The sequence below is a fragment of the Pieris napi genome, chromosome 20, assembly GCF_905475465.1.
Source record: "Pieris napi chromosome 20, ilPieNapi1.2, whole genome shotgun sequence".
In the NCBI taxonomy this organism is placed as follows: Eukaryota; Metazoa; Arthropoda; class Insecta; order Lepidoptera; family Pieridae; genus Pieris; species Pieris napi.
Window position 1 is genome coordinate 8,544,375 of NC_062253.1, and position 243,883 is coordinate 8,788,257.

Below are 243,883 nucleotides of genomic sequence, written 5' to 3' on the forward strand. Positions count from 1 at the left end.
ACATGTTTATAAAGCCAAAAAGCAGTGGCAGATGAATGCTGCTAAAATAAGCAGCAATATTTACTATGAGTAATATCCTAAACTTACGCCTTAATAGTAAAATAAGAGTAGAGACTCTTGGGCCCTGGGGTTCAAGTCCACTGGCGCTTATTAAAGATTTAAGTTGGCGCCTAGTAGATAGTACCGGTGACCCCAGAGCTGGTACTGTCCTGGCACAACGAATAAGTATCGCAATACAGCGAGGAAATGCTGCCACAGGGACAAAACTTTTTAAATGTGTTTTAATTTTTTTTTATAATATAATATTATATTATATTATATTATATTATATTATATTATATTATATTATATTATATTATATTATATTATATTATATTATATTATATTATATTATATTATATTATATTATATTATATTATATTATATTATATTATATTATATTATATTATATTATATTATATTATATTATATTATATTATATTATATTATATTATATTATATTATCAACAAGCACGCGTCAGCAAACAAGTCAATTTCTCCCAAATCACGCGCTTGTTTGAGGAAGCGATGATTGTTTGAGTATTGTTATAAGATCTTGTTTACAGCATCCGAGTTCTATGCGCACCGTTCCCACAGAGCGTGCGATAAACTTTAACAAAATAAATATCCATTCGGGTAGGTATAAACATTCCTGTTCATGTAGCGTTCGCAGAATAGATTAACCGAAAACCAGTCACACAAAAAACTTTTTAAATAGTACAAAAATTATATGTACAGATGAAAATATTTTACGAAAATCTAAGAAAAGTTTCCTTATTAATGAATTGGTTGCAGTTAAATGTAATTCTACAAAATCAAATATGAATATTTCAGAAATTATACTAAATTATAAATGGAAAATAATAAAACTGTTCTACGATATTTTGCGCTATATTAATCCAGTAAAATTAACGATTTGTTGTTGTTGTTGATATGTATATGATAAAAGTACAGATTCATCACAATATTATATTTAAATATTTTGAAAATTCCGACATTTTAAGTACCTTAATTTTTAATCAACGATAGCAATTGTTTTCCGAAGCAACGAATTCCATTTGAATATTCCGCTTAAATATTTTTATCTAAAGGGAAAACAATATGTCTGGAACAAACAAGTAATGAAAATATAATGAGTCCAGGAAATAGATAGTATAATCCTGAAGGTTATTAAAATCTGTGGCTAATCTGACATTGAACCATGTCCGTTTTCAGTTATCTGCTTGATAAAATGGTCAGAAAAAAGTAATTAGTAATATAATGTGTATTACATTGATAATTATGTTTGTAGAAATAGTGGCCATAACAATTTTAAAAGTATGTGAAAAAAATTATGTACATTTAATTGTTTCTTTTTAATTTTTTACCTTTTGAATGAATATGTTAGAGAAAAATAGCTGTATATGGACACACATATTTCTGCGTCTTGTTCCTTACTTTTATTAGCCATTTGAAACAAAGCACATACCCTGCAATACTTGAATTTTTTTAGTTGTTCTTTCAAAATGAAAAATAGCTACATTATATATTTTAATAAATATAAAGTGCTGACAAAATAAAACTATCGCTCACAGACTACATTTCCCAAATTTCCCTTCTTTTGCAATCTGTACCTACTTAAAATATGATTATTATAGTTAGTACTAAAACTAGGCGTCATCAATATAATCCGTAAAACACGTAAAACATATGTGTCTGCGCATTTATAATATAATTATTATAAGTAATTCTTTTTCGAAATTTTACTTTTGTTATTAATGTAATTGTATGTAATTTAATAGTTTCATATTCTTATACGAAAGTCAGTGACATCTAGCATCTCAGTCAATATAAACGAAACGCCGAGGTTGAAAAATATAACACCAAGTCGCCAAATCATAAAATGACTGCTTCTCGACTGATTTGAGAGCGACCGCCGATGCGAAAACTGCTGTGTGAGTTCGAAAAGTGAGTTACAGAATCGCAAGGCTGTGATCAAACGGAAGAAAGGATTGTGTCGCGTATTTGTGATTAGAGATACTCTTGACCGATCACAAAAGAAATGCTTCGTCGTTACATTTATCGTATACATTCTCATTTCTCATGATGATAATACCGGGAATTACTAGATGCAAACTTGTTCTAGGTTTTGTCTTCCCCACCAAAAAATACAGCCAAGATACGTACTGACCCTTCAGTTACTCAAAGTAAACTAATAGTTGATGATTTAAATATAAACTCCAAATTATTAGAGTGCTTTTCAGCAATCGTGGTCTGCAAGGGACTCACATTTCAAGCTGACAGATCTGATGTTTTTTTTTTTTTAATGGCTCTAGCACGATTTGTGCATTAGCCAGCGTCAAGTACATATAAGATTTTTTTATAATTCGTGCTTGTCTTTAGAAATTCGACCGTGTCCTCCATGTACGGTTTAAGCACTCGCCTGGTACCGCACAACCCTTCCAAAGGCCGAGAACGAATTCAAATTAAATTAAAACTTGCCCTCGAACCGGGAATCGAACTCGGTACCCCTCACCTAGCTGCCACTTAATAAGACCGCTAGGCTATGAGGCCCCTTTAGAGTACTTTTCAGCAATCTTGGTCTGCGAGGAACTGACATTTCAAGCTGACAGATCTGATGTTATGATTAACTTTTTTAAATGGAATATTAACGCCATCTGTTAATGGAAAGTTGGCATTTGCAATTGTGATGTTTTTTTTTTAAATTGTGTCCCCGTGTTTGACAATATATCTATAAGACTCTTTATTTTTAATCTACATTGCACGGTGCGGTCATTGATATCAACAATTGATTAATACTTATCAGCAATGAACGTACAACTTTCACAACACGTTATCTTATCGCCACCGTAGTAAATATCGTAGTAAGGTGCTAAAAATACACCGTGTAATTGTCTTGATTACCCGTTTCTATTGAAAACCTTTATGGCTTACAGTCATACTCCAAGAAAATGAAGATTAAATTAGCGTAGCGTATCATGGCTCCAAGATCATTTGTGATTTGTACCCCGACTTCAAAGACTAAGAGAGAGAATAAGACCCAAAGTTGAAGTGTGTCAGACAGAAGGTCGATTTTGAAGAAATGTTTAATCTTCATTTGTTTTATTATTTCATATGCTTCCTTAATTCAGTTGTCAGAGAGAAACCGCTGGCGCGACGGTTTGGTGAACCGATGACTTCGTCCCGACCCTTACTTGGAAATGTACTTGATTACGGACTTGGAAAAAAGATGGTCAAAGAGTACTGCAAATATCGCGACGTCTATGAGTCTATAAGATAACTATATATAAAAAGGTTATGTTGATTTGTGTACGCTTCAAAAACTCAAAAAGTTCTAAACCAATCGAGCTAAAATTTCAGCATGATGTAAAATCCGCATCAAGGATTATTTATATATCTACAGATAAAAACAATCTAATATATTATTTTTTTACAAGTATTACAAAATTAATATTTCTCATTTCTCAACCATTCAATCACAATGTGTCACAGCAAAACGTGACGGGGCTAGTAGTTTGTAATAAAGAACATTTTTCAAAATAGCTTACAACGAAAAAGTCTTTTTAAAACAATTTAGAACTCAAGTCTTTGTCACGCGTGTACAATTTCATTTAGAATCTTTATAGCGTAAAGTTGTGACCTCACTCGGCCTTCGGAACTCGAAACTTGTCATTTCTTTCCTAGTATGCTGTCACCCATCCTGTCCTATATTGGCTCGCTTCAAAGTGCGATAAATAAATGTTTTAGTTCGGGAAACGTTTCTTATATTAAATTGCGTGTACATTGTACAAAACGCAATAAGTATAATATTAAGTATATTACTGTGTTTTGATACCACAGCAAATTGGGTTCAACAGATTTATTAACGAAACGGAAAATGTTTTTCGATCGTAAAGATATTATTTTAACCCAAAATTTACAACTAATATCTGAACTTAACACATACAGAACGATTTTAGCTTTATAAATATTTTGGACATAAATAGATTATTACATTAGTTGCGTTATTGAAGTGAAACTTCTTTATCGGGGTTGGAAAAAAATTTAGTGTAACATTTTATCGTTACGCGTCACATTTTTCCGTTACGCGCCATCTTTTGAAGTGAAACTTCTTTATCGGCGTTAAAAAAAAATTACACACATTTGTCACATTTTTCGGTTACGCGCCAACTTTCTCGGTTGATCCGAAGAGATTCAAAGCCATTAGTAACAAAAATATATCATAACGATAACAATGATAGTAATACTAATAATTCTATTACAATTAATGAAATTCTGTAATAATCTTAGTACTACATAGTAGTACAGTAATAAGTTAAAATGAAATAATCGTATTTGTATTCATGTCTATGATAATAAAAGCCTTTTGTTAAACTTTATCTAATTTAACCTTATTTAACCAATTTCTGTATAGTTGCATATAGTAGATCATTTTTCGAAAAATAAGGTCATAAAGAAGTTTCACTTCTTACGTGTGTACACCTAGTACACGCACACATTTTTTCTTCTGAAGGTCGTATTGGTGTTGCATAGCTTCCTCCATTCCTCCCTATCTTCGGCAAGCCTTCACGACCATGCAATGCCTGTAACCTGTAGCCTGAACCAACCAGGTCCAGCGAATAGGTGATTTTCCTTGGGGTCTCGTGCTTTCCATACCATAATCTTCTTCAAGTTATCGGAACTTCTGCGTCCTATATATCTAATGAAGTTCAGGATCCTTCTGTAATATAATTAATTGAGCTTTTATTTAATACTTGGAAAATGAGAGCGAATAGAGTGTGTGAGAGAGAGGGCCTCCGAGAGCGAGACAGCTATCTAAAGTTAAAATTGAAAATTATATTTTATTATGAAGGCGGGAATTGTACATTTTACACTATAGAAAGACGATCAACTTGCTTATCAGGTATAACATTCATATGTTTACATTTATAAATAGAGTACACTACTCTGGGTAACGTAATTGTTACGCAAATGCCTGGTGGAAGGTAAGATACAGGCAAACGCGAAAACGATAACTAAACAATCCTATCAAGCTTTCTTATTAATTTTAATATTGAAAAATAATTTTAATATTTACATAAATATAATAACAGCTTCAATAGCATTTAATCAAGTTATTAAAAAAACAGGACTATTTTTTTAATAATCAAGGTTGGCATGTGTGTGAATTTATCGCTTAATAATTACTATGTAGGTACAATTACTTATTGCAACATTCTTTGAACTTGAATTTCATTAAGGTACAACCACATTGTGCCTTATTTTAACCGATTTTCAAAAGAACATTTTCATACATGTAAGCAGACCACCAAATTTTTATTCATTTGCCAATGGGGCGTGGGACAAACATATTTCTAAGTATTTTTTATTAGTTTTCTTTGTAGGTGCACACTACCAAAGAGATATGGAAAGAAGCATACTGAGACTAAGAAAAATGGACAAGCAAAGCAACACAGACATAAGAGCTAGAACGGGTGTGACAGACATTCTAACTAAGATAGACCAAATGAAATGGAGATGGACGGGTCATATGCTACGGAACCCCCATGACAAAATGGAGAAAACTATTGAGGGAATGGTACCCTGACGGGTAGCAAAAAAGAGGCCGACAACGCAAACGATGGGAGGACGAACTCAAATTAACAGCTGGCTAACTCGAGAAGAGTCGTAAAGGATAGAGAACAGTAGAAACGGTTAGAGGAGGCCTTATCCAAGAGGCGCACCGAACTTCGAGATATACTGAAGTGAAAATATAATAAAGATCACATACAGAGCACAGAGTTTCGGAATATGATTATTATATAAATTTATACTCGTAATTTTATGACCACTATGTGGCTACCCATTACCCAACCAGCTACCCACTAAAGTATTTCCCAACTAATTCGATTGAGGGCCCTTCAAGAAAAGAGCGTGCCAATGCCAATTGCGAGCCTTCAGGCAATGTGAGAGTGTGTGAGTCCATGGGCTGTATCAGCAAACATCAGCAGAGCCTCCTTCTCCTTTGACCCCTATTATATAAAACAAAATGACAATATTATAGACACAGTACACACATAAAAGATACTCATCACGTGTGATCACATCTTTATAGATTTTTCACGAAACCAGTTCTCGGCGCTCATTTCCTTGAATAGAAACTTTATTTACATAGATATATTATGTACTATGTTATTAGACGTAATAAACCTTCCATTAGGAGTTCAAACGTGAATAACATTACTGCGCAAGAATATCATTTTGCGACCTTTACTTACTTGTTTTTAACGAACAAATTTATTTTAAAGAGCTTTACAATTTTAATGTCTAATGTGTAATGTCTCCTAATTTCTCAGTCTGTGGACCGAACTTCATTTGGGAGTTTTTGTTATTAGATACATAGATATTATCGTGTGTTGTGGTTGTTGTGTTTCTCCGAGGGAGTCGGTATGGAATAGGTTTAAGGAATTAAATATTATGACACTATCTGGTCAATATATTCTTGAAGTCTTGTTGTATGTCCAAAAAAATATAAACGATTTTAAAACAAATGGTGACTTTCACCAGTATAATACGCGAAATAGAACTAATTTGAGTGTACGACCAACCAGGCTCCAAAAGATAAACATATGGAAATTGTATTCGTTTTTACAACAAACTCCCAAGCGAAATTAGAGAATTATCACTAAATAAATTCAAAGCCCTCGTTAAACGAAAATTAATCAACAAAGCTTTTTATAAATTTGAGGACTACTTAAATGATCCTAATCCTTGGGATTGAATTGCTCCAGTTCAAACAATTTGTATGACAATACTTGGCGATTAAAAAGAGTGGCGAGTTTCTTGCCAGTTCTTCTTACCCGCTCTACGCCCTTGACTTGCGAACTGGTAGTAAATGTAAATTTACGATTAATTTAACTTGACGATTCAAAAGTGTACTTGGTTACCCACTTGAATAAAGATATTTTGAGTTTGAGTTTGAGTTTATTCTTAACCAAAATCGATATTCTAGTATTATATTCAATGATAGTATTATTGTGTAGAGAATAATACGCTGATTAAGTAGACAAAGTCCTTTGGATGGTTACAAAAGTTTTTTGTAGAAAGGAAAAAAATCAAGTTCTCATATTGGTTTTTATTGAAACTAAGTTATTATTCTCTAAAAAGGTACATAGTATAAAAATCTAAAAATGAATTTTATGAGTGCAAAATCATATAAATTATACAGCAAAGCCGTCACGTTGCTGGAAATTTTATCAAAACGTGAACTTGGAATGCGTAATTTTGTCATCATTGAAGAAATATTGTTTATATCATCATAAATCATATTATTATGCCCGCAATAGAAAATTCTAAGGTCATAAAACCAGTTGCAGAAGAATATGAGTAAAAAATTAAATTGGTAGCCAAATAAGCTTCGTCATAGTCATCTGTAATTTAGTTTTTATTAATATTTAGTTTGTGGCTCGTAGTCCAAACTTAATATCGAAAAATTGTATTTATATTTTATTTTTAATATCATCTCGAGTATAATTCCAGTGAATCTCTCGTCTAAAGTATCTGCTACTATTTAGTCAGCATTCTATATATATACTAGTGGACCCGACAGACGTTGTCCTGCATGATATTTCAAGCGATTAGTAAAGCAAAGTATGAAAGTACCGACTGCAGCGCCATCTGGCGGGCTGATTTGTGAATCTAAACCATTCCCAGATACCCTTGAACACACACAAAAAATTTCATCAAAATCGGTCCAGTCGTTTGAGAGAAGTTCAGTGATATACACACTCACAGAAGAATTATATATATAAAGATTATTTCTTTGGTTCTGTAGTAATGGACACTGGTAAATCTTTTAATAATAATGTATTAGAAGTAGTCTAGTAGTACTCTCTATGTCTAGGTCCTTGTGTAACCAAGGCGTCAATTTTTTTACATCAGGAAATATTCCATCCACTCAATAATGCATTGTCATTTTACCATTTTACGAAGGTCGTTTAGAATTTCAAATTTTGCGCAAGTAAGTCGTTTTTTTGATTTGAAAAATTTTCACTTTTATTTAAATACACGCGGTCACCATACATAGGTAAATTTTATTCACATAATATTTAAAAATATTAAATAATTTTTTTTACGTTTTTTTAAAAGATATTGCGGATTTCTTGTGGGCCGCGATTACTTGTTAGAAAATTAAAATAAACATGTTTTTGCAGATACGGTGACATCTCACCGATAGGCCAAACATGTCGGAAACCAACCCTTGTGGATTTCTCAGCAATTTCTTTCATCATCGAACGTCAAGGCAGAATACAAAATACCACCCGTATCACCTCGACGTCCGTCGTCCCACAACTGACCGTTACTTAAGGCAATTTCTGCCGCGCACCAACACTATGTGGAACCAGCTGCCCATCACACAACATCAGGAAAGCCTACTGCCCGTTTGCCTCCTGTTACATAAAAAAAACTGCGTGCGTACAAAGTACACATGTCTTGTCAAGTGAAACTTCTTTGGCAAACTTATTTTTAAGTCTTGTTCATATTTATACAAATCTAAAACTTTAGATTTCCGGGACTTAGAGGGAGAGAAAAAGGAAGATATGTTAGGAATATAATTCGCCCTTCTCACTCCCTCTCAATCGGTCTCAATCACTCTCTCCCTTTTCTTCGACAAAAACGCTGCACATCTTCGTGACGTATCCGTAAAAATTTTACCCTCATGCGCCTCAAGAAGTTTCTCTTCAAAAAGCGACCCCTCACACCCTTTGGAAGACGCTTCGCGCTGAAACAATTTTATGCGTAGATTATCCTTTGTTTAACATGTAATGTTTATGTATTGGAGTTTTATTGCCTATTTATATTTTAGGGCTGTTGATATTTACCGATTGCGCAACACCCAAATCTCAAACGATAGCTCAAAGGGTTATCAATGTAACGCAATGGCATTGAAGGTTGTGACATAGTTTTCTTCGATTATCTCTAAAGTGCTTTATGGGCGAGCCACTGTAAATCAATTTCTACAAAACCATATCTTACATTTATAAATATTACATTCGATTGTGCCTAAAACACATGGTTCGGTCTGCAGACAGTTTTTTATGTTAAAAACATATAATATGATGTCATTAAACATTACTGACTAGACTATTGACTTGGGATTAAGAATAAGACACATGTCAAGTGTTTTAAACGTTATCATTGAAAATTATGCTTTTTGACTTCGTCTACAGAGTACCAGAATGTCCAATCACCATAGTTTTACCGATCATTTTAATAAGTGTATGAACAGTTTTCTGTGCCTTTTAATGCTGTTTCACTGGCCAGCAGTCACGTCCTCTTTTTTTTTTTTAATAGAACGGGGGGCAAACGGGCAGGAGGCTCACCTGATGTTAAGTGATACCGCCGCCCATGGACACTCTCAATGCCAGAGGGCTCGCGAGTGCGTTGCCGGCCTTTTAAGAAATGGTACGCTCTTTTCTTGAAGGACCCTAAGTCGAATTGGTTCGGAAATACTTACTATGGTTCCACATAGTGGTGGTGCGCGGCAAAAACTGCCTTGAAAAACGCTCAGTTGTGGAACGGCGGACGTCGAGGCGATACGAGTGGAATTTCGTATTCTGTCTCGACGTCCGATGATGAAATTCAGCTGCAGGCCTCTAACGCTCTTGTCAAAACTATTTCTCTCCTAAGTTCATCTTCGTTATGTCAACCATAAAAGCACAATATAAAGAGTATAAGTATATGGATATAGATACCTTTTTATCCTTATTAAGACGCGAAGGCTTTTAGCAAAAATAACTAAACACAGCCAATTTTATAAAATAAATCACTGGCGCTATAACCTTTTTAGGTCTGGGCCTCAGATTTCTGCATCTGTTTCATGATCATTTTTAAATCTAATAGGCAAGTGGCTGATTAGCTTCCTGTGCCTGACATACACCTTCGACGTTTTTGATCTAAGGCAATCGGTTTCGTTCGAGAGAATGTTAAATGTGCCAAAGACAGAAAGTCTATTGGTGCATAGCCGGTGATCGAACCTACGACCGCAGTGATGAGAATCGCACGCTGAAGCCTCTAAGGCAACAGCTCAATGCAGCGAATTTTATACTCAATGTTAATTATAATACTAATCATCGTACGTATTTATTTCATTACTAGCTGGCCTGGCGAACATCGTACCGCCTAACATTCGATTCTTTATTTTTTTTTAATACTTATTCTGCTATTCGGGACACCGGTCTAGCTAGTAAGATAAAAAAATAAAGTTGATAATACAACAAATACATTATGTCAAAAAATAAAAATTTACCTTCCCGGAACCCCTCCACTAACACTTGAACTTTATGATATGGTATTAAAGTTCAAATTGCCTTTAAATATTATTACGAATATTTTGTATGGGAATATAGAAAAGTGTTGTTTTTAGACATTTTCACTCAATTTTTTTTAATTTTTCTCTCCGTAAGAACCATCCTCGTACTTCAAGGAATATTATAAAAAAAGAATCAGACAAATCGGTCAAGCCGTTTTCATGTTATGTCGTGACAACGGAAAACGGGTTTCATTTTTATAAATATAGATATAAGGAGTGTTGGTAAAAATTAATTCATACATAGTAACAAAAATAACCTCTTTATTCTGGGTTCCAAAGCTGCCGCAAGATATCTGAAGCTAATAAGCTACCTAGTAAGGATTTCGATATTTCATGCATGCGATTTAAAGCGTAATGTATCAGTCAAAAACAGTGAAACGGTTTGTAAATAGTTTAATTTGGGTAACCTACATTAGAAAGAGTTAATAATGATAAGCTAAGGTTATCAATATTATGTATATCGTAATGAACACAATTTTGTTGCTCGTGAGTATAGATTAGACTGGCATTCAAAATTCTTATTCATTTTTTGTATTATAAGCGTCTCACTCTTGCTTTGACAATTGCTTATTGTTTTAATAGGGTTACATGGAAGAGGTCGCTTATAAAGTTGTAATATTTGATGTTTCCTTTTTTATATATATTTATAACTGTCAATAAATAATGTTTTATTCATAGTATTATTACCAATGTAACATTTGTAACAAGTCTGTGTCGAGTTAAAGATATACCTCTCGATTTGTTCTTTCACAAGCAAGTCCTACAAGTGTTTTATTCGGGATTAGAACAGACGACCACGGATAACCATCAACTATGCTTAAAAAGCGCATAGGTGCCAAAGAGATTTTTCTTATTTCATACCATTAAGTTAATAAGTTGAGTGGCGGAAAGTTTCTTGCCAGTTCTTCTTGCCCGCTCTACGCCCTTGACTTGCGAACTGGTAGTAAATGTAAATTTACAATTAATTTAACTTCTTTTCCGACGTTCAGAAGTGTACTTGTTTACCTATATGAATACAGTTACCATTAATAATTAATTTTTTTGTTATACCTATATTTTTGCATTCATTTGTGCCTATTGATAAACTACTTGTCAAGTAAAACTTTGACGTTATTATTTGAAATCGTGTTTCTAAATGGGCATGATGTCATGACACAAGTCATCGACATACTTATACCTACTCGAAAGTTTCGATGGCAAGCAAACCCAGGTACTCCAGGTCTTATGTCAAGTCGTACCTAAATCCTAAAACCATATATTACTGTGGCAGCCATGTATGATGTATCTAATGGTCACGTGCTCTTGTGACATGATACCCAATACATTTGCCCGATGTATAGCATTACGTAACTTGACGCCAACTTTCAATGTCGACCGCATGTATTTCATGATCCATCCTTATTGATAATAATAACACAGGAAGAAACTTTATTTAGCTGATCTGCCTACGGCTTTTTCTTACACGGGAAAATGTATTTGTTACCAACACGAGGTTATAATAACTGTGTGTGTCCTACGTCCAAATATTTATTTATTTACACTTTGATACCTTACACAAAAACATATATATAAAAAAATTAAAAAAGCAGGTTACATAAGTTATAAGGCAACGGGTGGCCTTATCGCTAACAAGCAATTTCTTGCAGGTAACCCTAATATGAAACAATTAAAAAGAAACACCTATAGAAGGTAGAGTATAAGAAGTGCATAAATAATTAACAAAAAACACAAAATAACATGTAACTATAACTAAAATATAATTAAGAAAAGATAAAAATATGTATAAACAAAAATTTGTTCTTTTTCATATAAAATATGGTAAAAAAAACTACCTAATAGATTTTTGCTGTTTTTTTACAGAATGTACGGAGCGATCCCAATATTACGTTTTCGTAATTCAGAGAACTACATCGAAAGTGTATAGTAAAACAACGAGATTGTTGACTTGTTATTAGAAATTACAGAGTACCAGACTACCAGCGCAAACCGCGTTTTGTTATGGCCGCCAAACTTAGGCTTAAATGACGTTTATAAGTGTATGATTCCATATGGATAAATAAATATTAACTTTAGACTGTCACTTACCACTACTGTACGGCTTGGAGTGACTTAAATGATAATAGTTTTGTTTTTTTAAAAATAAAAACTAAATCAGTGGCGCTACAAACTTTTTGAAGTTATACTTCTTTAGGCGCGTTATGAAAAATTAATGAGAGTGAAATTTTACGATGCGCGCGCACCGTGACACAAAATTAACAGAATGAAGTTGCCCACGGAAGATGCTATGGCATTGGACATAATTTAAAAACATTTGAATAATAATAGAATTTATGTTACACTTAATGTAAGAGAATAATAATAAATATTTATTTATTTAATTTTTCAAATGTAAACTGAACTTTATTCACTATAATGACTCTTTTTCCAGTCATTGATTATTTAATTGTAATTAATTATTTGCATGCAACCAAAAACTATTTTTAATAATGCCAAAGAAGTAACTTCTTACGCGCGTACATAATTACACGCACCCTTTTTTTAGGACATCCTGTGTCAGCCTCAGAAAGACCTACTTGTCTATTAAGAAAATAATGATCCCGAAACAGATAAAGAAATTTGAAGCCAAGGGAGAGGTTGCTTCTGGTTTATTTTATGCCCTCAAGAACTATTAAACCATTGGTCCTTATCGCTCTCGTATCACATAAAAGGGACAAAACAATCTAACTAAATAAGTCGATTAAATAAAAATCCATTTAAAAGCTTATGCAGTTCAAGATGATTTCCTTGTATGGAAATTGTATTCGTTTTTACAACAAACTCCCAAGCAAAATTAAAGAATTCACTAAATAAATTCAAAGCCCTCGTTAAACGAAAATTAATTAATAAAGCTTTTTATAAATTTGAGGAATACTTAAATGATCCTAATCCTTGGGATTGATTTGCCAGTTCAATCAATTTGTATGACAATACTTGGCGATTAAAAAGAGTGGCGGAAAGTTTCTTGCCAGTTCTTCTTACCCGCTCTACGCCCATGACTTGCGAACTGGTAATAAATGTAAATTTACAAATAATTGAACTTCTTTCTGACAATTCATAAGTGTAATTGTTTACCAACATGACTAAAGATATTTTGAGTTTAAATTTGAAAGAACAGATATAGATATGAACACATACAAACATACATTCATAAATTATCATATATTATCACGCGTTTCTCCCGAAGGGGTAGGTAAAATCCACGGATCTCCACTTGCTTCCTGAAATACCTCTCACGCTCCATTCACTTTCATCACGTCGCTTATGGAAACTTGAACAGAATGTTACAAATTCTATAAATGGATGTTTTAGTCTTCAAGCTAATTTAATTTACTTGAACAACTTTACTTACTTATTGAAAAAACTGTGTACTCGTTCAAAGTTTAATATGTATATATTATGACAAATCGTTCGTGGAAAAAATTCTTGCATTAAAATCAAAGCAGCAAAACGTCTAATTAAAAATTACACGGTGGGTGTGTCCATAATATTGACTTTGATCTTTACTTTATATATTATATGATGTCAGTTGTGAATCACCAATACGAAGTAGAGACTACACTAGAAGAATAGACTTATCCGAATTATAAACCATGTTTTTACTGAATTTAGAATGCCGACTGCGAGGCACTGTTTTTTTTTTTCTTTTTTCGCCCATGGCGCAGGCTATAGTCTTTCGAGTTTCGACCATACCGCCTAGTCTTTCGTACTATTTTCCTTCAATTATATATTAAGTTCATTTATGTCTGTGTGACACTGTATTTCCTTTCTATGTCCGCCATCGATATGGTCACCAAAGACAAATAACCTATAAAAACTCTTAAATAAGACTTAGTTGTGGACTTTTACACCACCTTTATACTAGAAATTCACTAGACATATTTTATATATTAACTATGCAAATAAGGAAAAACATATATTTAGCCAACAACACATATTGTCAAGTCATTGAAATTCCGGTGTACATATAATATAAATAAGATATTTGTTTATATTATATTAACTTAAATTATTGAATAATTAATAATAATATCGAATGATTAACGCTAGCCTTGTCGTTGGTGATACCTAATGCTATTACAGCTTCCGCAAATCTACATATTTTATATTTGTAAAAATGATAATTAAAATTCTCATTATAAAAATAAAAAGCAGCTCAAATGTATCAAATGTTACTTATGTATTTTTCAGACCCTTGCATTCTTATGTCAAACGTCAAATGTCAAGCGCTGACAATCGACAATCTTGGCGGGAAATTTTAATTCGAATCACATGTGTCTGTGGAAGTTCTATATTTGAATGTTTGTTTGTAAATTTACGGAAGATTAGTATAAGCCATTTACTAAGAACTTTATCAGCACGTCATTAAGGAATTATGAAGATGAAGTTTTCTTATTCTAAAACTGTACTACATGTTTGTGTAACTGATGTTGAATTTAAATTTAAATTTTACACGAGTTAGGAGAAAGTCGTACAAGATTTCTATTCGAAAATTTCAGCTCACTACAACAGTGTCGATATCGACAGGTAAATTTAGTACCTACTGTAGGTACAAAAACGTATGTATAATGTATATCCCAGAGGTTCATTTCCCGACGAAACCATTTGTGTTGGAGGCGCACAAACGCCACGGTATAAAAAGAAAATAATTTACTAAACACGTGAAAATATGTACTTATTGACGCTTTTTTAGTAAATTCATTTATTATCGTTATTAATCTTGCATTGTTTTATATTGAAATTTTCGCTTAGCTTAATAAGCTTTAAACTATTTAGTGAAAGCTTTGGTCCCAAAATTTTCAAATTCCAAAGAAGTTTTCAACAGTTTTTAACCTTTTAAACTGAAACAATGTCCAATTAAAAGCCATTCATGTTATGTACTTTGATACTGTACTTCTGATAAATTTAACATTATAATAATTATGATTCAGCTATGATATCACAGCTCTCATCCGTTCTCATTTTTTGATAACATTTAGATTAACAATACTCGTTGTATTTAATCGGATAACTGTTCAATTTAGATTTTAAACTTAAATAAAAAAGACAGAATTTGATAGAAAAGTTATATGTAAAGTAAAACTAATTAATTCAGTTTCAATGTGGCATATAGTACGGGAGGCGCGGGAGTGGCTGGAGCAACCTTGGCTGGCGTGAATCACAGCGAAAGTAGGAGAAATGCCTCGCCCCGCGCCACTCACTTTTACTTTCCAGCGTGTCGTAACGACAGCGCCGAACGCCACTCGTCCGGCGCACGCGGCCCGCAGCGCCGTCGCGCCAATTCTCGCGACACCCTTGTGAACTGTGCCCGGATTACAGTGTGTGATACCCTGGATTGAGTGGAAGTAACCGGGACAAGTATTGTGCAAGTGCCGAGCTGAAGTGCAACCTGGAGGTGACACAAAGTCGGATCTGTGCCGGCGACCTCCCGTCCCACATCGTCTCTCGGTAAGGCTTACTTTAGTGAAAGGAGTGCTGTGAGAAATAAAGAAATTAAATATCCAAGGACAATACAACTTTCAAGTGATTTCGCGCGCGGCCGACAATAAAAACTTCGTAACTCGCTGCGCAACCTCACGGTCTCACTTTCGACGTCTACGCGCCGAGCCTTGTTCTACGATCACTTTCCATTCTTGCAAAATCGCCTAGCATGTCGGATTTTCGTTCAAATTTATGATTGCCGTTCACAATGATACCTACTCTATACTACCCTCATTTGTGGCATTGAAAATTTGTTTCTTAAACGTTTTCTAGCCTTTCCACGTCCATAAAAGCTATAACACGTTTCAAACCTCATCTGTAGAACTGAAAGGTACGCGTACCAAGGCCAATTGGATAACGAATTTTCGCTTAATATTAATAAATAGCAACCACGGGCAATCGTGACGGATTCAGTGGATGCGGATACAATTCGATTATTGCAAAATACTTTCACGCCACTGCGTAATCGATATTCGATCGTATTCGATCAATAGCAATCGATACTATCGTAAATTCGATTAATGCCTCATCGCTGAGTAAAATAGCACAGCCTTCTGCTATTTCAACAATATTTATGATCGAATATTTAGTTTTAACGTAATAAAACCAAATTGCGCAACGTACATAACTTTCCTTTTCAAATATCGTCAGTGGGCGTGTCGGTAATGTTAAGATTAGATTTATGATAAAGATTTTTAACTGCTAGTGACAAAAGTACAATGTACAGTACTAGTAAACTTTCACTTGGAGAAATGTTGACGCGAAAGTTTCAACGTTCGAACTACTTTGGATGACTTCATCCTTTACAATAGGTAAACGAAATTACAATACGTTTATATTGGGAAATGTTAATACCATTGATAATAATATAAAAACGTTTAGAATTTCTGCTATTTTACTCATACGAACTGATAATACTCTATATACATATTAGAGTTCTTTTTTTGATTCTATTATAAAAATAACTAAAATTTGCGTTAATTCAATAAAATTTCCATCTGCTATGTCAATCAATTATGTATAGGTGCTTACGTTATAAACAATATTAGTACAGCAATATTTATCATGTTATTAGCGACCTTTTCTATTCCCAAACAATGGCCTATTCAATGTTTTACAGATCCTAAACATCGTTCACAGCAAAATGTCGACAATTCAATTTGAATTTACTATAGGAGTTCGTCGTTTTTTATTCCTTTAGTCTCTTTAGTCTAGTTTTATTTCATAGCATTTTTAGTCTAACATTTGTGACTATGAATATTGGAGTTAATTTTATTTAATGTTCGTAATTACTCAGCGTCTTCTTAGTGGTGACTTTTGTTTGAATTTATTAGTTCTGAGTTCCATTATGTGAAATCTAAAATCAGACTATATTGTTGAATTAAAGAACGAAAACAGTATATTGTGTGTCTGTTCTAAATCAGCAAGTTACACAAATAGATTATTGACGGCTCATTGGTCTAGTGGTTAGTACCGATGACTGCGAATCCATAGGTCCCAGATTCGATCCCCGGCTGAGACAAGACATCGATGTGATGAGCATTTGGTGTTGTGCTTAGGTCTTGGGTGTTTAAATATGTTTTATATGTCTATCTATCTATAATATGTATGTATATCCGTTGCCTAGTACCAATAACACAAGCTTCACCAGCTTAGCATGGGACTAGGTCAATTGGTGTGAATTGTCCAATAAAAAAAAAGTAAAATTACTTTTATGTTAGCAACTCGCGCTTGGTTTTAATATATGAACTAATTACGAGTCGTTGTTTTGGTCTATGAATAATGCCCATGGAATGACACAATCGGTATTTCAGATATACAGTCGTGAAGGGGGGTGATGTTTTCCCTGTAATCAGTACAATTTGCCTTAGTAAACAAATTGTTAGAGTTGATTCGAATTTCAATATACCGGAACATTAGTTTTTGTCTATGCGGGCGAAACGTGAACCGAATACATTAATAAATCAGCATAATTTTTACAAGTACATACTCTTTGTATTTGCGAATGTTCAAGGACGAAATTATCCAGTAGGTCATGCATTCTATATGGAAAAGAAAATCATTATGTAAATTTTTTATACAATAACAATAACTGATGATGATTTTTTTTCTGCTTTACCAAATATTTCTGGTAACTTTATTGTATGCTTATTTTGTCTTGTATATATTTTAATTGTATTTTTTTTTGTAACACTTATGTTTACTTAATTTGTCATACATTTAAGATGGAACATTTTGTAAAATATGCCGTAGATTTACTATGTTTGATGTGGTAAACTTTGATCAATAACTAAATAACTTGAGTAATTAATTTTTAAAGTTAGAAGTCATATAAACTATCGCGACATATTTATTTTAGTATTTGAAATAAAATGTCAGTCTTTGTGGAATATAAATTTAAAGTACCGTGTATTAAACGAATGTTTTGTTATAAAACTGTTAACAAAAACAAAAAATCGCTGTAATTGTTGAGCCTTCAATGTTACCTATCCTTATTATAACCATTATTATTTGTAATAAATAATTAATATAAACAGTGTAGTTGAACATAAATAGTTTTTTTAAATAGGATATTCTAATAGACGAGCATCCGCGTCAAATTAAAGTAATAAAAACAAGAGCGATTCAAACCTGGCCTCTCACTATTACAAAATTCAATACGAAATATATAGTTGTAAATGAAGAGGCAATTAAGACGATTCTCACACTACGTACCTACTTTATGTAATTTCTCGGTGATATTTTCCGAATTATCCAATCTCCGCTTTAAACAATGTGAACCAAAAACGAAAGCAAATCTAAGAACCGGTTGAAGGCGTCAAAATTATTTTAAATATTTTGACATGAGTTAAGAAATCACGTTTAGCCGTGACTCTAGGAGTCATGGCTTTTTTCGATAGCTCATTAAATCATAAAGCAATAAACAAATATACTTATTGTTAACAGTTTCACAATACTGATATATTATAAGGAAGCGACGAAAATGGAGTTAAAAATTTAACACGCGTTTTATCAATTTAATTAGCCTTTGTAGTCTGAAAGTGTTATCAGAAATTGGGCAATGATGTTAACTAGAGAAAGGATGTAAATACAACCTCGTGACCTATTTTACATAATTATCTGTAGCGTCGTTTACATCTTGTGCAATATTCTGACTTCCCACGCGGGGTACGTGTTTAGTTGCTAATATCACTATCAAAACTGGTTGCATCATCACCATTGATTGGCACTCTTTGTTCTAAACTTTGCTGTTAAATTAATATTACAATCTGTTACACTCGTTAACTCTCTAATACATCTGCAAATTGCGTTTGTAAACCTCGTTCGGTGGCCTATTTCAATTCTGTTGTCCGATTCAGGGCCAACATTGCTAGCGTTTAACAAAATATTGCTAACAACTGTCATTTCATTACTTTTGACTTTGACCTGGATCTCCTAATAAAGCTTCTTTAGTGAAGAGCTAACCGGTCATATACTGTTCCTACGTTTAATATGAATAACATAACAATTTTCCTATATTAAGGAAATGGAAATAAATTACAAAAGCGATTTAGTAATGTGTCAATCAATAGAAGCTAGGATTAATCGATTGCGATGTTGCGTAGGATGGAACTAGTACACGCTACTTGCGATGAGCATCTCGATTTATTATTCAATGTGAGACTCGATATGCAGTGTGAAAATAAAGTGCAGCATAGAATCATCGTTTAATCTGTTGGTACCGTCAGCCGCAAGTAGGTAACCGCGGCGTAGGCGACTGGTATACATTGCAACGTGTCGATTCAAATCCAAGGTCTTTCCTAGTGGAAGAGAACGGAGTTTCCTGCGGCCGTCTATCTCTCCGCACACCAACACTTACACGTGAACGCACACGCGCCCACGTGTGTGTATTCTTTGTGTTTCTTTCCTATCTATCATTTAGAACCCATCTTCTTTTTATGCCGTCCGTTCGCGTTTGAAGTTGGAACCTCTGAGCGTTTCGTTATATAGGCGACGGACGATGCGCGCGCGCCGCAGTTACTGTGTCACTGGAGCCCGCGCGAGAGGTGGCCTGCAAGGACTGTATCGCGCCGCCAGCCTTTTTTTCTGTGCGTGCGATGTTTTCACTTTCGTCATTTTGACCGGGCCAGTTTGATTTGACGCCGCTCGCGCACGGACGTGCCTGGGGCCGGACATTGTGATAATCCTGTGATCGGTGGTGCTGCGGATTGTTGTTGTTTTATATTTACACTTTTATGATTTATTTTGTGAAAGAATGGCTGTGATGCAGTGTTAATATGTTTGACAGTAATTTCCTTTTGAGTTTCTACAATGAGATTGCGAATAGAAGTGCATTACAATTGGCAAGGTGAGGCATTTGATTGTTTACCTTTAAGTTTAGCTAAGTTTTATGAGTAGGTACCTACTTTAGATGAGTATGCAGTGGTGTCGTGCGGTGTGGTTGACACAACCTTGTGTCTAATGAACGCACTAGTCGTAGCTTCATCCGCCTCTTGCCTTCGCCTGTGCCTCGCTCGGAGAGGTTAATAGGTTCACATTAGATGGTGGTTTGCGAAATCAACTGAACACCGAGCCGAGGCATGAAATGCGCCCGCGCTGTTTTCGCGCGCACTCGAAGTAAGCGTAATTTAAACTTAGAATATGTTTAGACATTTATCATTTAGATACTTTTTTAATGAATAAATTCACATTTAAGATTAAAAATAAACATTTAACTATTGAATAAACATTTAAATGCTTTCGAAATGGGAGCTAATAGTTTGATCGGTTCTCGTTTGATACCGATTTCTTTCACCGTTCAATATTATAAAACCAGTTATATTAAGTAATGTGAGCGATTGGAATTAATTGACGATACAAATATTCGTTACAGTGGTAAAATTTCACTTACATTTGTATTGCGAAACAGTAAAAGTTAATTTAAAAATGCGTTATTTCATTATCTAACACGAATTAATTACATTAAAACCTTGCGTAAGATATTTTTTATCCAAAATTTTTATTTTCATATTAAATTACATTGTTACTTCCTTATTTTATTAGTATAATTTATATTAACAAAACCAGTTATTACCTTGTGTTATACTATTTAATTAAGCCGAAGATTTAACTACTTTTTTAATAATGTATAAGAAGGAAGATAAAACATTTTCCTAGATAGGAATCTATCAATTTTCTAATTAGAATTTGGTAATCTAAAAGCCTTTACTTGCGCTTCTATGAAATAATTCTGCGCCTGCGCACCACATAAATATTTTCCTTAATATACTTTGTAAACACGTTACAGATATAGGTTAAATTTAACCAAGTACTAGATTAACTGATCCACACATGCCTAAGTTATACTAAAATACCTGCTTGATTTCAGTACGCTATGCGTAAATTAACTTTTAATGTGTTACTCTGAGTACGGCTGTATAGTTAATTATTTATTTATCTCTATCACACCGGCTACTCACCTTGAAGAGTAATCTTTTCGATAGCTATAACATCAATTTCGTAATCATTACAACCTCTACTGATATTAGATTTAACTGTTACACGGATTTTTGTAGCAATTTATTTATTGATGAACTATTAAAAGTTATAAAATGTTTTATATTTCTTATAAATAAATACTGATTAATTAAATTGTTATTACGCTATCATTTTTAAATTTGTTAAGTGACATTTCATTAGATAAAAATTTAACTGAAAATATTATTATATTACTTATTATTAGCTGAAAATGATGACTGTCAAGTAATTATAGAAAATCTGAATATAACTCCTAAAACTTCAATATAATATACCTACAAAAATTGATCACAGTTATTTGAAGTAATTTTTGTATTTTTAATTTTGTCTTTTCATTTATATCTGTTTTTTTATATTTATTTTAATAAATGTCTTTTTATTCTTAAAATATTTTCTTAAATATACAGTATTTACAATTTCCTTAACCTATAAAACTAATTAAAAATTAATAAAAAGAAAATTATAACAAATTTAATAAGTTTTGTTTTTAATTTTTAAAGTTTAATTTAAACATTAATTTAATTAGGTATTACTTTATATACAGTTGCTACTGTCGCGACATAAATACCTAATTAATAATGCAAATTCTAATTAGAAATGGGACGAAAATAACTTATAAGAATAACAACAACACGAAAATTTTTTTATAATTTAAAATTAATTTCGGTAGTTTAAATTATTTTATTAAATTACGCTAAGAAATTGTCTCATTACATCAAACCGTGAAAATTGTAGCAAACAAAAATGGACAGAAGTTAAAACTAGAATTAGGTTCTAATAGATATATCTTCGTACAATATATTAATATATCCTAGTCATCATCATAATCCAAATCTTGTTAACGTTATAGAAATTCCGCACCTTAAAAGCTTACTAAAAGTTAATATTGTCGCTTTGAAGTAGTTTTTTTAAATTTAAAACCACTTATCAATATTTCCCTAAAACATAACCTATTTTCCCATAATTATCACAACACGTGTAGTCCACTTATTTCTATTCAAACTAATTAGGAGACTGTTTACTTAAAACTAATCTATTTGTGAACATTACAACCGCAAGTGTTTCCTTTAATTACTCAATCACTCAATTTATACGTAATTTTCCTGGAAACATTAAAAAACAACTCATTTGTGCTATTATAACTCTCTAATATATAGAAGAACTATTCTGGAATTCCTTAGTTCCCTTGAACAGCTTGCCGTGCGTTCCAGTACGATTGTTTCGTCAGTCTATATGGCAAATATTCACGAGATTAGATAGATTACCCACAGTGCCGAATCCACAAATTTTCAAGGTATAGGCTGTAAAATTTTTGGTATAGGTTGTTTTTTTTCCTTGCCTCTATAATTGTCATATCCTAGATTATTTTCAGAATTCAACAATTCCGTTGAAATGGCACTTAAAATAATTTTTGGGTTTAAGTTTTGAGCACAAAATTCTACACAAACCATTCGGTTCGCAGCCTCACACCAGTAGCATTGATAGGGGGAAGAGTGAAATACACTTTCTGGAATTTCGCTCTTTTCACTCATTCAAAGTGTGAGCTGAGGGCGCAGATGTCAATTACTGGTTGTGGGTGGGGTTGGGCAAAATTTGTAGCAGACTTCTATCTGTAAAAAATCAGAAAAGCGTCATGCAGAAATCTTTTTAATTTCTATGAGCTAGCAAAAATATCGGTTCCCAAATTTGCAGCCCTTGACTCCAGTCTTCTCAGCCTGTAAATTCGCCACTGATTATCTATGAGAGACATAGAAAGTTTCTGATATTCTACGTTCCTTTATCATTTTATTCCAATAAGAATCCTTAATTAGCTAAGAAAAATTATAACCTAAAAGGGTAAGAAAATTTTTATTTCTATCTTAGACGTTATTAGCTTATATTATATTTAGTTATCTTTAACTTAAATTATTTTCTAAAGGCAGTACATGCGCAACGAATTATATTCTCAAATTATTTACTAAATAGCCGAACACTCAACGACTACTCAATGTAAGTAGGTTTACAGCTCAACACAAACATTTCTGAAATCTTAGCGAGTGATTGCGACATCTCTATTCATAAAGGCTTGTCTCCATTGGTACTTGCAAAAGATTTTACTATACCTAAAGATCGCTTAAGAATAACAAAAGGGTAAAAACTTGAAAGGGGTTTCTGGATAATTCCTTTCTTACATTTTTGTATTTATAATTCTCTAAATAAATCGATATATTGCTTTTGGATGCAAAAACCCGTGTATCAAAAATACTGAAAAGAACTGACGAAGATATATTAAAAAATATCTTTGTGTATTTATTTTTATTAATGCAAACTGTAGCTTGCAGATACATAGATAGCTTGCTTTGTATACGATCGACCTTATATTTCAAATATTCTTTATATATTATATAGATAAAATGCCTGTACATAGTACGACACTCGCCTAGGACTTTGCACGTATAAAAACTTAATTACATAACGCACTTTTTAAATAAATTAAGTATCCGTTAATTAATTTATTCCTTTAATTAAAAGTTGTATTACTGTGTTGATATCGGTTCCTATTTTCCGGTAGTTGTACTGTTAATTGATAACCACATCTAATTTATATTCACAGTTTTTTAATGTATTTTAAATAAGAGTAGTTTGTTATCGTTTTAATTGCTAATTTACTGACTATAATATACTAGGTACCTACATAATATAATACTTGCAACCCTAAATATTCTGAATCTACGCCAATCTGTACCATATATAAATTTTTATAGTATACCAGCAGACCGGCCAAGCGATGCTGTGGCTAAGGTTTTTGTTATATTACATAGTAGCAAACTATTCAAAGGAAACGGCAGGAGAACACCAGTCATGGGGACCACCATGCTGTTTTAGTGGCTATGCAATTAAATTGTAGCTTATGTGAAACGTTGGTACTTTCAACACAGCGCCATCTGTTAGAATTGTGACTATCAAATAATAAACAAATATTTTGCAAGAAAATAATATTGCGGGTATAAATTGAGATGTAAGCTATCCTATCTTTTAAGTTAGATCAAACTACACACGGTGTGCAAATTTGATTGATATCGGTTCGGTAATTTAGGAGTCCATAGCGGACAAACAACGTGACACGTAATTTATATATATTAAGATTATAAAATTCAATAATATCAGTTTGAAAATGCATGCAATACTTTGAAATCAATATAATTCACGATAGTTAGCACTTAGCATTAATTAAACATCTTAACTACATGCTTAATTTGACCTTAAGTTTAACCACAAATAAATTAATGAATTTCTTCATTTGACATTGAGCTAAAAGAGTTATCAAATTGTATATCCGTCAATAGGATTGTGAAACTTTATATCTTTTGTTTCAATGCTCCACGGGTCAAACATGAGTTTCGTTCATACTTCAGTATTTTGAAATTTGCTTAAATTGGGATTCAGTAAACTAATATAACTTCAACCTTTTTTGTATTACATTATTGGATATTTTTTTTTTTTAAATTCGTGATATTTTGACACGGAAGCCATTTTGTGTACTTCGTAATTTTGATTGACTTTGTATTTGGATGTGTATAATTAAAAGTACATATTAAATGTCTCAAACAAAACATTAATTTATTTACTTGTCTCGTTTATTATTACTTTAATACTTAATCATTTTTTAACGAGTTGTCTATGACGGCCATCTATTAACATACATAACGCATTATAGCTCATACATTATACTATGATTTATCATGTAATATACATATATCTGAGCGACTGCTGTTTATATTAGCCGGTATTTAGTCGGTAAAACAAAACAGAAGCGATTTTAAGGCTTTATGACACCGCTCTAATTTAGTCGGCAAAAATAATTTCACCTTTTATGGCCCCGGAACCCTTTGATAATGATCTTACCCAGAAACAACATCTAATATTTTCAGTCGACAATGACCGCTCATCGGCGGAACTCAAAGAGTTGTTACGCCCAATAAAATTTAATACCGCTGTCAAAATTACTCCCGAGTTCCAGCCCTTTCTTGTTCCTGACGGCACAAATTGCTGAAGGACGCCCGAACTGGGTCACTTCGGAAATAGTTTATTGTTATCGGCTAGTATGCGCGTACGCACAACGCAACACGCACACAACGACACTTCCCAAACACACACGACAGTTCCCGATTCAATTAGGGCTCGCACATCCTCTATTCACACCGGTTCACCTTCACGTCTCAATGGTACCTGCGGTATTTACCTAATGTCTTCCGCTTTCGGATCCCTGATTAACTTTCCTAAGGCCGACGGGTCAATAAAATTCAAAAGGCGTCAGATTTATGATCAAAATACCATGTTAAACACTATTTTCTAAAGGTCGAGAATTTGACTATTAATTAAATTAGTATGTTACCCTTGTATCAATGCATATATTAATATTGATTATAAGCTTTCCTGTCAAATACGAATGTAGTTCGTCTGAATTAAAAATTTGAAAATATTGTGTCTACGTCACACGTATTAAAAATACGACCTTACGTTGTCAATACGGTATGTTATGGTGTTGAGAATTCTTTAGTGACACGTTTTATGATTGTTTACCCAATAAACATATACGAATAGATGCTTAACTAATAAAGCGTTACTACGACAACCTCGAAAGCCTTGACCACGTCGATAAATTAATTATCGCCCAACGTTGTGAAGCAGCGCGTTTAGACCACCGATTGTTAAGTTTTATAGTCATTTCGATTGTTCGCAACTGTTAAACTTAAGGATTCAAGGTTCCTAAACAATAACCCGCACATGCGTAGCGTTGCACAAGTGTAGGTAACACATAGAGCATTAATTTGGTCTAGTACATTCACAGGCTGAGCTGCGTTCACATCCGGAGTAGGGCGACAGTGCGTGTGTGCTACACACACTAGCGCGTTCGATTCGTGAACGCACACATAGCCCTTGTACTAAAATAATGACGAACCGCGAACGAACGCACATTTCTAATTACTAAGCGAATTATATATACGCCTGGTAATTAATTAAGTCTGAAAGTTTGCTTAGAATTATGTTCAACGATGGTAAGTCAATTTTGTCGTCAGTATTGTTTATGTGCAGCAATTACTGTAAGTGGCTTTTTTGTAATACTATGTAATGCATATAACGTTATTAAACATGTTTGAACGTTATTTTTAACTTTAAATATAATTTTCTTCGACAATCTAAACGGGTTTTTGTAGGTGAGTCACTGAATTTTAAAAGAAATGATTCAACATTGAGCGAGTGATTGTTATCGTATGTATTTTGTGTAGCAGTGTTGGCCTAGAGGTGTGCGGCTCTCATCCGTGGTCGTAGGTTCGATCCTCGGATGTGCACCAAGGGACTTTCTTTCTAAGTGCATATAACATTCGCTCGAACGGTGAAGAAAAACATCGTGAGGAAACCGGCTTGCCTTAGACGCAACCAGCGTGTATCAGGTGAGGCTGATCATCTACTTGCCTATAATTACGAAACAGAAATCTGAGGCCCAGACCTAAAAAGGGTTGTAGCGTCACTGATTTATTTATATTTTTTATGTATGTTATTTACGCTTTTATCTATCTATTTTTAGATTATACGCATCTCAATGAAAACGAGCTGGAGAAAACGGTGTTTACAAAACGTATATTACGAAACTGATTTTCTATATTTTAATATCGTGAGAAAGGAAACAAATATTATCATATAGCAATACAACATACCAGTATGCAGTTATTCATTAATTATAAGTAATACGCGTATGATTGCGATAATACTCCAAGTATTTAATATTTAAAAAAGTAATGTTTAGAATAATTTAAATTCATGTTTCATAATGAATGGACATATGTGGCAAATATCTCGAACCAGTTAATATGGCTTTATTCACACAGTACTTTAATTAAATATCTATTCTTGGTTATTAAGGGAATGTGACGCCTATAAGAAATTAAATTTCTGTGTGATACTGGCCGTTTCTGGCCACTGGAAGTATGTCTTGAGCGACACCGGAAGGCCCACAGATACTTGTCGGTATGGGAAGTTATACAACATACCCCTTCACGACTAGGAACCCATAACCGGCTTGTATATATCAAGTGTGAGAATTAAACCATATATTTACCTTCTGTGAAAGAAAATTATTGTTAATTAAGGAAATGAGGATAATATTTTTTTTACAATTTCTTAAATCGTAATAAAAATATCGCATAGGGAAGGCCACATAACATGTTTATTGTATGACATTTAAATTTCACTGCAACTTTACATAGTTAAAAAAAACTTTATTTTAAGTAATTTAAACATATAGCGGAACTATTTACGATTAAACCTGTATGTGTGTGTCTTGTGTAGTGTGCAGTTTGTTAGACGCCCAATTGGTAGTGTGTTAAGTGCTTGCTTAATTCATCCAGTCTAGCTCCTTCCAGAAGCTCAGATGCTTCCTGGGCACTTTTTAGGCTTTACGGAGCGACCTCACTGCTCCGAGCATTAAACCTTTTCCCAATCCCTTTCATAAAACCGTCCCAGGTTCCAAATCTTTACTCTTAGAATATAAGCCTATACATTTTCTTCTTTAATTTACTCCTGTTTACCCACTCATGCGCAGTCACTGTTAATTTTTTTGCAAAAAGCGTCTGATATTTTGCTCCCTCTTCATATCTTAGATATACACCATGTACTTACAAAACAGCTTCACGCTTTATATTAAAAAATTAAAAAATGCTGAATTTAATACTATATTTAAAAAGTTACGGAAGCAAAGAACTTACTAAACGCTTATCATTAACACCCGCACACTTTTGATTTGAATATTTGACTTCGCTGATAAGACGAATTGGGACAGAGATTGTACTGTGACTTACAACCCAACGATTCACTTAATCTGGGGAAGAATTTAAATATTAAATTATCCAATAATTTCATTGTAAATTCATGTGCGATGTACAGTTAATAATATGTCGCTATTGCCTACAGAAATAAAATAAAGATAGCCTATATTCGAGTAGTATAATAAGGATTGCAGTTTATGTTATTATTTTATTTAATATTAGTAAACGGCCACCGAAGGAGTGAAAGCCTTCTCCAAATTCTTCCATTTGACTCTAATCTTCGCTACTATTTTACAATCTTTCCTTTAGCTTTTATTTCCTCTTCTCAATACAGCCTATACTACATAAACCTTTCATAAAGCTGGTTCTACCATATTTTTTAATATAACCATAAACATATATACGCCCATTTCTATTTTAAGGTAATAATAAAAAAAAATTTAAAAAATTTTCTTTGTATTATATTAAAATGCTGTCAAAGTCAATAAATGTAAATTTAGAGTTAATTTAACATTTTTTCTATTGACGTTCGTGTACTTGTTTACCTTTATGAATAAAGTTATTTTGAGTTTGAATAAAGTCCATTTCAACTTGAATATAACGAGAAAATAGTTCGAAGGACGTGTGTTACATTATATATTCTCAGCCAACATTATTTTCTCGAGAAAAACTATAGTGGAAAATTGCGTTGTTTGTAAGATTTCTCAAAAGTCACGTACTAAGAGTTAAATTGCCTTTTCAGTTACTCGGACGCCTCGTATCTATCTGGGTTAAAGTTTACGGACGAAACATTTCATACATGTACAGTTACGCCGAAAAATGTATATTCAACATACTCTTGTTAACTCTTGTCTGAAAACTATATTAAATAAGCTGACAACAGTCATACAACAGAACAAATTATGTAGTCCTTTTTCGTACTGGTACATGCGCAAACCATTAGACATTAAACATATATAGATAGATAGATAGATAGATTTCAGTATTTTGCTTGTAACAATTATGTCAAAGATAAGAATATGAAAATAATGCAAGTACAATTGGCACTCCATGTGGAAGCAAAATTACCTAGTACAAAGTGTAGCATCATTGCTAAGTTTGTGTATACATACAAGTAATGTTACATACATACATTATTGGCACTAATAAGATATAGGCATGCGACATTCCTATGTTAGAAATGCTAAGAAATAACTTGGTAGTAACATATTATTAAAAACCTTTCATAGCTCTCGTCAATGTCATAATACAAGCTAAAACAATGACAAATACCTGATTACATATATTTTTTGTTCATTCATCTCAAATATATTGTCTTTACTAAGTCTAGAAGTCTTAAAAACTAAGTATCACCAAGCAATTTTATTGTTTGTTTCGTAGACTAGATTCTAGACTAAACAGTACGCAAATCTAACAATAAAAATGTCTTCCAAAACTGACGTAATCTTTCGTAAAAGCAAGGAAATCAAAACCGAGTAGCTACAAGTTACGTGTACATTACGTAAAACCTTTCGTATACTTTCTCTGGCAGCAAAATTTAGCGTGAACGATTACGCAAGCCGAAATGGCAGCCGACGAAATTTCATCATTTCGACAGCGAGAAGTCGACGTATAAGGAGAGCGGAGATGTGAAATTCGAAGATGACTGCACGATTCCTGAATAGGTTGCGTGTTGAAACTATATTCGTGTACACTCCACTTTCATACTGCTACTTAAACCATAATCTTAAACTTCCACATTTCTTTCATCATTCCCTTTCATTGTTGCCGCTGTGAAATCTCGCTGTGGAATCGAATGGACAATCTCATCAATTTAATTTGTGAACATGAACACCCCGAAAAAGCAAACAAACTAGCTATTATTATTAGCTAGTTAGCTATTAGGTCACAATTCCAAGTATTCATTCACTGTAGAATAGTTTACGATTTAATAGCGAAAGTTGTGTTTTACGACGCAATAAGCCATTGTGTTCTGCGTAGTTCAATATTATTCATTTTCGGCTCTTTTGACATACAATATGTTTTGACCCCTCTTATTATCTTTTGTTAAACATAAAAGAATTGAATATTAATTTAATTTTGCTATGTTTATATACCTCTATCTTATGTCATTTAATCAACAGGTTATAAAGCTACATCTAATGTACATAATTTTTACCTAACGCCTAGCACTACATAAAGTAACTTTCTAAAACCAGGCGGAGTGACCTTGAAATAAAGCGTTCTTACAAAACCGCGGAGCCGACTTGCGGACCCTACCGCCCCCTCCAATGCAACAAACAGATCTACGCGCACTCTCGCGCAGGCACGCAAGTGTGTGTCACACACCAGCCACATTCAACACGTGTAACGTGGATGTGTGCAACCCGTTCAACATAAACTGAGTAGAAAGGAGTAGTGAAAAATCTAGTCCAGTCTCTGGCTTCCAGCAATTTGCCTCATTTGTCAAACGTGGAGCGTACTCGTACCTATTTCTTTGCCCATAATAAACACTTAAAATTAGCACGTCGGGTAATAATATCTTCTTGGAATGCAGGATCGTCATCATGAATCATTTTAAGTGTCAGCCACAGTCGAACGTAGGTAATCAAGTCGATATTGTGGTCACAATAATGCGCATTGAATTCAAGTAAAAGAATATTTGAACACGCCTTGACAACGCACACGCTAACAAAACACACCTTAATAAATCTAGCAGTTTTGAAATCTTCCAAATATGTGAAATCCTTGAACATGCTATGTGGGTCATGATCAGGTTCCAATATGTCTCGGACTCGGTTATTAGCATTAAGTACTGCGCTCGCGTCGATATATTGCGCAATATTGTTGACTTTCATCTCGAAGGTCAAGTGCCATCCTATTTCAAAATGGACCTTGGTCGTGTCTAGTTCACCTCGCCTCGTTAGTGAAGAATAGTCGGTATGCGAGAGATGCTGCTAATGGATTCATATATCTATATTTATGTATGAATTTTCTAACGCTCGGTCCTCGGCGTTTCGATTGATCGGTAAATATAGATAAGTGGGTATACCAAGTGGTTCAAGGTATCCACCGGTTTCAAGGTCAACTGAATTCGCACCGTGAGAACTGCCGCATATGACTTAATCCATCATAATTTGCCGTAATAACATAAGATATATTCAAATGACTCGACAATCAAATCCGACCTTTTCTAAGCCACGCTCCTTATAAATAGTCATCTAACTGCCGCAGTGATCGCGAAATGTCGAACACGAACTCGATTTTGTTTCTAAACGAATGTTGCAAAATATAGAAATATGCTTAGGGCATTAAGCTGATGCCTATCAAGTAACCTTAGACTTAAAGCGGAGGATGTAACTGTTATTTATGTACTTGCTATAAAGTTTACGCTAATAAATGTAAAAGTATGGGGAATCGACAGCCATAATGTTTGTTGTCAGTGAGTGTATCTGGCACGTAGATCAATCGTCAATCAAACGCAAGGTAAGAGTGGAGGAATCTATTTTAGCATCGACGAAGGTAAGACTCATTCGCGCTTTCGGCCCAAGACACACAAGGGTATGCCATTTATAAATAATTTCATTTGTGAGTTGCCAACACAGTTAGGACATGGCCTCGATGTCTCGGTAAATGGAAGTTTTCACATTCACAAAATTTTTGACAATGCAAATAATTTGCGGCGTGTTCGCAGCAATGTACAACAGCTGTGCAAAGTGTATAAGAACACTTTTATGTTGTACAATTAGCGACACGCCCTTGCAATTCAATCTAATACAATGATGTACAAATCTCTACCGGTTATATGTTACCCTGTTTTGAAGTATTATTACTTCAGACCTCTTAATTATAACATTTATTGAGCTTAAAAATATAATTGGTAACTCACAATAAACAATATTAAAACAAGTAGTTATCTCGATTACGGTTCTTATTTTACTCGTTTCCTTGTTATCGTACGTAATTAAGAAATTATTTGATAACCTCTTACATAGCGTAAAAATGCCGCCTACACAATGATCTGTTTAGAACCGCTTTTAGAATTTAGCTTCTAAACAGTGATGCGCCGACGCTAAATTAGCAGTAGCTGTTATGAATGAACATTTGTTGTGAAGATTACATAATGGTTGTATGTGGTACGATTCAGCATTCGATGCTGGATTGCTGGCACTAAACATTTCGTTCGAAGGCCACAGCTACAAAGCGTGTGCCGTGTGCGTTCGCAAACCACGCGTTGCGATTTCCTGTTTGACAACTATCGACCTGTATCTACTTACATCACTATCGTTTTCTGTCATAGCGTTAGACGCTTGAAAGGGGTCTGGTTGCTATGTACCGTGTTCATCATTACCGGAATCACTTCAGACGGTCTCACGCCTCGCAACTCTTCCTTATTGAATAATTATTTTGTATTTTGGCGAGAACAAGCCTTATATATCACGTTGCAAGCGAACGAATGTTATAAATGAACAATTCAATTTATCCAATCATTTCAATCTTATAAATGGAGCATGAAATGTCATCGGGCCATGGGATTTTGTGCGAGTGACGCCATACGGATGGCTTGTCAGAATCTAGTTTGCAATCAAAACCCATCGGAGCATACTGAGATTTAACCTGGATTCTAGACAATATAATTGTTCTCTGCATTCCTTACGTTCAGATTTATTACTGCGCAGGCGATCGCTTTGTGCACCACCACTCAACAAATACGATTCGACGGAAAGGCGATATCTTGATAGACATTTAATATTGTGGCAAATATGATATAAACTTTTTATAATAGATTCATCTTATAATCCTAATATTCATTCATGAATTCAAATGCAATCTCGATAATATTTGGCTACATTAATATTTATTATATACTTTATTTTAATGGTGTTTTATGTATAAAATCGTTCAAGCGTGAAAGGATACCTATATTGACGTAAGTAATTTGTCTTACGCGCGTTGGCTAATTTTATATGAAGACAAATGACAAATCATTGGTAGGTCATTTATAATTGTGTCTTGGGCAACTGGCTTTCGTCTTCGATTACGCTGACATTGCTATCAGATGTCGTGTTACTTGTAAGAAGCGTAATGCAATTGACCTCGTATCATTCGTGTTCTAGGTCTAACCTAATCGTGTGAAGTGGTTCGGTGTTTTGTTTATAAGTTAATACGCGAGAAGGTCTTGAGATGTTATGACAGCAATTACACAAATTATCGTACTTAAGTATTAACGCCACCGCGGCAAAAATTCTGGTAACGATTTTGAAATCCGTCGCCCGAATTTGATTATACTGATTATATAGGTGTCTTTGGGGACCTTGATTGGAACACCTTCAAGTGATTTTAATAAAATATTAATATACTAACTTAACCTAACCAAACAATAAATAATAATAATTTTTGCCGCGGTAGCGTACGTATTAGTACCAAAATTATATTTCTATTACAATAGTTTTATCGGCAAAGACAAAAATTAATAAAGCGACTTTTGACTTATTGTAATGAAATAATTTCGACCTACTTTTAAACTGTCAAAAGGTTCTTCCGCAATTTGACCCTTTGTTTAAATTTTATTGAGCTCATTAAAACTCCTTTTCAAGCTAAGCAATTATAGGTATTATTTCCTTTGAAATACAATTCAAAATGGTCAGTTATTAGTCATTAATTTTAGCCGATTATAACAATAGATCTTTTGTTCACAATTTTGGGTTCGAAAAACGTTTGTTTGCGCTACTGCTTGATGTTTTATTTACTCAAGGAAATAAACAAAAGCAATTGACGTTTATGCAAATTTAAAAATTATCTGACCGTCGCTCAGATGTGTGACATGATTTTGCATGTATTTATGTAGGATACAGTATACAGTATACATTAAGGAAAAAATTTGTAATCTTCAATATTTCATCTGTCATTAATGTCACATTGACAGTTTATGTCGATGTGACAATAAATTTAAGTACACATTGACATTGAGTCTTAGTGTTTTATATATGTTAACGTAAAATTGTAAACACCGTTAGATTGTAATCTATCTCGCGAGATTATAAACTGTCGAAAGATTGTGAACCTCAGCTTACTGCTTACAATTTAACATATTATTATTTGGTAGATTGTACTACACTAACTTAGTTATCATTCAAACTTCTTTGGTCAATTACAGATTAATTTTATTTTCCAACAATTTCATATAACTACCGAATATATATAATATTATATATAATACGTTAAATTGTAAGCAGTTCGTTGAGGTTCACAATCTTTCGACAGTTTATAATCTCGCGAGATAGATTACAATCTAACGGTGTTTACAATTTTACGGTGACATATATAAATGGTTATAATGTCGTATCAGTTTCCAATAATAATGTAACGTTTAGCAATAAAAGGAAAGTTCTTTTTCCCAATGCAACGCTTGACTAACTCGACACTAGCGAATTTCATAATTTGCAATCGAACCGGAGTTTCGCAAACAACGTTCAACCGTTTATCCTTAGTTATTGTTTCCTTTGATTAGCAATTATTAATTTCTTTCATCTAGAATACTACTTCCTAGTTATGTAATTGAGTTGTTTTTAATAAAACTCTTCAGTTGACGGTTTTCCGGGTCTAATCCTAAAAATCTTTTTTTGTAAATTAACTTCACAGGACAGGACAGTAACTTCATGCCTTAAGGCCGATTTACATTATCATTAGTGTTTAGGAGAGTGCTTTAGGATAGTACTTTAGTTGAAACATGTACACGCTACTTGCTTTAGTAAACGCTACGCTAAAGAACTTGCCTTTTAAGTTGTACTAAAGCACTCTCCTAAGCACGCACTAAGATAATGTAAATCGGCCTTTATAAAGAGTAACTCAGTATTAAGTAGTAAAAATTTATATTGTTAGCATAATTAAGTAAATAATGATTAAGCTAAATAATATTGACCAATTTGAACAGTTTGGAAGGTAAAACGATTTTCTTTCTTTAACCGTATTTTAATAATAACCATGGGAATCGGATCTTAAAAAGTTCTTTTTCTTGAAGATCTTCTTTAACTAAATACTTAAGGGCCTCATAGCCTAGCGGTCTTATTAAGTGGCAGCTAGGTGAGGGGTACCGGGTTCCATTCCCGGTTCGAGGGCAAGTTTTAATTTAATTTAAAAAAATTGTTTGGGAGGGTTGTGCGGTACCGGGCGAGTGCCTAAACCGTACATGGAGGACATGGTCGAATTTCTAAGGCAAAAAGCAAGAATTATAAAAATCTTATACTTGACGCTGGCTAATGCACAAACCGTGCCAGAGCCATAAAAAAAACTATATACTTAACATCTATAAATAAATAATAACTCAATTATTGTAAAAATTTAAGAATTAAAATCTATATTTAATAACAATTTAAAGGCATGTACTTCCCTGAATTAATATAGGTTAAAGTGAGTCAAATGATATTAGCTTTCAATCACGTAGTAAATTAACATTTAAACAATTGATTTACAAAACATTCTTGTGCCTATGAGTTTCGTGCCAAATAAATATAGACTGCAAACAAATGCACCATTTACCCACGGATTATTTATAGCCAATTAAAAAAGTCCCTAATACTAACTAAATTATATTTTTACTAGATTCGTAAAAAAGTAATCGTGTTATTTTAGTCAAGTAACAAAACCTATTTCATATACCTATGTGTAAAAGTCGTACAAAAATCCGTGTAGTTTTACGCGCGAACCCAATAACCTATCTCAATCCATAATTCACCATCTGAGTATCTTAATAATAATATAAAAATAGTAATCTTAATACATACAAATGTTGTAACAAGGGTGCTAATAACCAATCGACGGATTGTAATAGCCGTCTGTCGATATAAGCTATCCATGGGAGGTCGTATCAGTGTCTGTGGATAGACCTTTGTATGAAAATGACAGTTGACGAAAGCTCGATTTCAACAGTTAATTATTTTAACAGATTTTAACTTACACCAGTTTTTTTAAATAATTAAAAAACTGTTTGTTATGTTTTATACATACACATGTATATTTTAATGTCATCTGTACGGTTTTATTTAGTTTATTTGGTTTACATTGATTATCAAATATAAGTGTAAACTCGGTAAAATGGAACGACAAAGAGCATTTTATCTGTCGCCAAAAATGGATTGTCTTTGTAGGGTTTGGTTATTGGGATGCAGATAGGAGATCGATCGACTGACACGGTCTGATGAGATGGGATTGTGGATTGATTATTGGGTTCGGGCGTTAGACGATATCGCGTTCATACAGGCAACGCAGCCGTTCATTTTATGAAAGGATTTCAGAAATTTGTCCATTTTGTAAAATTAACGAGTAATTTGAATGTCATTTACCGTATGTATTAAACAAAAATAATATATTTTACATTATCTATGATTACTGACTAATGTCTAAACCGTTACTATTTTACCGTTATTATTTTGTGGATTAGTGGTTTTACCGCTTATTACTAATATTACATTTAACATTACATTAAAAAAATGTCAATGTTTCCTCGTTTTCGGGTTTCTACAAATACCCAATATGCGGAGCTCAATACATTAGTTAAAAAACTGCGTTTAAAACTTCGGACTTCAATGTTTATAATTAATAATTAATCGGCGCCACTTTCCATCCTGTTACATTACCAATAATGGAACAATAATCTCAAACATGACCATTCTAGGCCAATGTTTAATTATTATATAACTAGTGTGCTAGCCTTGAGTCACACTTGATTCTTTACGATTGAGATATTTTTATTACTGTTTACATGCGTTAGGTACAATTCTTCCTGTTTATTGTTATGGTTATGGCGTATTTGAATGCTTGTAATGCATTTTTTTCGTTTCATAAAAAATCTAATTTATCCGTAATCACCTGTGTCGTGTTTCTTTGAAAATAAACTGTAAAGATTCTTTTATTTTTCATTAATATATTGTTGTATTTATTTTACCTCTATTTATTGTTTAAGTTGGGTTATAGTCTTAAGTATATAATTAATTACACGCCAATAAAAACAAGAGAAAACATAAACAGAACACGATATTTTTTTGTTACTTTTGCCATTTAAATCGGTCAACAAATTTTAAATGACAAATTTGAGTTTCTTGAATTAATACCATTTTAAATAATACATTAAGAGAAAGCTTGTAGCTACTATTTTAATGTATAAGTAACTCAGTATAATTCTCTCATTCGGAAGGCCCAATTGCCTTTTTCCTTCCGACAAAATCAACAAGTGGGCAAGGTAAAAGTGATTGTATTTGACGTGTTTCCGGAAATATGTTTACTCAACTGATAAGTGGTGAAAGTATATTACAATTGTAGCGAAGGTCAATTACGCGAGAAAAAACTCTACTATGTAACTTGTCAAGCGCCATCTGTTTGATATAATGATAAATGCAGTGAAGAGAAAAGTTGAGTAGGTAGAGTGTTAGCTTAGTTTTGCTATTACACGATAGATGGCGTGTTTATACGAATATGAATCTTAAGATGTTTTACTGTATTATTTACATTTTGGTATATGTACTGTATATTAGACTTAACAATATGGTGTCAACTCGTTGTCATAAACTGTACGTATCAAAGTCATGTCGGTTTCGTTTGGTTTCACACGGACAATGGCAGGCGAGTCTTCTCAGGCAACTTGACACGCATGGCTGGAAAACACCTAGAAAGATCCGACTTTTTGCATGACTTTTGAAATACATAATCTTTCAAATTAGATTTTCAGATCATAATAAGAATAAGTGTACCGCGTGTATAACTAAAACGCCATCTATATCGGAATATTAAAATCGGGGTATTAAAATTTTTTCAACTGCAGATCATGCGGTACTGAGTTTAAAGCGAGGTATTTTTTAATATGTAAAAAATTAAATGCTATTTCGATGTACGTAGGAGACTAAGCTCCTTCAAGAAAAGTGCGTACCTATTCATTAAAGTCGTCAATGCACTTGCTGCTTCTGGAAGTGAGTGTCCATGGATGAAAAATTTTGTATTCCTATTTAATCTCGATTTTCGGGTGAATATTGGACATCAGTTCCTTTAGAGTACGAGTTCTATGGAGTAAACTAGAGTGATCACAGATAAATAGGTACTTATATTTGCATAGTTGATCTCTATAGGCCTGGAGAACTTTATTTCATAGTTCAAAATTTGCTTTATAAAATAAACTAGTGACCTTACATGAACATTTAGATTAGGCCCTAATCGGCCCACATTCGTTTATCAAGGAGACTGGCATCACGATCCACCGCAGGCTTACATTGTAACTATTTTTATGATAACTATAAAGTCATTATACAAATAACACGTTCGCATGTTTTATGAACTTGCGTATCCCTCTAAAGGTCAGGTTACTTTATGGTTTACGTTGTATTCGACATTATTATTCGAATTATTAGAGAGAATTAATGGTTGGGAATGTCAAACAAAATAATAAACAACGCGTTTCGAATCATCGTGAATTGTCAAACGAAGAGTATCGCGTGAGCGTGGACTCGAAGTGTAGACTAATCACCAACGCACCAACCGTGTTTTGTTTTACTTTATATAACTCCACAGACTGTAAAAGTCAATGAGAGAAGACTGAAGATTTCAGTTCGATGGTTCTACTATATTGAAAAGATGACTTAACCGTACATTATCAAAAGGATAAAAAAAAACAAGTCGCCTTGTCAACTGTCATTACGCCATCCGAAAAAAAAATGTCAATGACAACATTTCCGCAATCAAGAAAATGCCGTCTTTGTTGGAGGCATTTTTATTCATTTGCATACTCGTAATAAGAATTAATTATCTATGCTAATTACTTTTTTATTTACATACTCAATTGATGTTAAGTAACTAATCGAGTAATTACCACATTCATGAAAGAAATACGCGTCAAATATTGGTCGACGGACTCGCCCTTCTTTTAAAGTTAATTGCTTTTTTAATTAATTTATTCCGGAACAAAAAGTAATTTTAATTAGGTAATGTTTAATTTAAAACTGCCTTCTGTGTTTTAAATAGCTTGATTACATACTTTACTTAAAATTCTCAATGAAACAGACGCCGAAATTTTCTGTCTGTTCAGTGAAGGGGCATAAAAAAAAAAGCCAATATAACTTTTGGAATGTTTATCACATAATTACACAATTACAACTGTGTAGTATGTTTAATAACATGAATTAAATTAATAAACGAATTTTATTATAATCGATGCCTATGTTCTTGTAATAAGCACTGTTTGTTACAAAATCGTGACAATTGTGCGATTAGAATCGTACAACGTGTGAGGGAACAAAGCTTTTAACCATGAACAATCATTTATAAAACGTATGGATTTGTAGAGAAAATTTATTGTTTTAAAAACTAAAAAGTTTGTTCTATATGTTACTAGCAGACCCGACATTGTCCTGCATGATATTTCAAGCGATTAGGATATTAAACAAAGTATGAAAGTACCGAGCAGCGCCATTTACTGGGCGGATTTGTGAATCTAAAATCTAAACCATCCAGGGCTCCAGCCAAAAGCATACAAAAAATCATTCAAATACAGAGGAGTTCAGTGACATACACACGTACAGTAGAATTATATATATATGTAAGCTATCCTATCTTTTAAGTTAGATCAAACTGCACACGGTGTGCATATTAAATTGAAATCTGTTAAGTAGTTTAGGAGGCCATAGCGGACAAACAACGTAATTTATATAATATATTAAGATATCTCTTTTATGCTTCAAGCCTTTAAAAAGTTTCTTGTCAACTGTGGAGGGTAAGATCAGAGTCGTAATTAAACCATAAGTACAACTTCTATATACAGTCAATGCTTTTGACACAAATGATTCATGACCCCCGAGTGTCAAACAATCGGGGGTCATGAATCTGGAGTCACGCGCAAAGTTTGCTAAGTTTTCAAATATTACTTTTAGATCACCCTAAATGCTTTCTTGTTTCTAAGTAAATGTAGAATCGTCAGCATACATAATACGTAATGTATTTTGAGATATCAACGCAATTGCTCAATAAAAAGGTCATAAACTGTATGTGACTTTAAAACTGAACAATGCTTCTGAATCTCATCACTTTAATCTAGCGTTTCTACGGTAACTCTAATAGCCGTTCCAATACAGGCCAAGGTTGCTTGGCTTTCCACTACTAGAACATTAAAATTCATCTCACCTATTAACCTTTCATCGAATTGTGAAATGTATTGATAGCCATTAGAATAAAAATATTTGCTCTTGAAATAAGCATAGGAAAAAATACCCAAATACTCGTAACACCTAAGAAAATATTTGCATTGAAGAATAAAAAGATGGAAGTTCTGATAGATATCGCAAAATAGCGCTAAAAAAAAAAAAACCTTTAGCATAGAATTATCATATTTTAAGTATCTCTATTAACCGCATATAAAAGACCTTGCAATTGCATGTATTTCTATAAATACATAGTTAATTTTTTACATTAGTGTTAGTCTAGAGGCTTCAGCATGCGATTCTCATCCCTAAGGTCGTAGGTTCGCTCCGGCGGTGCACCAATGGCCTTCTTACTGTGCGCATTTAACATTCGCTCAGACGATGAAGGAAAACATCGTGAGGAAACCGACATGTCTTAGACCCAAAAAGTCGAGGGCGTGTGTGAAAAATGATCATGAAACAGCGCCACTGATTTATTTTATTTAACATAACTAATTTTAGTCTACATACATAATTAAATGAATTTATAAATAAATACGCGACTTAAAAATGAGTCAACCTATTTCAGTTGCCATTTTGCCGCTAGCGATGATATTGACGTTTCGTTTCAGTTCACTTGTTACAACCTTGTCTTGCTTTAAATCGGTTTTCAGTCTGACATAGATCGAGCCTAATGAACCGCAAACGTAATAGCTATTTCAGCGTGATTTCACTTATCGCATAACAATGAATGCTCACGAAACTGTAATTTTGCTGATTCCAATTAAATCTGAGAGGAACAGGCACGCCAAACTTATAAAGTGAAACTAACGTTTTATCTACGTACAATATATTAGGCAAAACAATGGCAGTATCATAGGTAAAATCTCTTTGTTAAAATGCGAATCACACATAAAATAGCCTTCATAAGCGATTTTTAGATAAGCCTACTTAAAGTACTTAATATGTACTGCACTACTTTTTAAATAGAATGGGATACGTCATGAAAGAGATTTGTATTGTATTCTTTCAAATCTATTATGTAAAGGTTTTTACCTCAATATATATTTATTTTCTCACAAAAACTTAAACTTAGGACATAAGGAAGTGACAGTTATATTATACTTCTGTTTATGAAAAAAGCAAGTGTGTGAGACTGATGCCTGCTAAAGGTAGTAGTACCTGTGTTACAGGTCATCAGGCCTCCACCACTTCGGATCGACAGAAGATACAATACAATACAATACATTACATTACAATACATTACATTACATTACAATACATTACATTACATTACAATACATTACATTACAATACATTACATTACAATATATAGAGGAAACCACATAGGGTATGTGTGTAGGTGTAAATTATGTGTATGTGTGTGGGTGTGAATCTGTGTATGTTTTATATTTTATATTTATGTACCATACTTGGGTGATTTCAATTTGGGGTTTCGTAAAGTTTACTACAAATTTATGTTACTTAATATATTCCTATTCCTTATCAAAGTCTATCTCTATTTCAGTGCTGGAATGATGGGCGAGGGCCTGCTGACTCTGACGTACGGCAAGCACCACGCCTGCATCCTAAACGAGGTGGGGGCGGCGTGGAGAGGCGCCAGGTACTCAGACCTGGTGCTGGTTTGCGACGACGCTGTGCCATTGGCTGCCCACCGCATCGTCATGGCAGCTGCTAGCCCACTAATCAGGTAATTGGGGAAATATTACATCTCTACAGGCACATATTTAAAAGTAAATTGAACCGTCCACGAAATAGTGCCATGAAGCATAAGAATCTTGAATTGGAAATGAATTATTTGATTAAGAAATATAACTCAATTGGACTTAACCCTTTTGATGAAATATGTAAACGTAATGGAGTAAGACTTAAATATGACTATATCACAAAAAAGACACCTTTATTATAGTCCGAATACTATATCAACAATAATATAAATAATTTGTATCCTGTGTTTTTCAGAAAAATCTTGGATGATACGCCATCTGTTGAAAACCCAGTTACCATCCACATGTCTGGTATAAACAGCACGCTGATGAGACATCTTCTTGTTTTCCTATACAGCGGTCAAGCATACATTGAGGTGAGTATTTTGAGTAAAAATCATTTGCTATGTATAGTAAAAAGCTAATAACAAAAAACACATGGCATAATGGACAGTATCTAATATATTGTGTCTTATTTCCAGTCTGGAGAAATCGATGATATGCAAGAATTATTTGAGCTCCTAGAAATTAAATCAGATGTCTGGAAATCTACAAAAGAACGACAACAAGCAGAAGAACGGAACAGATCATGTGATAGATTAAAAGCTAAAAGGACCGATATCAACAGCAACGAAAGTAGTAAGCATGATGCGCCTTCAGGATCTTCACATTCAGAGAGTGAGAGAGTTACACCGGGTGCAGGTTACAGCAGAGATAAGGACAGAGGTGAAGAATCATTAAGTATAAAAAAAGAAAATATGTCTACGAGCAGTAATGATGAAAGGGATGAAGATGATGCAGATGGAGATGGAAAGGAGTGTGGTCGGCTGTCATCACGCCGACGGAGTTCATCTAATCCCGTCAATTTATCCGTTGCAAGAAACTCTGAAAACGCCGGCAGTGAACACGATGAGCAAGACTTGGATGTTGAAACAGTTGCGGCTAAGGTAAGTTTTTCAAACATAAAATTTTTAATAACTACCAGCCAGACAATAAGATTTATTGTATAGATTAACTTATAAAGAAGAACTTATAAATAATTTATCAAGTTCGATTTAGTAGCTAAAACAGGTAAATTGTACTTTTCAGAATATCGAGCGCAGACGATCTACAACCTCAAGTCAAGAAGATCCGCCACCTGAACCAACATATCGAAGACAACTACTAAGCGACAGATTAGGGAGAGGCAGTGAACGAACAAAAAGAAAATCTCATTATTTAGAGCCACCAGAAATGGATTTACGTACCGTGAAATTGGAAGATTACGCCCACCTTAAGCCTCCCGATCAAGATATAATGTCACTTGTCCAGACATCTCCAGAAAATTACGTTGTTACACCACATCGAAAACGTCGACCCGGTTTCCATAACTCACCATCACAGAACCCCCCATTTGTTTCCTTCCCGCCAAGTTATTTGGAAGAAATGGCACATTTACGGTATGCACAAGGACCCGTAGCTGCTGGAGTAGCGAGGCTTGGAGCTTTACACCCTTTGAGTGCGTCAGCACCTCCGTACCTTCCAGAAAGAAGCATTACACCGCCTGCTGCAGCTCATGATGATGCGCTCAGTAAATACCGACCACCAAGCGCCGGATCTTGGGGACCTTGGCTTTGCCAGCCCCAGATGGGCGGAGATGATACACCGACAACAGAACATGAACAGGGCTCAAGTAAACAGGCTCCCGTCAGAGAATATAGATGTGAATATTGCGGCAAGCAGTTTGGCATGTCATGGAATCTCAAAACACATCTCAGAGTACACACTGGAGAAAAACCATTTGCATGCCGGCTCTGCGTCGCCATGTTTAAGCAGAAGGCTCATCTCTTAAAACATCTTTGCTCGGTTCATCGAAACGTGATATCATCCAGCGAAAATGACGGGAGAACCAATACGCCAGGAAGATTTAACTGCTGTTTCTGTCAATTATCTTTCGAGGCCTTACCTGAACTAATTCGACATCTTTCCGGACCGCACAATAGCCTTCTACTAAGCAAAAATCTACATGAATGACGCCCGTCATCATGACGCGGCAACACGCGTTTTGTTGGACTTTGAAACTCCTCTCGCGCTGAGAGATAAATTGTGATATGTGTTTAAAAAGGTATATAATAAGTGTTAGTACATAAGGTATGAAATCGCAGAGCGATACTCATAGTTAAACATTCACAGATTGAGGTCATAGCGAATGTGTCGTTACTGACTAATATTTTAGGTTCATGTTTGCCGAATGGGTCCAAAATGTTATAATTTGTTTAAAAATTATAATTCGGGACCAATACCTTCCGAGATAGTATTTATTTGAAAATTGTATTTCATTAGCGTAAATATGATGTAAAGCCACCGACACATAATTCCTTAAGAATAGAAAATAGATGAAAACGTAGGAGAAAAGTTGCGATAACCTCGGGCCGTCACACAAACTACCTCTTAATATAAATTATCATTTTGTGAAACGAGTGACGTATTTTCTTTGCTACCCTTGTTATATACAAAGTATGGAACCAGTTGTGTTTACATTGTCAAAAGTTACCTTAAAGAAAACACATACTATGCATCCATAGCATATATTTGATTGAATTCTTCATACTATGTTCCAATTACATCTGAAATGTATTTCGCAGCTTTTCAAACAATACTTAAAATCTCAATATTAGTTTTATCATATATGTGAAATAAAATTGTGTTCGTATGTTTAAATTAAACTCAGCATTAGTGCCGGTTATGCAGTGTGGATGAGCACCAAAGATTTGTAAAGCATGGACGTTGTTTTGGTGTACAATTTAAGAGAAATTATAGGGACCTGAATTGAAATGCCTAATTTTAAAGTATGTAGGTACCAATTTAATAATCTCATGACTAAGCACTATTCTCTTGTTTCTATAACTTCTATAATTCCACTACGCTGTATTAAAATTTATCCTTCTATTTTTGATAAATTTATTCTAGTATTAAACGTTAGTTGTTAAGCTTATTCTAAATCTTTCGAAGCTTTTAAGTATTCTTTTACTATGGCCAGTTATTTTTAAATGGTATCATGTAGTTACTCAGTTTATATTAATTACATTATTTCGGAATGGTGTGTTTCTCTTGTCTGGCAAACGACAATGCAATGTTCAATATTCTAATACTCAGAAGTCGATTAAACATTTTGTCCATTCCCAAGGAGTTGTGCAATTCAAAAATCGAACCTTATTTTAGAGACATAAAGTTACCAACACGTTCAAAGTGTAGAATAATGACAAATTGTCGAATCGCTTTAATTTTGTCTTAATGTTACCTATCGTTATATACCTGACTTTGTTTTTTCGTGTTTTACGTCGATATTGACGTTTATTTTTAATTGGGAACAACTTAATCATTGTGATTGAGGTTTTGTTAGATTAACATGTATGTGATAATCTGTTAGTGTAAGAAAGAGAACGCAGTCTTCCATCGCGTTTTCCAAATTTGAATTACGTAATTGTAAATATAGTTAGTGTTAAGAATTTACATGACAAATGTCGTCCGTTATCGCTGCCGCAAATACGTAACCTGAACAAACATGATATTACATGCTTAGCACAATAAGTGATATAATGGCGAGGAGCCAAGTTTGCCTAAAAACAATGCAATCTATTAGTATTTCATTTTTATACGAAATAGCATTACAGTGTAATCGCTAGAAATTCCTTTTTCAAAAATCGATACTAAATGTTTTTGTATCAAGACAATTACTATAAATTAACAAATTAGTACAGGACGCCAACTAATGTAAATATAATGTTTAGTTTTAAGTTTTATGAAAAAAGAAGCTTAACTTAATACTTGTTGAACATGAATATTTTTCTGTTAATTGTAAATTAAAACGTATGTAATAAGTTTCACATAGTGTACAATTTTTTGTAGATATTATTTAGTACATTAACATTCTGTAAAAATGTGTTCTTACCGTAGTAAATTAAATAACGAGAATATTTTAGTTACACAGCTAGTGTTTTTCATTTCCATTTTTTTAAATGCCATCAATTATTTGAAAATAAACCAAAAACCTTAGCCTATATGTTATTCGTTTTGGAATCGTTTGCTTTTATAATAGGCAAGTAGATGATCAGCCTTCTGTGCCCGACACACGTCGTCGACTTTTTAGGTCTAAGGGCCGATTTACATTATCTTAGTGTATAGGAGAGTATTTTAGTACAAGTTGAAAGGCAAGTTCTTTAGTGCTTTAGTGCGTTGCGAGTGAACGTTTACATTTCTTCCAGTAGAGTATCATTACAGCGCCACAATGAACGCGCAACGACGTCGGCAAATACTCTCTATTCTACGCAAAATACTAACTGTAGTTATGTAACAAATAGAAGACGAGATTTTATTCGAAATAAATAAACTAAATATAAATAATAAATAAAATAGCTTATTTTAAGGCAGTGTATGCCGCGAACAACATATTCAGACACAAATTTGATAGTTGTATCTTCCGAGCCATCTTTAAAAATCAAAAAACACGCACGCGTTTCACGGCACTTGTGCACTATCCTAAAGCTTTTACTAAATTACGTGTTTACACACAACGAGGGAAGATCTCGGGGGTTGCGCGGGCGCGGGAGGGGTATCACTTGAAACAAAAAAAAAAAGGAATCCATTTTGATTCAACTTGAAAGTCAAGTAGAACGGTACTAAAGCAAGTAGCGTTTACATGTTTCAACTAAAGTACTATCCTAAAGCACTCTGCTAAACACTAAGATAATGTAAATCGGCCCTAAGACCACCGCTTTCCTCTCGATGTTTTCCACTACAGTACGAGCGACAGAAAATGCTCACCACCATCAAAGACCATTGGTGCATCGACGGTGTTCACACCTACGATCTCTGTGATGAGAATCCCTTCCTCATGCCACGGTGACGTCCATCACTGCTGAAATTTGAAAAGTAACAACATTATTTACCACTAGATGGCATTATTTACAAATTTGCAATATTTTTAAAAGGATTTAAATTGGATACCGGCAGCCATCTAAAAAACCTAATGATAACAAAATCGGGATTCGGGTAGGGATAACCCTACATCTAAAATCTGTGACGCGCTAATTATTTCAGTAATAATTAGTTTTTACCATCAATACATAAATAAAAATATTTGAATTACACACAGGCGTATCTATGACACAGCCACACCATATTTAATTAATTTTTGTTTCGTATAATATTGCCTGATACGTTTTGGTGTCTGTGCCATTGATAATATTTTCAATGCAATTTAAGTGCTTAGTGAGCACAGACCTGGAACAAATATTGTTTTGCCAGGTTCTGATCTTGTCACAGTCCATGTTTGGAGACAATGGCTACCACCTTCCACTAAGACTAAATGGTTTTATTTGTTAAAAAATGTTGCTAATGTTGTTTTATAATTAACAAAAAAATTAAAAAAATAAAACTACGTATTAAAAATATTTTTTAAGTTTGGGATCTCGCCACAAGATGGCGCTGATTTCCACAAATTTACTTCATATCGGAAACACGTTCCTAGAGGTATATAGTATGCTTGTATATTATTACAATACAATAAAATATCTATAGAGAAAAGATTATTTTTCTTTAAAACATAAATAATGCCAATGTGTTTATTTTATGCTTTACTTTTATTTTATTTACTGTATAGAGATGTATAGGACGACAAAGGAAAAGATGGACAGATGACATTGTAGAACTAGCGGGGGAAAACTGGATGAATGTTGCGCAAAACAAAGAAAAATGGAAAAATATGGAGGAGGCTTTTACCCTAAAAGGGGCCATACAAAAACTAAATATAAAAAATTTAATCTAACTTAAATTTTGTTAAAACTTACTAACTTAACTAATACTAATATAATATTAAGGAATATAAACTAACAATTGTTGTATGTATGGATTAAATAAAGCTTTAATAATAATATTAGAGATGTATATGTTTAGTTTCCTTAATAAATAAATATTATATAACATATTTACTTTCTTTCGATTAAATATATTTTGTAGTTACATATAATAGGTAATGAGTACATAGATTTATTCGCATGTCTTTGCACATATGCCATTATATCATAACCAAATTAATTTCATAACGTGATGTTAAACTTGTTTTTTAAACTATGTAATCGTGCATTTTCCAGAGGTTTGCATTTGCTTAAACACCTATTATCTAAAATATTTCTAAATCTAATCAAACATATATTTTTATTTATTATTGTGTTGGTTTTAATTATACCATAGGACAATAGATTTGGTGAGTATTAATTTATTTTTACTTACACGTATTTTTATTCTATTTAGGTCTCCAAAAACCTCAGGTCAAATTCTGTTTATGAAAGTTGGCGTTTTTATTTCCCTCATTTCATTTCGTAATAAATAATCATACCAAATATATCTATGTGTATTAGTCCTCTGCTATATATATAAATGAAAAATGGTTTGCCTGGTGCAAATTTCCTTAAAATGGCGTATTTAATAAAAGTCTTTATGAAGGAATCGATGTAGCACTAGTTTTTTTAAACTAAGATAAAACCGTAGTAATTAGCAATCAGTGGCGTAACAATAGGGTGGCAGGGCTGTCAAAATGCCACGGGCCCCCAACCCAAGAGATATTATGTTCTATTCTATGGATGAATGTGAAGTCTCCAATACGCAATGGTCTAGTGTGGAGACTACAAACCATTCCATCTCGCCTAAGAGAGGATGCCTATGGCCATTAGGGACATATACAAAAAATCTCAAAGTTTGTTAAAATTAAACTGAGTACAACACGACGATTTTTACTGATAGGGCTCCATTAAAAGAATTGGCCACGGGCCGCACATGGTATAGTTACGCCACTGCTAGCAATAGTATGGAACTTTTTCCAACCTATAAAAACAACACCTTGGTATAAACCAAGGTGTAAAATAATTTAAGACAATTTTAGGTTAGTCGCAGAAGCTTTAATAAAACATAAACTCTTTGGAAAAAGGAGAGAAAAGTTTTTATAAGGAAATTTGTTCACTTTAATCTGGCCAGCCAGTTTGGGACTGTGACTGACTATTACAACAATCAACAACAAAAATAACTTAATAGACAATAACGTGCTATTCAATGGCTAACGGTAGAAAAACATAAAGTTTTTCTGGGAATTTCTTGACAGTCTACACAGCCATAGGGCTGTTTCGTTACGAGAGGAAATCCTATCTGTGCCCCACGATTTCATCTCCTTTACTAATAAATGTTTCTTTTTTTTACTTTTGTTACAATATATATTGATCTTGACCCAACTCTGCATACGGTGTCCTGGTTCCTGTCTACCATATGCCTACAGCGAATTATATCTTATTTCGGCCATACAATGCGCATAGGCGATGAGAACTTGGAGAAACTGATCGTGGTTGGTAACACAGAAGGCAAAAGATCACGTGGCCGTTCACCAACCAGATGGACCGATCATGTGAAAGACTCATCGTCCACAAAACTGTACACTGTCATAAGAGAGGCGCTGGACAGAAACCGGTGGAAACAGATAGTCCACTCCAGACTTCCTTGCTGATCATGACGCTTAGATATGAGCTGCGGATTAAAGAGAAAGACAATATCTTTATATATAATTCTACTGTACGTGTGTATGTCACTGAAGTCCTCTTAAACGGCTGGACCGATTTTAATGATTTTTTTTTGTATGCGTTTGAGTGGCGCCCTGGATGTTTTAGATTCACCAATCAGCCCAGCAGATGGTTCTGCAGTCGGTACTTTCATACCTTGTTTAATATCCTAATCGCATGAAATATCATGCAGGACAACGTCTGTCGGGTCCGCTAGTATATATATATACAATAAATATAGGATAAAACTTAAAATATCCTCAAAATAATAGTGAAGTTAAAATATTCTATTCCGCGAATCGAAGGTAAATATTTCCACTCATTACCGAGAAAGATTTTAAAGTGGCTTCACAATAATGTTAGCGAATAGTTAAGACCATAATTAAATACTCGTTTTAACAAAACAAATAGCAAGAACTAGTTATTCGTACTTAGTCCAGTCGAGTTTAAAAATAGAAAACTAAAAAAGATCGCAAACCGGTAAGGTTGCAGATGGTATGACTAGCAACTGCTAGTGTGTGGGAATACATCAATTTCATTTTTTATTTTATCTTTGGCTATTTCTTCAATATTACTATATACTTCACAGACGAGATGAGTTCCAAATTCAAAAATCTTCGAATTCTGTTTAAATTCCTTAACTGATTTTACTCCTGCGATAAGAAGGGCGGAGCTAGAGTTCGCATCAAAAGTCAAAGTTACTAGAACTCTTCAATTCGTAACGGAGAGTTGTTTTTACGATTTTCGATTCGATTTTTGGGTCTAAGGTTTCATTATGCCTATACGGCAAGGAGCCTTTATAATTGCGCTCATAGAAACAAAAGTTCATTGGTTCAATCTGGAGATGAACTTCGGGGTTGGGCAAAACTTGATTTTTTATACGTTGAGAAATAAAATTATATGAAAAAACAGTAGCGCTACCAGATTTCTGAATCTGATTCATGATCATTTCAATCTAATAGGCAAGTAGGTGATCAGCCTGGCAGACGCCTTCGACTTTTTGGATTTAAGACATGTCGGTTTCCTCGGAGCTTACAATATTGTTAGGTCTTTTGTATTACATCCTTACCCCTAGAACACAATGAACACTCACACTCACTGAGTGTTCATTGTGATCCAGTGAGATGAGTTCTAGCGCTCAAACATGCCTTGGTTCGAAATGGAGCTAAATTACTAATCTAAATCATTGTTGTATCGATTTATTTACGATTTGATTTTGTTATAAAGTTCTATATATTGTTATAAACTTTTTGATCCAAATCCAATAAAGAACCCTTTTATCGTTTTCATTTGTTTTTATTGTTTTACTCTCGGCTTTCATTGATTGGCGCTTCGTGATATTCTCTTCTGGAAATTAATGCAATAAATGCAGATGCATAATGCGTGCCGAACTTTAAAAAAAAATGTGATATCAAACGGCACTATATATATATTTTTGTAGTCTTGTTACTTCGTTTATATTTCTGCTCTCTGTTTGATTAGGTATTTTTTAACACATATGATAAGAGAGATTAGTGGTTCACTGGGAATCGAACCCAAGACATTAAATGTGAGGTTTTCATAGTTTATTCAACTTAAGCAGCTTAGATATTAAATTGATCATAAAAGGGTGCATTGACAAACGACGTTCCAGGCGTACAAAAACTAGTTGTTACTTTGGATGAAAAAGAACAAAGTAAACCTATTAACACATACTGCATAGACATTACCTAACAAGGCTTGTTGCGAAAACCATTACAGGGAGAACACAGCTTGCCAGTGTTGCCTTTTAAAATTGTATATTCTCCCAATCATTTAACATTTTTTATTGGATATACCATAAGATGAGCAGATAAATGGAGAAAAATTGTAACACTATGGCAACCAAGAGGCCATAAAAGAAACAGAGGTAGGCAATTTAAAAGGTGGGCCGATGAAATCATGGAAATGTCTGGAAAGACCTGGACGAGATTGGCATACAACAAGGAATAATGGAGGACACTGGACAATGGGGGAGGTCTTTGCCCGTAGGCACACAGTTATCGTAGATTAAGAAAAACAATAGTTATAATGTATATATTTTGTATTTCTGATATAAGGCTATAAATAAATAAATAAAAAACATTGTTATTGCATTGGTATTGTATTATATTATAAAAAATAAAAATAAAAAATCAGTGGCGCTACAACCTCTTTAGCTCTTGGCCTCAGATTTCTGAATCTGTTTCATGATCATTTTCAAATCTAATATGCAAGTAGGTGATCAGCCTCCAGTGCCTGACACACGCCGTCGACTTTCTAATGGTTTCCTCACGATATTTTCCTTTACCGATCGAGCAAATGTTAAATGCGCACATAGAAAGAAAGTCCATTGGTGAACAGCCCGGGATCGAACCTACGACCTCAAGTATGAGAGTCGCACGCTGAAGCCACTAGGCCAACATTGCTCTATGTTATAAAAGTTGCATAAAAAATAAAAATATAAAACAAAAATTGTGATGAAAGAAAATGCAATCAACGCCGATAAAAATGATTTTTGATGATTACAAACAACCACAGAGACCAAACTTTTTAAATTTGTGTTAATTTTATATTTATAAATTTTTACTTAATATCACTATGTTGGTTAAGAATATTGCAAATACTGTATATTTGTGTGTTGTAAATAAATATTTTAAAATAAACCTGTAGTTAATTCCCTAGTCGCAATCGCATAGCGGTGCGGCAAAATTTTGCAACACAGGCAACACTATGAATACCATAAGGTCCCTATGGATGTACCGGTTTAACATCCAGCGTTTAAATAGGCTCTATCTGGACTCTGGACATCATTCCCGACGCAACCTCTTCACCATGTGGCAACTATCGGTTCTCCTGCTTGTGGCTACGGCATCCGCCCAAATACCATCGCTAGGATGGTGCCCGGATTATCAGGTGAGAATTTCTTATTATTATTATTAATCAAAGTCGTTTTAATGTGTTGAATGGTATAAATTTCATGTTTATTCGTTCTAAATTTAATGTCGTTTTAATCATAAATAAAAATATATATATCAACTCATACGTTATAATTTATCTTAAATAAAATAGAAAATAGCAAAAGGGTTAGTCGACATCACAGAAGACCGAAGAGCTGGCAGCTACCTCAGACAAAGATTTAGTTATTCAAAGCGCTGCCAGTATCTTCGGAACCTTGCCTAAAGGGATTCCTTTTAATAATATATTTTAGTTATTGTATTATATTTTTCAACGGTTATTAAGTACGTATTACTTTTATATTCTCTAATTTGTTGTATATTTATTTATTTATTTTTATTTGTCGCGATTTACCAAGGAGATTAGAAATTATTTTAATAAAAATCTATTTTAGATCTTTGAGATCAAAAGCACTATTATAAACGTTTCGCACAATTTATACATGTAATTAAGTCGAAAGTACAATGCCGTAATAAAAAATACGTAATTGAAAACCCTTTTTTTAAATGTATGAACACGAAATCGTATAGGGAGATAAAACACAGTCTAGAAATTATTTTCTATTACGTATTTTTTATTACGGCATTGTGCTTTCGACTTAATTATATGTATAAAGTGTGCAAAACGTTTATAATAGTGCTTTTGATCTCAAAGATCTAAAATAGATTTTTATATGACCTGAGCTGATGTCAAGTTACGAGGCCAGTGACACTATAATATGCGCAATTCAATTCGAGTTTAACGCTGGTTAAAATAATGTTCCAATTTTAAAACGCGCATAGTTTTATTATTGAACTTTAAGAACTTAAAATTTACGTAAAAGTAAAAATATTTTTTAACAAATATGTTCGAACAGAATACGATTGAACTTTTTAGTTGAGTTCTATAAACAGTTTATACTTGGAAAGGGTTACCTGATGGCTTAAGCAAGAATGATTAAATACATGTTACAAGAATTGCTTTATTGTGTTTGATGACCATAATATATTCATAGCCGATGGCAAACTTCAACATCAACCGATTCCTGGGCAACTGGTTTGAAGAGGAGCGCTACTTCACGGTGTCGGAGCTGGGCACACGTTGTGTCAACACCAAGTACGAGTCAACACCAGAGGGAAGGATCATCGTCTCCAACGAAATCACTAACTCGCTGTATGTATTTTTAACTAATTTGTAGGCAAATCAGAAGTTTTACTTGTATTTTACAAAAAATGCGTTTATAAGAATCGTTGAAGTCACCTCTCGAGGATATAAACTAGTCGACGTTCTACTTAATATTATTAAATGGACGATAATATTAAGTAGAATTTTATTAGCATACGTGAGAAGAAACAGAAAAATAAAATTTTCCTATAGCTAAAAGCTTTTCTTTGTGAAAAGCACTGTAAAGGTATCTGTTAACAGTTGAATGGACTTTATTGAATTTTATACTATTTGGTTTAGAGAGCTATTGTTCCTACAAAAAACTAATTTCATATAGGAAAACTGAATTTTGTATCAAACTGTGTGCAGTCGTTAAATAGTAATTTATTTAATTAATGTGGGATCATTATATTAACGAAGTTAGAAACAATAGCTAGTCAAATTATAAATATATAGGGGAAGGTCGGGACCCTTCGTACGGTTTTCACATTTTATTTTTTTACTTTTTTCTTTTTCCATGAATCAATCATCTGCAAGCTTAAATTTATAGTCTAACTATCTGAGATTCATATAAGAAAATGACAATTGATTTCATCTGATGGTTCAACCATAATTATGATTTAAAATAAATCTGGAAAACGTACGAATCTGCCCCATCAACGGGGCACCTTCGTACAGTTTCGGGGGTACCTTCGTACGCTGTGGGGTAGTTGTGCCGCAGCCGTACGTGCGATTAAAACGACACATATAAATGCGGATTAGCACTTCTTATTTTCGGGTGTGGCAGTATAAATTCGTGGTTTTCCTGGACGTCGTCGTCATTTTGTTTGTTTTATTACTTCTTACAACATGCGGATAGGGTCGAAACGCTTCTGGTGTCAAAACTGACTTTGAAGGAACTACTATTTGATGGATTGGTAAATTATTCAAAGCATCTGGTTCACAGGCATCAAAATCAACCTTAATAAAGATAATAAAAATAGGTATTAATATATAATATTTACATCGACGATAGCAATGATAGCAACACAGGACAAATTTAATGCAAATATTAGCAATTAGCACACTAACACAATCTTCCCTACCTACCAGAGGGTTTAGTCAAGATGCCTTATTATTATTTGTATGTAGCAAGTCGAAAACTTAATTTGTATGAAAATGACAGTTCGTGTCGACAAAAATATATTTTCATACAAATTTAGTTGTACAATTCGTTCAAATGTGCCCCATCTAGTGCTGTCCGAAAGTACCCCACTAACTGAATTACAACAAAATATAACTTATTTTAATATTAATAGGAAAACGTCATAAATTAAGTATTGGAGACGTATCTTAAGTATATTTCGCTACTTACTGATAGAATACTCTACACGAAAACTTATTTTATCTACGGTAACAAGAGACAAAAACATTGATCAAAAAATTACTTACCGAGCGCGAAAACACGTCCATGCCTGTAACTTCACTCTCATCGGTGCGAATTTCTCGAAACTTCGTTGATGTATAGTTCGTACCTAGACTCATGCACACATTACAAAAACAAGACTGTACTTTGTTTCGTTCAAGTTTTATTTTGACTGTATGAATGTGCCCCGCGTACGAAGGGTAACGATCTTCCCCTATATTTTAATGTATTCAAATAATAATCAAGTAAAATTTACTTACTTTATCAAAATAAAACTTATATAAAAATAATTAGTACGAGTATACATGGTCAAGGGTCGAGAAATATTTGCACTACTTAAAAACCATTTGGAATGTTTGAGCTATCTAAGACTACAATTTTTACTTATAATATTAAAACTGGCATACAATAATAACATAGAATATCTACGACCACCAGTAACTTTTCGAGCGACTTGATTGGCGTTGCGTAGAGATGTGGGGTCTCTTTGCATCTTCTACCGTATTTAATATGGAGAGTGTTCAGAGGAGTTGTTCGGACTAATACCTGCAGCTGAGTTACCAAGTTTAAAATACCATCCGTATCACCTCGTTGTTCCACAACTGAGCAGACAGTTTTTGCCGCGCACCACTATGTGGAACGAGCACTATGAGCTGCCTAATAAAGTATATCCGAACCTATTCGACTTAGGGTCCTTCAAGAAAAGAGCGTAAGATTATTAAAAGACCGGCAACGCACTTGCGAGCCTTCTGGCATTGTGAGTGTCCATGGGTATCACTTAACATCAGGTGAACCTCCTGTCCGTTTGCGTTTACACAAAAAAAAATACTAAAATAAATTTTAAGTTTGGTGAAATGTTCACATATATTTTTGCAGGACGGGAATGAAGCGGGTTCTTGAAGGAACTCTCCAGATGATTGGACGTGAAGGCGAAGGTCGTATGGTGATCAAGTATGCCTCTCTTCCTGTGCCATATGACAACGAATTCGTCATCCTGGACACAGATTATGACAACTACGCTGTCATGTGGGCATGCAGTGGTGTCGGACCTGTGCATATACGTAAGAAATTCTATTAAAAATTCTTAAAAATTTTGATAATTATCTATAGATGTTGCTATACATAGTTACTTAAGAGAAGTGTTTGTTGTTCGTCTATCCACAAAAAATCATCTAAGTACATTTGATATGCATACAGATAGGACATATTTACATATTTCAATACTTATATTAAGATGACGAAAAAAAATTGATTAAGTATGTTATCTATTCACATTAAGTAAATGTTTTCTTTAACTGTATTAAAAACAATCAGTAGCGCTACAGCCTCTTTTGGTCTGGGCCTCAGATTTCTGAATCTGTTTCATGATCATTTTTAAATCTAATAGACGAGTAGGTGATCAGCCTCCAGTGCCTGACACACGCCGTCGACTTTTTGGGTCTAGGAGATGTCGGTTTCCGCACGATGCTTTCGTTCACCTTTCGAGCTAATGTTTAACTTTTTACGAGCATATTGAAAGAAAGTTGGTGCACCGCCGGGGATCGAACCTACGACCTCAGGGATGAGAGTCGCACGCTGAAGCCACTAGGCCAACACTGCTTAAACTGTATTAAAAAAAATATTTTATTTTACCATCTTTCACAGAAAACGCATGGATTTTAACCCGTGAACGTCTTCCAACTCCACTCTTAATGCAAAGTGCGTACGGAGTCCTCGACAGGTTCAAGATCTCCAGAACTTTCTTCGTGAAGACCAACCAAGCTGACTGCAACATCCTACCCCAACCTGCAGCCGAGCCATTGGATTTGAAGAATGACGTCATCATCGATGCCAAGAACGCGGTTCCTGAGTTAAAAGTCGAGGCGGTAATACATTTTATTTCACATTAATTTCTCAATTAATTGATTTGTTTTACGTGTTTGAATAGTAATTTTTTTCAATACATGAAGATTATCGGTATATCTAATACTTAGTAAACACAATTAGTAATTGTTGGCAACCGATTTTAAAATTAAGTTTGTGTACTGTGACATTTTTAAAGTTTGCTCATATGAAAACACAAAATTGGGTGGTAAAAGGACGTAATTAATTCAGTAATTTATTGATATCCGTGCGTCGAGGGTAATAAAAAAGTATTTACACGGCGTTTGTGTTTCCATATTAATAAGATTTATTAATTTAAAACCTAATTTTAATTTAGTATTGGATAATCAAAAACATTCCGATTTTGTAATCAAATAAGGCTATTAATCTGTAAACCTAAATTAAATAGTTATTTAATTTATCAGGTGGGTTCAGAAAAGATTTTGGTACGATCAGCCATCCCGGAGGTGATGGAGCCTGCGAAACCCATGAATATGCCTGAGGCGGAAAAGAAAGACGAGAAAATAGAAAAGCCTATGGAAATTAAAGAGGAGATGATCAAGAAGGAGGATATGTTGAAGAAAGATGACATGATGAAGGAAGAAATCATGATAAAAGAGGAGATGAAAAAGGAGGAGATGAAAAAGGAGGAGATGAAAAAGGAGGATATGAAAAAGGAGGATATGAAAAAGGAGGAGATGATGAAAGAAGAGATGAAAAAAAAGGAAGAAATCAAGAAGGAAGTAATGGAAAAGAAAGAAAAAGCAAAAAGGCCTAGTTAAATTAATAACGTGTGGAGAGGCTTATAAATACATGGGCTATTGAACCAAATAAGTCGTTTGACTAGTATAATGATACTCTCAAGTTCTACAGTAAATAAAAGATTTCGTAAATAAATATCGTTTCATTCAACTCTATATACACTTATACATACACAAGGTCTGCTTAGCTCATTAGACCATTAATTTAATAAACTTTGTCATAATATTTATACAACCAGCCGACACTGAGAAACTGGTTCATAGAACGTCAAGCTATTCGTATATCAGAGCCCATACTCTGTAACTTTCAATAGAATTAATTATGTAACTTTCTCCGACAGTGTCTTAATAACCCCAAGGTTATCATCAGATCTATGGATATTGAAAGAAGTTCATTGAACTTGAATACAAAAACGTCGGGTTTGGTATCGCTGTCGCTATTTGAAGTTACAAAGTAAGGGCGCAATTAGTTTTATTTAACGCTTCTTGCGTAAACCAAAGACAATGTATATTGTAATCTCTGTGCAAGAGATATAAAATATAATTATTTAATTGGAATGATTTTAATTATATTAGATCTTTAAAAATTGTGTTTCTTAAGGAAAAAAGAAGGAGTTTCTTCCTTTTCACAATATGGTTGTTACGATTAAATATCTATTGGTTTATTCATTGACGAGATAATAAGTTCAAAGATTGGAATAAAAAAAAACGTTTTGTTAAACTGGAGTCATGTTCAAGGGTTGTTGTAGATATTGGTGCAGAAAAACATTTTCAAATTCTGGCCATTCATTACAATGAAAAGATAAAGCAAAAATCATAAGAAAAAAGATAGTTCTATAATACATATTTTGAATAAAAGTTGGCAAAAGGAACGGGTCTGGTTGTATTGGTCGGGCTGATACTGAGCGCCCACTCCCGGCCGCTATCCCACTACTGCCCGATACGGGGACTTTTGGCTGCTGGGTTTCCCCCCTGGCCCGGTTCGCCCCTCATTAGTTAACCTGCACCCCCCAGACTCCTCCGGGGGGTCCATATTAATACCAGGCTTAGTGTGGACGTCCAGTCAACATGGGCCACTCAGCACCAGGAGTCCCGACCTCAAACCATCCTCCATACCAGACCTCCGAGTAGCCGGATTACAGGAGACGCCACGCTCCCAGTCGAAGAACACTGCGAAAATAATGAACATATTATTTGATTTGAATGTAGGTTCAAGTCCTGGCACAAAATGTTGAATTACTTATTTAAGATATTTTTATGTTTTTTTTCGTCACTTGCATAATTTTATGTTTTTTTTCTTAACTTGCATAATTTTGTATTGAAATTAATACATTTTATAATTGTCATATAATATATACACTATAAATATTGACTATTATGTATAGCGCCATCTGTCTCATAATATACTGAACAGTGCAACTGACAGAGTTTCCCCTTTGTACTTTTTCACGTTAAAAGACGAAACTCTGCGATAGCAACGACACGATAAAAACATTGATCTAATTCTTATTTATTCTTTAGAATATTTAACAAAATAAAAAAAACCTAAATTTATAAAGCTTATTACAATCCAGAGGAGTGATAATGATGATTATCATCGGAGCACGGCTGAAAATTATTATCACGAAAATATTATAAAAATTACGAAATATAATCACAAAATTCCAATTCTCGGAAATTTATGCAGATTGTGTTCATGGAATGAAAAAAATGCCCTAGAATATTATATATTAAGAAAACGAAAATATCTTGATGTTTTAAATACATTCGGTCGCCGTATTTCTAAACTTATCGTTCATAGATGGCGCTGTAGTAAAACGCTGGTAATCTTTTACTTTCAACAGTGATATTGTAGCGATTTCAACAGTTCTTCTTCAGATATCGCAAACAATAACAAAACTATAACAATAAAATTGGTAACAAAACCAGTACTGGCGTTTTTTCTTCTAATTCATTGAGAAAAAAAAAACTTAACGAAGAGGTTAAAAGCATTTGGTTTAGTTTACTTTGTAAACAACTCTGTATGTTCTATATGTTCTACGAAAAGTGGCACTCCTAAACATAACATATGAATCATAAAACATATAGAGATAAAAAATGTATGTAAACAAACTTGGTGTATAAAATATTATGCAATGTTTCCTCCATCGCAGTCTGTGGTTGACCATTTAAAAGGACACATCAGAGTTGTTTTTTGAGAAATTCTACTGCAAGGTAAGCTAGCTTTGAATAGATACTAATTAAACTACATTTTACTTCAAATAGATCTTTACTTATCATGTTATACAAAGAGTAAATATTGAAAAGTAACTAATAAAATAAGTAAAATATAGGTAAGTAGTAATTAATGTAAATTTTGTAGAAAATATCGAATATTCAGTGATATCTTTAAATTTGACAATTTGTTAATTTAAGATCGAGAATTTACTTCTAATGGCTTAATTGCATTCCGCTTGTTTTTTTTATAATTATATCTATTAGACGATATGTTTATCGGAACGGACGCAAAATAGTATAAAATTAATATTGGTAATTTCTAATTCGATACCATTAAACTTGTTTTATCACGGTTTCAGAATATTATTTGAAATAAATTTTTTTCAAAAGAATTATAAAATTATTATTGCACGGTCTGTTCGCAAGGTATGACATTTAATTTTGAGTAATTTTGGCATATTATTTGATAATGTAGAACTCTAATGAAGAATTTTTGAAATCGGTTTAGTATTTTTTAAGTTTATTACTATATGTCCGTACATACAAAAATAACAATCTTTCCTCTTTATAATATTATTATATTATATTTATTAAAGGATTCATCATATATAATACATTTTCTGCAGTATTACTATCCATTCTGAAATATATGACAATTACATACAATTTACAAAAATTATAAAAATAGAGGAAAAAATTTAACTACATAAGAGTGTTTGCTCAGTAATTAACTATTTAAACATTCTACATCACGTAATTCGGATTAGGTACCCAATAGGTGTTTAGTATCACTTATTTAAAATTGATCAGCCCATTACCGAATAAATAAAAGTCTAAATAAGTATCTTTAATTCTGTTTTCAAGCAAGAATTCTAATGAGAGGCGCCTATACTTCTAGATTAGATTTTATAGAAAAAATTTGGATGATTCTGTTGATACTGTTCCGTAGAATACATAACCACTTTTGTAGTAGCGTATATAACATATTTCCATTCAAATTTATGATGTTAGTACAAAAAACATTAAAAAATAATGTGCATTATAATGCACATTATTTTATTAGTGTATACACTAAATTAATAATTCGATAAAAAACTAATCAAATTCATTTAATTGAGCAATTTTGCTTTGTAATAAGCGATCTTTTTAATATAAACACTGAGGCCTTGTACCACATTCATACGTTTTAACAAAGTAACGTTTTATTTAAATATCTATTAAAATAAAATTAATATATAACAATTGTATGTAATTGAATCTTGATAGGCTAACACTAATGAACCGATTTAAAAAACTTTTTACCAATATGAAGTTACACCATTAAGTAATGGCTTGTGGCTTAAGCGTGTGACCCTCAACCCGTGGGTCGTGTATTTGAATCACGGTTGTGAACCAATAGATTTTTCTTTCATCGTGAGAAAACCGGTATGTCACACCGGTCACACATAAAAATCAATGACATGTGTCAGACATAAAAACCTGATCACCTACTTATATATAATATAAAAGTGATCGTAGAAACGGATGTTATTATTACCAGCGAGTAACATTAGCTATATCATAGTATGACTGCGAAACCGCAGGGCAGCTTGACTCCCGTGCAACTCCTGTATTTCAAGTAGGCACGTATCGAATTTGATATACCTGTGTTGTACGTATTGCTAAGCCTCTGAATCTCTGACTCTGAATATTACACCTACGAAATGTCATACAGAAGGCTGATTACAAGTATATGACTTGTCTAAATCAATGAAATAGATGTTTCCCATGTTAAACTTTATGGATCTAAAATGGTTTTTTTTTTCATGTGATTTAAACGATATATTACATAGTTATAGTTTATTTGTGGTTTAGTTTATTGATAACCGAGACTATATATCACCGGCGTAAGATATTTAGTATTAACAAATAATTAAAGGAACATAATTGTTATGCGTAACATAATAGGTATTTAATCGGTTATAACCACAAAAAACAAAATTGCTAAACTTAAAATTTACTTTCAATACAATTCTTTTATTCAAAAAAACGTCGAATCGATGGCCTCCTCTTTAAGTGTTTTTTAAGTCAGTTAAAAAGGATGAAAGCCACCCACGTAATTTGCAAATAGTTCACTTATGATATACGTATACCTATATATTCGGAATATACTTACTGACACTTACCAACTGCAACGGGTAGACCTTCCTATTACCAGTTTGTCGACTGGACTATCCGGAACACCCCTATCAATATGGCCAAAGTAACTAAGCGCCCATTTGTAAATGTTGGTTGAGTATGGATTTGTTAGTTCTTTTTGGAGTATTCGCAACATTCTCCTCCAACACCACTTCTCGAATGCCTCTATCGTGTTTTGTTTCACTGCACAAGTCGACCAGGAATCTGTACAAAAATATGGAAAAATACCAAATACTAAATTTCTGACGAGCCTGCTCTTATGTTTAATATATTCTGGTCAGTTCGTTCATCGCTTCTACTTAAGAAGAGTCACGGCCATCACCTTGTCTATTGTTATACAGTGACCGCAGTCCGCAGACAAGGTAATATGTAGCTGGTATTAGTTCTAGGATAATGTATGAGAAATATAAAATTATCTTATAGTTAAAATGTCAAAGTAAAACTCACTATTATTCTCAATAATGTATGATTTAATATGTGCGTGACTCAACTCTAAGGTCGCCTTCAGATCCCAGCTACAATGGATATTTCTATGAGCGATGATTTCGACTTCCGCAGGAAGGTTAACTTTAATTAACCTTCGACTTGTTATAAAAGGCTAACTACTTTTCTATAAAAGACAAAAGAGAATAAAGGAATCTTTTTTTCTGCGGTATTTGAAATGAGCTCATTGGCTTTTAGCGAATCTGTTCTGTGGTGCTGTCATGTGAAGTGACTTCCCATTCGAAGCATCTACTCATCTTCTGCCTAGAGCTACTGCCGGTCTTCTAGCTCTAGAATATGGTGACGTTGTAATCGGGCGAGCTATTTCTAAAGGATTCTAGCCAGTGGCGTAACTATACCAACTGGGGCCCGTGGCAATTTTTTTTGATGGGGCCCTATCAGTAAAAATGGTCACGTTGTACTCAGTTTGATTTTAATAAACTTCGAGATTTTCAGCGTACTCAATTACGTTGTATATGTCCCACTAATGGCCATAGGCCTCCTCTCTTAGGCGAGAGGGAATGGTCTGTAGTCCCCACGCTAGCCCAATGCGTTGGAGACTTCACATTCGTCCATAGAACATAATATCTCTTGGGCAGGGGCCCGTGGCATTTTTTATCTAGACACTAAGTGTTTCACGTGGAAGGCTTATGTATGAAATTATTAATCTCTAGTTGTATTACGTAGTATAATTATAAACAAACTCTTAGTTAAATGATTTGCGTGTGTCAAAATCCAAAACCTTTTTTGACATAAGGAATCATATAAATTCTTAGCGTTAAGTCTTAGCATTTTTTAAAACTACGATTTCCTGTTTTCATATAATCGCTTTGGCAATATCTCAATAAATATATTCTCATATCGTTAACGTAGCTATACGTGTTTTCAGTTTTTCATTCGCAAAAAACTAATTAATAATGATTAATTATTATTATCTAAAAACACGTTGTTAATAACAAACTATAGAAACTACTATGTGACTAAAAAACATATTAAACATTTAAATTAAAAATTGGTCGCAATGTAGAAGTGAGCAACACAATATTGATACTATCCTATTTCAAAGTAAAAATTAGTCATTCTATATCGTTCAAGTCTAGCATAACAAAACACTCGAAATTGTTATCACTAAGCCAAATAACAAATTGTTATCGTAGTACAATTTTTTGATGTAATGACATCATCTAAAATGTAGCTGTGATGTGTGAAGGCCATATCATTGTTCGGTTGGGGAATTTACTACTTGTAATTCGCTTAAATCGTCGAATTAATCTTCCACGTAATGTGAACACATTATTTATTTTAAAAGCCATTAAAGGTTTTGCTTTTGCCGAGGCAACTTAAAGTTCGGACGTCGGAGTATACAAAATCACCGATGACGTCCGTCGTTCCATAACTGAGCGTTTCTTAAGGCAGTTTTGCACACCAACAATATGTGGAACCAGCTGCCCACTAAAGTGTTTACGAACCAATTCGATTTAGGGTTCTTCAAGAAAAGAACGTACCAATTCTTAAGGGCCGGCAACGCACTTGCAAGCCTTCTGGAAATGTGAATGTCCAATAAAAATTAAACGCTGGAAGATTTGAGTATTTTTTTTTAAATTTATTCGTTGAACTTTGAGGAAGGTTTTTAAGGAGCGAAAAATATAAAAACAGAACCGAAAATGTTAACGGTCTCTATAGCACATATGAAATATTGTGCACATATGAAGCACAGCATAATATTTCATATGTTGGTATGTAGCTACTACAAGGTAGGCTTCGTTTCGCCCTAATAAGTAAAAAAAACATATTAGAGCGAATCGAATTTAACTATATGTAAAGATTTAGATTTAACTGAATAGGGCGGCGTCAAAATATTATAAAACAAAAGTTCCATTGCATAGTCTATTTTCATTTACACTACCAATTAATGTCTTATTCAAAACCATTTTATAATTAATGTTTTGTCACGTTTGTTTTACTTGACTGGCACGAGATTGATAGGGACAAAACATTCAATAGCTTTTTGAAGTATACTGTGCTTATATATACACTCGACTGCATAACTTATAATGTTACCAAGTATATTTAAATATACTTGGTAACATTTTACGCAAAATCAATACCAAGATTTTGATTACTCGTTGCCTATTAAAGTATATCACTTTAATATTATGGAAAAATAGTTTTCTTATATTGTTTTATAATATTATTAATAAATTCAGTTATTCTTTTGTTGCAGATGTCGGTGATGAAGTCCATAGTTGTATTTTTAGTGTCAATGATAGTGGTACAAACGAGTGCCCAGGTGATGTTCCCAGGGGGATGTCCCAAAATCGAAGCTCTTACTAACTTTGAGCCAGCACGGGTAAGCATTTAGTTCTGTAGTTCTGGGATATGGACACGCTTATCGACCAATCAATGCGGTAGATAAATTCGCAAGACAACTTAATTATAACGGGAGCTGATACTAAACAAAAAAAAATGTTTAATTGTTATCTATTGTATAACACCGCAAACGCACGCAAAATAGATCAATACAATTGATTCTTTGTCCTAAGTCTGACTTCCTTAGGGAGCGTTCAAGTATTACGTAACGCAATTTTTGGAGATTATTGCCCCCCCCCCCCCCCCCCCATTAACTCGCCGTACCAAACCCGCTGTACCCAAGTCTATTAAAACGTTTCGTGACCACCTAGTGACTCTTCAGTTATTATTATGTGGTGTAAGTCGAAAATAATATTAACAATAACGCGTAATTCAATCCCCGCCCCGCATCGTAACGTTTTACAAAAGGAAAAAAATTCGTTACGTAATACTTGAACGCTTCCTTACGTAAAAAACGTAATGGATTTTGATGGAGTCAGCTCCCTATTAGCTTTCAGTATTTATCCAACCTTATCAACTTCATGGATTTATAGCGAGTTCTCAAAATACAATTTTTCTATAACATATAGTCATATTTCATCAATTTAAATGATTTTACGTAGTTCACATAGTATGTGCCCCTATTTCACTTTGCCTATTGCTGATAGAGCAGAAATGTTTGTTTTTTTTTATTATTAATTACTTAAGATGTCATGTGGAACATGGTGTAATGGTTGCAGCTCCTTACAAAGATTGTGTAAAACAAAAAACTTGGCGATTAAAAAGAGTGGCGGAGAGTTTATTGCCAGTTCTTCTCGTCCGTTCTACGGCCTTTATTTGAGAACTGGCAGTAATTGTAAAATTAGAAGCATTTAGCATTTAATATGTATTTCTTTATTGATGTTCATAAATGCACATTGTGTTACCTAAAGGAAAATTATTTTGAATTTTGAGTTATAAACAATTTCAGTATCTGGGAACATGGTACGAAGCTGAAAAATACTTCGCGATATTCGAGCTGGGAGGCAAATGTATCTCGGCCAAGTATACTGATAATGGGAACGGGGTTATCGGCGTCCACAATCAACAAGTTAACTCCAAGTGAGTATTTTTTACTAAATTCTACCGGATATAATAAACGTCGAATTCTTAGCTCAGAAATTCACTGTAGTCACTTTTAACCTAATATTCATTGGCAAGACCAGATACGTTGGTGTATTTATAATGTTTTGCACAAAGCTATTTCGTACTTAATGATACATTTGAGATACAGCAAAATCCTAGCCAGACTCCAAATGATGACCCGCCGATGTGCGAATTAGCACCGTCTAATGATCAAACCCAGATTCTTAGTCGAGACTTATCGATAAGCGTAAGTCCTGTATGTGAAAGACGTATTTTGACCCTGATGAGCTCCTTTAGTTGTGGATCTTGCGTCTTAGCTCTGAACATCGCCGTAGGCCATAGACACATTTACTCTCTACTCTATTGATTTCCACTCGTAGATGTTATAGAATAGAGTGCGTTTGTCTACAAACCATGTTGCCCGGACAGATTACATAGAATTTGGATATCGTGGCCAAAGTAGATAAACTATCAATTTATATACCTACTATTCAAGATGGTAAGGTAGTAAAAACTTTATGGTGAGCACATATCTCGAAATAGCTTTTTCATTATATAATCGTTTTAGTAACAAAAAATGTGTAAAGGAAAAAATTATCACGTCATCCGAATTACGAGATTAATATAGCGTAACACGTATCTGCAAATCGGAGGCATGTTTGAGGTGAAATATATTATAAATATCCGAAGGTCCTTCACAAACATGAATATTAGCAAACATAACCTATATTTTAATAATTATAATAATAAATAATGGCGCTACAATCCTGCTGTTTCTTGATATGTTTTCTATTATTTTGTATTATTTTAGATTAAGGTTGGTGATTCTATATTTTTTTAATAAGATTTGGTTATGCACTTCTTACACTTTACCCATCTATTCATGTTTCTTTTTTAGTTTTTCCTTACTAGGGTTATCTGGAAGATATCGCTTGTTAGCGATAAGGCCGCCCATTGCATCCCTTATAATTTTTATGTTGTTGCTTTTCTATAAATGTAACGAAGTGTAAATAAATAAATGAATAATAATTATAGGTAACGAAACAGTCAAAATATTTTCTTTCAAGACAGAGATTTCATTTGCATGGTTAGGTTTTAATTTACAATTTTGGTACGATTTTTCCAATTGCCATTATCATTCACCTTCCTTGTTAGTTTTTGATGTTGAGCTTGTTTGGACCCACGAGAAATTAATTGTCTGAAAGCTTTTTAAAACTTTTCAGAGGTACCAAGTCCGGAATAGTTGGTGAGGCGAAGCTCACAGGACCAGCGAACATCGCAAAGCTTAGTGTGCGCTTCCCGTCTCTTCCTGTCGACATCCCGGCGCCATATTGGGTCATAGACACAGATTATGACAACTTCGCTTTAGTATGGAGTTGCACAGACCTTGGTATCATGCATTCAGGTAAATTGAAATCAGGCTTTTAATTTAATTAAAGTAAATTTATTGTTTTTGCCGCGCACTGTGTGGAACCAGCTACCCACTGAAGTATTTCCAAACCAATTCGACTTAGGATCCTTCAAGAAAAGTGCATACCAATTCTTACAAGGGCGGCAACGCACTCGCAAGGCCTCTGGCATTGAGAGTGTCCATGGAAGGCAGTATCACTTAACATGAGGTGGGCTTCCTGCCCCTTGGCCCCTCTGTTCTACAAAAAAGTTTTTGTATTGTAAAATTGCGCTTGCGTTACAAGTAATTCCCAATTCATATGTAATTTCTTTTAAAATGATAATAATTATACTTATTATTATTTATTATTTTTATCTTTGTCTCATTTATTTATTTGTATATGACACGGAAACTAAACATTTAACAAGTATTATACAAGTAATTACTTGTGATGTGAATAAAATTAATTCAATACCTAAAGGTTTTATACGAAGAAAAACTACGTAACAATGTTACCCTATAAAAAATAAATAAATCAATGGTGCTACAACGGTTTTTAGGTCTGGGCCTCAGATGTCTGTATCTGTTTCATGATCATTTTTTAATCTAATAGACAAGTAGGTGATTAGGCAGCCTTCTGTTCCTGACGAACGCCGTCGACTTTTTGGGTTGGACCCCAGCAAGCCGGTTTCCGCACGATGTTCACCGATCGAGCGAATGTTAAATGCGCAGAAAGAAAGTCCATTGGAGCACAGCCGGGGATCGAACCTACGACCTCAGGGATGAGAGTCGCACTGAAGCCACTTGGCCAGCACTGCTCTAATATTAACCTAATACTGACTTTAAATTAACTATTTTCAGAAACCTCCTGGATCCTGACGAGGGAAAGAAATCCACCACAAAGTGTTTTAGACACGGTATACGCTGCCATCGAAAAGAATAAGATTGATAAGACCCACTATATAAAGACCGATCAAAGCAACTGTCCCACGGACGCCTAAATATTTAATTTTATAAGACTGTATGTACATTAAAACATCACCTAATAAAAGTAAAAGTAATGTTTTAAATTTTCTAACCCCTGAGTATATCTATAATTAGCGTAGAACAATTTATATGAAACAGTTATATGGGAATTAGGTTTCTCATTGTATAAATGAAAAATATAAGTTAACGTTAAACGTTAAAGATTTCCTACAAAATTTTAAATTTTCTAAAATAAGAATAGTATTAATAATTGTGAAGTAGTTGTATGATAGCATATTATACATATATATATATATATATATATATATATATATATATAGTATCGTACTCGTAAAAATATAAAACCATATTTAAGACTGTAGAAACTACTCTTCAGGAAAATTAATAGCATATTAATTATGCTTGATTGTATTTGCCGATATTACAACTAAAAGGTTATTGCAAGACAAATTATACAAATTGTTTTAATAAAAGCAACGATAACATACTTATTTATTAGTTCTTATTTGTAAAGAGACTATACAAACAACCATTAGGTGCTTTTCTAGACTCAAAATTTGACATTGTAACGCTACTTGCCGACAGATGGCGCTTATCACAATGTTGTAGTCACGTATAAAAATGTATATTACGAACTTTTATACGACCAAAAATTTAGTTTTGTGATGAGTCCGAAACACCTAAAATCGATCTTTATGTGGGAGTACTATCGTCCGAGTGCCAACTTTTCCTTTTCTCACGGGTTGCCTCGTCGTAAGTGGGTGGTGGTGGGATGCTCTTAGTTTTACACTTCGCCGGTACGAGTTTGTCTTCATCAGCCTCCTCTGGTATGGAGTCTCTTCGACGGCTGTCAAACTCAACCAGTGCTGGCTGCGATATGTTTATGCGCTGTGTTAGTTTTGGAGCACTGTTTGCTAACTGCAAAAAAAATTGTGCAAAACGGTACAATTATAAGTTAAAATTTTGGTGTATATTAAACTAAGATCGGAAATAACTTAAAATCAGGTCAGCGTTATTTCTTCATCTTACAATCAAGTGTTCAATTGCGCATATGCGAAAGATAATAGAACACACAAGCGCAGGGATACTATTTGCGACTTCTTGATACAAATATCCCCTAGGGATTTGTGGGTGATATCGAGGGCATTGTGAGGAAGTTGCATGGATGTGTAATTTTCACACATTTTTTTCTTATTTTTTACACTTTTCAGAATTGTTTGATTCTCCTCGTTTTTTGTGTGATGTTCGAGAGCATAATAATAATAAAATAACATTTATATTTACAGTTGATACTTCAAGTTACCCTTATGTCAAAAAATTACACTTATTTATTAAATGAGTTATTAAAAAGTCCCGGACAATATTATCAATTGCAAGAAACAACGACTATAATTATATTATATATACATGTATTAAATAGATTAATAATTTTACACTGGCGCGCCTTTATGACGCAAATAAATCTAATGCAAAGGCATTAGATTTCTTTGCGTTTCATAGTAATATGAGTTTATATAAGCATTTATTACATTAAAGGTTTATAAGTAGAATGTGTCTGAACATAATTCTTCTTTCATATTTTCTTGAAATAGGCATATATATTAATTTTAAATAATTATTATACCGACGCAAAAAGATCAAATTGACATATTTTTAACATAAAATTGATAACACATAATCACAGCTATAAACCGGTAAGTATAAGATAAAGTGTGCAAATGAAAATATTACAAAAATCACAGCGAAACCTCGACTGTTTTATTTATACACGGATTTGAGATATTTTTACTTCAGCTACTGTTTATGACAATTAGATTGAACGAGATACTGTACTTTCTGTGGCGAAATGTTTGACGGGATTTTAAATTCTGTTTTAATAATGAAAATAAATTTTAAATCAAAAAGAAGTGTGGCGTTTTTTAAAGCAACTGCACACCACCACTTTGTGGAACCAGCTGCCCACCGATGTAGTTCGGAAAAAGTACGAAATAAGGGCGTTCCAATTTTTAAAAGGCCGACAATGCACTTGCGAGCCCTCTGGCAATGTGAGTGTCTATGATCACTTAAGATTAGGAAGCCTTCTGCCCGGTTATATGAAAGAAATTATCAAAACCAAGAAATATTTAACCAGATTCATATTTTTGTCACAGTTTCGATTCTCGGCGAAACAATAATTGTCATAGCTAACAAAAACGTTTATAGGTTTGAAATACTTACTTTTTAAATTTGTATAATACAAAAACATCATATATATTTTATATGTTGTTACACATTTTTATGATGTTTTGCTATTTTAAAGGAGTACCGAGAGTTTTTTACGCCGGCTTTTTCTCTCGGCCTACACCCTCTGTCTTCTTTGCCGATGGATGATGTCTACCGATTCAAATTTAATCACGTGGAATAAGTGATACCTGTATCATATTTCATAATAAACATTTTTTTTAATGCTAAACTTATATTTTAGCATTAAAAATTCTTCGTTATTTCGACACTTAGTTACCAACGGATCCTGATTTGTAAGACATGTTACACGCAAAAGTCCAGAAAGTTTAGAAAAACTTATCGTGACTGGCAGACCTAGAGGCTGATCAACTAAAGACCTTCCAGGTCTTATCACCCAGGTGCAGAGGCTTGCCGAAGACAAGGAAGAGTAAAGGAATTCAGAACTGAAGAGCGCGACTGAAGAGCAACAGGACTCACTCATTAGTAATCAAAATATGGAAGTCTGAGTGAGGTTATCCTATTTACGTTAACCGTACATGAAATCCATCTGTTCAACACCCCATTTATCTTACCTTATAAGGATGAGCTGTAGTCCTATTAGACAGAACCGGGTTCGATATGTGCCCCTTAGCCTGTTGATGAGATACCTCAAGGGCTGAACGTAGAAGGTCAACCTTGGCAGCAGAGCTTTGGGATTTTGGAGATATTTCGATGTTGCTGCACCGCCGCTGGCTGTTACTCCCGCTTCTGCTGCGACATAGTTCGTTGATGTCGCCTTGGGATAGCTGGAATTGGGTTTTGCTTAAATCATTTTAACTTCTATGAAAAAATATATATCATATCGCAAAGCAGGCAAAATAATAAACGGCTCAAATGTAAGTGTCTTTACAGAGTAGAGACTCTTGGGCCGTGGGGTTCAAGTGCATAGTCGCTAAACAAAGATTTAAGTTGGCACCTGGTAGATAGTACCGATGACCCCAGAGCTGGTGCTTTCCTCGTTCAACGAATAAGTATCGCAATACAGAGTAATGCTGCTAGCATTAAAGGTACACTGCCAAAGGGACTGATCTTTTTAAATTTGTGTTAATTTTCTATTTATCAATTTGTAATTATTACTATGTAGGTTAAGAATATTGTAAATAGGTTTGTTTAAGAAAAAAATATCCATAATTCGTGTTTTTAAATAAATAAATTAATAAGATCTAATCTAATCTAAAAAGAGCCTAAAATCGTCCAACCTAATGATTGTAAACCTTTCATACAGATACGCAATAAAATCACATACATTCACATCTTAGCGATGTAAGAGTTTTATGTATAGACCTAGGAAACTATGGTGTAGGTAGATAAGTTTACTTACCCTGGCCCTAGATCCTCGGGATAATGAATGCAAAGAACCCAGAGGATTATATCTAGTAATCATATGCAGCCGCTCCAAAGATACCATCGTCTCAGCATCCTTTCTAAGAGGTTCACCATTTAGCTTATCGCCTTCACCACTTTCTGGATATTTAAATTAGATATTAGGAAAGTAATAATTTAACGTTTGTTAAAGATTTTAGTATTAAAAAAATATCTATGAGAATATAGCCATGTATAGACAATCGCACTTGCATCGGGCGCGCTTTTTGATTTTATTATTGACCTTCTATCAAAGCGCTCATAACACATATAGTATGTTTGCAAATACTTTTCTTCTAACGTACAACATTCATGAACTACTTCGGATGTAGCTACAGCTATGTTTTAGCAATTGACAAAGCAATGCGATTGGAATCTAGCAAGCTGTAAAGACACTTAAATTCATGTTATTAAAGTTAATCAATATATCTTACCTGTATCCGGCTCCGATATCTCTGGCATCGCTTTCATATTGATATTTCTTAACCAGAAATAATGTAAGAGACCGTAAAGCACTCCGCCCAAGAAAGCTATCAAACCCATGTATCTGAAGGCTTCTCTGGTGCCCAGTGATGCAATTAACAAACCTCCGCCAAAACTTCCACTTCCACGGCCTTAAAATATTAATAGTCTTAATAGCCAACATATTAATAAAGCCCATTTTAATTATTAGAACACTAACATGAAATAAAACATAAATATCAGCCTTGTCTTCAGTCTTTGATGACCAATGACATACATAGTTAGCTGATTCATATGATTTAATAATAAGACTATTATTACTGTTATTATTATTCCTAGTTCTTAGTCACGTGATTGCACCAATGTATTATTTTGTTTCCTAAATTATTACTAGCTCATACGGAATATAAACATCATGGGGCAAGCTATACATCTCACGTTGTGTCAGGCACAAATAACTTACCCAAGGAACTGATGGATTCATCCAATTAAAAAAAAAAACATGGTAAATGTCAACCAGAATGCATAGAAGTTACTCTTGTAAGTAAACTTTATGTAACAGACGTAAAAATATATGTCTAGAACTTCATTGAGTTATCTGGCGTGGATTACAAATACCTACCAAGACTGAAATGAGCCATTCCCAATACGCCAATAAGAGTCGCGAGAAGACTCTTCGGCGCCAACATAGCGCAGTAGGTAGCTGCAGCAACCCACATTAAATGTACCGATAGTGACTCCATGGCCTCAAATGGAAAACACCACCATGAGTCCCTGCAATACATATAATAGGTAGATAATAAAAGCGGAACCCGCTTATACTTGACAAAAAAAAATTCGTTTCGTTTCTCATTTATGCCTTATCAAATTTTTCGTTTCATACCTAACTCATAGTGGTCTACTTGTAATTTGTATGGCTATTTTTAATACGACACTCGACACGCGTCAAGTTGGTAATGGTAGGGAAGAGTGATGGCAGAAGTCGGGGTCGATCGCCTACGTGTTGGTCTGCCCAGGTAAAGACAATTATGCGTCTCAACATCCCTAAAGCACTGAGACAAGCTGAGTGGTGTAGCGGCAGCAAGTCGATGTATCGGTTAGGGCTTTTCAAGACAAGCACGACCTTCAGTAATGAAGTTTGGGAAGAAGAAGACAAGACTGAGAAATTGTTCGACTTATATATTGTGCTTTGTCAACAGAAATAAGCCAAAATCTTTTTTAATTCTCAACTTTCTTTCTTTCAAAGTTCATACTTGACTTTATGGGATTTATTAAAGTTGTTTATCTCGTATACTTTTGTATTAAAATTAATCTTGTCACTTACTTATATTATATAGGATTTGCAACGAAGACTAACGATTACTCTCGTTAAACGTAAATTAATCAATAAAGGTTTTTATAAATTTGAACATTATTTAAATGATAGGATCATTTAAATATCCTTGGTAATCCTTGGTATTGATTTGTTCCAGTTCAAACAATTTGTATGACACAATACTTAGCGATTTAAAAGAGTGGCGGAGAGTTTCTTGTTAGTTCTTCTTGCCCGCTTTAAGCCCTTGTCTGGAACTGGTAGTAAATGTAAATTTAGAATCAATTCAACATCTTTTTTGCTGACGTTCATAAGTGTTCTTGGTTAGTTATATGAATAAAGTTATGGTGTGCTTGATTTAGTAAAATCCATGTTAATAAGTGTCTCTCACGACCTTACTAAAATGGAGTTTTAGACATCCCTAACGTTTAAAATATACTTCAGACATTAAATAGATATGAAATCGTCCTTTTGCATTAAAATACCATTTGTCGAGGTAAAGCATTTATGACAGTCAAGTTTATGATCACAATGTCCACAAATGCGTAGGTTACAGTTATCATGTAATTCCAACCATTTTGTATTAAATATAACCTTGGGTTAACCTACACAAATCATATTTAATTTACTTAAATTGAAAACTTCGATTTGTTATTTGTAAGTCCCGCATAAACGTGGTTTACACTATTTTTAATTTCACTATTTTTCTGAAATTTTGCTGGTAGTGGCTGCATGTTGTTGGGACGGCGGACGACATTTTTTAAATCTAAACATTTAATTTGAATTTTTAACGGAATATAAATAATATGCTTATATTTAATGCTTTTAAAATCTTGTCAAATAGCCCATTAAAGCAATACAATATTATTGGTACGAATTTTTTAACGTTGTGTAGAGGTCGAAGACTTTTCAAATAACTATGGGCCTAGCGGTCTTATTAGGTGTCCGTTAGGTGAGGGGTATCGGGTTCGATTCCCAGTCGGCGAGCAAGTTTCGTTCTCTGCCTTTGATAGGGTTGTACGCTACCGGGCGAGTGCTTAAACCGTACATGGCGGGATTAACTGTCAAATTTCTAAAGCAAAGACAGAGACTGTGGCAATTAGGCAATTCATCCTCTTAAATAAATAGGCAATGCTTAGCGATAAGTAGGTTGATATATACGGCCCTTATAATAAAGTCAGCTGCATCTTCCATTGTCTCTATCGTGACCATCAGTCAACATTGATTTAATTGGTTAAACATCTCTTATCAGTTAAGAGACTATTGTTTTGTCATTAACTTGTAGGATCCTCAACTAATGTAAATATCCCTAAAGTGTACACTTAATGTAACTACCTTTGTTGGATTACGTGGAATTTTGTCAAAATACATTGAGGCTTATTCCTCAGGACTGTCTTGCGATTCTGTAACTCGCTCGATAAGGAGGGAGCTTGTAGTTTATTGTTTATCAGAATGCCAAATCATAAAATGACTGCTTCACGACTGATTTGAGCGCGACCGCCTGCGAAAACCGCTGTGTGAGTTCGAAAAGTGAGGTACAGAATCGCAAGGCTGTTCCGTAAAATAAAATAGGTATATTTTAAAATAGGCAATCCTTTTAATATTTGTAGCGCTAAAGTCTTACATTTACTAAAAGTTCCATCGTATTAAATTCTGCCGGCATAATCACAAATGGAACAAATGCTTCAGTATGTCGACACTGAATCTGTGGGTTTATTTCACTTAAACTAAGCGCTAAGTGATTTCCGTATGTTGAAAACGTATTGGATTTACGGACAAAAATTATGTCTGTCAGATACCATATGTAGACCAGTGCAGATAGCCTTCAAAATAAATAAAAAGTGAAAAAAATTACAGTAGGATGAAACCCATTAGAAAGGCAGGGGAATATGATCAAAATGAAAGGAAAAATAAATTACGGTCGATCTGAGGTCGGGAAGGGGTAGGGGGGGGAGTTTTAAGGGTAAAAAACGGTTTATCTCGATTTCCGGCAAAACTACAAGTCCTATCGAAGAAAGTTAAATCGCAAAGTTGGAGGTAATAAAAAGATCTAAAACTTTTGTATTCACACATTTTTCACATAAGCTCAAAATTTATGTGAAAAATTCAAAAAACCAAGTTTTTGGTTTTTTATTTTTATCTTTAACAAAAATATTTTTTTTTTAACGAAATTTGGTGAAAACTTACCTTTCTATGTCCCAAATACACTGTAATTTATTTGATGAAAAATATTTATTTGTTCGCCTTATTTTGAATTAATATCGAAAAAACACCCTAATTTTCAATCGAAAATTCTGACGTCAAAATTTCAGCTTTTTTCAAAGGGTTGGTGTGCTTTCAGTTCGTTGAAATCTCTATTTTCGTATGGTAAAAAAATATATATATATTACCATAGTAAATCTTCTCAGAAAACGCAAAAAATCGTATGCAGTAACGCCCAGACCTGTCATCCCCTTCCTTACTTCTCTATGAAATACGAAAATTTTAGCCCATCTAAAGGCTAAACTTTTTTTTTTAGGTCACTCAGGTATATATAAGTTATCTTAAAATAGTAATAAATAGGCATCTGATTATAATTTAAAGAAGATTCATAGAGAAGTAGGGAAGGGTATCACGGGTCTGGGCGTTACTGCATACGATGTTTTGCATTTTCTGAGAAGATTTTCTATGGTAATATATATATATTTTTTTACCATAGGAAAGTAGAGATTTCAACGAACTGAAAGCACACCAACTTATTGAAAAAAGCTGAAATTTTGACGTCAGAATTTTCGATTGAAAATTAGGGTGTTTTTTCGATATTAATTCAAAATAAGGTGAAAAAATAAATATTTTTAATCAAATAAATTACAGTATATTTGGGACATAATAAGGTAAGTTTTCACCAAATTTCGTTTAAAAAAATAAATTTTTGTAAAAGATAAAAATAAAAAACCAAAAACTTGGTTTTTTGAATTTTTCACACCAATTTTGAGGTTATGTGAAAAATGTGTAAATACAAAAGTTTTAGATCTTTTTATTACCTACAACTTTGCCATTTAACTTTCTTCGATAGGACTTTTAGTTTTGCCGGAAATCGAGGTAAACCGTTTTTTACCCTTAAAACTCCCCCCCTTCCCCTTCCCGACCTCAGATCGACCGTAATTTATTTTTCCTTTCATTTTGATCATATTACCCTGCTTTTCTAATGGGTTTCATCCTACTGTAATTTTTTTTGGTTTCAAAAATTATCGGCACTGGTCTAATGGGCCTTAGAAGGGAGATGTAATATATAGCGCAATAATCTAAAAGCAAGATTTTTTTTATTCGCCTAATAGTAGGGATTATATTTATATTAATATTTTTTCTCATCTTCAACCCTTACGTACGCCCACCCCCATCAAACAATTAATCAGATTAACATACATTATTAAAATGCGTAGAACATGGATGCTATCAATATCTGACGCGCTCGTTTTTTGACCATTCAACAGTCGTCAATAATCATTCCCACCCACCAACGTAAAGGTAACATTATTCAATTTTTTTTTCATTTTATTATCTAAGCTTCGTAACTCAATAGATCTATATGTCACTCGAGTAAATCCCCATTTAGAATCGTGAGCTCCCCTACTATAATAATATATATTCGTTACATATATAAGTTCGATGGATGTGTAGATAATTTAAAAATGTTAACTTACTCAATGAATGAATAGCCCACGAGTCTAGCAGCATGAGAAAAGAACGCGACCACGATGACGTTGACATGGCCGATTCGGGATGTTATTGCGTCTGCGCCGTACAGGAACGGGATACTACTTAAAGTGCCCACAGTCACAGTTATTCCTGGATTAAGGAGGATTAAATCTAATTAGTTAATACACATAAGTGTCCTTGTGAAACAACCGGAACTTGTCTTCTAAATCCACTAATGATTCAGTAAAGTACTGTATTCCTCAACTAGCAGAACGAAGCGGTGTCATATGCGTTATTTCGGTCGTAGCGATTTGAATCCGGCGGAGTAAATATTAGGACAGCCTTGCGATTCTGTAACTCACTTTTCGGCGGTCGCTCTGAAATAAGTCGTGAAGCAGTCATTTTATGATTTGGCATTCTAATAGACAATAAACTACAAGCTCTCACCTTTTCAGAATGCCAAATCATAAAATGACTGCTTCACGACTTATTTCAGAGCGACCGCCGATGCGAAAACCGCTGTGTGAGTTCGAAAAGTGAGTTACAGAATCGCAGGGCTGTGCCTTGATAAATGGATTCACAAATAATATTTTTTCAAACTAAATCTTCAGCTTTATAATATTAAGAAAGATTTAAGACATGTACCAATATTGCCAAAAGACACGAGAGTGATAAAGACAACATTTAAGTGTTATTTGAGGGTTATAGTACGTTTTTGAATAAAGGTTTTGTTGGTTTGACAGGTAGGTTACGACGAATTAAATTAATTTTACATTGACGGATTTGAATCGCGTTTCAATTTAACAAAACTCAAACATTTAAATAAATATTATTGGGGTTTGGACACATTAAATTTAGGAACAATACAAAAGCTATTTCTATTATTCTACATTCTAGTTTTACTAAAGTAGATTAAAAGTCAACTCACCTAAGAGAAAATTCGGTGCACCCAACTCCTTCAGATATAAAAATAAATACGACTCGATAAATCCCCAGAAATTTCCCAACGCAAATAAGAAGAATATGAATATTATAATATGCGGCATTTTGATGATATTAATTAAATCGTGCAACAAATTATCTGCTGGCAATTTAGCTCCTAACGGCATTACAGCGACTGTAATAGCTGATATTAAAAGTAACACGTCATATGTATAAAATGCAGCAGAATAATCCGTATACCCTGAAACAATATAAATAATATATAGATAAAACAATAAAATATAGATAATTGCAGATAGCGCTATAACGCTAGATTTCTTGAAGACTCTGTGATCTTGTTACAATGTATATGACGCAGCCAACTAGCTTAATTAGCTGTTCAATTAACAGCCTAGTCTTTTAACTAAACAGCACCGTTCAACTAGCGGCTTGGATGATAATCAGCCATTTGATTAAACAGCTAGGCATATTATTTGAATCGATGACGTTACATTACTTGGCTATCCTGTTCATTTCAATTTAGTTCCATTTGAAGCCACCTACTCCAAACTGTCAATAAAACTTCGGCAAACTACAAATTTAATGATACAATTTCCAAAGTTTAATGAAAACTAGTATGGAAGAGTGAGTAAAAGAGAGTAAAAGAAAAAGAACACTAATAAGTTACATTTCAAATATAATATATAAAGAATTTCATTTTCAGCTTTTTTATTTCGTAGCACGTAGCAACGATAAAAAAGATTTCCCAAATCTTAAAGAAATGTTCCGGTCGTATGTTTGTAGCGTTCACCAAGATTTATTATTTCATATTAGTTGTGTTTGATTTAGTTTTAATAATCAGCTTCATACATACCAACTTGTTTACTCCTCATATCTATTAACATGCCAGTAATCGGTGAGAATATCGCCATTCCGATACTAGAGAACAGTCTCTCTCTACCAAAATCTCCTCCATACTTTTGAATCATTGTCAACGCTATAGGATCCATGATTGTCACGCCAGCTGATAACATGATGGTGCCCATAAATCGTAAGAAGAAATAGATATAAAAAGTCTTATCGTCGCTTTCCTTATAGTCCGGTGGGCAAACATCCGGGCCACCTTTTCTGTAAATTAGTTTATCGATCAATAATGTTTTATCGGTCAATAATGTATATGAGTATCAACAAATATGTTTACGATTGTCATGTATGTCTACTGTATTAACTAATCGTAATTTTATAATTTATTTCGTACTAGCTGGCCTGGCGAACATCGTACCGCCTAACAGTCGATTCTTTATTTTTTTTAAATACTTATTTTGCTATTCGGGACATCGGTCTAGCTAGTAGGATAAAAAAAAGAAAGTTGATAATACAACAAATACATTATGTCAAAAAATAAAAATTTACCTTCCCGGAACCCCTCCACTAACACTTGAACTTTATGATATAGTATTAAAGTTCAAATTGACTTTTAAGTATTATTACGAATATTCTGTATGGGAATATAGAAAAGTGTTGTTTTTAGACTTTTTCACTCAATTTTTTAAATTTTTCTCTCCGTAAGAACCATCCTCGTACTTCAAAGAATGTTATAAAAAAAGAATTGGCCAAATCGGTCAAGCCGTTTTCATGTTATGTCGTGACAACGGAAAACGGGTTTCATTTTTATATATATAGATTAATAATGTCACTAACGACACTTAATTTAGCTATATTTAGCTATATAAAGACTACAAATTTAAGCTCCAGCTTCTTTCAAACCTATAAATGTTTTAAGTTCGTCGTCTATACAGTTGACCTAATCGAAGTGCACTACGCAAGAAAAATAATCTTAATTAAGGTGATGAGAGCATGACGTCATGGTTATACGTTATTTTCTTATTCTTTCAGCTAGAAAAAGATCTTGGCGATTTAAAAGAGTGACGGAGAGTTTCTTGTCAACTCTCTCTCTTCTACGCCCTTGTACGAGCTAAGGCTGCATTATGCTCATTTAGGTTTTCTTAGTTTTATTTGCGCAGTGAATTCCTAAATTGTCGGAGTTTAAACCCAAGATTTAGTTAGGTACCGACACTGTCTTAAGCATAGCAGTTTCATTACATAGCATTATAAATATTTTATATCCGTTGTTAACGCCCGTGATAATAAATGGAGTATGAATGGTACATTATTCATTCACCCTAACACAGGAACCGTAAAGATTTGATTAGAGAACTGGCAGTAAGTGTAAATTTAGAAGCATTACATCCATTGATGTTCATAAGTATATTGATATAAATAAATTATATTTTGATTTTATTTTATTTTATTTACCTAAAATCACATTTTTGCACCATACAGTCCGCAGATAGGGTTGCAAGGCGTAGTTGAGATAACTTAGTCATGTTATGTAACATAACGAGACCTCCACATCTCAAATCTTCTTTATCGAGAGCAGTGATATTTACACCTTGGGCTAGTAGGAGTTTCTCACCAAATCGTGATCTAAAGTCCGTTACAGTGTCATTGTCATCCTAAAATTTGATAATGTCAATTGCAAGTTTATTAGTAACAATTCAAGATTCAGTTGTAAAAGTATGGCCGCCAAAACTTTTGAAAATTTGGGAAGAAAATAAAGGCTGAAAGATCCGGATGACCTATTCGTATGTATGTAATTTTCAAATTAAATACTAGATACTAGATAGAATAGTATTCAAATCTTGTATTTAAACGATAATTCATTATATAAACGAATTTCTTTTTCAGGATTATTATTCTTACCCTTTCCATTTCTATACCAAGTTGTTCTTTTGGCTCGCCCAAGTCATCGTGTACTTCAATTAAAAAGAAGGCTGCGTCATTATAATCTTCTTCTTCGTAGGTCCCATTGACAAAGCTAAAAATTATCATTATTTAGTTTATAAAAGAAAAATAATCGTTTATGACACTTGACACTTCCAACACAATTTCACCGTCTCGAATAGTTTGAACAGGATCAAATACAGTTTATATATTTATGTTAATTATATTGATGGAACCCTCTATGTCAGCCTTAGTCTTTCTTTAACTCTTATGTCCCCTACAAATTGCCCCCCACCCCGCCATGTACCATACATAATTCTTAATATCTATAAATTGAATTTCTTGGGCGTGGGCGTTGGGAATTACTGCTCTATGTAGTTATTACTATAACGTATGTAGTGCGTTTTAAATTTTTTAAACCTTTTTATTAAACCAGTCAAATCGTAGTAATGGACAGTGAACTCACAAGAAATACAAAAAAGTATTATTCATATCAGAAAAGCTTCGTAAGAAAAACAATATATAACGACAAATGCAACTTAAGCAATTATGAGATGGTATTTCAATTTAATATCGGAATTTATAAAACAAAATTATTTTTATATTGGCTTTTGTCTTTACATATATAGAAATAGAACCTTCTTACCTGCTGTTGGATAAATTGGGTGGATAAATCTTTTGTACAATGTGGACATCGATGTCATCCTTATCATCTGTCGGGTCACTTGTGGGGCTGGTCTCCGTCGGTCTGAATAACATGCAGTGGTCCACACAACGGTCGAGAACAAAATCTACCTGTTCGTCCTCATCAGGGCATTCTCTGCTTGGACACGGGCTCCACCATATCTAGGAGCATCGGTTTTAATTACATATTTTATAAAGTTGAAAGACGAAACTAACCAAATTGATTGCCGAAGAGAATATATTCTATTGTGTAAATAGTTCATTTACTATGAAATTATCTTGAGTAAAGAGTTGCAGCTCCTTACAAACGTTGTGTAAAACAAAAAACTTGGCGAATAAAAAGAGTGGCGAAGGTTTATTGCCAGTTCTTCTCTTCCGTTCTAGCCCTTGATTTGAGAACTGGCAGTTAATGTAAAATTAGAAGAATTTAATGTATATTTCTTTTTTGACGTTCAAAAGTGTACATTGTGTTACCTACCTGAATAAATTATTTTTGACTTTTGAGTAAATGTACTCAGTTCTTAGGAACTACATTGCAATCGCGTAAAATATGCCCGATTAATAGATAATTCTATTTCTATATTAAAATGATACAACAAATATTGCACACAATACGACATTATTACAAATATAGCACTGAATACATTCTTTCATCAAATACTAAAATAAGTTAATGCGATAATTCTGAACAAAGCATCGGCTTTTCACGTAACATTACAATGCACTTGAGATGGAATGCATATCAATGTCATGTTTAAGAACATTATCATACGATGTGCATCTATATATTTAGCTCTATTCTCTTAACGATTCAGAAAGGCCCTCCGACACTAGTTAATTCTAGTGGCCGGATGAAGTCGATTTGCTCAAATTCTTAGTGGACAGGAGCTTGTAACTGTAACAACTGAGGAACAATCTTTTTGATAGAAGTAAAATACCTCGACGCTCTCCTTTATCGGATGTCTCATAACGTATGCGGATGGCATAACTCCTGGCGTTTCCTGATGCGGTATCAGGAGTAGGGAATGATGAAACGCTGCGTTTAATATCAAAGCCGTTATCACAACGGGTTTGTACTCGCCGAAACGATCCACCAGGAATCCTAAAATAAACACAATTAACGTAATATGAACAATTAGCAAAAATTATCATCCCAAATCTCACTTACCAGTTATCGGAGGACTTAAAAACGTTGTAAACGGTAAAGCTAAATATACAAAAGATATCTCTGGCACCGTTAAACCTATACTTTGCATGTGTATCGTTAGATATGGAAGAAGAGATGCGGTGGCGCCATACATCACAAAGAGAGTCACTTTTAACATAATAAGGTTCGGGTTTATCCGTAGCGATATAATGAACCTCCGGAAACAACCGGGAGGGTCCTCCTCATCATCCATGTCCATGTCGTCTTCACTGTACTTTTTTGGTATATCGTCACACGATTTGGCCATATTGAAAACTATTCACATTTTCATAAGTGTGTATACGCGAGCTATATCTTATCGACTGGCGCATGGATTGTCGGTGAGGTTGTCGGTGATGTGACGATTATTTACTTAAGGATTGGAGTCTGGCAGCAAGGAGCCAAGTGTATACCGCGGTCCCGACTGCGCGCGACCCGAGCGGACGGAGCAAGACGCCAATTTACAAATAATAGCAAATTACCTTCGTTAAAGAAGTGTCACGGCGATTGGTGGGGATGCTGGCTAAATCGACTCGTGATTTAAAGACCTTGAGGATAATCGTCGAGTTCAGGGCGCTTCTGGATAGATAGCTTAGTTCCCGACTGACTTACGCAGCGAATAGCAAACTGCAAATCGTAAGTAAGTAATTTTATTTATTTCGTAATGATTGTGATGTTAATATTTTCTAAGCTAATCGAAAGAAGCATACGGAAAAATATTGCAAGGAAAAGTTTCAGCTAACGTAAACATTTCCTTACAATAATTAACGATAACAGTGTACACACACGATTACTAAGTAATAAATAAACGAAAATATAGTTCTTAAGTTATATTGTAGTTCTCCGTTTTATTTAATGCCAATTAGGTATATTTCATATATTAAGTATAAAGTTGATTTTGATTCTACCTGTACTGTTATTTCCCATGTACAAATTAGAAAGTTTTCATGAAAATCATAATTTTTGCCAGTAATGGTTTAAATTAGCTTAATTTTATTTATGACAGTTTTCGATAAGAAATATAAATACGATATCATAACACCTACGGCTATACGGCCAACTACATTGTACAAAGATGAAAGTTTTACAAAATCCAAATGTAAATAATTATTTACCGTATAAAAATCCTTATAATATGATATCTTATATTAGGTAAATAAAAGATACAATTTAATGTTGAATTATCAAATTTATTTTCAATGTATCTTTGAAATGCTAGAATATTATTTCTAGCAGTTACAATCGTTTAAACAAATATTATTAGCCCAACTTAATGTTATTTGCACAGACCTTTAATGGTTATTAATTGAATTATTGGTATCAGCACAATCATTGGCTTAATATAATTTCGCTATTGGCCGCTATGAGGCGCATCTTATTCTATATCTGAAATAATTGTTCAGGGAAAACACAAAAGTTGTGATTATTTTTGAAGGTATTATTTGTTTGAAACAATTAAAAATATATTAACACAAATGAGAACTACGACAAAAGTAAATTATTTATAATAATCTAATAACAATTTATTTAAGAATTGGTTTGAAAAAGCGCCACCTAGAGATCGAGTTAAGTTAAATAATGTGTTTTCTGCTACTGACATCTTATGGAAAATTATAAAACGTTATGAAACGAACAAATCAAATTAAATTTACTACTTTTTCCAAAGTTTATGTATATTAAATGTAAACAACAACACGTAAAAAAAAATTTTGCTGGTAGGGTATTTGATGAAATTAGGTAATTTTAATATACAGCTACAACGTAAATTAAAATGCACATGACATACATAATATACGTGATCCATCATTGAAATTGTAACTTATTTATTTTTAAATTACAATACGTAAATAATAAAATATACTTATGGAATGAAAAGAAATATCATATAGAAAAATTAAAATAATAGCTTATCGCGTGCTGCCATCTACGTACCATAGAGAATACTGCACCCAGTAGGTCTTGGGTTTTGATATGAGTTATCTGTAGTTTACTGTCAATTGTCAACCATAATGCATTGCGCATAAATGGCCGCCATGTTGCTGCCGTCTGAAAGATGTTCACATCTGTGTGTGTTTACTAATGAATTTTAAGAACTTTAATAGTTAAATTACCGTGTTCGTGAAATTGTGAGTGTACAATGGTTTTATATTACATATGTTATTGTGTTTAAAAGTCTATCAAATGTCTCTGAGACCAACAAACAGTGAAATTTTCTTTAGGTAGTCATTCAAGTCGGACGGCATAATGGCTGACAATCTGATTCAAAAGTCACATAAAACTAGTGAAAAAAACAAGTATAACAACGTTGTTCATCGCACTACAAGTGAATCTCTTCGACTGAACGAGTCAGAGAAGGGAGTGACTCATCCAACAAGTCTTCAATCCGCTCATAACCCAAGGAAAATATCTTCCTTTCAGATCACCAGTGTGACTGTGGGCTCTCGGGTGAGCACTGATGCTGGAGAAGACTCTGCCGACGATCTAGACGAATCTCACACCGATGACATTTCAAGGGTGACCGACATAGAGAATGAAACACCGAGTTACTCGGAGGACACCTTTTCTAAAGACGATGTATTTTACAACGCATCGAGTGCATCGCTAGGTTGTGCGCCCGTGATTCCAACGAGTTCACAATACGGTCTCGCGATAGTGGGCCAGGACCCTAACACCGCCCAGACTGGAGGAGTAGTGCCAAATAGTAATAACACGGAAGTTAATGACATGCATGTCAGTGTAACTAACGCCGGAACCGGCAGCATTATCAACCTTATAGGTAATGCTGCAAAACCCCAAGAAGGTATGAAAGAGATACAGGAACATGTTAGAAATGAAAGATTCAAAGTCGTAAAAATAGAAAGTACGGAACCGTTTCGCCGTGGCCGGTGGATGTGTATGGATTACCTAGATCATACAACAACTCAACAAAATACTCCAATCACATTAAATAACAATATTGATATATCTGAAACTGCAAATTTGCAAGCTCCAGATAGTGGTGTTGTGATAAATGATAGTCAACATGATGATATGTGTAATGACTTATCTTGTAAAGGGCCTAAAGATCAAGTAAGTGTACCAGTGCAGCAAATAGATCATAGTGTTCAGAAACAGTTTCCTATGGCTTCCCCCGGTCAATCATTGACTCAGCCAATAAATATAGTTCAACAACAAATGCCAGTGAATCAATCAGTGTCTGTGCAATCACCGCCTATGGAGATGCCACAACAGATGACTAATCAGAATATTCAAACTAATCAGCAAGTGGCACAACAGCATCCCCAGAGTATGACTCATATCACCATGCAGAATACTGCGCAGGGCCATCCTCAGCCAACACAACAACAACAAGTCCAGCAAATTCCTCAGAGCTTCCCCCAGCACCAACTTCAGCAAGTTATTGCTCAATCTCAAAATATGGCTTTGCAACAAATTCCTATGCACCAACAGATGCCACAACAAATGCAACAAATTCCTAATCAACAAATGCAGCAAATCAGTCAACACATCCCACAAGCTCAGATTTCTAACATGCAACTTCAACAGCAAATACCACAGATGCAAGGCATTCCTAATCAAGGCCAAATGCCCCAAGTTACTGCACAACAGCAGCAAATGCAACAAATTCAAATGCAGCCTATGCAGGGGCAACCTAACCCACAAATGCACCAAATGCAACAAGCTCAGATATCTAATATGGGTCAGACCCACCATATGCAAGGACAACAGCCTATGGGACCTCAACAAGCTCAGTTGCAGCATTTGTCCAATCAAGCCCAAATTCAAGCTTTACAGAATCAACAAATACCAAACCATATTCAGCAAATGCAAATTCCAGCACAGCTTGCTGCACCTAACCAACAGATTTCTCAAATGCAACAACAAATGCATCAAATATCATCACAGCCACAGCAATCGGTTGTCACCGGAATGCACCCGCAAATGCAACAACAAGGAATGGCAGTGCCACAACCACAATACAATCAAGTAAATCAACAGCCAAATGCTCAGTCTATGATGAGTGCCAATATGCCATCATCACAACAAACTATGGTACAACAACAACATACCGTACCACAATATCACACTCAACAATCACAAATGAGTCAACAAGGGCAAACATTGCCACAAGAGGTGCTGAATAACATTGTTACATCACAGCAAGGTGCCACTTTACCGTCTAATCTCCAACCAATGGTCACCCAACCACAAGGATCTACACTACCTGCGAATCTCCAAAGCTTAGCTAGTCAGCAGCAAGCTCCAGTTCACACTATGGCCCAACAACAAAATGTGCCTCAAGGAAATATTCAAATGATGACTGGAGCCCCACAGAATATACAAATGACTCTAGAAAATCAACCTAACATGCAGATGCCTGCTTCAGATCCAATATTTATGCAACAAGGTGTCGCTCAACAATTGCCCTCCCATATGACCCAACCACAAAATATAATGCAACAGCAAGTGCCAGGGCAGCAAATGGGAGGAGTACAATATGTTCCTAACCAGCCAGTGCCTCAAGTAACTATGGGTCACCAAAACATTCCAATGTCTATGCAGCAGAGCATGCCAGTTGGAATGGGTGGACCAGTCCACTCAAATGTTGGGCAGGCGCAGACTAACATGGGGCTTACATATGGGGGTGTTGTGCCTGTGATGTCTCAGAGCAGTGTCGCGCCGGTCGAGACAGTGTCAGGAACTAATTCACCAGTTGTGTCAATGCCCGCGAGTTCTACAGCATATGTAGCTAGTGCTGCCCAACCGGGGCTTGATAGTCAGGGTTTTGGTAGCCCTGTGAGTGTAGTGTCGCATGCCGTAAGTGGTGCAGTGATGAGCAATGTGAATGTGTGTGAAAGTGGTGCTCCGGATGTTACTTCGGATGGTATGCAGGCAGCTGATGCAGGCGATGGTAAAGAGGATGTCCACACTGCTCCTGCTCCTGAAGATGAAAGGTAAGATTACTTAAGCTATATCATAAAAAAATATTCTATTAATTTTAGTAACAACACTTGTTGGCATCAATTTTACCTTTCCCTTATCCTATATTAAAAATATTTTCTATGCAACAATGTCTATTTTATGTTCTTTTAAACATCTAAAATTATTTAATAATGTAAAGCAATTAACTATAACTTGGTAGAGAGCAGTATGCTTACATATTACATTACTTTTCAATATCAAAAGTTAAAAAGGTTCAAGACACACCTCCATAAATCTTAATATTATAAATCCTCTTTTACGCTGATTTAAGTGATGTATTACAGACTTTTACTGCATTTAAGATCCTTACATTCAAAACTTATGGTAAACAATTTTATATTTAATTGTATAAATTATGTCTGTTATCAATGTAAGTTATATAATTGGTAGATATGAAAATAATTGGATATTGATTAAGAAAAGAATGTCTCTACTAGTATGTATGTTATAATACTGATCCTATATGATAAATATTCATTTTTTTAATATATGTATGTATTTAGCATTAGTTAAGGTATTTTTAAAAAGATAAAAATACCTAAACTAATGCTATATACTAGGTTTACTAAAAATATAGGGTTCACACTGCAAATTCTCACCTGAAGAGAAGTTTTAAATTAATTTTGTATCATTTAACTCTCCTTTCTTTGGGTTGCCTGGAAGAGAGTTTTTAACAGTAGCTGCTCCTTTTGTACTATCATTTTTTCGGTGCTACTTTATTTATCATATATTTAGTCTATGCAGTAATAAAATCAAAATAAATAATTTAAGATATATAGGTCTTGTAAGACAGCCCCAGCATTGGCCAATCCAAAGTAGGCTTTTCCTGATCACCTAGAAATCAAACTCATGACCCCTTGGCTAAGAGTATTGAATAGACGAATTGGGATAAAATCATTTAGGAAACGGTAATTTCAATCATTTAGATATCGCAACAGCTAGTCTCTAGGCAACAAACCTATTTGCGAAAATAACTCAACCGTAGACAATAGTGGTTGTTTTCTTTGCATTCGAATCTGGCTCATGCTGGCGAACGAAATCCGACAGCCCTTTGATGCTGTTTATTTGCGCCTCGTCCTGCAACATAAATAGGTGGTTGACACGCACACTGCACAGTGCATGGTGCTTGGCGGTATGCGAGTGACTCACGCGCAACGCGTCCAATGCGAACAGACTAAAAAGATTCCATTTACTTTTTCGTCTACTAATGGCCGATTTACACGTATTAAGTTGACTAAAAATTTACTAAATATTAACTTAATTTTAAGTAACTTAACCCGTGTAAACAGTGAATATAGTAAGAAGTTGCAAGTTAAAATTTAGTTGCAACTAAACAAGGTAGAATAGAATTTTGTCTATTTTTCGGTTAAGTTGGTGGGCGTGGCTAATCACTTGACACGTTTGGACAGGCAAAATTTAGTTAAATTTAAGTGAAAAGCATAAGCTGGCGGAGTCATTGCAAAGCTATGCTTTTGCTTTCGGCGCTGGAAGCTCAAAAACATATCCAAAACTATTTGTCCGATATGCGTATACAACAATTAATGAACAGTAGTAGAACCCCTTCCCCAATGAATAATAGTAGCCGTTTTACTCCTTCGCCTTCTTCAAATACGTATTACGTTGAGTCCCCAGAACCTTCAGAATCATGTATTGGAGCATACAATACAGTAAATCCCCAATCAGGAAGAGAAAATCCTATAATATTTTGTTCTGTGGTCGTCCATCTTGAGCGAATAAATGAGTTTAACTAATTATTTAGTATTTTTACGTGTAAACGGTTACTTAAAATTAAGTCACTTGAAATTTAGTTAAAATTTAGTTAAGACTTGGCAACTTAATACGTGTAAATCAGCCTTAAGTACATGTCGGCTTTAATTAGTTGGACTGGCCCTTTAGTGAAATGCCATGTCTGGTTTAGATAACACGCTACGACGGGATAGAGCGACGATAAATCTACTACATACCTATCGTTTATGATGTGAAAAGTAATAGGAAAAAATCTAAAAAACGTGTGGGTGATCTGGGTACTGACACTGGCAAATATCGTTTTTGCACGTACACGTTTAGGCAAGGTATAAGGACGAACAGATGTTCTGTGAAAACGTTTATGCGTACTTAGAAGAGTAATGATCGCATAAACCATTCATTTCAAAGCACCATTATTGTAAGGGCGTGGGCTACTGCTTCATTAATAGCTTTTCTAAACTCGTACGCATCCTCGTGCTTACTCATCGGTTGTGTGAAACCTGGCCGTTTTAATATTCACGACACGCAGTCATTATATGAAAGAATCGAAAGAGGCGCCTGTGCAGCGTCACGGCGCGTCGTTGGTAATCGAGTCGAGATCGGAAGGCCGCGAAATATGAGACAGCCCCATTCGCTGTCGATCGAAACATTAGGATTACCAGTGGCTCTATCTGTATTTTCATTCATTTCATGGCCCTGTTTTTTAATTGACTCTATGTCACCGAAATCAAGACATCACAATGGGTCTCTATTTCTACTCCTGTATACCATATAAAATATGGGTAAATAATATGCCGTTAATATCTACCAGGCGAACTTGTTTTACAAAAGAACACAGCCTATAATTCCTTTAATTTCTATATTTACGAAGTGCAAAATTGTTCTACTTAGAATTTAGTTTATTACTTTACTACAGAATTGTATGTGATTATTATGCGGCACGCAAACTCCTCCGACGCGAATTCTTTATGTGAATCTCCGCTGTTATTTTAGTATTAATCTGATTTATAACTTGTACATAATCTTGTAATATTCTGGTTTATTGGCTTTACAATTGAGTCTCTGTAAAACAGATTCAAGTTAATCTCTAGGTTCGAGAATAACTTTGTGATTGGAGTGTGTGACACACACGTGACATCAAGACACAAATTGCTTCAAATATTGTCATATATCTGTATGCATAAATATGCAGTTTAATCTGGTTAAAACTGTTAATGGACCTATGTAATTTTTTTCTCTATAACATATTTTTCTTTAGCTCTATGAACCAGTGGAACCGTTCCGTTGTATGAATAAAAAAAAAGAAATGTACGAAGTGGAATTTCACACTTACAATTCCTAGAGTTTTTTTATAGCCTATTGTAATCGAACTTTAAAGACGTACATTCGCAGAATCGTTACTTGTTTATAAATTACGTTTTATGGAAATATTCGGTATATCTTATTGACACCATTATGGTGTTTATTTCGATATAGGGTGCGATATTTTGTTTCGCTGATTTAAATAGTCAAGTACGCATGTAGTACATGAGTCTAATAAATAACGTGCACGATTTCATTAGTGTAGACTTAGTCATCTCTATATGCCATTCACTACTGGTTCTGCCCCATTATAGCTTGTCAATTTAGTGAAAATGTCTGAAAAACGTACGGAGAGAATCGGTTGTTTAGCGTTTTTCACGCGAACTAAATTTTTCAACTGTTTTCACTACATTTCAGTATGTTTATATGGAATAACTCACGTGATTCTTTTTTGTGTTTACTGTAACAACAATGTATCATATTAAATAGTTTTTAATATTAGTAAAATTAAAAAAAAACGGTAATTTGGTTCTATATAATATCTGAAAACCTACTGGTATTTTTTATTATTTTTATATTCAATATTTAGTCGATTATCACACTCTACGACTGAATTACTGCTTACTCAGGTTAATATACAATGACCAGTTTCATATTCGGGTTATCTTAAATCTATTTAAAGATTTATCTTATGACAATAAGGGCGCTAACGTAATTTATACTATATTAGTATAGTGATGCAAAGTTTGTTGTTAAACAAACTACTAACGATACGTGACGGCGCGGTGCCTAAGCAAGGACGACAGGCGAAATAGTTAGTTGCTCGATAACTCATGTTTTATTGATTTTGTCCGACTCTTTTATAATGAGACAAGATCAGAGAGTTTTGTAATGAATAACTGTTTTAATTTTGTTTTACATTCTCTTATAATCCAGTGTCGCTACTGGTTCTGGGTCTCAGATGGCTATGATTTTTGGGTTTTAGACATGTTTACGACCTTCAGTAGTGAAAACTACGAAGAAGATAATTATAAGATTCCTTTTTACCAACTGTATGACAAGGTATCCTCTTTGTATTAGCCGCACAAATAGATTTTTTTGAAAGTATTTACGCAAACGTCAGGCGTTTAATACGTAGTCAAACTCGTAGAACCACTGAAACCACGATATCAATCGTATAAATAGTTTTATTTTAACTGTATATTTAGATTTCTAGACATTAAAGAACAAGACAGTACCTCAATCCATTGTTCGGATCCGATAACGACCACGTCCTGACTTTTAATACAAACGATAAACTTGAGCTGTCAGTCATACTCATGCGTACAATTTATGAATTACAACCTAAATTACGACGCAATAGATAATCGTGCCCATTCTGCGTTGGTAAAATATTGATTCAGATAATCTTCGAATTTATTGGATTTCATTATTTTCAATAGCTTCTGTAATGGATTTGCTAATCGCTATATTTATCGAACGAATAGGATATTTTTTATTCTATCATTTAATTTCGTTGTTTAGACTGTGTCCTAACTCAGACATGGAGCTAAGTCTCGTTTCTGAATGTCATTAGATCCAAATTACTACCTGCTTATACACATTTTGTAAATTAAAGTTTTAAACATAATACATTTGACTCTAGTGACGATAGTAATTGCTATCAAAAATGCATTAGGAAAATAATCATCATCAAATAGTTCTACGTGAATGAATGTGACATAAATATATAAAAGAGCGGTAATTAAGTGCAAAACTTAAGAGCGATTCGAATCGTCAACGACCAGGCACTTTCCGTGCGGCTTGATCCCTTGGCGTTGCGTAGAGATGCGGGGTCTCTATGCATCTTCTACCGCATTTACCATGGAGAGTGTTCAATGAAGTTGTTCGGACTAATACGTGCAGCTGAGTTTCATTATCGGTATTAAGGCAGAATACAATACCAATACTAAGACAAAATACCATCCGTATCACCTCGTCGTTCCACAACTGAGCAGACAGTTTTTGCCGCGCACTACTATGTGGAATCGGCTGCCCATTGAAGTATTTACGAAACAATTCGACTTAAGGACCCTAAGTCAAGAAAAGAGCATACCAAGTCTTAAAAGGCCGGCAATGCACTTGCGAGCCTTCTGGAAATGTGAGTGTATGTGGGCGGCGGTATCACTTAACATTAGGTGAGCCTCCTGCCCGTGTACCTCCTATTACATTAAAAATATATAAACAGAACGCAGTTGTTATTTTATAAAAAGTAAGGATTTACCATAACTGCCTATTAGGTTCATTACGTTTAAAGAATACTAGTGAGACTGGTATTTAAATGCTAATTAGATAAAACGGTTATCGTATCCTAGACATTACTTATTCAAGAACAGTTTCGTGCAAATAATTATCTAGTTTAAACATCGATGAGCTGAAGGATCTCTCGCATTCCAAGAATGATGATCCACGTTACTAATTACTTGGCCTTAAAATAAAAAATTAAATAAGATGCTTATTTTATATGGAAGTAATGCAAAACATTATTAAGTTAATAATTGTAGGTTAATTTTCTAAATTGGTTTTAAATTATTGTTTTTCATATAATGTACGTGTATGAGGTTCTTTTACTATTATTACGTTGTTGGTAATTTTTCTGTAAACTGTAAAGCGTTTTACATTGTCGTATATATATATACATATATACATATATTATATAACTATGGCGCCGTTCTGACATAAGCTGGTTTTGAGTAGGTAGGCAATGTATAATCACAACAAATAAATTGACACAGTATTAATCTTATTAATGATATGTATATATATATATACTATAGTATAGTATAGTATACTAGCTGACCCGGCAAACGTTGTTTTGCCATGTATATTATTTCTAGGAAACATTATCAACTATAATAAAAAACAGGGGTGGATCTGAGAGGGGTGAAAATTAGGGGTTGTAGGTATTTTTGTATGTTGTATCATAAAAACAACAAAAAAATTCTAATAAATAAAAAAAATGTTTTGTCGTGGATAGCTCGTCCTGGTTTTAAAGCAAGGGCTATTTCTTTAAGATATTCCGTCCGTATCTGTTCTATTCATTTGATGTATAAATGACGCGATCACCAATTTATTGTGTACACGCAATGTTTGATATAAGTAAATTATAATGTGTTAATGTTGAAGTTTCACACCAATCAAATTGTTAGGTGGTAATAAATCAATCTTAGTGCTTGACTGATAAACACTTACACCATCAACATTGTCTATAAATATAATTTATGAATGAAATCATGCACATGTTATTTAAATAAATTTTAAGTTTAGTTGTCTTTTAGAGTGGAACCTCTTTTTATATTCGTATGCTATTATCGCGTCTTTCGTGACTCATAAAACTACTGGCAGTTGTGGAACTTAACCCCATGCAACCTCTGCTACTCAGAGAAACCGGGGATTAGTACTTACTAAAGACTATTCTGTGGTTTTATCGCGGTAACCGGTAATTTATACAGTAAAACGGTAGAACTTGAGATCGCGTTCGCCTTAACGATGCAGTGATGAAGACTACCGATACTACTAAGATACCCCTCCTGAGTTGCCGACATCTTGGGGCAGAATCCTATGCCGATTGTACCTTAGTCGCTGCCTAGAATCAACAAATTTTATGTTGATTTTGGTGAAAGCAAAATATTTCAAAGGTACAGAGGAAATAAATTTAAACGTTTAAACAAATTAAAATTATTCATTTGCGGAGAGCACTTTTCGAATATGTCGTTTTACGTCCTACACTAAATGAATGCAAGCGCCGCACTACACGTTCACGATTTAATTTAATTTTTAATACACGTACTTAAATGGTCAATTGGGTTGATCAACGGTGCGGATTTTAGAGTCGGTATTTAATGTTATGAATTAATTATAATTAGTGGGTTTTGAAGCACTTCCCTTTTATTGTTAGAGTTTGAAAGATGTATTGCTGGCTGAGAATCGGCTACTATCTATTTTTCAAACCCCGAAATGACAAGGGGTGTCCATCCTAAATTTTTTTTTTTATGATACAACATATAAAAATACATACCACCCTTAATGTTCTCTCTACGATCAACCCCCATTTTTTTATTATAGTAGATAGTTATTTTTATTGAAGTAAAATAATGTTTCGTAGAAATAATATACATGGTAATACAACTTGTGCCGGATCAGCAGTTATCTTTATAAGTTTGGGGTTGATAATGTGTTTTTTGAAAACAAATTTGGTTTTAGTCATATTTTCCATTTAATTTATCTCTTACTTATACATTATACTAATAAGTATTAATAAATTTAATTAAGTCTCCCATAGCATAGAGGATACTAGTATTACAGATATACGCGCCTGTTATAAATTTAATAGGAAACTTTTGGATACAAAATCCGAGCAGATAGCAGAGACAGCTAGTTGGTTCATCCGTTATCTTGTCTTCGCACAGGAGTATAAAGGTTCATTAATCCTATAGAGTCGTAATAGCATAACAAACGCTGCATTGGGCACAGTGCAACACGACCTCAGTATGAACGATATTTCTAATTATATCCTTTATCGCTCTTTGTTCCCAACACGTTTGTACGCACTTAGTGATTGGAATCTCTTAGTAAACGTCTATTGGTTCGAATTAATATTGATCGAATGTTTTTTGATCATAATTCCTCAATATGATCCTCGGTGTTTATTACGTCTGTGGATTCGGATCAATGTTAATTAGGGTAATATATATTTATTTATATAGATCATCGTATTTTAAATACAGGATTAATTAGTTAATGCCCTATACAGGAAAAGTTGCAACTTTTTGATCTCAATGAAAGTTTTATGAAAAAAAATCTAAGCCTAATATAACTTAAAACATGGTCTGATACGCTTACAATATAATGTTACTTAATAAAACAGGTATGTGAAAGAATCTTTTAGTGATATTTTTGTCTCAAGATATTTTATAAGATAAAACCGTTTATCGTAGTCGAACAGCATATTCTACAGGCTATTAAGAAACGCGAAGTAAAAGTTTTAACACGTATTAAATGCAACCAAAGTTTGTAACGCTAACTAGCTTTCACTTGACGATAATGTTTGTAATATTGAATGTTTTAAATATACGTGAAATGGAAGCTTAATTTTTAGTGTATGAGAATTATATTATATGTATTCATAATCGTATAATAAAATATTGTCGCCACCAGCCTGCAATTCTGCTTTTTCGCTCGTGGGTAACGTATTATAGCGTTACATCAAGTAAAGTGGAAAGCGTAGGAGGCTGATAAGGTGCAGTACCAACGCCATTCATTCCTAGTTTACAACCGGCATAGAAATATGTATAACTTGAAATATATGACGAAGTTCATTGAACTAAGGATGAAATTGTTTCCGAGTAGGTCTCTCGGACTTCCCTATTGCATTTTCCCCAGTTTGATAGGCTTTAAATATAACTGAAGTCAATTGTGTGTATTCGTCTATGGAATGTTGAATAGCTGCGTGACGTTGAAGCCATAGGAACCGCCGTTGTGACGCATGCTCCAGTCGCGTCCGCTTCGCCAACCGAATGCAATTATTGTAATTCAGGCGTCACCACAACGAATCGACGGACGCTGGCGCTATTCGGCAACGTCTCCAGAATGGCACACTGCCAGTCCTAATGAACGCGCCTTTTCAACATTCAACTACACAATTGCTACGATGTTACGTATTTGTCCTTAATGGAGCAGAACTATTTAATATGCTAGAGTTATCTCTGCGTCTATCCGATTAAAGCTAGATTAAACAGATTTTGCGGTACGGTAATGAGTGCCAATAGACGTGGGAATGTAAGGTATAATCCGTTGCATTTTCTTGTAAATTAGCAATTCAAATGTTTATTGGAGGTTCGCACGCGGTCCAATGGAAAGCAATAAATTCGATAAGACGTTTAAATTGCACCGCGTGCATTGCTCTCGCGAGCTTTATGGGTTGCACCGTCTCCGAAGTTGTTCAGACAGTGTTCGTTCCGCGGCGTTACCTGCGTGACCCAGTAGCGAGTGCGCGAGGCTGTGATTGCTTTCCCGATGAGCCAAGTTCATTGGCACCGTCGCTATACCCCACCCGCCCGCCAGCCGAGCCTAAAAACTGACACGATATTCTGAGCAAATAGAAAGTAGTTAGACTATTGAATGTAGCTATTTATAGCCGGACTTTGAGAGTGATTGTTATTAAGAACCACTTAAGGGAAGGTAAAAGTGACGCTGATATACTTTCATTGTATTCGCTATTTTTTTGTATGCAAAATTTAGTCCAACAAAATTATAGCTCTTTTCATATCTTTTGTAGTATCGATTTTCACCCACGCGTTCGTTTGCTTTATGATATTGCATAATGGATTCTGGTGCCAAAATATAAAGGTCTGATATGGATGTTGAGTCGATCAATCCTTTCGTAATACTGCAGATAACGCGACCGTCAAAATTAATTTGATGGCCGAAAGCATCATTGATTGAAATGGAATACGTAATGGAAGATTCAGATTGTAGTACTGCAAAAAGTTTTTTATTGTAACAGAAAAATACCTTTTTTAAATATATGTACATATATATAATGTATAATGTATATATAATATGTATCATCGCTGTAGAATGATAACCTCGTATGTCCAGAGAACCAAACTTTATAGGAAACGAAAAATAAAATTTCACAATTTGTTCGTTCGTTAAAATATTATTATGTGTTTTTGTCCTTAGTTTTGGATGGTAAAAAGGACTTATTTATTTTATTAACCAATCCCTTACTTCATTAGATTTTACCAGTTCAATGACATAAGAGTCTAAGAATAAAAAAAGGGTGCGTGTACTTATGTACGCACGTAAGAAGTTATACTTCTTTGGCTTTCTTTATTTTTTTTAAATTTAGTATATTATTCATTCTATTTAATAACTAGGTATGTTTCATAACCTTTTAACTAAGTAACAATAGGTATTTGTGAAAATGCATTGCTAAATTTCTTTGAAAAAATAATTAAAACTCCTTTATTTGTTTAAAAGGTACTACAAAGGTCATTATGGTCATTCAAAATTCTTGGCATAGCTGCTAACTTCACGCATATTCTATTTCTATTTACTTGTAGATTGACTTATTACCATCTCCCTCGCGCACGCTCGGCGCCCGGCTGGTTTAAAAAGAATTCGTTAGTGGGCAACTTCATACTGATAATTTTGTGTCACGGTGCGCGCGCATCGTAATATTTCACTCTCATCAATTTTTCATAACACGCCTAAAGAAGTATAACTTCAATAAATGCTTTTTTTTTTTGCATACGATGTCATCATTCTACAGTGCCGGTATGTTATAATGAGAATCTACTACTAGTGACTAGTATTAGTAAGTCAAAGTACCAGAAATCGACCTCACCAGCCTAGATAGAATAATGATGAAAACGGATTTGCAGCGCTGCTATTTTTTAAGTGTATTAAAGCTATAGCAATTGCTCCATCAATCCCACCGATATATTGTCGTACATCTTATTATCTGGTTGGTTGAATATCTGATCTTATTTGCAATCAATGAAGATTAGCATATACCGTGGTGCCATCCGATGTCGATCTGGCCTCGTGAATGCAAAATGTACATTACAAATTTACATCTGACACGGTTTCATGCTCATTTTGTATGTTCAATTTTACATACATTCCTTACTTGGTAGTGGGAGAGGTTTCTTTGACAAAATTTACATTATTCGGTATCTATATTAGGTAGTATTTATAGCGTATTGTCTAATGGTAGTATATATATAGATTAAGAAAATAATTTAAATATATATATATGTATAAGCGTTTTTTAGAGTGTTCACTCATATTATACTTTGACTGTTTGTTAGGAAATTGATATTATACGGGAATATTTAATATATATTTTTTGGACCGAGTAGTATTTTTTTAAATAATAATTAAATTGTAAACATTATACAAATTAAATTTACTAGTATATATTTTTATAATTACAAATTAACGTGAAAGAGCGGTGTTGGCCTAGAGGCTTCAGCGTGCAACTCTCAATCGAGGTTCGATTCCCATCTGTGTGCCAATGGACTTTATTTCTATGTGCGCATTTAACATTCGCTCGAACGGTGAGGAAATCGGCTTGTCTTAGACTACAAAAGTCTTGTATTAGATTGACAAATGATCAAGAAACATATTTAGCAACCTGGGGCCCAGACCTAAAAAGGTTATAGCGCCACTGATTTTTAGTTAACGTAATTATCTTCAAAACCATTGCTGAAACCCCTTCACGATTAAAGGCCTCTTTCAGCTTTTTCCAGAACTCTCCATATATCCATGGCTTTCTTTTTGCATTCGCTCCTTAGTGCTAACGCTTCCATTTCTTTTATCTACATTTATTTTATTTATTTATTTTAACTCATATTAAATAATAATGATGACATCTAAATATTACGCTGTCTACGGGTATAAACGTGAGAATTAGCTTTTTAGGATGCCGTTTTATTGTTCAATCAATATTGTATGTTAAAGTGAGCAAAATCCTGGTACTGCCAGGTGCGGCATCGTGACCTTGGGCCTTGATTCTTAGAGGTAATCGCTGCAAGTATTGCCGATATAAATATACCAGTCGCGTGCTTGTTTATTTTCCTATTAATTGAGTTATACGCTTCTATACTTTCTAGGTAATCGCTCGGTTACATGCAAAATCTTTCCAAGTTTAAAACGAGATGTTTGAAACACATGTTAGAAAACGTTAGTGAAATCATAAAAATAATAGGGTAAAAATTTATATGGCGCTTTTTAAACTCCCTGTTTTGCTTAATTCTTCCCGCATTCCACAGTTAAATAGGTTTTATCGATATAACATATATTTTCCATTATGTTTTCCAAAACAGGTTCGCTTTAATATTATAAATTCAGCATCTCGATCGATAAATTGCCGTATAGTATACCTAGTTTGAATAGTTATTCCGATTTTGTTTATATAAAGCTATAGGTATATAAGTGAAAAGCTACCTTACTTTGTAGTTTCTCAGTAATGGTTATGGCCGATTTCACATTCCCATGAGCGATAATTCTTTTAACAATTTATTGACTGGCTTCGCAATTATGCAGTACACTGCTGTCCGATTGGTTGATTCTTAACAGAGACTGAGTCATTGCGTTATCTGTTGCTCAAATAAGAAAACTTGGACTTTACTAATCAGTTTTGTGATTAAAATCGTCTACATTGTTTTCATCTGACTCATAACGAAGTTGCTTTAGTTTTTTGTGACGTAGAGAAAATGTTAGCTGCTTACACCATATTGTCAATAGTTCCAACCCACAAATATTCAGTATTTACAATATACTTTACAATCATTGTAATAATAATAATTAATGTATAATATATGTATAATGGAAAAATTTCAACTTTTCTCCATAGCCGTCTCCTCCATAGACGAAAAACCTTTTATTATAGAACTACCCGTATATATATATAAATGTCTATATATTAATAGTTATATTCACGAAGTTTAAGAGTTTTGGGTTTAAATCAGATTTTAAAGAACTGTCAAATTATGCTTCTAAAATGTTTGATGCTAGACAGGCCGAGATAAGTTTTAGTTTTAAAAAAGGTTTAAAATGTGGGTTTTCGCAAAAAATTATTATTAATGTGTGTACCCTTTTTCTATGTATTTTTTATTAAGACAATAAGACAAGAAGTAGTATTTGGTACTATGTACATACATTATATATTATGTTTTACTAGCCCCAAGGTACAAGGTATTTTGGCAATATACATAATTGCCAAAGTTATTGCTTAAATTTTTACAACGGGAACTTATTGGCAGTTCGTTTTTATCGTATGCAAATAAAAAACCTTTAATGAGTAATATGAGATTACGTTAAACACTTGCCATATTTAGTGATCGCGACTGACTTTATCTTGACGCGAAATTTTGTCCATATAATAACGAATTTATTATCTTTCGAAAGGTTAATTGAAAATTGCATTAGTCAATGAGTGCAAGATAATTCCTGAAACTATTCGCAAGTAGTTCACGTGGTAAATGTACGTTTTACTAAAAGAGAAACTGTAAGAAGAGCTAAACTAAACGTTAAATTTTACAGCGCCATCTAGTGTAGCAACATTTTATATTATGTCCATTGGACTGCTGCGAAGCTGAACAAATAATCATGCATTTGAATGTATACTTTTAGTATGTATCGTAATTAATCATAAACTAACGATGGTAACGTAACTACATATAGTATAGTGTTTGTAACACGTTTCTATAAATTCACATTTTATAAGGTCGTTTGAATTAAATATGCATTGTAAAATTATTAAAAAGGACCATTTCATTCATTATATCGTAAAATTATGCCGTTGAACTTTTAAAGTGCCTTCTAAAAGGTCCTATTTATATACGAACATTCTATTACAGTAATAGAGCAGAATTAGATTCACTCTCTCCGGCCTCTTTGTCTAGCTTGCGCGAAGTCAATTGTAATTTCCTGGCCGAATTTTCATGCTGACACCTAACTGACGGGTCATTTATCTTGGATTAGAGTTTTTTGCTCTGTGGACTCGATACAAGATATGTCTTCTTTGCTTTCATAATTTCTTTTTGATTACTCACGTTTGACCCTAATAGTTAAGTAGGGGTTATCAAAAATCACTTACCTAAACTTGAAATTCGTGTCAGATATTATGAATGTGTGGTAAAACTCTCCATTTTTTAAGTTATTGTACTTCTTTTGGCGCGTTAGGGAAAAATGATGAGAGTAATTTTTTTCTATTGTTAGTGCCGTTTTTTCTACAAACGTTTTCGACGAACAACAACTACAAACAAAAGATTAAATTTTTGAAAGAATTTATTGTTATCTTGTTATGCCAAAGAATTATAAATTCTAACGCGCGTACAAAAGGGAGCGTTCAAGTATCACGTAACTAATTTTGGGGAGGGGGGGTCCTTTTATAAAACGTTACGGGGCGGGTATTGAATTACGCGTTATTGTTAATATTATTTTCGACTTTCCAGTACTTTACACCACATAATGGTAACTTTAAGAGTCACTAGTTGGTCACGAAACGTTTTACCATACTTGGGTACAGAAAAACGTTATGGTGCGTTACATGGAGGGGGGGATCAATAATCTCCAAAAATTGCGTGACGTTATACTTGAACAGTACCTACACACACGTTTTTTTTAAATATCGTTAATATAATACAATATTTAATTTCAAGCATGGCCCAAACGGCATCCTTAGGCCTGCTAATATTATTAAGAACAGATAAAATATAAGAACTTTCACACTCAACCCGCCTTGTAGATAAATGAAACATTGAAGGGCATGCACGTGTCACCAGCCACTTGTCAATACGTTTCCACATTAACCGGCGTTTAACACCAATTGATGTTATATGCAATGTCCAATTATAATACGCGGTATAACACGTTCCGCAATTGCAGGGCGGTTCTCATGAACTGTGTCGGTCAACGACCCCGAAGTCGAATCCACGACTTTCTAATGGGATTAAAATTCTCGCTGAGATGAGGTGAGCCTGAAATGCAGAAATTGGGAAACCTGGATTTTATCTAACCTAAAAAGTACTAAGCTAAACATCAGTTTGTTTGTAATATTACAATAATATTTTCACGATAATTTATGTTGCAATTACTAACAATATAATAATGTAATTTCGTAGAATTAATAAACTACGAAATCATATAATTCATAAAACAGTACAGTATTCAGCTTTGTCTCGTGAAATCCTCATTAGTCGCCCCATCGCTTGAATCGTTTAGACGGTGGGAATACAAGCTAGAGATCGCAAGGGCAGGCTTTCACTAGCTCGTTGTTAACTGAAAATGCTTATAACGTCTTTTCAGTAAGGTCCAATTTCAGTCGACCTGTAATGATAAGAAAGTTATTGAATAAGGCTGTATTGTTTTATTTTAATATTAACATTATAAACTTCTATGTAAAGTCTACTTGTACCAATAGTTATTGCTGTACAGAAGTTAATCTCAAAAGTGGCTGTTAGTGGCTCTTATTGCAGGAAAACTTGCGAGGACTTAGAATTAAAAAGCAAAAGTTTCAATTGTATAGCATTAGTACTAGATACTTTTATTCGGCTGCGGGGTGATGTTATATATAGCCGTCGATAAATGTACTATACAAGGCAAAATATTTTTTAGTTCGAGTGAAGCTATCCAGCTTTAAATTAAAAAAAAGTATTTTTCTTTCTTGGGCTAGACGCATCCCTGAGGTCCTCCTTCGGATCCCTGGATGTTTTCCAATGGACTTTCTGTCTATGTGCGCATTTAACACTCGCACCTACGGTGAAGGTCCCAAATAGTCGACGGTGTGTCACGGAAGGTCCACCTACTTGCCTATTAGAAAATAAATGATCACAAAGCAAACACAGAAATCTTAAAGCTTGCATATTTTTTCTTTAAATGGCAAATACAGATTTAAAACATCTAAGTGTATATTCGTACACGTGATGTTTTCCGAACGTCACAAGTTTATAATGAGAACTTTATATAAAGGTACCATCGTCATATAAATTTTGTTTACGCTTTATTTTATATATTATCATCTCAAATCAACACCCCGTAAAGTTCCATTATTTTGATGAAAACTTGGAGATTTTCACACTTCCGGTGTCTTCAAAGCCGTAAATGTTAAACATTCGACGTATTTGTATTTATCGCAGGCTTAAAATAGCTTTTATCTTGTTCGCACTGAGGTCAGTGGGCGCTGCGTCGGCGCACGTAATGACAGAGGCCGCACTGCGGAAAATCACGGATGTGAATCGCGTGAAACAAGAAAGTAAGGAATCGGTCAATGTGTACCCTTATCTCTTAATTAGTATTGAAACTGATTGACAGAATCGTGGTTTTTCATTTTAGTGTATAATGCCGACAAATAAGTTCACTAGTGTCATAAGATGCGCAATTCTAAAAAGTATAATACTCCATTAAAAGTATAAATGCGAACATTCTGGTCAATTTACGTCCCTAAACTAATATTAGCGGTGTCGTTCAAATCTGTAGTGTGGCCGCATCCTTCACTGACTCTCTTATAGTCGCGTAGTAGTTTTTATTCTATAATATATGTTATCTATAGTGTCGCTTATTAGTTATCAATGAACTGAAAATGCGTTAATTAATGAGTACACTAATTACGGTTTAATTCCATGTTCATCGTAATGATATTTGGGCAACAGATAATGATTAAACTAATTATTATTACACAAAAATTATATCTGTACGAGCCATGGATTGGATTTTAATCAGAGAACTAGACAGTTTTAAATGTTGTATTTTACACCTATGCAATACCTACTAGAAATTGCTGAACTTACTTGCTGTTATTTATAACACTTTACACTGAAAAAACTACTCGTAACAATTACGCCTAGTAAATTGAGTGGTAATTTACGAAACGTAAAATATTAACAATTGGGTAGATAATATTTACAATACAGAATAATTATACTTAAACGGAAGGATTATAGTTTTATTACAGTTGTAAAAGAACATCAAGTACTTGTAAGAGGGAATTTGAGTCAGTGAAATGCAATAAATAAATGACACGATTGCTGTCTTGAGTGACTTATTGCTGTCTGATCTTGCATTAATGAATAAGTGTGAGTGTGACTTGCTTACAGCCGTTCCCTTTGTGCATAGCTGCCGTCTGCAGGATCGCAAAGAAATATTGTTACAGTGGATTATCTTCGTCTTAGTATTATTTAAAAATTAGGATATCCTAGCTCTGTCAATGAAAATCTAAAAATCTGTGATAATCAATTTATTTAACCTTGTATAAAATTTCACAACAATAATAATAAGCCAGTGGTTGACCTTTATGCTAAGAAACGATCCGGCAACTTCAGAAAAATTATGAACAGGCGAGAACTTACAAAAATTTAGTTTTTTTATAATCAGTATACAGTAGTTTTCCCATCATCCTTGAGAATATTTGAGGTCTATATTGAATAATTAAGAAGTTACCTGTAAAATAATAATATAATTGGTGCCTAAAAACATATATTGTAAGATGTATTAAGGACTAAAATGAAAAAGTATAACATTATTTTCACGGTTAGAATATGGTTATAACTACTATCACTATTAATCACCGATCTACAATACTTATTAAATAGCTATAAGTTTTATATAATTAAAGAGTGACGTATCGTCTCGATCGGGGGCTCAGAACAGGCAACGCTTTTGTTTCTTTAGAAATGTTCGTCTTGCACTCGCCAAATTGCTCGCTGTGTACATAAACATTTTTGTTACGAAAAGACTGATATAAAATGTATGTTTTATTAAGACAAATTTATACATTTTAATCTTTATTGTTACATATGGTTGACGTGAAATATGTATTGAAACATATTGAGATTGACGGTATACTCGTACTTGACATCAGAATATTCAGGACAGAAGCCTTTTTATGCTCTTTTACATATATGTATTTAACTGTATATTAATTAATACCCAGCTTTTTGAAAATATAGAATTTTTACAATTTATCAAAATAATGGTAGAATGTTTTATTGATACTGTCGTCATATCGATATAAGACATAAGTTTAAATTAACGTCGTCTGTCGCGGCGTCCATGCGTCGGGTTGTCTCCCTCCCTAAAATATGGCGAGGGGGCCGATGGCTGGCCATGCGTCATGCTTGTGAACGGGTTCTGCTTGTGGTGACTGCTCGTACTTGAATTCGTGTATGCGGTGATGTTGGTTATTTCGACTATGTGTTTGCGTGTTGTTCCCACGAGAATGTAAGTGCGTGCTCCTATTTCACCATGCCTCCTGCTGATAGAGGACAAGTCTTTGTTTTTTTTTATGTTATTATTATTAATTACTTGATATGTCATGTGGAACATGGTGTAATGGCTGCAGCTCCTTACAAACATTGTGTTAAAAAAATGGCGATTAAAAGCGGAGAGTTTATTTCCAGTTCTTCTCTCCCGTTCTACGCCCTTGATTTGAGAACTGGCAGTAAATGTAAAATTAGAAGCATTAATATGTATTTCTTTGCTGACGAGTCATAAGTGTAAATTATGTTACCTATATGATTAAATGATTGTTTACAAAATACTTTACTTTAACAAAATTATACAATGTAGTTAATCGCGAGTTTCTTAAAGCACAACTGACGGTAACTTGTGAGCTTTAAACAACTTTCATTATTATACATTAAATCCTATTGAATAACCCAGCATTACGGTCATTGATAAGCTTATATCGATTAAATGAACCAATTTTTGGCAATTACTTTCTCCTTAATTTCGTCTATATACCCGCAGGTTTTCTTACATAACCGATTGAGTAATGAATAACTGAAACAATATTAAGGTGTTTGATCTCAAGCAATTGTTTAGATTATATCATTTGTTAGATCATGATGTCGACATTCACTACGACACGATTTGCATAAAACAACACTGATAACAGATCTGTTCGAAGAATATTTTCTAGTTGCTTTTATAGAAATAGACTTATCATAAGACCTAGAACGAATACACACGTAATGAATGCACTTTTGAAAAACATAAGTGATTTCGCTTAATAGTGTGTCCTTTCGACAAATCACAATTTACCCATGCGATTTGATTTTTATACTTCTACTAGCAGACCGGCCAAGCGTTGCTGTGGCTAAGGTTTTTGTTATATTACATAGTAGCAAACTATTCAAGGGAAACGGTAGGAGAACACCAGCCATGGGGACCACCATGCTTTTTTGGTGGTTATGCCATTAAATTGTAGCTTATGTGAAACGTTGGTACTTTCAACACAGCGCCATCTGTTAGAATTGTGACTATCAAATATATGCGGGTATAAATTGAGATGTAAGCTCCTATCTTTTAAGTTGGGTCAAACTACACACGGTGTGCAAATTTGATTGATATCGGTTCGGTAGTTTAGGAGTCCATAGCGGACAAACAATGTGACACGTCATTTATATATATTAAGATTTGTATGTTTTCGATTTATAACTGTAGTTACAATTACAGTTATCAGACAAGAAGTCCCAGTAGTGTTTACATACATAAAGTGTGGTACATTCTAACCCTTGGACCTTGAAGATACGTACTGTCAAAATAGAACTTGTTGGCTAAATGCATAATATAATCATTTTTGCATTAACTACTAACTAAGCTACCTTGAAATTAAAGTCAAAAATCCTTGTTTAATCTTTGTTAGTGAACAAATACTAAACGGACTAACCAAAGGAAATTGTAGTTAAGTTTGGTAAATATACTTTAGTTTTGTTTCTACAAAGATTCAGTTGTTCAATTTGAGATTTACCTTTAATTGACTGTTATGAGAATTTACCTATATATTTCATAGACAATTTTCTTTTCAATAGTCAGTGAAGTCAAGTCTCGGATCACAATTGTGGGGCAATCTTTTGACTAATCTTTCCTTTTCTTCTTTGCTAATGGAACACAAAATTAAAAAGTAAAATTCCTTTATAATAAACCTAAATTCTTATAAGTAATATTTATTCAGTAATTATTATTTGCTATAATTTTACTTAATAATAATTACCGTATTTCATTCCCCAATGTTGAACAAAAACGAATATTAATTAGTATTCTAAATGTTAATTATAGATGAAGAAAAGCGATAAAAGCCCAAATGTTTTGTAAAGCAACCCGTGACACGCAAAATATAACGATCGTCCGAATCGATGACCTTGTAGAGGTCGCGGATGTCTATCTTCACCCACTGTGCGAATAAAACAATTTCTCAATGAATTAGACCGATTAAAAATCACAGTTGGCCCAATGCCAGCCCACATTCGTATAAACATTAAGAATATAAAGTTAAATGTAGTTACGTAAAGTAAAGATTACGTCTAAAACACCAATGGAATGCGAGCCTTGAACGCCATGGCTACAAGTTCAGATCGTAAAAGGTGTTTGAACTGGAATTCTGCGGTGTTTGATATCGGACTGGGATTAATTCGAAATTTAAATTTTATACTTTGCTTCTAGCGGACGATAGATTTCTACATGATATCCTGGCATACATCTTAGCACTCTATTTTTATAACATTCTTTATGCTTGACATTTAATGATCTGCCCTTTAAAAATAATATTAGGCTTACTGGTATGATACAAGATATATCGTATAGGTTTGACTACTAGTCATGCTTTTAGGATCTATAGAATACAATATACTTTATGATAATTTACCCCTTTAAACGCTTACTGTTGCTGTTTCCATAACATAGTTTTAAACGCTTTTAACCCGATGTATTGGGTTTACACAAAAAACAAAAGACAGTGTAACAGAATCAATAATATACCTACCGGACATCACGGAATAAACAAGCATATCAAATTATCTCGCTGTACGGGGCTAATCAGATTATTGAAAGCTTTAAAAGCAATCTATATATTTGTAAGAATAGAGAGAATTTTATTTCCCGTGGCTCTCCACGGGAAATAAAATTCTCTCTATTCTATTATTTTTTTATTTCCAATCTCTATTGGAAATGCCTAGAACTTTTCGCTCGGGGCGGTCGGAAATATTTCGAAGAAGCTGCAACACTTAATAAATCTCTATAAGATTGTAATCGGTCGGTTTTTCATAAAGGTCAATATTCCTTAATTTATAACGTAAAATCCATGTATGAGATATATCTACGACCTTACAAAGATAAAGATACAATAATATGCACTATAAAAATATTCTAAGCGCGTGAAGTATCGTCCCATCAGATCCTGACCGTTATGATTATGGAACTAAATAGATTTTTGCGTAATCGGGATGAATAAAACAAGGTTCTTACGAATATAGATAAAATGATGATAGAAACGGGAATAATTCTGTTTAAATATGTATTTTTAGTCTGCAAATGTATACGTACAGTATGGTGTACGATTCATTAAACACATGATATTAAGTTGTCTATCATCTATGTCATAATTATAATAATTAAATTTTAATACAAAATGATTTCCCAAAATAGAAACACACATCGTATTAATTAATATAATTTACCGGGATAATGTATTTACTTAATACAATGCTTTGACCTATGATTCTGTCCGTATTAAAATAAAATATATATGTATATGTAGAGAATATATATAAGTATGACATGATTCTTTTCTGTAATAAATCGGGCCGGTTACTGCTATGTTTTTTCTTCGATATTCTTTTAAATATAGCTTATATTATGAGTTGTGTCTTCTATGGATTGTAAAATAAATTACCAATTTATCCATTACAGACAAACTGACTCTTTATAATAATCGGAGTACATGATTTAATGCGCGGATAAAGTATGCTGTCGGCTCACACAAAAGCTGTCATGATTTTATAAATAGTTTGAAATGAAGTTGTGTGGGTTCAGTTCTCGTGTACTTAGCGTTTGATATAAGATTTAGAGCTCTAGATTCCAGGAAGGCTCTGGATTTCGCCTTTGAGGCACCTCTCTTGCATTTAATATTGAATTTCGACTTTGACGTGAACTGTTATTTTGTGGGACTTTAAAATTTAATAGAACGACCTGATTCTCTATAATGAAATGCAGTTGAAGTTTCCGATTGCTGCAGAGAGTTAATAAAAACTTTATTTATTTAATAATAATAATATAGCCTTTAAATTCCGAAACTCTGTCACTTTATATATCTGAACTTTAATATATTTTCACTCCAGTATATCTCGGAGTTCGGTTTGCCTCTTGGCAAAGGCCTCCTCTAACCCTTTCCACTGTTCTCTATCTTTTGCGACTCTTCTCCAGTTGTAGCCTGCAGTTAGTTTCAGTTCGTCCTCCCATCTCTTGCGTGGTCGATTTATTTAATATGGATTATTAATATCGGCTGCTACGAAATTTTTATTGAAGGATTGGTTATTAATATTATTTATTTAACATTTTTAAGTTTATAACTTCTATGGTACACATATTACATACTAGAGAACAATACAATTTATAATAGAATTAAAATTACGTTGCGTAACGGGGCCCTTATCGCTAGTAATCTCTACCAGGTAACCGGACGATAAAGTAATAAGAAGTTCAAAAACAATTTTTATACAATCTTTAATCTTTAGTGTTTTGTTTTTGTAACAAAAGCCTTTATAAACACAAATTAAAAAAATAATTGGAGATTAAATAAGAGCGTTAGACCCAGACGACGCTACATGCAATAGAAAGAGTAGATATAATAGTAAATTATATATACAGTGTAAAATCCTTATAACGAATTTCAAGGGACATAGCATTTTTATTCGTTACAGACAGGTTTCGTTATAGGGAGGGAAGAATTAATGTATTGGTATTGGGTTTAACCAAACTAAACTCATTTTTACGTTATAAAAAGTTGTTCGTTATAACGAAAGACGTTATCAAGAGTTTATACTGTATTTATATATATTTACTAGTGGACCCCACAGACGTTGTCCTGCATGATATTTCAAGCTATTAGGATATTAAAGTATGAAAGTACCGACTGCAGCGCCACCTGCCGGGCTGATTTGTGAATCTAAACCATTCCCAGATCCCCTTGAACACACACAAAAAATTTCATCAAAATCGGTCCAGTCGTTTGAGAGAAGTTCAGTGACATACACACTCACAGAAGAATTATATATATATAAAGATTATACATACAGTGTAAACTCTTTATAACGAATTTCAAGGGACAGGGCATTTTTATTCGTTATTCAGGGGATTCGTTATAGGGAGGGAACGATTTAAACTCTTTTGTTATAGAGAGTTTTTCGTTATATCAAATGACGTTATCACTGTTTTATATAGAGTTTACACTGTATTTATATATATTTATTGTTTATGTACAAGGCATTGCGACCGGAGACAGGTGGCGTCCCGTGTTGTACGTTGACTCCTCGGCCTTGACGTCCTCTCGCTTTAATGGCATGCCATACTCGTATTATGGTTCTGTCGCATTTTTTTACCCAAGGCCACTGAACCAATAAGCTCGTACGTATTTATGATGAAAATGTCTTAAGAGTTTTTAATACTTTCGCTCTTTTGGTATTTTGGTAACGGGATTCCCTATTTTTTATTAATATTACAAAACGGTTTCAAGTTCGTCCGTTCAAGTATTAAATATGCAGATTTACTTATTTATTATTCCCCCTCCCCTCATCTTGTCATCAAAAAGAGGCTTTATTTTTGTGTAGCAATCCTCGAAAATGCATTTCGTTATTAAGCATAGACAATATGTGGGTAATATGTGTAAAAAAGTAAATAATTACAGTTGACGTAATCACCAAATAAGAAAATCAAAGACCCCCCTAACCCCTATAGTGCTTCTGTGTAATACTTGAACGACCCTATATAAATGCGAATTAATAATTTACATAAGGTGTCGACTGCTTTTCAGCAATCGTAGAGTAATAGACCAAGTAACTCTGTACTCTAGCAGTGTTGGCACCAATCGTAGGTTCCACTCGCGCGTACGACGAAGGAAAACATCGACGTGAAGAAAGCGGCAGCATACCTAGTCCCACGAAGTAGACGGTGTGTGTCAGGCACAAAAGGCTGATCACCTACTCGCGTATTAAAATAAAGAAATGATCACGAAACAGCACTGGTTTTTTTACGCGGTACACATTTTTACATAATGACGATGCCTACTTATGTATACAAACTTAGGCATTATGAGAAATATTCAGTCTAAACGTAATCGTAAATCGTTTTTGACATAGTCATACTTAGCACCAAAGTCGAGTTTAAATATTACCCTACCTAGATGAAGCGAATTAAAAAATTGGTAAAACAGACAGAAGACTCAAATAATTATTCCAAACAACGTTTCTTACATATGATATATTGATTATCGTTGCCCAGTGGTTAAGACGATTGTAAATTGGAATTTTCGTTTTATTACACTATAGTAATAAGATTATAGATAGTGGAGCTCAATATATCATATAATTCGATAAGAAGATAACTTCTACATTTGGGTTGGTTTAATGAGATTGTTTATTAATTTTTAATTAATGTTGCCATTACCAGACGAGATAAATTACATTCATAATACATATCCTAGAATAGATCGATAATTATTCATGATTTGTAAAAAAGATGACTAATCAAATATGTACAAGCTATACCCAAACAAACTTCATTTATAATACATAGGGGAATGTATATCACATGAAATTAGTTGTCTTCTGTATTCTGTTGCCAAAGTCGGGGCAGGAATATCGAATTTCTGGAAACACATCGCGTTCACTTAGCAATGAACGTAAATTCATCAAATACGTCAAAATGGCGTCAGATACTTTCAAATACACTAACAAGCTAAAGCTGCACTCCGTTATAATTGAGCGCATATAATGAGTTTCTGCATCTTTGTAACATTTCTTAGGAATCAGTGTGCCTTTTATTTATTTTTATTTTGTGGTATTGCAGGATTTTTTTGTTATTTAAATTATTAATAGAACACAAGAACAGAGGGTATTCCCTTTAATAGAGACTGTAAGTAGTGTTATGACACTTTCTTATATTAAATATCCTTTTTAATAAATTAGGTAAGACTTAAATTACTTATTGGTGTTAGGCTAGATCGTAATGTTCCATGATGTCTTACTGAAGACACAAGTATAAAAAAATATATATTTGAGATTCGTTTTACTCTATAGTTTATACTTAGTTGCTTAGTTTTGCCAGTTCTACATAAAGATAAATTATTTACATATAAACACGAAGAGATCTCGCTGACCGCGACTGAAGATCACTCAACGTCGATTAATGTAAAAAATCACGTTTATTAAAGAAGTTTTATTACATTTATTTTATCTGTAACGACCTTAAAATTTTACATTTCTCTGGAAATAATTGAAAAATGACGATGTGTACACAGTTATGTGCTAGTTTGTGGTTTGTTTTAATATATTACACTAATGACGTAGACACCTTAGCACCACTGTACTGGTTCCATTTTTCTATAAGTGAACGAACTGAAAGTGTCAGCCGCTGTCCCAATTGGCGGATCACCGTGTGACGTCATTCACGTCTGCGCCTTGTCTGCGGTTACTTCCCGGAACCGTTGGCCGCACTGCCTTCCTGCTAAGCTATCGTTATCAATGCTACTGTAACAAATACATAAATATATTTAATATAATGTTTTCCCTGTATTTTATACTTGTAGAAATAACGAGTGTAATGCTCTTAAATTTCCTCATGAACGCTACTGAAGTTATTTATAGATACATATTGAGTAACCTATTTAATTGGCCAATATATTTGGACTTTGGACCCAAATCTTAATGTAGGCCGTAAATTGTGATTAATTATACCATAAGAGAAAGTTATGCTCGATGATTTCATTAATTGTGTCTGTAATGTAAATGTCATCAACCATTGTTACGAGTCAACTCGCATATTAGGAATCTAACTGTGATGAATGAGTTTCACTTGTGTCATTGAACTTTGCTCCAGATTCAATGTGTGGGTGTCGAAAAGAATATACGGGACATGTGTTCGTAATTATTTCAGTTGGTCACATTCTTTTTGAGGAGCGTATTAGATTACGTCTCCGAAATCAGAGCGACCTTCTATGGCACAAAAACGTTGAGAAACTTATTGTTCAGAATGTTGACAGCACTACAATGTAGTACTGTATTGCCTGAAATGAACGTAGACTGAAGAAATATTAACTCCATTTGAACATTAAATATTTGTCATTTGAGTTTAGTATTAGCACTGTTCAATATGATTCCTTACCTCACTTATGTTTGCTATTGTGTTAACAGCTTATTGTTCGGCAAAGCACTATTAACCCTTAATTGGGCGCGCCTACAAAGTTGCATAAGCGGTCGCGTGGGGTGCTTGGCACCCCAGAATTAGGAAATAAAATAAAATACGAAATACATGCAAAATCACACTTGTATTAATTAGAACATTTTAACTTACATATTAATCAACTTTTAAACATATTTTTAATATAATCAACTTATTTTTTGAATATGAAAAATATTTTTTTACAAATCCTAGTTTTAATCGTTGCAATTTTTACAGACTATATTCATATGGTCATTGCACACATGTTTATGGCATTTAAAACATTCAGTCTTTGTTTTCCTGTCCTTACTTCTTGGACATACATGGCACCTTTTGTATGATTGCGATCGGCCTGCTTCAGAAATAGATTCTTGGTCCTGAATTTCATGTTGTCTTTTTAGTCGTTTTTGCAGCGGTCGTGGTAGTGTGGGTATGCTGGCTCTTGATATTTGGTGAGGTTTGACTAAATCAACAGCCAGTAGCTTTATTAATAGTCTTCGGGATATATTGGAGTCAATTTTAGATTTGTATATTACATAGGAATTGATACCTGTGATATTGAAAATATGAAAAAATATCACCATCGGCCATCTTTTGGTACGTCTTCCTACATTATAAGTGGCGCACATTTGGTCGTTCGTATCAACTCCCCCTTTCGTTTTATTATAAAAATGAATAATTTCGGGCTTTCTTTTCTCACCCTCAACATTATCATCGTGATGCATTGTCGATAAAAGCAGAACTGCTTTTCTTGGTTTCGGCACATATGAGCACAAAGTCATATCTTTTTGGAAACCAAATATGCTAGAAGTCGTCTCTCGTTTTTTTCCGGTAAGAAACACTTTGGTATTTCGGGCTTGTTTTTTCTGTGTGCCCACCATGGTAAGCGTATGTTCATCTAAAAGCGATTTGGTCAGTGGGACACTAGTGAACCAGTTGTCCATGGTAACATTTCTTCCAGTCCCGGAAATAGGTTCTATCAATCGTTTTACTAGACTTTTGGTATCAGAGGGTAGTTTGAATGGTCCATCAGGTTGCACTCAGGTTGCACATAAAATTAACAACTATTTACTTACTCGGAATTTAGACCACACAAACAGTTACCTGGGGTGTCGTGCACCCCAAACACACTCTCCGAGCCTAACTGTCCACAACCGAGCGCCGCTCGCAACTGAATCATGTACGTTTTACGTGTTTACGAAGCTACCTAGAAGAGCAGCGCGCTAAGTTCAAATTTTAAAAAGTTGTGCGCCTGAGAACCCGCTCTGGGGTGTATGACACCCCACGCGACCAATTAAGGGTTAAAATCACATCTGATCGATGGACACTATTGTATACCCATCATTCCATTAACACCTTACATTTAATGTTTCTTAAGATTTCTAAATACTTTGTACTTTAAAAGCTGCCTGTTAATTGCTACTAAATGTCAAACACGTAAACCGAATAAAAGTTGAAGGAAGAGAGAAGGCCTAGATTTCAGACATCTCAGAAATCGATGTAAGACGGTGTCGCACTGCAGATATCTACGTATAACGCGTTTGTTGTCGGAGAAAGTTCCTAGTTTTTTTTTTTTCTTATTGGAAATTAATCATTTCATACACTTTACAAGCTAATCGATTTAGCGAAGGTCCAAACTTTCTTTTATATATGTTAACGTAAAATTGTAAAAACCGTTAGATTGTAATCTATCGGTTATCGGTTATCGGTATTCGGTAGATTGTACTACACTAACTTAGTTATCACTCAAACTTCTTTGGTCAGTTACAGATTAATTTTATTTCCCAACAATTTCATATAACTACCGAATAATAATACGTTAATTTGTAAGCAGTTCGTTGAGGTTCACAATCTTTCAATCAGTTTACAATCTCGCGAGATAGATTACAATCTAACGGTTTTTACAATTTTACGGTGACATATACATGCGAAACTATTTTGAGTTCAATTGTATGCCTTACAGTGTCCGTTGCTTTAATATTAATTCTAAGTTAAGATATGATCCGTGGCCAGCGGCGGTTGCCTTCAATTAACCCAGTTGTTGGTTCGGTCATTGTGTTCAGTCTGGTCGATGTCTGCTTTCATCCACCGTTCCATAATGAGTATAAGTAATGTTGGTGTTGGGTCTAAGACATTGATAAGGAGTTACGTGAGAGGCGAACACGTTCGGTAAGTACAGTTACCTCATCAGACTTGCCAAGCTTTTTTAAACTGCAAATATTCTTGAAACAAATTTGCTCTTGGCAGCTTTTTAGTTTAAGAATTTAGTTTAAAATAAAGGCGACTCGTACGGTTTTGTTCTAGATTTCTAGATTCTTGTAGTGCTTAATATTTCACATTTAAAACATCTTTAGCTAAACTTAGTAAGTAGCTAGCTCACTCAACGGTTGGCCGGTTAGCATGTGTAGATTGCTAATTATTTTTTTTACTTATGACAGACAAGTCGACTGACCTAATTGGCACTGTCTACATTTTTCAGTGATACCACTTACTTTGAACTCTTCAAGCGCGGATAATTAGTTGTTTTGTGAATTTGAGCTTTATAAAGCGTCATCAAAATTATGGTATACTCGATCTTTAAATAACATTTCTGATGCCAAAATTCAGATTCGGTTCTGAATATTTTCAATATTGCAACTGTAATGATCGAAATACGCTCTGACGAAGCGTCGAATTGAAAATTTGTATCCCCTGTAGATTTTTTCGTTTATAATCGTTGTAGATACTTTTGGATACACATATTTAGGTCCATAGGTCAATTATGTCTTTATTTCTATAATAAAAAAATGTGATGAGAACCATCTATCGTATTTTAGTTTTGATTGGTAATCAAAATTATAATTTACATTTATGCCAGGAACAATTTTAAATAACACAATATACATGCAATAACAAATTTACGCTCGCTATACATGCGTCTATAAATTCTATTACGAATCCATGAATGAGTTATAATGTAAATGCCAGAAATTAGCGGATAATTGACACAAATCTCATTCACACTGTCACGCACTGCTCCCACAATGTCAGTGCGTGACTTGCATCAGCACGCGCTGTCGAAATATTAAGTGATGAAATTATAACTACGCATCGGTATTTAGAGTGCACTTGCGCGGAAGGTTCTGATTTGTATCTTGAGTCTAATTCTATTTTCAAACCCCGGCGTGAAGACCTGTTTTTTTTTTCTTAAAATTTTTTAATCTGTACATTTTGTTAGTGTCTGTGGCATAGTAATTCATATTAACTGCGATTCTTTTTTTTGAACCGCAATATAAAGAAAGATTTTAAGTTGTGTGTTCGTTCGTTCAGTGAATATTGTCTCTGCTTAGTTCGTGTTGTAAGTGATTTTTGTATTTTAAACATTTTGATTAACTTTGATTACAAACTATCCGTCTATACCTCTGAGCGCTAAGTACATTCAGAAGAAATTATTTCGGCGAAAGAATATATTTCCATTATATTTTTCTTGTTAATTATAATTGCTTATACCTCAGAAATCTTGGCAATGTTTACTACGACTGTTTTTGTCCAATGGCATTGAATGTGGCGTCTGTTACCGGCGCTTGAGCAGCGTGAGTCGTGACTGACATTCTCGTTTTGTAAATTTAGTAAACAAGTGACTAAATAGTTTGCATTTTAAGTGTTTATTTTTTGCCAAAAGACGCACTTGTTGGTACTGTTTTGCTTGTTTAGTTAATATAAGTTGTTATTGAATTGGTTGAAGATTGAAGTCAAGTATTTTTAGTTTTGCTTGAACGCTTTTAATAGAAAAAACCAGTTAGTTAGTAGTATTGTACATGTTAAGCAAAACATGTAAGTTAACAAACACTCAATCAAAACAAATATTTTAAAGGAAGAGGAGGGAATAAATTAAAAAATCAGACACCGCGGCTCGATAACTATTTGTTCGATGACATTTAGGTCTTTATTTTTAAAGCTAGCTGCACATATTTTGTAAACCCGTTGAGGACACAATGAGTGCATTGTGTTATAGAATAAGACATGTACTTTTACGCTTTATTTATTATTCACTCGAACAAAAAAGTAACGACATGTTAATGTAATGACTGCTGCCTATAAATTCAAGATTAATAAAACATTTAGAAATTTAAATGAAAATATACGTATTAATGCTTGATTTTATTAAAGGACGCCGAGCGCTATTTTTCGATTTCACGGTAGATCGTGGTACGGAAGATGAAATATGTGAAGAAATTGAGTATTTGTGAGATTTCTTTTGTTTTTGTAATGTATGTAGTATGTAATCCCTAACTGGCTTAAAGATTAAGAAAACAGTCAACCGATTAGCTGGCAGTCGAGGCTTTTAGTCTTATCATAAATCTCAACTGCAGTTAGCATTAACCTATGAAGGTTATCAAAACTTTGATGTAGGCATTCTGTGGGTAAATATATAATAGTGGGCGGCAGTGAATAGTGAACAGTTGTGATGTTTGGTTTTGAGGTGAAAGACAAAACGCATAATTGTGAGTGGTCAAACGGAACGTAGTCGTATCGGGTATCTGTGATTGGACTAGAGAGGTCTTGACCTATCACAAAAATAATGAAAAGCGTTATGCTTTTGTATTAAATTCTTAACTCCCTAATTAATGTAAAAAGAAACTCATTGATAGCGCCAGTAAGTACTTTTATAATATAACATGTTTGTCAAGAATTAAAATAGAATTCTATTTAGTAAACTAATACAGTGAAAATCGTTTACGACGACATCGTTTACAACAACATACCGGTAGTATTGACCAAAATCAATGGTTCCGCCTGAATTCAATTGTATTAGGTACTTTATTTGACTGTACATATTATGATATATTAATAATCATAATAAATAAATTGTATTTTTCATGTTTGCTAAAATTCACCAGACCGATTTATTTAACATTAGAATGCTATATTATTTCTGAGTTTCTGACTAACAATATTTATTTCCACAATGTTAAAACTGCGAGCGGTAAAAATCATTAAGAGCAATGTTGACTGAGGTCGTAGGTTCGATCTCCGGCTGTGACTGTGACCAATGAACTTTCTGGCTATGAGTGTTTAATAATAATAATACACCTTTAGTTAGGTATTGAAGAAACCGGCCAAGCCTTAGACCAAAAAATGTCGACGGCGTGTGTCAGACACAGAATGTTGTTTCTGTGTCCTAGTAATTACAATTACATACCTATTAAAAGAGAAAAATGATCTCGACTAAATCTGACCTAAAAGGTAGCGCCACTGGTTTTTTTGTGCAAATCCGGACAAGGCTGGTAGTATTTTATAAGAACATAATGAAATACCGTCCCAAATTATATCAGTTTTATTTTGAATCAGTTGATATCTTGTCATCTATTTTTCTGAGAAATTGTGAGTAAAAGCTATTCAAAATTTCTTTTAGATGTGCGTCATATAAATTTTTTCTTCGAATTGAATTTTCAAATATCAAGTTTGATAAAGCTTCAATGATTATCGTTTTTCTTTTGTCTTTTTATCGTTTATTTCACTTACTATATTTGGAATCTGATAATCATGATTGGACATAAAAGTTTGTAATGCCACTGTTAATACTACCAGTATCTTCAAATTGGATTTTCAATTATTCAAATTATAATTTGATAAACGCACTAACCTTCAATATAATCGTTAATGTAATATATTAATGTATGTCAAGGTCAAAATAATTGAGAAATATTGATGCACTTTGCTGCAATCAGACATTGCACTTGAGTAATTAAACAGTCGAATTACTTTCGTATATATTTATAATTGTTTAGATTAAGCAATGCCGAAGTAGTCATTATGATTATAAATGAAACATCGGGCCCGATAGAGTCCGATTCCGGGATTTATTCATATTTTTTAATCAGTTGGTCCAAAGAAAATGACTCTAGGAATAATCGTTTTTTTAACTAAAGTACCTAACTCGACTCGACTCCACGTAATCTGGAAACAACTTACTCAGAGAAAGTTTGTCATTCAATTGTATCCAAATGAAATGATTATCTTTTATTCAAGTCGCTAATCATTAACAAGGGTAATAAATATAAATGGTAAAAAATAAAAATCTTATAAAGATAAGAGATTAAAAAATAATGAATATGTATAATAAAAAAAATGTATTTATTCATTTTAAGTACATATTCATTACAATGTGTATCTGTCTGTATCTGTGTGTTGGGAATGGAATAGGATTTGTGCATTATTATGCACATTTACAGCAAATATTTATATAAATATAATGTTTATATAATATATAGTTTTTTGAATTATAAGGGTTTATATTTATGTATTTTCGCCTTATATAGTCTAGTGAATTACACGTCGTAAACATTTTTCAGGTTAAAAATGGTTTCATTCCTCACGAAATAAGTCTCAGTTTTACTTTTACACAAACAATTTAGCTATGTAGACATAATTATATACAAGTGAATAATCCAGTTCTCCTTAAGGCTTGTAACAATAATGAATTCGGCACTGAAACTTGCAATAATTTATACAAGTTACAGATCTGTTACTCACCCTATAAGGCTCTGACCAATCTGAGTGGATAAATTGTTCCCGATGACGAAACCAGTGAATCACGCATTGAATTCGCTGAAGCAAGACGATAAAAAAATCTGTTTCTTTGAATGTAAAATAATTCAGCACTTTTGAATTGAAGCTTGACTTTATATTTGCGTCTATTTCAAGGATAATTTTGATATACCAGGGTTAAACAATTAGTGTTTCGCTACTTGAATAATAGAAGTGTATGGTTGGTGGACTTAGTTTCCGAACTTAGACTCTCACTAGGTCCGTTGTGCTTAAACAGAAGCGTTTAATATAATGTATGCGTTTTGCCATCGATTTTTTTTACGTTTATTGATTATTATTATTAAGTAAATAAAAGGGTTATTTTTTTTATTTATGTAATAGTAGTAGTTACCAATGTTGTATATGTCACCGTAAAATTGTAAAAACCGTTAGATTGTAATCTATCTCGCGAGATTATGAACTGTCGAAAGATTGTGAACCTCAGCGTACTGCTTACAATTTAACGTATTTTTATTTATATATGGTGGCGTGGGGCATATTCTGTTTAACCAATCAGCGCGCGAGGTGCGATCCGTTTCACAATTTGACGGTTTCACTTCGTTAGATTACAATCTACCGAATAATAATACGTTAAATTGTAAGCAGTTCGTTGAGGTTCACAATCTTTCGACAGTTTACAATCTCGCGAGATAGATTACAATCTAACGGTGTTTACAATTTAACGGTCACATATACATCTAGTAGGTATATGTAATAACATTTACATGGTAAGTTCTAGAAGATGCTTGCAAATTTCGAATTCGATGTTTTTTTGCAAGCGAGCATTGCATTACACACTTAGATAAATATAACTTTTATTATTAATGGGATACGTCAGAGGCAACAAAGTTGCACATACTCCGAGCGTAGCCGTAACCTTATTGCTATTAGTAAATCTATAAAGCATTTATACCAAAACTACACTTAATGACAATTACAACATAGGTATCAAATAAACGTATGTTCTATGCAATCTGAAGCCAGGTGTAGGGTTGTAGAGTCACTAATTTTTTTTAATTGATTTCAATAGTAGTAATAGACTCGATCGAAAGCTATACAAAAGGTCTCTTATTGCCCTATGCCTCTTAAATCAGTCCATAAGTAATCGGGAATTTTATTCGCAGTTTGGTTGTGCAGTTAATGGACGGATTTGAAAATTCTGATTTTTAACACATGTAAACATTTATGTATTCGAGTAATTATATCCATAACCATAACCATAACCATCCTTATGAACTTCTTAATACCTAGTTTTGAGGTTTGGCCAAGATTACGATCAGCCAAAGAACATTAGTCAAGTTTCTTGAATATTTTTTGCCACATTGATAAAAGCTTTATAAATAAGAAAATGTATATACTGAAACTATTATTATAAACGCATTTAAATTTGTGAATCATTCGTTCACTTAAATTTATTAAGATCATAATTCTAATCAAGACTATTGGACCGTTAAATAAATAGGCACAAGTTTTCTAGTTATAAGATTTATTCGCGAAACCGAAGTTTGTCCATGTTTATCGGACGATAAACTATAAATTACCAACCGAAGTTTTCCTTTTTGCATATTATTGATACTTTACTGTCCCGATAGCTTATTTATACTAGTGTGTATACTATTGTATCTACCAAACTTTTTAGAAGACAAGTAATCCAGATCATTCCTTTTTTATTTTCTCCTTGATTTGCTCTGAGTGTTGTCGGCTTTTCGATCATTTGTATCGCCGTCATTTAATATAGTTGCATCTAATATGAAACACCACCAAAAAGGAAACACTTCTTTCTCTTTACGACTTAAATTAATAATTAATATTCGTTGTGTGACCTAGGCAGATAAAAAATCATTTTTTTTCTATTTCGCGCTCTGCTGACAACAAACTTAGTTACAATGTTTTTTCTTGCATGTGTCGTTTTGTTTTATTAAAACATACATATAATTCAATTCTTTGTTTGTTCAATGCTTTGTTTCATCGCATTCAGCCGAGATACAATCTCGCGGTCTGAATGCTGTATTGTCGATGACTTAGATAATATGTTAGCTGAAGTGTTTCGTAAGCTTTATCGACGCCAATTAATCGTAATATCTTGCGTGACAGTGGTTCCGACAAGCAACGCAACGGCTTCCCTCGTAAAAACACTATTGCTTAACTATTAGCAAAATTTGATTGACGATTCTATTTAAAAAAAAAACTAGTTATGTTCAAATTCATTTCACTTTGAATTGCTTTAGAAAGTGAGTGAGTTTGAACGTGTACGATGTATTTGCATGGTATTAAAGTTAGGACGGAAAACTTGTAGGCGCTAAATTCTTTTTTAAACCTTTTTGCATTTTAGAAATGAGTTGCACTAGTAGTTTGTGAAAGTCGACTGAGTTTTTTGTCAGTGTGCAGTTTTTAAACGAATACGTAATGAGGAAATATAGTAGTTTTGACGACGCTATATACTATATAAACAACAATAAAAATAATGTAATGTATAATAGAACTAATACATACATTTGAAATAAATAAAAGTGTAAACTGTAATTGTTTTAATTCAATGTTTTCCGAAATGTCAGTTAAATAAAAACGTAGCTGAATATCGCATCGTTACGCCCTTTAGAATTAACGGAACAAAAAAGCGTCGTCATTCCTAGACAAAGCCATTCATTTGCTGGGTGTTGTCTGCGTATTGGATTAGCAAAAAGCCAATAAGTAATTAGTGCGGCCTTGATCTCCATCGGTGACCTGTCATGTGTCCCACTTGCGATATTATAATTCAGGTTTGATTTAGCGTGATAAATAGAGCGTAATGGCGTGGATGACGGCTGATTTTAATGTTTGAGAGATGTTTTTTAATTAAACACCTATACTGGATACAACATAAATATATTATAATACAATGCGTACTTATTAAACGTGTTTAGTCTGAATTATTGAATAAAATTAAAAGAATTTAAATAGTTTTGATTTTCATTTGTTCACTATTTGCACCTAGTATATCTATGTTATTTTACGTAGTAAAAATTTTACCTTATGTCCTTACGTGCCTATTAAGTTACCTATTGATTTATGTGATGTAGCTAAAACCGCAAAACTATTTAATAATTTTAACAAAAATTTACTTACTAGAAAAACTTTAAATGAATATCCCTCGAATTTTGCAAAAATTTGTAATTAATTTAATTACCTTATTGTTTGACTTGAGTTTTTGAATCTAATGTAATGGTGTTTCATAGAATATTAACTAAAGGAAATTCTTTATTTCAAAATAACGCGAAAATAGAAAGAAAAGGTTGCCCATTGAGAAATGTTTTAAATTGTATGTTTTTCTCTAATGTGTATACCTATATGTATTAGGAGCACTGAATTGACCTATTTACTGGGCCGAAAAAATATCATGAGAGATATATATACAACATAGTTAAAATTGAGGCTTTTAAAAGCTTACAAAAATTATTAATACAAGATGCGAAAAAGATTTCAAGTGACATTAAGTAAGTTACATCTTTAAATATCAAAGTTTTCTTGAACAGTAAGTTTGAATCTATAAAAGAAGACCTAGTCTTCTATTCGCCGACCAGATTTATCTATTACAGGCCATCTAATCCAGACAATCGTGGCTATACAAACTATGGCTTTATAGAAAAATATAGTGATATATTTGTTAAATATAATATTTTTAACAAAGATGTGACTGCAACTGCAATATCATGTATGTAGCTTAGACAACGTTACTGCGTAGTACTGCATACGTATGACCGCAGTCGGCCCCCGGAAAATAATTAGTAGCAACCGGCTCTTGATTTTAAATTTTATATACAGCCGGAATCTTAACCACGTTCTATGACGCATTTATAAATATGTAATTGCTTGGAAGGTCATTATTACGCCAAGGCCGACACACAGATATTAAACCAGTTTTGTGACCACTGAGGAAATTCCTTAGGGGGTCATACATTCTAATTTTTTTATGAAATAAGCTAAAAAAATAAATAAACAATAAGTTTTTCTAAAGTTTATTTCTATGAACTATGATAATATTTAAATTATTTATGTGTCACACTTAAATATCACTAACTGCGTAATATCTCAAGTATGTTCTATTTTATTTCATGCTTTAAGCTGAATATTATTCATATTAAAATATATATATTATAATGATCAATGCATCTTAGAATTTAGAATTTATTATAAATATATGTATTATTTTTATTACCACTAATTTTCGAGAATTTAAGAAAGCTTTATAATATTGTGTGTGATTTAGATAATACTTGAGGTAGTTAATGTTTTGAAAGACAGTTTTTTTTATAATTAGTAAAGAATTAAATTAATTGACAAGTAAAATATAGAAACTAACCTAACTATATGAGCTTTTTAACGTCAGAAGATAAATCACTCGCTTTACGAGTTCCAACGACAACGACAATGTATAATGGGATGGTTTGTTTTGATTTTACCAATTTTATACTTTGTTATGCATGATTTAGTTGTGATATTTGGGTGTTTCTAATATTTGTATACGCTTACAATTAATTTCAAATGCAAAAAAATTTTTGTATGTACGTATAAGTGAATATCATCGTAATAATATATTATTTCAGTTTTCTGATTATGCAACGAATTTTAAATATATATATATATACATATATACTACTTAACTTACTTACTTACTTACTTACAAATTATAACACTTTCTCTATTTTAAATAAAAATTTGTATTTTAATAATAATTCTTTTTATATGATGTAGTATTTGGTAGGTTTTTTAGGCCTGTATACAGTATGTAACATTGTAATTTAATAATATTATATTGGAAAAATACTTGTTTTTGGCGTTGACTATAAAAAACTGTAGTATGGAGAATAAATTATTTAATTCTGTTATAAATTCTGGCAAAGCCTGTGCGTTTGCCACCTGATTTACCAAAAAACAAACACCAAAGGGGTGTAGAAAACATCCAAATCTGCGTGTTTCATTGGTTAGATTATTTCCTTGAGGTAAAAGTGTATTATGACTAAGCCACGGAGTCTTTGGGAGTAATCATTAATCAACTTAGGCTCGGAAAAAGTGGCCTAGATTTAAAGGTAAGAGAAAGTTAAGATCAATACTGATACGTAAGAATAGTAGTATTATTAATAATTTATTTAGAGGTGTTGTTCTAGGCCAGTGTAATTAGGCTGATACTTTTTATACGTGTGTTTTAGTTGAATTGAAAGCTTCAATCAGTTGAAGAATATAAAAACATGAATCAGTTAAACAACATGTTTGTGTGTTATTAATATAGCGATAATGCGAAGGATTCATGCTATTCAATAAATTATTTTACAGATTTGTATTAATTTATAAAAAAATCTTTTAGTGTTTTTTTTATAGTGTCAAATATTCGTGTATTTATGAACGTTGCTTCAAAATGGAACTAAATTTAAATTTACATACTTTAAGATCTTAAATCACATACGTAGAACAGACGAGAATAATTGGGTATTAATTTCTTTTTAAATTGTAAAGGCGAAAGACAAATATAACTGAAAGTGTATTTAATTATCTCTAAAAACAAACCTGCCGACGGATCGGTCGGTCGGTATACCGAGATACGCTTTACACTCCGATTTTTTCATATTCTCTTAAGATCGCAAGTCTAATGGAGGCTACTCAAACACTTTGGCCTAAATTAAGACAATTTAAATCTTACCTAATATATTTACTTTTACTAATATATTTAACATAAGAAAGTGTCCAATAACACAACTTACCATCTCTATAAGGGCGAGAAATGTGAACTGCAACATGAATAATTCGCAACCAAATATACCTAAAGATACCATATTATGATATAATATGATAATATTTCTGATTAAATGATTTCGTCGGAATGTCACCGCTATTAGAATATTTAATCAATTAATAATAAGTCGTATTCGCGAAATTCCACGACATTAAATATTTGTCGTGGCTAAAAGCATATTGATTAAGTAGACATATTTGTCTAGATACCTGCCCCGCTGTCTGCCCGAGACTAGTTGGGCGTTGCCGGACGAGGTCCATTTTATCAATCACGCCATTTTTCAACGCGATCTATTGTGACTAACAAGTTCGAGTTGAAATACAGTTGCTACACACGTAAACGTTTTGGAATAAATAAACTACTATGCACATATATAACTAGCTATGCACAAGAGTTTCAATATTGCATTTACAGTATATATTTAGATATACATATATGTACTAGCTGGCCTGGCGAACATCGTACCGCCTCACAGTCGATTCTTATTTTTTTTTAATACTTATTGTGCTATTCGGGACACCGATCTAGCTAGTAAGATAAAAAAAAGAAAGGTGATAAGACAACAAATACATTATGTCAAAAAATAAAAATTTACCTTCCCGGAACCCCTCCACTAACACTTGAACTTTATGATATGGTATTAAAGTTCAAATTGCCTTTAATTATTATTACGAATATTTTGTATGGGAATATAGAAAAGTGTTGTTTTAGACATTTTCATTCAATTTTTTTTAATGAATAACCATCCCCGTATTTCAAGGAATATTATAAAAAAAGAATCAGACAAATCGATCAAGCCGTTTTCACGTTATGTCGTGACAACGGAAAACGGGTTTCATTTTTATATATATAATAGATATAGATATATGAAGCATTTGTTAAATTTTGTATTAAAAGTATATACACAATGTGAAATATGATTGTTTAATCACGTTCCCTGCTGCGGCTTGCTTGCAGTGCCCATATCCCTTTCGTTCTTTTTTATTCTGTGATCGGAACAATAGAGTGTGTTGAAAATTTAATGAGTATTTGTTGTATTTTAATGCTCGCTAATTCTAAATACTAATCGCAATATAATTGACTTATATAATATTTATTCTTAATCGTATATTACACATTAAATTTAATTCAATTCAAATATCTAGAAAAATATATTGAATATGTCGTTATTACCTACTTATATTATTCTATTCGAAATTGTTTGTCTGTCTTAATCACACAATTATTTCTACAAAATGTAAATCTAAAAAATCTCTACAGCATTGTTACAATTTCATATTTTACGCAGACGTAATGTTATAGTATAAGATCCCGCTATACAACGACCTTCACCGAGATGCTTATTTAATGAAACTTATTTTATATTTATTTTAATATGTCAATAAATATAATCCATATGGGTTGCCTAGCAAATTTCAGTCCAGAGTATGTTTAATTAATATTTAAAAAAAAAATTTTTTTTATAATTTGCATGTAGTAAATTTTTTGAACTTTTTTCAATCAATATTTTTAATCAGGGTAGTATTATATATGTATCACTATAACCTTCTTTTATACTAAAGATGTATATATACTTTAGTGTCACATAAAAAATATACACATAAATAATTAATTGCTTAAAAACAACCTAACGTTTGCATATTCTATGGGCTTCATACTTTCGATTGGTATAGAATTTATCTAATAATCATACCGGTTAAATGTTTAAAAAATTTTTTTTTTTTTAATTAATTAAACATACTCTGGACTGAAATTTGCTAGGCAACCCATATGGATTATATTGATAGCGGGATCTTAGACCATTACGACTTTGTTAAATTCATGGGAAAGCTACAATATATATTTATATGAAACATTCAAATAGGTGTTTTTATATCCCAGTTAAAGCTCTTTTCCGCGAGTTATTTCGTTCATACTGTGATATTCTATAATTAGACCAGTGCCGATAATTTTTGAAACCAAAAAAAATTACAGTAGGATGAAACCCATTAGAAAAGGAGGGGAATATGATCAAAATGAAAGGAAAAATAAATTACGGTCGATCTGAGGTCGGGAAGGGGTAGGGGGGGTTAGTTTTAAGGGTAAAAAACGGTTTATCTCGATTTCCGGCAAAACTAAAAGTCCTATCGAAGAAAGTTAAATGGCAAAGTTGTAGGTAATAAAAAGATCTAAAACTTTTGTACTCACACATTTTTCACATAAACTCAAAATGTATGTGAAAAATTCAAAAAACCAAGTTTTTGGTTTTTAATTTTTATCTTTTACAAAAATAATTTTTTTTTAACGAAATTTGGGGAAAACTTACCTTTCTATGTCCCAAATACGCTGTAATTTATTTGATTAAAAACATTTATTTGTTCACCTTATTTTGAATTAATATCGAAAAAACACCCTAATTTTCAATCGAAAATTCTGACGTCAAAATTTCAGCTTTTTTCAAAAAGTTGGTGTGCTTTCAGTTCGTTGAAATCTCTACTTTCCTATGGTAAAAAAATATATATATATTACCATAGTAAATCTTCTCAGAAAACTGAAAATTAGGGTGTTTTTTCGATATTAATACAAAATAAGGTGAACAAATACTTATTTTTAATCAAATAAATTACAGTGTATTTAGGACATAGAAAGGTAAGTTTTCACCAAATTTCGTTAAATAAAAAATATTTTTGTTAAAGATAAAAATAAAAAACCAAAAACTTGGTTTTTTGAATTTTTCACATAAATTTTGAGGTTATGTGAAAAATGTGTGAATACAAAAGTTGTAGATCTTTTTATTACCTCCAACTTTGCCATTTAACTTTCTTCGATAGGACTTTTAGTTTTGCCGGAAATCGAGATAACCCGTTGTTTACCCTCAAAACTCCCCCCCTACCCCTTCCCGACCTCAGATCGACCGTAATTTATTTTTCCTTTCATTTTGATCATATTCCCCTCCTATTCTAATGGGTTTCATCCTACTGTAATTTTTTTCACTTTTTATTTATTTTAAAGGCTATCTAACAACAACAAAAAATTACTCCGATTCAATAGTTTGGTATTAAAATAATATTATCGAAGCTTATCATAAGACAGAAATCTTTTCATAACAATTAATATCTAAAGTATTGACATTAACTGCAGGTCGTTGACATCGCCTTCGAGAGTCCGTACGCCATTCATAATGCAATAATTGCATTGATAACTAACCGTTATTAAATGAAAGAACCATTCAGAGGTTATTTCATCCTTAAAATTAAACTTAAAAAAATACTTTTGCATAATTTTGACTTTCTAGTATTGTAACGTATTTCTAGTATTCTAATAAGTAACAGAATTTTTACTATGTATAGACGAAATAATATTAACGACTTCTAAAATCATTGCAGATAGCTCATGAGTGCTTGATTTTTGAGAAGATATAAAATAAAATATACATATTTAATCTCATTAACATTTGAATAAATATTTTAATTAAATTTTGCTTTAGATATTTATCTAACAATGGAGAAGTCTATACATTTGAATTAACATAACAATATGAAAATCTGATGTAAATTGGCTTATGATAAAAAGAATATCTTTATTAATTTAGCGGCTTGATATTCATTATATTAAAAACAAATATTTTGTTGGTGATGAAAAGCCCAGTTGGGGTACATCGATTCATGGTAAAATAATGCTTAATAATATATATTATACTAGTGGACCCGACAATCCGAAAATCGGTCCAGTCGTTTGAGAGAAGTTCAGTGACATACACACTCACAGAAGAATTATATATTATATAAAGATATTAATGAATCAAACATTTGATCTTAAGTGTTTAGTGTATTAAATTGACATTTACTGTAACATAGCGGTGAAATTGTATACTTGCTATTTACAATTTCCGTCGTTTTAATTGCCGATATTCAAATGTCTCAATTAACACTAGAATATAAAGCTCAGTGATTGGCAACTTTACTGGCCATTCGAAGATACTATCAAATTAGATACACACTTTTATTTTATTGAAGCAATTTATTGAGTAGAATTGCTATGAGATGGAAAGATTTCTAAATTTCACCAACATCACCTTGATGGCTGGAAGTCTTCCACAGTCCGTTTCACAAGGCATTTTCTTTTGTAAACTAGAGAACTGTGGAATCGACTTCCGGTGGAGGTCTTCCTTGAGAGATACGACTCCAAATGTTAAAAATTCGAGTGTACTCCTCCCTCAGAGACCGGCACCCTGAGTGATACGACTCCCAACTGTTCAAAATTCGAGTGTACTCCTCCCTTAAAGGCCGGCAAGGCATCCACTATAAATGGGTGTCTATGGGCTGCGATGACTGCCCTTTTTGGGCGTACCGCAGGCTCGTTTTATATATAAAAAAAAAATAAACAAAGGAATACAAAAGAAAAATATAATATGATTTTTAAGTCGTTGGTTTATCTTCTGTGTATGTTTGTTTGTAGCAAAAGTTATATATTTTCAGTATACAAAAGCTGGGATACAATAATTTATTTTTACTTCTGAGACGCTTAAAGGCTTATCAGGCGATTGCGGTCTTCTGCAAGCTATTTTTGTAGAAGTTGGTTGAGCACTTAAACTCGTTTTTTTATACGGCATATTAAAGTTATATTTAGTGTTTATTAGACCAGGATTTAACCCAGATTGAGTGGTTTGGGCCTGTGATATTCTTTGGAATGCATGCAACGATTTGGTTTGCGAAGAATTGACTGTGAAAAATATATAGGGTGTCTCAGTAAGAGTGCACTTTTTAATTTTTAAATAAAGACACGTATTTTATGACAGAGTTCTGATATTTTTATTGCATTGTAAAGAGAGAAAAAAAAAGAAAAAAATAATAAATAAGAAATCAGTCTGAAATCAACCTCAACGTCTCAGAGACACGTGTATCTAGTTGTAGATACAAAATTACAAGACCTGTTGCAATTGTTATAATTCAATTAAATTCTATACTATGTTACGGTTAATTAAGTTGTAAGGTTTCTATGTGACATAGATTATAGAAATACGATATTTAAAAAAAAGTATGTTTGTCTACTTTTATTATGGTAATTATTATTATATTTTTGAGCCGAGTATGTATATTTTATAGTAGTGACGGTCATGGATAAAGCGTTGAACTGTTTCCGTGACAGACAAATAACGTTTAAAAAAATCAAATTATTATGCAACAGTCTAATATATATATTTAGTCAGTCTGTAGTGTATTTAACACTACAGACTGACTTAACATATGTATATAATAATTTTGAGTGTTTAACACATACATTTGTTATTGATTATTCTCGGAACGTGACCAAATTTTTCGTGGTGGGGAAAAATTCAAACATTCTGATATTTTTGTTAGTACCAACATTTGAAAACGAGCAGTGCTATTGACAGTGTGGTAACAGTGCAGTGACGGTTAATATAATCTGTTAGCCGGAGTGGGTTTAGGGTATGGGATTGAGAGACCTACCGCTAGTATTATTATTATATATTCCTGTATGTCAAATAAGTGTTAAATTTTGAGTCATAGTTCTAAGACGTGAACTTGAAAGGTCCTGTATACAATAACTGTAGGCGCTTTTATTTTGAAATTAGAAAATGCACTCTATTACTATTTGTCTTACTTTGCCTGCATCTCTGTGTTGGCCTAGTGGCTTCAGCGTGCGCCTCTCATAACATCGTTAGGAAACCGACATGTCTTAGACCAAAAAAAAAACAGCGGTGCTACGCCACTGTTTTTTTTGCCTGCATCTCATCTTGCCAATAAACAGTTTTAGTCATTTCACCAATTTTGTTCTATATTTGTAGCCATTCACTAGCGTTTATTAAGCTCTCTCAAATATAGAAAGCTAATTATAAATTATAATCTTCTAATATTAATAACATTAAGTGTTGTAATAATATGTTGGATATATAATAATAGAACTTTACTTCTGTTCCAGGTACTATGACAGTCTACACTGCACATTGTGAGTCGAATTTTTCAAAATGACGCCGTTTGATGAGCTATTCTCACATATTAATACAGTACAAGTCAACGATACAATTACGCTAACCGCTTAAATTAAAGTAGCAATGATAAAAACCTTAATCGATTTTTCAGTCCTATTCACTCGATCTGAATACAATCTATTTTTAGTACTTATACAATTTTTATTGCATACAGTGTCTCGTCAATAAGCGTCATTTTATATACAAATATTTTGACACAATTACGCTTTAGCTCACTTTATTAGGATCTTTCCAGGGTTTTGAATTGAGAATTCGCTTTATCTAGCGTTAAATAAGTGTCGCCAGGCAATGCTCCCGCCAAGAAGCATAGCAGATCAAGCCTCAGGGTTTGAAGGTCTACATGATGCGACTAATGGCAAGGCTAAAAATTGTGGCTATGTATATTAACAGTTTTCGTCTTATAGTTTGTAACGTTATTAATCTTAGATGTAAAATGGTAGTTATTTGGTTCTTTTACTATAGTAGCGCCATCTTGTGTTGAGTAGCCGAGTATAATATAGTCCGTTAAATCATAGATGGCGCTAAAAGTAAATGTATTATTTAGAGTATTTTCTTGTTTTAATTTTAAATCATAACTGAAGAAGTATTATCGTCTTTCATAATCAATAATAATATTAAGATTTAATATGTTTGTTTACATATTTTGTTTTTAACTAATCCCTTTGTTTTCTTTTAATGTCTTTGGCTTTTACTTGAAACTGGCATAAAGTTAAAACTATTGCCATAAGAAAAATAAAACTGAAGAAAGTTACAAACGTGTAACAATATAAACATATTTTATATTACATTAGAATTATAATTTCTATGTTTGAATTATATTTTCAATTATTCTGTTTGCTATAATGTGTTTCGTTTTAACTTAAAAAAATATTTTACAATTTCAGTAATATTATTAATATTTAAATCATTATTGTAGATGGCTATGTGCTAAATCTTAGACACAATTACTTATCGATATTTTCAGTTCATTGCTCATCGGCCCGGATAGCTCAGTCGGTAGAGCATTGGACTTTTAATCCAAGGGTCCAGGGTTCAAGTCCCTGTTCGGGCGTAACTTTTTTATTTTTTTTGACCCTTGTGATGAACATTTTTACCATTTAATTAAAATTACCTTAATTTTTTCCATCCCAATAACAAGTTATTCAATCTTGAATAAAATTTTCAGTTAATGTGTGTATTCATATACAGTTATAAAAAGCCACATAATTCAATAAAATACTGAAATAACAAACATCATGATCTTCCGTAATTTTAGTTTATTACTGGTTTTTAAGGAGTCCCGTATTTGTGTTTTATTCCACTCTCAAGATTTCTTTATCAACCATTTTTTGTATTTATTTTATGACATTATGAATATGCGGTCAAGTTTAATTTACTTAGCAATTTTAGTATAATTGAACACCCGGTTTCCATTAAAAAGTCCAATGATACGTAGTAATTTCTAGTCGTTGTAGTAATTTCAAGTCGTTTTTTTATACAGTCAAGCCGAATTAAGTTCGTATTTAGTATAATAACAATCTTTATTTCGTATTAAGGATTTTTTATCTTTTATGGAACATATCCATTCTATATGATGATTTTTTAAAAATAATCTTTAATATATCGAAGTTCTGAAAATATCGTTTTTCTAATAGCGCCATCTACATCGTGTTATGAAGAGTATTAAGCGGAGTAAAGTTCTATGTTTTTGTGTGCGCTGAAAGTTGATAGTGATATCCGATAGGTGGCGCTTTGCTATATCAGAATATCGTCTCAATATCAGTAAGATGGCGCTATCAGTACTCATTGGAAACTGTTTTAATGCTAAATGTATTTATTTATTGCGCAATAAGAAAAAAAAAATTAACAATACACTTTAAAAAAAAACATGGTGCGACTGGCGGTCCTATCGCAACTAAGCGATCTCTTCCAAACAACTATAAATATATAGACCACAAGCCCATGAACAAAAAATACCTGTGAAATGACCCAACCTGAATTACGCTTAGAAGGCTGTTACTATATCTGAAAATAGCTCTGAGCACTATGCCGTCATTTCTGAGCGGTACATGTGAGTACGTGAGTGAATGGACTTTCTCATGTACAATGGGGGAATTTCGACTAATTATTAATGTACGGCTTTGTTATAAGTGTATAGATGATTAAAAATAAATGTCGAAAAACCTAGTGCCGTACAAAAGTGATGGTGCCGGAAGTCGGTGCAAATTTTTAATTCGACGACAGTTGCAGAAGCAATATAGGTCATTTATTACTGTACGGCATTTGTGTCATTCCTTTTGGACACATATACAGATACTTTACCCGTAAACGCCGTACATATTTCCAGCGGAGCGGTCGAAAGCCAAGGGTCGGAACCCTACCCCTACACCCTTATACCCTAAGGTCATTGTAAAATGTACGGCAACATGTTCAAAATATTATTTAACACGGTCAATAATATTTTATAATTATGCCGTCCAAATATTATAGTTAATGTTTGTGTAATTAAATATTTATCGAAATTTCAGGATTTACCAAGTTCTTACTGCTGTAAGGTCAGAGAATAATGTACGGCAACTTGTTTTTTTACATAATGTTACTAAATATTACCGTTGTACATTATAGCCGTTCATTATAAATGGTAACAAATAAAAATATTATGATAAAAAATATATGAAATTTCCGAAATTTAGATGACTTTTCAAATGCTCCTAGAGTAATATGGGGAGTAATATTTTCAAAGATTATTGTTATTTTATATGTAACAAATATAAATAAACAAAAAAAACCAGATGCCGTACATTTTACTCCAGATTATTCTTTACAGCTGATAAAAACTTCGACGACGTTTGAGGTGTCCCTTAAGGTCATTAATAACTGTACATATCTGAGTATACTACCCTAAGGCTGTAAAGTATATTTACAGCCTTATCGTACCAGCAGAGAGAGGTAAAAGAAAAATATTTTTAACAAAAATAAAAATATAATACAGGGCGTCCCAAAGTTATGAGACATGAAGGGAAAGTACCTTAAATATCGCAGATAGGGTATTTTACTAAAAGAAGACTTTATGTTATTTTTAAAAGTTAGTAATTCTCCATTCAAAGATTTTTTAAAAACTACTTGCCTCGTCTGGAAATCGAACCGGCTTAAATTAAAAAAAAAACACCCCTACTTTTATGATGCCAATCGAAAGAATGGCCAAAACCTAATAACTTTTCTAAAGTAACAGGCTCGTAGGGGATTTTTTTAGGCCGAATACGATAGATAATGTTTTTAATTTGATTAAAAAGATATATTCACGCTGTTCCTTTCTTTTAAAATACTATGTTACTTAAGAAGAGTTATTAGTTTTTGGCCATTCTTTCGATTGGCATCATAAAAGTAGGGGTGTTTTTTTTTACATTTAAGTCAGTTCGATTCCCAGACGAGGCAAGTAATTTTTAAAAAATCTTTGAATGCAGAATTAATAACTTTTAAAAATAATATAAAGTCTTCTTTTAGTAAAATACCCTATCTACGATATTTAAGGTACTTTCCCTTCATTTCCCATAAGTTTGGGACGCCCTGTATTGGTAGGCGGTGGTAGCGGACTATCGAAAGTGTACGGCATTTATCTTTTATTGAAGATTGTCTAAAGTATAAATAACCTGTGTTATTGCCGTACAGATAAAAGTCACCGGAAAATGACTCTTTTCTGAGAAAAGTAATTTACCCCATACACCTATGTGTTCCACAAAAAATGTACGGCATGCTGGAAAATGTTATCTATTTGTGAAGTACTCTCAAGATCATTTAATTTTATGTTGATTCATATCATCATCACCTATATGCTAATCAGACATATGTTGCGACCCTTGGCTTTCGACCGCTCCGCTGGGAATATGTACGGCGTTTACGGGTAAAGTATCTGTATATGTGTCCAAAAGGAATCACACAAATGCCGTACAGTAATAAATGACCTATATTGCTTCTGCAACTGTCGTCGAATTAAAAATTTGCACCGACTTCCGGCACCATCACTTTTGTACGGCACTAGGTTTTTCGACATTTATTTTTAATCATCTATACACTTATAACAAAGCCGTACATTAATAATTAGTCGAAATTCCCCCATTGTACCTGAGAAAGTCCACTCACTCACGTACTCACATGTACCGCTCAGAAATGACGGCATAGTGCTCAGAGCTATTTTCAGATATAGTAACAGCCTTCTAAGCGTAATTCACGTTGGGTCATTTCACAGGTATTTTTTGTTCATGGGCTTGTGGTCTAATATAATATTAAAAACTACAAATATTGAAAACAGTAAAAATTTATTATTTAGAAGTGCAAAACTTTTAATATAAATTTTTTTTTAATATAAAATATCAATTAAACCTTATTATTAATACGGTACGTACTAAAACACTACGTTTTTTTTCTTAATTTGTCTTATTTTTGTACATCTAAATAATTTCAGTACGGCAGACAGACACAATATTTCTCCAGATTTTACATAATAGCTATCTATCTATTGTGCCCAATATGCCGAGGAAAGAGAAGAAGAATAGATTAGTTATTAGGGTTAAATCTTAGAATTTTGATAAAACAACTTAGTTTTACTTAGTTGCAAATACTTAATCAGTTCGTTCAAGATACACAATAATAATTTATGTATGTAAGTGTCTTGGCTCAATAGGTATTGGTTAGCATGTTTGACTGCAAATCATGATACGACGGGTTCGATGCCTGAATGATGATAAGAAATAAATACGTCATTTCGATTTTTTTAATAAAAACTTCAGTAGCTGAGCCGTGTTAGAAGTAAGAAGCTCCGTGCCTCGGATTTACGTAAAGCTATCGGTCTGGTTAGGCGGTTAGTGGTTAGTTCATGGTGAAATCCGCTGATACTTGTATATATCTCCATAGAAAAGTCAGCATATATAGCGTCAAATATATATCAAAGAACCACTCTTATTCAAGTATTACACCGCTATTCGATCCAATTGCACCGTTTTAACCAAAGTACGTCAGTCTCTTTTTATCGTAGCGTAAACACAATTTGAGAGAAAGAGACGGAATTGTTTAAATGAATAAGGGGATTAAACTATGAAGTTTTAATTATGGTTCATAAAAAGTTACTTTACCGTATTACGCTTACCATTTTGCAAATGCCTTTATCCATTATGGCATTAACAATTATTCAAATACTACGGAAGGCTCTGTGCCTTTGTTGTCTCGTACGCAATTGCGTGCGCTGACGCAACTAGATTACATATTTTATGTGTGTAATCTCTGTTACATGCTTTTATTTACACTAAGCGCATTTGGCTCAAGTTGAGATATAGCGCTTTGTTTTTTTAATATTATAATTCTGTTATCATAGCGATGCGGCTGAATGGTTTAGATAGCTACAAAGGCCTAGTTTAGAAATATATAAATCAGTGGCGCTACAGCCTTATTAGGACCTCAGATGTATCTGTATCCTTCTGTATCTGTTTCATGATCTAATAGGCAAGTATGTTATCAGCCTTACCTGACACATGCCGTCGACTTTTTGGGTCTAAGGCAAGCCGGTTTCCTCAGGATGTTTTCGTTCGAGCGAATGTTAAATAGAATGAAAGTCCATTGGTGCACTGCCGGGTTAGAACCTATGACCTCAGGGATGAGAGTCGCACGCTGAAGCCACTAGGCCAACAATGCAGTCGTTTTTATAGAAAGTGCAAATATTACGCACTTTGTTACAGCTTTTTTTTTTTTTTTTTAAAGACAATTCACACCAATTGACCCAGTCCCATGCTAAGCTGGTGAAGCTTGTGTTATGGGTACTAGGCAACGGATATACATACATAGATAGATAGATATATAAATACATATTTAAACACCCAAGACCTAAGCAGAACACCAAATGCTCATCACATCGATGTTCGTCTCAGCCGGGGATCGAACCCGGGACCCATGGATTCGCAGTCAGGGGTTCTAACCACTAGACCAATGAGTCGTTTTTATTTATTCATGGTATATAATATGAAGTATCTTGGACATAGGGCTCAGAGAGCCCGCAGCCTGCGTAACCCAGTATGCGATTTATACGGGGTAGAAGGGTCTTAGTTCGGGAATAGGCATGCGCTTCTCGGAGCTTGTGTCCTGAGAGTGTTCCTTGTGGCATTCCCTAGCGGAAAAGGTCATAAAGGATTGCCCGTTTTGAAAAGAAAGGGGTAAACGTTATTGTTTGCTCAATGCTCACAGTAATAGTTAAATAATGAGATCTATTTCGTGATTTTTAACATTCTATCGTAAAAAAAATTTAAAATCTTGTTTACTACCGTATCAAGATCTTAATACCTTATTTTGTTCCCGTTGAATAGTACATATTTGCTTTCATATGAACAGCGATAATTTAATTGTTATCAGTACAGAGGCACCGATGTACCAGCTGTTTGTATGTAATCAAAACTTCGTATCGAGAGCCCGCATGTTTTATCATAGAGGTAGGTTATTGTTCCGCGGGTGGCAATATCGTTTAAGTTGTATTCACAAGAAAAATGCAAATTTATGTGCTATTAGTTGTCAGAAGAAATATCGTTGTGAGGTAGATCAGAGAGATCAGAGATAAGATTGTGAAGTATTAATTGTAATTATCTTATCAGGTATTAATATACAGCATTTAATTTTTAAGATTTTCACTTGTTTAAAATATCGGTTATCTAATATTATAATGATTGAGAAATTCTTCAAAAGGCCGGCATCGCACTGTAGGCCTTCTAGCATTGTGAGAGTCCATGGTGAGTCGCCTGCCCGTTTGCCACCTGTTCAATAAAAAAATGATTGTTAATTAAAGTTTCTTCTCTTAGTGAAATAAGATTCTTACATAATACTAGTGGACCCGACACACGTTGTCCTGCATGATATTTCAAGCGATTAGTAAAGCAAAGTATGAAAGTACCGACTGCAGCGCCATCTGGCGGGCTGATTTGTGAATCTAAACCATTCCCAGATCCCCTTGAACACACACAAAAAATTTCATCAAAATCGGTCCAGTCGTTTGAGAGAAGTTTAGTGACATACACACTCACAGAAGAATTATATATATAAAGATTTACCAACATACACATATCATAGGAACATAAAGAAATAGGCGTACACAATCGCGTATTGTCCTCTTTACGTGCTGATGACGAATTATAGGCAAGCTGCTGAAAACATCGGAGCTGTCAGAGATAATAGAACAATTTTATTGTATAATAATGTTAAATTTAATTTCCTCGTGATACAAGTCTACTAAACTCTTGTATCTATATTAACTTATATACAAGCATTAAACTCTACTTTCTTCTCTATGAAGTACACGATAAGCTTTTATGTATGAATTATGCTCCTTTGAATTCGTTACGGCACTGTTATGGCCTTGTTCTTGTCTTGCGAACAATAGTCGACACTTAGATCATACAGATAATAACGATTTTAATATGTAGCCTGTAATTGTTATGGCTATCGGCAAAGCGTGACCAATTTAATAGTATGAAAATTCATTTAATAATTCTTCGGGGTTGGGTTCTTATAAAATGTAGTATATTAAATACATCCATCAATAATAGTTACAAATATATTATATCTGTAGCCATAGGTCAGAATATGATAAATACAATTTCATTGCTTTACAGGACAAGCAATTAAATTATTAAGAAATATTGAAGGCGCTATTAAAATATTATGACAAACTCGATATATGAATGAATGTACTTATCATTGTCTGATCTATGACCACAGAATTATATAATCTTAAAAGGCAAACCATATTAAGCATATAATCTGTGCCAGGAGACTGCTTTTTCACTAACAAATGTGATTTTAGAATAAAATAGCCTAAGCAGAATTACAGCTTTGAGCTTAGTAATTTTCGTTAAAACAATATTTTATTAATTATACAGAAACACACCTAAAATGTTCTGAAATACTTATGACGGTGCAGATAGAGTATCGTTTTTAATATGTCCATGCTTGCCTAATTAAAATATTTTGGAATCGTTTCATAGGAATTAATTCTTTTAAATCTAATTGACTATGATTTTCGAATAAGTTCGATGATATAATTATATCCAAATAAGTACGAATTAGTGTATTGACCTTGTAACTCAGAGGACCAGACAAAGGATTATCTACTAATCACACACATTTAATTTTTTTCGTCTCTTTTTGTCAAATTACGTTAGCGTGATGATGAAAAGAAATAGATGACTTTCGTTTAAATCGTACAAGTAGAATTATTTAGTTTTGAATATAGGAAAATATTTTACTTTAAAGGTCAGGATTTATTACCTACTACAAACGTGTGATTGACCTAACGACACGGTCACTTTATATACTTGTGTCAATTTATATAACACTTATTAAGTAGGTACACTTAAGGTCTGTTTCACAATGTATGGATAAAGTACCAAATAGCTATGCAACACATAAATTATTTAGAAGATAAATGGTGCTATTTGACAATCATCGGACTCATAGCTTATGATGGACTTTATGGGACGAATAGCGCTATCTGACAGTCGTGAAACGAATGAATAGTGTTTATCCTACCAATAAGTAATAAATTGCTAATTTGGAACTTATGTAGAACTTATCCGTACATTGTGAAACAGACCCTTAGTATTTCGAAAATAATAACTAAAATATAAGTGTCTGATAGATTTACGTCTAATAATAAAACAGTATTTTAAAAGCAAATTATTGCTTATAAACCTATTTCTTATTGTAAGAAAACATCTCAGTCTCTACACAACAAATAACGAGCTAGCTGAATGTATACTTGACGCATGTATTAATACCAAATGTGCAAAATGCTGACGCAACTTCTTATACTCGTTGACCTGTGGCATTGAATGCAAGCTACCTGCTCAGCTGTCAATCACCGCACAAAAGACGTATTCCATAACTGAATATTAACTAAGCTATCAACTTTAAATAGGAGTATACAAAGTTTGTTATTAAATATTTCACTTATTAATTATATAATTAATTTTCGAATAAAAGAACACGCCACCATCTCAAACTCAAAATAACTTTATTCATATATATACATACACTTATGTACGTCAACGGAAAAGATGTTAAATTAATTCTAAATTTACATTTACTACCTGTTCGCAAGTCAAGGGCGTAGAGCGGGCATGAATAACTGGCAAGAAACTCTCCGCCACTCTTTTTAATCGCTAAGTTTTGAGTCATACAAATTGTTTGAACTGGAGCAAATCAATTCCAAGGATTAGGATCATTTAAATATTCGTCAACTTTATAAAAGGGTTTATTTATTAATTAAAGATCGTCGATCGACTTGCCAAAACCATAGTGCCTTAGTCATTTCTCGACCACCAAGGCACGCCTGACTTTGCGAAACGTCCACTTAGCCTCAACCGGGCCCGTTGCGTGTCAAATACGAATTACTGTTATTACATTGATTGATATGGAACGTAATCTACAATCATATTGTCCATACGGATAGAATTTACTTGCCCCTGCTGTTGTAATGCGCTTTAAATATTGCATGACCACAATATTGTTTTATTTGGAACGCAAAACAATTATAATATCGTTCCACAACTGAGCGTGTTTTCTATGTGGATCCTATTTATATTTATTCCGGATCAATTCTACTTAGGGCCCTCCAAGAAAAGAGCGTACCATTTCTTGAAAGGCCGGCAATGCACTTGCAAGCCTTTGACAATTTGAGTGTCCAGGTGAGCCTCCTGCCCGTTTGCCTCCTATTACAAAAAAAAATGTGCGCGTCATACAGCTTTCTTGTTACCACTTATATTGTAAATGGTATTTACAAACTATTGTACGTATAATATAGTTCAAGATGATTATTATAAGCATACTAGAGATACATATATGCTATTCGATCCAATTCAAAAGTTCACGTGCCAAACATAAGCGAGCTGTGAGCTTCAAACTTCGGGTGGATTGATTCAAGAACTTAAACAACACTTCAATAAACACGATATGATAACTTTTAAGCAATTGTGGTGAACAAGAATTGATATCCGTAAACAAAGTCAAAGTCAAAAATCCAAAGTTTTATTGTTTCTTGTATATTGTTTTTGATTGATTTTAAGTCGCAGCAAGGCATATCGAAATTTATATTATGTAACAATAACAATTGGTTTAACTCGTACAGTTGTACTTAGTCTAAATTGAAGTATATATCAGCATTATATTTATCTTAGAATGTTCAACCTGTTCTTTGAATGTCAGAGCGATTTCAATGGAAACGTGTTTCGCATCTTAACAACACGTCTTCGCTTTTCAGTGCCAACATAGAAAACAAGATCTATTTTAAGATTTTACGTAGCATTTTTTATATTTTAAGCTAAGTAAAAGCTACAAAGTAGTAACATTTGTCTTTTTGATTGAACACTGATAGTTTTTCAAACTATTGACGTTTATAATAATTGTACTATGTATTATAATAATACCACTTATAGACCCGCTTACCTTACTGACGTGTAACTTGAAGGCTCTGGGTTCGATTTCCCTTGAAACAACGCCTATGTTTGTTGACTATGTTTGCCATAGTCTTTTTGTATTATGATTTGATATTTTAAAAGAGTACCGAGAGATTTTTACGCCGGCTTTTTCTCTCCGCCTACACCCTCTTGTCTTCTTTGCCAATGAGTAGGGATGTCAACCGATACAAATTTAACGACGTGGAATAAGTGATACTGTATCTTATATTCCATTATAGGTAATCATCTTTTATTATTGTTTTTGTACATAAGCAAAAGTGTCTTCTAACACAAATAACAATAATTATTTATTTTGTACATTTTCTCGTTTCTATAAAACTATTGAATGCATTTTTATTTAGTAAATTGTGGATTCAATTAACCTACTTTTACGAAAAATTCAATCGATGTAGTTTAACAACACAAGTTTCTAAAGACGATTCGGAAAAATAGAATTTTGTAATGCCTTTTATCGTAACGAGCAACCTGCAATATTTCATAGGTAGGTACCTACCGTTGAATAGAATCCGCAAGTCACATTTCATATTATGTAAAACCTTTGTTAGTTTAATACTAGCTTTTAGCCAAGGTTTCCACGAATTGTAGCGAATGTTCGTTTCTGAGATACGGAAATATATAATTTTAATTGACTTAATAGTTTAAATTTATAATTATCACATTGCTTTATTTATTATTGGTGGGACCTTAAAGGGCATAGATATGAAACATTTGCATTACCCTTGTGAAAATAAATGCTGCAATTGTGTATATATAACTAAAAGCAAAAGTTTGTTTTGTCATATAAAGATTATTACTATGGGGGTTAGTATGAGTGAAGGTTTATTAAGGCGGTTTTCGTAGAGTTACAAACACTGTGACACGAGTAAATAAATATACCAATTGTACCATAATTTTAAGGCTTATATCTGTATGCACAAAAAAACACTTAGAAAGTTTTTCCATTGTTAAGTTATATTGTCAGACTTGTAAGAAAACTGTCAACCCTACAGGAAATGATAAAACTGAGTGCTTGAGATATTCAGCCGATCTATTTGCAGGTCACTAACTACTAACTTACTTTGTCTAATATGATGTATTTATGAATACTGATATTGTATATTAATTAATTGCACTCTAACATTTTTTTATTATTTATTTTACATAATATAATAAAATCGTGATACGTGAACGTAGCATACGTTACAAAACCACTGTGGATGGTGTAAAAGTAACCATAGCAGTCTAGTTTAGGAACGGAACAAATGCATATAAAAGTAGTTTTTAAATTTTTATATTGGTTAACGTTAGTCTATCTAATAACTGATTGGGTAGTTCATTTAATACGTTAAAGTAGGCTTTTGTTACTTTCTATTAAAGCGTTTGTGATGTGATAAATAGGTTATTAGGTTATAAAGACGTTAGTATAGTAACGTTTGTTCGACTTTTGACTACTATTTCCGTAGAAAGGAAAAGTTTGCGACCTTCAAAATTTCCCTTGTATGGATGGCGTCAGCGATTGTAAAGCCCTTTGATTTGTTACAAGTAATGCTGACTGGTATAATTGGTTACTGCGAATGTAGAGCAAGAAATGAGTAATGTAGAAACTAAACAATGGCGTTGCGCAAAACTGGGCGTCCTTCCGTACTCGATTGACCTTTTGTACTACACTATAGAAGGGATATTGTTTATACATAAAAATAAACTATTTTTTTTTATATCTAAAATTCAAGCTACATTAAAATTAAGTATGGAGATTGTTTTCGTTTGTTACATATAATTAACTATATTGAGAATGTTGTATTATGAATGACCCGATTTGAGACATCTTATGTTTGAATAATAATTTTAAAAATATTCCTTATTAAATACCTCCACATCAACAAGTTTTTATTAAACGCAGCAAATTCCATTAAAAACCAACTATTGAATATTATTTTACATCTATACTTTTAAATATTTGTTTGTTAGTATAGAAACTCGAAAACAACTAGGCCAAACAGAAAGTTCCACTAATTATTTGGTTTATCTTGCATTTGAAAACCACGTGAAATCAACAAATGACAATCAGCCTATCACGCGTCTTGAATCATTTTAAGCTTATTATGTTATTACGTAATTTTTTCTTGAGATTATTAAGTAGATAACGTAGCGTTGCAAGCGCCTGCGTAGTCAAAAATATACATGAAATGTATTCAAAGTCAAAGTCAAATCGTTTATTTCAATTAGACCATCTAAAATGGCACTTTTGAACGTCAAAAAAAAAATATAAAGATGATTCTAGTTGCCCCTTCCAAAAGGTAGTTTCGTGTGGAGAAGAATGGGCAAGAAACTCCACACTTACTCTTTTAAAATAGGTTTACAATATTTTGTTACATTTGTTAAATAATTATATGTGAAGACAATGTACTCTTAGAATAAACTACTATACTAAAAAAGTTAGTATACATGTTCCTCACATATTTACAAATATCGAAACCGTAGAATATTAACATTAAAGAGTAATAAAAATATGAAGAAAAAAAACACAACAAAACAGTGTGTGAGATACAAAAAAAAAAATAATTACATTTGTAGCATTATATAAATTAAAAAATAAATAAATAAATAATAATAACAAAAATATGCTAAAGCAAAAAATCAGCAACCAATTTGATTTTGTCCAGGCTATAGAGCCAATCATAGGATTGTCCTATGGAGCAGGACCAGCATGTTTCCAAGCATTCTTATCTTGAATATAATCATCTAATTTGTAATATGCTTGTTTACAAAGTGTACTTTTAATAAAACATTTAAATTTTCGTTCATTTAGTTTTAAAATGTCACAAGGTATTTTATTGTAACATTTCACACAGTACCCCATAAATGAATTTTGAACTTTGGCTAATCTGAAAGATGGTTGAGCTATTTTATCTTTATTTCTAGTACTAAAATTATGTCTTTCATTTATTTTACTAAAAAGATGTAGATTCTTTCTTACATACATAATATTTTCATAAATGAATTGGCAAGGTACTGTCATAATATTAATCTTTTTAAATAGTTCTCTGAGAGATTCGCAACGACGTAGATTATAAATGGCTCTGACCGCTCTCTTTTGCAAAATAAAAATGGATTCTATGTCAGCAGCCCGACCCCACAGTAAAATGCCGTAAGACATTATGCTGTGAAAGTAGCTAAAATAGACCAAACGCGCAGTTTCTACATTGGTTAAATATCTTATCTTTCTAACCGCATAAACGGCTGAGCTCAGCCGCCCCGCAAGAGATGTGATATGAGGTCCCCATTGTAACTTCTCGTCTAGCGTAATGCCTAGGAAAACCGTTTGATTAATAAATTCCAGTTTTCCCTCATTCAACATTATGTCACATTCCTTACTTTTAACATTTGGCAACGTAAATCTAATACATTTAGTTTTTTTATCATTCAGTGCCAAATTGTTTACCGTAAACCAATTTTGGACCCGAAGAATAGAGTTATTCACGTCGTCACGATTTTGTGACCGTCGATCTACTTTAAAAATCAATGATGTGTCATCTGCAAATAACACCATCTTCGGTTTATTCTGAACTAATTGGGGTAAATCATTTATGTATACTAAAAAGAGGAATGGACCCAATATTGAACCTTGAGGAACGCCCATTGTAATTTCAGACCCTAACGAGTTTATGCCGTTAACCTGAACTTTAACCTGTCTGTTTTTCAAGTAAGATCTTAGTAAGTCCAGAGCTTTGTTCTTAATCCCGTAGTGATTAAGTTTCAGCAGAAGAGTCTCATGGTTTACGCAATCGAACGCCTTCGAAAGGTCGCAAAAGATTCCAATGGCATCTTGTGCTTCCTCCCAGGCGTTAAAAATGTTCTTGATTAGGGAGACACCGGCGTCAGTTGTACAACGCCCTTTGGTGAAACCGTACTGTTGTTCATGAAAGATGGAGTTTTTATTAAAGTGACATAACATTTGATTGAGCATTAACTTTTCAAACACCTTACTGAGAGCTGGCAGAATTGACACAGGTCTATAATTATTGGGTTCTTTACTATCACCGGATTTGAACAACGGAACTACTTTACTGTGTTTCATGAGATCCGGAAAGACTCCTTGGTCTATGCTGGTGTTAAATATGAAAGCTAAATAAGGCGCAATAGTTTCGATGATAGAACTACAGACTTTTACAGACAATCCCCAAAGATCTTCTGTAGATTTAATTTTAAGATCTTTAAAAGCTTTTATAACAGCCTGGGGGTTTGTATATTGAAATCGAAACTCCGTAGGGCATGCCCTTACATTCTTCGTAAGTAACGCAAAAGAAAGTGCGGATGATGAACTTAAAGCTTCGGTAGTTTTAAAGGGAATATTGATAAAAAAGTTTTCAAATTCCTGAGCTATTTCTGCCTTTGAGTTTATTGGGCCATGTGCAGTCTCTAAGTTAAATTCAGTATTACGCTGTTTTTTTCTACCAGTTTCATTATTTATTATTTGCCAGGTAGTTTTTATTTTGTCATCCGCTGATTTTATTTTATTACTAATATAATTGGATACTATTTATTTCGGATATAACTCCTTTTTGACATTTGATAACAATCAAACCTTATTTACTCATCTCTCTTCGTCGGGACTTCGTCCCTGAGTGTCGTGGTTAGAAGTAGAGAATATGGCGCAAATAATTTGTCTCCACTGGTTTCTGGTTTTCTTCCGCGGTTTTTTTATTACACTTATATAATTTTTACTTGTCGTTCTTTAAACAAATATTTCTTTCTCTTCTCTTCTTTACTGATTTCTGAATCAAAATAAGGATTATATTCTTTTATTTAGTAATAACCTATGCTTTTCTGAACCGAAATATCGTGTTATCGTACACCTATAGAATTTTCTTTGTATATTCAAAACCGGCCCACTTGATGTCAAGACATGCACAAGCACATATACTTGCTAAAAAATGATCAACGAATTATTGAGAAATGTATGCTAGCTGCCCCTATACAAATGAAAGAAAATTCAGTACGCTAATCCATATATATGGTAGACGTCCCATAGTAATTAATGACTTCCCAGCAAGCAACTTCCGAATAATATTTACTGCACTGAGGCGTTGCTAATATTTGAAAATACCGACCTAAATCTACATGCTAATCTCGATCAAATATTTATAACAGTGATAGTGTGCTCTAATTAGACACTCCGTCCTAGATAACTCTCATCTCACCATCCGACATGCAATGAAACTTCAATACTATATATTTACTTAGTACCTACCGTAGAATAATTAATTTTATAAAATAAAATAAAAATTATTATATAATCATATTATATACATCGAATTCTTTTGCTTCAATAGCGAGTCCGAATTAGCGACAAATACTGCAAACTATATCGATATGTGAACTAGAATAATTAAGTATTATGTAGGTAATATTACATGCCATAGACTGATGAATTGGCTACACCACATTCCACAGTAACGTAATAAATGCATTATTTTTTACTACACACTTCGTATAATTACATTGTCTCAGTAGAGCGTGAAAGCAACTCCAAAGACCTCTTTGCTGCAGCCGTGTTGGTCCTGTAGCTGTGGTGCGTAGAATTGTCGAGACTAAATATGACAAGTTTTGTATGTTCGCGTTAAGTCTTATAGCAGAGTGCCTATAGTGAGTCGAGACCCATATACTCGTACACAGACGGGTATGCACTTCTTTCGTAAGCTCTTCTTCCTAATCGTGCACTCTTTTCAGACTGGTCTGGGTTGGTTTCTGGTCCACATCGTTGTTTCTTGTAGTACCTAGGTACTAATTAAAGTGGTCCAACGCCACGCGGAAATTTCCCCTCCACGTGGCTCCGGAGACAAGCCTCTCTAAAGAATATTCATTCCTCGATACAAGCACAAAGAACTTCAATATTCGTTTCTATAGAAGTGACGAAAGTCTTATCTAAGCTCGAAAGAAAAAGATTAGGCTAAAATTTTTGATTTCTTTGTTGTATTTATAACCTAAGGTAACCTTTTAATACAATAAAACTGGACTTGGAATATTGCCTTATCATTAATGTCCTTTAAAGTTTATCAGGTTTAATATGCAGCTGTCGAGATATCGAAGGGATATTCTCGAATATTCGTCTGGGGTCCTTGTACTGCAAGATAACATGCAATTTTTTTACCGCCCAAGTATTTTTATAACATGACCTCATCGCTCGCTTTGATGACGGTGTGCAATGTTGCTACTTAAACGAATATATAAAAAATTTAGTGTTGTTTCGAAGTTTTGTGTAGGTTTAAATATACCTATTATAAATATATTTTTATATTGCGTGTTGTTCCCACGAGAATGTAAGTGCGTGCTCCTATTTCACCATGCCTCCTGCTGATAGAGGACAAATATTTGTTTTTAATTTATTTTATGATTATTAATTACTTAAAATGTCATGAGGATCATGGTGTAATGGTTGCAACTCCTTAAAAACGTTGCGTAAAACAAAAAACTTAGCGATTAAAAAGTTTATTGCCAATTCTTCTCTTCCGTTGGACGCCATTGATTTGAGAACTGGCAGTAAATGTATAATTAGAAGAATTTCATTCTTTTTTTGACGTTCATAAGTGTTCATTGTATTACCTATATGAATAAACGATTTGGAATTGAATTATAATAGCAATAACAGAAAATGAATTATAAGCGTAAATTTTTTATATTATTTACGTGAACTTTCCGATTATGATTCTAATTTGTTCGTACCATAAGGCTCTTGTTCGCTTTTAACGTGTGAATGTAAATATTGCAGTTTAATTGAATAATATAAATGGTACGATATTTTTGCAGTGTAGCAAATAATTCTATTGACCGTTTTCACAGAATCCTTAATTTGCATATTCAAACGAAATAATAATAATTGAAATATCAGCAGCATTGCATATTTTTCAACTATGTATGTATTTGCTTGTTTGCAAATTTTAATGAAATATGTTTAGGGTTATATTGTTAAGTCTAATACTAATATAGTTATAGATATTATAGCATTCTAAAAACATGCTTCTTAATTAAAATTCGAACTAAATGTACAATTTCTTATAATAAACAAGTGCCTCTAGAACCCTTAGTAGACATATGATGTTTGTCTGTTTCAAAGATTTTTATCTATAGAGAGAGAGATAAGATAATCCATTAGTGCAGACCCAGAGTTTGAACACAAGATCTCTAGAGTGGAGCAACGCAGGCTTTACACTGTTGCATAAAAGTGGGCGCAAAAATATTTTATAACTTGTATTGATTTTTTCAAAATGCCGTGAATATAAACATTATTTTATACCCTTGCGTTTATCAATGCATAACATTCTTGCTTTGACATTACAATCAATAATTGTGCAAGGAAATAAAATATTATGTAGGTTTGATTTTTTTGCGCTCACAGCTATTAGCCGCAAATGCATTTTTAATGCCATTATAATATGAGAACATATAGTATTTGAAATATCCTATAAATAATAATTACGTGTTCAAATGCCAAGTTATTTGCTATGGATGTTAATGCTAAGTGCGTTTATCAAGGACTAGGCTTTCAAATAGATAATACACGTGGTAATAAGGATTGATAGCTCTTCGTCTCGTTCACACTTTCCTTAATAAATTAAAATTAAATCAGTGGCCCTACAACCTCTTTAGGTCTTGGCCTCAGATTTCTGAATCTGTTTCATGATAATTAGACGAGTAGGTTATCAGCCTCCAGTGCCTGACACACGCCGTCAATTTTTTGAGTCTAAGACATGTCGGTTTCCTCACGATGTTTTCCTTCACATGGAAAGAAAGTCCATTGGTGCTCAGCTCGGGATCGAACCTACGACCTCAGGTATGAGAGTCGCACGCTGAAGCCACTAGGCCAACACTGCTCTACACCACACTTTCCTTACACACACATAAACGTGATCGTGACAAAACGTATCTTTATAAACTACACACAATAAAAATATTGTATTTATTATGCAATAATTTAATAGTGAATAAACCACAAACACATTGTTGCAAATTGTTCTAGAAGTTTCGTTTGTTTCCAGCTCTATAGCGTTTTGCATACAAGTGATTCATACGGATGTTGATACGTTAGTGGTAACGCGTTGATAAACATTAGCGGAAATTATCCCCTCGCTTATCACTGTGCGTGACCTTCTTAAACAAATGATCTTGAATAATACGACAATTTTGACTTGACTTGTACTTTTTGTTTGTACTTCTACATTTGTGTACCGTTTGGGATAATTAAAGGCCGATTTACATTATCTTAGTGTTTAGGAGAGTGCTTTAGGATAGTACTTTAGTTGAAACATGTAAACGCTACGCTAAAGAACTTGCCTTTCAAGTTGTACTAAAGCACTCTCCTAAACACTAAGATAATGTAAATCGGCCTTAAGATGACAAATGCGGGTTAGCAGTACCCATAACGGGTTTCCTGTCAGTGTAATTTTGAGGATATTAATACTTTTTGTTTGTACTTCTACATTTGTGTACTGTTTGGGATGACTTGGATGTCAAATGCGGGTTAGCAGTAGGTATGTATCCATAACGGGTTTCCTATCCAATGTAATTTTGAGGATATTAACTGAAATTTTATTACTTAAGGTTGGCCGTTAACAATTTGATTTGCCGAGTCTTGCGCTAGTCTAAACAGTTCTTCGGTGTATTTTATGCTGGTCCACGGTCCAGAATGCGACGGTAACGCCAGATGTTAAATTCTTCGAGGGGCCTTTTTGAATCTTCTGTAATAATCCATGCCTCACAGCCGTATAGTGCTACTGGCCAGAGTAAGAGTCACAATTTACAATAAAATTATAATTTAATAGAAATTTCTCACAAAATCTTAAACTCGCGCCCTGTCGTAATGATTTGTTTATAAATCGATTATTTATTACATGATATTTATATATATAAATAAATAAATACATGGTGCGTATTGTAAAAGCCGTAGTTTGAAGTTTTCACTGACATAGACAAGACATTAACTGCTTGACGTATTGACCAAACAGACGCAGAAATGTGTCTGTCTCGTCCTCTATTGAGGTTTAAAAAGATATAACAACATGAAAAATATAATTTTTGACTTTCTAACCAGATATACATGGCGAGGCATTTAAAAGTGATTAATAAAGATAAAGTTTAAAAAACACCGACAAAAAGCATGTTGACGTCATTTCTTTTGCTTTAATATCTATTCTAATCCCTCGTTCGCGGACATTGAACTGGGCTAATGGCGTGTCAACATGAGCATCAATCATCCCTTATTCAACCCGGAAGGGAGTTCGACGGACGACCTTTCCCTCGCGACCTTGGTGTCAGCTTACGGGGTCTTTGCTCTAATAGGATTTGTGTTTCACGGCCATACAACATTGAATACTCATTAACACTGCTATATTATAATTGTATTAATTATTATCTCACTTTAAAATCCCACAATTATTTTTTTACCTTTAATATCGTTGCCGACGTTCGCAAATCAGAATCATTATATAGTATTACAATGTGAGGGAAATATGTATGCACAAACACTGTAGATAATATGAGTCGTATGTTTTCAATGTAATTTATATTAATTATTAAAATACATTATATTTGAAAAATGCCCATGATAGAATGGGTTACTGTTTCGACTTTGTTGAGTTTTTTATTTGGAGTTGTAGATTAATGTAATAGTTAAGAAATAACTATCTATCAGTCAATCTAACAGTTAAATAATGGTATCAGCTAGTACCTACCGCCGTAACGTTTTAAAATCACATAACAAAATCAAATTTTTCATGTTTTATGTATTTTTGCACTTCTTGCTTACCTTATCTAATTTAATTATTTTTTCACAGTGGTTGCCTGGAAGAGATCGCTTAATAGCGATAAGGCCGCCAGTTGCCCTCCTTTTCATTTAATTATGTCAATATGTATTATGTATGTTTGGCAACGAAGTGTTAATAAATAAATGAATTAACTAAACAAAATGTTATAACCATTTTGCTATAAAAACTAAAAAGAACGTTATCTTTTTCTTTTATATGAATCGTAAGACCTGTATATATTTGTTAAAAACTCCCAAGTAATTACTTTAGTCTCCCTTTTCCATACAACAGCATTTCCGTGTCAATAAGCAAATTGCTTTTCTAAAGTAATTGGACTAAAAGTCTATATTCGTATTGGATAAAAACGATTTGGCGATACACGGAGCTGTTGACGTTATCGCTAATAATTTCCATCTGTTTTGCGTGTTTGGAATAATCTAGAAGGCTGCAATTGAATCTGACAACCATTTGACAGAAGACAATTGGCACAACGATTGGGCGTGAGCTTGCGCCCTCGAGCTATGTAAAATTACCTAGTTGAAATGTGTATTTATCGTAACCGCTTTGATGCTTTTAATAATTGTTTGTGACATTTTTGTTGCAAATCATCTTCTGATATATAAAATTCTCGTGTCACAATGTTTGTTCCCATGCTCCTCGGAAACGGCTCGACCTATTTTTATGAAATTTTTTATGCATATTCAGTAAGTCTGAGAATCGGCTACTATCTATCTTTCAAACCCCTAAGTGATAAGAGGTGTCCACCCCAAACAATTTTATTTTATTTTTTAAACAATTTTTTTTGGTTTTCATTTTTTTATGATACAGCATACAAAAACACATACATGCCAAATAAGTATAACTTCTAACGCGTGTACATAACTACACACACGTTATTTTTTAATGTATTATGTTATTTGTTTTGTATAAATGTAAAAAATAATACTGCAGATTATTTCCGTAATACTTTGCAACGTTTAAATTATGTCACTAATTATACTGAATTACATCATTGGATCATGCAAGGACTTCACAGAAGATGATAATATCTGGCCTTGCTCTTCAATTGTCTAAGTATAGCGCTAATGAAGGTATTAAGTTTCGCACTCCAGTTGAAGTAGGAAAAGGAATTAACAATATAAATTATATAAAGAGAATTTATATCACTTTTATAGGATATTAGGTGATCAGCCTCATCATCACTGTGGAGAAACTTGAATAACAACTCGAGTAGTTTCTCTACAATTCGAATTAGGGTCCTTCAAGAAAAGAGCGTACAAAGTCGTAAAAGGCCGGCAACGCGGCTGCGAGTCTTCTGGCAATGAGCCATGGGCGGCGGTAGCACTTAACATCAGATGAGCCTCCTGCCCGTTTGCCTCCTTTGTATGTGATAACATATTAAAAAGAATTTCCTTCATTATACGAGCAAGTTAATTGCGTACATTGAGTAATCTATTAGTACCTACACGGCTAGTGTTTAAACGCCGACCTATGGGTTTAGGAAACGCACGCTAAATTACTAATAATACTCCTTTCTAATAAAATTGTTTAACCTCTGAAGTTAATTATTTATAACCTTTTTAAGTTCCCAGCTACTCCCTCTCGTATATGGGTGATTCTCTTATAGGAGGTAACTATGGTGGCAATCTATTTAAAAGTGGTTTTTTAATCTATATGTTGCTATTTTGTGCAATGAATCACTTCTCTTAAATGTCCTTTATTAAATAACATTATAATTAAATGTCTCATTAAAGCATATTTTTGTAAAACTCGTTATATAGTCTAAAAAAGTATCTACCCTGGCCTGTCCCCTTACCGGTTTCAGCTTAACTAGCATACAATACATACAATATTTGTATTATTTGCTAAAACAAACTATGTTTACCACAAACTTAATTAAATATACTTAAATATTATTAAAGAAAAATTGAAAAATATTTGCTTATTTTCAATAATTTTTAAAACTTAATTGTTGTCCCGCTTTTTTTGTGTATCTACCCTGGCAATATTCGCACGCTGCTACAATATAAAATATAAGACGGCCACATTACCGAACTCGCTCATTGACAATTAACAACGTGAAGTTCGCAATACTAAGCACAGAAGCGGTTAGATCGACGCAATTTGCCAGTTTTTGTGTCACGTCCGTGCGATGTAACGGTTTCGCAAGGTCATTGTGTCTCTCCACTGGTAAGTAATAAAAGTTATAATAATCATTTTATTTATTTGCAATTCCTGTCCTAATTTAGTAATACTGTAATAGTCGAAGCTTGCTTTATTATTCATTGAAAACTTTCTTGGATAAACCAAAATAATGTATTATGTTATGAAAACGTCTTTCCCCTGGCGTCTTTCCCCTGGTAAGATTACTATCAGGGGAGAGACTTACTGACCTGGGGAGATATGTATCATAGTAATTGTGCCACCTACTTAATGTCTGTGTGTTGCACACGCCAATGTGGATCTGATTCTTACGGCACTATTCCAAGCCAAAGTTACATCAAACCATCAAAATCTTCTTCTTCAAATTTGTTGCAATAGGTGTAACGAACAGTGTCTATCGCGAGAATGCATTGTAAAAATAAAGGACTTCTTTACAAAGAATTTGATATTAGTAAGCAAATTTTTGCAGAAAGTGGGAATCCAAGACTAGCAATATAACTGATCCTAAAAGGCATAAGACCAGAAAGGTGACTAAATATTTGAAAAAGGTGATTCAATTTTATCTACGTGATTTGATTATACAGTTAGAAGACAACTTGGAGTATTTTCTTCACCATGAACTGAATATAGTCCACCAACATTCTGCTTTTAAAATTAATAAGACAAATTTGACAGTAAGAGAAGCTGTGATTTACGTGAACCTTAGTGACTTTAAACAAAATACGCAGAAGAAATTCAAGCATTTCATTTTGGAGGTGCACGTCAACAGATAAGTCTGTACACAGTTGTAACTTACACGAAAGAAGAGGCATCAGGTGAAGTAAAGACAACATGCTATTGTTCGATGTCACAGATTTTGTTACATACGCCTCCAGCTATATGGGCACACTTACAGCCAATTTTGAACAGCTTGCCACCAGAAGTAGAGATCCTCCATTTTTGGAGCGATGGACACAATATCGCAACAAATACATGTTTTATTTTCTTGTCACTCATTTAATAGAAGTTTACCCACCTCTTAGAGACTTTACCTGGAATTACCGTGAAGCTGGACACGGTAAGGGAGCTCCAGATGGTGTTGATGCTGTTTGCAAAAGATCAGCCGACCTATTGGTAGCTAGTGGCAAAGATATAGCATGTCTGAGCGATTTGTCAGATGCTATTCAGAAAAACTGTCCTGGCATTAATGTTTTCGTTATGACAAAGATATTTTAGACAAAGACGCTTTGCTTGCTAGTGCTAAAACACTTATAAAGACTTTTGCTGGTACTTTGCGCGTCCATCAGGTGTCATGGAACATTGAAGATCCGACAACATTGAAAATGAAGTCTTTAAGCTGCTTTTGCAATGATGATATACATTGCGATCATTTTAAGCTTGGTGTCATGACATACTCGTCTAATAAAAAATCTCGTCTCCGAGTCGAGGATGTTTACGTCCCTGATTCAGAGTCCGAAAACGAGACTCCTTTTGACATTGAACAAATAATAACTTCAAAAGATCGCAAGCACGAAATAAAAAATATTCAACAACCGTTGACATCCAAAGAAACGCTTAAAAACGGCGCATTTAGTCTGATTAATAATAAATATGATAAAAAAATGTTGCCTGATTATAAATTTCAAGAACAATCTTTGATAAAAGTTGATTATTTCAATTGTATTCTTTGTTTTATTGCTTCTAATTATCTCCCCTGGTCAAATACGTATCTACCCTGATCTTCATGTCTCTACCCTGCCTGATGTATTTACCCTGGCCCTCTAAAAAGTGACAAAATATGTTTTAAGTAACTTGCCCTTACGTGAGTAGATACACAAACGAGCCAAAAATCATAATATATATGTATAATGGATAAACTCCAACTTTTCTCCTTGGCCGTCTCCTCCATAGACGAAAAACCTCTTATATAAGAACTACCCATATGTTAGCTAATCAATAACTTATTAAATATCATTTGCTTGGTAACCCTAGCGACACCCCTATAATCGATTGTTGCCAGATCACTGGCCGTCCTTGACGTGTCTATGGTATCGTTCGTTTTCATTTCGTTGAGTTCATATTGAATTTTCTATTATATAACTGAGATGAAAAGGTAGAGGAACTAAAGAATGACGCTTGATAAGTTAAATCATATATAAAATCTTTTTGCTGAAAGATAAGAATGTAGTTTAAAACTAAAATTGTTAATATTAAGAATCTCTACTAAACTATTGTTATGCTTATGACCAATAGGTTCATCATTGAACGAGTAAATCTCAAAACTACTGGTTTGATTTTTTTTTGCCGTAGAGCTCATAGAGGCATAGTTAGTCTGCTGTAATATTACAAAGACAAAATATTTATATTTCAATAAACTCATAAATTACTGAACTGATTTCAAAACTATACCATTCGAATGCTACATTAATCATTATTACTAATATATTTAAGCTATATTTATTTCGAAAAATAAAAATATAATAATTTTCCAGCCGGGACAAACCTAGCATCAAAAAATATGATTTTCCACTTGAAAACAAGAAAATCAGATACAATAGTTACATCTGAAGTGTAAATATGAAGAGTGGGTGCGTCACGAATATAATTTGGTAACGAGTGGGCGACGCAGGAGCATTGCGTGTTTCAATAATTCACATGAGTCCACGGTCAACATTATTAATCGGGACTTTGTAGTATTTTTAATGACACAGAATAATGCGTACATTATTTATAAACTTACATCACATCACATATAATTCTTATAATCCAGTTCACCCAGTTTGTGTAACAATGATAAATCTTAATATATATAAATTACGTGTCACGTTGTTTGTCCGCGATGGACTCCTAAACTACCGAATCGATATCAATCAAATTTGCACACCGCGTGCAGTTTGATCTAACATAAAAGATAGGATAGCTTACATCTTCATTTATACCCGCAATATTATTTTATTGCAAAATATTTGTTTATTATTTGATAGTCACAATTCTAACAGATGGGCGCTGTGTTGAAAGTACCAACGTTTCACATAAGCTACAGTTTAATGGCATAACCACCAAAAAAGCATGGTGGTCCCCATGACTGGTGTTCTCCTACCGTTTCCCTTGAATAGTTTGCTACTATGTAATATAACAAAAACCTTAGCCACAGCAACGCTTGGCTGGTCTGCTAGTGTAATATATATCTGTTAACTAATGGTGAAGATGGAAACATCTTGGGCCAAGATATTATCATCATCACCAATGACTGCACTACCCAGGTTGTCTTTCTTGAGTCGATATTTTTCCCGGAGTAATAAGGGTTCGAGTTAGATATTAAATAGATTTTGAATTCTGCAAGGATGTTGGGGCTCTTTTCATATGAGTTTTGTAAGCCTGTTGCCGATTTTACGAATCGAGCGCGCCAAACACTATGTAAAAGATATAAATAAATCAATGTTAATAACGTTTATGCAGTTCTTTATATGTAAAACTGCTTGAGAGAGATTCACAAGCCCGAAAAACTTATGTACAAGTATGTGTGGTTGATATACAGGATTTATAGTTACATATATTTAATGTTATTTAAACTCGAGTGCGACATCTTACATGTTATAGCAAAAAATTAAAAGTATATTTAACTAAGCAATAAATCGCAAAAATGCTGGTTGCATGCATTACCCGCGTGCGCAGGCGCCGGTAGCAAGTTTGCGATGTAAATGTTTGCGATGTCTTGATGCGTGTAAATATATTGAGCTAAACGATTCTTGTTGTTTGCAGATCTTATTATTTAATACTTTGTGGTTCTATATAATGATTAGAATTTTATGACTTGGTTCCATAGCCCATAGGTTGCTATAGTTTCTCATAACTCTTAATATCATGAATGAAACCGATGGCTTTGTGGAGTTTTCAGGAATTGCTACATGAATTTTAAAGCCAACCTCTCAGTTTTTTATGTAATTGGAGGCAACAGGGCAGGAGGCTCATCTGATGTTGAGTGATACCGCCGCCCATGGACACACACATTGCCAGAAGGCTCGCACGCTCGCTCGGCTCGTTGACGATTCGAATCGCTCTTAAGTTATGCACTTAATCACCTAGACTTGGTTGGGAAAACAAGCATAAACAAACGGAGAAACAGAGATCTCGCAGCCCAGGCTATTTGGAGAGTTATAATAATAATTTGTCGTTACATTTCAAAGAACAGTGAGTGTAACGAAGTAAGCAAACAATGCCTGTAACAGGTTATTTCACTTTTACATAGAAATTTATTATTTCGACAGATTGCTATCAATAGTCTGTATTGAAATTTATACGAAGTCAACTATTTTGAATGTATTTGTGTTTAGACCTATATGTCTCCTAAGCCTGAAACTGATTAAACTGAATTTTAATTAAGCCAAACCACAGCGTGACTGTAATGACAAGTTTTATATTAAACTAGCACACCAGCCAAGCGTTGCTGTGGCTAAGGTTTTTGTTATATCACGTAGTGGTAAACTATTCAATGCAAACGGTAGGAGAACACCAGTCATGGAGACCACCATGCTTTTTTGGTGGTTATGCCATTAAATTGTAGCTTATGTGATAGCAAATTTGATTGAAATCGGTTCGGTAGTTTAGGAGTCCATAGCGGAGAAACAACGTGACACGTAATTTATATATATTAAGATTAACATTAACGTAAAGTAAACATAAACATTTGTGAAAATATACCGTGTTTATTCAAATGTGAAATGAAATCATAAAATCTATTTTAATATTGAAGCTGGCTACCTTATCAGGATAAGTTTAAACAGTTGCAGAAAATAATATAGGGCACTCGGTAGTTCAAATATAAACGTCCGCCTTTACCTCGTTTGAAATATAAATAAATAAGCGGATTGTTGGGATTTTTATCTTCACTATCGTAAACGTAACAAAATAGATATTTCTATTGAATAGATTGTTTAGATTAAGTCTTTATAAATTTTGATAAACATAGTTTAGATCTAAGTTTTCATATGAAGGCGATTTGTTGGTGAAGGGAAGAGATTAATAAAATATATTTCACGTAATATAAATAGATAAATTATTGCGGCTTTATTAATTAGATATAGACATAACATTTATTACTAATAAAAACACACTCACACAAAATAACAATTATCAATTTCCAGTGTGAAATGCGTGTGTGCTGTGGTTGTAATTGGCCCTGGCTCAGCATTATGCTGAGGAGCAGACTGTTCCACAGCGCTAGTCATTCTGCCAGAGACCACAGTAGCTAGTTTGCGTCTCAGTCGCAAAAAACAAAGAAAAGGAATGTAATAATATTAGTAAAATTAAAATAATTAAGCTTAAATCTTTCCTTGTTTGGAATTGCTGCGTCAATGCCCCTCGAGAAATGCTTGAATTGAACGTTTAAAGAGTCGATAGGTCACAATTCATTCGTTGCCCTGACTGGGAAACGGTCAAGGTGAACACAACAGGCTGAGAGCCAATGCGAAAATAAACAATCTTCGTTAATTTGCAGCTCTGCTTTCTATTCCGGCGCCTCCGCAATTGAATGAGCAATTGTTTACTGTTTGGACGTTCGTTCATGTGTCTAGATTTATTACACACATACCATTTCAAGATGTTTAAAGGTGTCTTGGCTTAAACATGTGTGTGCAAGAATTGCAACGTTTTGATAAACGTAACATAAAAAGCTTTAGTATCGAAGACTTGAAAAAAAAAAACCTTCAAGGTCTGTGCCTTAGTTTCTGTTTCGTGATCATGTTTTTCTAATAGGCAAGTAGATGTGCCTGACACACGCCGCCAACTTCTTGGATCTAAAGCATGTCGGTTTCCTCACGATGTTTTCTTCACCGTACGTACGAGCGAGTGTCAAATGCGTACATAAACAGAATGTCCATAGGTGCAGCCGGGAATCGAACCTACGAACTCAGGGATGCGAGTCACACGCTGAAACCACTAAGCAAACACTACATTTCGGAGTCTTGATTTCTATTATAAAGCATTATTGAATCATTGACTTCTTTTTCTTGATTTTATTAATTGATTTATTTTAAAACTTAAATAGGTACCTATTCGGGGATTTACGGAATATTAATAGAAGACACAAAATAAGCATTTAAGTGTACCCGATGTCTATGTAGATGTCCTTCAAGAAAAGAGCGTACCTATTCTTAAAAGGCCGGCAACGCACTCGCGATCCTGCTACTATTGGGTGTCCATGCGGCGGCGGTATCACTTAACATCAGGTGAGCTTCCTGCCCGTTTGCCGCCTGTTCTAAAAAAAAATGAAATTATACTTTTATAGCAAAATTCGTAATTCAGTTCATAACCAACATTTAATATTATGTTTATGATTAATCTAACAATAAGTTAAAGTTCACATGAAACATAACAAAAACAATATTGTTTAATTTTCAATACAAAATGATTGGCTATTGCGCAGAAAACACGGAAGCACTGAGTTAATTTATTCATTACTATTCCTTCGCAGCCATTTGCAATTCAAATGACGGATCATAAGTTTAGCAACAGGTTATTTTCAGTCATCGAGGACTGGTTTTTTTTATATGGCTTTCTGTTTTTCTAATACGTTGTGTTTTGTCGCATTGTTTTTATGGCTAATTCGTAGTATTTTCGTTTTCAGTCGACACGTTGTTATTATTATTATTATCTGTATAATCCCCCTAGAACATTGTGAAGTGCCTTTTGCCCGTGTCGTATTTTTATTATACCCGACACTGTCTTGTGTCCTATATGTATTTGTATTTCTGTGGAATAAAAATAAAGCTATATTATTATAATGATCTGTAAAAAATACCAATAATACAATTTTTTTTACAATAAAGTAAGTCCCTTTCTCTTACAATATAATTTCGAATAAAAATCGTGATTTGAAAATAAAGACCAATTGTTCTCCTATTTACCACCACTCACAGTTTGCCACCTGAACAATACAAGAGTGCCTCAAAATAGTCTCTATTTGTAGTCTGACAAGGTTGTTATTCAAATAATATTCACATAACATTGGTATCGGCTGCGCACGCGCCACTAACGACCGTTTGTATGATTTATAACACTCCCTTGAAGGGTACCTTTGTTGCTTCCACGGCTCCGACCACGATCACAATTGTACCATTTGACGTTTGTCGAAGGTTATGGCTCTGTTTACATCACCGCGCCGATTTGACCGACTCTGATGTTTTGCGGTTTGTTTATGGCATTTGACGTTTTCGTTGTGTATCTTGTTTTGATTTGTTTCAAAAGCTATTTTAGTTTCCTTTTATCTTTCATATATTTTTTTTTTATACAATTCACACCAATTGACCTAGTCCCATGCTAAACTGGTGAAGCTTGTGTTATGGGTACTAGGCAACGGATATACATACATATTATAGATGGATAAACATATAAATACATATTTAAACACCCAAGACCTAAGCACAACACCAAATGCTCATCACATCGATGTTCGTCTCAGCCGGGGAACGAACCCGGGACCCATGGATTCCCAGTCAGGGGCACTAACCACTAATGAGCCGTCCAATTATGACTTCACTCTCTGGAATGTCATTCGTAAGAGTATATTACTAAACAATTTTACACTGACCTTTAATGGAAGCTATTGAGAAAATTGAAACCAGGCATTTATGGCATCGGATCAGTCAGTGTGTCAGTAGCTTATGACTTAGGCTATTACCAGGATATAACGTTAATTAACTTACTTCTTGTGACCATAAAGCTTACCTACACTTGGAGTCTAAAGTGGGTTATTTGATTTTGTTTTTGCTGTCAATGACACGGATAAGTTAGAAACTGAATGAAATTGTATGAATCCCTTTGCACTGTGTTCTTGTATCACAATCTCTTTTCGATGGCTTTAGCCAAAGTTGATTCGTGATGCGTTCTAATTTTAAATCATTTGGTTTGAAGGAATGACTTAAGAATGAGATTTAATAAATTGCATATTTGTCCCTTGCAATTCTATATCGTTACTCTTTGCCATCTGACTTGATAATTTGCCAACTAACAAATTCCATTGAAGTCTGGAATTCTCAGTTTTATTAATAACAGCTTTCCGTAAATAATTTTTGGCGAACCCAATCTTAAACTAAACATTCGAGTATAATTAAATATCCTTGATTTGTATTCTTGATTATATATAATTTTTGTTAAGAAAAATACTTAGAATCATACCTGATTACTTTTTACTATTTCACCTTAGTTTTGATAGGATCTCTCACAACGGTGCATAAAGGTTTCGCTATATTTCCTAGAAGAGGGTCGTTTGAGGTTTATGACTGCATCGCATGTCGACATGGAATACAATCGTTCTATTTTATATGACTCATTCCTATACATTTAGCACGTGTTTCATTACTGTAATAAAAGTAATGATTTTATCAGGACGTCAATCGAGAGCAGTGGAATTGCAGCTAGCGGCAATTCCCCGAAGCAAATATTCCTTACGATAGACAATTAGTGCAATGATAGGTAATGAAATCATTATGATCTGAATAACTACGTTATTTTGTAGTTATATTGTGTATTGTGAATGTGTGAAAGAGAGGTGATGTTAGTAGATGACACTACTGAAAAGGATGATGATCTATATAAATAAAAATGAGTCGCAAAATATGTTGCTAAGCTCAAAATTCAAAGACTGGACCAATTCGAATAATTTTTTAATTATTTATTCCGGAAGGTTTTTATACAGAGAAATATTGGAACAATATTTTTATATAATACTTAAGTTCCTAAACCAGAAAAGCAAATCGTCGCTGTAGAATGATAACCTCGTATATCCAGAGAACCAAACATTACACGAAACGAGAAAAATGTTTCATTTCGGCAATGTTCGTTAAAATATTATTATGTGTCCATAGTTTTAGTTGGTAAAGAGGACTTATTTATTAATAACATAAATAAGTCCTTACATCATGATTATACCAGTTCAATGACATACGATTCTACGAATAAAAATAAATAGTTTTTTGACATACGAGGTTATCATTCTACAGCGACGAAATAGTCTCTATGGGGAACCTAGCAAAATGTTCTATACGTTGGTATGTAGCTACTTAAAAGGCAGGCAAAGTAATAAAATCATAAGGCGACACGAAGTTACCGGGGGCCGCTAGTAGTATATATAATGAAAATATTTGCTAAGTTCCTATTATTTACAAGTTTTTTACCATGTGTACTCTGGTTTCGCTTATAAAATTTGGATGATTTTCTGCCAGTTCAAAGACAGCGAATATTCGTAATAATCTTAGCAGCAAAAAATATATTGGTTATGTCTGTATTGCCCAGCATTTTAATTATACAGACACTGACATTCAGTATGTAATTAAATTTTCGATTATAGATCTTAACGTTCCACTTTCCTAACCTTCGAGGGTGACCTTGTCCCCACCGGAAATGATCTAAATATAGTATGGTATGATGCAATTAGTACCTATCAGAGATTCTCTGCCACTCAAGCATTGGCAGGGATTTCAACTGTTTATTTTCTAAACACCAATTTGGTCTCGCACATTTAAATCTCATTAAACGTTTCTGGAAAGTTTTGGCGAGATGACGCAAGTTATACAGGAAAGTCTCTGTCGGATTACTCTTCAAACGTTTGTAATTATCAGCTGTAAAGTTTATGCTCAAATAAAAACGAAGCTGGATTTTATTTTAAAATTGTATACTTTCCAAGTTCACAGTACTGGCATAGTACAGTTGAAGTTCTTTGTTTCATTATAAAGAATTTTGGTATAAATCCTTCAATTTGCAGAGTGGATTATTTTAACTGCTTAACATGTTTGTCTTATAGATACACATTAAACGAGCAATAAAATGCTAAAATGTATTGTTAATGTCCTTTGTTGCGAATTCACAACTTCCGCCCGAATACGACCTCATGTCCTGACGTCACGTGCACTATAGGAGTTAACGAGTCGCGGAAATTAGTTTAATTCCGGGATATTTTAATTTTATTGCATCGTATCAAGATAATCTTGGATATACTTGAAGGAAGTCAAATAATTTAAATATTTTTGACTGTAATTGTCCAAGATACATTGCATTAAGTTTTTATAGCAGTTTTTGCTTACAGTCATACGAATTAATAAAATGTGAGCACAAAAAACACCGTCAATATATGTTTATTTTATTATTAATAATAGACGTACCTAATTGAAAAACAAGAAAAGATAACCAATTCTCATAAGGCCGACAACGCACTAGCGAGCCCTGTGGCATTGAGACTGTCCATGGGCCCCCTGCCCGTTTGCCCCCTGTTCTATAAAAATATTATAATAATAAATATTTTTATTTAATAATACAAATCATCTCACAATCGCAAGTCATAGCTAATGGAAAATCACGTTCTTGTTCATTAACATAATAATATGGTATCAATATGAATTTATTATGGCGACATACTGGCTGTGGCAGTCGGCTATTTGGCTCATTACCACACTGATTCTTTCGTGACATATTTCTAGTTCATTGACGTGGTCTTGCTCGCTAATTACGTCTCATCGCCCACTCTTAATGCGTGACTGATTGTTCGCTTCCTCTTCACCTCGGACTATTTCACCGTGTGATTGGCATCTCTATAAGTCCTTAACTCTATTGCGAGAAGCGTCGTCATTTGTTGTCGTGGACTGATTTATATCGCGCAATGAGCGCGCAGGAATTCCTTACAATGTTAAGGTTAATTTCAGAGAAAATGTACTTCAAATAGTCGAACTGCGAATACATCCTGCATGGTAGGATATACTAAAGATAACTATAAATAAACAACTAATATGCTTGCTTGTTTACCTGATAACTGACACCCTCGTTGCCTTGCCACTAACTGAACATCACCGCTTATGTATATCTTCACCCTGCTGAGAATGTTCTGCTTCGCTCGGCTGTTTTAGTACTAAGCCGGAATATTGTCCAAAAATAGAAGAACTTGGCGGGATATAAGCGTGTATTCAAATTTAGAAGGTTGTAAAGTGATAGCGATAAAAGGTTGTGTAATTTAGACTAGTTCATCGATAGCGTATCGAATAGTTCCATTATTAGAGGACTTAGCTGCTCCAATGGCCGAACTGTGAAGTTGGAGCAGGTAGGTTTTGTTGCTCGACGCTAGGGCTGTGGTGACGTAGTGATGTGTCGGCAGCATCAGCGGGCTGGCGTTGGCGCTCGGTGGCAGCGGTACCGGCAGTCCTTCAACGGCGGTGGAGACCCGAGATTCGACGGCGACTTCACGTGCACCCTCGCCACCGCCATCGGATAGGCAGCAACACACCAGGTAGAGCCTCGATGAGAACGTTTGGCTTATGGTTATGGTTGTTTTTTTTTTGTTTCGTACGCTGACTTGTGTTTATATGAACTACTGTAGTTGATTTTTTACCTTACTATACTCGCAATTTTTTTATTGATTATAAGTATTTTCTGCCATGTCTTAAAATGGCGTTCATTTTGTGAAAGTTCATATAAATGTAACGTCAACATATTTTTGTACAGGGTGGTTGGTGGAGATGCTTTTTATCACTAGTTTCACGTGGGAGTTTGTTTTTTTGTTTCTTCGCATTTTTTTATTTGTTTTGTACAAACGTTCTTCGTCACTTTGCATGTTTGCTTTGAGTGTCTTGAGGTAGAAATTTTTGTTCTTGTTTTTTGGTAATTTTTGTGAGTCGTTGTTTTAGTTTTAGTTGTCAATCTAAAGTTAAAAATGTCGGCGAACCATAAAGGAGAAGTTTTGCGAAAATTATCCCTGTAATTATTCAGTGTCAATGTTTTTTTGATAACAAATTGCTACCAGTCCACAAATAAAACTCTAATTACACTGGTTATTATGTATTTAACGACCGCATGATGGATTTAAAGGCCGCTAAAATTGCGCCGTAGGATACGACGCGAGCCTAAGAAACATACATGCATTCTTACACCTTAATAAAAAGGTTAGTTGCTGACGTTGTAGTGGCATTTTATCAGTCAACATATTGAAGACACTTTTACTAGAAAGTGACGACTGATACTATCAACGATGCCAACAAAATAAACAGGCCTATTTTTAATGAACACAGTATGGTGACATGTTTGTAACAAATTAAATAGAACCTAGAATAATACCGACATCTAAGAAAGATATATGTTAATAATAGTTGGAATATTATAAAGCACGACGTAAACCAACAGGTATTTTAAACTTAGAAAAAATTACAAATGCTCGACACGTGGACAGTGATTTCAATATATATAAATAAAACATTCAGAAACGGAATATGCAAAAATACCTACATGTAATTTAAAAGCGCACTTTTAGGACCGTATAGTTCGCTGATCCCATAAGTATAATTCGTACAGCTTAAGCCTGCAAAGCTTACGTCATTCTCGAGAATAGCCGCCGGCTGTCAATGCAGAGTTATTGTAGTTTTTGTTTCAGCGCGGGTTGTTGACTCCAGTTTAGATGTCATGCCAAGGATGTAATGCGAGTGGGTAGCTTTAGTGGTGCGCGAATTGCGATGACAGTTTGTTTTTGATATCAATCGTGTAGTTAGATGATCCTGCGCATGATACATCGGTGATATATTATCTATTAGTAAATTTTTACTGAACTATACACAGCTGTATAGAGCTAGTGTAAGTGTTATAATTATTTTAGTCTTTGGTCAATGGAATAGAGTTTCGTTGCGATACAATAAGTGATGAATTTGAATTAGGTTTCTAATAATATCCGGCAATAATGAATCAGCATTAATAAGTCTTATACTTTTCATTGGTGTGTAGGTAATTTTAAAAAGGGTAATAATTAACCTAAATTCAAGGAGAATGCTGAAAGAATCCTAAAACTTTCTATGCATTGGTTGTGGTATAAGTGAAATTTCGTATCTTATCATACCGTCTTGTTTATTACTTCCGTCCACTTTCTTATATTCTAGTCGATTTTGATAAATCCATCATTTAACAACCTCATAAAATAGTCATATAAACGTAAAATGCTATATTTTATCGGTAAACGGAAAAATACTGCGCATCGCTCTAAGGCCGTATTCGTTTATCGGTCGTCATGTTTTGTATTAATTAAAATGTTTTATTTATTATATAAATAATTACCTATAGGTATGTGACTTGAGATTATTAGATTTTTTAACAAAAACATTGTATATATATATCAATTTCAAAATTCCAACAAGTAAACAAATATAAAATCATTAAAATGGTTTATTTTTGGCCTCAAATCACTAAACAGATGTTTATATTTCCTTATTTAAATTTTAATTTTGTTAGCACAAAACATGTGTAAAAAAATTTGCTCATACAATCGCGGATACTTGAAATGAAGTTTTAAAGCCACTTTATCATGAGCTTTGAAAGTGCCGTTTTTCTATTCGACGGCATATCTATCGTGGTTCTTGTAAGGTAAGTGTGCCAAGGGTTAGTTATTAAGTCCGAGCCACGTGCACCAATTAGCCATCGATGGTGCCTCGAGGCTATGTGAACGGTAATTAATATTGGGGTTAAAACACGTGTCTCGACTAACATTAATAAAGGCTTACGAGTTGATAATAATTAGATGTGATCTAAAAATCACGTGCCCGCGACGGCCTTAAGAATTGAAATGGTTTAAGGAATACACAGGAAGCTGCTTGGGGAGCGTTCAAGTATTTCTTAACGAATTTTGGGAGGGGCGGGGATTGAATGACTAAGGGCCGATTTACATTATCTTAGTGTTTAGGAGAGTATTTTAGTACAACTTGAAAGGCAAGTTCTTTAGTGCTTTAGTGCGTTGCGAGTGAACGTTTGCATTTCTTCCAGTAGAGTATCATTACAGCGCCACAATGAACGCGCAACGACGTCGGCAAATACGACTGGACAAATGTTTGACCACAATCACAATGAATGAGTGAGACACGGCCTATCGGAGGGCACGCTTGTCCAGGAGATCTAGTTAGCCGCCGCTTGAAGTTAAATAAATTGCAAAAAAATAAAAAAACATTTAATTCAGAACATTATAAGTCCACATATTGTTAGTAGAGTAACACTTATGTTAGTAAAATTAAAATTAGCAAAACTATATTTAATTCTTAAATCAGCATTGTTTTGAGGCACCAGGTACATGGGAATGTATATGAACCCAGTGTCTCAAAACAGGACATTCGGGTTTATTACCTATAACCATCACCAACCATAAAGTAGCTAATATTTAAATCAAGAGTTTTTAGAGTATCTCTAAGCTCGAGCGTTCGAATCACGGCTGTGAACCGTAGTAGAATTTCCTTTCTAGGTCCGCAGTTAGCACTTGTTTGTAAGGTGAAAACTTCGAGATGAAACCGACATGCCTAAGACCTTATCGACGGCGTTGTGTCACGCACAAAAATCTAATCACCTACTTGCCTGTTAGGAAGAATGAAATGACCACGAAACAGATATAGAAATTCGGGGCCAAGATCCTTAGGATTGTAGAGCCACCGGTTTTTTTAGTGTATAAAATCATATGTTATTACTTATTGTGTTTAATTGAAGACGGTTTTATAATTAGTAGAAATATTTCATTGGTTACGTAAACTTTTGAAATCTAAAAGCAAACTTATTATCAAAAATGAGCTTTCTCCCATTGCACATGGATGCTAAAAAGACCTGTTAGTATGTTAGACAATGTACATGTTGCCTTGCTATTTTGCACGCACCACTTGAGACCCCTTCGGTGGAAAAACAGTATCGTGAACAGGCGAGCTTAAAATAGTCTAAAATAGGGGCTGAGTAGTGAGTGTCCTTTCCATACAAAAATACTTCAAACATAATGTTTTGTAACGAAAAGAAACAAGAAACATAACGAAACTAGGTATAATTATTAAGATAAGTGCAACTTATTTATTGGCATTTAAGCTCTAAGAAAACATATCTGCATAGATAAGGGAGTCAGATAGATTAGCACTTTAGTAGAGACTATATCGCTTATTTATGAATCAGGATCTTGCAATTGACTTGGAAGCAAATTTTGATATTTTTTTGTTAACTTGCTGAAACGATAGAATGGAGCTTAGTAGTTTTGAGGTTTATCAATGAAAACTAGTGTTGCCCAAATGCAAGACCAAGACGAGACTTAGGCCAGTCTTGGTATTGTCTTGCGTCAATACACCTGGTCTCGGTCTTGGTATTGGTATTGCGCTCTCAGTCTTGGTCTTGGTCTTGATCTTGCAGCAAGAATCTCGCAAGTCTCGCAAGACTTGCAAATACCTATTAGCCTATTGCTATTTGTGGGGGCTTGCGGGCTATCCTGGAGCATTCACCAATGTACAATGTTCATTAACCAATAATAGCAGGCAGGCTACAGGCATTGTGTTGAGATTAGCAGATTTCATTACAGTGTGCGTAGGTACATTTTTTAGGCAATTTGTCGTACTCGTGACTGGCGCGCTTTGCTACGTAGGTACTGTAGTTAAAGTATGTGTAAGTAAGAAACGATGTAGGTACCTACTACAACAAAATTGTATTCCTTAGAAAAATAATCGTCGTACCTACACGACGACACCGACGATTATTTTTATTTATTTAGTAAATCATCGCTGAAGACAATAGTCGCTACTAGAGTAGGTACGATAAAAGTTGATAAACCGACATTGCAATTCTCGATGATTTTAAAACAAAATGCGTAAAGCAATATGACGTCGCTCATATTTGGAGCTTTTCCACGTTTCAAGTTTGTTAAAATCACCCACTTCCAATTTTGCAGTGCAATGTCCTTTAAAAAAGTATAATAGGTAATCTATATATATAAAAATGAAACCCGTTTTCCGTTGTCACGACATAACATGAAAACGGTTTGACCGATTTGTCAGATTTTTTTTATAATATACCTTGAAGTACGAAGATGGTTCTTACGGAGAAAAATTAAAATAAAATTGAGTGAATCAGTCTAAAAACAACACTTTTCTATATTCCCATACAAAATATTCGTAATAATACTTAAAAGTGAATTTGAACTTTAATACCATAGCATAAAGTTCAAGTGTTAGTGGAGGGGTTCCGGGAAGGTAATTTTTTATTTTTTGACATAATGTATTTGTTGTCTTATCAATTTTCTTTTTTTATCTTACTAGCTAGACCGGTGTCCCGAATAGCAGAATAAGTATTTTAAACAAATAAAGAATCGACTGTTAGGCGGTACGATGTTCGCCAGGCCAGCTAGTAATAATATAAACTAGGTATATTTTTATTACTTACAACAATTTTTATAAAATCTACCTATCCTTACGACTACATTCTTCCTTGCGAGGACAACATAATCTATTTGCGTCCGTTCTGAGCACCCGAAAACTTATTTTATTCTTTAGAACATGGGCAGTGGCGGCGACCTTTGACATGAAAGCGACGGCGGCAACACAAAGTCTAGAAACGGACTAAATTTTTACCTATTTTGGTGGGGTTGTCAATGTTGCCAACATTGATTTAGCACAGAAAAATAAAATTAAGTAAACACAACGTTTATCCACTTTTTAATAACTAGGTATCCACGATAGAATATTTTTTCTACTAATTTCCTAAGGGTCGATTCGACCAAACTTCAATTTATACACGAGTAACTATACCAAGAATAATCTATTCCATGATTTTAATCTCGAGTAAATCCATAGTCGTTTGTCCACGTAATCGATAGTATAATTGCGCTAGGAATAACAATACGCGAATAGCAAGAGAATGGTGAACGAAAATAAAACTCGGCAAATAAGTGTTGTTCTACAACGGGACAGTGTAAGAGCATACATCATGTCAACTCGATTTTGCCGTATAGTGTGAAAAAGTTGCTTTTAACAGGTGTCAAACGACAACAAAAAGTTTTTATTTCTTGTTTGTTTGAGGCTTTCGTCTAAAAATGAACTTCTGTTGAGCCTAGTTGAATTTCATTCTAATATTATAGAAAATAAAAAATCTAAAAATAAATAAATAATAAATTGTTTAAACGTTTCATTATACAATGCCAGACTATTAATTTAGTGCGTTGCGTTGACTTGAAATTAAAACACAGAATACATATTTGTGAAATGACAGAAATCAGCTGATTGGACTGACTGACGCCATTAAATTAATCTATATAATAGCTGTTATTCCGTGCGAAACGGCGGTATAGTAGCAATTCCCGAATAAGTCCACTATTCTTAGAATTTGTAGTTGGTAAAACGTAAAATTGATTTACTCTCGATTAACTGACGATTTATTCTAAGATTAAGATTTACTCTTGTTTGGTCGAATCGACCCTAAGTACTCAGTCTAAATATCTTTTTCATAATTTTTCAATAATATGTTGTGTGTAATTGAATGGTAAACTCTAAATCTTACTAGAGAGCTTTTTTAAAATATACTTATTGAAAGCACTGACATGGCATATACACTTTTCAATCTTGCTGCTCACATTTTAGTACCTAGGTATCACTCACTATCTATCATTTACCGAAATTAAAAATGATTCTTTCGAAATCAAAATATTCGCAATTCAATAGATGCAATACCTACTTAGTTATAAATTATCATCTCGCCCGACAACTTTTAACGCTGTAGTGTTCGAGTTCAAGCCAGTGTGAGAATGTATTTAAATAAAAGAAACTCAGAGCATTCAATTTATACCTACCTACTGCTGGGCCATCTTCAAGGTCATTTAATTTTATACTCCTATACCAACCCTACCAAAATAGGTAAAAATTTGTGTGCCTCTGTCCGTACTCTTTGTCGGCGAATGCGGCGCTCATTGTCAAATGCTGTGTTACACTTGTTGCAAACCGCGGCGTCTTTGACGGTAAATTATCAAATAAGTAGGTTTTTAATACACCGACCTACCAACAGTTTATTCGCAGAACGTCACATTTCCCCAATCAACTTTGAAACTTATTTTTTTAGCGATAAACTTGAAAATCTGTTGAAGAAATTTGATAGATTGTAGTAGCTTGATGTGCTGGCGTCTGTACCATAGTATTGGCTGCCGTAGAAACTGTTACTAGACCTACTCGACTCGCTGTTAGTTTTAAATTTTGCTAAATAGAAGAATAATATAAACTTTGAAACATAAGTTTCACACCTACCTATGATGATTATATAATTTTGTTAGCTATAATTTTAAGCACATACCAACCTACGAGTACTAACGTTAGATCTGCACATTAGACATAAACAAGCATAACATATTATTATAGGTAGATACCTACAAGGTATGGTCTTTGCTAGAAAGTTATTAGGGAACAGATTTGTGAGTATTAACACGCTACCTACTTAATAAATTGTTGAAATATAATAAGTACTTACCTACCTAATCAATACAATACGTTTCAGGGTGCTTTCAGACGAGCGGCACATTGCTAATTACAAATACAACTGCAGCCCTTAGTTTAGTGTTATGATTTGTGATACCTACGGTTTTGATACTGGGGAACGTTTCTCAAAATCGGGATTGAAACCAAATACCTACTTAATAACGCCCAAATCTCAGTTTGTCTTAACTGCAAGACGCAAGAGTCTTGCAGGCTTAAGTATTGTCTTGCTCAAGTCTTGCAGTCTTGGTATTGGTCTTGCTATAATAAGGCGGTCTTGGTATTGGTCTTGGTCTTGCGAAAACGCAAGAACAAGACCAAGACTGCAAGACCAAGACCGATTTTGGGCAACACTAATGAAAACCTAAGAATATTTTAATAAAGATGACGTCCTCCGTTCCACCAACTGAGCGTTTTTCAAGACAGTTTTTGCCGCGCACCACCACTATGTGGAACCAGCTTCCCACTGAAGTATTTCCAAACCAATTTGGCTTAGAGTCTTTCAAGAAAAGAGCGTACTGATTCTTAAAAGGCCGGCAACGCGAGCCCTCTGACATTGATAGTTTCCATGGGCGGCGGTATCACTTAACATCAGGTGAGCCCCCCCCCTTTCTATAAAACTTTTGCCCCCCTTTCTATAAAAACTACAGGCACGTTATAAAGCAATGACCCCTCACCTTAAAATACTCATATTAAGACTCAATTTACTGTTGTAAGAAGATACTTCAATGTGATCCGTTATAATCTGCCTAGCGACGGGTTCGATGCCCGGCGAAAGGCATGGTTATACATTCGCAATTCGCGATTCATCATGTTAATGTCAATCAATGTTATTTTTTGCTGAGTCGACTAGAGGTTGTCCCACTTTTGGGCCTACATCTCGTGTAACGCTTTGGCCGCATTGCGGCTAAAACGATGTTTTAATCTCGTTAATGATCTACAGTAATAGAAGTGATTGGATTTTTTATATCAATACAATACGTAAATGCCAAAAACGGAATACACTTTTAAACAAAGATATGAAACGCAGATAACAGTGTTTACGAAAATAATATTTTATTTAATAGAAAACATTAGACAAAAATGTTGTTTTAATATAATTACTTTTTACTATAAATGTCAAAAAACAGACAAAATTTCTTTTGTTATATGACATACATGTATATATTTAAGCTTGTATTAATGCACTTAAATGAATAAATAATATTACATTGCAGTTAATTATAATGTAAATTATATTGTAGTCTTGTGGTTTTATGCGCGTAAAAAAGCGAAATTCTACCAAGACCGCTGAATATAATAAGGCAGAGAAAGCTTAACAAATAAATCAACACAAAGCATTTTCTTATCATCACAAGTTTCATGACCAACAATCGAAATGGACTAAGTATCCAAATGTTGACATGTCTACGTTTCAATGTGTCGATATTCTAATCTTCTATTCTTTATGCGCAAATTATATAAAACTAGTAGACTCGGCCAAGCGCTGCTGTGGCTAAGATTTTTGTTATATTACATAGTAGTAAACTATTCAAGAGAAACGGCAGGAGAACACCAATCCACCATGCTTTTTTGGTGGTTTAATTATTAATAACCATTAACTTGTAGCTTATGTGAAACGTTGGTATTTATTTTGATAAGGACCAATACCTAGGTACGAATAAAGAGCCTTTTCTAGCGGTGGTATTTTAGTAAAAAAAAATTAATAAAAGGACGCTACAGACATGCTGTCGCGACATTTTTTATAGATGTGTCCTGAAAAATTGTAATACATCATTTTGTTCTATCATTAATAGTTTTCGCAGCGCACACGATTGAAGGAAGTTTTCTGTTTTTTTTTACACCTTGGGTTAGATTATTCAAGTTTTAGTAAGCATCCTTAATTTTTTTTAAAAAGGAAACGTAGCCTATGTCACGTCACTCGGGAATAGTGTAGCTTGCCAACGGTGATTTTTTTTTTGAAATCGGTCCAGTAGTTTCGGAGCCTATTCATTTCAAACAAACAAAAAATCAAACCTTTCTTCTTTATAATATTAATAGTATAGAGTATAGAGAATGACATTTGAGTCGTAAAGAAACACGTCTGTCGCGTTAGTAGGAACTTTTTTATTCACATTTCACGGTATAAGCATTTGTAATATGAGTTTAATGTTAGCTAAAACAATACATGTAACATTTTATGTAACATGTAACGCAGCGTAATTGTAATACAATATTACGAGAACAATGAAATATCCTTGGCCCTAGCGTTGTCAAGGACGGTGGCTTTGAATTCCCAAGGATGTAACATTAGCCTTCAGGCATACGAGTGGACAAGGACGGAACGCAAACTTTATTGCTATAGTAATAAAATTCTTCAGTTTTGCGGGTACAGTGGTTAGACGTTTAGAATGTTTTGTTGAGAGATGGATTTATGTGTGGGGTTATTGTATATTATGTATTGTAATTACGTTAGTAAGGGATGTTTCAAAAGAATGATGAAATAATTGAAGATTTCTCATAGAAAACGTTGCCAAATGAAATAGTATCCGATAAATTAGAATTAAAGGATTTATGAGTTTATTACCATTTTACTTGCTGTAAAGCACTAGAAAGTAGTTTTTTTTAAGGTTTTCTCCAATTGCGAAAAGAAACAAGGAACAAAAAAAGCATTAGGAACTTTACAAGTACACAAAGCAATTCCTTATTTAAAAAATATCTCGTCCAACGTATGTTTTTGATTTGGTTAAAAATACTTAATTACATAAAACAGTAAACAGTAAGTTCATTTTATTTTCTATGCTCAATTATCGTAAATAAATAATGTAACGTTAAAAAGTCGTTATTCAGCTTAGCAACGATTGGATGTTATATAGTCTGAGGAGTTCACATAAATGATTTATGACAAATCTCTAGAGCGTATACGTCGTAAATTTTAAACATAATACGCGATAAAATGAGCCAATCAACTCTCTATCATCGTGTTTACGGTCAACACGTAAGAAACCGCAGCGCTAAATCCCGGCATTACCACATATGTTAACCTGATTAAATTGCATTTTATATTATGTTACTAGCTGACCGGGCAAACGTCGTTTTGCCATATCAATTATAATAAAAAAATAGGGGTTGATCGTAGAGGGGTGAAAATTAGGGGTTGTATGTATTTTTGTATGTTGTATCATAAAAAAATAGAAATTAAAAATTTTGTCTAAAAAATAAAAAATAAAATTTAGAGGTGGACTACCCCTAACATTTAGGGGGATGAAAAATAGATGTTGGCCGATTCTCATAGATACCGGATAAGCACAAAAAATTTCATCAAAATCGGTCAAGCCGTTTCGGAGGAGTCTGGCAACGAAAACTGTGACACGAGAATTTTATATATTAGATTTTAGCTTTAATATCCAAAAACATGCTGATTCTCTGTCAACTATGTGACGTGTATTTTTACAAGTTAAAAAAACAATGCGAAAACATCGGTATTTTTAGTACCTAGTAGAGTTTATATGCGATAATTATTATTGAAATAATTGCGGTAATACGTATTAGAGCGTGTTTACTCGATGAACACAGACAATATCACATTACATTAAAACGTTTAAGTATACTTAAACGAAATTGTAAACGTATCGAGTAATTAACACAGCCAAGGTTATTTGGGTGTTGTTGGTGAACAAAAATAGCATCATAAATAACGTGCTAAATATCGATTTGTTATATCGATTATGTAGGGTTTGGCTACTAGAGGTATGAAATAAAGTGTGGTTTGCAGTTTTGATTTCGCCTTGAGTTTATAGCCAGTTCTACGCCTTTGGTTTAAGAACTGGCATTCATGTATTTACTGACGTTTATATGTGTACATTGTGGTGGCTAAATTAATAAATCACGCTTGATAGATTTAAATTTCTTTCAAATTTATTTATTCATTTAAAAGTAGCTTCTGTTGTGGCATAAGTAGGTACTATAAAAAATCTCTTTTTTATTATAGATATATTTTAAAGCGATCCTGTTGGAATTAAATATATTTTTTTAGGAAGACTGTAATGATGAAAGCTCTGGTACGTAAGAAAAGGTTTATCGTTTTATCAAACTACATATTTTGAGATATGAGAAAATTAAAAAAACATGGAAATATATGTAGATATAGTTTGCACTATCTATGGTCATTTACATATAAATACATTTATGCACTTACAGTAGGTATATTATTATGGTAAATACAAATTAACTTGACACTACAGTAATGTTATCTAGGTAACATCTTTATCAGCAGTTTACAAAGTAACAGTTCCTGTTTTTAAAATACAATTTGAATTTGTTAGACTTTATAATGTTTCTAGTTTAGTTCTAATAATGGCCATGTTGACTTGGCCATGGTGAATATCGGAATTTGTAAAATACCCAGGAGTGCACAAGTGTGTGCGCAGACACAAATGCACTCTATGATATGTCTGATATCACGAAGGAATGGTTGAGACACAACCGCTGTATGACGAGGGTTCGAACGACAACTTTTAGTGCCCTCTAATCAATGGCTACCATTGGATTTTCTCTCGTGTCAGTTGAACATAATTAGGCCAATGAGCCAGTACTAGTTAAACAATAAATTAAGCAGTTCACACCGGTTGACCTTGTATCAGTTTTGCTTGGTAACTAACGATGTTTTGATCGTATCTAGTCGAACTTGACGCTTTTTGCCTGTGATTTTGCAACATTTCATTGCAGCAACCTGATATCGAACGCCATCTTTACGTAAAGCTTAGATTTCTGATAGTCCAATGATTAATGGACGTAGATAACGCCAAATGGTAAGCTTATTACAGTTATGAAAGGACGATCGAAAATATTACAAATAAACTTTTAATAATAAATTCGACATTACGGGTGTACTCTAAAGTGAGAAATAGTCGCATCATATTTTAAATTTTACCACATGAAATAACTTACATCAATTTGTATAATTTATTTATAAATTACTTATTTATGATTTTTAATTTAATTTACAAAACTTGAAAGAGAAATAATGCGACATCATTTCAATATGGAATGGTAATGGGGATGGAAATGGTATGTGGGACTTTACTCGCTTCAAACTATCTGCTGCAGAGGTAGATGGTATGGTTTATGGACTCAGTTTCCGCACTAAGACTCTCACTATGTCCGTAGTGCCTAAAGTCCTGGCTAACTAAGTCAGCCTAACTCCTTCCAAAAGCACAGAAGCCTCCTGGGCACTTCGCAGGCTTCACGGAGCGACCTCACTGTTCCGAGGATTTCTGCACGTTGTTTAGCCACAGCCTCGCACTCCAGGACTACGTGGGTGACTGTTTCCTCTGCGCTGAAACAGCCTCTGCACATGGGGCTGTCTGTCGCGCTTAGGATAAAAATATGTTTATTAAGAGTGGCCCGTAAATGTCCCTATCATTGTTTTAAGATTAGTTCTGTTTAGGTTTAGAAGTCGCTTTGTCATTAGCGGGTTAACTGATGGCAGCGCCATTTTGGACTGCCTGCAGTACGCGCTTCGCGACCATCGTTGATGCTTTTCGGTCTTTTCGCTAAGATCAAAGTGTTCAGAGATAGATAAAGCTGTAGAAACCTCAAGCGTACCGTCTCTCTGTCTTGGAATTACATTCTACTAGAGTGATTGTAATTAGCATTAGTGCTAATGATCACTACTATTGCTTGCACTGAAATTGTACGACCAGCTAGCAATTGTTTTATTCTAATAGCTCCATCGGCTTGTCTCGCTGACTAATATGTGAATTTCATAACTGTCAGACGTGAATGTGACTGTGATCTATGGTTTATTCGTAATATTTCCCCAATATTGCGCATTATTCTATCTTATTTATTTTGTGAATGTTATTTCCAATACTATTCGATCAAGACGTAAACAAGTCGATAAATTTAAGCACGTGCTATGCTTTTTATGAATCAATAATACATATTTTCTATGTCTGACAATACAAGTCTTCGTTTAGACTCAATTTAGACTGATGCCAGCTTACTATATGCCAAGAACTTTCAATGCTAAATTATTGTACATCATATATTTAAATAATAGACAACACAAAGAGAAACTAATTATGTCTAAGTAAATCCTGTTGTGACGATTTTTAAAGAATGCTAATTAAAGGAGATTTGCTTAATTGTCTGCTCTGCGACCACATTCAGTTGTTTAATATATGGTCGAAAACCATAAATAACTTTAAAAAGATGTAAGCCCGAAAGAAATTGACCTTTGAGGTTGTAGGTTCGACTCCCGGCTATGCACCAATGTTATTTCTGTCTATGTGCTCGCTTGTACGGTGGAGATAAACATCGTGGGGAAACCGGCATGTCTTAGATACAAAAAGTTGACGGCGTCTGTCAGGCACATAAGGCCTACGTACTTAAGAAAAATAAATGATCACGAAGCAAATACAGAAATCTGAGGCCCAAACCTAAAGGGTTGTAGGGCCAATTGCTGGTTTTAAAACAAAATATGTTGTATTAGTAACATAATACTTACATGATGATAACGCGGAATGCTCTTATGTTGTAGATAATACAAAACTGTCACCTGATGTTTTTAATCAAGTTAGACAAAGTAACGAGGAAAATTGAAACAGATACTTAATTATTGTCTACTCATGTAAAGTTACAAACAATGAGTAGGTGTTTTTTGTTAAAACCAACTGAAATGAAATGGAAAAACCACTGACGTACGTCTTACGTATACAGGTAGGTGAAGAGGCTAAAATAATATTTGTTAATAATGTAATAATTAGTCATGTCAATATTCCGTTATCGAAGAGAGAATTATTTATTTATTAAAGAGTTAATATGTTACATCCTCGATATTTAATTTAGACTTGCATGAGGGAACTACGGTGTGATTATGATTTCACTAATTTGTATTAATATTTTCGATGTGTATTATATATTTACGCATCAATGCTTGTTATAAAGGTTTCGTATATGCTCAACGTATTTTTGTGCTGCAAAAACCTTATTAATAAATTATTCTATGAGCAAGATTTGTGTTAGTAAATTCAATTGTTGATTTGAAGAAATTGACTTTCTTATATCGTATCGTGATGAAGAGCACAATACGTACCCGCTGGTTTAAATATTAAATTTCCAAGTGGAGATGAATATAGCGAATTGAAACTTATTTATGATTAGGATCACAGTGTAAAAATAGTCGAATAAATGCTCTAGATGGATGAGTCTCTTCTCAAACGATAAATATATAGTCCTTTTTAGGCTTATAATGGGCTGTAGATATTAGGTACTAGTGAGTTCTGCAATCTTAAACTTATTTCAGATTATTTTCTAATAAATAAATATTGATTAGTATAATATAATCTTTTTATTTAGAGTCGATAGTTTAGTCTATCTACCGCTAAAACCCGGAACTATTTGAACAGGGTCGCAGCCCTCAGCCAACGCAATTCACAATTGTGACCCTGCCGTTGTTATATTAAATAATATTTTGCACGGATCGAGATCGACAGCAGAGGACAAGTTTAATTATAATACATACATGCTGACATTGACTTATAAAAGGGAAAATGAAAACGGAGATAATACTTTTCAAAAACTTTATTACTTTAAGCACTGTTTACTCCTTCCCCATAGAATTTATTTCTTCCTTATTAGAGTTAACCCGAAGAGATCGCTTATTAGCCATAAGGCAGCGCGGTGCCTTTTCAAATTATTTTTGATGTTAACGGATTAATTTTTATTAACCAATATCTTTTTCATATCCTTTTTTTTAGGCTTTTTACATTTAACATATAACTTATGTTTAATTTTCGATCTGTTCAAATACAGATAATATTATTCTTGGTTCACAAGATAGTGTTTTATATTCAATACACGTTGGCAGTACCGTATTTCCATGATTTTATAGTCTTATTTCAACTTAATTCACGTGAAACTTGAAATTGATAACCCGTATCAATTGAATGAGCCATTCTAAGGTTCCATAGAACGTGTCAGTTACCGTTACCATCTGACGGAGGCTCTATCTGATGGACTGGGCCTTAACGGTCCGCGGAACACAATGAGCAACGTACCCCAAGGCGTACAGTTAGAACGAAACTGGGCGGGCAGATTCATGCCACCTATATTTGATTTGCATAGTGCCTTAGAAGCTCATTTAGATACAGCTTTTCGTGTCACGACCAATGTGTCTATGGCATTATTTGTAAAGAGGGCTTACTACCTTATTTAGTTCGAAGTTTAAAAGGCTTTTAATGAGAATATAAACCTTAAGCGCGTTGTCTCTTGCTATTTCAAAATTTTAATTTTAGTACGATTTCAGTGATAAGAGATACCGGTTTACGCGTATGAAGACACTTGTGCAAATAATATTTGCAAATCATATTTTAAATAAACATGATGAAGAAATATAAGAGGGAAACATAAGAGGAATCTTAAGTACATTATTACAGTTAATTTCATAAACTAGACTGTTATTTACTTAAATAATTTGTACATAACATAATAATTTAGATGTTGCATTGCAATGATCACTGGTTACGGAATATCTCCGCATTTCTAATCGCGCTCCTCTCATATGAAACATTTATTTCATCTATCGTAATAAAGTTATGTATAAGGTTTTTATTAATTACGCATTTTATAAGATAAAAGCCAGTTTATGCTTCCTGTAATTAAAGTACATATTTTTTTCATTAACACGCGATGCAACTTTATACTGAAGTAAAAGGAACACTTAAAATGTTTGCGTCAAATTGCTTAAAGTCAAAGATAATTGTCGATCAGGGTTTAGAGCGATCAGTCTATTCAAGGGAAAGCTTATTGGAGGAGGGGGGACCTCATACTAACATAATGAAGAAAATATATACGAACAAACTAATTGTTTTTTAGGAGAAATAAAAAAAAGGATTATTCTAAAAGTTTTTCTTTCATCGGCGTTAAAAATAGCAATTAAATATTATTGTGATAATTGCATGTTTCTATGCACAATAGATAAATCATTGCCACGTGTAACTACAGAGATAGTGTAATGCCCTTGATTCCTGCGGTAATTGTGGAAAGTTTTGTTTGTGATGTTTTATTGTTTTTTTATTTAAACGATTTTATTCTTTTCCAGGTAAGGCGATGTCTTCCAAACGGGTGACACATTTTCGCAGGAGGTACGTTAGCAATCCATTAAATGTAGCATGAGTGACTTAAGGAGGGCGAGAGGCCAACGTTCTAAATAACGAAACTGTTAAAATCTTGACTATTTTGAAACATTTGTGTGTTTTGAGAAGTGGACATTGGGCAAACATGCCGGTCATCCACCTTTTAAGCGTTGAATTAGTCATAAACTAATATTTGACGTTTTGTGTGTGTAGTGTGATGCGGTCGTATGATTTATAATAACCGCAAACTGATAAAATTTTGACAATCATTACTTGTTACTCATCTGTTAGTTTAGCCACTGCATTCTATACATATTTGTCATCTAAGATTTGTTTAGGCTTTGCTTTTGCTTTATGAAAATATTCCTATGAGTCGACTGTTCTTTAAGGCAGTTTATCCGCGCGCCACGTCTATGTAGAACCACCCACTGAAGTATTTTCAAAAAGTCAAAAGGCAAAAATCATTTATTCATGTAGGTAACATAATGTACACTTATGAACGTCAAAAAAGAAATATACATTAAATGTTTCTAATTTTACATTTACTGCCAGTTCTCAAGGGCGTAGGACGGAAGAGAAGAACTGGCAATAAACTCTCCGCCACTCTTTTTAATCGCCAAGTTTTTTGTTTTATACAACGTTTGTAAGGAGCTGCAACCATTACACCATGTTCCTCATGACATCTTTAGTAATAAATAATAACACAATAAATTAAAAACAAATATTTGTTCTCTATCAGCAGGAGACATGGTGGAATAGGAGCACGCACATACATTCTCGTGGTATGGTGACCAGTCACCATTATGTTATCGAACCAACTCGATTTAGGGTCCCTCAAGCAAAGAGCGTACCAATTCTTAAAGGGCCGGCAATGCACTTGCGAGCTTTTTGCCAATGTCAGCCTCCTGCCCTTTTGACCCGTGTTATATAAAAAAAAAACAATTAAATAGATATTCTATCTTTTGTGGTTGGTGAAAGAAGACATGTCCTTAATTAAGTAGTAATATTGATCTCATAATCAAACATCGAAATCAGTATGCGGTATTTTAATAAAGGCATCATTAATTTTTCCTCGGAGCGTCGATAACCTGCTGTAATTGGTAAAGAGGTCACGTAACATACGATAAACTCGCGCCGGCAGCCATTTTTGTGGAACCTCTTATCTTCGTTTGTTTACATGTGAACGGGTGGTATTGGCTAGCTCTGATAACGATGTTTTGCAGAATACATAACAATAAACCTTTTATTACATACATTAATCGCTGGGTTCAATCATAATCGTGTCACTTTTTACGATACAATACCCTACGAATAAAAAACTAACATCAACGCGTAGAATGTGCGATAGTTGCTATAATCGCGGATCAAAATGCCATAAAAGGTCTAAGGGTCACCTGTTGTATGTGGATTGACGTCAATGAAGCAATCATTCCAACAGCATTACTAGAATTATTATTTATCGTTAGCTAATTGCTTATATGGCAAAATAATATCAGAAATCTAAGGCCCAGACCTAAAGAGGTTGTAGCGCTACTGATTTATTTATTTTTAAAACTATTGAAACATTTTTGTATACCAATGTATTGACCTCCGTGAAGTGGTTATCTCCAGGAGAGGAGCGCGTGACGATAACCTACTCACGCACTGTTTACATCTTTGTCGCCCAAATAGTTACGTAAAGATTACTATTTGTCTGTGCATTACTTATGTTCATTCACAACCGTCCCACTTTAGCTTATCAGTTCAAGGATTGTTAAATTCCGCGCTGTGTCCTCGATACAGTACTGATAATGGTTACGTGTTATACCTTATTTGGATGATTATAGACTATAATTGATTTGGCCCTTCTTTAATTGCCACCAATTAGCTTTATCGACGGTTATAATTTACATTCACTTTTATTTCGTGTTTTATAATATTAAAACAACAAAGATTTAAATATGCTTTTTTATAATCCATTCGATTTATGTAAGTGATCTAAAAGCGAGACGCGTGGGATTTTCACGTTCTCAAAAACCGGTTCCAACTTTATTTTGAGTTTAGCAATATTTTATTATGCGATACAATGTTTGAATACGTGAAGATTTAACACGTTTGAATTTATGTCAAATTCTGCAAGTATTACAACACCAATTATTTAATTCGTTACGTTATTTTTATATCCTCGTTGCTTCAACGGACTAGGTTTCTAAATACGTTTGCAGCGAGGTAATCCAATTATGTTTTGATTCCGATTAAGCAAGGTACTAAGGATTATGTGTACTTAACCTACTTAGTAAGGTAAAGCATAATAAGTTTAACCCGTGGTTGGAATATTATGTTTGTGTCAATTTTCCATTTAATCTTCTTTATATATATATATATAATTCTTCTGTGAGTGTGTATGTCACTGAACTTCTCTCAAACGACTGGACCGATTTTGATGAAATTTTTTGTGTGTGTTCAAGCGGATCTGGGAATGGTTTAGATTCACAAATCAGCCCGCCAGAATGCGCTGCAGTTGGTACTTTCATACTTTGCTTTACTAATCGCTTGAAATATCATGCAGGACAACGTCTGTCGGGTCCACTAGTTATCTTTATAAGTAATTACGTTGTGTTTCTAAACAAAATTTGTTATGTTTACATGTTGAAATTTATGATCTGTGTAGGTATTAATATAAATGTTTTATTGCGTAGTAATTGGGCCCGACCTTTTATACTTGTCATTCGCGCTCTGATGCAATTTTACTGATCTGACTGAATTTTTAATAATAATGATTCTAGTATTGTCTTTGATTTACATAACCTTTACACATTTAAAGAAAAAACTTTTTAACCGGATTGAAGTTATGTATTTTTATAAATTTACAAATATTTAACTTAATTTTTTATTTATCCGACGTTTCGCGTGCTTTACAGCGTGCGTGGTGGTGGAATGAAGACAAAAGATGTTGGATGTCAAAAAGTATCACAGCTGTAGAGAAAGTTGCCTTATCTGTATTTATTTCCCCGGAGTTGGTATCGACTAAAAGATGGAGGGTATGACACCGTGAGCCATTTTTGCCAAAACCCTCCATCTCAGTCACACACATTCTTTAAATAATGGTTCTATATTATTTTTGTTTAAATTTGACTATTGCATCATAATACTGCAGCTCACACCCATATGTAAACCACAACCTTCTATGATGTCATACATAACGTCACCTATACAAAATAGGGATGTCTTCATTATTATTAGTTTCCTTTTGGAGATTTAGTATTCGGCTCACCTGTTTTGCCTTATAGCAACTTTCCTCTATTTGGTTTTGTAAAAGTTCTGATTTACTGTATTCGAGTCGCACTATCAAGGCAATCAAGTTGTATGCAGTTTAAAAGTTGCTGGCTGTGTGGTTTCTTAATGCGAGGTCGTATTTTATTTCATGTAATTTACTTTAAGAGTAACTAACATTGACGAATTTAATTTTTAAATTAGATTATAATGTATAGATAAATATCGAACTAGTCTAATGAAGAACGTGAAAATTTGAGTCGAATTACTCACAGATCATCAGTTTTGCTTGTATTGAGGAATTACGTCACCAACCACGACTCAGTCGCTTTTTATATAACGTGCTATAGCATATCTTCCGTCTCGTTTCCTCGCGTGAATTGTCCCTTTGCTTATCTCTTTTTCCTCGCCGCGGCGACAGGCTGTCTGGTGGCTTGCGGGCGGCCATCGCGTCGTAAACAAAGCAACCACTTCACGAACGCTGGACATATTTTCGCTCGTGGTTCATACAGTTACCCTTATTGTTTAGCAATTTGAGCCGTGTGAGACCGTGAATTTATCGTTAATATCACACGGAATTCCGGTTCCGGGAGCAAACTAATTTCAATGCCCTTATTAAGGGAAATAAGTAATTTTGAACTTAAAGACATTTAACTTCTTAAACGTTATTTCCCTTTCCAATAATAATCATGTCATAATTTCTTTGTGACTTGTAAGTTATTATTCACATCAGCGAAATGCGTGAATTGTAAAATATTTATGCCAACGAATACAGAAAATCTTTCTTGGTTGTGTTCGTGCCAAGAGTGACAGATTTTATGATTTTAAGATTGTAAAACGTAATCCTCTTAGAAGAGGCCTCCAGTTCTTAAAGCAATTGATGGGCTTCTATAAGATTTACAATTACCTTTTTCAAGGCGTCGTAAACACGTGTAGGTCACTTGTAATACATATTTTTAAAGTTAACCAAAATTATTTTGGTAACTCTTGGACACCGCGTTGTCGATTATATGAATACAGTGCGGTGGTCCTCTCTTGAGATTGCACAAACTAAAATACGTCAACAGTTTACGAGCGTATTTATGACTTGTATTTTGTTTTCACCGTGGCCTGATCAATTGAATAAAATTCATATTAAATCTAAGTTGGCGCCGCGGCTTGCACATAATTGTTTATTTATTGAAATCTAGTGCTGCTGCTGCTAATAATATCATTTGGAGCGATAAAAGCCCTTAACAATTAACACAAATAACTTATGACACAAGTTTATAATAATGATTCTTGCTATCGTCAGCCAAAAACTATACCTACATAATTGTATGCAAAAAATAGTTTAATTTTAAACCTTAGTATTTGGGAACTAAGTACAATATATGTTTATTGTGACTTCACGGTCTGAATTGCTTTGGTAGCAAACAAGAAAAGCAGTCGCCAAGTCCTAAAAATATCGAGTTTACATACAGTTAGGTACTTGTATTAAATTAGAACATTCAAATTCGTTTCTTGCGGTCTTGAATATAATTATACGGTTATTATACCGTAATGTTTTATTTTAGGTATTTTATCGGTTATATAGCCGGTTAGCTGCATCCATGCATGGCATAAGATACTATATTAATAGGTTAAGATGCCTTACGCTCGGTTATAGGATAAGGGGGCAAACGAGCCCATGGATACCCATTTAAGGGGCTGTTCAAGTATTACGTAAGCACTATAGGGGGGAGGGAGGGGTGTCTTTGATTTTCTTATTTGGTGCTTACGTCAACAGTAATTATTTTCTTTTTATTTACCCACACATTGTCTATGCTTGAAAACGAAATGCATTTTCGAGGATTCCTACAAAAATTTAATACGTTTATGTACTATTATTATTTTTGGGCGCTTTGCTTACTTTTGCTGACAAGAGGAAAAGGGGGGGGGGGGGGGATAAATTGCAGAAAATCTGCTTACGTAATACTTGAACGCCCCCTTAATACATATATAAATGCATTTCCGGCCTTTGGAGGGAAGACTATGCTCTTTTTTTAATCAATTGGAGATCGTATCTCCTAGTTTTTTAACTGTGAAATATCACCTGACATTTGCATTAAGAAGTATAATACCTATGTTTACCTTTGTTAAGAGCAAAGCAAAATATTTGTATAGTACATGCCAAACGCGAACAAAAACCAATTCATCTTAATATTATCATTAGCGAGGTAGCGAGTAAAAAACGATGACATCACGATTATTTTAGCTTAAGTGGTGGATTCGTTTTTGTAACCAGTTCTCGTACGCTGAAGAATTGAGAACATTTAATCGTCTGATAATACAGTTAACTCTACAAAATCCGACCCACATTTATCAGGCCACACAGCAGATACTGTAATTTTAAATCGAACTATAACAAGTCTGCAATAAATAAAACGCGAAATCAATAGAACAATTTCTTTTCTAGTTTAAACAAATTGTAACGGTTCGAATTGTTGATCTGTTTGTTCCGCATTGGAATAAATGAAGTTGATGATGTCATCTTTAAAGTTTTTAAACAGCACAAGATGAATATCAGATATTAAAATGGACTAATTTAGGTTCTTCCCTACAAAAGTGCTAATTCGTGCTTGTTGAGTTTGTTAGGATTGTTGAAAATGGAACACTAAAAGTACAAGTCGATATTTGATACAGTATTATGAAGATAAGTATGAATCAATGCTGTTTCATTGTTAATGAAATTGTTCAAAGTATTTTCATCCATGGACACAAAGAACGGAAGCATTTTAGGTATGACATATGTGCTATTCGACAATGTTTCGATTTTGGACGACGTTAGACAATGGGCAATTTGCGTTACTATTACAATTCATCGTGTAAACATTAATTACATCTGAATACACATTATTCTTCCACGCTAATAAATATATCGTAATTCCTGATATTACAGAGATTTTGTAAACAAAATGCAGCTATGTTTAGATTACAATACATTTATAAACGCTAGATCAGTTAATAAATGCTTTAAAATTCATTTCGATGATAGGAGATAAAAAAATGAAAATAATATAAAAGTAATCGCTTTATTCAAAAGCAATAAATGTACATGGTTTCTTGATATTTATTAATTACATGTTATAATCGATGCAGCTTTGGTAAAAGTTGGTTCAACTCTTGGGGCCCGTTATGGTTCAGCGTTGTCATGTCAAATTTCACATAATTCATCATCGTGAACTGCGCAAATTCATTGGTAAATTTTTTGTTCGACTTTTTTAGCAGCCATACAACGAAACGAAAGTTGGCGAACCGAACTGGTCGGTTTTTATGAACCTTTTTTACATGGGAGCTATACAATGTAAAAAATGTTTACCATGAGCTGCGCTGTTCGCCATGAGTTTGTTTTTGATTGGTCTGAGTATGATTGATTGAAGTGTTTGATGTTTTGTTTAATTAAATAAGGTTTTTTCGTGTATAAGTGACCCAGAGTGAATAAAATGTTAGACTTATATATACCCCACGTTAAGAACACCTTTTTCTGGAAGATTTTAGTTACTAGAACTAAACAGACCTAATTCATTATCACAAAGATTCGGATGTTTAACTGATCATATCTGAACTGATCCTTAAAGAACCACCACTTAATTAAATACGATGATTGATTTGTTTATTTTAAATTAATGAACGCGCAATATGTTTCATGATACAAAGTGGCAATGAACTTCAAAAATTATTAGTTGTCGAGTTCCTATTGCAATGTTTAATATTCTTTTGTAGTGTTCGTTAAGTGATAACCAATCTTGTTTCTTTCGTTCTGCGTTACGAATAATAACAATAGGTGTAAGTTTGGACGATGATGTCAGGCCTGCTATAAGTCCGAACCCGTTCTCCAACCTTTCACAGTTCACATGTTGTTTAATAAGATTTTATGAGGATTAACCTTTTCGAAATGAGTTACAGTTGCAAGACTGGTGCGTGTAGTGCTTATTACGTTTCCAATAATTATTTTAGTTAAGAAAGCACACAATGCTGGTAATTTCCATATTTGTATAGAAGAGTTAGTTTGTCCCTCCCATTGGCGGGACAAGGGGCGCTGGAAGATTGTCATTTCGGATGCCTAGATACAGTTTGGGTCGCACAGCTAGCGGAGTAAGTTTAGAAGAGCTATTATGGGCATTATCATGACTGTCATGCGCTACCGTGGTTTGAAGTTTTTCATCCACGTCGCGTCCAGCATCCACGAAACTGAAAATACCTATTGATAGTATAATTATTCCGTCGTGTCGTAAAGCGTTGATTATGTTATGTTATCTTTAACATTCACTCGAACGGTGAAGGAAAACGTGAGGAAACCGGCTTGCTTTAGACCCAAAAAGTCGATGGCGTTCGTCAGGAACAGAAGGCTGATCACCTACTTGACTATTAGATTAACAAATGATCATGAAACATATACAGAGATCTGAGGTTGTAGCGCCATTTTTTTTTTACTAAAATACATCTGATAAATAATTTTGCCTAATGCGGTATTCATGCTCGTTAAATCGAAATTTCTCATATGAAACAGCTCGATGGCTGTTTAGTAATTTGGCACGAAACGCATTAACTCTTACAGCCGAGCGTTGAGACCTTGAAATTACGACGATTTATTATTGTAATATCCCGCCATGAGAATTATTTGGAGAACTGAATCCATCATGAAAATGATTGAAATTACACAGACATTGCCCTTACACGTTTAAGGTTTTTTCCGTTCCCGAAATTATATTGCACACTTTTATTTTTTATACATCATCTTCGGCCATAAACTCAAGATGGCCGAACTCATCCAGTGCAATGTCCTGTAAGGCTGTCCGTACCCGCAATTAATATAAAATTGTGCGTATGGTAATGAATGCTTTGCGATTCTTAGTATCACTGTACCTGGTTTATACTGGCAGTTGAGTATTGTAATAAAAAGTTTTATCGCTTCCTATAGTTGACCCGAATTCTCTAATAATTTCACAACCTGACCAGCCTCGGGAGACTTGTGTAATTTTTATATCCTCATTCGTAGGGTCAGACTTGTGAGCTTTGCCACTATCTTTATACCTGGCATTATCTTCATAATTTATTGTCTCTTCGACGATTATCTTAATGTTACACAAACATATTGTACAACAAAAAATCAAGTCAAATATTTGCGTAAATACTTAGCATTTTACGTAATAATTACGTAAGGAAAATTATGTTGTAGATGATAAATGTTTTTACAAGTTGTGCATTTGTATGTATTCTTGTGTATTGTTAATTTAACGTGCAATCGTCAAGCATTATACTAAGCCAAGGTGTGAAGGTAGCGCGTGGGTGGATGCACGTGGCGAGTTGCTACTGCATTTCAGTATTTATGAGTCGTATGTATAATTGTAGCTATACCTATATCTATAAATGTTGTAAATTTAAGAATTTTATTACATATAATGGGGCTGTTCTAGTATAACATAAGCAGATTTTCTGTAATTTATCCCCCCTCCCCCCTTCCTCTTATCAGCAAAAGTAAGCAAAGCTCTCAAAAATAATAGTAACTAAACGTTTTAATTTTTTGTTTGAATCCTGGAAAATTTATTTAGTTTTTAAGGATAGACAATGTGTGGATAAAATAGTAAATTATTTCTGTAGACGTCACCAAATATGAAAATCAAACCCCCCCCCCCCTGCTCCTATAGTGCTTACGTAATATTTGAACGGCTCCTACACTACTATAAACGATTGAGATGCAGCAGCATTTTACCATCTCTAAAAGTTCTAGAACAAAATTATAAGAAGCCATCCTAACTCCATTGACGTCTTACAAATCCATCCTAGTTTCATGTCATTCGAGATGTTTTGTTAATCTGACGAATTCATTAGCGGCAGCTCTATTTATTTTAAACACGGCTTCCTCACAGTGTACTGTTACGGGCCTAAAACATTTTGACGTGTTCTCATCAGCGTTGTGTTCTTAGAAGACACTTTCGTGTTAATAACCTCTCGATATAAATAAAATGTTACTTCGAGTCCTCTTTTAGTTTCGTTGATCAAAGCGCTCGCTACGGTGACTTTCAAAGTGACGTTTGTCCTAATTGATCGGCTTGCTTTAGCCCTTGTCTGACCGATGATTAGTTTGATGTTGCTATCGCAACTATCGCTACATTAATGTATAATCACGAGGGGTACCCTTGATATTCATGTAAAAAGGTACAAGTTTTGGTTACCGTTAGTCAAGACTAGATTATTATTATTATTATTAAGCCTTTATTGGTGACACCCAGTATAATATATTAACACTTGTTTAAGTTACATAACCTAACTTAATCTAATAGGTACATCATATGACCCGTTTTTGGTAATCAGCGTGTGCTGTGAGTTGTGACACATAGGCCTCTTCTAGCTGCTTCCATAATTTTCTGATGTTAGCTCTTCTTGTCCAAGTTGTGCCTCCTATTCTCTTTTATCTCTTGCTCTGTCTTACTCTTTTCCTTGTTTCAACGCGTGGGTGCCTTGCAAGACTAGATTATGGAGGTTTAAACCCAAATACCACAAGAGGTAACGCGGTACCGACCGACTCGCCCATATTATAAGAATATTTCCGAAATACCTTTACCCACCAGACCTTTAAGCAAATAAAGTCCCTTTTGAAAGAGATTTGACTCTCTCCTGCTGCCTAGCTTCTCGGGCACAGAAGTGCCTTATCGCGTGCCTGATAGGCTACTATGTATAAAAAAAACCATATAAGGTTTTCGTGAAATGTAGAAAACCGTTTCTTGACATTTCCGACTTTGCAAAATTGCAGCAAAAACACTTTGAAACCTATATAAAATCTTAACATTTTAACACACATAAGAAGTCTTGCCTATCCTTTGTCTCATAAGACCATGAATTTTATTGCTTATAAAATAAAAAAGCATACGTTAAACATACAGGAAAATTAAAGTTCATAAAATCTTTATGTCGCTTTGTAACACGACCATTTTAACGATAATCAGCTTTTGTTTTAATTTTAATTGATGTCGTCTCATGTCACATGTCAGTTCTGAGAAAATTTCAGCGTGAAGGTTTTCCCTTTGGCAACAAAAGATGTTAGTCATAGAAGATTAAACAAGATTTTCTTGATATAATATGACTGGCCGGAAAAATAGTTTGTGTTTCATTAGACATGGTTTTAATTAGCGGAGGCTGAGGAAGAAATGTAAAAGCAAACGCTAAGTGTGAACCGACTCTTATCTGTCAAAATTATATTCAGTTAAAAATATATACATCTAATCAACAAGTATGTAAACTGAAGTTGTATATATACCAAGTCGAGTTGTTACGCGTTCAAAAAATTGCATACATCTGATTCAAAGTTTCAGTTTAATTAATTTAAGTCAACGAAACATAACATAACTTCTATTATCTCCGCATCTGACTCAAAAAATAATCATTATCATCATCAATGGCTATATCAGTGTATCATTTTACTGTGTCCAGTTTGTGTTTCCACCACGCCAACTTCTTTCTATTTAGGATCATGTATAGAATAAATAAATAAATAAATAATAAATAAAATCCAGTACTTCCCGCGTCCAACATCGAACCCCTATTGTTTCGAGGTCCTTGACAACTCCATCCCACCAACGCAGCCTCGGTCTACCGGGCTATCACTTGGTTGTGAGTTCAGTAAGGACCTTGGGGTTCTGTCGTTCGCCATTCGGTGCACTTGAATCTGTTGCACTTTATGTTGGCGTCGTCAAGGATGTTATAAAGTTCTTCATTGTAGCGAATACGCCAACCACCGTCGTCACAAACTCACTCAAGATGTTATAGATGCCAAAAAAGAGATTATAGGTAAAATAGTTCTTTATATACGGAAGGCACACTTTTAACGTCTGCATCTTACCTTTAAATAGTCAAAACATCATTTAAATAATTGTTTAGCGTCGCTTAAATGTCTGTAAAACCTACTCAATCATTCTCAATATAGCGAGGTTAATATCTGTCTCGGTATTAACAAATGGACTCGCTAAGCGCGATTAGGGAACTACCGCTATTTGATTAATCGTGAATGAGTGAACTATCTCTGAACGTTGCTGATGCGTATGTTATGCCAACGAATGCCACAAATGCCAGATCAGTAGTTCCCGTCTGCAGCTGTTTAATGTAATTGAAGTATGGTGATTTCTGGCTTATCTGTTCATTCAGAATTTTCTCTATTTGTATTGTTGTTTTAACTTCACTGGAAACCACCGGATTATAAAGCTTGCTTTAACATTTAATTTACGGAGATAATGAAGCTTATAAATTTCATGTAATTCGTAGAAAATTTTGTATTAATCTTATTGTTATGTTATGTATTAGTTTCGATTTAAGATGTTTTTATTGTTATGTTTTTTTTTTCCATTTAAGACCTGTGTAGAGGACAATGTATGTCGGGTCCGCTAGTTAAATATATAACCTTTTCTTGAACGTAGATATTTTTTTAAACACGTAAATAGGCTACATTTTCGAAGAACGCATTTATTCTGTTGCAACTCTAACCCGTACAGTGAAGTGGAACAGGAAAGAATTGCCTGTTGTAAAAATTTAAAAATCAAATGCTTATTTGAATTTTATATTTTCAAACCACAAAGGATCTGTATTGACCTCATTGATTTTTTCATCATAAAAGAAAAAGACGCAATTTATGAATTGTTATGCTTCGACTGTTTTTAACATTTATATAAACCACAATAATTTATTTTTTTCCTTATTATGCAAATAGGTTGGTTTTCATTTATTATTTAAATATGACTGGTACGTATTTTCCGTAGCGCGTATATATATACGTCAAATTTTATTAGTAAGAAGGTAACAAAAGCTCTTAAATTCGATTATCATTTGTGATTTGAATAGTTTTGTATCACATAAACAGTTGTTATACTGTTTATGTGTTACAAAACTGACAATGAACGCGATAGTAAGCCCGTTTACCTGTCAACTTGCTTATGAAATATTCTAATTAATAATATTTTTGCGTACAGATTCTGAAAGTTTATTAGTACTCAGTATTGGATTTTTTTATTTTGGCTAACCTAAGAACAATACGTTGTATTTGACTTATATTGCAGTTATTAAGCTATGTTGCAACCAGTAAGCTTTCCAAGCTCCTAAGCTTATTTACCTGTATCATAAGTTGTATGCGGCTGAAATTAAAACTATTGTAATTCTTAGTAACGCTTCACATATAATCCGACTACTGAGAATCCCGATTCATCGTCTCGGTTTAATTGTAAACGCATGATAAACAAACGTGAGAAATAACTTCGCATTCTAATTCTCACAAACATTCCGCTTATACTTGTAATAGTACCTAGCCTTGAAAGTCTGCGGCAGTTTTGGTTTTGTCGTAGGTCATGGATTATATGACCAAATCGACACTGTTGCTAATGTCGAATTGAGCCTCTATGGCCTTGTTAATCAGTGTTGGCCTAGTGGTTTTCCTGAGGTCGTAGATTCGAGCCCCGGCATCAGCGGACATTCTGTGCGTATGTGCTCGTACGATGAAGGATAACAACAACATGTATCAAATCTAAAACCCCTACTTTTGCTCATTCTATTCTATCGCGGCCTACCCTGTTGCGTTTGTGATATAAAATATCAAAGATACGGATGCAATCAGAGTCCAAGACCCATATTGGCGCTACTGGATAATTGTTATTGGAATCTGTGTATAACACTCAAACCGAAACAATCTGGTTAATAAACCAGGGTGGTTTGGCTGCGAGCCGAATTTAATTATATTTTTTTAGCGCTGAAACGTAGATTTTGATATCATGTCTTCGCCACTAAAGAATATAGTGATACCAACACAGGATCTTGTATACAATCGACTATAAATTCTAAGCGAAGTACCAAAGAATTAGATCATAAATTAATAGATGTATTTTATGACTATAATTAGTCTTGACCCATTCAAATTATTCGTTTGACTTGACCCTTCAAAAAATTTGGATTTTAGTAGAAAAGTGTTATAAAAATGAAATAAACCTTAACTCTAAGTAACAGCCAGCGCCAACGAGTGTATATTATATACAGTTGTCATTTACTGAAATAGGTACAGCGTAAACCACAACAATGTTGTAGAGTTCTCATAAAGAGATGTTTACTTAGCAACGTTGGCACTTCACGTCTTAAACTAGGCACACAAACAAACTCTGTTCTCGCTTGAACTGTTGTTTCAAGGGTCAGCTAACAAGTCAACGTTGGACTTAAAGCCCCATCCACACGCTTGACAAACAATGGCAAACAGCCAACAGCAAACAGCAAACACGGACGTGTGGATGGGTGTTTGTCGTTGTTTGCCTGTTTGTGTTTGTCTTGGGCAGTGTTCGGCATCGGTGTCGGTTTATCTTGCCAGATCAAAGGATGTTTGGCAAACAGTTTGCTACGTATCCACACGTTTGGCAGCGATCAGTATGCGCGCGAGCTTGCGGGAGGCGGACGTATTTACTTGCTGCACTTTTTCGTTGGCGCGCAAAGCGTAAAAAATGTCTGATTGGAGCACCTACGATTCTGACATATTTAAGTAACTTTTAAGTAAAATTAAAAAAACACGGCAAATTAAAGCCCAAATAATAGGTCTAAAGCCTTGTACGCTTTCTATGTATTTTAATCATCCACCATCGTCTTTGCTTTCTTCTTTTTTTCCTTTTTTCTTTTTCTTGCTTTAATTTATAATAAAAATATGTCAACCCGAAAGTAATAGCTGCCACAAGCTCGTCGTCCGCCATGTTTGCCGATTCGGAATGTTATGAACGTTCGCCAAGCATGTGGATGGCTGTTTGTGTTGGGTGATTGTGGTTGGTGTTTGGGACTTCGTTTGCTGTTTGCGGTGTTTGTGACAAACAGCCAGCGTGTGGATGCCCCATAAGGAGTTTTAAGATTTTACTTATTGTTAATTGTGTTTGCTTTAATCAAATAAAATCACAAAGTTAGATATTATTGCACTGAAGAACATTAGCAGATATGGTCACAAAAAATGTACACAGTTTTTGTTTTAAAAAATGCTGACTCCCACCGTTTCTGTCCACGTGGCACGATTCTGTGATACGCTGACTGTAATATCAATTATTGGTATCTCATCTTCGAGTGTTATAACCAAAAATCAATTGTGTTTTCTTTAATTTAAAAATAAGTAATGTTTTTTTTGTCGAAATGATTCGAAGTCAAAGCAACCTACGATAGGTTGCCAATGCATTGACTGTACTATAATAATTCTAAGTTTGCAGCATGGTCGCTGCGGATATTAAGCCTTCAACGAAATTGGGTTTCGTTAGATAACGTCATTATTATATACACAACATTAATTTGTTTTGTTTTATAGCAATAACAACAAATTACGCTTAAATTCAGTTTATAGAAAGTGCAATAGTTACGTCACATATCTATACTTATCCATTTAGGTTTTTTATATCAAAGTCTCGTCATGGATAGGGAGGGAAAATGGAAAAAAAGCTCAAGGGAAGTCATATTGTATAGGGATACACGGACGGAAACTGAAGACTATACCTTCAGTCGCGCTGTTGATTTCTAAAAATAGTGTTATCCTCACAACTTCGTCCATTCCCTCTTGTCTTCGACAAGCCTCTGCGTCTGGGTGATGGTAAGACCTATAAGTACCTTTGCTTGATCGGCCCATCAAGTAGGGGATGGGCTTCGAGGTCTGGTGGCCTCCACTCTGCCAGTCAGGAAAAGATTTTCTAAACTTTCTGTGTGAGTGTTACATGTCCAAGAATGCGTTGGTAACAAAGTGTCGAAAGTGTTTTTTGCTTATAATCGTCTTAGTAATTAACATAAAACACGTTGGTTTCTTAAGCTATCAAAGGAATCCTACGCATCCGCCTACAACACCACATTTCCAGAGCATGTATTTTTCTCCTTTCAGATGTTCGGATTGTCCAGTATAAATCGTAATTTATATTAGTTGAAATTATTATTTCAGCTTATATCACTACTATAATTATTATTTTACAATGAAGTAGCTAAACATGATCAGGCCTCAGTGGCACATACAGTAATCAGATTGCTGATAAAGTGCACTACATGCTTTCCGACATTCGTGTAGAATTTCAATTACTTGATACATTCTATACGATGATACTTGGCCTTATAAATGGAGTTAAGTCGTATTTGTTGCGATGGTAACGATGTTTTTACATATAAAAACTTAGTACCCATGGAAAGTAGCCTACTTACAGCTGTAATCTTATCAATGTTGCCTATTGCGGGCTTTTGTACTGAAAAATCTCTACGACGATTCATCTCCTAGGCCGCTTAAAGAATTTTTTTCATATTCATTGTGTTTTCTTTTTGGCGGCATGCTCAAACCATGCGTCGATAGCTCCTTGTACCTACTGCTTGAAGGAGGCACATGGTATCTTTGTTTCATAATAAGGTCATCTGATTTAGAGCAACATGGAAATAGTTTTTAGTAAATATAAGATTGGCATCAATTGTTGGAGACGTAAAAGTTTTCATAACCCACGAGCATGCATGGAAAATGTCATGTGGAATTCCGTGTCAATAGGTTTTAAAGGCTCCTCTTTATTTGAAATCGTTCCCTGATAGGTTGTTGGGCATACATATATAACTTGCAATCACAAACTACTGATTATTTATTAAATTCTCTCAATTTCTTTCTAAAGGTTGGTAATTCTTAAAGGTGAAAGAACCACCGATGTCAAAAGGACGAATTAGAAATATTAACTAGCAAAGCTACGGCTCAATTGAATTTGTTCGAGACAACGATTTTCAGTAGGACAACAAAGGCGTCTGAATACTTTCGATTGATCCAAAGGGCCGTTAAACTTTGGAACGTTGCACTTGTCTGGGATTTATGTACCTATTTAAGAAGATTTTTATTATGAACTTTAAGATCTAATCTATTATAAAGATTTAAAAACGGAACCGCTCATTTCTATAGATGGATTTTACTATACTATAAATTAATGAGAAAACTAGCGTTTGTTAAGCGAAAAGCGTTGGTTTGAATTCACAATTAAAGATTATATTACAGGAAAGCTTTACTGCGAGCTAACGGATAAAAGACCCGATAGTCTGATAATTTGTCTTTATGCGAAATTGCCCTTAATGTGACAAATAGCACATTGAGATAGGAGTGGAGTGGATTGGTGCTATTGCACACGATTACTCGTAATGAGAATGATGAAAGCTTGCGCCATAGATCAGCGCGTGCTATGCCGATAGCGGGAAATTGGACTTGCGTAAGTACAGTAGCCGAGGCGACGTAAACACCATAGCCATTGAGATAAACAGATTGCACCGACGTGGTGATACTGTCGTAATAGATCCTCTTGTCATAGTTTCTCATGTAAATGATTATTTCTAGTTTTCACGTTTCGTGTTGATCTAATATGCGGAACATTGTAAACGCGTTTTTTTTTAACTGCTCAGTATGCAGCATGGGGTAGATCATGAAAAATATTTAAGTACTAGCTGACCGGGCAAACGTCGTTTTGCCATATTTATCATTTATAAAAAATAGGGGTTGATCGTAGAGAGGTGAAAATTAAGGGTTGTATGTATTTTTTAATGCTGTATCATAAAAAAATAAAGAATATTTTTTTTATCTAAAATTAAGAAAAAAATTAAGGGGATGAAAAATAGATGTCCGATTCTCAGACATACCCAATATGCACACAACATTTCATGAGAATAGGTCGAGCCATTTCGGAGGAGTTTAACCACAAACACCGTGACACGATAATTTTATATATTAGATAACCGGGACCGTATATAATTTTTTTTTTTTTAATAAATCTTAATGGTAACCTGAGAGAAAGAGGCAGACATTGACTCAGATGAGTCTTGCAGCTCTCCATTCTGCGAATATCCAGATATGATATGAGAGTTACGGTACGAGATCCACATAAAAACTACATGCTTAACCTAACTTAGATAACCTTTTAAGCTTTTAAATCGCAAATCACATAAGTGCGGCTGTGAGAATTAAATTTTATTTCCTGTAGCCGATTCACGAATCACGTTATTCAAAGTTACGATCCACGCGAACTTTGAGACTCCATAGCGCTGATTACAAATGCAACTTAGTAATTTTCTCGACTCACGAATGCGACCAATGATCATACAAGATGTGTTTGTGCTTCCAGGGGTGTAGGAAAAGCGTAATGTTATAAGAGGTTTTGGGCCCAAAACTCCTATTATGCCTCTCAAAGCCAGTTAACAACATTGCATTTTCAAATAAAGGTAGTAGAATGGACGAGATGACAAAACCTTCGCCACACTTTTTAACAATAGCTTTTCTCGCAGTCCTAGGTGTATTAGTTGGCCTATAATAATCAGTCATATAAACAAAACCATATTAAGATTATTTGTAGCCCCGTAGACTTGGGGCCCTTGCAAGCCCTCGGATGAAATGTTTAGTTACGCCTCTGTATATGTTGCTGCACGAAGCTCATTATTACCATTATCTGTCTATTCGCTATTCAGAATATGTAAATGTTTTTCTGGGTTAACGATAAGTGTAAATTGTTGCTAATAGAATATTATTTGTTTGTTAGTTTTATGTTCTAGTTGTTGCAATATACACAACTATTAATTTATTTTTAAAATCCTGACAAATTATTTTTTTGTTCATAACGCAGTATGCAATGTAAATAATTTATATGTTCTGCTCTGACTGCTATGTGTCTATGTTTTGTTTTCATAATTTAAACGTATATAATTTACCTGACTACATTGTATATTATGTGCTTGAATATTTTACATGAGTATTGTAATTTCCTCCTCAATAAATAAAATCTGCTGTTGTGAAAATGTAATTTCTGTGGTAATTAATTTATACCGTGTCGTGATAAATTCACGATTTGTGTTTACAATTATTATTGCTTTGCACTTAGCAAAGGTCTTGGCTTCTGATCATATTATTTTGACGATACTATGTTGTATTTCATCTACGCCTGATGATATTTTGAATATAAACAGTGATTTTTGTTATAAAACCACGATTCGATTTTTGAAACTCTTCTTTAAAAAACATGGACTAAATGTACCCTATTTATTCCCTAAACCATTGCAACTCTAACGGTGTTATATGCAGTATGGATAATAGGTCCGTAAATATTTATTTAATTTGTTGCTTGCGAAACTTTTAACCCGGTGAAAATGTCTTAGGAATGAGTTCATTGCTATATTTATGTAGCACAAAAGGAGCTGGAAACTTTCCTTTTTAAGAACGTTTTGTAATGTAATTAATTTGAATTAAAATATCCTTTATACGTGACCCAAAAAATCGTGACATTTACGATGCATAAGCCCAGTATCCTCAATACTTATCAAGACAGATGTTCCAATTAATTTTCTCATTGTTTACCTCTGCGAATGGTCAGGATTTTCCTTATCTTTTTTTTTACAGTGTAATTCCTGACTCACTTATGTTCCCAGTAATCGAGTAGGACGTTATCGTCAGGGTTAAATTATCTTCTTAGAAGTTGATTGTCCTGTTTTCTATCACAATACAGCTTTGTAAGCTGTCAATGTATGTGACCTTATTGTAGCCGTACTCATGATCGTTCATTAAGAGTTAACGTTTTAATTTTTTTTTTAGTTTTGAATTATTAAATTTGCCTACCAAATTACATATATATACATACCTATCTATTTTTTACTATACTTTTAAAATTGTTAGTTTTTTGGATCTGATCGCAACCTAATATCGCATAGAGTTGACTTTTGGTGGCCTAAATCAGTATTATATACTCTATCAAGCTTTGAATACTATGTTCTGATATAATATAACCATAATAATAAAACTATTCGTCCAGTTTTTTTAAATTATCTACTTATTTCTTCGAGTGTCTTTCAAATTAAAAGTACATGATGTTTTTCTACCAATTATGAAGAGAAAAAATTTGAATGATTTCACCGCAATTAAAAGTAATTTTTTAATGATCACTCGTTACTTGGCGAACGAAGTTCGCGTGGGGACATTGACCGTGGATCTACTATTTAGGGTTTCGTATTTCATGTGCGTTGTTGCTCATGATTATTAATAGTCATCTATTTTATTATATTATAATTTGTATTGTCTGTAATAAAGATATGCAATTTATATTTCAACATTTAACAATGATATTATCACTTCAATCGTGACTTTTATCGATAAAACGATAGTGTACACTTTGTAATAATCAGGACTACAGTAATTATTACAATGAAAGAGAGTATTGTTCAAGTATCGATTTATTTTAGTTATCAGTTCTATTTTTACCGTTTATGTCTACTTCAATAAAGAATAAATATCCGCATAGATTCGTGGCTTGCGTTCCTTTTTATAATTCAAATTTACTGCATTGAGGTAAATCTAAACATTTGGATTTACGTACAAACGTTTCACAAGTTATCGAATATGGATTTTAAATAAAGTTACGGTTTCCTTTTGTGGCTTTATGGCTATCGCATCTTCAGCATGTAAATCAAGGTGTTGACGGTGCGTATGAGCGGAACGTATAGATAGTGTGTGGTGAGCGGATATCGGGCAGAGCGCGAGCACGCCACAGGCACGTCCAGTCAGAGTGCCGCCGCGCCGACAGACGCACGCGCCGCACGTGCATCCCATACACTCCCATAAAATTCCCAAAGACATTTTATAACTTAAACAGACTTTAAAAGGCTAACAATGTCGGTTTGCATGTACTTGTTCTGCCCGTGGTTCTTTCTCGTTATCTACCTCGCGTTCCTCATGCTGGACGTGTAACGCGCGAACGAGCGTCGCGATCACAGCGCAGGCGCGACGAACGCGATCGATATCGTATTGTGGCCGGCGTCCGCCCGGCTCTCGCTCGAGCAGCTTGCGGAGACGCGGTGTGCCGCGAGGCGCCGCTGGTGCCGGCCGGTGGTTGAGCGTGAAGGCTTCTGAGCAGGCCTCACGATCGCTCCTCACTCGGCAGGCGAGCGGCCGCGGACCGCCATGAGCGCGGCTACGCCGGAGGTGCGCGGCCCGCCGCCGGACTCGGCGTCACCATCCATAGCTCTGCCCAGGATCAAGCCAGAACTTGGCCTCAACGATGCGACCCTATTTGCCGTGTATTGTTTCATTAAAAACTTTATCGGGTAAGTCAAGCTTTCGTTGTATCAAATCTTAATATAAACGCCCTGACAGCGTGGTAGCCATTGATGGTCACTAGTTATTACACGGCATGGCGCAGATATTGTACTACTGTAGACTAGTCAATAGTCAAATCATTTATTTCAATTAGACTACCTAAAATGGCACTTTTGAACGTTAAATGAAATATAAAGATGTTTCTAGTTGCCCCTTCCAAAAGATAGTTTCGTGTTGAGAAGAATGGACAAGAAACTCCACACTTACTCTCTTAAAATAGGTTTTACATTACATAGTTTTTTACAATGCTGTCATTTAAATATAGTAAGTCAGTATAATATACATAAAAACTGTTTTAACTCGTCTCTTGGTATGTAACAAATATTGATTATTCATTATCATTGTGTAGCAAATGTCAAGTTTAAACCTTGGGAGCTACCAACATTTCTAATTAACCCTGATTCTAATGTATCTCTGATAGTTGATACCTAGAATATATGCATAAATATTTGTAGTATTAAGAATTGAGCTTGAATATTATCTATTTAGTCTATGATTTTTGTTAATTTGTCTCCGTACAGACTGAAGTATTTGATATAAGCGGTTTACTTAGGAGTGTCTAATACTAAAGAATTATCAAATAATCTAGAGACATCGAGACATTTTCATAGTATCAAATACTAACTCAAATTGTCCTGCACTATTTCACCTAAAAATATAACTACCAAGTTGTAATTATTTTTATCTGAATAAAAAATCAAGAAGGCACAGTATCCTCTATTATAGACGTTTTTTTTTTATTCTAATGAATCCGTAAACAATACCTTTCAAAGGTATTAAAAAAAATTGGATATAATTAGGTACTAAATATGACTTTATTTATTATTATATACAATGGCATACACGAGTTGTAAGCCTCCCTTGTTATTTGACTTCGGACATTAACTAAAGTTAATAGCCACTAAAGCAAAAAGTATGTATATTGTATACTATGGTTTTTATAGAATATATTGTATTTCCTATTAAGTTTCTTTTATCGTTAAATAACAACATAATCTGTTTCACCTAGTTTTTTTAACATAATATTTACTGTAATAAAATCTTACGAGTTACACAATAACATGTTTTCACACTAGTCTAATAACGACTATACTAATTTTATTAATTGCTAAAAATTATTATTAACCACTAAGTAATTAATTTTGTTTCTGATTCGACTATTTCTGCCTAATACGTCTTTTGTACTGATAATCGGGTCATTACATATTATTAACGTTAGAATATAATTTCAGACGGAAATCTAACAAAGGTTCGTGAATTTTAAAATCGAGAACGTAAACGATTTAACTTTCAAATCGCTGAGTGGAAATGTTCTTTGTTTGAAATTTTCATTCACAAGAAATGTAAAGGCTGGTTTTCATCAAATTGTATCGGGCGAAATAAACTGTGTAATTCAAGGTGAAACAACCGGTATATTTAGCTAGCACTGTGAACTTTTAACAAGTAATAATGCAAGGCTATCGTATGATTTATGAATGTTCTTATTAATTTGTACAAAAATAGGCGGTTGTGAAATTTTAATCGAGTTTCGTAATTGATTATGGGTGGGATTCAGCTAAGCGCGAACTATGACATTCGTGTGTTCAAATCAAATACGTTTTATATGGAATCCTTGAAAATTTTCTAACGGCACCTGCTGCTTCCCTTGTTACTATGACCAAGTACAAAGATGAAAAGTACAAAAAGAGTTTGTACGCACGACAGCGTTGAAAGTCACGCATCACCGGGAAACAGCCAAATCTCTTTAAGACACACGAATAGTCATAACGCAAAGTATACTAAAAAGACTATAGTCGTAACGAATTTTGTTAAACTAGTTACTAATATTACGTTTGTTATTTTTGTTTATTTTTTATGCAAATGATTCGAGCGACCTTGAATTAGTCGGTCATCCATTTTTATGACTCAATTAGCATCTATTTAACAATGCTAACTATAATTTAAACCGTTGTATAAATTACATACTAATTTCAATTCTCCCCATTTTATTTTAACATGTCATGCTATTTTTAAACAATACACCTGTAGTTAGACTAAAATAACACAAACTGAACTGAACTTTGTGACGTTAGTTACGCCGTAGCTTGCATTTCAGCCCACTTGTGAAGCAATGGATTTACTGTGTGTGCGTAACGGAAAATTGAGGAATTATTATACCTTCTTCCTTTGATATTGATTGTCTTTTAATAACGACAGCCTTAAGTACCTACCGGGTTTTTTGATAAAAGTTCCATGTACTTTTTTCTATATCGCGCTTGTGTCGCGCTGACGCTATTAAAAGTTGCAGAGTAAAGAGCTCTGGTATGTCTAATACGTAGAATGCTGATCACCTACTCGCCTAAAAATAATAAAATATAGGAATCAACTATCTAAATAGAGTTGTCGTGTCGCAAGATTTTTTACATGAGTAGCCAAACCTTTGAAACACCTTAGTTACAATGAATTTTTCATCAGTTTAGATAACGTCGTAAACATGAGCCTTGAGTGCTTGAATGTTAAGTAAACTCCACGCCCATGATTGCTCACCTTCTAGGGCGATTTTCTGTTACACACCTACGGAGAATATTTGCTGAAATAATGTACATTTAAAGTTATATTCGCAACCTACGCTAATATGTCATCGTAACATATAACATTTTATTTGGCACAGTTAAAAAGTATGAATATTGATATGTCTTATTCATATACTTTTGTGTACGAAGTCTTTTGTTAATAGTAAAAAGAAATTATGTAGGTACTAGACAACCAGATCTACATAGTACACTTGTAGTACCTTCGTGAACTTTCTTATTATGTTAGAGTTAATAATCTGGTATAGGAAGCCAATGCATCGCGTGATAACGTTTTCTAATCTGTAGATAATTTGTGGTTAATAAAGGGCAGTTAATATCTACGTGCCGAACTTAGGAGAAAGTCATCGTTTAGAAAGCTTGCTTTTGTTTTCATGTTCAGCAGTTGTTCGAACGTGTAACGAGAAGAGAATAGACAGAGACAAATTAAAATACTCCACAACCACTCCTTATCGATTGCATTGACCGACTTGGCAACGCGTAGATCTCTGTTCATCGTACACGCAATTAATCCAAGTTACCTCTGAATATTCATCTACAGCTAGAGATAATTATGCACACTTTAGCAACATGTTTTTAAAAAACTAATCCGTCACACCTATGCACATACAAGTTAAAACCTTAGCAGTTAACTGAATGCAATTACAGATAATTACTTTGAAAGTTTCACGGCCTATCTTCGTGTAAATGTTGACGCACAGTAAATTCTCAATAGATGAGTTTAGGATGCAAGATATTGCTTTGTTGCATTCGCAATCATCACTTTCACAACAAAGAAAGCGAAAGTCGATGGCGCCCGTTCCCTTGCGGTCAGATTAACTCGGACCGACGCTAATTCCTCTTGTTTATCATTTCATACAAATGGTTTGCCCAGTAATCTGTTGATTTCTCTCGACCTTCATAGTTTACATTTGTAACTTGAATGTGTTTTGCAAAAAGGACATAAAAGTATTACATAAGGTACGTTATAAAACATGTCACGCGTTGCATAATAATAACATCGACATTATGCAGCGATTTTATCATACCATATATCAATCTTGTCCATAGCTCTTAGTGTATCTAACTATACTGTATTGATGTTTGTTTAATTATCTCCACGGACCATTACTGTCACGTCATTGGCATGTACTTGTGTAATACAATCCTTGTAGTTAAATTAGATTTAGATGTTAACAAAATTCTTCTATAATTTTCCAGTACACGACTGGATTGTAGTATTCACTAAAAAATTTATTCCTTGCTAGTTTAAAATTTTTATGTTCTAATATAATTGATGTGTGTAAAATTTGTGAAGTTATATTTTCTTTTATATTTCAAACATACGTGTTGTATTAGGATTTAAAAATAATAATAAAATATGACCCAATTTTATCCTTAATTATGCGACTTAAGTTTTAATGTAGACTTGCCGTATATATCTTAATATGTTTTTAAGGTATCCTAAAAATATACGGTATGTAAAGAATGGTCCGGAAACAGTCCTTCAAACAAAATACAAAAAACAATTAAATAAATTACATTGACTTTGTGTTCTATTAATTTTTCGTCAAGTCTATAAATTTATTTCGTAGTCTACTTCAATTCTTTATAGTCAATGCGTTTCACAATTATTAATGTATCCGGTTCTACTTTGGACATATATTTTTATAAATAGCCAACGCTTTATGAACAACGCACATTACGTGATATATTATTGTAAAATATTACATATTGAAATAACAAGATTCGAGTTTTTGTTGATTGTTTTTACCAATGTTTCCACTAATTAACTGAGGTTATTTTTGTAATAGTTTAATTTTCTTCAAGTGGAACTACACACAAAAATATTAGAGTATTTGAAAGTACCTACATATTTTTATTTTTTTTCAGAGACGAACGATCACGAACGTTTAACACTTATTTTTTTTAGTAATAATAATCCAATGGCGCTACAACCCTATATACGAATTGGCCACAGATTGCATCCGTTTCGTTGAAAAATTTTTTTTTTTCTGTGCTTGACACATGTCGTCAATTTTTCGTATGCCAGTTCCCTCACAGTAAGAGCAAGCGCACATTAAAAAAATAAATAATAGTTTAAAAAATCTAAAACACACGCTTTTAAAGCACATCAAACTAAAAAGTGTTGCCATATTTTTCGTCTATAGAGCAACCCACGCTTTTTCACAATAATACCAGTCTTTTTTGTTCATTACCATTTTCAGCCTCGTTTTAGTTTGATATGCTTTAAAAGCGTGTTTTTTAGTTTTTTTAAACTATTATTTGTTTATTTATTTTTTAGTTAATTTTTTTCGGATTATTGCATTGTCATCGATCTTTGACAGGTGCTCAAAATTTGAATAAAATCTGTCCGTTTAAAGTGGGTCTAAATCGAGTCCGAAGGAGTCGGTTACATACATACATACATACGTATACAGGTGAAGCTAATATAAAGCGTGTAAAAATCCATGGCGATTCGAACACGACCTCAATAGTCGCAAGCTTTAGCCATAGTATAATAGACGAAAGTTATTCTCCATACAGTAAATTCAGTATATCGACGGACGAAATAAAAACAAAACTAAACGAGTCGTATCATATGATTATTTAAATGCCAGTAGCACTTACACATAACCGGTAAAGTGCATAACTTAAGTAATTAATACGATGCACCGATAACAGCACGTTAGACGAATCGTTTGCTGTCGGTTCTCGCAACGATGCGTTTCGATAGCAGAGATAGTGCGTGTCATTACACCGCACGTAACAGCGTTGCGTAACTTGCGTTGTTATATCACATCGTTAGTATCATTTTGTTCCCTATCGCCCTGATTTCGTTGATTGCATTTGAAAATGATAGCCAATGTTCCTTTTTAGATAAATAACACGTGCAGGGTGTCTGGCTAAGTGAAGGTTAGAGAGTTTGTTGCTATGGTAACCATTTTATATGGAATTAACAAACTATGGTTACAACCACACCTTATTATTTTTATACTAGCTGCCCCCGCGAACTTCGTTTCGCCTTAATGTGCTTGTAGCCTACCTTTTTAGTACATACCAACATGGAACATTTTGCTATGCTACCCCAGAGACTGTTAAGATTTCCAGAATGAAAACTTTTAGGTTTATCTATGAATTCTGCTCTATATACCTAAACAAGAGTTTTAAAAGTAGAATCGAGTCATAAGTTTGTAATTAACAAATATAAAAAAGAGTTGTAGGGGTGAAAATTAAGGGTTGTATGTATATTTGTATGCTGTATCATAAAAAAAATAAAAACAAAAATTGTCTAAAAATAAAATAAAAAAATTAAGGTTAGACCGGACCACCCTCAAAATTAATAGATGTTGTCCGATTAGCAGAACTAACCGATATGAACACAAAACTACACGAAAATCGGTCGAGCCATTTCAGAGGCGTTTATTTACAAACACCGTGACACGAGAATTTTATATATTAGATTTAAAATATTCCTGATCAACGTGATCTTAGCAGATAATAATAGTATATATTTTTTATACGGATTATACATATAAACATTGTAATGTTGCAATTTATATTATCATGTGGTTTGTATTTTATGTAAGATTTCGTATAAAATCTGAATGTCACACAAAATTTGGTGGCACTGAACAAAATGTATGCAATCGGCGTTGCACTCGAACCTTGCACCGCTTTGCATACAAAAAACCTGTTTCGTTCCTTTGGTATATCGGCTTTTGTTCATTTTTTGTAGGTTTATAATAATTGTTGGGTTTCATATTAAATTGGTTAACAGAGTATTGTTTTAAAGTAAAGAAAACTTCGATTTTAAATTACTGTACTCAACGTAATGGATATTTTTGATTGATAGATTTCTTTCTGGTGGTTATTATTATATATTACATACATATCATTTTAATTTCTCAGTCATGTCAAGGTTGAAACTGAAACTAATTACCTAAGTTCACTCTGATTATATAAATCGTAATCCTGAACTACATATCCGCAACTCGCTTCACATGAACGAATATTCAGTTCACGATACACGAAACGTCGATTTCAAGTGCAAGAGTTTTGAATATTTAATGTAAAATAGCCTTATTCGATTTCACTACTGACTGAATAAATTTGTCGTTAGTTCCTTCAAACACTATTTGCTTTTTATTGTTATTGTATGTATGAATATTGATTACACAGCAACAGCTTGTCGATTAGCCTGTCTTCTCATCTCGCATATTGATTGACGCGTAGCCACAAGGCAACAGCTATGGCGCCACCCTTCCCAACCCTCATTCACCGAACGGGAAGAGGGACGCGCGCACTCATTTTGTACACCGCGCTGCTTCATAGTGAACGTTTGTTTTACAATTTTTAAGTGATTGTTAAGTGTGGAAACTTCCAGAACAGAAAACTATACTCAAATAACCTGGAGGACCATCTGAAGTACCACCTGTAAGTGTTGCATTAGGTTTATCTGAATTAGGTCAAGCTTTAATCGCGTCCTTAACCTAATAATTCCTCAACAGGACGGTAAACTATATTGTATGGCGAATAAGGGGCTTATTAATATTACTTACAAGTGTTGTTACGACCTGTGTGGTATGAATGTTGTCCGAATTAATTGACACCGAAAAATAGGTCAGGGATGTCGAGGCTATTGTTAACTTGCAGTTTTTCACGTCAAGTGAAACCAATCAATTGTCTTAAAATGGGACGTGTATGATAATTATCAATCATTTAAGAAGAATCTCATTATCTTGTTTACTGTCAACACAACTTTTTACGACGTTGTATAAGTGTCGATTAATAGTGGACATGAAATCATTCCGTCAACTTTCAACGATTCGCTACGATCAGTCATTCCTATATGATCCAGGAAATCGCGGATACTTCCTTTATACATTGTGCTAACGTCGGAAGCATTAGGCTCTACGCTTGTCGATTACACTCTATAATACTGATCTAATCTTGTCAATTCACGATATTGGTGAAAGTTTTGTTCTAACTCTAGAACGGCCTAGTCGATCAAGAAACAATGTGTCAGGATTTTGTTTGAGTCACGGTTTGCTTATGCCTTTGTTTGCCTTTGTTTTAGGACCTTCTCACAAAGTTTCAATTGTATTATGCTTAATATATTCACTTTTTTATTTGACTTATCAAGAACGAGCGTGAATACTTCTCAATAAATATTTTTTAATACTCTAAACTTTTAATAGACGCCGTCGTACGTTCGCCCAGCCACACTTCCGGTGTCGGTTGTGTCAGGTGTTTCTATTTCTACCTCTCCCTGAACCGCACGCACAATTCATGTTCAAAGTCGGTTATTTTAAATGCTAGGATATCTTTACACACACACATTTTTCTGATTGTATTATAGACCTTAAATAAAACAGAGTTCTGTATCAGTGACGGCGTGTGTCAGGGATAGAAGGCTGATCACCTACTTGCCTATTAGATAAACAAATGATCATGAAATAGATACAGAAGTCTGAGGCCCAGACCTAAAAAAGTTGTAGCGCCATTGATTTTTTTTATTGCAGTGCAGATGATTCACTGTCTGCATTCATCACCAGAGACGTCTGAATAATCATTACTTGACTTGTTTGCATGTTTCTGTCGTCCTTGGTCTTATTCCACGTCGGAAGAGTGCCCCATTTAGCTCTCAATTTGTGAACCCAACAACACTCGTCTGACCTTATTTCCTCGCGCAGCCTTTGTTCCGCTGCAGCTGACCTACATTTTCATTGTTTATTGGTAATTAATGTATTAGAAGCACGCGTGCGGGGTCTTTCACCCTTCACCATAGTGACCCTTGAATGAAATAAAAATCCAACCCTCCACTTGTACCGAACTTTCTGCCTAAATATAATACTGTGAATTATTTAGTCGGGAGCACCTTGCGGACTTATAAAAAGCGACGAGGTCAATTGCGAACGAGATCCGACAGTGTACAACTCGCACGCGCTAGGCGAAGACGCTCGCATTGATATTGATGATAGTGATTATCACGTGGAACTGTTACAATTGGACGATGCAACGGTCGAGCCAATGGGTTTTGGCAAGCTGATTGATTAAGACTCAAATAAAAACATAAGCTTAAGTGACGCAGTGGTGATAAGTCGTGTTCCGCATGGTGCAGACGCTGATGGCCGAGTTGCGGGTGCTGATAGGGAAGCGGGCCCCCTCTGGGACCCCGCCTCCCTCACCCCAGACCCCGCAAGCCCCGTATACTCGGCGAGACCTGAAAGCTAATTTACATAGGCATATGAGTATCGTACTGGACAGGTCAGTGATTTTGGCGGCAGAAATTTATTTTTACCCAGTCTGAAACGTTAGTCAGCAATGCTAAAAATACGAGATTAATACTAATACAAATGTGTTTTTCTTATAAAAGCGTCGACCTTCAGAACTTTTAAATGCGTTGAATAAATTGTTATTGATATGTTGGTTTATAGTTTGTTAACGACGCGAGAGTACAATGTTACACAACAATTTGTTCAATGTATTCTATTGGCGTCGTTGTTATAAACACGGACGTAATTTCTATATATTATATAGAAATGTATTACAAGTAAATGAATTAATGATTTAGTACCTATATTTATTAATATAAAATTTAATTACTCTAAGAATCAAGTCCAGTAAAGACTCTACTCAAGCAAGTTTTCTAATCTGTGTAATAAAGATAAGAGTCACATTGAAGCATAATAAAAAAAAATATGGCCACCTTTTTTGTGTGGTGAAACAGCTTAAGGAAATATGGTTGTATGGTTTTCATATAAACACTAAAAAAGTTTTTATGTTTGCTACAGGGCCATGTCATTTCCATGTTCTCTTATTCCAATCCAAAGATTTTTATACTTAAAATTGCGTATTACATCCCCAAGTATATACAATCTTCGTATTTTAAAGAGATAATTTTTGCAACTTTAGAGCGATTGAAGAAAGTGTTCCTTCCGGAACCTTAGCAATGGTAAGAACTTGACGCGGTATAGCCAAGATATTAATACACAAAAATAGCGTCAAGAGAGGCACGACATAGTAAGCTTAAGTTTCAGATTTTGATTTTAAAAATATGTTTTTACTATCTTTGACTTTCTTTTTTTTTTCTTTTTATTTTAGACTTATAATCAAGATGATATTTTTTACATCTAAGAATAGGAATCAAATAATAGATATTTTCTCAACAACAAGCCATTTACCGTCAAAACTTGTAAAAATTTGAATCCTCTGCATATAATAGGTTAATGTTATATTAATTCCAATGTCAAGTCATTGTTTGATAACAGGTTTCTTATCTCCAGACTAATCTTACCAACAGATTAAAACTCTTATAGTATTACTGCAAATGCAATTTATTCCATAATTTATAACTTAGATTAATTGTTTATGCTTAGCTGTTATCAATTGCTTGAAAACAATTAAAATTTTATAACAATCGATGTTCTAGCATATGAATAATATTTGTGTTTTATTAGTAAGAATCGTCTTAATTCTAAACACATAGATATTTTGAAGTGTTTACCACATCAACATGATTCGGTGGTTGAAATTACTTAAAATTACATTAAAATAGTATAGTTATTTGAATTATAATTACGATTAGTAGGAATATAGCAACCTTATTTATTATTATTTTTTAAGTGTACGTTGCAATATGCGCAATAAAGTGAAATAAAATAAATATACACATACCTAATCGTTATCACAAATGTATAAGTATTGACTATATAATATTTTTGTTTGATTAGGGCGTGTCTACTATTAGCAAAGTGCCAATAAAACGCAACATTGACGATATCAATCGACGTCGAAGGTGCAAAGTCTTGGCATTCATCTTTTTATTCACCTCTGCCCAAGAGGGTCACGGCGTATGACATTGTGTCATTGTCGTTTGACATGTGACACACACAACAGATAATCAAATTCAATATAGGGTTCCAGAATTCCTTCTCTTGATGTTTCTTCCTTTCTTATATGCTTACTAGCTGCCCCCGCGAACTTATTTTCTCCTTAATGTGATTTATTTGCAATTTTTAGTACATACCAACATGGAACATTTTTCTATGCTACCCCAGAGACTGTTCGGTTTTCCGGAATGAAAACTTTTTAGGTTTCTAGTGATTTTTTTCTCTATATAAACCTCAGAGTTCAAGTTATAAGTTCTTAACTAACAAATAAAAAATAAGAGTTGATCGTAGAGGGTAGATTAAAATTAAGTACGCTGTAATTTTGTATGCTGTATCGTAAAAAATAAAAACAAAAAAAAATCTAATAAATAAAAAAAAAATTGGGGTTTGACACCCCTTATCACTTAGGGGTTTTAAATATAGATAGTAGTCGATTCTCAAACTAACTGAATATGCATAAAAAAATTCGAGGAGTATGGGAACGAACATTGTGACACGAGAATTTTACATATATGTATAGAGATTATAACCTTCAAAAAATTCTTAAAAATATTTTCTAGATCATAACTCCATTATATAAGCAACAAAAAATATCATTTTATTTTAATCTCTTTAATCAAATTCGATTAGAATCATGTTTATAATTTAATTAAGTTATCGTAAATCAATTGTTACGTAATATTATATACGTATTTTAAAGCTAAATATTTTTAATTCAATAAATTCGTCTCATTCGTTTGGACTTTGTAATGACGCTATATTTATATTAAACGTTATTACATAAATTCACCTAATTCCATAGAGAATGATTGATGTGCAATTTAATCATCTCTATAATGAGCACCTGGATAGTATCCAGAAAGTACGTATGTCATCTAAAACCTCGTAATTTTATGACGTAAGAACAGTCATTCGATGCATGTTCACGTATTATTCATCACAATCATTGATATCTTTATGAATGTTCATATTACAAAGGGGGTGTGCTTCTCCAATTGACCGCAGTCGCTTGCGCCGCCAAGCTAGAGCGCGCCGCACTTCGAGGTCGCCGCGAAGCCGTGTATGCCACGATATTTCGAATCGCTTATTCACGTGTACCTAAACCTTATCGCCTCTCTATTATCGCATTAAGCTTATTTCGGCCAAATATCGATTTCTCGCCCAGACAAGTAGTGTAAGATTTTTATAAGCGGCAGTGCGCGTGTCGCTCGTTGTATGACATCAGTTAAACTACCACACTAGAAACAATAGACGCTCAGTGCATATAACGTGGTCGGGTCGAACGCACGAGGACCCTCATGGATGACGGACGTTGCGCGACTTGCGAAGCCCTTGGGCGGCGAAGTCTGTCCAGCAAACTTCTACAGGTGGCTACAGCGCAGGCGCACATGAAAGTGTGTTCACATGCCTCACCAGCCGAGCAACATCAAGGTTCGGATCTGGCCTCACGTGCCCTTGCCGCCAAAAGACGCAAATCGATCGCCGGCTTCAAATTAAACTTACCTGAGGCTACTCCGAAAACACCTGTACAGCCTCGACAGAATTCTGGTCGTCGTAATACGTGGTGCTCGTAAGTGTTTAATTCATTTTTAATTGTGCACATTGAGTTCATTATATCGATTATATTGAAATAAACAATTACTTTATCTACCTTAAAAGGTTATTATTAACTTAGGAGATACCTTGTCAGTGCTATCTTCGGTGTTATCTTCCTCGATGCTATCGTCTGAAATAGTTGCTCACGTTGTATTCCTTATTCCTTGCTTTCAACGAACATTTCAATCTAATTTTGCATCTGGTATGATTATATAGCAGGTTATGCTGACTGATATTGTGTATTCACGAGGTTTCTGTTGCTGACACTGTGAATAGTGATCAATAAAAGCCTTGGCATTATTGACTTGTCATTAATTCTTGACAGTATCTACGTATTGTTTTTACTTAATGCAATTAACAATACTGAACAATACGTTTCAAATAAAATTATTGCCTTTCAGAAAACGCAATTATTTTCATAATTTCTGAATCAATTTTGTATGGATTTGAAATCGTTACGTGTTTCATATCAATATATCATGGATTTTTTATGTTTTCTTTCATATCTTTGGTATGATTTTTGCTTTATTCACATTTATAATCAGTGTCTACTGTTGGCATTACCGCCGTTACCAACTATGCAGCGGAAACATCCATTTATCCAACTTAGGCCTATTGAAGCAATAAGGATGCAGACGAGATCACTCACTTTACGTTTTGTTTTACCAAACTAAATGGGATATGTACGAGTCTGTACTTCTTGATTCCCTCTTGGACCTGGTTTTTCCAACTATTCCATTGGAGTACCAGATCTTCTTACGGCAGAAGTAGTTTGACTGTTTAAAATATTTCCATTTTCACTATTATGTAAATGAATGTGAATTAGGTGACATTTGAGTGGTGCCAAATTGATGTTGTCATTAGTGTTGAGGGATATATAGAACGATTTGTCTTTTAATTATCAAATCAGGTTTTGTGTTGTATTGGGCACTTAGTTTACTTAATTGATTTCTATAATATTATCTAATACCAGGCAGCATTATTGGTGATCGATTACTATTACTGGATTTGATCTTGATTTTAATTAATTTTGTTATAAAATTGTTGTCTATACCAAGACTTAACGTTGACCTGGGTACAACCCTTTTTTATAAATATTATCGTAAACTATATTTTTACAGATCGCGTCTTGTTTACGTTTTATTTATTACGTTTTTACCTTATTCTTACTAACAGGTGGTTTAATAGTTACCTGTTCTGTAATGTGTTTATAATAATTACAGTAAGTAATTATTTTCAAATTATGCGTATGGCAAAAAATACTTTGTTTTTTTGCAAGTCAAAGTGAATCAATTGTTTACAGATTACGTCTCCTACCGTGTAAGGTCAAACGCTAGTATAATGCGTCATAATATGCATATAACATGTGCTTACATGATACTTATGTTTAACTAAACATGTTTTATGTTTAGTAAATATTAAGATTTTGCCGATATTTTGGCTTAACGAGCTCAACTGAAGCAGGGCGTTTTAATGGCGTAATGAAGCGCGAATAATGCTCTTCTGATGTTTGCGGAAGTTGAAAAAGACATTTTTCCATGCTTTTGAATGCTAGCTCTTATCTTTACTAATCCCCTTTTTATATCTGATGTTAAAAAGCAAATTTTGCTAACCCCCTTTTTTATATCCGATGTTGAAAAGCACATTTTGTTAACGCCCTTTTTTATATCTGATGTTGAAAAGCAAATTTTTTTTAACGCCCTTTTTTATATCTGATGTTGAAAAACAAATTTTGCTAAACCAAATAACTAGCCAATTTTATTACGTGTGTAATAGTATATATAACTGTGTTAATACAAAGTGAAGATGTATGAACTTATTTGTATTCAACTAATCCTCTCAAAGCTTAGTCTCAATAAATTGTGCTCGAAATCTGTGTCACTTCAAACATTAACAGCTGGTACGACCGTGTCATAGTTATTATGTTTTTGTGCCTATATCGCGATTGAAGTGTTTTGAATTTGTAAAGTTTTAAGCATCGCAAGCATTTACGTGATACCAGGGAATGGCCTGTATATGGAACTGCCTTGTGTACTGACTCTAAACGGTTGATGAAAACAATGTTTGATGATTTGTTTACTACAGAGCATTATAGTATTAGACTAATTCCTTAAGGCCCTGTTTGTATATGCAAAACATGAGTAATTGCTACAGTAATTGTTTACATTGAAAGACAATACAGCTCGTAAGCCGTAAAGATATAACAAAGCTTGAGTGTAAATACTTTAACCTTTTTAAAATCTTTTTAATGGATGAAGATTATTGGTTTTAATACTTTAAAAAAATACAAGCCAGTCCAAGACAGTTTACCTCAAAAAAGGTTTTATTATAAAACTAGCTGACCCGGCTAACTTCGTTCCGCCTTAATAATAATATCGTTGTTACTTTAGTTAAACTTATTTTAGGATTCCATTAAGGTGATAACTTTTTTTGCAAATAGAGAAATGTTTTATTGCTTGCCATTGCAAAAGAAGAATGGCAGTTTTACACATTAGGCCTCTTCTCTCTATCGCCAATATTGCGATACTGCATGTTAAAGCACTTTCTGCTTTACAACATTTTTTGATGAGGTAACACATGTTTTCGATCAAGATCAAAGCCTGGTTATGCATCTCCTCATTTACCTCAAGTTCGGAATTTCTTGAAGTGACACGAATTCGACGTAAAATGATGCGTAGTTTTGTCAACAAATGTCACCACATGCCGTGTGCATTCGTAAAATTAATTTATTAATTTATTGTTATTCGATAACTTATCCGATATTTTATTACTTATTCTGCTATTCGGAGTGGAGAAAAATCCATCAAAAAAGACATAACTAACATCGGTCCAGCCGATCTCGAGTTATAAGTGTTGTAACAAACACGACTTTCTTTTATATATATAGATTAAGGCAATAAGGAAGCTGTTCTCGACGTCAAGATGAATCAGTTGTAAGCTTACACCAAAACCGCAAACCTTGGTATGGAACATTATGTAATCAAAGAAAATAAGCTAATGACAGTGGGGTTTTTACTTACGGAGAGTTAAATATTTTTAATGTCTTTTTGCGGTTATGTCTTTACTGGTAAACAACTGGTTAAATGTTACCCTTATACCTATACTGGTAACATTTAACACTTTTATGGCTTTTGTAGTATTTATATTTTTTTATAATTTCTGGTTAACTATAGATTTAATGTAACATCTCAGTTACATAAAAGGAGCGTTCAAGTATTACGTCACTCAATTTTTGGAGATTATTGACAAAAAACGCGTGAATAAATGAATTCTAGGCGATGCACTGTCCGCTGTCGCTATATTTCTTTCTAGTCGCACAAGGGCAGTAGTTTACTATTATCATACTTTTATTAATTGCATATTGTTTATTTATGTAGCAGTAACATATTTGAATACTAAAATATGCATTTTAAAATACTATTATTCTACACAATTTAATTGAAATAAAATAATTTGCAAGAAATTTATGACTTTTATAATTTATTATAACTAAAACAAAGAATAAATTAAGACTCATTTTTATGTCAGTTGAACACATAAATCTCTACTTTAAAAATAGTGATTATAGTCAAATCTTAAATGCTAAAATTATATATTTAAATTGATCTATTAATATTGAGTATTCGCAGAACAAAGATTATTATACATATATTCTATAATTATTATTCCTTGTTCATATAAAAATGATTAATTACAGTCATTATAATAATCATCTTATGTCTACTGTATGCAATAATCGGCAATTAATATTAGATTTTGCGATGAGGTCACAGTATGAGATCATCGTTATAATGTAACCTTTAAAATTATTCCAGCAATAATTTGTTTCCTTCATCTGCTTTTATGCAGTTTAATCTCCATTATAGAATTTTACTAATAAAGATTTGAAAAAGTGAAGCTAAATCTGTATATTTAAATTCGTATAGTCTAAAGTAAAGAATAGCTGTATTTTTTTACCAGTTTTATTGTTGTGGCTAGGGTTTGTATGGAAATCTTTGTTGTAGATAACGGTCTTAGGCTAATGTGATTGTCAAGTGTTTCGTCGTTCAGTTTTTATTCAAGAAGAAAGCCTTTTTTATAAGCGGGTTTATGCCAACACTCCTTCATAAAAGTATGAATTTAGTAACGGTTAATACTGACGGATTATCTAACCTATGTATTTATATGGCTAATATAGTCAAAAATCATTTATTCATAATAAGTAACACATTGTACACTTATGAATGTCAAAAAAGAAATATAAATTATATGCTTCTAACTTTACATTTACTGCCAGTTCTCAAATCAAGGGCGTAGAATGGAAGAGAAGAACTGGCAATAAACTCTCCGCCACTCTTTTTAATCGCCAAGTTTTTTTTACACAACGTTTGTAATTAGCTGCAACCATTACACCATGTTTCACATAACATCTTCAGTAATAAATAATTATAAAATAAATTAAAAACAAAGATTTGTCCTCTATCAGCAGGAGGTTTGCTCCTAGCACGCACTTACATTCTCGTGGGAACAACACGCAAATACATACTCGTCATAATATAATATATTATGTTAAATGGCAAATTAGCTTATAACCTTGTTTCAAACCCTTACCTTAAGATATGTAATTTACATTCTTCATCTTTTTTTGTCCTTGTTTCATTTCAATTGGAAAGTAGCACTCTGCCGTTGCCCAACAAGGCGTACCTACCCACATAAAACATTTATGATTTTTATGAAGGTACCGTGCGACCTTGAACATTGTTATATACACCAATCGATGCATAAGTATCGCATAACATCGTAATGAATACAAAACGCGTATTACGTTAACATCTCATGTACTTGATAAAGCAATACATATTCATGAGTGTTGCTTACAATTTGCAATTACTATTTTACGGGCAATTGTTGTAGATTCAGCATTGTCGACTCGACATATTTGAAACAGTTCTTTGTGTGTTGTGTAATTTTATCGTCAGCAAAACGAAGATCGTATTATTGATCGAGTATTTGACGGCATATGACGAGAGGCGAATCTTACCAATAACATGGCGGCAACGTACTAGCGTGTCCATGTCTTTTAACATCAGCTGTGCCTCATGCCCGCTTTCCCCTTTTTTTATAAAAAACTTATCATATGTCAAAATACGTCTTATCTCTGAATCTTATCTTAGTCCAATTTATGTGAAACTAGCTGCCCCGCGAACTTCGTTACGCCTTATTTTTTACTTTAGCTTACCTTTTTAGAAGCTACATAGTTACATACCAATATTTGAAACATTTTGCTATGCCACCACATAGAGACTGTTCGTTTTTTCAGAATAAAAGCCTCAGGAATACTATTTTTTATTTTTTTCTATAATTATAATTATTCTCTCCCTTAAAACCTTCCTCAGAGTTCAAGGAATAAACTAAAAAAAACACTGGAATTAGTCCAGCCGTCTTCGAGTTTTGCGCTTAGCAACATATTTTGCGATTTATTTTTAATAATAATACACGTATCGCGATTCGCGATATTACCCACATATGTACTTCATTTGTATGAATTTTTGTTTATCCAATACCGATCAAAGCGTAACGTTATGGTAACACGAATAATATCCATGAAAAATTAACTTATTTAACACTTCTTTGCTTTGTAAAACGTATAGTTAACTAACATAAGAATTAGGAGGGTAACGGGCGACTTTTCCAGATCAACGCTGGTAATGATTAATAATAAAAAAACAAATTACTTAATTCTAATTAATATTGCAAAATAATAATAATAATTTATTTGCAAGAATATGGTACAAAAATGTTATGGTGGTACAATCCAATGTTCGCATATTCTGCCACACATAATGGCATACAAATTTGTCTTAAAAGGAATTTTACATAGAAGTTACATACATTATGAGTCATATCAATATTATTTGTAGCGATAAAATATCACATTATTAAAATATATTATGACGTTATCAAATTAATATTAATTATAATGTTTCAGTCAAATAATAATTTATAGAATAATACATTTTTCCAAAAGCAGTACATTATTATTACAGTACAGTCGATTATTAAAAACTCTAGTAGGAAGATCTTTTAATGTTTTTGGTAAATCTTGATTGTCATACAGAAGGTATTGTTCCTTATACGCAGTTCGCGGTTGAAAAGGTAAATTTGTAATGAGAATATAATGCAAATAGTTTGTTTGATCCATTCATTAGTCTAGTTCATTAACAAAGGCAATATCATGTATCATTGATGAATTATGGCTCAGGTGGCTGCCAGAGCCATGTAATGGCCGCGGAAATAAACGCAAATTATTTATTATCTTAACTGCGTCAGATGCAAAAATAGATTAGTTAACTTGATGTAGATATTTTGTTTTGACTACTTTAAACAATTAGTAATCTAAACTTAAGCTAAATTCGTAAAATCAGTTTAATATTCTGGTCTATTGCCAAATTTCACCCGAATGAAGTGACGGTAATTTAATGCTTTTGTTCTAACTCTTAGAAGCACTATGTAGTGTTCGATATAGTTGATTCTGGAGTTATGGCTTTCAAAATTAATTAACGATCTAAGTAAATAATAATGGAAGACTTCAAGTCTTTAAACATATTGAATATGTATTTTTCTGTAACTGTCTACCAAGTCGGTAGAAAGCCGATACATCATACCTATAATAAGTGCTAGCTAGTCAAGTAATCACTGATCTTTAACACTTTATCTAAGTGTGATACTACTATGAAACTATGCGGAAGTAATATGGCTTTTATGACGTCCTCAATGCTTCTCGCTTTTTTCTCTTCATTTAATATTTTGTTTACGCTTTTAGCCACTTCTTTCTTAATTTAATTATACATAATGTTTATCTTGAGTAATATTTCACTTATTCAGTTTTTGAGCCTTGAATTATTTAATCAAACAAAACCATATCAGATGCTCGTGTTAAATATTCTAAAAGCGTTCTCTTCCATTCCAAAATACCGGTTTGAGCACCTCTATGTTTTATGTGATTTTATAAAAAGTAAAAAAGTTGGTAACCTTGAACTCTACAATGGTAAAGCCATACAATTTGTCGTAAATGTTTTGCTGGATTCTGTTTTCAAAACGTAAAGACAGCATCATATCTCGGAGCACGGTAAGAAACATTGACTGAATGTTTGGAGGCGCCACACCGCGTTGAAGCCCCGTAGTAGGTAAAGCCGTGCGCGCGCCACTTGCTCCGGCCGGCCCCCTCCCCCGCCCCCGAAGCAGGCCCCGCTCCCAGTTCGCTGCAACGCGTTGGTCCGGTCGCTCGCGTGTCGATGTAACCGTTACTAAAACAGCTCTACCTCAACACGCACAAGACAATTTGCAAAAACGGCTCCGCTACAGCCCAAAGGTGGGACACGTTCGTCCCACAAGCTACGGATTCTAGAAGACGAAACCATGCAGGCTAAACTTATAAATACGAGCTACTCGTCGATCATGAACAAACAGGATCTGCTACGAGAAGTCGTCGTTAAGTACATCGACTACTTCTACCCTGTGTGAGTAATTTTTTTCTAAGCAAGCTTGCGACGTGGCGCACTGCGGCTTTTTGTGGCCATCTTATGTCTCTCAAGTTAGCTTTAAGGTCATCTTATATTGAAGAGGTAAGTCGGTGAAGGTTCTACTATAGTGTCCGGCTGCAGGGCAACACTGATTGGCTGACGTCAGCACCGCCTATTGAATTTTAAAGTCTAGTCTGCTCTTATATCGATTAGCTGCAGCGATGCTCAATGTATATGTAATTCAATATGTTACACCTATATTATTGATGACATTATAATGTGTCGCGCAGTGATTTATTAAAACTGTGTTATTACAAAAAACACGTTTTAATTTCTCGTAATGATGTCATTTATAATTTAGAACAAATATTTTTAAACAATGGACGGCCACATTGCGTGACAGATTTTGACTTCTCCCTCGTGCCCTTTGTTGTAGAAACGCCATTTCGTAATCGGTCCTTTTTTTTTTTTTATTACTTTCGTTGCAATTTCTTATCGCAGCACGGCGTTATCTACTTCAATAGCTGATGAAGTAGAGACGAATTCCTAATAATCATTGCCAGTCTGTTTCCTCACTTAATTAAGTAATGATCGATACGAGTGAGTGTTGTGAAACGATGCAGCGAGATGTAACGGTCGTGAGGAACTTGGGCCGTGTCGACATCGGCTACACTCGACGATTTCCCTTCATCGACCTTGGCTCTACACCGCGCAACTGACGGTAACAATGTACTACTGCAATGCACCACGATGCCCCGGTTATATCAATATGTTAACACGTGGATAGTGTGATCTATTGTTTATAAAAACATTTACGAAAAACTCACTTATTTGACGCAAATACCCGTTTCTCGTTATAAAAACATCGCCGAAATGCCAATGGACTCGGCTTAAGGTTAAACTCTCAATAATTTTATAAAGTCGATAAAATTTTAAAAACAAAGTTAAAAACAATTGACGATGTGTTTTGCGCATTATCTTGAAATGTTAGCAATGAAATTGTGTGAGTCATGTAGGATATTGAATTTTCATGAGTATTTTACGTATTGTTATTCCTGATCTTTGCTTCCCTGGCTTAATTATGCTAAAGTTACTTTTGTATACATGACTCACGGAAATTTATTTATAACGAAACATATTTTTAATTATTGCGTTAAATAATATTTTAATTTACAAATAGCACACTTTTAACTTTAACATATAATTTAGCCTTTATAATATATTCTCATCCATCATTTCTCTTGTTATTCTTATCTCGAAGACATCTTTAGTTATGAAAAATCAACTTAATAAATAATTTGAACATAAAGGTAGTGTTTATACAATTCCTACCCATTTTACAATCCTTTGGCTCATGGTATAACATGCTTTACTATGATGAAACGTTTAACGAGCAAATGAGCACATTTAACGAAAATATAAATGCTATTTTTAAACATGTTTTGAAATGATTTTTCAGGTGTACATTCCGTTAACTGAAACTGATGAACCATACGCTAGGAGATTATTTGGCAACACCTTTGTTTCTTGCAAATTAACTGAAGTCACGTTTTACTTTAATTTCATAAGATAATGAATCGTGTTGCATAATTCTCTTTAATTAATAATTAATTAAACGAAACTAGAAATTGATACTCTTTTTAATTATTGTACGTTTAATTATGGATGACATGTGGGTAGAGACTTTCTACCGACCACGTGCCAAGTTAGTGCAACTATCCTATGTGCAAATTTGTCAACGACGTCCTTGCGTAATCAAGAAAGAATCGAAACTTGTTTTGTTGAGGTTCCTTCAGAGAAAGCAAAGTTTACTTAACAGGAATATGCTTTCTAAAAAAAGTTGTGCATTTTGCAATGGTTATCCAGCTCACCCGTCATATGTAATCGTCAGTCGGTGGTCGTGAAATTCACGGTGGTCATTCGATACGTCTCTAGACAGTAATGAACTGGTCGAAATTGATACGTGGCCGCGGTTCTCAACGCTTGAATGCACGTCAACTTCGACGTCGCTGCTCACCTCGATGACGGCTTGCCGGCACGGATCTGACTGGAGAAAGTCAAGAACGTACTCATATTGTGCTACATTGCTGAATTCAATAGAGTATAAGGTCATAAATTCAATACAAAATTGTAAATTAGCTGTGGTTTGATTTTATAGATATTTTGGTTTTCTTACTTAAAATTCGATATTCGAATACTACTGAGAAGCCCACACTACTGAGAAGCACCATAACCTTTTTAGGTCTGGGCCTCTGATTTATGAATCTGTTTCATCATCATTTGTCAATCTAATAGGCAAGTAAGTGATCAGCCTCCTGTGCCTGACTCACGCGTTCGACTTTTTGTGTATAAAAGGCAAGCCGGTTTCCTTACGATGTTTTCCTTCACCGTTCGAGCGAATGTTAAATGCGCACATAGACACAAAGTCCATTGGTGCACAGCCGAGGTCGAATCTACGTCCTCAGGGATGAGAGTCGCAGGCTGAAGCCACTTGGCCAACACTGCTGCTATTTTTCTATAAACAGTCGCAAAATAATCTTAAGTGCAAAAATGTAGAACGATTAAGGTTACACTTATAGATCTGTCGATAAGTGAAGGTCTAGTAGGTGATTGTAGGTGAACAGGTTACTACAAATAACACAGCTTATATGTATGACTTAAACTATGTTATACCGACTATATAACATATGAATTATGTTATACTGCCGACACAAGACAAGCCTATTGTTCCAATGTGTTGTCCAAATATCTTCTAATAACGTAGGTCATTTAAATATTTACCCCAATACAATCTATGTTAGTATAAGCATCCGGACTTGCCAATTTTCTCACATTTCTACATTGACTATGTTTTCTACGCAACGGATGTCCTTGTCATCTTCTATATATTTATCGCGGATGCTTCACCAGTTAACTAGGAGATATTTATAACTGATTTCTACAATAATATAATCAATATTACAATTTAAATATTTCCTTTAGTATTTAAATTCATGTAGGCCGTTAATTGCAGACTTGCAAATTAGCGATACTCGTGATTTGTAGATTAATCATGTCAGAATAAAATTATAGCTACCGTTAGCAATACAATAAATCTGATCATGATCGAAGAACAATGTCGGATTTGAAAAAAAACATTTTTATTCTATTTGGATACTACATTGGCTAAATATAACGGCTACATCAAAAAAAATCCATGTGTTTTAAATTTTTAAATTAATCATTCGGTAAAGTGACGGTTTTGATAGAAACATGTGTAATCTAATGTTATTATTTTTTTTTCAAAACGGTTTGTTTGCTTGTATGCCAATTTTCATAATAACAGAATATGAATTAAAATAGTTATGACAAAAACTAACATGATAATATTATTTTGAAATGGCTGCCCTGTAAGGTTTACTGTTTGTCAGATCCGTCACTATTCTACGACTTTGACGATTTATTGTCTTAAAACGTGGTGAAAAAAGATGATACAACTCTGACCTAAAGACACTTTTATTCACAATTTGATGTTTCAATTTCGTCTAGATATCAATAGTTCTATCCGTTGGAACTTTATAGTTAGCAAATTAACCACGGTGCTCTTTTGTTTTGAGGCGTGCCAATGTGAAAGTGACCGATAAGCGATATGCACGCATTCTTAACGATAAACAATGAATTAAATTCTTGTTTGTTGCGAGTTATTTCATTACGATTTAAATTGACGGAACTATAATCGATTACACCGTTATTTGGAATTTCTATGTAATAAACAAAAGAATGTTGCTCTGGCTTTAATCTATGGGAAGTCATGAACATTGTAAACATCTTGAGATTTGATTACTATGAAACTATAATTTTGTTTAATAATATTTTGCTTTGTTTTTCTGACTACAAAGTGTGATGATAGTAATCATTATAATAATAGTAAATTTTTTTGTTTCAGCGCATCTGGCACAAGCGCCGTGGCGATCGACAATAAGATCGAGCAAGCTATGGTAAGATTTTTTTTTTACATTTTATTATTTTTTTTTTGCAATTGAAGCAAATATCTATTTAGATATCTCTAACCAATATTCAACAAAGTCAGCATTTTGCATAAAATTACTCGATACGGACTTTTGCGTGTATAAAATGTTATACAGGTTACATCCTAACGTGCTTTTGGTAGTAAGTAGTATGAATAGTAAAAGTAAAGTAAGGTGAAAGAGTTTATATATATACAATATATAGTAAATGATACTCGAAAATTAAAAAAAAAACAGCTTAATCCATTAATTAGTAAAATCTCACCAAGGACTCACCAGTCTGTTTATTTTAACACTTGGCAAAAAGAGACGAAAACGAACTTATTATTGAGAAATATCAGTATTACTATTTTTTATAAATATGGGCGTTAAAAACATCGATTCTTAAACAGTCGAATAAATGTTTACGTTTGACTATGGTTTCAGTAGCTGGCAATAATGGATAAAAGCAAAAATCATTTGATATTAAAAGTATTTACAATAGTGTCAAATGCAGCTAGCATTCTCTTTGCATTCCTAGACAGAAAGCATGCGTTCGGTGTTCTATAAAGTCTCGTGTCTATGCAAAAAATGTCGACACCGCATTAACAGTGGTAAAAGTTAACCTCGTCTACATGTATCACCATAATCATAAGTCAAGTTTAACTGACGAGATTTAATACTTCTACAGTTGGTATCTAGGTTTTCTTCCCGAACGATGTGACTTTATTAACTTTTGACAGTATAAATCGTCGTGATCGTAGAACAATGTCGGAAAAATTCCAAATCCAAAATCCACTTTTTATTATATTTGAATTATTGACTAAATATTACGGCTACATTAAAAAAAATCCATGTGCTTTAAATTTCAAATTAAACGGTCGGTAAAGTGACGGATTTGATAGAAACGTGTGATTTTTCTAGAAAACTGTGTAATTTAATGTTAGTAACATTATATGCCAATTTTCATAATTACAGAATATGAATTCAAATAGTTATGACAAAAACTAACATGATTATATCATATTGAAATGACTGCCCTGTACAGTTTACTATTTGTCAGATCCGTCACTATTCTACGACTATGACGAAATATTCAACTTTTGTTTGCGTAGAAAGATGATATATTATATCTATTATGCTTAATTTATTTATTTCTATAGTCAAGTTAAATGTTGTCCATAGATTAGACCCTTCTAGAAACATGCCATATAAATACAGTGTAGATTTCTAGATAGTAAAATGCTGAACTAATGTTTGTTTTCACTATCTTTATGTTATTTAAACATTTACGTATATCAACTTTCCTATCCATTTTGTACGGAGATCACGTAAACATATTTTATAGTCAGCATGTCTGATAGTTTGTTACCATAGCACGATTCAGGGGATATTGACCACTGTAGCTCAGTAGTTCGTTGAGGTAAACGTTCGATTTCTAGTGATATAGATTTGCTTTGAATAAAAAAGTATGGTCTATAACAAGAGCTCGTATCACCTCGACGACCCGGCGGACGGTTTCCACAACTGAGCGTTTTTCAAGGCAGTTTTTGCCGCGCACCAGCAGCCCACTGAAGTGTTTCCGAACCAATTCGACTTAAGGTCCTTCAAGATAAGAGCGTACCAATTCTTAAAAGGCCTTGCGGGCTCGCGAGCCCTCTGGCATTGAGAGTATCCATGGGCGGCGGTATCACTTACGATCAGATGAGCCTCCTGCCCGTTTGCCCATTTTCTATTTAAAAAAAAGAGCTTAGGTAAAATATAATGGGTTTTTATAACACTTGGACTAATCCATTAGATGAGGATAGGTACAACTAATGTTAAAATACATCGAAGAATGATGGCGAGTGAGTGCCGCGTGGCCAGTCCTTTAGGAATTGGTACGGTATCAGTAAAATAAATGCATACATCTATGTGCCCTTTGCTCCTTCTTCGGAACTTACACTATAAAACTAAACGGTCAATTGAACTTGCTTTGAAGTTCTAGAAGAAAATAAATTACTTTGTTTGAATTAGACTGGACTGATTAATTTATGCTCTTGCCCAGTTACGCAAGCGTCAGTCGTATAATCAGTCAAGTAACATCAACATATTGCAGTCTTACTGCCTATTATTAATATAAGGTTCCTGTTGGTTGTAAATTGGTCTGGTGGTCGACTTAATCACTTCTAAACTCTATATTTTTATTTATTTATGAATTTATCAAGTAACACTTAAAAGCAACATTTAGGAAGGTACAATTACAACATTCACCGTTGTCATTGTTCTAGAACTTCAAGCCTTTTACAGTTCTTGTTCACAATCTAGTGCAATTAATGTGTCGCGTCGCCATCTGTTTGATGTGTGTGTTTGTTTTTGAACTAAAACAAATGAACACTTAATACAACACTTCCTAGTCATGAAATTTCAATTGTTTGTTGTCTCTTATCTATTACAACCATGAAGAGTTTAGACGTCCCACGCAAACTACACATGAATATGTGAAACTTGGCTTACTCCAGGCAGACAACTCTACTAAACCGCTTTGGGTTAACCTACGAACGCCGTTGCAAACAATTTATTATTGTTGTACTCGAGAACTAATTAAAATTTGGTAGTTAAATAAATTTTCTTGAAAGTATTATTTCTCTGAGACCAGCCTACAAATGTGTCTGGCTAAAGTAATTGCTACTCTGCCTCGAACTCGTATTGTATTATTTTACATGATTCGATTGGTCGATGCCTAGTTAGTCGAGAAATAAATAATAACATACTTTGTTTATCAAGAGCCTGCGAAATTTCGCAAAATATAACAACTAAAATGTAAGGAACAATTTGTATAATAAGACACTGGATGTGAAAAAAAATTAAGTTGCAATTTTATTTCCCACGATTAGACTGGTTTTTTTTGTTGCAAAATAGTAGAGTAATTCTTTTCATATGATTTTCATTTAATGGACTCTATTTCAGACGCATAAATGCATGTATATTTTTGTAACGGTTAAATTTTTTGGGATTGAATTCCTAATACCTTCGATAACGTTGCTAAGCGAATTTAGACTAATTTCATATACCATCAATTATCATTACATATGTAGATATACATTATGTAGATTTTAAAATTGAAGTTATTGAAAACTGTATAATTTCTGATAACTAACTCGGGTTGCCTTCTATCAGATGCGCTATTGCTTTTCTTATTGTAATTTTGTTTTACTTATGTTACAAACGTCAAAGGATTATTTAATAGGTAGGCATGAGAAGTTGCACTTGTTTTGAAATAATCCGCTCATTATTCTATTTTTATACGACAATACCATAAGGTCATTAGAATACGTATGATCTGACATCGTTTACGTAACTGTTACATGGCGTTATTTAAATATGTATAACAATTGATATTTAACTCACGATATTAGAACGTGGTATTGTGTACTGTGTCTTCGAAGCTTAAGGCCGATTTACATTATCTTAGTGTTTAGGAGAGTGCTTTAGTACAACTTGAAAGGCAAGTTCTTTAGCGTAGCGTTTACTAAAGCAAGTAGCGTTTACATGTTTCAACTAAAGTACTATCCTAAAGCACTCTCCTAAACACTATGTATATAAAAAATGTTTTGATTAATTTAATTATTTTTTATTACAATATTAAGTGAGGATTTTAGTGACTTAGTTGGCTAGACTAGTGTAATGAACACGGGTTGCTGCAACTCAAACTTGTATTACGAAATCAATCCTGTCAAGGAGTCGAACCTGTTTAAATAAAAAATACACAGATTATAACACCTATACGGCAAGTTGCATTCAGGCCGTCGTAACGTCAATCAAACTTAAATCTAGTTTCAAGAGCTTTCAAAACATTTTATATAAAAAACATGATATATTTATTAGTAATTTATTCAAGACTTCATTACAAGAACGAAGTACGATTAAATACTGCGGGCTACTGGTGGATGTAGACAGGTACTGTACCAGTAGAGATTTAATAGAAGATAGAGAAGGAGCTTTACTGATAAGGAGAAGAATTTGATAGCCTCACTGCGGAGACCCTGAGTGGAATTATAACAAAATTGTTTCGAATCACATTTATATAGTGAAGTAACATAATATAGTATGTAAGTGTAGGATAACAATGCCCTCAATTTTAAACATATTACGGTATTCATCCGCTAAGACCACAAGCAAACAAGCACAAACAGTGCACGCAATAATTATCTTATCACAACAAGAATCTCAATCATCATCCATCACATAAAGGCGTGTGGCACATACACTGTGCGTACATCACGTTAGGGCTGCCAAACAAAAACCTTACTATGAATAAAACTTACTATACAAAGTATGTTTAAGACCGTTGTGTAACGTCATGTATCAAAAGCTACATTGCAACAATACTTTATATTTCTTTCTGCGCGCCTACCAACCCGAAACAACAGTTATTTGATCCAGGGATACACACAGGTTATATACCTTAGTCTTACTCATAGAAACACGATTTGAAATCAGATTTTTTTGGAAGGATACAAATTAATCTTATGTCGTGTTCGTACTCCCATTTACAATAGATATATTTTTGTGTTGGCAACCCTGTGTAACGCATGACAGGTGCGGGTGTCAGTCGGCCGTGCGTGTGCAGTTCCGTCTGTGCTCCTTACCGCTTCTAAGAACATACAGCTGGTGCATAAGCATTCTATTTTACTGTGCAATTGGATTGAACAAAAAGCCTTGTTAAAGCCGCTTTGAACATGTGACGTAATCAATGTGAAATCGTGATGTACAAAAAGTTTTGATTCTAGAATCGAAACTGGTTTTTAAATTTAAGATTTATATAGATATGGAGAATGTTTTGGACTTTGAGTTATTGATTTGATATCATTTTTCAGTTCTTATGTCTTTCAAAGAAAACTTTAAATACAGTTATTATATCGTAACACATTTATAAATGCTATTGTGCAATCCACTCCAAACACATTTTTACACGTTTCTATTAACGAAATTAAATCCAAACACCAGTTAAATTCATCAAAACATTAAGCCGTAGAGCATAGTACGTATTTGATGATGAGGGTTTTAAAAACACATCTAAAATGTAATCCAACGTTATGAATGAAGAAGTAAAAGGGAAACTAGTTTTCATAATATGTATTTATAGCCTCACAAAATACAATTTACATATTGCGTGATCGGCAGAAAACATCTGCGAAAACATCGTGAATACGAGGGTTTATAGAAACCAGTTTTAAACGATACAATAGCCATATAAGCACTAAGCCAAACACTCGTGACTTACCTTACCAAATGTCCGGTATGTCAAAATGCAATACTTTCATAACTTCGAGCTAAGGAACTTGCATCTGTATGCGTACATACCTGTGTCTTTAATAAATAAACCAGTGGCGCTACAACCTTCATAGGGTTCTATGCTTCTTCAGATTTCTGTATCTGTTTCATGATCATTTGTCAAGCTATTAGGCAAGCAGGTGATCAGCCTCCTGTGCTTGACACACACCGTCGTCCCTTTGGGCCTAAGACGAGCCGGTTTCCTCAAGATGTTTTCCTTCATCGTTCGAGTTAAATGCTGTGCAGAAAGTCCATTGTGCACAGCCCGGGGATCGAACCTACGATCTCAGGGATGAGAGTCGCTGAAGCCGCTAGGCCAACACTGCTCCAACTTCAAGCCAACGGTCCTCAATAAAGTCTGTTGTGTCGTTTTAAATAGTTTTAAGATGATATCAACACAACGAGTTTTTAAAAATATATGTATCTAGGTTGATGGAATTTCGTAATTGCCGTTAAGTAATAGTCCACTTTATAAACAATATGAACAATGAATGTTTGTCCGGTTTTTACGTCGCACCCAATTAAACGATTAACTTTGCTATGAACATAAACTCAAACTCAAAATATCTTTATTCAAGTGGGTAACCAAGTACACTTTTGAATCGTCAAGTTAAATTAATCATAAATTTACATTTACTACCAGTTCGCAAGTCAAGGGCGTAGAGCGGGTAAGAAGAACTGGCAAGAAACTTTCCAGTTCTTCTTACCCGCAACTTTCATAGCATCCATATTGCACTAGAAATTGGATGGTGTCGCAAAATTATTACATATTAAACGTGTTGTAAGGAAGGTTTAATCTCAAAATGGAAACTGCGATCAGAAATCCTGCTCCAACGAGTTCGAAAACACCTTTTCCGGCCACTACTGGTTTCGTAAAGGCTTTTTTAGCTGCGCTCTGTCCACACGGCGTATTCGTGATTTCAATTGAGCCTCATAGATGTGCGCTTGCACATCGTATCGTCTATAATTAGCAATAGTAGCAGATGGCCTCCAACGATTGACCCCAATCCAGCCCTAATGCCTATCGCTTCATAGTATTTTTATCACTCGGTCCCTGTTTTTCATAATGACTAATGCGGATTAGAAAAATCATGTTTTCTTGAGATTTTTTTAATTCCCCTAATGGGCAATACAGAAATGTATGTTTTTTTTATTGATTTCGTTTAATTATGATTTTGACAAACCAAGCAAAAACAATATTTGTAATTCGAATTAAAGAATTAAAGTAAGAATAAACAACCAAGGCGGGTATAATCACAATGATGTCTTACTAATCAGTTTAGCCTTATCTTTCCTTAATTATATTATTTTTTATCACCCAAGTATTGATAAATATATCTGCTATATCTTTATCTGCGGAACTGTGTATAAAAATTATTTATAGAACACGTGACACACATTTGGGCCGTTGCGTAATTTTATCACTATCTGTTTCGATTTACATATTTTGAATAAAAATATTCCATCGCACATGTTCGTGTTTACAAAAACGGAGGGAATGTATAATCAGATAACAGGAGAGAAATAAGCAATAGATGTGTGCAGTCAGTGATAAAGTTGTGAAATGTGCTGTGTTTTGCAACAGACCCGCTTCTGAATTCAGTACGCGATTACATCATGTTATGTTTATTCGGGATTTTCACAATTAGTTTGCGACCATAGCTCACACTACTGACCCGATTTCCGACAGCTCAACCGCGTAACGTGAATTATTTTTGACCGTTTTATTTTTCCTTTGATCGTTAATTTCGGTACTTTGTATCGTATTTGTTTTTAAACCGCTCGCTTGTTTCACCCTTTTATCTTTTATATTCAGTTGGTTTGATCTTAGGCCAAGTAAAAACAAGTACAGATGCTTTACAGATGTATTTAAGGAATTTCCTAAAAGTTAATTCTATCGTTATTACCGATGGTCATACATGTCAAAATATATGCACACGAGTTAAGTTCAGTGGCGGGGTTGTTTTATGGATATTCAAATATAATATGTTAAATGAAACACTTTGTATGAAGCTGGGTAAAAACTGGCTTTAATTGTTTAAAACGTTAGGATGGTTGTGATGCTGGATTTAAAAAAAACTAACTTGACTTATTGATCAGTTCGTAAATCTAAGTGACACTTATGTTATTGGACATTATCGGAAACGAGAATGTTAAATTACAATTTATGAGTGTGGTAAAAACTAGGGCTCATATTGGCTTCAAGTGTGCGAATATTGTTTCCCTAATAATCAAAAATAGGGGTGGATCGTAGAGGGGTGAAAATTAGGGGTTGTATGTATTTTCGTATGCTGTATCATAAAAAAAAATTTAATACATTAGATGTAACTTATCTAATGTTTGGTTCCATAACTCACGATATCCCTTTTATTGTGAGAGAGTCCAGATGTGTAGAAATTTTTATTAACATTAACACTATGCTAATATGTTCATTGTACGTGATTTGCATGAGTCGAGCGTGACCTGCCGACACTAAGAATAGACTACGGAAGGAAAGCTGCCCCCAATGCGCCACTGGAGTGGACACGTGCTCAGCAGATTACTGATTGCTGTAATGCAATGGGATAAGCGATAGTCTGAGGTTTCTTGTGTACCGTGACTGGCTAACCTTGATTGTATTACGATGCTTGGAGAAACCATATGAAGTTAGAGTATCACTGTGTCCATACATTTGTTAGTAATTCTTGTTTAGAACAGTCGCTTCTCGTATAAATGTCAAGACTTTAATGACAAGAAAGACGTAATTAGTAGAACGGTCAATGCCAAATTTACAACAAAACAGTGTTTTCATGAAATAAAAACATCAGTGGCGCTACAACCTTTTTCGGTCTGAGTTTCAGATAGACCAGTGCCGATAATTTTTGAAACCAAATAAAATTACAGTAGGATGAAACCCATTAGGAAAGGAGGGGAATATGATCAAAATGAAAGGAAAAATAAATTACGGTCGATCTGAGCTCGGGAAGGGGAGGGGGGGGAGTTTTAAGGGTAAAGAACGGTTTATCTCGATTTCCGGCAAAACTAAAAGTCCTATCGAAGAAAGTTAAATGGCAAAGTTTGAGGTAATAAAAAGATCTAGAACTTTTGTATTCACCAGTTTTTCACATAACCTCAAAATTTATGTGAAAAATTCAAAAAACCAAGTTTTTGGTTTTTTATTTTTATCTTTAACAAAAATATTTTTTTTTTAACGAAATTTGGTAAACACTTACCTTTCTATGTCCCAAATACACTGTAATTTATTTGATTAAAAATATTTATTTGTTCACCTTATTTTGAATTAATATCGAAAAAACATCCTAATTTTCAATCGAAAATTCTGACGTCAAAATTTCAGCTTTTTTCAAAAAGTTGGTGTGCTTTCAGTTCGTTGAAATCTCTACTTTCCTATGGTAAAAAAATATATATATATTACCATAGTAAATCTTCTCAGAAAACGCAAAAAATCGTATGCAGTAACGCCCAGACCTGTCATCCCCTTCCTTACTTCTCTATGAAATACGAAAATTTTAGCCCATCTAAAGGTTAAATTTTTTTTTAGGTCACTCAGGTATATATAAGTTATCTTAAAATAGTAATAAATAGGCATCTGATTATAATTTAAAGAAGATTCATAGAGAAGTAGGGAAGGGGATGACGGCTCTGGGCGTTACTGCATACGATTTTTTGCGTTTTATGAGAAGATTTACTATGGTAATATATATATATTTTTTTACCATAGGAAAGTAGAGATTTCAACGAACTGAAAGCACACCAACTTTTTGAAAAAAGCTGAAATTTTGACGTCAGAATTTTCGATTGAAAATTAGGATGTTTTTTCGATATTAATTCAAAATAAGGTGAACAAATAAATATTTTTAATCAAATAAATTACAGTGTATTTGGGACATAGAAAGGTAAGTTTTCACCAAATTTCGTTAAAAAAAAAATATTTTTGTTAAAGATAAAAATAAAAAACCAAAAACTCGGTTTTTTGAATTTTTCACATAAATTTTGAGGTTATGTGAAAAATGTGTGAATACAAAAGTTTTAGATCTTTTTATTACCTCCAACTTTGCCATTTAACTTTCTTCGATAGGACTTTTAGTTTTGCCGGAAATCGAGATAAACCGTTTTTTACCCTTAAAACTCCCCCCCTACCTCTTCCCGACCTCAGATCGACCGTAATTTATTTTTCCTTTCATTTTGATCATATTCCCCTCCTTTTCTAATGGGTTTCATCCTACTGTGATTTTTTTCACTTTTTATTTATTTTAAAGGCTATCTGCACTGGTCTAAGATGTCTCTATCTAATGATCATTTGTCAATCTAATTTGCAATTAGGTGATCGGCTTCCTGTGCCTGACAAACGACTTTCTGGGTTTAAGACAAGCCGGTTTCCTCCCAATGTTTTCCTTCACCGTTCGAGCGAATGTTAATTGTGCACATAGATGTAAGTCCATTGGTGCACAGCCGGGGATCGAATCTACGACTACAGCGATGAGAGTCGCACGCTGAAGCCACTAAGCCAACAATGTTCATTTCTGTTTTCATGAAATAAAGATTGATTTATTAATAACTCTAGTACTTGAGTTTACTGTATGGCTTCTAGCAGAATGTAGGAACAAGCGGGGCGACCGCCTAAAAACACGTTACAGAGGCTTGTTTTTATGGTTTCATTACAGGTCTTCGTTACCATCTTTCACTCTTGTCCTAAATAAAAATAAGTATTATATTTATAATCTTGTTGAACCTGTTCTTGATTGTGTCGTAAACGCGTAACAATCCAGGAACATTAACCAATATTAATACTAACCTCGTACATTTTACAGTCTATTTATTAGTTGAAAACTATCTTCATAATTTTAAGGTAACGTTTCAATCGACGCTAATACAATTGTTATATAATTTATACGCAAACAGCCTTGTTATGTTTGAATATATTTTTCTATTATACTTTGTAGTGGAAAATTTCAATGTTTTGACGGAATTGTACTCGATATCTTGATATTAGTATCGACTATCTAGCGATTATGTGAATGGGCTACAAATCCTCAAACAATATAAACATGTTTTGCCTCAACCGCTCGACCTTCACTTTCAGATATTATTTAAATCACGATAACAAGCTATCGCGTCTTACGTTTTGATATTTTAAAACCTCACCGAATGATATCGTTTATTGCTTCATCCTTTGCTAAATATAATAAACCAGTTTCGTTTTAATCCTCACGATCACTTTACATATACCTTGATTGTTGCTTCTGTTCTTTTAGGGTTCAATGATGTTCAATGCTCTGGACAGGTTCATTTGTTACACACACACACACACATACCTTATGTGTTAACGTTGCAGCCTATGTAATAATGATTGTTTATTCTCACTAAATTTTTCTCTACTTATTAAAACCTGTCGATCCGAAGTGGTGGAGGCCTGATGACCTATAACACTGGTACTCTTACCTTTAGCAGGCATAAGTCTCACACAAACTAGTATTTTCCCTAAATAGAAGAAAGACAATTATTTATTTATAATATTATATAACTGTCACTTGTTTATGTACGAAGTTTTTGTTTAAAGTGAATAAAGATGATTATTATTATTTTTGATGACTCATTGGTCTAGTGGTTAGTACCCCTGACTGCGAATCCATGGGTCCCGGGTTCGATCCCCGGCTGAGACGAACATCGATGTGATGAGCATTTGATGTTGTGCTTAGGTCTTGGGTGTTTAAATATGTATTTATATGTCTAGCTATCTATAATATGTATGTATATCCGTTGCCTAGTACCCATAATACAAGCTTCACCAGCTTAGCATGGGACTAGGTCAATTGGTGTGAATTGTATTTAAAAAAAAAAAAATATTATTGGTGACATGAGCCGGCCTTAGTCAGACTTCAAGTTTAAACCGCCTAACCTTTCTCTGTTTTCACTGCGACTTGCGGTTATCGCTTTTGATAACTAAATTTACGTCAATGTTGTGTTTACATTTGTGATATTTATTAAATTTTTATGTGCCAATTAATTGGTTTAATGAGGAAGATAAGTTTACTTTTTATTCTTGGGTCACGGAATGTTTTAGCTTTGAACATGTATTTGCGTTCATGATTTAAATTTTAAACTTATTATTTTTTTGTATTCAACATTGATATAAATTAATTGCTATAAAAGTGATGAATCGTCACAACAAAACCATTAAAGTGTGTCATGAATTACTCATGAATATTTATAGACTTAAGTATTCAGCTGCGCAAATATTGTAAAAAAATAGTAATTTGTTACACAACCTTGCCATATGTATTGTGAGATACATGGTATTTAATTTATTATTTTCTATAAATAATATATAAAAGTTTTTTTATATTTTATGATTGGACAATTCACACAAATTGACCTAGTCCCATGCTAAGCTGGTGAAGCTTGTGTTATGGGTACTAGGCAACGTATATACATACATATTATAGATAGATAGACATTTAAATACATGTTTAAACACCCAAGATCTAAGCACAACACCAAATGCTCATCACATCGATGTTTGTCTCAGCCGGGGATCGAACCCGGGACCCATGGATTCGCAGTCAGGGGAACTAACTAAACCAATGAGCCGTCGACACACATAGACCGTGGTTTACTTTAATTTTGCGACAACATTCGACTTCGTTTAGAAACAAACATCAAGGCTAGTTTTGTATTGTTTAATTTAAATTCATGACCGGTAGGCGACAAGTTTGTAAACAAAACATTTTAGAACGTATTATGTGCGTTCTAAAATGTTGTATTTTTATAGAGAATTAAATTTGTCGTCGCCTCGTCCAAATATCATGATGATATCATCACCGCATTCGATCGGCGGGAATCGTCCGAGCTTGTTTACATTATTTCTTATCCATTTTAAGCACCGTATTTGAAATTCAAATGAAGTTTCAGAACGATGACGCGTCGAAATGATTTTTCGTTGATTAAATAAATATTAATTCCAATCGTAATTGTATGTATGTCATCGTACCGTTATAGGTTTTCAGAGGGTTATTAGTTATTATTATTATTGTTAGCGCCGTGCAAACATGTATGTGTCTAATTGTATTTTTGAAGTTATACTTCTTTTAGCGCGTTAGGGAAAAATGATGACAGTAAATTTTTACGATGCGCGCGCACACCGTCACAAAAATCCGACACCCTGAAGTTAGCACAGTCAACATTTAAAAAAAATTGTCATTTCTTTAATTATGTAGAATTTTTTTTTGTGATATATAACTAGATAGTGCGTTATAGTAAAACTTTCAATGTATTAAATACCTTTTTTCTATTGTTAGTGTAGTTTTTTCACAACAACTTTGGCGTAACAAGATAAAAAGATTTTTATCTTGTTACGCCAAAGATGTATAACTTCTAACGCGTGTACACACATGTTTTTTTTTATGAATTTAAAGTTACTAATTCCAAAGATTTCACAAGTAGCAGCAATCACTGTTCCTGTCTCCGTTGTTTAAAACCAATCCAACAGGTTTAATCATGCGCCCTTGGACCCATTATATCATCGCCTGCTGTATTTGGTACGTGACTGCGAAAAAGTTCACTGTACTCTTCCTTGAGGGCATTGCACTGCACTTTGATTTTCTTTCACATGCTAATGTGTGCATTTGATGCAATAATTAACAATATCTTCTGGTCTTGGTGACCTCGAGGCACACTTATCTCGTAGTTATCATTATCTTATTTACCTAAGACACGAGGGTTGAATATATCAATGTATCATGTAATCTTAATAGCTCTTTATTTCGAGACAAAAATTGTCCTGTTGTTATTGCGGTTTCAATGACAATATAAGCATTAAAACTGTCATGATGTAAATAATGACGTCTCGGCTTTAAATAACATGCATAAATGTCTGACTAATCAAAGACGTCCAGCGATTCTTAAATCCTTAATTGAAGGTCATACAACCCGCGCAAATACATAGTCTATATTTAACTGTGTCAAATATAAATTGAGAAAACATTCTCTCGCCACTTATAGAGACACGAAACTTTTTGAGTCACTTGCGAGTAGTATTTGTGTGGGTGGAAAATGTTTTTCATGCCCGTTATTGCCAGGCGTCACATTTTTCACATTGCAAACGTATTGAGCTTCTAGTATTTATTTCGATTTTTTATGCACATTATTGCATGCTTTCCGCATTCTAGACTTAAATTGCCATAATTCAGCACAGTAGTTTTCCTATTGCTTGATCTATAAATCAATCTATAAGGTATGTCACCATAAGCTATTATTATTTGTAAAATATGCAACAATTTTATTATTTTAGCGTGAGAAACCATTTTTAGAGCGATGATGTTATCGATTCAATATTTACTCCTGCTAACTGAAATGTAATCAAGACTAGTGTTGACTTTAATAATATGGAATTGGTAAATAAGCATACTTCAAATATTTATTACGTATATTTTTAAGTACTAGACGTATAAACTTTTAAAATAATCTGTTCGCGTGACACATCACGTTCCTGTTTTGTTGTACCATTGTGCAAGCTGTAACTTCACAATGGTCGCCATTTCAGTAATGCATAATGCAAAAGGGTTCTAGAACAGGAGTTTATATCGATACGGGATCGTTGAGTTCAGAGTGCACACACGGAGCGCGTGGTCGATGACGTGTTCACCTCCATTTTAAATAGGACAGCCGCGCGCGCAGACCACCAGTCGCCCGGTAAAACTCATACGCACAACTCGTCTAAATTATCTCTTGTGCCAGTCGGTTATCAGTAGTCAATAATACTTTATATTATATACCGTTGTTATTACACGTCGTGAAATTTTTTAAGCTGTACAATGATTGATATCGTTCAACCCCGCGATGGATGCCTTTACGAGATCAGACAGAAGGGACAAAAGGATCTCTGTTATGTGGTCGTGCCTAATACAAAAGTGCGTTTTGATGTAACTTGTTTTTGTTTTAATATTCAGACTTTTTATTTTTTATTTAATGGCGTTTTAGGTATAATTTAAATTCTATATTACATATATGAATTCTGAAATATTTTTTATAAGATTACGTCATACTTATTATCAGTTTTTATCCTACTTAGGTATACGTTATCATTTGTTTGTGTACTGGTTTAGCAATATGTTTTTTTAACAACATAGTCATATTTGTGTAATAAATTAATAATTCCAAGGATTCCATCAATTTACAAATATTTTTGTGTTGTTTCAGGATCTGGTTAAGAGCCACTTGATGTTCGCGGTGCGCGAAGAAGTGGAAGTACTGAAGGAGCGCATCGCCGAACTAATGGAGAGGATCAATCAGCTGGAGGTGGAGAATAGTTATCTGCGCGCACACGCCAGCCAAGACACGCTGGCGCAGCTACCGGTGGTGGGCAGCAAGCCTCCGCCGCAGGCGCAGGGCCCGCAGCCGCCCGTGTCATAAGCTCAGCGGTCTGTCGACCGCCGCCGGTGATGCCGGCTCGGGTCTTTCGGCCTCCCCCTCGGCGCGCGACACGCGGGACCGGGAAGTCACAATGGCTGTGCTATGTTAATTCGTAGGTTAACAGATGGACGCAGCGCCGAGGGAAGGAGTGGGCACGCAACGTGCATAGCATATCGGAGTTCACGTAAACGTGGCTAGTGTAGAGCCCGAAGCGGCCTGTTTAGCCTTCGATTATTATGCTTCAATACATAGATATATTTTTCTGTTATTTAATCTTTAGGGTGCAGAATTTCGTGCTAACTGCCATGCTTTTGCTACGCGTCTCGACTGAGACTTTTTAGTGTTTCGACGTTTCGATTGTATGATTTTGATTTTAGGCATCGCTATCCGTATAACGTATTCCATATAAGTAAATTAAGTCGTGTGTTTATGATAAAATAGTCGGATATATCTACGCATTGAACAATTGACTGTTAATTTATTTTGTACTTTTTGTATGTATTTAAGTTATTTATCTTGTTACATTTAAATCGCAAGTGTCGGTCGGTTATGTGAACAATGCTCTGTCGATAGATGTACTGATTGTGTTGTGTGCTTTATCATTTAGTTGTATTTTGATTAATACACTTTATATAGTGTTCGGACATCAATGAGTGATGTTTAGCGTTATACTAAAGAGTCTGTAGATGTATTCGATGTGAGAGTATGGCCTCTTGCAAGCGCTGGCTTTAGAAAATTTTGCACGCTGAAACTGAAAAAAAATAATCTATTTTTATTCCAAACCTATATCGATAATAGAGTTTACACATAGCAATTTAACATTGTATTTTTTTAAATATTATAAATTGTTTGTATATAGTACAAGTTGTAATAGAATTGTGAGTCGGGTGATGTATATAGTGGTAGTACGTCCGATGCCATCAAAGAATGGCTCAAATGAAGTAATGTACGCTGTAAATCGCTTTATTGTTTATCGTAAACAAAAGAACAAAGTGGCTGGAGACTGATTGTATGGAAAGATTGTTAATGTAATTAATGGGTTAGTGAATGTGAGGTTTGGTTTCGAAGTCCCAGCAAAGGAACGTACTAGAGTAGAGTTTTATACAAGACTACTACGTATATGTGTATAGATGATCTATTTAGTCCTCTTAATTATTGTGAATATGCCGTAATTTTACTTCATTGCTAGATATGATAATATAATTCTGAAATTTGTAAATATATTGTAAACAGAATGTCCATTGTAGCTTATGTTGACCAGAAAGGTTCCTCATACCCAATAAATGCAGAACTACTCAAAATGGTTTTTTTGTTTAATTTTACCCTCAAATTATTACATGTCAAGAAACTTCAAGAGCTGCCATGAGATTAACAAAATGTAATCGAATTGTGGGTCCGACTCCAGGTGGTCCCTGAGAGATACGACCTCCTATTCAAAGTTAAAGTGATGACTCGTCCCTCAAAGGCCGGCAACGTATCCGCTAAAAATGGGTGTCCCCATGGGCTGCGATGACTGCACTTAATGAGCTTCCCGTAGCCTCGTTTGCCTCCCTATTATATAAAAAAACAAAAATATTGATGTAGAGCTTAATAAAAAAATAATTCTAAAGATTCTTCATATGAATTTTGTAAGCAGATGTCTGGTAAATCTCAATGTAGAGGCATAGTGCGCACCGCATCGATACGATTGTTCTTTGGAAAAGCAAATAACAAATTTGTTGTGAGATACCAAATGTAATTTAGGTATTCACAATAAATACATAATGAATCAAGTAGTAGTCTCAAGTACCTTTATACTTCACAATCTAGAAGCGTAGAATAAAGTGTCTGAATTTACTGATTATTTAGTTACAAAACATCACTTTGAAACAAAAACATTTGGCGCGAAATATAAGCTGCTGCCATCTTTTGACTTAATTAGAACTTAAAAATCTCTAAGCACTTAGTTCAATAATTATTTATTCATTCAAGAATCAAGATAGTATTTTGCTATAAAGTATACATCGTACTATATTTAAAAACATTCGTTAGATTATTCAAGTTACAATTATTAGACTATGTTATACTAGAAGTAGTGAGATTATATTAGTTTCGGTAACGATAGATGGCAGTATTTTAAATTTCATTGATGATAGCCGATATTTAATTGTTTGCGACCCCAAAACAGTAGTACACCCTACTTACGCAAGTCTAGTGTAAGTAGGGTAAGTAAGTGATTTATACTAGAAGATATAATTTATTTTACTTTGTTGTGGTTGACGCTTCACTAATTTAAAGCACTTCTAAGTTTGATTTCTTTAAATAAACTTTGTGATAACGTGTATTATTAATCATAATAAGTATCAGATAACAAGATGAGGAACAAACGATGGTTATCAAATGATAATAGGTATCTGAGGTAACATACTCAAAACAATTGATTTATCGATCGTGTTTTTTCGTAATACAAAGTTTAAACTGCTAAGTTTAAAAATCTAAGACTATGGTTTGAGGAAATAATCTTGCTCGATAATAGATCTTATCTATCTAGTCTTGCTTAAGGAGTAAAATGTATATATAAAAATTCATAAATAAAGCAGGCTAATTACATCGTTTTAAGTAAAGTACTCATCTGTCTCCATTATTAAGAACGTAAACACCAATTGACTGATTTTGTTTTTATCTATAAGGGGGTAAGGTATTACTGTAAATATCGTAATTAAATATTGATAATAAGAATACAAATTATAGTAATTTAAAAAGATTAAACTGACGTCAAATACATGACTTTCCAGAAATGCTGGGATACCCATACCTCAAAAACTACTAAACTTGAGGAACATGTCGACGTGACTTGGTTTCAAACAATGCATACATTTACGAAATAAGCGCATGTATTTGAAAGCCTATGTAGATCATCACACTTAAATATTATATTTTATTTATATTCCAACAGTTTCATATTCATACAGGACTTTATTTTCGAAGCCTGTTTAAAAAAAATCCTGTCTTATTTGCAAACGCAGGGTGTTATAGTTTAAAATTTTTAATAATTTCTTGATTATTTAATTAAATTAAATCCATGACAGTCTTTAAAATTGATTTTACAAATATTTTATTTAGTTTTGGCCAAAGCAAAAGATGTTTTTAAATTTT

The 243,883-nt window shown here is 33.8% G+C and overlaps 5 protein-coding genes and 1 non-coding gene across 13 annotated transcripts; 5 read left to right on the forward strand and 1 right to left on the reverse strand.

Moving 5' to 3' along the window:
* Positions 1-15,666: 15,666 nt before the first annotated feature.
* LOC125059645 (transcription factor Ken) lies at positions 15,667-46,063 on the forward strand. 2 transcript variants are annotated; one of them, XM_047664153.1, is made up of 5 exons: positions 15,667-15,874; positions 41,896-42,078; positions 42,351-42,471; positions 42,577-43,041; positions 43,184-46,063. In XM_047664153.1, exons 2-5 carry the CDS (start codon positions 41,903-41,905, stop codon positions 44,105-44,107), a joined length of 1,686 nt encoding a protein of 561 aa, XP_047520109.1. In that variant the 5' UTR covers positions 15,667-15,874; positions 41,896-41,902; the 3' UTR covers positions 44,108-46,063. The 2 variants fall into 2 exon arrangements, with proteins under 2 accessions (XP_047520109.1, XP_047520108.1); XM_047664152.1 differs by lacking the exon at positions 15,667-15,874 and adding an exon at positions 19,920-20,255.
* Positions 46,064-52,456: 6,393 nt separating this feature from the next.
* LOC125059884 (apolipoprotein D-like) lies at positions 52,457-57,940 on the forward strand. The gene is made up of 5 exons (XM_047664530.1): positions 52,457-52,590; positions 53,627-53,784; positions 56,057-56,241; positions 56,825-57,045; positions 57,469-57,940. Exons 1-5 carry the CDS (start codon positions 52,510-52,512, stop codon positions 57,823-57,825), a joined length of 1,002 nt encoding a protein of 333 aa, XP_047520486.1. The 5' UTR covers positions 52,457-52,509; the 3' UTR covers positions 57,826-57,940.
* Positions 57,941-59,887: 1,947 nt separating this feature from the next.
* Positions 59,888-68,624, forward strand: LOC125059822 (apolipoprotein D-like). Of its 2 annotated transcripts, none has more exons than XM_047664456.1 (5): positions 59,888-60,018; positions 64,907-65,032; positions 66,002-66,132; positions 67,362-67,561; positions 68,408-68,624. In XM_047664456.1, exons 2-5 carry the CDS (start codon positions 64,907-64,909, stop codon positions 68,545-68,547), a joined length of 597 nt encoding a protein of 198 aa, XP_047520412.1. In that variant the 5' UTR covers positions 59,888-60,018; the 3' UTR covers positions 68,548-68,624. The 2 variants fall into 2 exon arrangements, with proteins under 2 accessions (XP_047520412.1, XP_047520413.1); XM_047664457.1 differs by having other exon boundaries at positions 67,380-67,561.
* Positions 68,625-68,983: 359 nt separating this feature from the next.
* LOC125059814 lies at positions 68,984-83,642 on the reverse strand. Its single transcript, XM_047664441.1, has 13 exons — positions 83,167-83,642; positions 82,937-83,100; positions 81,961-82,160; positions 81,294-81,408; positions 80,847-81,046; positions 79,405-79,658; positions 78,538-78,792; positions 77,615-77,759; positions 73,242-73,393; positions 72,592-72,771; positions 72,117-72,259; positions 71,329-71,541; positions 68,984-69,451 (listed from the first exon to the last, which is right to left on the reverse strand). The coding sequence occupies exons 1-13, from the start codon at positions 83,450-83,452 to the stop codon at positions 69,227-69,229; spliced, it is 2,532 nt and encodes an 843-aa protein (XP_047520397.1). The 5' UTR covers positions 83,453-83,642; the 3' UTR covers positions 68,984-69,226.
* A 1,555-nt stretch (positions 83,643-85,197) lies between these two features.
* LOC125059813 (protein bunched, class 1/class 3/D/E isoforms-like) lies at positions 85,198-242,052 on the forward strand. 6 transcript variants are annotated; one of them, XM_047664435.1, is made up of 4 exons: positions 85,198-88,139; positions 165,854-165,985; positions 225,961-226,012; positions 240,536-242,052. In XM_047664435.1, exons 1-4 carry the CDS (start codon positions 85,429-85,431, stop codon positions 240,746-240,748), a joined length of 3,108 nt encoding a protein of 1,035 aa, XP_047520391.1. In that variant the 5' UTR covers positions 85,198-85,428; the 3' UTR covers positions 240,749-242,052. The 6 variants fall into 6 exon arrangements, with proteins under 6 accessions (XP_047520391.1, XP_047520392.1, XP_047520395.1 ...); XM_047664436.1 differs by lacking the exon at positions 165,854-165,985; XM_047664439.1 differs by lacking the exons at positions 85,198-88,139; positions 165,854-165,985 and adding an exon at positions 201,891-202,441.
* On the forward strand, positions 133,284-133,356 carry Trnak-uuu. The gene has a single exon. It is a non-coding gene; the product is annotated as a tRNA-Lys (tRNA).
* Positions 242,053-243,883: the final 1,831 nt, after the last annotated feature.

Excerpts from the sequence above, each read along its gene's own strand:
- LOC125059813 (XM_047664435.1), top strand. The coding sequence starts at position 85,429 with ATGGCTGACAATCTGATTCAAAAGTCACATAAAACTAGTGAAAAAAAC. Across the intron at positions 88,140-165,853 it reads CCTGCTCCTGAAGATGAAAG|CATCAGCGGGCTGGCGTTGG; the intron begins GTAAGATTACTT and ends ATGTGTCGGCAG. Across the intron at positions 165,986-225,960 it reads GATAGGCAGCAACACACCAG|CGCATCTGGCACAAGCGCCG; the intron begins GTAGAGCCTCGA and ends TTTTTGTTTCAG.
- LOC125059884 (XM_047664530.1), top strand. The coding sequence starts at position 52,510 with ATGTGGCAACTATCGGTTCTCCTGCTTGTGGCTACGGCATCCGCCCAA. Across the intron at positions 53,785-56,056 it reads AACGAAATCACTAACTCGCT|GACGGGAATGAAGCGGGTTC; the intron begins GTATGTATTTTT and ends ATATTTTTGCAG. Across the intron at positions 57,046-57,468 it reads CTGAGTTAAAAGTCGAGGCG|GTGGGTTCAGAAAAGATTTT; the intron begins GTAATACATTTT and ends TTAATTTATCAG.
- LOC125059814 (XM_047664441.1), bottom strand. The coding sequence starts at position 83,452 with ATGGCCAAATCGTGTGACGATATACCAAAAAAGTACAGTGAAGACGAC. Across the intron at positions 83,101-83,166 it reads TTTAAGTCCTCCGATAACTG|GATTCCTGGTGGATCGTTTC; the intron begins GTAAGTGAGATT and ends TGTTTATTTTAG. Across the intron at positions 71,542-72,116 it reads CCCGAGGATCTAGGGCCAGG|CTATCCCAAGGCGACATCAA; the intron begins GTAAGTAAACTT and ends ACCCAATTCCAG.
- LOC125059822 (XM_047664456.1), top strand. The coding sequence starts at position 64,907 with ATGTCGGTGATGAAGTCCATAGTTGTATTTTTAGTGTCAATGATAGTG. Across the intron at positions 65,033-66,001 it reads CTAACTTTGAGCCAGCACGG|TATCTGGGAACATGGTACGA; the intron begins GTAAGCATTTAG and ends AAACAATTTCAG. Across the intron at positions 66,133-67,361 it reads AATCAACAAGTTAACTCCAA|CTTTTTAAAACTTTTCAGAG; the intron begins GTGAGTATTTTT and ends ATTGTCTGAAAG.
- LOC125059645 (XM_047664152.1), top strand. The coding sequence starts at position 20,185 with ATGTTTGACAGTAATTTCCTTTTGAGTTTCTACAATGAGATTGCGAAT. Across the intron at positions 20,256-41,895 it reads AGTGCATTACAATTGGCAAG|TGCTGGAATGATGGGCGAGG; the intron begins GTGAGGCATTTG and ends TCTCTATTTCAG. Across the intron at positions 42,472-42,576 it reads GCGGTCAAGCATACATTGAG|TCTGGAGAAATCGATGATAT; the intron begins GTGAGTATTTTG and ends TCTTATTTCCAG.